Here is a 227,915-nt window from a genome sequence, read left to right as displayed (position 1 = left end):
GCCACGTTCTTGGCGAGCCTTTCTCAACTTTTTTGCCCTGAAACCACCTTCAGCCTTCAAGAAACTCCAGAAGTGGCTCGATCATGCAGAACCTGGTTAGGAAGCGTAGCTGTGGCCATGCCCCCCCAGGCCCCCCCCTTTCCCCCTCTAGGTCCATCATTGGCCATGGGGGATGCTCCCCCCCCAAAACCTGTTTTGCTTACTTATTGCTGCCCTTACAAAAGGCAGCTTCCTTTGAAAACAAACCACAACGGCAACCACAAAACCTCTGCGGGGTACTGTGTGAGTGAGACAATGTGTACAGGATACATTTTTCCCAGTAAGCATGCATTTCTCTTCCAAAAGGCTTTATTGTGTCAGTTTGAAGGATTCACCGGTCATCATAGCCACAAACTCTGCAGAGAAAAGAAACATACACCATGAAGGTAAAAACTCTTTCTTTTCTTCCCCACCTCTTTCCCCTGAAAGCACAGATTCCCTTAAAATCTGTTGGCACCTGGCATGGGATGCAGCAGCTGGGCGCGTCGCCTGAAGTGACGTCACAGCACGATACCAATAGCACCCTGCCTGATGGTCCTTGTTTATCAAAGGCATGGGGTATGGATGTCTGCTATGGTGTTTGCTCTTCCCTCTGCCACAACTCAATCCCGTAGGTGAGGGAGCCTCCTGATAGCCCTGGAGGGGCTTCTGCAGGACCCAGAAATTGGAATGGGAGCCTGGCACTTGCTCAATGACTCAACATGCAACTGTTGCATGGCCCAGTGATGTTCTTCCCAGCTCGCCAGCGACGCGAGAGGAAAAGGAAGGTGACTGTAAGCCGCTTTGAGACTCCTTCTGGTAGCGAAAAGCAGCATATAAGACCCAACTCTTCTAAAATGATTACAAGTAGTTGCTGAAACAGAAGAGATTCAGGCATTAGAAATGCACCTTTGACTGCCATCTGCTGAGAGGTCAGAAGAACTGCAAGGGTGCAGCAGTCAAGAATGGCAGCTGGGTTTGATTTCCCGCTCCTCCTCCACATGCAGCCAGCCAGGTGACCTTGGGCCAGTCACAGTCCTGTTAGAGCAGTTCTCACTGAGCGGTCCTGTCAGGACTCTCTCAGCCTCACCTACCTCAAAAGGTGTCTGTTGTGGGGAGAGGAAGGGAAGGCGATTGTAAGCTGCTTAGAGACTCCTTTGGGTAGTGAAAAGTTGGGGTATAAAGACCAGCTCTGCTGCTGCTTCTGTCACTTGAGCCCTTGACAGCAGTGTCGGTGGTTTCCCAACTGCTGTGACATTTTGGATACCTTCATAATCAATGGTTCCGTCCCCGTCCTTGTCTGCCTCCTTCATCATCAGTTCTGCTTCTTGTTCATTCAGCGGCTCTCCGGCGTTCATCAGCACATACCTGAAAGGCAGAGTTTGTCATGAATTCTGGTGCACAGAAGGTGGACGGCGGCCACACTAATCTCAAAGAAGAAGATGAAGAGCTGGGTTCCATCCCCCACCCCCCGACCCTGCTTTTCACTACCTGGAGGAATCCAAAAGGGATTTACAAACACCTTTCCCTTCCTCTCCCTACCCTGCGAGGTAGGCTGCCCATCTCCAAACTGCAGAGATCAGTTCCCCTGGAGAAAACAGATGCTACAGACAGTAGACACTTTCCTGCCCAGGTCCCACCCCCAAAATCTTCAGATGTTTTCCAACCCACCATTAGCATCCCTGCATGCCTTCCTTCAGTTCTTAATTCCTCCTAAACCTGCTCTCTGCCAGCTCCACTCTCCTCTTCTGCTGTTCCTGGACACTGAGCTCCCAGGTGGCTCTCCCAGCTGTTGCTAGGCCAAGCTCATCCCCACCCCACCCCCATATCCTCAGCCAAGTTCTCGGGTGTCATTCGACTTACTTGAGGGTGTCCCACTCGATGTAGCCTTTGTGTTCTTTATCGAAGACCTTGAAAGCTGCCCGGAGCTCTTCGTCCTGGTTTTTGGACTTTTCGTGGTAAATGCCCATCAGAAGCAGGAATCCATCGCAGTTGAAAGTTCCTTTACCTGGAGAGGCAGGGAGGAGGGGAACAAAAGCCAAGAGGGCCGGCTTGAGGATGGCAAACGTTTCCATCCTACAAGACAGTTCAGAGGTGTTGAGGGATCCCGACGTCCTACCTGTGGGTCCCCAGGGTGTGTACAAGTAATAGACTCTTGTCCAAATAGATAAAGTTTACTAGAAGAAATGTAGAAGCATGAATCGATTGATTTATCCTACACCCAACTTCTGACTAGGATAAAAGGACATAGATCAATATTTCTGCTCTACTGTGGTGGAGAAAAGGAGCGTGGGCTCTCGAAGGCTCATCCCCTAAAACTGGACTGGAATCTCCATAGGGACAGGTTCTAGAAAACAAGGCTTGTCCCTCTTTAGAAGGACCAGCAAGAGCCCACGAGCCGCAAAGCTCACCGTCTTTGTCGACATCTTTGGCCATTGTCGCCAACTCCCTCTTGGTCGGGTTGATGCCAATCAGGCTCATCAGTTTTTCCAGGTCATCCGTCTTGGCTAAGCCGTTCCCTTCTTCGTCGAACATCTCGAAGATGCCCTTGTACTCCGTGATCTGCTCCGGCGTCAACGTCTCGGTCTGCACGGGAAAGGGGGGCCTTTTGAGAAGATGGGGTGGGCCGTCAGAGTCGCGACCCTTGGGGAGTCAGAGTTACGCCCCTGTTGCTTGTTTGAAACGTTTCCCTTTCTGACCCCTCCCCCCCAGGTTTCTAACTCATTCGTAGTGCGCCTTTCTCACTTCATCCCCTTGCTGATCTGCTTTCTAGTTGCTCATCCGGGTCTATTCATTTGCACAGAGAATCCACACTTGAAAGACTCAGGACGGAGTTCACACCCGCCTTGCCGTCTCGACTAACCGCTTGGTTTAGTTTAAGACAATTTCGTACATTTACGTGAGGCAGGGGTAGTCAAACTGCGGCCCTCCAGATGTCCATGGACTACAGTTCCCAGGAGCACCCTGCCAGCGAATGCTGGCAGGGGGCTCCTGGGAACTGTAGTCCATGGACATCTGGAGGGCCACAGTTTGACTACCCCTGAAGGGTCAAATAGCATGACGGTGGTGAGTGCCAGGAGGGTGGAGGGTTTCCAGGATCTGATGGAATCAGGCTAGCCTAGACTGTCCAGCTCAGGGCATGCAAGGCTTCCCCAGCTGCAGGATAGTAGATTCAGATGGGTCACCATGTTGGTCTCAAGCAGCAGAACAAGGTCTGAGTCCAGCAGGACCTTGAAGACCAACCAAGTTTTGTTCAAGGCGTAAGCTATCGTGTGCATGCACACTTCTTCCGAAATTGTGCTTGCACGTGAGAGCTTGTACCTTGATCAAAACTTGGTCTTCAAGGTGCTGCAGGACTCAAACTCTCGCTGCATGGTAGGCTTTGTCATTTTGCGTTCAAGCTATCACTGAGCACTAGAGGGCGCCATTGCACAGCCCAGGAACATGCTGAACCAAGCGAGAATCCTCTCTACGGGCCAGAAGGCGTTTTATTCGGGGACCAAAATATTTTCCCGAAAAGGGGCTTCCCATTGCTCATTGCAGTTGTTAATTCACATCAATAAAGGGGAGGACTTTTTTACCACTCTAATCTTCCCTTTGCTGGAGTACTCTCTCTTTTTGGCAACTGCTCTTTCCAGGAAAAGAGGTGGCTAAAAATCAATTTACCAAGTCAGGTTCCAGGCACGGAAGTCACCTTAACTGTCTTCTCTCTCTCTCTCTCTCTCTCTCTCTCCTTTTTACTGTGGATGCTTTCAGGCAAATGTCTGAATTGCCTACTTCCGTACCTAATAAATCTGAGAAAACCTTGGCATTTAATTGCCTTGAATGGATTTTTTTTAAAAAAATTCAGTGGCATCTGACGAACAGGGAGAAAGAAGTTGTCTGGGAAAAGGGAAGGAAGGGAATTGTTGCCACAGCAACCGAGAACATGTGTAGTTTGTATTAATAATCGTGATTGGCACTCCGGGCCGAAGAAAAGCCGGATGCTCTCCGAGCCCTGCTCCTGGAAGCGCTGGGACAACGGAAGGGGCACATAAGGAGCCTGAAGTCAACTTTGCAAAGAGCCAAACATGGCCAGGATGGTTAATAATCTATTTTTGACCCCGCAGGTACAAATATTGTTATTTTTTTAAAAAATGTGTAGAGAGACTATTATGGTTGAGCTGAAGTCAAAGCTATTAAGCCAGCCTTTTTCATCCTTTCGAACCTCTGAAATATTTTGGGGGTTTCGAGGAACCCCAGAAGCAGTGCCATGTTCCTTCAGAATAGTGGGCTGCAGCCAGCCAAGTAATCAATTGATCATTTCCTGTTTCCATTGTGGAGAAAGAGACGAGGCGAGAGCAACCGAGGAGGTGGGCTCCAGTGACGTCTAGTGGAGAACTTCTGGGAAAGGCCGCGTAACCCCTGGGGAGCTCTTGAACGACCCCAGGGTTCCCTGGAATCCCTGAGCTAGGGGGTGGGAGCAAGACTGAGGAGGCCAAGTTCAAATCTCCGCTCCACCGCAGAAGCACAATTGAGGGACCCTGGTCTTAGTCAGCTAGTACATTTCTTGGCCTCCATCATTGAAGTGGAGAAAGGGTTGTAGTCCTCACAGAGCTTAGAGATCAACTCTTTGCTCACTGCAGAAAATCCACAGCTAGGGCATCAGCGACCATAGCCTCTGCTTGAAGATCTCTCCCTCTCTTAGATAACTCCTGAAAGCTCCTCCTTGTCCAGGTGCTTCTGGACTCAGGCTCTTTTGTCCCACTACAGGCAGACTAACTTGGCTTATCCATCTTGCTCTCCCCAAGAGAGATGTCCAACTTGAAATGTTTCCTCGTGTAACTTAATCTCATTGGAGCTAGTCTTACCCTCGGCACCTGTCCCTCCGCCATGCCACGGCTCTCCAGGTATTTCAAGAGTATGATCTTGTCTCCCCAAGGGGGTTCTCTCTTCCAGGCCCAGCATACCCAGTTCATTCCAAGTTTCCTCAGAGAGCTTGTTTCTCAATCCCACAACCATCTTCGCCGCCCCCCACCTTCTCCATCCCGCCTCCGTCCTCCTTAAAATACGATGCTTACAATTCGGGGGGGGGGGAGTCCTCCCAAGTCTGCCCTCCATACCGTGCTCCTCTTCTTTCAGTCTAAAAACCGCATCCACCTTTTTAGCCGCTGCAGCAGATTTCCCAGTCGTGTTTCGCTAGCTGTCTACTGCATTCCCGAGACCCTTTTTGCATCTCTGACCTGCATAGCCTAGGCAAGCCCAATCCCGTCAGGAAGCTAGGCAGGGCTGACCCTGACTGGTATTTGGATGGGAGACCTGCAAAGATTTGGGTGGCAGTTCCTTCAAGGAACACTAGGGGTCGCGTCACAGAGGGAGGCAATGGCAAACCACCCTTGAACGTCCCTCGCCTGGCTGCCAGACACTCCTCAGATCTGCTGGCTGCACAACACATGCCATTCGATAAATAAATCGATATAATTTCACATCGGCTGCTCCCCAGCCAGGTATTCCCTCATTCCATACCTGGGCAACTGCCTCGCTTGCTTAAACACAGAGCTTTTCATTTGTCTCTCTGGAATCCCAAACTGTTAGCTCTCCACCCTTTCCCAGTCATTTTGAGTCCTATTTCTGTCTTCTAAGGGGTTCTCTGTCTCTCCCCACGTGCAGATTTCAGAACAGTTCCCTCGCCCGCTCTCTCCGGAGTCTGTTCTGCAAAACACACACTGCCTTTACACAGGGCGGCTCCAGAAAGGGCATGTCTCCAAGACATCATCCCCCTCCGCCCCAAAACATGATCTAAATTTTGTTATGGTCGTAATTTCCCTCTTGTGGCAGTGGATTCTAAAGGGTGAATAGGTTTGGTTTCATTGGGCGACTGTCCCCCCGAGTCCCCCAGATTGGGGGTTGAAAGAATTCCTTCTACCCTCGATGCTTGAGAGCCCCACACAACCCCCCGCCCTCAATCGTTGGAAGGAGAGGGACTCACCATTTTCTCTAGAGTCCTGGCTGCTCTGAGGAGAGGGTCTTGAGCGGCTGGTGAAGGGGCTGAGCGCGAGGCTAGTGTGAGAAGGCTGCCCCTTTTACAGCTAGAAAGGCCGGCTCAGCCCTTGGTACCCCAGGGAATGGGGATCGGGGGAACCTTTTATGGAAGTGAAGGCAGATGGCCCTATTCTGGGAACAACCTTACAGCCAAATGACACCTGCTACGTCCTTGAAGCTTCAGGGCTCCCTTCCCAAAGAAGACGATTGATTATCGCTGGAATGATTGATCGCCGTGGGAGGGGATGGTACAGGCTGCATCGCTGCGTTGTGGAGCTGCCTTTGAAGACGGCCCAGGATTTTTAACTTGGACAAAATGGCTTCTGCCAGGTTAAGGACTGGAGGGTGTGAGCTACAGAGAGGAAATTCTGCCCGTCAGTCTTTGGGGACTGCCTGTTTATTATGGGCACAGTGTGTTCCCGGTGCTTCCCCAGAAAAGCCACGAACGTGCTAAACCGTATTTGAAGAATGGCCTTTTTCCCCCTCCCTCGGAGACAGTTCTCTTAATGAGGCCTGTCTAGACCCTTTTGCTGAGATTACCTGGTTGCTCGTCAGAGACGAGGTCTCCTTGGTGGTGGTGCCCTGCCGATAAAAGACCCTGCTTATAGGGATTCACCTGTCAGCTGATTCACTCTCTTTCAGATAGCAGTTTAACAGCGTGGCTTGATGGGTAAAAGGTTTGTCCTTATTTCCAGTATAGGTTTCTTTTCCCACTGAAACATAATGGTGTGTGAGTGTGTGTTTGTGTATTGAGTGCCATCAAGTTGCTTTTGACTTATGGCAGGGGTGGCTAAACTGTGGCTCTCCAGATGTCCATGGACTACAGTTCCCATGAGCCCCTGCTAGTACTGTTTGCTTCAAAGCCCCATTTCAGCCTTCCTGGAAGCCCTGGATTCGTCCCTGTCTGCTAGACTCGCTGGATCCTGTGCCTGCTCTTCTTCATGCCCGAAAGCCAAGGCGAAAATGGTCCTTTCTGTGGCTTTCTCGTGGGTAGGGTTGCCGGGGAGGCGCACCTGTTGCCATCCCAGAGGGACCAGCTCGTCTTCAGCAGGCCAGGTGGACGATGGTCCCAAGAGCCCGGCCAGGCGCGAGCCGCAAGCCAAATAAGGGGAACGGGTAGAGGGCAAACGTATTTAGAGCACCTCCTTTGTCGTCGTCGAGGGGATGGAAAGCTATTTCCTCCTTCTGGGTCTTGGGGAGGGGGGAAGAAACCAGGCTGAGGCTGTTCTCAGGGAAAGAGAGTGTGGGAACTGCTAATGGGGTCGCCTTGGGCTCGGAGGAACCAGGGAGCTGTTAATATGCCGGACGCAGTAATTGCTTTGGGCGGCCCCCTGAAATCTCGCTGCAGCTGGCCTTGGGGAGCTGGCCAGAGAGGCGAAGTCTGAGAGAAGAGGAAATGGAAAGCAATTAGATTCGGGGAAGGGGGAGGTTCTAGACGCAGGTAGGCCTGTGACGCCAACCGAGGGACGGCCTCCTTCTCGCTTGATTTTTAAAAGGAAGGAATCGGAACCAGCAGACCAGCCGCATCTGACCCGGGCCTCCTGGGACGCTGGCTGGTCTGCAGTGCTGGCTTCACACGTGGTGCATTGCGATGCAAATGTTTTTTGGCCAGGCTGCAGCAGATGGGCCTGCCAAGGGTTCAGGAACACAGCCGTAACCTCTCCGGCAGTGACTTAAACCCAGGTGGACGCTTGTTGGTTTTTGTGTGGAAGGGAGGCAAGGGGAAGAAGGGGAAGAAACAAAGAAACCAAGCATTGTTCTCCCAGGTGATTGAAATGAGCTGTGTCCATTGCAGCGTTGGGAATGACAGGTGGTGTGCCGGATGGCGCTTTGGTAGCACCCTGGTGCATTTAAGTGAATGTACAGAAGAAAAGGAAGAAGAAGAAGTGTTGGTTCTTATACACCGCTTTCCCCTACCCGAAGGAGGCTCAAAGCGGCTTACAGTCGCCTTCCCATTCCTCTCCCCACAACAGACACCCTGTGGGGTGGGTGAGGCTGAGAGAGCGCTGATATCACTGCTCGGTCAGAACAATTTTATCAGTGCCGTGGCGAGCCCAAGGTCACCCAGCTGGCTGCATGTGGGGAAGTGCAGAATTGAACCTGGCATGCCAGATTAGAAGTCCGCACTCCTAACCACTACACCAAGCTGGAATGTGCCCTTCCCCATCAGCATGCACAGAAAGGATGGGTCTGGCCAGGTCTGCCCTGTTTCCTGGCGGGGAAATCCCTGAAGATTTGGGGGGCGGGGAACCCAGGGAGGGCAGGGTTTGGGGAGACGATGGACCTTGGCTGGTCATAATGCCACAGAGTTCACCCTCCCCAAAGCCTGGGGCCATCCCTGTTTGGATCAAGTTTCTGACCGAGCCCCTACCCCATTGTTATGCCGTCCCGTAGGGCTGGACAGCACAGCTGGCCTCTGTCATCGGTCTAAAACAGCATGCCAACAGGCAGCAAGGGGGGTTCATAAACGGGAGATGAGATGTGCCCTCCTCTTAGATTTCGGAAGCTGAAAAGCAAGGAGGAATGACCCCTTCTTAGCAGCTGGCGCAGGAGAAGAAGGAGACTGAGGCTGTGAAAAATCTGTGTACCGGAGGCAGCTATTTTTAGCCTAGATGCGAGTGGGGGGTTGTGTGTGTGTGTGTGTGTGGGTGGGTGTATGCATGCAGGCACCCTCTTCTCTCTGTGCACAAAGCAATTTTGTTCAAACACCTCTGCTGGCGCAAGGTACACCAGGGTTGCTTAGGGTTTTCGAAATGGCTGGGAACTAGCCTGCAGCGGGTGTCTAAAGAGGCGAGACGGGGGTAGCATCTGGAAAGCAATTAAGAACCAGAGCTACGATTCTGGAAGAAGAAAAGTTGATATTCTGTACCCCACTTTTTACTACCCAAAGGAGCCGCAAAGCAGCTTACAAGCATCTTTTCCCACAACAGACAACCTGTGAGATTGAGAGAGCTGTAGGAGAAACCAGTTACAGGTCCCTCAGAGCTCTCTCCGCCTCACCTGCCTCACAGGGTGCCTGTTGCAGGGAGGTGAAGTGTGGGTAGTCAAAAAATGGGGTATTAAAAACAGCTTTTCTGTTTCCTCCTCCAGGTGCAGCCTACTGAGTGACCTTGGCCCAGTTCTCTCTGAGCTCTCTCAGCCTCACCTGTTTCACAGGGTGTCTGTTGCGTTGAGGAAAGGTCTTGTAAGACACTTTGAGACTTTCAGGTAATAAAAAGTGGGGTAAAAAAAAACCCAGCTCTTCCTCCTCTAATTGAAGCCTGCTGGTTGACCTTGGGCCAGTCACAGTTCTCTCTGAGCTCTCTCAGCCATACCTGCCTCACAAGGTTCCTGTTGTGGGGAGAGGTCGGGAAGGCGACAGTCAGTCGCTTTGAGATTCCATCAGGGACAGAAAAGTGGGCTATAAAAAACAGCTCTTTTTTTATTTTGCTGACTTCTTCCACTTCTTGGTATCAAAATGGCTCAGTTGTGCCTATTTTCCCCCCACAGACTTTGGCCCCTGTTCCAACCCCCTCCCCTCCGTTTGACGATGGGAGGTCTAGTCACTGTTGCTCGAGGTTTGCAACAGGTAGACAAAGGCGACGGCCTCTTGTATTTCAACGTTTAGATCGAAATGTTCTCTATTGCTGTTGGTCCTGGCGCACTGAATATCTGCATTCTCTGTCGAAAGGGAATACGATGCATATTTCTGTGTTCCAAAACACCCTGTGGTCGCGAAAGTCAGTCCGCAATGGCACCTCATCCCTGCGGTCCCTAAAAGCTTCCACAAGATGGCACCTGGAGTTACTAGTAAGGACAAATCTCATGAAAAGGTGAACATTCTGGCTCCAGCAGGAGGTTGTTCAGACTGTGCGCCTTTCTTCCCTTGGCCTCGCAGTTTTGTGTGTGTGACACGTCAGAACCTGAAACCAGATCTGTCTGATAATGCTTTCCATGAGCCAGAATCTTCTTCCTCGGATAATGTCACAGTCCCCTGATCCACTTGACACGGAGGAGATATCGCTGAGATAGAGGAGGGCTCGAAAATGACTTGAAAGGGACCGCCCCTTCGAATAGGTTCCCTGAAGAGCATTACTCTCTGCTAACTCAAACAAGCTGGTAGTCCCTTTTTGACCCTTGCTCCAGTTTGGTGGAATGAGCTTCCAGAGGAGATCTGAGCCCTATCGGAGCTATCAAAATTCAGAAGGGCCTGCAAAACAGCACTCTTCTGCCAGGCATGTGATTGAGGCCAATATATATACATAATAACATCTGAGCCTATTTCCCTCCTCTCTCTCCCCCCCCCCCCCCAACCCCGACCTCCCTGCTGTCAGAACCGAAATAGGGAATGATGAATTTCGGAGGGTTTCTGTCTAACCCCTACCGGACATTTTAACAGAGCATTTTAACAATCGTATTTAATACCTAAAACAGAAATTAATGTTTGGGTGGATTATTTTTAACTGTGTATGTCTGAGCCGGTCTCGGAAGGGTGGCTTGGAAATTTTTATTTATTGATGATGATGGGAACTGCCTTTAGGGCTGTGACTAGAAAGGAGTGGTGAATGAATGAATGAATGAATGAATGAATGAATGAATGAATGAATGAATGAATGAATGAATGAATGAATGAATGAATGAGTCTCTGCCTGCAGTGCAACAGGGGAAGTGGGACATCTAGTGAGGTCTGTAGCCATCCGAATGTCTGTGAAAGGCTGCATAACCCAAGGGGAGTTCCCCAAAATCCTTGTTTGGAATCACTGCTGTAACAGGAGGAATTCCTTTTTTCCTGCATGGTGCAGGTGTGGCAGTGCTGTAGGTCAGGGGTAGTCAACCTGTGGTCCTCCAGATGTTCATGGACTACAATTCCCATGAGCCCCTGCCAGCACGCTGGCAGGGGCTCATGGGAATTGTAGTCCATGAACATCTGGAGGACCACAGGTTGACTACCCCTGCTGTAGATGCCACCATGTTCCTCTTGAGCGCTGCAGGGCATCAAGATGCCTGCCCTGCGTTATCCCTGGGGAATGTGGCACCAGGGATGACAAATCACCCTGTTTACTATCAGATGGGCTGCTTTGTCAACTGTTGGGCCTCACTGCAGGCAACCAATGCAGGGTCCCCCCCCCCTCTTGTGCACAAGCACACACAGCTCTGATTGCACCATTTAAGTCTCTGGTTGCATCATTTTGCAACTGCGATTCCTAGCGCACGGGAGCAGGTTGCAGTTTAGGAGCGTGCCCCTCTGCTTGCTCACGCCCCTCTGAGAGAAGCCGATGAAGGAAATTGATGAGGGAGAGCGGAGGGAAATCCCAGAACCCAAAGCAAAAAGCTTCGGCGGTTTCATCATTCCAATAAGGCTTGGAAACCGCAGCAGAAAAGAAATGTTTCAAAGGCGTAAAACCTGGGCGAGATGCATTGCGTGAGCTGTGTGCACGTCTTGCCTTCTTGCTGATATTAAATGTGCTGTTTTAGATTTCTGGAATGTCTTCGTCCGGCCAGGACTACACATGTTTGGTGGCTACTGCGCATATGAGGATTTTGGGTCCATTTCTCAGCCACAAAGCTGCCCAGGAGAGGGAGGAAAGGAAATTCAGAGGACAGAAGTTGGTGGGAACGAGATTTAACCCTAATTTTTTCCCCCTGATGCCTTTCCTTGAATGTTACCAAAGTAGGGACTGGGGAAGGCTCCCTGAGACTGTACATGATTAGCCCTAAGTCCCCACGGCTGAAGGTGCTTGAGTGAGTGGGGTCAGGGGTGCATCCCCCATGCGTTTTATGCCTCAACGCACCCATGAGAGACTAGGGAAAGGGACGTCGACTAGGAAGCGACAACCCAGCCACACCACTGAGCATGCTCCCGCTGCATAGCTTAATGTTAAATAATAAATAGGGCAACCCAGGGGCTGGCAAATGTCACGGAGCTCCGTGGGGCTCTGCTGTGGGTCTGCTGGCTGTAACATGTCAGTGTTGGGAGGCACACAAGTGGAGGCGTGGCTCAGGTTTTTCTTCTGGGGCTTGTCACTGTGCCTTTCTCCTTCTGCTCACCACTACAGCCACTTGCCCACCGAAGAAAAGGGGGACACAGAAAAGGGGGAAATTTAGGCAGGACTGGGGAAAGTTTTTCTGATGTGTCACTTATAGGTATAGCCCAGGGGTAGTCAAACTGCGGCCCTCCAGATGTCCATGGACTACAATTCCCAGGAGCCCCCTGCCAGCGAATGCTGGCAGGGGGCTCCTGGGAATTGTAGTCCGTGGACATCGGGAGGGCCACAGTTTGACTACCCCTGGATAGCCTCTCCTTGGTGTGACGGTTGTAGGTATATTCTCTCTCTTTTGGCTGTAGGCTCTTGTTGGCTCTTGTTGGCTGTAGGTATATCCTCTCCTTTGTGTGTCGGCTGAAGGTATACTGTGTGTCGGTTGGAGGTATATTGTATGTTGGCTGACCGCATATTGTGTGTTGGTTGTAGGTATATCCGCTCCTTTGTGTCGGTTGTAAGTATATTGTGTGTCAGTTGTAGGTATATTGTGTTGGTTGTTGGCATATTCTCTTCTTTGTGTCGGTTGTAGGTATATTGTGTGTCAGTTGTAGGTATATTGTGTGTTGGTTGTTGGTATATCCGCTCCTTTGTGTCGGCTGTAGGTATATTGTGTGTCAGTTGTAGGTATATTGTGTGTTGGTTGTTGGCATATTCTCTCCTTTGTGTCAATTGTAGGTATATTCCCTCATTTGTGTGTCTGTTTCCCTGGAAGAGAGACGGTTGACACTTTGCACATGGTCTGGGAGGAACATATAGGCTAGGGGGCGTCCAAGGCATCCATGGAACTCAATGGACCAGGCCAGACTCAACAGTTAAAACTAACGCCTTAAACCAGATCTGGAATTCGACTGGAAGCCAGTGGAGCTGCTTGAGAACAGGTTGAACATGGGCTCTCCACGCCGTCCTTGTGAGGACCTGAGCAGCTGCCTTCTGGACCAGTTGTAATTTCTGGGTCAGGGCTAAGAGAAGGCTGCATCGAGCGAGTTACCTGGCCCAGAGGTGACCGTTGCATGGATCACTGTGTCTAGGTGTTCTGGGGCCAGGTAGGGTGTTAGTAGCTTCACCTGGCACAGATTTTTAAAACCCTGATGAGCTACTCTAGTGACCTGTGCCTCTGCGGTAAGGGAGGCATCAAGGCTCACCCCCATGTTCCTGGTGGTGTGCGCAGCCTGCAGCTGGACCCCGTCAAAACAGGGGAGGCTTCCTTCCTCCTCTGGCCCTTTCCTCCCCAGCCACAGGATACCTTCTATGCTTCATTATCAGCTATAGATGCGCACAGTTGTCGCAGGCCAGGCCGGTCATCCGCCGAGATGCTTTGCAATGCAAATCCAGCACTGCAAATGCCACAGAAGACTCTGTGGTTGTTATATTGAGCTTGATTCGCAAGAAAGACGTCAATCGTTTTTGGGGACGGCTCTATCTCTTGTGAGCAGGGAAAGCGCCCTACGTTAGCTTGGCTGCATCGGTACGGAGCCCTCCCCATTTCCCAAAGAAGCACATAAGCCCAAGCCATCCTTTAGGTGCCGACTGGCTCAAAGAGGTCGGGGATTCCAGCTGTAAGCGGTTGGTACCCTTACTGTAGCCAGAGATAGGCCCTTGATCCGATCTCTAAAGAGCCATGTCTTCCTCTTGAGTGAGAGTGATCCGCTGAAGGCGCAAGCTGCCAGGTGTGTGCTATTTTACCTGGACTGGGGGAGCGACTGGGGGATGCTGAAGGCAGATGGGGTGCACCAGGGTGGAGGAATGCTTGACCTGCCTGTGCCAGGCCTTTTGCAACCAGAGTAAAGCGGAACGGTCTCCCCCCTTTTGTAAGCGGGATGATCTTCTAAACTTCCTGGGCTTTTTGGAACGGCGTTTTCCTTCTCACATGAACCTCACATCGATTAAAACCAAGCAAGTTTATATTTTGCGTTTTCAGAATTTATAAATAGACGGCGCTATTCAGCAGCTGGCTACATTTCGTAGGCATTTTGCATTTCATTCTCGGTCAAATCCACAGTGGCCATCGAGCGTGCTCTTCCAGCTCTCCTCATTCCCACTTTTGCTCCTCCAAAGAGGAGACCCTGCCTGAATTCTTCAAGGGCTCCTGACGCCTTTTGCCTTTGCAGTCAAGCCTCTCCGTTACATAAAACTTTCCCCCTAATAGTCAACCATTCTAATGACTCCCACTGGAATCTTGTCCAAGCTTTTAGCTAATGATGTTGGTTCCCTCTGTAACAGTGCGATGTGGGTGTTTTGTCTCCGCTCCCTGGAGGGGTGGCTTAGAAGTTTTTGCTCTGTGTATGTTTTGTTGCATGGAGACATCCCCTTTACAAGTTCGTTTTGAAAATAACAGGTGCTTGCTTGGAGAGGCCTCGGCAGGACAGGGCTCCCTTGTTGACAAGGAGAATTAGGCTTGCGCCGTAATCGGATCCGGGAAGAAGACGTGTGGAAACATCTCACACCGCTTGGAAGGATAACCTCTGGGGGGGGGGGGAGAAGGGGAGCAGCCATGTTGCTGACCTTGCCCTTGAACTAAAGCCACGAGGAATCGTGACAAATCCGTGGGCAAACTGAGTGACCAAATGGGCAATGCAGAGACGGCTGCGCGGGAATACAAAAATAAAATAAGTTTTTATTTTATCAGTGGGGCATGCCCTCCAACATTTCAGTGGGGAAGGTGGAGACATGCCAGCAACTGTTTGCTTCTTGTACTACAGTTCAAAGTGCTCACCAATACCTTTTCCAAGGCCGCCCAGCTGGCTGCATGTGGAGGAGTGGGGAATCAAACCCAGCTCTCCAAATAAGAGACTGACGCTCCTAAGCACAACACCAAGAGGACCAAACAGGGACAAAAATGAGAAAAAGAGCAACGGAGTCTAAACACAGCTCTTTCAGAACGCTCCGTTGTGGCCATGAGACTTAAAAGTTCTTATGACTGTGATGCCGTTGCTAATCTCTTAATTTTTTTCTATTTTCAGAAGGCATTTAAAATAACCCTTTTGTTCCACGAGAAGCAGTTGCACTGAAAGAGGGGGGGGGGGAATGCAGAATTTAAGAATGTAACTAGGGAGACTGAATTGGCTACTCCCACCCCTTTTCCTCCTCCTGTGCTTACGGAATATTTTTAATCGCCGAGAATTAGGCTGCTAACAAACATTTCCAGAAAGAAACGCTAGAACACGAGCTCTATAATCTACTTTCTCGAGCTCCACAGAAGAACGTGTGCCGTGTGGCTTTATTCCATTTTGCCAGTGGTAACGTTTCAAAAACAGAGGCCTTCTGAGCCAGCCTGCTTATTATATTTTTTACAGCATAATACTGAAAAAGAAAGAAAAGAACACTGTGCACACGCCATTGTGGCTGATGGTCGTCATGTTACCTGGGCATGTGGCAATTTCTTTCAGCCACTCCTCCACTTTGGTAAGAGGTATGCTTACTGCTAAGCATGCAAATAGGTTCAAATAGGTGTGAGAGGAAGGTAAGGTGTGGGGCAATGGCTGTTGCTATCACAAATGCACATTAAGGCAGGGGGAAACAGTGCCACCTGCTTACAGAATACCTGGTGGGAAAGGGACATTCAAGGGGGACTCACAAAGGGTTGCCAGTTCCGGGTTGGGAAACACCTGGAGATCTTGGGGAGGGAACCTGGAAAGGAAAGGATGTCAGCTGGGCATACCATAGAGTAGAATACCAGAAGGATAGAATGCCATACTCCCCTCCAGAGTGGCCATTTTCTCCAGGGGAGCTGATCTTGGTCATCCAGAAATCGACTGTAATAGTGGGAGATGGCTGGATACCACCTGGTGACTGGAAGCTCTAGATTTGCAGATGGAAGGTTACAAATTTCCTAAGCAAAATCTAGGGGCTTTCCACCCTTTTCCGTTTCCCAATGATATTTCCGTACATCCTGACAGATTTTTTTTCTGGAGGCAAAGAGAGAACTACAGACGGGTAACCTATTTCTTTTTATTTACTGGCCGGGCCAGAACATATCTGCATTTCTTTAAAGGGCTTTCAGACATGGCCCTCAAACGAAATGGGCCGGTTCTGGAAGAAGAACCTGTTGTAAGATGGCTGTTTTTATTTATTTATTGCTTTTGGCTAGAAATCGGTGCCTTTCGTCAGACTCTTCAGTTCAGGAATTGTTTTTCCCAACAGATCCTGCCAACAGAAATGGCGTGTCACTAACTCAGCAAAATAATAATAATAATAAAATATTAAAACTACTACGCTGCCTATCTGCACACAGCTGCTCTTTCTTTATTGGCACATTGCTTTTCTAACCAAATTCTTCACAAAAGACATATGAAAAGGGAAAGCTATGGGAACATCATGCAAATATAAGATTCAAAAGACAGATCTTTTCCCTTGCAGAGGAAAAGCAACCTGGGGTGTGTGCATCCATGTTTGTTTGTGGGGTGATCCTACCTGATCCTTATAAACAAATTTTGAACCTGGGACCTTCTGTATGCAAAACAGATGCACTGTCACTACACTGCAGCCCTTGCTCTCTTTGGTTTGTGATCCTGGCTAGCATGGGTGGAAATTGCCAGGTTATAAGTGACATGGCTAACGATGGCTTGTGGGGAAAGAAGCAGCAACCCACTGGAAGAGGCTTATGACCTGAAGCTCCTTCACCTTTTCTCAAGGGGAACTTATCTCTGTCGTTAGGAGATAAACTGCAGTTCTGGGGGATCCCCAGGTCCCACCTGGAGGCTGGCATCCCTCGCCTCAAAAACCAGCCCAAAGGGGAAATAAAGATCGGCAAGAAACTCCAGAACTGGTTTTTATACTTGACAGCTTCCCGAAATGGCATTGCGGGAAGAGCGCCTGTGTTTTCCTCACACAAAAAATCATTTATCAATAATTCATGTCCTCTTTCTGGCAGCTTCCAAGACACAAAGGATGCGTCTGCTATGTCCAGCTGAAGCAGCACCAAAAGAGGGAGACACAGACAAAGGGAAGGGGGGGAGATGAAGTCATCTCAGCCTTTATTTTGGGGCCTAATAATATAGCTTTTCTATTCATAATTTTTATTGTGAGGTTGAGTCACGGGGGGGGGGGGAAGCAAATGGTCAAAGAATGTTTTCGTTCAAGGAACCAGCCCAAAAGTTCCATTATGAATGTGTGCTTGAAAAGGACTGTCATAACTTGACAGTGTGGCCAGAACCCCTCCTGAAGGAAATCTTATTGTGATGTATGGCAGCTTCCCCCACTGGAGCGGCCAGCAGCTCCTAGGAGCCATTGATAAAGGTGTCCCTGGGAGCCTTCATGCACACACACACACCATTTGTGCCAAGGTCCTGATCCAAGCTGGCCCTCACTAAGCTTGAAAAGTGAGGCTACTACAGACATACATGCACCTGGTTAGGTTAGATCCTGCCCACTGCGTTTGGGTTAGATCCTCACTTCCTGCCCACTCTGTGCATGTACTCGAAAGCTCCCACCTTGAATCCATCTTGGTTGGTCTTAAAGGTGCTATTGGACTCTGATTTTGTTAAACAAAATATAGACAATCAAGAAATTGGGGTGGGGGAAACTCATAAGAATTGTAATTGAAAACATTGTCGGAAACGTTCTATCAACGCGTTACCTAAATGACTGTTTCAAACTTGTATGACTGCTAAGAATTATTTATTAGCCCTCCCATAAGGCTCAGGGCGATTCACAGAAAACATTGCAGGACTAATACATAGAACAGTCTGAGCACATAACATGGTTGTAAATAACGTATCAACAATAAACTAACAGATTATCTATCTATCTATCTATCTATCTATCTATCTATCTATCTATCTATCTATCTATCATCTCAGTGGTTCTCAACCTGGGGGTCAGGACCCCTTTGGGGGGTAAAATGACCCTTTCATGGGGTCACTGCAGGGCAAGCAGCTACACAACACACCACACAACAGCCTTGCGGGGTAGATCAAGATAGAGGGTTCGTCTTTCTGGAGCAGTGGAAAAAAGCGAGATCGGCACGGTGGGACCAGAAGCAGAACTGAACTGAGAAACCCCGAGGGGGGGAAAACCAATTTATATACAATCGTGAACAATGGAGCTTCACGCCATGGGTCAGTTTCGGTTTAATTTCTTGCATAGTTTTATGGTTGGGGGTCACCACAGAAGGAGGAACTGTATTAAAGGGTCGCGGCATTAGGAAGGTTGAGAGCCACTGCAATAGATAGGTAGGTAGGTAGGTGGATAGGTAGATTTGTATTTTGCATTAGATAGGTTAGACAGATTTGTATTTTGCATTAGATAGATAGATGAACATAAGACCGACACATTTTTATTCTTTTATTCAAAGCATGAGCTCTCATGTGCAGGCACACTTCCACGGTCACAATATAACGGGATGGGAGGACTCCGTGCAAGCTTATAGGGGTGCGACTAAATCAGCGCGCAGCCTAAGGAAGCCGGGGGTCAGGGGAACAGGTAAGCGGGCCAACAGGAGGCGAAGCGGCCGTTGGGATTCGTTGGGGTTCAAATCCGAACGGCCGTTCCCCCCCTCCTGGCCCGTTCCTGGTGCCGCGCGACGCGTCCGTCGAATTCTCCCTCTCTCTGTGTCCCCCTCAGGAGCTCGCGCGGCTCCCCTCCCGCCCGGGACGCCGCACCCGAGGAGGGGCCCGCGCACGTGGCCCCCCACAGACCCGGCCTTTTAGAAACCCTAAATTTGCCCCCCCTCCCCCCCCAAAAGGCGCTTCCACAGAGAGCCTCCCCTCCCCCCCCACTCCGGCCGCGGCAGGGGCGGAGCCGCGCGCGGGGTTTCCCGGCCGGGCCGCAGGGGCGGGGACGCGAGGCGGAGGGAGGGAGGGAGGGAGGAAGGAAGGAAGGAAGGAAGCGGGCGGTCGGTCGCCTCCCTGCCAGCCAGCCAGCCAGCCTCCTCCGTCTTCGCCAGCCGCGCCCAGCTCCGCCGAGGCTCCGCTTTCCCCATGGCCGCGGGCGGAGGACCCGGAGACCACCCTTAGAAGAGACGCAGACGCCCCCCCCCCCCCCGAGCTCCCCTCGCGCCCCTTCCAGAGCCGAGAGGGAAAACGCGCCCGCCCGAGCGGCCCCTCCTCCTCCGCCGCCGCCTTTCCTGGGGGAGCCCGCCCGCCCCGCTTTCCGCCCTTCCTCCCTTCCCGCCTGGGCCAGGGCACGGAGCAGCGGCAGCAGCAGCAGCGGCGACCCCCGGAGGACCCCCTCCCTCCTCCCTCCGCCTCCCTCCTCCGCGTCTCCCCCCGGCGGCCCAGGACCAGGAGCAGCCCCGGCCGGCCTGGGAGGGGGCGGCGGCAACGAGGAAGGTGAGAAGGGGCTGGGGGGGCAGACATTTTTTTAAAAGTGTGTGTGGGGGATTTCCTGATCTTGCTTAACCCACCCCCCCTCGCCGTTTTTGTTTTTTTTGTTTGTTCCTGTTTTGGAGGGAGGGAAGGAGGGTCAGACCCCCCCCCCGGCCTTAAACCTTTCCTGGCTGCCCCCTCTGGTGCTGCTTCCTGCCCCCTCGCACATAGGCTGCCCAGGGGGCCTCGCTCCCCTCCCACCCAGCCCTCATTGCAAGGCTGCAGCCCCCCAGCTTGCTCTGACTCTGCCCCCCCCTCCCCAATCGACAGTCCTGGCTTTCGTGGGCCTTCGCCTTCCTTAGATTCTCACCCCCCCCCCCGTCTTTATTTTAGGTGGCCTAGCTGTCACCTCCCCCACCCTCATTGCAAGCTTGCAGACCCACAGTTTTCTCTGCCCCCCTCCCTCTCAATCGATCATCTTTTCTTTCTTTGGCTTTTATCTTCCTTAGGTTCTCTCCCCCCCAATTTGTTTTATTTTAGGTGGCCTAGCTCTCACCCCCATTGCAAGTTTGCAGCCCCACAGCTTGCTTCTCCCTCTCATCGACCATCTTGGCTTTCTTTGGCCTTTCCCTTCCTTAGATTCTCTCCCCCTCCTTATTTTAGGGGCCCTGGCTATCACTTGCACCCCCATTGCAAGCTTGCAGCCCCACAGCTTTCTCTGCCTGCCTCCCAATCGACCATCTTGGCTTTCTTTGGCCTTTCCCGTCCTTAGGTCCTCCCCTCCTTTATTTTATTCTTCTGGTTTTGATGCCTCTCTCCAAAAAGCTTTTGGGGGGTCACCTCACAGTTGGGATTTCAGATGGTCTTGCAGCACCCCTCCCCTGCAAACCTCCCTTCTCCCTAGTGGGAACTGTTGCCCAACTTTCCCCTTTAGCCCCTTTTGCTGTAGGTTCACGTCTGCCTCCTTTTCCTGTAGATTCCTGTGGGCCCCGATTTTAATTTTCTTCCTCTCCCGTCAACAGCTTCACAGTTCCCTCTTCCTTTTTGTACATTTCACCCCTTTGCAAATATGCAACTTCCCTCTTTTAAAGCTCTTTTCACAACTCATTTTCTCCTGATACTTTTGGTAGCTCTTCCAACACCTATTTCTGACCCCCTAACTTTCCCACAAACCCTCTGCCGACTGCCCCACAGCAGTATTCATAGCTGCCCTCTAGCTTCCCCAGTTCCTTGCTTTAGACAGCCCTCTCTCCTTACCCTCCCACCGTAGCTCTTTCCAGCGTTGTTTTAACCCCATAGTCATCCTCACCCCCCCACCTTTCCCGCCTCTTCCTCCCCCACAGCTGCCATTCTGCCCCCAGCCTCCTTTTTACCATGTCATTTTTCTGCTGCTTCTTCCCTATTTCTTTCACATCCCTCTTTCTTCCATTTTGCTTCTTATGTTACCATTTTTATTCTCAGTTTCTTTCATACAGTCTTTCTGTTCCTCTCTTACCCTTGTTTCCTTTCTGCTCCCTTCCTCTCAATTTATGTCCCTTTCCTCCCAATCCATTGTATCTTGTATGTCTCTCTCCGTTCCCCCCTCTTGCTGTACTTCTGCTTTCCCCTCCTTTTAATGCCCCTTTCCCACCCCATCTGTTTTAAATCCAATCTCCATACTCTCTCCTCCATTTTGCCTTCCTCTAGCAATCCTGCTCCTTTGCAATTCTGCCCACCTCACCACCCAACACCACCACCCTCTCCTCCTTTCCTCTCCAACTGTAGGAGAGGTGCCCAGCCCTTTCTGAAGGCTGCTGACACAGGGAAATCAAGAAATAACCATTTTGGGTTTTGCTTTTATTGTCTCAATCGAGTCCCACCCAGCTCAGAACATGGAGGGGTGGGGTTGTATCTGTGTAGCTGCTGGAATGAAATGGGGGCTGTATTTGTGCGTGTTGTGGAAGTGCAAAAAGGCAGCCAGGTTCAGAGAGAGGATGCTGAGGGGAGATTTTCCAGAGTGCCGTTGTGTGTGTGGTACTGTAATGGTGGAAAATGGATTGAGTGGGGGAGAGAAACAGGGTGAGACTGCTTTAGGCAGTCCCTTGCCAAAGGAAGGTTGTTATGTGAGCTAAGAAGGTGGGATCTCGGTGGCTTTCTTCCAGTAGTGGGGGAGGGTGGAATGAGGAGAAAAAGATTTATACTTTTGTTATCATAGCTAAAGATTTAAGCTAGCTTGTTAGGTGCTTCTCCATTTAATAGGTGTTGTGTAATTCTGCTGCTAATAGCTAAGCTCTGTGTGTATAGAGTCTGCAGGAGAATGAGGCAGTGTTCAACAATTATTATTTTTGTTTAAAATGCTTCTCCCACCTTAGGGGGCAAAACCAGCATCTTTTCAGGAACCCTTCTTGAATTTGTAAAACTCATCATAAGGAGGGGGAAAGGGGTGTGGATACCAGTGTGTGTGTGTGTGTGGAAGCATGAATAAATCTAGATTAGACGTTGCGTCTGGAAGAAAATTAAAATGACATAGAGGTTATCCTAGGGCATCAATTTATCACTTATGGATATCAGCTAATATTTAACAAATGTGATTTAAAAAAAAAAAACCATGATTGCCTTAACTAAACCACTTCTCAGGACATATTTTATGCAAGACCCTACTTCCTCAGCCTGCCTTTTTCTTTTACATTTTATGCTCTCTTGAAGCAAGGTAATTTCTCTCTCTTTTTTTTTTAACAAGGGGAGCTTGGAACCTGGCGGCGCTACTCATGCCACCCATCCTTTTTAATCTGGATGTTAGAAAAAGATCCTAAAACCAGTCATGAAACAAGCGTGCCTTTTTAACTTGGCTGTTTGGATTTGTGTAGATCTAGCAGGTTCGCCGCACATCTTGAGGTTCTCCTGCTAAACACAACTTTGTACATCAGGGCAAAATTCTGTTGACGGTTATGTGAAATTTCACCTTAGAAACAAGAGGTGGAAATCAGATCATAATCCCTCTGATCCCTGAAGCATTCCCTCCCTCCCTTGTGTAGTTTTGGGAAGGGGGGGGGGCTGAGCAGTGCAGTTGTCTGGGTGGTTGCAGATTAAGGGAGGGTTATGGTCTTTTCTTTCCCCCCCCCTCCCAATTTCCCCCCACTGAGAATGAATGGTTCTTTTTGTGCCTGGGCCTGGTAACTGCAACAAGATGGCGTTTGCAGAGAGACAACTCTCATTTTCTGCCCCTCATCACAGCGTCACCAAACTAGATCTTTGTGGCATTTTTAGAATCCTTTTCTGGCTTCGATAATATTTTTCACTCAGCTAGCTTGTTTTGTTGGGGGCCTGGGGGATGGCAAGCATCATCTACAGAGGAGTGTGCATGTGCACGCGTGCGTTTTCTTTTTAAAACCTTGATCCTCTTCCGTCCTGAAGCAAAACTGGTGGGTGGAGTGAGTAGTTTTATTGAAATTTTTACAAAGGCCGTGACTGGATAAAGTGACACCCAGAGTCATTTTAACTTCTGGAAGACTCCTCATAACGAAGTTTAAGACCAGTTTACTTTGCAGTGTGTTATTGCATCCACACGGCACAGCTTACATAAATCTTATTTGTAGAGCTGTTTGATCTGTCAGTGTGATCACATGTGACCTCTTTGTGATGGAAAGGAAATGCAGTGCTGCTCCAAAAAAAAAACCTCCCATCAAAATATGGTGGTTTCTTCAATAGCCTTTGACCTGAATTCTTTCATTACATTTAAATTGGCATGAATCAAAAAAAGGTTATTTGTTTAGTAAAACCTTTTCCTTAAAATTCTTGACCTGAGTGCTGCTTGTAAAACCAAAAATGATATCACGTATTTGGTGCTTGTTGTGGAGGCCTTTACAGTCTGACAGCATTTTTCACATTGGGTTGACTGTATAGTTTGCAACAAAAATGAATTTACTTATTTATTTCTCAGTTCATTTCCTGTTTAGGGATGAAGCACTAAGAACTTAACAGTTGCTTGATCCAAAATGTGTTAGGGTGGAATGGAATTCTGCAAACATATATTAGAAGCCCTACTTGCATCTCTCTGACTTTGATAGTTTTCACAGGAGTGGCCTAAGCCCTGTTTTTTGAAATATGAAAATTGCTCTTGATGGTTAAAGAGTTTACGTTATTAGAATTTTGAGCTATTGGTTGGGATTTTTTGCCTCTTCTATTCAGGAAGATTTATTGTAGGCTATATATAATATTTATAAATGTTTTAAACACATTGTACTTATATTCTGCTTTTTCATCCAGATAGGTATCTCAAATTTGATTAACTCCATGTACATACAAAAGATAATAACCATTAAAAAAAGATGTACATATTCTCAAGTTTATTTAAACTAACGTATAGGGGCTTCCAAGTCTTCTGTTATGAGTCAGAATTAGTATGAATTAGTGTAGCATAACTATTAGCATTTTCTTTTTGAGGTTTCTACTGGGCATCAGATTTATTTTTTTCAGGACTTGCTTCTTAAGCTCTCTCCCTCAAGCTTTATAAACATAAACAGTGTGCACATGAAATCAAGTAGCTGCGGAGTAAAGTTGATCGACATTTAATTTGTATTAATTGCATTGCATGCATGTCTCACTGAAGTACAAACGTTACATTTCACATATTCCTTTGTTTAGTAAGAGCAGGTGCTAAAATAACCTAGGGGCCTCGGGCCCAGGCTGTGATCAGTTGGGAATGATTCCTTTGCAGCTGCTCAGTCAATGTGTGGCAAAGCAATCAGTCATGATACCACAAGCGAGCCACACATTGTTAATCCAGTGGAAAAGTTTGAATGTTAAAGATGGCCACGTGGTTGTATATATAGGGACATTATTAGCTGATGTTGTAGAGCTTGCTTTTGTGTTATTAGGGGGAAGGGGGGGGGAAAGCAGCTTCATGTTTTGGTGCCTTAAATTTGAAATTTAATGGACTGTGGGACCAGCCATCTTTAGCTTTCCTCTTAATTGTCACAGAACCGTTGAAATGAGCTTTTGATGCAAATGGTGGTAACTTTACTGAGACTAAATTAAGGCCTGGATGAGCAAGGAAGCTGCCTAGCTATTGTAGAAATCTGTTATTTGTGTTAGGATTAATGATAAGAAATGTCTGTCTTTGGGTTGGGAGGACGCCCTTCTTTCAACTCAGCCTAGCCCATGGCTCTTGTAAGTTTCTTAGTATACAAGGAAGTAATGTTGGGTCATCAAAGGAACAACTAGCTGTTCTTTAGGAGATACTGCCATGATTTCTTAAAAACAAATGCTTTTAATTTAGAGTAATAGCTCTAATCTGCGATCCATAAATGTGTGTACTGACATCTTATGAAGTTGTGTTTAGAGGTTTCACTTAATGCTGATGTAGTCCCCACTGATTTCATTAATGCTTCGGTGGTACATGTGATTTGCGGTGTTCTTGTGTCTCTCTTCCTCCTCTTTAACGGGAAGAACAGAGTAAATGGTAATGCTGCTATTAACTGAGAACGTTGAATGAAATAATCACACTTAATGCTAGAAATGTCTGTAGATGTTGCTTCCTGTATATTATTGGCTTATGTTTCAAGCTCTGAATTGGATTAAATTCTTACTGTCCATGGATTTTGGCTGTGCATTAGTGGATTGGTAATTGATAGTCTCAATTTTAATATCTAGATGTAGCCATATGGCATTCCATATTTTTTTGAGGTGACCATTAACACTAGCGCGGCATTAAAAAAAATGAATAAACAGATCTATAGGTGGTTCAGTTACTCCTAGCAGGAAATTTTTTAGTGTTGCCTCCCTCTCCCAGTGGAAGAAAAAAAGGGGTTCCATTTTCAGCTTAAGTAACTTGAGACTGTTGATCTTTCTGAAATGGCTTAGATTTGTTACCTTTAATGGCAATGTTTTACGTTTGTGAAATCCATTAAAATGGTTTTGGTCACATCCAGAAAGGTTTATTGTCAAAGAGAAAAGGACAGGCCTTGACGGAGGAGTAGCAAGAGAGAAGGACTTAACTTGGTAGCCAACAGTGCAGAAGAAGTGAAGTGACAATGGTTGTGGAAAAGCTGTGTTGGGCCATACAGGTCCTAAGGGAAACGTAAAGGATTTGCCTTGAAGATAAGGAGCAGAAGGCTGTTCCAGGCACAGGTGTGGCATGAATGGGGGAAGAACAAAGGGGCGATACCGGAAGAGAATGGGGAAAGGAGCAGGTTCATAAAGCGGAAGTAACTGGATGGAGGGGAAACAGACAAATGTTTCAGCATCAAATTTGTAGGTGCCTTGATAGTCAGGTAGTTGGACTTCTTTCAGTCTTTCATGAGAGGTCAATGCAGGGGTCAAATGAGACTCTTCTGGAAACATTAGGGGTGGGAATGCACATGGAGCTGCCTTATGGTGAATCAGACCACTGGTCCATCAAGGTCGGTTCTGCCTACTCAGACTGGCAGCAACTCTCTAGATTGCACTTTAAGTCTGTTATAGTAGAGACCTGTGATTAAATGCTATTGTTAGCTGCATTGTTTCATTTTTGTGTCGGAATCGGAAATATTTCTTCAGCGACATGGCCAATAAAGAGCATTTTTATAATGGTAAAACAGTGCAAAATATAGTTCTAAAATATGGATTGTTGTATTTTTTCACTAAAGGCCAAGCCTGTTGCATTCAGGAATACAATAGGTGCTAGATTTGGGGTGGGTGGGGTGGAAGAACTCTGTGGGTGGCCTCTCCCTCCCCCCGGGACCTGAAAAAGCTGCAGGCTGGAAGCCCCTGGGAAGGGAATTCACTAGCAGGGATCTGCAGCCACTGACCCTCGGAGAGAAGTGGAAGGTGGAGGGAGTGGTCATGGGAAGGCAACTGGCTGGCTACTGGACAGACAGGCAAGCCAGTTGGAGGAGGAGGCACTCAGGGGCGGGACAACTGCCCTGAGTGGGTGTTAGGCACTTAAGATATGCTCCTCCTCCAAGGCCTTACCAGAAATACATTATGTGGAACATATTGTTTGGTGTATAGAGTAGAAAGGCTGTGATAGAAGTTCTTCATGTGGTTATAGAACTGGTAGAGAATGTTGGGTACAGCCACGGGCACCCACATTGCCCCACATTATGCTAACATTTTTATGAGTGACTCGGAGCTACACTTTCTAAAATCTCACCCACTCATAACTGTCTTATACCTGCGAGTCTTTGATGACATTTTTATTGTCTGGACACATGGTAAAGAAGCTCTGGTCATATTCAGCGACTCATTCCATGAACCTGACAGCGAGCCAATCTATGAAATAAATATATTTTCTGGACACTACCATAACAATGCACAATGGATGCCTAGACCCCACCTCCTACCAGAAAGCTCTTGACCAACAAAAAAAATGTGGTGCATATAGGTACAGATGGTGCTTGGATAGCCCATAGTATGTTGTATCCAGCTCTGAAAGATCTGCCATCTTATTTGAAGTCTCCTACTCTCATTTGTTGCTTTTCTCACAGCACTATCAGCATCAGACTTAGGTAAATGTTGTTTTGCGTTCTTATAATCCGATGCCATTTTTGTTTTGTAGAATTTGAATTCAGGCACACACTTACTAGGGAAAAGAAAGTTGAGAGCTTTGTGGAGAGTCCAGGCTTTTCTTTTCCCCTTAGAGAAGAATTTTTACTCTGCATTCTAATTACAAGTTAGCTGTTTAAGAGGCTCAATTTAAATGACCAGAAGTAATTTTCAATGCATTCTTGGGATGACTTGTATTTTTTTTTCCTTAGATGCCTGTGGGAACACTAAAATTATCTGAACTTTTGTCGTCTGTCCCGTTTTCCACACATACGCACACACACACACAGAGGGAGTGGAAGGATAAAAGTAACTCATTATGAGCATTTCACCCTCAGATGTTTATAGTTATATTTTTAAAAGCAAAATTAAGAAATAGCATCAGGTATGGAAAAGGGGGTTGGTTAAAGGGAGGTTAGGGTTAGATACTGGATTGTTGTGAGTTGACCAATCAAGCCAAAGTTAAGGGTTACAGCACTAGCTTCATTTAGAACAATTAAGTTAATCATCAGTTATATTTACATCAACTATGGAAACGTTGATTAACTGGTGACAAAATGAAAGTGACATTCAGATATTTAAGTGAATTCAGTATTTTGACTCCTAAACACTGTTAAGCAAAGTTTTTAGCAATGTGAGTAATTCACTGATTTGTTCTACTTTTTGTCTGACCTCTAGGGTCAGCCTTCAGTTATAAAATTCCCTTTAAAAATCACAACAGAAACAAAACAGTGTAACACAATAAGTATTTAAAAAGCCAGTCTATGAAGGCAGCGGTAATAAGGAAACTGAGAAGGCAAATTCTTCCAGTTTGGAAATGCCTACAGGTATAACAGATGGCCAGCAGGAAAAGTTTCTCTTGTAACTCTGCTCGGTCTGCTCCCCAGTGCTGCAGGGCTGGAGCAGGAATCCCTTACTCCTGCCCTTGCCATAATGAAGCAGAGAGGTAACTTCTCCACTGTGCAGAGGAGTATTTCACAATACTTGGTGGCAGTCAGTTAAATAAGTGATGGGGCCTGACAATTGCCTGGTCAGCTCGCCAGCATGCCAACCCCTAAAATGACTCACAATTTTGTTTGTGAAATTCTGCTGTTTTATCTCTGAGTTGTGGGGGAATGTCACCTTGGACTTCAAAGATGAGTGTTTGTGGAGGGGGGGAAATAGATTCGTCTACCCCGAATCTTCAGAAATGGAAATTTATGTACAGGTAATCCCTGTGGTGTTCTGATCTGCTGGCACTGGCTTAGTTGAGTTTATTTATGTTAGCACCTTTCTGTCCAGGTAAAGGGCACCCAAGGCATTTTGTGAAACTGTGAAGCACAACCTAATACGTTAATCCCTCCCACATACAGACCCAACTGCTCAGCAAATTTATCAATAAAATAAAGCACATATCAAAACATAAATGAAAGTGGAACAATAAAAGTGGTCTGTAGCTAAAAAACAAAACAGCCAGAAACAAATAATCAAACAGCCACTCGTTAAAACAAAAGAATCAGTGAAAACAGTCATGAAACAATCCCGCAAAGTCATTCAGGATAAAAACATCTTTAACTGTCAAGTGTCGGCCAGAAGATAACATGCTAAGCAACAAGGTACATTGTACGTAAGCCAGTATCTTTCAGCATTAGTAAACGTCATTCAGGTGAGACAGCGTTTGTCGTGGCTGGCGTGATGGTCTCGAGGGACAAGAATTTGCTGACTGCTAGGAAGAGGTGCTAGTCTGAACAAAGATCAACAATTCATTTAATGTTTATAGGAAATTAATTAGGTGCAGGTTACTAATTCCTAGGTTTTAATATCGTTTCGCTGGCATAGTGCCTGACCAATCATTAAGTGTACATCTTGTCCTTTTTGCCAATCCCTGGTTGATTTATAAGAATGTGATGAGTTGTGTTCATGAGAGTTAACGGCAGAATGGCCCATAAATCTTCATCTTTTAAACACTGGAGTTAACTTAATTGGATTAAGCAGGTGATCTTGTTTCTGCAGGAGGCTATGATTGGAATTTAGATGCTGCTGCCTTATTAAACTCAGTGTGGTTTTAGGGAAAGGTTTTTAAGTGAATTGTGCTGCAAGCCATTTTAAGAGTGTTAAAAGTAGGTGTTTTGTGTATGTCTGGATTTATACACATATACATGCATGTGTATATTAGCCATATCACATAGCAAAGTTTAACAAAGATTTTGGGCCTCTCGCTCTTACGATGAGATCCTCTTGCAAAGGAATGGAGTGGCCACCTAATTGAGTGCCCCCTAAGCTTAAAAGACTTCATTCTGATCATAAACCTCATTTTTCCTCCACCTGAGATTTTGACAGCCAATGAGGAAAGCAAATCTATTGCCGTGCTGTGAGTAGTAAGGAGCTTTGAAGACCCCAAGAAATGGATGCCAATAAAAGGTTACTGACTGACTGACTGGATGCCAACAATGGGAGAGCGAAAGATTCCAGCAGCTTTATGGATAAAACCCGCATCATTACACAAAGTTGGGTAGGACACATGTGGTAGCAGCTGCCCCATTATCAGTGGCACCACAGGGTCTTGAATATAAGTGGAGTTTGATTAATAACGTTAGTAGCACCTGGTTCCTCCTGGCTTGGACTCAGGAGCCACTGGTTTCCAGGGAGCGTTGTCCCTAACCAAGCAAACAGGAGTGCACCATCTAGCCAACGCTCCTTCTGAGCCTACCGAAAGAATATGTCTCCAGTGCAGGGACACATGGCTCCGCCGTGCTTTGGATTCTGGGATGTTATGTGGCAATAGTATAAAGGTGCCTATGTGAACAACAGTAGTATCTAATTCTGCTACTTCACTCTCTGCTTAAATATCCGGAGCAGGGCGAAAAAGCATCTAGGTAATGTCTGCCTGGCCCAGGATTTCTTCCCATTATAAGAAAGCTGCTGAATGACCACAGGTGGCACACAATGGCCCTCCGGACTGAAATGATCTCTGTGCTTGGCGGGTGATCCTCCCGCGTAAGTAACAGACTTGGCTTTCTTGGGATCAGCACTGGCATAGATGTCACGAGCACAGTATCGTGCCAGTTCCAGGAACTCTGCCAACTCCCGCTGGCACAGGGAGCCTTTAACGTTGAACCAAGACTTGCAGGGGGCTCTCTTTGACATCAGTTAGGGAACAGTTATTTATTACCGAATACACTACAGCGATAGATGAAACGCCAGTCAAAGTACAGTCGCCCAAGCTGCAGCAGGCATTGATAGACAAGTGATTATCTTCTCATAAAAATGCCATAAAACTCTCAGCATGAGGTCACTTTGCTGGGTGCAAGAAAAACGAAAAAGCTTTACAGAGGGGAAATCTCGCTGCTTCAAAAAACGATAGCTAATTCTAGGGTCTGATCGAAGAAAACGGATGTAACTTGTAATGTACTTGGCACTGGTCAGTTTAAAACATTTCTTCATGTTCTCGTGTGGACAGTGGCCTATGTGGTAGATAGGCCGCTTCATGTGTTCTGCTTGGCTGATCTGTGTGCATTTTCAGCAGTTGCTCCTTTGTTTGCCATCCCCAGAAAACACACTATTAGAAATCTAAGACATGGGTTTCCATAACCACTTCTATAAAAGTCTGTATAGTTGTATGTAGTAATTATCTTCTGGCCTAGGTCAAAAGCATAACTGCTTCTGTTGGGAGGTGGCTTCCACACCACAGGTTCTTTTGAAGCTTGATTTGCTTCAGCAAAGTCATGTGTGCATTGTAATTGCTCCTAAAAATTTGATGCAGATGCCTCAGAAGTATTAACCCAAATTGCCCTCAGCAGGCCACTGACGTTGCATTGAACGCATGAAGAATGACTAAAGGGGATGCTTGTATGTCAGTGGTGTTAATGCTTTGAGAACAGGTGAAGGCATGTATCCTCATAGCTTTGCTGCTGTTGATGTTGACAAGAACTAATATATTAGTTGCAATATTGTCATTCTGTGGATGTGATTTAGTCCTGTGCATATATTTCATGCTTAAGCGATCTTGCCTGTGATAGGTACAAGATATAGGTTGTGCTTACCTTTTAACTGCTGGTTCAAACCAGTCTTCATTTACATTGCAAATCCTCCTTATTCTTTGTCCCTTCCTTCCATATTCTGTGGGCCAGGACTGGATGGATATTTCCGAGATCCAGATGCTACAATTACACTGTACAGCTCCCTAGTAATTTTCCATCATGCTGGCATAGGTTTAACAGTATGATGAGTGCTAATAAATTAATACATTTAAATATCAATTCTAAAGGCAGCGAAGATCACATTTCTTTACTTAAGGTGGCTAGTGCGTATTTTCTCTCATTCTCGGAATTACTTCAGTAGATAACCAGAATACTGCCTTATGACTGTGTCAGTGTGGCACAGTAGAGTATGTTAGATTCGGGCTGGAGAAACCTGGTTCGAACCCAGCTCAGCCTTAAAGCTCGCTTTAGGGAGCTGTGGGCAAATTATTACCCCATCTCCTACCAGGCTGTCAAGTGAAATGCGAATGTATACTGTTGTGAGCTCTCATTACATAGGTGATGGTTGTCCCTGCACCATAAAAAGCACTTTTCAAATTAGCAGAGAAGATGAAATGCAGCGTGATTTCTCCGCATACAGTTAGATGAAGATTTTAATGGCAAGCATAATGGCTGCTTCTCAATGTTTGTCACCTTGAGGCCTAGCAGGATCAGTGGATTTCCCCCCCCCCAGTTTGTTTCATGATTCATTAAATGTCATTAGCCCAGTTACTTGGGGACAGGGGCAGTGGGAGAAAGCACGAGCACCTTAAAGTTACTTTTTGTTCAGTATTTAAAGATTAAGTGGGATGGTTACGTGCTGTGCGAGGATCTCTTGGAGTTCAAAATGTCTGGGAACCTTTGCGGAAACAAAATGTCCATTCTTTTATTTGGAGTTAGCTATACAGGACTCTTATTCACACAAGTCCAGCGTGTAAGCCAGGGGCTGCACAGTGGGGCCCTGGAACTAGAATAGCATGGATATTAGGGGCTGGGATTAAATTGTTAGCTGTGCTGTGTAAGGAAATGACCAGTGTTCTGCCTGAATTTAAATTTTGCCTACCCAGAGCCTGCTGCTTAGTTTTTTCCCAAAATAAGTGCAAGCTGACCCTTTCCTTGCTGAAATTTCCATTCTTTAAATGTTATAAAAATAGGTTCCCGGCCATGCTAGAAAGCCATTAAATCATACAGTGCATTTCAAAATCAGTAGGTTTGTTTAGTTTGTAATCCGAGTACCAAGGCAGTGAAAATGCAACAACAAGATCTTTTCCTTAAACATATCTGACCACAAGAAGCTGATAGTCTGTTGCTTTGTTGCCGTCGGTATTAAGCTTCATAGGTGGCTAGGGCCATGTAAATTGTTCTCCCACTGGATATGTCCATGAAGGGTTGCTGCATCACAGGAAGCTGTAGCTGGAAACGCCTGCTCTAAACAGGAAGTGACTTACACGGTTTTCCAGATGTGTGATGACCAGCTGTTGCGTCTTGTTTCCTTTCCCAGTTTGCGTTTGGGTTAAGAAGAGAGGCAATGCTTATGTTACAAAATTAGTTATTCCAAAAGTTAAGACAGAGTGTAATAAGCATCTGGCCCAATCTAGAAAACGAGAGTCCATTTCTGTAAACGTGCACTAATCCAGATTCACCACATTGTCAACGTTGTGCGATTTAACTCTCAGTTTAACTTTCCAGAAATCAACTTAAAACAAAATTGACCAGTCCCAGATTTTCAAGGTGTGTAATAAAAGCAACCACTCACAGTACAATCAGTGTCAAATTCATTGAACCTCACCAAATCCCAGTTTAATTCAAATCTTTCATGGCCAGTCCAGATGTGTGTATAATTTAAGTTGTTGAGATTTCTTTAAAAGTTGGATCTAACTTGCAACCTGTCCTCTGCTTTTAAAGTCTAAGGGACTGCATATATTGGTACTTTTGCCATCTACCTTCATATATTGTCCTGAAGAAAAGATGGGAATATCTAGTCCGGTAACTCAGAAATCTTCAGTGACTTATGTTGGCTATACAGTCTGCCCCTAAAGGATTTAGAGCAAGTTAAGGAGGAAACAAGCTTCTTGTGGCGCAGAGTGGTAAGGCAGCAGACATGCAGTCTGAAAGCTCTGCCCATGAGGCTGGGAGTTCAATCCCAGCAGCCGGCTCAAGGTTGACTCAGCTTTCCATCCTTCCAAGGTAGGTAAAATGAGTACCCAGCTTGCTGGGGGGTAAACGGTAATGACTGGGGAAGGCACTGGCAAACCACCCCGTATTGAGTCTGCCATGAAAACGCTAGAGGGAGTCACCCCGAGGGTCAGACATGACCCGGTGCTTGCACAGGGGATACCTTTACCTTTTACCTTTAAGGGGGAAACTTTAAAACTTATCATAACAAACATGCTAAAACCTTTGGGCATATAGCCCAAAACTGCTGCCGGAAATGGCTGTGTTTTTCATACATTTCCTTTTGGAACACAAAAGAAGCCATGTTGGATCAGGGCAGTGACCTATGCTGTCAGACAGTATCAGGCGGTTCACTAGTGGGGTCAAAGCTCCAGAAGCTCGCCCGCTATTGCCCTCCCCAAGCACCAGGGATGCAGAGCCTCACTACCCCAGACATAGGTCAAGTGTTCAATACTTGACTAGGCTGGGTTGCTCCAAAAAGGGAGCTATTAAGGCCTGAAGAACAACAAATTAGATCTTTGATGGACTGTTTTAAATGGCAGAATTCAGATCAAACTTGGGCTGTGTATGCCCCTCATTTATGGCTGGAACTAAAGGCAGCCTTTCTTTTTTTCCTCCTTCCCTGCCCCCCCCCCCAACTCGCCTCAGTGGTTGCATGAATACAGGAGATCTCATTTCATCATCTTGCAAGAACAGAGCCTCTTTGGTCTGGCTCCCAAAACATCACCGTACACATCTTTTTCTGGCTATAATAATCCTGGTGAGAAGAAAATCTTGGTAATTTAGGCCTTCAGCTCCTCCAGAGCGGTACGGTTCTTTGTTATTAGATGTTCATTCCCATGCTGAAACCCTTTCTCGTGTGCCCAGCCTCTCCAGCAATTAAGTCACATGTGTTTAAAACGACAGAGTCCCTGTCAGGCTTACATCTCAGAATGATTTTCATGACACAGCCTGTTCTAAAATGGCAAGGGTCTTGCATTTCATTACTGGGCTGCCGCTAAAACGCTCCTTCCACCTGAAGGCGTTAAGTGCACACTGCTTAACAGCCGTTCCTCCTTGTGGGTGGAGAGAGCAAGCTTCCCAGCAGTGGTAATTTGCTAGGCACCAGCCGGATCCATTGTGAGCGCAACCATTTGCAAGCTGCATTTGCAAGCCTTAACTGATCCAGTCATTAGAAGGAAAGGTTTCTTTCTGCTGTGCCTTCAGGAAGTACAGTAATGCTAAATGGATGTGTGGATGTTTGTTTGGATAACAGACAACAATAGGTAAGAAAAGTTTGGTGATCATCATTGTACGTGATGTCCTTGGCCAGATCTATATGCGCCATGTTGAGGCTAGATTCCGGTGCGGAATTCATGTTCCTGATCATCTATGTTCTTGGTTGGTGGGGGGAGGAGTGCATTTCCAACCCTTGCGATTGGAGAAGGGGGTGTTATAATACATGCAATAAAGGGTGACTCTGATACCAAAAGAACAAGCTCTGTGTTGGGACCGGGCAGCTCTACTTCCTTATAAGCATAGTTCTTTGTTGCCCTGCCCTGCTTCATCCCAGATTTTCTCTTTGCCCTCTTATCAAGCTGCTTCATTTCTGCGGAGTCCAATTATTCGAACCGGTTAGGGAGTACAGCAAACTCAGCCTTAACTCTGGCAGTGCCTGATTGAAAGTTTTAAAAAGTCAAGATTGCACTGGCTCGTTTTAGAGTCCCGTGTTGTATTCATTGCAAAGGATGGATGCTGGATAGCCTTTTCCTTTAGCATTGCAAACCTGGTAGGGTAGAATCTAGACCTGGTATGTGTGTGTGTGGGGGGGGGGGAGGTTAGGATAAGGTGAGATTCAGAAGCAACCTTGCACTTTAGTAATGAAACTTGCTTTGAGAATCAGGACCAGGTGCCTATAACAATTCTGGGATGCTTATTCGAATGAATGCTTAGCACTGTTAGAGTTGACAGTCGTAACATTAAATGTATTTGGCAGAAAGAGCTAACTCCCTGCACACTGTATATATTACAACAGTTTGCAGATTGCCTAATTGATTTTGCTGCTTTTTGCAATGTGAAGTGGGCTCAGGGCACTGAAGATTCTTACGAATCCTCTTTTCTGATTTGAAGATTTTAGTAGGCATTGCCTACGATATTTGTAAGCCCCAGCAGCACAAGGAGTAGAAACTCTGTGGGGTTTGGGCAATGGAAAGTAACTATCGCCTCACCTCTGACACAGACATTGGTGAACGTCTACCTCAAGGGGAGGATCTCTTTACACACACCTGAGGTTGGGAACAGTCACTTGCCTGGTTATCATTGTAGAGTGAGAATTTCCCCGATGAGGCCGGACAAGTCCTTATTCCTTTCCCTAGCCTTGATGAGCCTCAGGTCGCTTTAATGCTCTAAGGCTATGCTTCGTTTGTGCTTTTCTGGAGTGCTGGAGAAATAGACACCCTGCAATCTTGGTTTCATTGCTGTGCTTATATTCAAACTGGAGTCTGAGGTTGCCACTGATGCACATCTTTTGAGGGAGCTGCCCAATGGCGCCCATCTCTGATTTTCCAACTGTGTGCATCATCAGGCTGGCAGACCCTATAGTATATGCTGGCGGACCCTATAGTACACGAGCATAAAATCAGTGGCCAAGAAGGTCGGGACTGTGTATTCCGTCGGCCAGCAGAAGACCTTGCTTTAGTTCCAAGATACTATTGCAAAATGGATGGATGTTTGAAATGAGTCATAATATTCTTCATTTTGCTCTGAGAGTTTTGAGTGTTTACTGTAGATTTACACTGACTTATTAGTGCCCCAGCTGGAGCAGAGTTGTTGACCAAGCAGTTTGCAACAGATTGTTTCCAGTCATTTGATTTTTAAACGCATAATCTTTTGGTGGTTGTTGTTTTTAATGGAAGGAAGTGCACTGCTACTGGAATCTTGCTTTCTTGAGCTCTGCTGAACCATCAGTGTGGTGATTCATCTGATCTACTAATGCCCTGATACAGGAGGATGTTAAACATATGTTATCTTCATACAGCATTATCTGTCTTTTGCATTTTTATCTTGTCTTTCCTCTTTGGTGCTCAGGGCAGGATGCAAAGTCCTTCCCTCCACGCAATAACCCTGGGAAATAGGTTAGGATGCGGTAGAGCGACTGTTCGAAGTTCACTAGCTTTTAAAACTTAGATTTAAATAAGAGTTGAAACGGGAGATCTTTCCTGAGGGGACATTTCTGCTTCAGAAACCTTATGCAGATACGGCATGCCTGCTAGCTTGACACCAAGGGATGAGTGTCCATGACTCGTCTCTTGGAGGGCTTCTCTAAATTACAGTTGCATCCTTGGAATAAACATCTGAAAGAAGCCAGTATTCCATTTCTTTCCCAAATGGTGACTTGATAATGAGGAGAGGAGGGGCAAGAAAGGGATCAAGTAGATGCACTTCATCTCTTGTCAACCTGACTATCCCATTCTTTCTCCTTTGGCTGTCTCCTCCACAGTTGACATTTAGATCAGAAGATTCTTGGGAAAGGGACCTGTTGTCTTTTGTTTATGCTTAAGCAACACTGTCTCAGAGAGAAAGGAGACAGTCTCTAATGGGAAAAGCATAATACAAAGCAGAACCTGATGCTTTGAGGAGGAGGAATTGTACTAACTAGTGTGGCTAAAGGGAGCCTCCATGTTCAGAGGCAATAAACCCCTGAATATCAGTGCCAGGAGTCAACATTGGAGACAGCTTTTGCGTTCTAAATTTTCACACACAGACAAGATCAGAGGGATTTACTTTTAAAAGAAAGGGAGTAGATCAAGAGGGGCAGAAGTCAGCTCGCTCCCCACCTTGCTGCATGTCTCCATTTGAGCATGTATGCATTTATTTTAGAGGCCACACTCTGAATTTGAATGATCTGGGTCTGGCATGTCAGATTTTGTCGAATGAGAAAGCCGCCATCTGAAGGCATGTTTAGAAATTCAAAGAAAATCTGAACCTCACGGTGTGCTGCTTTCTGTGAGATGCAGGAAAGGAGCTTGAATGTAGCCTGAATTTGTGTGCAGCTTTAGGGTGTGGCTTCCGTTTTGATTCCTTTCCAGCTTTCATTAGTAATCATGAACATTACTTTGTCTTCATTTCATGCAGGCTTCCTTCCTCTAGTGCTGTGTTTTTTCTCTCTCTCTCTCTCTCTCTCTCTCTCTCTCTCTCTCTCTCTCTCTCTCTCTCTCTCTCTCTCTCTCTCTCTCTCTCCCTCCCTCCCTCTTAGAGAGAGAAAGGTATGGAGATGACTCTGCAATGTGAGCAAGAGGAAAAAACACACCGTTTTATTTTTGCAACAATAAGTGGGTTAGTGAAGGCTTGAAGCCTGCATCAGTCAAATGCTTAGTCATCTTCTCCTATTGAATGTAAAATGGCATTCCCCCCCTTGGCTTTTCTTCCACCATCCCTCCCTCAATGAAGCCCTGTGTTTATCTGCCTAGGTGTAATGTTGCTTAACAGTATATAAGCCTCTAAAAAAACTGCATTATATAAGCACCATAAATGTGAGGCACTTGCAGTAGTTTGCCAGAGTTTATGAATATTCAGATGCTTAATTAAAAAAAATTCTACAGTTTCATATATAAAAAGTGGAATAATAATAGCAACTTTTAACTCCTTGTCTGAAAAGAAATGATGGGTAATGGCTATTAGTATAATCTAGTTCACATCTCACCCCAGTTGGCCTAGACCAGGGGTGGGCAAATTGTGACCCTCCAGCTGTCCTTGAACTGCATTCCCATGAGGACCACAATGTGGCCACCCTTGGCCTAGACAAACTGCTCCCTTTCAGCCCCTCTTTTCCCCATCCCCTTCCTAGAGAGATAACGTTGGCCTATCATATATTATTGCCATACCATGACTAGCCCAAGCCAGCTCAGGCTCATTGGTTTGTAGAAGCGAAGTAGGGTTGGCCATGGCCGCTATTTGGACTAGATGCCAGCAGGGAATAGCTGGGATGCTATGCAGAAGCGAACCATCTCTGAACTAAATATTTCTTGCCCTGAGAACCCTACAGGATGGCCATAAGTTGGCTGCAACTTGACGGCGCCCTCTCCCATGTATATTATTACTGTGCTAATATGTGTCCTGTATGAAAGCTATGTGTGTGTTTTGTTTTTTTAACCAGTGTGATTTACGAAGGGCCTCTGTTTCTGTGACTACACTCTCTTCTGCTGTCAAAAAGCAAAGTATGGGTTGGATCTCATCAACTCTTTCACTCAGGCTTACCCATTGCAGTCATCTGGCTTACATGGTTTTTGTCTATACAGGCCCTATGATCACTACCTTAGCCCCTTTGGTAGTCAAAGTGGACTCTCTCCACCCCTTCTTTTTTCACCAGTGGGAAGGCTGGTTGGCTCCAACCCTATATATTTTATTCAAAGCCCAGAAAGCATAATGTAGTTCATTTGGGGTCTTTGGGAGAGAAAAAAATTAATAGTGCTTCCATGCAGTTGTGTCTTGCAGGCTTCTTAAGGTCTGTGTCCTGGACTTTTTTTAAAGTTAGCTTCCCAGAAGAGAACCCAAGGCATGTTGAAGCTTTGTCTTCTCTCCCCACCAAGATACCAGATAACAAAACGTTTCGTGCCTTTCTTTACTGTTCTCAAAAGTGATCGTACCTTTCTCATTGAACTTTCCAATAAATATCCCCTTCAAACTATTATTGGCAATATCATATATTCTCACAAAGACAGCTACTTAGGGGGATTAAAAACAACCACCACCACCAAGCACATGATTGGAATCTTCCTGCTACTTGTTTTTCAAGCTTATTTTTCTCCTTGCTGGCGGTAAACAGAAGTTGGGTGCTCTGATTAATTGGTCCTTCTGTTCACTAGAGGGTTGTGTGTTGTTGAGAAGGCAAGCTCTGGGGACTTGGGCCATTAAGGCAGAACTCGGCCCCCAAGAAAATTGGCGTTGAATCTTTAAAGAAAATTAACACCGCTTTTTCTCATGGTACATTTCAGAAATACATATGGCGGTATGAGGTTCAGGACATTCTGAAAAGTATAAGGTTCGGGACATTCTGGAAAACGAGTTTTCAAACTCTCTCTAGAGCTAGCATGTAAGATGTTTTGCGCAAATGGTATTGTCTCTGCCACAGGGGAGCTCTCTGTGGGATACACACTCTTTTATTTCAGCAATTCTTGGTGGACTGATGTGGCATAGCAGCAACTCAAGTTGTGCTGATTGTAGTCCCCCACCTGCTTGGTTAGGCTTGCTCACCTGATCTTTTGATAGACTCTATGGGGAGAAACTGTACCTGGGTGAGCCATCAGCACTAATTGCAAGCGGCCAAAAGTAACCCTCAAAGCAAATATTCAGCTGTGTGTTGTCAGAGTCACTAAAACACACTCAGAGAAATCTGTAGCTCAGTTAGATGGCTGCATTTTTAATTGGGAGTGCTGAGGTCATGGTACCACTCAGCTTCTCTGTTGCCCATAAAATGTTGCCAGCAAAGCAGAAAGCGGGCTATGATAAAACTTTTTAGTTCCTGCTCCCAGTTGGGAAGGCTGCTCAGTTCTGAAATCATGTCAAAGGGTGACTTCAGTTCTGATTTTCCAGATGCCAAGAAACCATGGTTTAGAACTGCTTCCACATTCCATCTGTAGTCTAGCCCTCAGATCAAACCTTCCCAACCAGTGTTTCTTATAACCCTGGGGTTTTGTGATGGCCGCGAAAGGGTATGACATGTTTTGGGAGTAGGATTAATAAGGGGAGGGGTCTGGTTGCAGGCAGATGACCAGATTATTGCATAGTGTAATCCAGCAACTAAAGTATACTGCTCTGAGCGCAAAATGATTCAAGAAGCTTCCCTTTTGGTGCAGCTTTCTCGTCATGCATTCTAGACAGTTCCAATTTTTAACCTAATGGATAATCTGTGTTCGGAGATGAATATTTGATGGCGTGTGCCTGGCTGAACTAACCTTTGCCACCCCCCATCTGCCTTATGGATTCATCAGTATCCGTAGCTGTAGAAGGCCCTTCATGCACAGCTGTGCTTTCTTCATGGGCGCAGAGCTGCTATATGTTCTTCTGTTCACCAAAATGGTACTTAACCTTGCAAACTCCCCATCTTTTCATGAGGGCATCTGCAGCGAGCTGTCTTTTTAATTTCACATCTTTTCCTCTCTGAAATGAGATTCATTTAAATTCTTGAGAGGCTGGAACATGCTAGATGCTTCCTCTCTCTTTGTGGATCGTCATTTAGGAGGCCTAACTGCGGAAAGGTTCTTGAGTGTCAACAGAAGTCAAAGAACTTCAGCAAAAGTGCGGTGTTGGCTTTGTTTTTGAAAAAGTCCGTCATCCTAACTAACTGGCCTGCAGTCAACTATGGTTTTCTTTGTCCCCATTTTATCTCTTCTCCAGTGGTCTTGACGGATCATTCCTTCTTCTACCTCCATTTTTCTTATTCTGCTGCCTTCATTTTTCTTCTTCTAACACTCTGACCCATCCTTCTTTTAAGCTCTGCTGCACCCCACTCAGGTCATAACAGTTCAGCCAGGGATCGCTGGAGAATCTCTTTGCAGTCCTGCTGTAACATCACGCAGTCCCTGCCAGAAAGTCCATTACCACTGCTGCAACAAAACCCTTTATTAAATTACAGTGTGGGAGGTTGTCATTCCTGTGAGTTTAAGGGTTAGATACCCACAGTCGGTGAGTGGCCACCTTACCGCCAGAATGCCTTGGGGGTGGGGGGTGGGATAAGCCTTTCCGTATTGCATTGCGGGTTGTGCATCATGTCAGATTTGAACTTTGATTGGATAGTTAATTTAGATGAGAGAAATGGACAAGTGACATCTGAATCGAAATTGGGCATTTGGAGTTCTCGCCTACTTGCTAATACCCATGGTGCCCTACTCACTTGCAGCTGTTTCATCAATCAGCTCATGTTGGAACACTTGGCACAAACCAGTAATTTGGAGAACTGGGATGTACGCAGCAGGGCCTTTCAACTTGATCTAGAAAAGCAAAGGAATTAAAAAGTACTTCTTTGTTCCAAGACAACCCCTCTGTAGCCTCAGGCGGTGGGGTGGGGAAAACTTCATTGCTCCAGTCACTGTCCTGAAAATGGCTCGGGTGTTATTGTCCTTCAGAACCAAAGTAAAAGCAAATGCTTTTTGCAACTGGGAGCACAATTCCGAAGGGAGTATGCCATTCAGAAGCCAGGGGCCTTACAGAACAGGAACCTCGCAATTCGACATGTGGTTGATACTTCATACAGACTGCTTCTCTAAAACAGGGGTAGTCAACCTGTGGTCCTCCAGATGTCCATGGACTACAATTCCCAGGAGCCCCTGCCAGCATTTGCTGGCAGGGGCTCCTGGGAATTGTAGTCCATGAACATCTGGAGGACCACAGGTTGACTACCCCTGCTCTAAAAGAAGTAGACTATATTGAGATATTGTCAGATTCCCTCTGACAAGTAAGCTCTCCCTCTGGTGGTAGGATAAGTCCCCCTTTAGGATGCATTCTTCCTCATTTGGATGTCAGCAAGTGACATAAGTTTTTGTTGTTGTTTTTTTAAAAAAGCGTTTCTAAGGAAGTTTTGCACAGATGTTAGCTCTCATGCTTGGATTAGTCATTTTCGCAGCCTACACAAGCTTTCTCTCACACAAGACTTCTCTAGAGATTTTTTTTTTCCTTGTATGCCTCACAGGTGACCAGATAAATGACTCTTCATAAGGGTTGCCTTAGAATCATAGAGTTGGAAAGATCCATACAGCCATCTAGCTCAACCTGCCTGCTCCATGCAGGATCAGCCAAAACATCTATGAAAAGTATCTGCCCAGCTGCTGCTTAAAGACTGCCTTCCTAAAATATTATGTGTAGATACCTGCCAATTCTGTGCCTCTCCTTCACTCTCATTTTCATCTCATCGTTCCTCAGTGGAGCTCAGCATGATGTACATGGTGTTCTTCATTGTGTCCTTCATTTTAGTCTTACAACAGAGCCCCTGTGAGGTAGGTGAAGCTGAGAGAAGCAACTAGCCCAAGTAGCAGTCTTTTGTGGCTATGAAGCTGAATGGACATGGGCCTCTCCAATCTGGCACTTTGACCACTGTATCTCACTGACTCTTTGCCTGAGATTATTCTTTAGACAATTGTCAGAGGATGGAATGGGGGCTTCAACAATAGAGTCTAGACTTGTTATGAAGGCAGAAGTAGCAAAAGACTCCTCCCTAATTCTCAACATATCCCAGAGGTCTTAACTGTATGTGTCTCCAGGGGTCTCAGGCACAGGTCTTTCACATCATCATCCTGGTCCCCAGAACTGGAGATGCCAGGATTGCACTTGGGACCTTCTGCACGTCAATCGGATGCTCTGCCACTGAGCCACAGCCCCCCCTCCCCCCATAACTTCCTAACCTCCCTCAGTGGCTCCTTCAGGAAGAGAAAAGTGGCATATAAGAACCAACTTTTCTGCTGTTTGTGGGCCCCTGGATGGGATCGAGTTGTGCTTGGGGCTTATTGGTGGTATGTTCCGAGGAGAGATATTCTGTCCCATTTCTAGTCTCAAACATAGTCCCTGAAGGTTCTCTAAAGTGGATTATATAAAACAGTACAGTTATAGTGGAGACGCTCCCATCTGACAACATAGCATTGTTCCCGGAGGTAGTTTACCCCTACCACAGTTTGCCATTACCTTTCATCCTTTGCCTGCCTGCCTGTCTCTCACTCTCTCTGTGTGTTCTTAATAGGATAGTGCCTTATGCCTATAAAAAAGTCATGCTCCTCCCCAAAAGCTGTTAATGCTGTTCCCTATCAGCGCTCTTGAATAAAGCTTTCTCTTGAGCATTCCTTTGTTAGCTCTAATGGATCCTATAAATGTCTTTATGGAGACTTTGGGCTTTGTCTCTGTTTTTCTGTTATGCTGGAACCAATGTGGGGAAATGACGTTTCATTTCAAAGTTTGACCATGCTCCAGAAATCTGAATGTTCTGCTTGTTTTGTCTAGTCATGGGTTTGTGTTCTCCACTGGCTGTACTCATTGAGTATAGATTTCCATTTGTCTCCTCCTTCAGATCTCTTCCCAGATCACGTCTGTCTTTCTCACAAGCTCTTTGTTCAGTTTCTAGTGAGTACATAAATTGTTTGTTATTCCTGCCTCCTCTTCCCATGTCTCTTCAGGCTTATGTTGTACGCTGCCCGGAAGGTGTGTTCCTTCCTTCACTTCCATGTTCTAATGTGTTGTACATTAATGGGGCTGTATAAATCTTTGTAGCTTTCTCTAAATGCTTCAGTTGAGGCCTCATTGATTGCTGAGCTTCAGTCTTTGGAGAAGAAGAAGAGCTGGTTCTTATATGCCGCTTTTCTCTACCAGAAGGAGTCTCAAAGCAGCTTACAATTACCTTCCCTTTCTTCACAACAGACACCCTGTGAGGTAGGTGAGGCTGAGAGAGCCCTGATATCAGTGCTTGGTCAGAATAGCTTTATCAATGCTGTGGTGAGCCCAAGGTCACCCAGCTGGCTGCATGTTGAGCAAACGCTGGCAGGGGCTCATGGGAATTGTAGTCCATGGACATTTGGAGGACCACAGGTTGACTACCCCTGCAACCACTGCACCACACTGGCTCTCCTAGCTGGAGGCATGACTTGAAACCAAAATCTTAAATCTAAAAACACAACTTCAGAGGTCAGGGTCTTGACTAGTTCAAAAAGTGACCATTGGAGGAAATATTAAAGCGTTATCCTGCTGTACATAGTTCTACAAGAACTCTCCAAAATTTCTTAAAAAACAACAACATAAACTACCTATAAAAATGAGTTCTGCCCCATTTTTTTTTTCAAATTGGGTTTAGCTGATCAAGGGAAACCAGTTAATTCTTGAAAGAGCTTCATATGTAACATTACTTATACTATAGATCAGAGGTAGTCAAACTGCGGCCCTCCAGATGTCCATGGACTACAATTCCCAGAAGCCCCTGCATTCTCTGGCAGGGGCTCCTGGGAATTGTAGTCCATGGACATCTGGAGGGCCGCAGTTTGACTACCCCTGTTATAGATACTGCTGCTGGTTGTTTGGGGCAGGGCTGTTGTTCTGTATTGCCCCAAATAATCTTAATCATTTCAAGAACAGGCCTTTAGGAGATCAGAAATCAAATGCAAAGTTGTGAGAACAACAAAAAAAAAAGGTTTCAGCTGCTAAATCTAGCTACCAAGACATCTGGATGACAGCCAGCTGTGCAGATGGCTGATGTAAGTACAGTCCCCAAATCCTCCAGTCTTCTGCCTCTAGAAAATGAGAAGATAAAGTGAAAACTAAAACCAAGACCTCTGTGCTTCTATCCCAGTGCAAAGCAAGTTGTTTCTTTTCTGTTCTGTTAATTCTGCAACAGGTTGTTCTCTCCTGCCTGCCCCTTTTTCCCCTCATACACCAAAAAGTATGGGAAATTAAGGCAAAGAACTTTCTGCAGTTCCTCTCTGTGGTATTTAAACAGGAGATTTTGTTTGCCCACCCCCCATTTAATTTTTTTTCAGGTTATTTTTTAACTAGGATTTAGGAAGACTTGAATTCAAATCTCTACTCAACTAGGTGACCTTGGGTCACCTACCGCACCAGTATTTACTTCCGTTGTCTCTTGAGACATACCCCTCCAAAACAAAAAACAAAACAAAAAAGATCATCATGAATTCACTTGCATTTTCTGGATATCATCCGGATTTAAAAAACAAAATCTTTTGAGTTGCACTTGGAATTTCATAGGGTTGGGAAATAGCTTGGTGTAAGGTCTGTTGTAAGGTCTGTGTTCATCTATTCTTTGGTAGTTCTAGAAGGGCAAAGTTGCTCTCCTCTGCATGGCTTCTTACTTTCTTTATATGGAAATCCAAGCCATAGAGAGGGCCCCATGCTTCTCAGCCTCGCAGAAGCAGATGCACTATGCTTTCCCATATAGCTGCATTTGAAAACTCCTTTCCTGTTACTGGGCGTGACTGTAGTCTCTGTTTAATTTCACTTGAAACAATCTGTAACTCTGTTTATAGCTCAATAACATTGTTAGTGGTCTGTTGATACAGAACTGTTTATTTAAATTATTTATAGCTAACTTGAATTTTGTCGTTGACAATCAGGTGCTTTTTTCTTTTGTCGCAGTTCCCTCCAAATGCTTCAGATGTTTTTGCCGTTACTTGGCAATATTTAACCTCTCAGCCCGACGTTAGGATTGTGGTGGTGACCTATTCTGCCTCTTGTTCCAGCTTACTTCTTCGTGACCTTTTGAGGCATGTTGATGATAAATGGGAGTGGGTGGCGGGGGGGGGGGGAGCACACTTAAGGAGAATTGTGTGATTGAATCAAACACCGTGATTTAGTGGGTAGAAAACATTTGCCCAGGTACATGTAAACTTGTATTCTCATCTTTTGCATATTATCAGTTTGGAGCTTTATCATACTGATCCAAGTTTCTTTTTCTTTCAGCAATTACATGTTTGACTGTAGAAGTTGGCTTTCCACTGTACTGAGAGCAAATGTAAGTTTGGACAACCTTTAGTATTGATCTACATCATAATTAAATAATTTGTCTGAAGCCTGTAAACGGAATAGGGCATTACTGGGAGTGGATTATTGGTTGCATTTTTTTTTAAATTCCTTCCAGGTTGGCTCTGGAAAGCTGCAGATTTTAAAGTTTTTTTAATGGTCTGAAATCATTCTGAATTACTGTGCAGCTGCTCTAAAAACGCAGGAAGCAGGGCCAAGGGCAAACACTAGCACAACTGCGTTTCTTCTGTGTTGGGACAAGGCATTGCAGTACTGACAAGGACTACTGTGTGGCCTCATTGCCAGCAATTAACATTGGCCAATGTTGCTGTCTGTAGTCCAAGGTTGGCCTCAGCCTGTCCCTGCCAAAGAACATTCCATTGCAACAGAACCTGGTCTTGGAGCTTGTTCAAACATTACAGAGAGTCAGGAAAGCAGAGCGCAGACGTGAGTGACTTGCCATTTTCACTTTTCACTGCAGGTGCATGGGCAGCATTACATGTGCTTCTGCTTGCCGCCGGTCTCCCTGCAGTGTGGAGTTGTGAAAGGAAAGGCAAAATACAAGGGAAAGGGGATATATGAGCTGCTTGCGCATCAAGCCTTGATGCTAAGTGTTATAGCAGTTCAACAAGCTCCAAGGCAAGGTCTGATTTGCTCTTGGTAGGGGCATGGAGTTTAAAAGTAAGTGATCAGTGGTGCAAAATCACAATGTTGGTGTTTCATGGCAGGAAGCAGTAGCTCTGAGTCTGGAAGATAAATCATGCGCCTATCAGAAAACTAACCTCCTTACTCTGCGTTGCCAAGCGGAGTTGTGTCCTTTCCGCACGTTTGCTTCAGCAAACATAGCAGTGTGTAATTCTGATTAGGGCTGGACTGTCGCTGCCCTAATCAGAAAGAATGGTGTGTATGTTTTTGGGGTAGTTGTGAAGATACGGCAGACCCTGGCCTCTTGTGCCAGTTGTGTTTACACGCTAGCATTTTGCAGGCCTGTGCTTCGTGTGGGGCTTGCTTTTTTGGTAAGCCACTCCTGGCATGTGGAGATTAGTACAAGAATCCCTTCCTCCATGCAGCTGAGCGTTGCTGATAGGAAGAATGAGAAAGAGCCATGTGGCTGTTCCCAATTGTTGAAAATGGAAATCTGGCAGAGATTTCTCCTCCATGGCTGTGTGACTAGGTACAAATTAAATTCTAAAAGAAGTTACAGGATTCTAGCATTGTCTTTGGGGCAGCCTTAACAAACTTTTTGCACATGCGCCCACCCCATTCAAGCCAGCCCCCCCTTGTTTTACTGGAGTCTGCTTTTTCTCTGAGAAGTTGACCTGCTCCGTTTTGGCTTTGCGATGTTTCCACAAGCCATGCATGTTTCCTCTGAGCTGTTCCCTCTCCAATAAGTTCTTGTTTTACCAGTTGCTGAATAAGAACGTAGTTAAAGCAGAAGACATTCTTTCATTTACATAGAGTGTTTATTCTCTGTTTTTCAGCTAGAAAAACCTTTCAAGGCAACTCAAAAAACCTGTAAATCAGTTTCTAACAATAAAAGCACAATGATAGTAAAACTGTAGAATGGCTTAATTTTGACTAAATCAGAATTACCTGGCTGATGCTTATTTGTTTAATGTAGCTTTTTTCCAACCTTTCGACTGTGAAGGATCCCCTGAAATAATTTTTCGTACTTTGAGGATCCCCGTAAATGATGTCAGATGGCTGCACACCGCCACCACACCCCTGGAGGTGGCCTCACCACCCGCAAACTTAGCTCTTCTTTTGCTCCCCCCCCCCATCTTTACTACCACTATTGTGGCTCTGCGTCATGTAGGCTGAAAAGAAGAGCAGGAGCTGAGACGACAGCCCCCCCCCCCCCCGTACCACAGTCACTTCAGAACTGTTGCCGACCCCCAGTGGTTCACAGACCCCTGGTTGGGAATCTCTGGTTTAATAGATGAATTGTAGAAGGAACCAGCCTCAGAACTTGTGCTTCAGTTTGAAAATTCCCACCAGTGAAATCAAGATATTAGGAACTATTTAAAGCAGTTCTAGGACCAGTCATTTTGCTTTCTTTGGTTGGAAGGGGGGTTGCATTTTCGCTTGGTTAAAAAAAGAAAGTTGGCAGCTAACTTGGCAGGAGAGCTTGAGGTTGTAAGTGGGGAATTAAATGGGGGGGAGAAACATTGGGCAGAGGAGGAGTAGCAGCAGGGGTAGCTAGGGCCTGTGACTCAACCCACGGACATTTTGGTACGTGGTTTGGAAACATCACAGACCTCATGACTCCTCCAGTGTAGGATTAGAAGGCCTCTTTCTGCAATGGTCTGTCTTGGAGCTTCCTTTTGATCACTCCTCTGCAAGGCAGAAGGTTGTGAACGATGCCTGGTCCTCACAGCCCAGGAGGTGTTATATAGATGGTCACCAAGGCAGAACTCTTTATGCTGTTTTGAAGTGTCCATTCTGTTTTGAATTGATTTTTTTTAAAATTGATCCCCCCCCTCCCCTTTTCCTAGTTTCTGCCATCAGTACCTGGAGGGTTATTTTTTTATTTTTATGGTGATTTTCTAATCTTTAGTTTTCTGGGCTAGCCCAGTTTCAGAAGCTAAACAGAGTCAGCCTGGGTCGTATTTGGACAGGAGACCACCAAGGACATCCAGGATTGCTACAAAGAGTCAGTCAGTGGCAAACCACATCTTGCTTTGAATGTCCTATGTCAGGGGTAGTCAAACTACAGCCCTTCAGATGTCCATGGACTACAATTCCCACGAATACATGGGAATTGTAGTCCATGGACATCTGGTGGGCCACAGTTTGACTACCCCTGTCCGATGTGATCACCATAACTCAGCTGTGACTTGATGAGGAGTGTGCGTGCATACCTGGACTGTCAAGTGTAGTAACTCACCTGTATCCGTGTTTATGCTACTTAGAGGTGCCCTCAGTTTGTGATCTCAGAAGTTTGTGATCTCAGAAGTGCCTACACTCCTAATCCAATCTCTGCGGTGCAAGGGTCTTTAGTTAATTTAAGGTTATATGGTGCTTTTAACTGCATAATCCAAATTCCTCCCATATCACCTGTGAAAGGGCATAAATTGCTTTTTGGGGCAGGTGGTGATCATTGTATAAAGCAACAACCATCTCTCTGGCAAGACAGAAAAGACTTCAGGAGCTAGGTTGCTTGGGAACTTGAAACATTTTTCCAGCCTTCTGGTATTGCAACGTGGGTGGTATTTCTGCCCAAAATAGGCACTTTTGCATAAGTAGGCAACCTCTTCTAAACATAAATCTCTTCTCTCTCTCTCTCCACCCCTATCTGATGTTTTTACATCACAGGCTCACAGTCAGCCCTACACCCTTTTGCCAATAAGACCATCACCCCCCATTGCCACAGCTGAGATGTAGATGGAGAGGATTTGGGGGAGGGGGGGAGAATTGAGTGGCCTCCTCTTAACGACCTTGATCACAACATTATTGGACAAGAGCTACTAAAATCTCCTAATCATTAGTGTGCTGTTCCTTGAAGATGCAGGGTGGTAATGTTCACCAACGGTTTTGATTTCCAGGTTCCAGAGAGCTGTTCTCAGGATTGTATTGTGGGGCAGAGTTCAGACACTTAGAGGAATAGGGCAGAATCATGCAAGTACCGGTTTTTCTGAGTCAGCTTGGGAGACCTCGCTGTGGTTGCTTCTGAAACTGAGGAGGGAGAGGTGACAGCTGGCTTCAAGAGAAGTTCAGAACATCTTGTAAACGATTGGAATTGCCTATTGATACCGTCTTCCCTAATTGTTAAAGATTCATTATTGTGTTGATTTGTGGAACAGCAAGGGGTCTCACAAGTATAGCCTATGACCAGAGCTATAAATTTGCTGCAGTCAGATGGGGGTGTAAAGATCAGCTCCTGAGATTCTTGGCTTTCGGTCAAAAACATTTTTAATATATAAAAACCTAGCATCCCTTAATCTTAAACTGTAGGAGAACGATATATACAGTATTGCTCTTTGGTGTAAAATGCAAACATCTGTGTTATTTGTTTCCTGATAACTTATGTATTTCCCTCACAAGATGCAGTGAAGTCAGACATTTTATTTATGATGATCTGACTATATTAATAACCTTTTAAAGTGTGTGGTCTAACACCCTCCTGAATCTTGTAATTAGAGGCACGGCAAATGGTTTGCATTTTTAAATTTGGAGAGTTCCTTTAAAAGTATTTTTCCAGCCATTATGTTTACAGATTTTCTGGAAATGATGTGGGGAATTCTTGCCATAACCACAGTAACAAAGGGATTGGACAGATTTCCTGTGGTAATGGGCTGAAGTGCAACACCTTTTATAGTTAATTCCTTGCTATTAGCAAAATCAGAATAAATTATGCAAATCAGGAGGAAATAAGTAATTTTACTTAATCAGTATGGACCAGAGTAAAATCTTCTTGGTTTACATTGGGAGTACTTTGGAGCAGAATTTTGCTTTAAAAAAAAACACAAAATAGAAACGGAGTTTGACTGTGTTTTATGTTTTTGTCCCTTAGTCATAGTGCTTCATGTGTGTTTATGTAATGTTTAAGCCTCATTATTTTGGTTTCTTTCTCTCCATAATTTCCAGATTTTTGAGCAACTGAGGGGTGTCAGAGAAGTACACCTTTAGCACGGGAAGATGAGTGAGCTTGACCAGTTACGCCAGGAGGCGGAGCAACTGAAAAACCAAATCAGAGTAAGTAGCACCACCATGAAGTTCTGTCTGGTTCATGAGAATGGGCTTTGAAAGCCGCCGCCCCCTGCCCCCCCCCCCCCCCGTCGTGGCCACCCAGCAGACACATAAAGGCAGCATTGGCCCTGGGTGTGGCATTTCTGGGTCCAAGGGGAAGGCCTGCTACCTCCCCCCTCCCCCCCCCCGGTGGTGGCACGGCCTTCTTTGCGGTCCCGGGTGTGTTTCTAGGCCCGAGGGGAAGGTCTCCTTCTTTACTCATGGTGTCCTGCTGCTTCCTCGTCACTTTCTGTCCTGTCCTGGTGAGGGACTAGAAGCCTTTCTGACCTGTCCTGGTGAGGGCCTAGATTGGGCCCTCACCCAATTGGCTAGAACTGCTGTCCATCCTGGTGAGGGGCCAATCGGAAGGCACAAAGCGACTGGTCCCGCCCACTCTCCGCCCGCTTAGCCTTTAACGAATTATGAAGAAGGGAAAGATCATGATGATGATGATGATGATGATGATGATGATTAATTTGATTTATAGGCTGTTGTCTCCAGTCAGGCTCAGGGCTGCTGCGTTCACTGTTTCACTCTGACTGGTGTAACTGTGGTGCAAGCCCCCCGGCCTTGTGCAGATTTCTACATTAGTCTCTCCCCGATGGTTTGGTCTATGAAGAACAGCATATAGCATGCACAGTGACTTACAGCCCTGAGGCTTACAAATACTCTTATTTGAGAGATTGGCATAATCGGGCTTTGTGCCTTGCAAAAGAGAAGGGGTTTCCACAGGAAGCCTCTTTCAGGGGCCCTTCAGGCTACGGATACCTCAAGCCAGCAGCTAGGCAGGCTGAAGAGTTCTAATCAAAGTGTGAACTCTGGCCTCTCTCTTCTTTGCCCTTGCCCAGCTCCTGTTTAAGGTTTCCTGGTCCTAATGCTACAGTGACAGCAGGGCAGAAATCTTCTGGTTTCTTCTCGTACTACTTCCCCACTTCCTTCCTGGCAATAATATCGCTGCTTACTTGTTTCTAGGCTTCGTATGTAGGTACCGTCAATCCAGTAGTCTCTTTGGCTCTCCTTAGCTCCCCCACCCACTATCCAGACTTTTCCAGCAAGTGCCAGCTTCCTTTTGCTACTCAGTCTCTTGATCATCTTCTTATGCATTCCTTTTAAAAATCTTAAAATGCTGCAGAATTTCTTCAGGGCTTGCTCTTTTCTTTGCCTGGGTTCCCCCTTGCCTCTGCCATTTTCCCGGTAGTCTCTTTTCCAGTTTGCTGTTCTATGGAGAGGTGAAAAAATTAATTGGAATCAACCCCGTGTGTAAAGTGAACATTGAAGTGAGGCTTGTAAACCTGTGGGACTAAGTAGTCAGAGCTTTGTCAAACTGAATTTTAGGTTCCCGGAGACTGTCTTTTCCTTTTGTTTGGAACGGAATGCAAGCAGTCTCAATGGAATGGGTGTAACTGAGGTTTCCCTTTCCCACTCTGCAGTCTATGACAATGCTATTTAAATGTAAATCCACTTTTTAAAAAACACGATGAGCTAATATGATTTCTTTTTTTGTGGATGGGTTTCCTCGCAAACCTTTCAGAAGATAAGTTAAAGCTTATTATTTGCAGTAAGGCACATAATATTCTGCAGTGTAAATAAGTTTGATTTTTTTTCCTTCCTAGTCAAAAGCATGTGCAAACAATAAAACTAGGTCATCTTGTCAGATTGGCATTAAAGTTGTAGGTCATGTAAAATACTGTGTATTTATAAAACGACCTCTTGTAAAGTAGCACCTTTAAGACCGACAAACTTTAATTCTGAGTATAAGCTTTTGTGTGCATGCACAGTTCTTCAGGTGCATTGAAACAGAGATCGCCAACCATTACATCTAGGTAGAGAAGGAGGGGTTTATTAGTCAGGAAGGGCTAATTGGAGTCAAGATGCATAAGAAACTGAGCAATAATTATAGCTCAGATTGTATTTAGACAATTGGTAAAACCTGTGAGTAGCAGCAAGTTAGCATACAGTTAATAAACAAGTTAACAAGCAGATGTAAGAACTGAGTAGCTCAGTATGTGTAGCGAGATAAGAACCTTATATCTCAGTTAAGCCCTTGGGATTCCATTGTCCAGAGAGTTGTATTAACTTGTAACTCCGCAATATTCCGTTTTAGTCTGTTTCTGAAATTCCTTTGCAATAAAACAGCTACTTAGAGGTCCCCTATTCAATAGTCCTGAGTTTTGTGACTGCTGATGGTAGATTTGTGGCCATTGATCTCTTGGTGTAGGGCTTGATCTGTTTGCCTTTATGAGGAAAGCTAAAATGCAGGAGTCAACTGGGCCGTGAAGTTGTGGTCTGGTAGTGTTAATCCCTGAACTAGGCTGGTAATGATAGAATGTTTTGGAGGTCATTAATTTCTGGGGTGACCGTAAGTGAGAAGCAGCTTTCCTTATTTATTATTAAATTTGTCTACCACCTGCCCCCAGACCAGCTGGCTTGTGGCAGTTCACAACAATAAAAACATAAGACGGTCAGCTTATCACCTTGTCAATATTATAACATAGTACATTTTTATTTATTTATTACTTAATTTATATTTCACCCCTCCCGACAAAGTCGGCCCGAGGCGGCTTACAAAAGATCAAAGGTAAAATACAAGAATCCCCATAAAAAACCCTTAATTAATCCCCAACGAATAACAATACAATCTTCTAATATAATAAAATAACACTCTTTAAAAACAAAGATGGCAGGCATAACAGTTCCTAACAGACCCATATTCCTCACTCACCTGTTCCTGGCAGTGTCAACCGATGTAAGCTGGGGCAGTGGATGGCCCCAAGGGGATTCAGATGCCACCAGGAGGACCCGATCTTATAGCCCATTATGCAGCCCAGGCTCAATCAAAAGCCTGGCGGAAGAGCTCCATCTTGCAGGCCCTCAGCTCAGCTGTTTAACTTGGCTAGCACTTAATGTGTGCGCACACACACATACACACAGAGGTGCGCAAAAACCTGTAAAATTTTGTTGACGCAGATTGGAGCCGACCGAGAGGGTAGAGGGGGATGCAAGGGGTAAAAAGTCTGGTGTCTGTGAAGCTAAATAAAGCCATCCTCTAACCATTACGACCTTGAGTACACTCTCCAGAACAAGCTTATGTAATTATTGTAACATCTTAACCCCACCTCTTTTGTAAGCTAAATAAAATAGCTTAATGTGAAATCCATCCATATAAATGTTGATTGCGGAACATGCCGCAAATTATTCAGCCAGTGTATACATAGCTAGCTGAAAAAAAATTAATATCCATGTCTTCCGGCCTTCATTAATTTTAAATTTCTTTAAACATAATGAAAGGTTCTGGCTCCAGCAGGGAGATTTTCTGTATTTTGCTTTCCTGTGCAACTGTCTGTTTAAAGTAAGAACAAATACACGGCACAGCTTGAGGTATATCGAGGAAAGAATAGAGGGCAGCAGAGGTTCTTGAGCTGGGGGTTGTTTTGGCTTCCCTGTCTGTTTGTGAAGTGACCTATGTAAAATTAACTGTAAGCCCAATTCACAGTAAATGTCTCCTGTCCGTGCACCAACGGACTTAGTGGGAGTTGACAAGGAAGCTGGGAGGTGGGAAGCTTATTCTGCATGGTGGTTGTTAGGTCCTTTGCGTGACCCACCTCATCCATTCCTCAGTATCTTTGTGCTGACCTGGTCCCAACATCCCACTCATGCTTGCAGGTTCTTTATGTCAGGGCAAGGGAAATGACATTCATAGAGAGGCAATAAAGGTAACGATTGCCTAAGGTTGCAGTGGTTTTGCCCATCCTTTTACTGATGTCTTTCGTCTGTCGTCCCCCCCCCCTTGAGGAACCATTCCCAAAGAGTGGAAATGAAAAAAATCATAATTAGAAGTAGAGGTGAAAGAAATACTGTTGAGCCATCACTTAGAAAGCTGGATTTATGTTCAGGAATACATATAGGCTCTATGTCCAGGTTCAAGAATAGGCTCTAGCACTGAGAACTGACACAAAAGACCCTTTTTACATCGAGCAGTAAGTTACATTCTTCCCTCAGGGCCGCTCAGCAGCTAACGTGTCTCACCTCCCTCCCAGGGTGACTAGGAGGATAAGATTTGGGTGAGGGGAGCCTCTGCATGCCTTCCAGAGCTTCTGGTGGGGGGAAGGTTGGAGATAAAGATTTGATGAACACCTTGTGCTTGAACTTCCTCATGTCACCATATGTCCCAACACACGTTCCCTAGAGCAAGGGTAGTCAACCTGTGGTCTTCCAGATGTTCATGTATAATTCCCATGAGCCCCTGCCAGCGTTTGCTGGCAGGGGCTCATGGGAATTGTAGTCCACAAACATCTGGAGGACCGCAGGTTGACTACCCCTGCCCTAGAGCTTGTGAACGATGCATGTGCTGAGAATTCCCAGACCTTCCACCCCTTTTAAAGTCCTAGTGGTCACAGTTTTCATGACAGCTGCTTGGATCACCGCAAGGCGTCGTATCAGTTTATCCACAGACGTTCACATGTTTGCATGCCCGCTTGATTCGCTGCACGTGACCATTAAGATAGAATCCTGAATGTTATTCCGTTAAGCTACACAGAAGTCTGTAGTGGAACACCCCCGGTGTCTGCAGCTGTAACGAGATACAGTTTGGGGAGGAGACTTAATGTTATTGTATATGAAATATTGTAGAAATAAGGAAAACACAGCTTTATGTGCTCGTCGGAGTTTGGATCTGAGCCCAGAGACGGGGATTTCACACAGAGCTTATCCTGCTTAGTCTTTGTGAGGCCTTCACGTCTTGTTATGTTTTCCATAATTACGTTTCAACTTAAAACAACTTACTAGAGTTGACTGAGAAATAGAACTTGGGCAGTTGTTTCTAGACAACCTTAAGTCACCGTGGAAGAACTGGGCACTCTTTCCCTGCATGCTCCTCTCCAGGACGTGTTTTTCTACTGGGAACATGAGAAAGAACCTCTTCCAAAGATGGTACAGGACGTTGTCAGGTGGCCCAAGGCAAGCGGATGTACCTGTACGAGGGGAAGCAGCATCTCTTGGGCTGCTTTAAAAAGGTCTCTTCCCAGCTTTGGCTACAGCCGTGCTTATTTTCTGAGCCAAGATAATTTTGCTCACTCCAACGCTGATGATTTCCGTTTTCAGTGCTTAGTTTTCCCCAGCTGTGAAAATGAGTGGGGTGGGGGCCAGGAAGGGGAGGGAGGAGAAAGATGTCCAAGGCAATTGTTCCATCTCTGGTCACTTCTACTCAAGTTGTGGGCTTTTCAAGATGTCCTCTCCTGAGATGCCCTTGCACTTTGTAACTGCTTTGTCCTTTTCATTGTCCCTCAGTGCTTTTGGATGGTGGTAAAAAAGGATCAGTAAGAATCTTTTTTGTATTGGTATGCCTAATAGTCTCAATTTCCCATTCTCTGACGTGATCTCTCTTAATGTTTCCCTTTTTCCAGGATGCTAGGAAAGCGTGTGCTGATGCCACATTGGCCCAGGTAAATGTCTTTCTTATCCCTAGCCTAAATGAGTTTAAAAGCATTATCTGCTGTTTAGGAAAGCAATTAACTACTTTAAAACGATACCTATTAGCTTTTTTTCTAAGGAACTCATCTCAAGGTATTTCACGTGTCCCTGGTTGCATTCTCTCAACTGCAGATAGTTCAGCCTACACAATAATGCGTTCTACTCAAGGGAGCCTCCTTTACCACTGAATAACATCTGATTTATGCATGCAGGATAATTTCCCATTCCTTTCCTCTCCTGCCTATCCAAGCTTAAACTGCCCTTCTGACGGGGAGCACTGTAGTTGTAGCTTGGGGGGGGGAATTCTTTCAGGTCATCCCTTCATCTTAGTTTATTCCTCCCTATCTCCCGGTGCATCCTGGGAATTGTAGTTTCCAAGACACCTCACTCTTAATGATCAGGCATTCTCAGTGCTGCAGTTCTCAGAATGTACTCAGGGAGGGAGCAAGTGAAATGGAGCAACAACAGCTAGACTGCTGTCTTCTCTGTCACCACCATCACATCAGTCTCCTGCCACATAGGTGAAAGAAAGGAGGAATGGGGGGGGGCTTGCACCCGATAGTGACTCCAGTGACACCATTGCGTTTGCCCTGGTGTTCCAAGCTCTTGAACAGCTCCGATTGCAGCTTAGATAAAACAAAGTATTTTGATTGATTTTATCCTCAAATAACTCCTGTTTGTTTGAGCTCGAATCTGACCTGCGAAGGAGTTGACCCATCTCCAGTTCATTGGAGCTTCTTGCAAGTATCAGGTTGCATGCGCTGCCTGTCCAGCATTCACAGGATTAACTACTACAGTTTTGACACTGAGTTTGAACAATAGCCTGGTGCCCCCGGCCGCCAGGCATTTGTCTCTAGCGCAGTTGATCAAACCACCCTATCGACGGAAATGGGCACGAACCTGTTGTTTCCGGAACAGTTTTGAGTCCAGCTTTCCCTTGTTAGCCTGCCGAACTGTGGCTTGTGGTGTTTCTTCCCCGCAAAGTTGTATGTGTATGTGTTTTGACTGAGTTGCCATGGCAGCAAACAGTGATTGTGGATGGAGCCTCCTAAGCTTACCTCTCTGGTTTGAGCTGTGCGGCCCTTTTGCATCATGCTCCATGGGAAATGCTTGTCTTTGGCAGACTCGCCCAAAGAACTGCTGAATGGATAGTTTCCATACTTTACATATGTTTATAATTAAGACTGGCAAACATCTCAGAGCCAGACTGCAAACGTACGGTTGAGAGAGGAAGTTGTGTAGGAATTCTAAATCCAAAAAGCAGTCTGTGCCCCACTAAGCGCCTCATGACGGGCAATATCATGGAGGTCATCTCCTTTGGCCACGGCTCCTTCTACAAACCCTACTTATTAGCTATAACAAGGAATGACGTGGCAACTGATAGACTGCCACTTTTAGCGTGGCTAAATCTTCCACGGGCTAGAGGCCACTAGTATCAAGCGCATGATGCCTCAGTGGGGAGCAGGAGCAGTTGAATGAGAGAGAAAAACGCATTTAGGAAGTCAAGCTGAACAGAGATGTGTGCCGTGCAGAGCATGAACGAAAGCGAGATCCAGTCAAGAGTGAGAGGTGGGGTTGACCTGCTCCAGACGGTTGACAAATAAGCAAAGTGACAAACATAAGAAGAGCCTTTCTCGTCTGAATTTGTCGGGGCTGGGTTGGGTGGCTTGGTTATTAGAGGGAGGATGTTATTCTATGCAAGCTTTGTATAAAGAAATAAGAGTGGCATAGTTAAAAATTAAGTGATTTTGTGCCTGTGTGCTTTAAGCTTACAACATGTACCATTAACTTCCCTTTCAGATCACAGCCAACATCGATCCAGTGGGTCGTATCCAGATGCGCACTAGAAGAACACTGAGGGGACATTTGGCTAAAATTTATGCAATGCACTGGGGGACTGATTCCAGGTGCGGTTGGGGTTGTTGTTTTTTAGTTCACTGCCCAGAAGCACCAGTGCCTGCTTTTACATCCTGCCCTTCTTGCCGAACGTTCAAGGCAGCTTTTGCGCTTCCCGTTTTCTCTTCTCCATAGCCACCTCATGGGCAGATTGAGAAGTGAAGCTGAGGGGAGTGAATGAAAGGGAAACACACGAACCGTGTTCCTTGTACTCTGGCGTGTGTTTAGAATAAGCTGTCGTCAAATGCTCTTGGCCGATGTCTTTTCCCTAGCTTATTCATTTATTATTTATCTCCCTCCCCCTCCCAAGCAGCACTTCCAGAATAGCGTGAACAAGAGGCTTGTCCTTGCCTCAGAAGTTTACAATCCAGATTTAGACAGGGAGGGAAAGGAGAGGCCAGGCAGAAGGTTTCGAGGTTCCGTTGCCTGCGCCGTAAAACGGAAGGGAGACGATTTCCATTTTTGTGCAAAGACCGGGGCAGTGACTTCACAGGAAGTGTCACAATCCAGGCTCCTGTTCTAGAGTGGAGGGGATTTAGCAATCCGTGTTCTCGCCCTCCTTTCTCCTCTGCTGGCCACAGAGCTGAAATGCAGCTTCAGAAAGACCCTGCTGCCATTTTCTCCTTGTGTGAAAGTGCGAGAGACAAGAAGATGTGATCCCAAAAGAATTACAAAGTTAGAGAACTTGGTAGCTGCTCTTAGATTATTTTCTGAATTCCTGACTGTTTAACTATTTGGAGATCCAGGGTTTTCAGTGAGGCCTAAATGAAACAAATTATTATTATTATTATTATTATTAGATTTATAGCCCGCCACTCCCTTGCGGCTCGTGGCGGGCTATAAATCTAATGGGAATTTACAGCACTGGCTGCCATAACATAATCCATTTCCCCATTTTTTATTATATAAATCCCCCCCCCAATACAGTATAATCCAACCATTAGCTTATAGCTCCCCAACTTCTGGATTTTCTTTACCTCATGTAAGTGTATGAATTTGAAATGAAATTACGTGAGGGAGTCTTTTTTTAATCTAATGAAAACAGTCTGATTAATCCACTTAAGCTTGTTTATACAAGTTAAATAATCTGTGCTGTAGTTAAGCATCTTACAAGAATCCTAGGTCTCTATATCCTCAAGACAAGAATAGAACAGGTCTGGGTATACAGGTGGGTGTGTCAGAGGTGCTGCTGTATTTGACTTCCAGTGGAATTCTGTTTGTTACATATTGCTACTTGGTCAACCATCACAACAAGAACCATTTTGACCCATACATAGCTGAGGCAAAGACCTCATGCTCATTGTGGAGCTATGAATTTCATGGGCAGTTTCAGGGGTGTGCATCCAACCGCCCATTGGAGGTTTTCCATGCACCTTAGTAGTATCCTGAGAGCCAGCTTGGTGCAGTGGTTAAGAGCGACAGGCCTCTAATCCGGAGAGCTGGGTTCAATTCCCCCACTCCTCCTCCACATGCAGCAAATTGAGTGACCTTGGGCCAGTCCCAGTTCTGTCTGCAGGAACAGAGAAAAACTCAGGATACTTCTGTGTTTTGTGCATGGAATGGCAATACATACACCACTGCCTTAATTCCCCCATTTGTAGAGCGGGGATTCCACCTACAAAATGTGGAGTGCTTTTTTTTTTTTTTTTTGCAACATTAAAAAAATGCTGTATGACTGATTTAAAGTAATGCCTACTTTAGAGAGACAGAGTTAAAGCTTCTAACGGAAACTTCCTTCCCTTCCCCTCCTCCAGGCTTCTTGTTAGTGCATCACAGGATGGCAAGCTCATCATCTGGGACAGCTACACCACAAACAAGGTGCGCACACATGCTTCTGCTCCTTAATTACAGCTGGACTACAAGAGGGAAAACAAACTGAAAGGCAGAAACCAGACATGGAAAGGGCAGGCATGAGATGATCTGAGGGGTGGCTCAGTCTTAGCTATTTTGGGTGATGAAGCAGTAGATGGGAACCAGAACCTTCTCATTCTGCCTGCGGATGCACGGTTGTAAAAGGTGAATTAACATACAGGGCGGTTTTATATTGTATGAGAACTCTTAGTGAAGACGAGAAAGACAGAGGCTGGAGTAACTTGTGCGATCTCTCGTCCCCAAACCCCTGAAAGGAGAAGGGGTGAGGACAGGTTTAAGCATCTGGTCCTTGTGCCAAAGCCCTCAAAGAATGATCATCAGAATGGGGAATGTATATTAGAAGGCGCAGACCACAGGGCAGGAGTCTGCTGTTGCAGGTGACAAAGCCATCCCCACTTCCCTTAGCCCACCTTCTCCAAACCGTAAAGGTTGTGCCTTCTGGATATACAAACATGTTTTGTGGTCTTAATTGTGCTTGGTTTCAGGATGCATTGTCCTTCACTTAACACCTTTTATGAAGGAGGGCACCCTTACCCTTTGCACTCATTCATCCAAAATCAACTTCACCGTCACTCACTCGTGCAGATTTCAGTCCCTGCTTCCCACCCTGCAGGTGGGAATGGAATCATCTTGATTGGGAGTATCCAAGGGGTGCAGTCCATCTGTTTTAAACTTAATCTAGTTTCACTGAGTAAAAGGGGCTAACACCCCCACCCCCCACGGTGCCCTTATTTTTATTGCTGGTGCTTTGTGCATACTTCTGGCCAGCTCTGTGAAAGCCAAGTGGGTTTTTTTCCTTCCCTAGTGCCTCTCCTCCAGGTCAAGCAAGCACAAGTTTGTGCCCCGATGGGGGCCAGGCATTTGAAGCTGGCAAACCCTGCTCTGCCAAAGGAAGTCCTCAACAGGCTGGAAATCCCCTGCCCCTGATCTAATCAGAGGCCATTAATTCTGTTTCTCCTCTTGCGCGCGCACGCTCCTTCCCCATTCCGTGTGTTTTGTCAGTGGAGAGTGTTCCTCAAACCCAGGAAATTGGACAACAACTCTGCAATAACCAGAGTGTAGATTGAGATTAGTATTTTCATAAGTCTCTGAATAGATTGCTCGTACAAAGTAGAGTCTAAAAATATATCCCAGCAGCACTGCTGTAGCTGAGGAGTCTTGCAGTTGTGCGGGGTGTGCGATGACGGTCCCAAGCAACAAAAACAAACGAGAAAAGGAACGGCTGTAGAACCCTGTCCTTTGGTAGTGATGCAATGCCAAGCAACCATTTTGAGGCGCTTTTGTTAGCAGCCAAGTAGAGGCTCAGCGCTGATTATAAATGGCTGTCTTTTTGACACCGTGGGGCACATAACCCATTGCAGCCGCATGCTTGGCAGTTGACAGGTGAAGCCTGGCACATGCCGCTTCCTCTAATCCCCGATCAAGTAAACATAAAGAACTCAAGGGCATTACTTCATAGCAAGTCCTCTGAGCATGTGACAAATGAAACCTTCCCACCTTGAGTACTTATGGGCACGGAGAAGCAGGGAGCTGAGAACTAGAGGAGAAAGAATAAATGTGCAAGAGGAAAAGCAGAAATCCTAAGGCCAAGAACCAAAGTACCACACAGTTAGTCATCCCTTGGGCACCCAAGGAGACTTTGGACTTCTGTGGATTCAGCAGGAGCATATGCAAACTCCCTGGGTGTACACTGCGATATAGCAAAGAGGAAGAAGTTCTTGTAGGAGTGCCTGAAACCCTGGACTTGCTCCTCTGGAAAACTTGGACTTGCCAAAACCCGTTGACTTGGGTGGCCACTTCCCCTGTCCTTGTGCTTGGCCCCCAGGGGCCGAGGATCCTGGCAAAATTCCTGATTGAGCCTGTGTCCTTCCTTCTAGGTTCATGCCATTCCTCTGCGCTCCTCCTGGGTCATGACCTGTGCTTATGCTCCATCTGGGAACTACGTGGCCTGCGGTGGTCTTGACAACATTTGCTCCATCTACAACCTGAAAACGCGCGAGGGTAACGTACGCGTCAGCCGTGAGCTGGCCGGCCACACAGGTAAGCGTCTGCCTCCAGTCGCCCTCAAGGTGTTCTCCTTCCTCCTCCAGCTTATTTGAAAAAAAGAAACGGAAGCCAAGTAATCCTCAAGTGAGCCAGGGTCACTTTCTGTGATTTTTCTTGGAAGAGCGGCCTGTAGGGTCGTGATTTCTTGGTGTAGTCAAACTGCGGCCCTCCACATGTCTGAAATTTCAAGAAATTTCACCATGTTCCAATATGGCTCAGTACATTTGCAATTCATTTCATTAGATTGGAAGCTCTACGTTGCTGGATTATAAATAACTATTAATTGCCGAGCAACTCCAGTTGCCCTCTGCGTTCGCTGGCAGGGGCTCATGGGAATTGTAGTCCATGGACATCTGGAGGGCCACAGTTTGACTACCCCTGGTTTAGTATCTGCTTGGGCTTAGATTTGGAGCTGAAATGCCGGTGGACTAGCATAAATAAATTGCAGTGACGGCCACTGAGCAAGCTGCTTGAATGGACTGTTCCAGCCAGTCTGTCACAGAGTTTGTGTTATGTGCTGCAGATGCAAGACGTCATTGGAAGGGGCTGGTATGCTTTGCCTGCCTGCCTGCAAGTCTTAACTTTTGCCAAACCAGCCATATTTATTGTTCTGTTCAGCGCCAATTTTGTATAAAGGTGTGGGGGGATGGCACAGCAGCGTAGCCGTTAGAGCTTGCTTTTTGAGCAGTAGCATGTAAATAACAAGCGTTTATAGCTTCCCTTGGCATCTGCAGTCACTTCATAAGTCACTTTGCCCTTGACTTCCCCAAACTTGACAGAGTCCCTTGAATGGACTTGCATATTGCCAAGTGCAGCACTGCACGAGCTGAAAATAATTTTGCACTGTTAACAACATTTCAGGAACTGAGGCATTTTCTTTCTTCCCTGTCCGGCGCCTTGGTCCTGTTTGCAACTTTAAATCTTGATTTACGCCCTCGTGATGCTGTTAAATAAACCAGCAAGCTAAATTTTCCTCCAGTCAGCATTCTTAAAGCGCTAATAGAAACAAGCTGGGCTTTGGCTCACCTTCATGCAGGTGGCGCACTCGTGACTAGATCTTAAGGTGGATGTGCATCTGCCCAATAAAACGATATCGCTTGTATGCCAGTTTCATTGTCACGGCTTCTCGCAAAGGATCTTGGGAATTGTGGTTTGGTTAAGATGGCTGTGATTATACATACAGAGAAATCTGTAGTCCCAGCGGGGAGGAAATGACTACGAAACGACCTTCCAAGTTTTTGTAGTATGGAGATGCTTTCAGAATGCAGGTACGTGCAGGTGTGCTGGGACGGCTTAGTGATGCTAATGTCTCCTCCTGCTTTATGGCTTTCTGCCTGGATCTAGCTCCATCTCTGTCCACTTTCTACAATCAACAGGCCCATGTTAGGAAGGGCAGGAAAGAGTCGGGTCTTGTTCCCAGCGCCAGCTTCCCCTCCCTGTGTTTGATACTCTGTTAGCTGCAATAGGAAAGGCTGTACGGTAAAGGAAGTGCAGCAGGAAAAGTGACCCATGTAGCGTAACACAATATTATAGGGAATAAAGTCCTTAATGTCAAACTTCATTTTTGCTTGGAGATTCGATACGTAACATAAAAGATGCAAACGATTGCTCGAAGCTCAGATTGACAATATAGAAATAATGCAGACGTTCCCGTCATGGAACCCCCTTCAGTGCAATGTTGTTACCCAAATTTCAACGTACCTTCTTATTTTGATGTTCCCTGTGACTCAGAGTCTTCAATAGCCCGGCAAACCAGGTCTCCGTTGTCAATAACTACTGATCTTACAGAGACCTGGTTTGTCAGGCCGTCGAACAGCTTCAGTTGCAAGGAAGGTCAAAACAAGGAGGCCCATCGGGCAGTTTGAAGGTCAGAATAAGCACTGCAGGAGGTCTGTGTGAGCCACCAGCAGCTGTTTTCATCTTTTCTGCTGCATCTATGTCTCCAAGCAAAAATAAACAAGGATTGAGTTTGATATGAAGGACTGTGTTTCATATAGTGTTGTGGCCCGCTACACCAGTCAATTTTCCTGTGGTTTAGTACTCTGTCATTTTGTATTCTGTTCTGAATCGAGAGCCGATGTTTGGCTGCAAAGCAGGGGTGGCGAATACACCAAGGAGTTTAATATATCTTTGTGCTCCTAGAGACAGCCTGTGACATTCAGCAGTCCCCCTGCAGCTTTTCCATTTGCCTCCTGGATTTAGTAGCAGTACGTCAGAAGAGCAGTGGGGAAAGAATTGGCTCAGAAGAAGTCCCACCTCGCGTGGTCGCAACCCCCGGAGCCGTGTCATGGCTTCACGCTCGCCTTTTGTTTGCTGCAAAAGAACAAAATCTCGAGGTGTGGCCAAGCACAGAGGCCTCTTCCTCCAGAGGCTGCCAGCTTGGCTCCGGAAAAACCTTTAGCGGTTCTTAAGAGGAAACCTCAGGCGGGCTCTGTGTCTTGCTGGCTTTCCGCCTCGGCAAGTCTTTGCTGATACAGACTAAAGGGAACCCTCTGGAAACGGCTCGCAGAGGGGAACTGGAGTTACTCGGCAATGAATAGTTATTTATAATCCAGAAAAGCTAGAGCTCCCAATCTAATGGAATGAATTGCAGATGTACTGAGCCATATTGGAACACAGTGAAATTTCTTGAAATTTTTTTTTGGGGGGGGAAGAATTTACAGGAGTTTGAATACTCGGCTACTGACATGGAGTCGAAACTGATTCTCGGTGGCCATGGTAACCCTGTCAAATGAGCATCTATAAAAGTTTTTATTTTTGATGATGGAGAGAGACAGGAAATGATAGCCTTTGGGGGGGGGGGTTTAGTAGTGAAAGCTCTATGCATTGACATTGTTCTAACTTAAAATGCAAACTTTGCAAGGATGTCGCCCCCCCCCCCCCCCGACACTGTCTGATAGATACAAAAGGCTAATGGGCTTTTTAAATAAAGGCTTAGTCTTATTCTGAAAGCAATCTTGCTTGATCAGGCAACATGGACCAGTGTTTACCTGAGCAGCTTAAGGACACAGGAAGAACTGACAGTCCTGTGCTGCTAATATGGCAAGATGAAGTTTATTACCTCTGTCCTAACTAAAGCCGGCTATGCTGCTTACATGCCTGAGTTGTCCTCTCTGTTTAGGGTGGATATGCTTGGTTCAAAGTTGGGGCAGAGGGTTGTTAGCAGTGGCAGTAGCAGTTGGGGGTGTTAGCAGTGGCCATGTGATGTAGCCTTTGTCCCCTCCTTACTCTTCTAACGTGGCTTCTTTACCGCAGTTATTGTACTTATTTCAGGAGTAGTAATAACTTTACTGTTATTAAGTGTTAAGATGCTTTGGATCAATTTTCCAAAGAAAAGGCAGCAGTTAATAGCCAATGTCCTTGGGTGTGAGCCGAATGGGAATTTGGAGATGTTTTTAAGCTTTGGGGTATTTTTGTGTCTCCTCATTGCAGGCTATTTGTCATGTTGCCGTTTCGTGGACGATAATCAGATTGTTACCAGCTCCGGAGATACCACTTGGTAAGGGCCAGGCCAATAGTATCTCTAAAGGGATGGGCTTGTGCATTAATATTGTGGAGGAAAACCTTCCCCTGACAGCGTGAGACAGTGTAGATCTGCAATGCATGAGGGCTTGCTGACAACGTGGCAAAGTGTTCCTTTGTGCCTCTGACCGGAGGCCACTGCTGTACAGTTTTCAGGTGGCTACAAGCACTTATTAAGCAGTGGCTGAGGCCTGGTCAACATGTTCAGCAGAAGAAGTGGGAATTGGCATGATGAGAGTTCATTAAGGGTTGTCAGACCACACACACATCCACACCTCGGTGGAGATGTGGGTTCCCAGCCCCCGCTGATCAGGTGGCCAGTGGGGGGAACTCTCCCCCCCCCCCAAAAAAAAGGCCCAGCCAGCATGCCTTGAAAGGCCTGCATCACTGCCCTAATGACCTGTAGATTAGCCATAGAGTTTTTGCCCAGATTTTGTCTCCTCCTCTTCCCGTTCACACACACCATAAGCCAGCAAAAGCTTAATCTGGGTCTGAGTTGGCCTAGCAGCTGAGAGACACAAGAAATTTCTTAATCATATCTCGCCCTTCCCATGAACGCATCGGTCACCCTAGGTAAACAAGTTCATTTGAACTTTTCCATCTGTAATATGGAGATGGTAACAGTCACCCCTTACAATAAAGGGCTGTTACAAAAGCTGCCACAAAATCCTTGGGCACTTGAAAGCATGATACGAATGGTAAACTTCATCTTCTTTACAGCCAGAGTAGTTCAGCAGTGGAATAGGCTGCCTAAGGAGGTGCTGAGCTCCTCCTCACTGCCAACTTCAAGCAGTGGCTGGACAGATCTCCTGGATGCTTGAGGCTGATCCTGCATTGAGCAGGGGATTGGACTAGATAGCTTGTATGGCCCCTCCCAACCCCATGATTCTATGGTGGATGCTCCACCCAACCCTTTGGAAAAAAATCATTCTTCACCACAGGTGCTAGCAAGACGGAGAGGAGGGTTCTGACTTAGACTTCTCCCTGGCATGCTGATTTTTCTGTGCGGAAGGGGGCAAAAAGGGTTTGCTTGTGTGTGTGTGTGTGTGTGCTGATTATTACAACTTGGAGACAAGTCTTCTGAGGTCTTCTTTTAATACCTCTGCCAGCGCCCTGTGGGACATAGAAACCGGCCAACAAACCACCACGTTTACTGGTCACACTGGAGATGTCATGAGCCTGTCCCTGGCTCCTGATTCCAAGTGTTTCGTTTCCGGTGCCTGCGATGCCTCCGCGAAGCTGTGGGATGTCCGAGAAGGGATGTGCCGGCAGACCTTCACCGGCCACGAGTCGGACATCAACGCCATATGTGTACGTAAGAACTTTTGTGGGCTTTTTCCTTAAATGTCAGGGTTGCCGGCATGTCTGTTCACGGCAGACACATAGCCCTCACAAAGAACTTCTCGCGGGGACAGCAGCTAGCTGTCCAGCTGTTGTAGAAGCCTCCTGATGAGCGCAGGGAACTTCCCACTTGTGACATGACACCTACCCTTTTCCTTCGTTTCCCTCAAGTTCTTCCCCAATGGCAACGCGTTTGCCACCGGCTCCGACGATGCCACCTGCCGGCTCTTCGATCTCCGTGCCGACCAGGAGCTTATGGTTTATTCCCACGACAACATCATCTGTGGCATCACCTCTGTAGCATTCTCCAAGAGCGGGCGTCTCCTCCTAGCTGGCTACGATGACTTCAACTGCAACGTGTGGGACACGCTCAAAGCCGACAGAGCAGGTAAGCCGCGGGTTTCTTAAACGGTAGGGGGGCCCTAGGAAGGCGGTGAGCACTCCTAGCGTTCTGAAGGAAGGCGGGTCTGATAAGCAGTGGGGTGCAGAGGATCGAGAACAGGGGTGGGACTGGAGGGGCAGGCAGGAGAGGCCTAGACCTGAGTTCACACAGAAACATCATGCGGTGCAGTTCCCGTTGCCACAGGGGAGAGGGGTCAGATCCATATAACATTTTTGTTTATTTAGGTACGCCTGTTTACAATTGATGATGACCCAGAGGTTTGGGGCTTTTTGAAAGTTTTCAAAAACACTGCAGAATAGGCTGAATCTCTACCAGATAGACATCTTAATTGCCCCATGTTTGTCTTTTTGATCTCTGCTTGCTGTTCAGATTTTTAAAAAGCCACGCTGAGGGTTGATGGTACAAATCAGTATGGGTGGGCTTCATCTGTTCCGGTGGAGGCTTTTTTTTTTTTTTTTGATGTTCACAAGGTGAGTGATGGAGACTGGCAGGGAAAAGAGGAGCTTTAACCCAGAGAGATTTTTATTTCGGATTTGTGGAGGTCTCTGCGTGGTGTGGGAAATTTCTGGCAGGCTGGATCCCCCGTCTCCCTAACTTTGTTTTTTTCGTTGCACGCACAAGGACTTAGAAGCCTGCTTGTTGGAGCCTCCTTCTCAGGAAATCAAATTTGCATGCAGGAGAGGGGTAGTCATTTGTTAAGCAGTGGAGTGTTTATTGTGGTTCATTCTTCTTATTTGATCTCAAACTGGACCCTAATACCTGCGTGTTTGCATGTGTGCAGATATACGGGGTACATACAACTAAGTGTGTGGACATGTTCCATATTATGTGCAGCACAATGCCTGCTATGAAGAACCTCGCTCAATGTTACCCTGTTAGTATTTCCCCAGGATGATTCAGGCATCAGGTTGGCAGTCGTGTTGTGCAGCAGTACTTAAAGCTGCTTAGTATTCCTCTGAGCATGAACGCCTTTTGCTTTTTTTTTTTTAAGGGTAACGGTAACTGTCAAGTAGTAATGATTTGTAGCTGCTGATTTTATAATCCCAAATACTCTGCTCAGCAAAAAAATTTCCTCCTCTGAATAGCAATTGTAGACGCTTCCTTGGAAAAGCTACAAATACATATCAAAGCTTTGCTCCTCGTATACTCAATCTGACGCACCACTTGGCAAGAATTTGCCATCATTGTGAGGGGAGAGCCAGAGGGTTCCCCACTCACGGAATCCAGGAACCGAGAAGCTAAGAACCGAGAGGGTCACACTTGTCTCATTTGGTATTTCTGATCTATTTTCCCGCCCTGCTACAATGAATGAGGCGTGCAGGGTTGTTAATTCCCAAAGGCAGAGGAAGAATTCAGCCAAGGCAGCGACTCTTGTTTGCACAAGAGCCAGTCAAGTCACAGCTGATGTACGGTGACCCTGTAGGATTCTCAGGCAAGAGACATTCAGAGAGGGTTTGCCATTCCCTGCTTCTGCGTAGGGACCCCGGACTTCTTTGATAGTCTCCCGTCCAAGTAGCTTCTGAGATACGACGGAATCAGACTAGTCAGGCTCATCCAAGTAAGGACCCAAAAGGGGAAAACTGCAAGAAATCACTGCTAAGTGCAGAGTGACCCTGGGCTTCCTTGGTGGTCCCCCCCATCCAGGTACTAACTAGTACAGTTCTGCTGTCAAATCAGGCCTGCCTCTATTGAGGAGCCCACGCCCAACAGAGAGGGTCACTTTGTGCCACAAAACTTTGGGCAAGTTTGTCCAAAGGGGCGTGGGCTGCTGTATGTGTGGTTGTTGTATGCGTTGTGTACATTTGTTTATGCCAATAAAGGGACTCTGTCTCTGACATTTGTGCAATGTCTTAGCGGACGTGGTGTCGCCACCTCCTCATTTTTATCTCCCATCTACAAATGTTGTTTTTAATCAGGGGTGATTTATCTCCCATCTACAAATGTTGTTTTTAATCAGGGGTGATTGTGCACTTTGCAATCAATAGATCTCTCTTGTTTTATGCGCTAGCTGCTCAGCCTTCGAGGTTCCCGTTCTTATTAGGCGGCCAAGGAGACTGCTTTGTTTCTTCCCCCCAAGCTCGGCCCATAAACACGCCAGGGCCGATGACGTGGCGGCCCCTGCAGTCCATGAGACCGGCTTTTTATTTGGAGCCATAAATTTTCCAGGCTGCTCTCAGCCCCTCTGTGCTTGCAGTTTTGGCCCCAGACTTCAGGAAGGGCAGGGTTTTTATTGCTTGATGCACAGAGGCTGCTGGCTCGAATTGGGAGTCTTCCTTGACATTTCTATGGCTCTAATGGATTATGGAGATGGGCAATAATTGTCATCGCAGCATGCATATTTTATGCAGAAAGCCTGTAATAACACTTCCCAAAACTTGGCAAGAGGGCTGTTAAAAAGAGTGGCCCTGCAGCTTTCTGCGGGACTCAAGTAAATGTATTTGGTGGTCCCCTTTAAACTGTATTCAGAGGGCTTCATCCGCAGCCTGCCAGCTAGATGGAATGCGGAATGACAGGTGCCGTTGGTGGTGCCCTCAGTTACCCCCCAGCTGAAAACGCCGTGCCTACTCCAGGGTGCTCCCTGTGTGCAGGAGCGGCTCTCCCATGAGTTTCATCACGGGAGAAGCTCCGGCGTTCAAGAAGTGGCAGACTTAGCGCTGTGGTTGAATTCAGCAGCGAAGCTTTTGTGCAGAAGGGAGCTTCATGTCTGCCTGCGGAAGAAAAGATGGGAAATAAACTCAGCCCTGTACCTTCAAATATGTGTCAAAAGGATCAAGCTACAACAAATAAATATATTTTTTATACAGCATGCCCATGTAATATTGAGAAAGAAACTCATGCAGAATGAGCCTTCAGATCTGAATTAAATAGGTACCTATTCATGTAACCCAGGGATTCCCAACCAGGGGTCAGCGGCCTTTCCCCTCCTGCCTCAATGGACTCAGCCACAAGCAGGGGGCGGAGCCTGCACCACCTGCTCCTGCTTTAAACCACCCGCTTGTCTCTTCCCCTCCCTCAGTCTGCCTCAAGCTTGCCTGTTAATGCAGGTGGTGATGTCACTTCCTGTAAAGCTCCCGGGGTATGTGGCAAGGAGGCGTGGCCAGTTGACATCACTCAAAGCCTGAGAAATTATGTCAGGGGCTCCTTCATGGTCAGAAAGCTGAAAAAGTGATGTAACCCATTGAAAGTCATTTGTGGCCCACCTTTCTCCCCAGTGGAGACCCACAGTGGCTTATATTGTTCTCCTTCTCTCCGCTGTATCCTCACAACGACCCCGTGAGGCACGTTAGGCTGTCCCCCGACAGCCAAGAGGAGTGACCCGAAGAGCTTGATGTCTTCTGAATCTTTCTTGTAATGAATCCTATGTTGGAACTTAGCAGCTCTTGAAATGTTTGCCTTTCTGTATCTCACTTCTCCCCCCCCCCTTTTTTTTTCCCCTTTCTTTTTACATTTCTAGGTGTCCTAGCTGGCCATGACAATCGTGTCAGTTGCTTAGGCGTGACTGACGACGGCATGGCTGTAGCCACAGGATCGTGGGACAGCTTCCTCAAGATCTGGAACTAAAGTCTGTAGGTATTTTGGGAGGGCGGCCGGGTGGGGGCATTATGGCACAGACCGGCAAGAACTAGAACAGTCCTCTCGAACCAGTTTCTTGATTGCACAAAGGGCCTTCATTTCTTTCCCCTCCCTCCCTCCCTCCCCACACACACGCGCACTGTCCTCCCCCTCCATCTGAAAGCATTAGTGACCCTCCACCCTTCAGGCCCTTTCTCCTGGGCAGCCTCCACTTCTTTGGGTGGAGCTTGTGTGGGGCCATCCCAAGCAAGCCTCCGCTTCCAGTCTGCAGAGGAGGGGACTGAACTCCAGCGGGCTGCATGCACTTCGTACACGTAACCGCATGTGAATATCTAGCTGGAGTTTAGGACAGTTTTTTTTTTTAAGAATGTCAGTGAGACTCGATAATGAAGTCATGTCTATATATTGTAAATAAGCTTGCTTGGTCCTTTTGATTTTGGCATTATGGCCAAAGAAGGAATGCTGCGTCAAAAGTCTGTGCACGCTAAGAGCACAGAATGCTTTCTCCCCTAACCTCCCCACCGAAACGAAATGTGTTTGTGAGGTCTGCAAGGAAGAATGAAAGCTGGTTCGTTTTCAGCTGAAGTCCTTGGGAATGCAGTGGCGTTTAGGAAGAGTGCCCCCTTCGTTTCAGAAAAGGCCTGGGGAGGGGATCCCCCCCTCCCATTGGTCAGTTGAGTCCTCCTTTGCAATGGATGGGATTTGCACAAGAGCAGACCTTGGTGGTTGTGCGGGTTCTGTTCACTTTGGTGAGGCACAGGGGTGCTGCTAGAGAGTATACTGAGTATGCCTAGGCCAGAAGGCAGCTATATATCCACGAGACCATTTATGCTCAGAGAGAGCATATCTTTTGTTGAATGTGAGAACCCTTGTGTTTGGGTAGCTTCTTCTGAGCTAGGGTTACTTTGTGGTTCAGGATATTTGTGCCTTTCCTGCACAGGGTGCAAACCTATCCCAGCTGGGCCTTTGGCGGACTTGTCTCTCTGTACAGGCCCACCCCCCACCTCCCCAGAGGCCCGCATCTTCGTTTCTTGCTACTCCACCCACGACATCTTTGGTTCCTTATGGCTGTATTTTCATGCTTGGAAGGATTGTCGAAAAGGCTATCCCGCTGTAAGCATTCTTGAAAGCTGGCTTTGGATAGACCAGGTTCAAAGTCTATAAACTTAGCCCCCAAATTAGTCGAAAGCAGGAGAAAGGTTATTGGATTAACTCTGAAGATTGTTGTCACCCTCAGCTGTGTAAATCTTAACCAAGCTCTTTTTGTGTGTGTGTATGTGTGTATTTGTATGTCAGAATAGCAGCGGACTCCGTGCTGACTGGAAGACTTTTCCACCAAGGTCAAAAAATTTAAAATAACGTATCCAATCCAACCATACTAACTTGGACCCCCTCCCCCTTCCCCCCCTCCCTCCTACCCAGCCACCAGAGGGCAAGACCTCTCCCCGACTCCTGTTGCTGAAACGAAGAGCACAATTATCTCCTAAAATGAAGAATCTCTGTGGTTACATACAAATAGCGAAAGAAGTTTAAAAAAAATATATTGTGCATTCTTTTGGGGACCACTTCTCGTCTAGCAAACTAAAGAAAACACACTTCTGTAAGCATGTCCAGAAAACAAAAAGTGAAACAGAAAACTTTTAACTTTCACTGTAGTTAAAGATTATAAACCATTGATTTGGTTTTACTTTCCTTTTTTTTTTTTTTTTAGAGTTGGGGTGGGGGGGTTGCCTTTGTTTTACTCTCACTTTCAAATTTTGAAGTCGTGTTTGTAGCAGGATGGCTATCTACTATTGGTCCATATTTCCTTTTATTATTTTTTTTAAACACAGTTGCTTTTACAGTCAATACAAGGGAGTCCATTCCCAGGTGCTTCTGGGATTGTTAATGCTGTAAATTTAGTCCCTGAATTTTTTTATTTTAAATTTCTGTCTTAGCATCACAGATTGTTGCACAATTACTGCATATATAGGACAAATTTAAGTAAGGTAACCAAGCACATGCTGTACATGGTCTTGAATGTTTAAAAGAAAAAATTTCACCGTTTTATGGGTTAACAAAATGCAAATTCTAGGTTTTTTTCCACCCCACCTCACTCATGATTATTATTCCTACTCTCCCCCCCCCCCTCTTTTTGACATAGCTTGGATTTAATCATGTCCAACTGGAGGGCAAATTAGGCCCTTAATGCTACTCCGCAATCTCAACAAATAAGGTTCTATGGGAGAGCGGGTTTGTATTTTGCAAAGAGGAAAACCTGTTCAGCGCTTGGCTATTCCATAAATTCTTTGTGTATGAAACAATGTACAAATTAATGTGGTTTTTTTTAAATAATAATGATCTCAAACTTTCTAAGTTAAACAAGAACAATGGAAAGATTTTTTTTTTTTTGTTCGCCACATTGGGTTGGATTACTCTTTAGAAATCGCATGCTGTAGAAATGCTAATGTGTCCTTCAGTGTGTTTTTTTTTTCCATCCCAAGTACCCGGTTTTGTTTCGTTTTTTTTCCCCCTCTACTAAAAAGATGAGCTGTACCCATTGCCATACTCCGCATTTACTGTCGCTACTCCATACATTAAAAAAAAAATGAAGAATAGCGAAAAATACCAGTCTATGCACACCCTGGAGCAGCATTAATAAGTCACTGTCAGCAAAAAAAAATTATTTTTAATGGCCTCTTCAGCTTTTGCTGTAGATTTGATTCTGGGGTGCAGAGGAGGGCGGAATTACAGATGGCCCTCCATAAATTTAAATTCTCAATGGCCAGTTGGCTATAACCAAGGCAGCTTTCTGATCGCTTCTCTACCCCCCACACCCCTTTTTGGCTTCCTTAATGAGCTGGCTGACCCAACTTGGTTTTTGAAAATGGGAGGGGGGGAACCTAACAGAAAACCCCTAAGCAGCTTTTTGAATAGTAAATTGTTCTGTCAAACTTTTCTCTACCATCGATCTATCAAAATCCCCCTCCCCACGCTGCAGCTGTGATTTTTCTCCACTCTGGTTCCCCCCCTCCTAGCCCTCCAACATTTCTGTATACAGTGTGCTGTAATCGTGCGTTTTTAGGCCTGGATTTGGCGTTTTGGGGGAAAAAATGATGATACTGAAAATTTTAAAAACTACAATCTTCTTCACCTCCCCTCCGCCCCTCTCCCCCCCCCGAAACTATTATCCGTAGAGCTTTCTCCACACCTTTGTATCCTCCTTCACCTTTTGTATTTAATTTTAAAGTCAGTGTACTTCAAGAAAGCTGGATGCAAGATAGATACTATATTAAAATGTACTGTTATTTAAGATGTAATAAAACAGTTTGACATGAGTTTGTCCCAATGCCTTGTGGTTTTCTTTCTCCCTCTAACCAAGAGTAATTGCTTCAATGGACCATGGGCTACCTGCTTCCCCCCCCCCCCCCCCGGATCAGAGCTTTATCCTCTCTCTTCCCCTTTCCCCTCTTTAAGGACACTTGGAGCAACGTCTCCACTGTGGAGGGCTCGTCTGCTCCCTATGCAGTTGTACACTGCTGCAGCCCCACAAGTGCTTAGATTGGCTCTGTTGCTACAGGCCCCATGATTCCTTAAACCACTCCTAATCCTGAGAACATTCTGCATCCCAAAACGTCACCTGCCACCTGAATGCCGCAGCCCATTTTATCTCCTCCTTCCCTTGCATGTATGAGGCATTTGGGGGGGGGGGGATTAAAGCTGCGAACCCTGCAGGGGTGCTGCCTCCATTAAGAGGACCCCCTGAAGCATTAATAGCGGTTGTGCAATTTGAATTTGATATGACCCCCCCCCCTTAATTGATGCAGGGAGACTTGGGAACAGATGTTGAGACAATATACAGTTTCCCTCCCTCCTGCCAAGAGGTGGGTGGGAAAGTGTTAGATCAGGCCTGCCGGTGATTGGCAGATCGGTGGGATTCTAGCATCAGGCCACTGAGCGGCAACTCCGGCTTGCCTCTCTCCCCTTTTGTGTGCAGGGAGCGAAGTTCCCGGATGCACGTTCATATATACCCCTTCCACAAAGAAATGCTTGCTGGATCAGATTAAGCCCGCTTTGCTTCCCGACGGAGACCTAAAAGGGACTTTTGAAAGGAGCGAAAAATTAGAAAGCAACAGTATGAAAACTTTGCATAGTCCTTTGACTCCTTCCAGGGCTGAAAGACACAGGAGCATGCTTCGTTTTCATCTGGGAAGTGGAGAGCTCTCTTTAGGGACAGTCCGGCCATTTAACTTCTTGGCTTGCTGCCTCTTTCGCCTACCAGCCTGTTCTTGGGGCTAAGGTAGTCAGTTAGCTAGGGTTGCCAGCTCTGGGTTGGGAAACACCTGGAAAGTTTGGAATTGAAGCCTGGAGTAGGCGGGACTTCAGTGCCAGAGAGTCCACCTTCCAAAATGGTCGTTTTCTCCAGACGAGCTGATCTCCGTCACCTGGAGATTAGTTGTAATACCGGGATATCTCCAGCCACCGCCTGGAAGTTGGCAACCCTGCTAGGAGCGCCTGTTCCTAATTATCTTATGCTATCGATGTGATTTGCAGGGGAACCAGGGGATGGAGAGGAAAGGGTTCTGCGACGGATGCTGTCATTGCATTTTGGTGCCAAAGGGGCAATAGTGGCTTTTGAGGGAGGGGCTGGAAGGGGAGATCTCTGGTTTCAGCAGCCCTGGCAAGAGGATGGAGAGAGCTGAGGAGGCTGGAGGCCCGGCAAAGGCTTAGGATGGCAAAGCTGGAGGACCAAAGTCCGAGAGGCAGCAACAGGTAAGAGAGCGGACAGGTGCCCAGCGGGCTTTGCAGGTGAGGTTTGCCCCATCTGCAGCCATGAGAAACTGAGTTTGAGAGCTGCTGGGTTAGCTTACAGGCACAACGGCATACACTGTGAATTTCAGGATGGTGAGCTTCCTGAGGGAAGCTTGTGAGTAGGCGGACAAGCCGAGCCCATGGCCGTCTTTGCTATGCAAAACTGTGCCAAAGAAACCAGAATTCTGGCGTGGCAAAAGCTGAACTCTGGCTCATCCAAAGACTTCGGCTGGCAAGGTGCCTTTGCATCTCTGCCGCTTTGTTTTGTAGTGGTTAAGAGCGGAAGCCCCTAATCTGGAAGCCCCTAATTCCTCCTCAACGTGCAACCAGCTGGGTAAACCTGGGTCAGTCCCAGTTCTCTCAGAGCTCTCAGTCCCACCTACCTCACAGGGTCCGTGTGGCAGGGAGAGGAAGGGAAGGCGGTTGTAAGCCGCTTTGAGATTCCTTTGGGTGGCAAAAAGTGGGGTACAAAAAACATCTCTCTTAAAGATTTGCACTTAGTCATGGGGCGGGGCAATGAGACCAGGCATGGAAGCCCCGCCTTCTCCCTGGCAACTATTTTGGCCTGTTTTGAGATGCCCCCAGACTCTATCTCTGCTTGAAGTGTTGATGGAGCAGGTGTTACCGATGTTAGAACAGGTGCGATCGTTTCTCTGAAGCTGAAAAAAATACGTCCTGTGTTAGCAGGATGACTGTGGTCGGCAAAGAGCCATGTGTGCAAAAAATGACCATCTTAGCAAATCTTACCAGAATCATCCAATTAATTTTAGATGGACATGCCGCAGAGAGGCAGTGGCTTGGAGGGTGGAGAAGAAACACGGGTGATTTATTTTTAGCATAAAAATACAGGTTATCCCCAGTTAAATCTGCACAATGACCTGCCCTGGTTTTTAAAATAAAAATTTAAGCATGACAATCCGGTGCAAAATATCAGCAAAAAAGAAGCCTGCAGTTATGCAGAGCCGTGTAATAATGAGAGTGAAGCTTGCAGGTCTGTGAACAATTTGGGGGCTTGCGTAAATCCCCTCCCACTTTTTCTAGTGCCATAAGGCCCAAAAACCTGCACCTGAAGCCAAAAGGAAGGGGGCAGGGAGTTGCTTAGATCTCTCCACTCAAGAGCGGCTTTCTTTGGCCCTTAATTATTCATCAGCCATTTGCTTTCGATTAGTGCCGCGTGACATCCTTGACCCTCGAAGGCAAGCGCCTGGGGAGAGGGCAGCGGAAAGCAAAGAGCTTAATGCCTGGCATCTGCAAATGGCGCCACCCGCATGGGAGGGGAGCGCCTCTGGGGAAATGAGAGGGCTCCCATCGGCTCTCCATCTCTGCCCTGCTGCTGCAGCCACCTCGGCTAGGTTGCAAGCCTGCTGGCCAGTCGCAACTCAGATGTCATGTTTGCTGAGCAGCTAGATTTCTACAGGCAGAGAATTGGTCTTCAGGGGGGCCAACTCCAATTCCTGACGATTTGGGGAAGGGAGCTAAGCTGGGATCTGATGTCACTCTAGGACTTCCGTCTCTCCTTGATTGTCCTCCACAGCAGCTGTTTCCACCTAGGAAATTGATCTCTGCTGCCTGGAGATTAACTCTAGTTTTGAGAGATTTTCGGGCCTTACAGACTGCCACCACAATGGAATGCACTCTGGTACAAAGGGGGAGAGAAGAGAACCCTGCATCTAGAAAGCCAACCTCTCAGGGTGGGTTCTAGCTTTGCTTTGTGGCCTGCAGTGAAGAATAATCTGTTTTAATGGGGAAGTGTTTGCCGCTTTAAGAGTCCATGGGCAATCCAATGGTGTCAGGCCCAGGCTGCCAAAGTGTAGCTCCATGATCGTTTTAAAGGATTTCTAAATTTAGTCTGTGCTCAGCCTTTCCCCCTGCGCTCCAACAGCTACTTCACCTTCCCCAAACCTCTTGAACATCTGTTGGGGACAGGGATTCCTTCAGCAAAGTTAAATTATGCATTTAAAACCTGATTTTCTCATTTTGCATGCCGTGATATCCCCTTTTGGGTCATTTCAACTGCAGTTAAAAAACAAAACAAAAACACCTCAATTGCTTTGATAATATTATTCTCCTTGGCCAGGTTGCATTTCATGCAATGGGTCCAGATTCTCTCAAGAAATGACACGCAGTGCCTCTCAGATGTGTGTGTGTGTGTGTGTAGAGGCCTGCATCTCTCATCCCTGAAGGAAATTGGAAGCCTAAACCTCATTAGAAAGAAAGGGAAGGAGAAGGTGGAGAATTTCACCACCTGGGAAGCCCCGGAGTGGCAGGGCACCCTGCAAGGATGAGTCATCCCCCTTTAGCATTGTAGAATTTTGCGTTTCCTTATTCACGCTCCTCTCCGGGCTCACTGCAGTTCCTTAATTGGGTTCCGGAATGATTGATTTCTCCGTGAGGCATCGGAGGGGGGAATTAAAAAGGGAAGGGGGTGGATTTGGCTGTAAAAAAAAAAAGAATCGCACTTAAACCATTATGAATGGCTCGGACTGCCACTTGAGCCTTTGGGAAGCTCTTTGGCCAGATGACTTTGAAAACGCTTCTCCTTCAGCTCCTCTCATGCTTCCGAGCGCATTAATGCGCTGTGCACTTTCATGGGTGGGGTCAAAGCCGCTGCCCTGGGCGCTCTCGGGGGATCTGAATCAGGAAGCTCATGCGCGAGGCACAGTCAGAGAGCACGGCTGGCTCAGGAAGGCCCGCGGCTCTCTGCGCTGCACGCTGGGGAAGGGAGGAACATGAGCGCCCCACGTTCTCGGAAGCTGGGGGGCTTCTCCCCAACAAAGATGAGCCGATTTTAGGGTTGCGTGCTCAAGCCTATCGGCACTGCATAGTCCCCCCCCCTCTTCAAATCCAGCACTCTTAGCGTTAATAATAGTTATTTATATAGCGCCATCGGCATGCACTTGGCACATGGCAGAGTATAAGACAATGGGTCCGAGCCCCCAGTAGCTGCAACCCAAAATGTGAGGGAGGGGAAGGAAGAAGACTGGATAAACCTAGGAATAACACTTTGTTCCCCTAGAGAAGGGGTAGTCAACCTGTGGTCCTCCAGATGTTCATGGACGACAATTCCCAGTGAATGCTGGCAGGGGCTCATGGGAATTGTAGTCCATGAATATCTGGAGGACCACAGGTTGACTATCCCTGCCCTAGAGAAATGGGCTGCTTTGGAGGGGGGACTCCTGAGTCATTGGGCCCCACTGATGTTCAGGGATGCCAGCCTCCAGGTGACACCACCACCCATTATTAGAGAACCTGACAGATTCATTCTGAAGCACGTCACCGCTTGTGTTGGGGCAAAGGCAAGGGTGAGATCCGGCCCCAAAGGGAGCAGAGGGGAGAGTCTCGGAGCCAGCAGAAGGGGGCTTAGAGAGACCTGGGCTCTAGCTGGCAGGAAGCAGAGGCCACCCTAGTGTAGCTTGACAGACAGCGCTGCAGGAGGAGATGGAGGCTGGCACAGAAGGACATTTTTTTTAAAAACCCTCTTACACGGGACAAGTGGCAGATGCCCAGCGAAAACCCGAACGGAGACGAGAGCGAAGCGCCGTTCTCCTTTCAGGCAGCTCGAAGGGGAGAAACCAGCCGAGGGTGGGTTTCAGTTCTCCTCCAGAGAGCAGCTACCAGCCAGGGCTCAGCGCAAGCTGGAGGGAAGGGGGTGCAGCTCTGTCAGAACAAATGGGCATCAAAAGCATCCCTGCCAGCTGGTTTCAATGTATTATTTAGGGATTCTTTTGTGCATGGATGGCCAGGCAGAGACGGCTCTTAGACGGTTAGGAGTTGAAGGTCAGGCCGTTTTTCTCAGGGTGGGGGGAGCTCAGGCTGCAGTAAGAGGTTGGATTGATTGCAATTGCAGGCATGTTTGTTGCAGGGGGAAGGTTAGATCAGAGCTGGGGGAAAGGAGTTGAGTTTCTCCTCCGTTTGCAGTTTCCCCAATCAAGAAGTCAGTTCTGCCTTCCTCCTGGCCCCTGTTCCTGCTGATACGCACGAAATGGCCTTCTGCTGAATCAGACCCTTGGTCCATCAAGGTCAGCGTCATCTACTCAGACTGGCACCAGCTCTCCGTGGTCTCAGGCAGAAGACTTTCCTGCTACTTCGGCCTTTTAACTGGAGATGCCGGGGATTGAACCTGGGACCTTCTGCATGCCAGGCCAACGCTCTGCCCCTGAGCCACAGCCCCTCTCCAAGATACACGGGCATAAGGCATCGGTTGCTGGGACAACAGGCCTCCCCAGCCCCTGGGCAGTGCTTAAAAGAAGCAGGGGACTTCCATGAAGCTTACAACAACCTTGAAGAGTCGGCCAGTATTGTTACAGAGGGACGGCTGAGAGAGAATGTCTTCTTAAGGCCACCCTAAGTCTTTATCGCTGAATTCCCTTTCTCTTAACATCTTTTAGCCATGAAAATGTTACGGAACCACCAAATCCAGCTCTACATTCCTGGTATTTACCAGCGGCTAAAGCAAGCTTGTGAGCTTCTTGGAGGCATCCGGCCCACAGCTCTCGGGAAAAGGATGCTGGAATCGCAGAGGCCTCTTAGTCCAGTCCAGAAATGCTCTTTTTAAAATCACTTTGGCCACCGTTTGCCCACTCAGCTGAATTCTCTGCCCGTTCGCCCCTGCAAATGATACCCTGTCGGTTACTTGACGTCATTGGCAAAGGCACCGGCCTGATTGATTGGCCTCGATTAGATTAGATCCTTGGCTCGGGGATCACATTCTGGCCGCCGTTCTCGGTCTCTCCCCCAAATGCCGCAGGGAAGCTCCCGACCCAACTGCTGCAATCCGCCCTGCTGATGAGAACTCTTAATCATGCTGCAGGGCTCTTGCTTCAGCAATATGGATGCTGACATCTACTGTAAACAGCAAAGCCCTAGAAAAGTGTCAACTCTCTCCATCCCCTTTGATGGGTGGAGATCAAAGGCCAACTGACAGACATTTCTGCCACCTGCTGTCCAGATGGGGTAGGACGGCCATAGGAAAACTTGAAGCCACAAGATCTCCTGGTTTCTTACAATGCTACCCAATTCTCAGGTGATTTTGGCCATAACAGATTTATGGGGCTGTCCTGCTTGAATCTAGAGGAGCGCAAAATCAAAATACAGCCATTAGGTGTTTCTTTTCTTTGCAACCAAATGCTGAACAGAAAATTTGTTTTTTTTCTTTTAATACACTCCCCTCCAACATGAACAGCTGCAAATATCTTAAAACAAAAATGCTTAGATGTTGATTCAGGGCTTCAGAGGGTCCAAATTATTTCAGGCACACATCACCAGTTTCAGAGGGCGGTTGTGTTTGTCTACAGTTAAAATTACAGATTTGAGTCCAGCAACACACCAAGAAAGTTTCAGGGGCCCAGAAAACTCCCTGAGCTTTGAGTCGCAAAAGCTTCTCCCCTGAACTCTTCTTGGTTTCTCCGTCGTTACTGGCCTCAAATCTGAACATTCCCCTTTTGGTAATCCTGACTTGTAAGATGGGGTCAGCATAATGACTTCCAGGTTGCCAATGGGGAGATTGAGGCTGATACAAAATGGCCAGTCCATGGCCGCTTAGTAAGAAAACTGAACCAGGGAATTTGGGTTCTGCACTTGGGGATGCTGCACACAGTTTTAATTGCCCTGTCTTGAAAAGGAGATTGGCCTCTTTCCGCATGATTCCTCTCTCCGGAATCTAGAAGTTGGAGACAGAGATGCTTCTCCTGGAGAAAAAGCTGAAGAGTCCGTGGCCTTTTGATTGAGGGAAAAGATGATTAAAGGAGGATTTCATTGACGTTCATAAAATCATGCATAAAGTAGAGAGATGGGAGCGAACTTTTTATCCCTGTCTCATAATGAAGAAGATCTGTTTTTTATGCCCTGATTTTCACAAAGGGAGCCTCAAGGAGCCTTGCAATCGCCTTCCCTTCCTCTCCCCACAACAGGCGCCTTGTGAGGTAAGAGGGGCTGAGAGAACTCTGACAGGACTGCTCTGGGAGAACAGAGCTAACAGGACTGCGACTAGCCCATGGTCACCCAGCTGGCTGCATGTGGAGGAGGAGTGGGGAATCAAACCAGGTTCTCCAGATTAGAAGCCACCCCTCTTAACTACTGCACCAATGTGTCTTCTCATAGGCACCTAATGTATTAAGAGAACAGACTGAGGATTGACTGAAAGTTGTGCTTCCTTACACAACAGATAAGTGCACACACACACACCATCAGAGTACATCCCTGAAGTTGTGATCTCTCTTCGTCTAAAAGCTCTCTTGGTGCTACAAGCTCAAAGACCCAAAAAACAAAGCAGAAGGATGCTTCTGATAAAGCAGTTCTGTACACTAGAGGGCGCCAGAGTCACAGCAGGCCTCATCTCAGCCTTGGACCAGGTATAGATTTTTGCTCTTGCTACATGGCCAATGTCATACTGGCAAAGATAGGTAAAAAGGTAAAGAAAGGGCACAAGATGCTGGCACCGATGTAGCCCGGTGCAGCAGATGCTTCCGGTCATTCCTACAGGGGTGGCCAAACTGTGTTTCTCCAGATACCCATGGACTACACTTCCCATGAGCCACTGCCCACTGGGATATTCTGCGGCCCTTTTCCGTACGATTCCTCGCTCTAGATTTTTTTCAGACAAGGCGGATGAAGCGGTTCTGCTTCTTTTAAAAATCAGGTGCCCCACTGGGGGCATTAGGACAAAGTGAGGCTTCAAACTTGCATATAGGATATTTTTTTCTGGCTTTTGTTTCTCCAAGGCCCTTCAAACCTGAGGAAAGCTGTTTTCAAACACACCTGTGATCTTGATCCCCTTGATCCTCTCCCCAGCAGTGATAAAAATAGGCCTGGATCACTCCAAGCCAGGCCTGGCAGTCCATTGACCCGGTCCTAGAAAGCAAGCCTACTAAAGTTTATAACCAAGGTCCTCGACTGGCGACAGGGCTGCCCAAGCTAAAAATAGGAGCCCGCTGGCCGTTGTGGCCTTTGCACCTAACCGCCTTCAATTAACCAACCTAAGTGCTCATCAAGATGAGAGCCCGGCACCTTATGGAGACATCTGGTGGCCCCTCATGGGTAATAAATACATTCATTAGAAAAGCATCTCTCCAGGGCCAACTGGAGGCCTTAGAAAGCAATAAAGGACAGATGGGGAACAGGTGCTTAAAAACCCGTCCTCTGAGCTCAGGCGCCTTTGATACCGACCCTTGCTGGAGAAGGGGAGAGGGAGCAAGAAAGCTCACTTCAAAGATGGACATGAGACATTTGGTGCTTTTGGGGAGAGGCATATAAAATGCAAATCTTGTTTTGTGCAGGGCCAGCATGGGAGAATTTGGAGAAATCCAAATGGCAATGTTCCCACATATACTGACTAAAACTGGATCTAGTTGGTGACTTTATTTTAAATACATTCTCTTTCCCTAGAATCTAAAATGTGCTCCTTAGCAGGACAGGTTTGGCATCAGGGTGTTCCAGTCCAAAGTCAGAGATGCAGTCCAAGGTTGGGGCAAGCAGCCATCAGGGTGTAGTCAGCATCCAGTCCAAAGTCAGGAAATTTGGCCAAGTTATAAAATTATGTAAACATTTATTGTGCACAGCTTTTAAAAAAATTAAAAACATACACCAAGCCCATAGGCCAAAAATATAATATGCACCATATCATCTTAGGCCTTAGACCTGATGCATTTTATTATACATAAGATACATACATAAAACCTTTATTGGCATTATACAAAGAAAAAAGCCCTTTTAAAGTGTTTTTGTTTTATTTTGTTCTCTGTTCCACATCCTTTGTTTCTACCTTGTCCGACACCCTATTTCCAAGACTGCTTCTGGTAATTTCACAGGCAGAGCACAAAAGCTAGAGCACTCTAGTGCTCATGGTCCTTCTGAACATGGAGGTCCAAGTTACCCAACACAATAAGTGATGTGCCTCTCTTCCAAGAACTGCTTGAAGCTAATATCTGCACATCTGGTAGCAGGGAGTTCCACAAGTGTGTGGCACAAAGAAGTATTTTTTGGTTTTGGTCTCTCCTGAATCCTAGTATTATGGAACAGAGAGAAACATTTCCCTGTATCCACACAATGCACACCTTGAGAAAGCTCTGTCATGCTTTCCCCAGACTCACTGCTCACCAAGTCAGTTTTCCACTTGGGGTTGCATAACTAAGCCTCTGAAGGAAACACAATCCCGTCTCTATTATGGAACAGGTTGGTATTTGGTGCTACATGCATACTTGACATTCTGATTACAGAAGAGTGTTTCGAAATTTCATTCAATAAAAATATCCCTCGTTATTTGACAGTATTCCAGCCCTTGTTTCATTCCAAGCTTGCCTTGGAGCAGCTACTTTGTCACAAATCCCTAAAACAGAGGATTCTAAATCGATTTGGCTGCTTTTCTTCCCATTCAGATGTTAAAAGCCACAGTCCCAGCTCCTGCAGAGACAGAAAATTTCTTCCCCCCATACTGAACTTTCAGTTTGAGAAGTGGGCACATTCACATCTATGTGTAACCTTAAGCCTAAAACCTAACTATTTAATTATTAAAACAAAATTGACATGCAAAAATCAAATGTGGTAATACTTTGCAAAACTATTCTCTCCCTGCAAAGAGAAAATGTAGCCTATCCCTTTTAAAGTGTTCGATCTGGTTTTAGATTTGCAGGGAGATCTGAAAGCTTATCCCTTGAATAAAGCTTTGCTGGTCTTAAAGGTGCCACAGCCGGTGTGCAAACAAGAATGCCTCTGAGCTTGTGCAAAGTGCATCCCCGTAACACCGCTGTTGCCTACACACAACACTGCAAGGAAAATAAGCGCCTCTGTAGGACGCATTTGTACCCGCGCGTGCGCAGCAGCCCCCACCTCCCGCCCCTCAACTGAGCATGCGCAGCGAGACGGCGCTTCCTCTCCCCAGCACGCGCGTGCGCCCCAGATCTACCGGCGCCCACGGCTTCTTTCCCCGCGTCCACCCAAGACTGGGCATGCGCACTGAAAGAAGGCGGGGAAGGGTGGGGACGGCTTACTTTCCCCGGGTCGCCTCGCAGTCTGCCGGGCGCGCATGCGCGCTGCAGTCCCGGCCCGCGCTCTCTCTCACCCGAGTCCGCCTCGAGGAGGGGAGGGGAGAGGCGGAGGGAGGAGGATGGAGGAGGAGGCGGCGCGTGGCGGAGGAGGCCCCCGCTGGCCGCGCTTGCAGGGCTGGGGGAGTTGCCGGCGGGCGGCGGGCCTCTGAGGAGAAAGAAGCGGGAAAAGAGGAGGAGGAGGAGGAGGAGAGGAGGGGGGAGGGAGAAAACAGCTCGCGCGCCTGAGGGGGGAAGAGGCGGCGTTGGCGGCACCGCCCCTTGGCGCGCGGGTGAGTGACTGACGGGAGGCGAGGCGGAGGGGGCGGGGCCAAAGAGTGTCTATGAGGGGAGCCTGTGGGGGAGGGGCCGGGCCGGGCCGGGCCGGGCCGGTGGGCCTTCCTGAAAGGATTTGGGGGGGCTTTTTTTTAAGGGGGGCGCTATAGGCACCTTCCTGTAATTATATGGGGGGGGCGTAGGAGGATAATTGTAGGAGGTGTGGAGGATTAGAGGGGTCTGGGGGGATTTAGAGCAGGGGTAGTCAACCTGTGGTCCTCCAGATGTTCATGGACTACAATTCCCATGAGCCCCTGCCAGCAAGCTGGCAGGGGCTCATGGGAATTGTAGTCCATGAACATCTGGAGGACCACAGGTTGACTACCCCTGGTTTAGAGGAGTCTGAGCTACCTGGCAGGGAGGAGGAGTGTGTTTTATTTCTCTTGCCCATTTCAGTCTCTGCGGGCCCATTGGGTGGCCCTTTATCCCAAGGGGGGGGTGGCAACAGATGCATGAGGGGGTGAGAGGCAGGGAGAGAAAAGGATGGGTGGGGGCAGCAGTAGGGTGCAAAATGGGGAGTTGGGGGGGGGGTTGTGGAGATATTGGGTGCAGAGAATAGTGATTCTGCAAGAGTGGGGGCACTGTGGGTGCATAAGGGTCTTGCGGAGTCTCTGGATAAGTTCGAGAGTTAAGACCACTGAGGTTCTGCCTATTTTTAACTTTTATAGTATATAACAACACGGGTTCAGCAGTATAAAAAACGGGAAACAAACAGTCCCCGTGATGAACGGCTCCTACGCGTTATAATAATTGCATCTATCTAAATTATATATGATCCTTACAGGTTACTTGGACAGATGATGAGGATATCACCACAGTCAGTGTGATCCTGTAACTTAAGAAAGTCCTTATGATACTGCAGAACAGCTTATATAATGAGCTGAAAACAAGCAGACCAGAGTCCTAGTTTAGTCATCCCGTAGACAAGAGATGAGCATCTAGATCAGCCTTTCTCAACTTTTTTACCGTTGAGAAACCCCTGAAACATGTTTCAGGCTTCCGAGAAACCCCAGAAGTGAAGTGATCGCGCAGAATATGGTTGAGAAACATAGATGTGTACACGCCTACTGGGGGCGCCTCCCCTTCCTGCCTGCTCCAGGCCCATCATTGGCCATTTTGGGAGGGGCGAGCAGGTCAACATGACCATATATGATCATATCACCTGATAAATGTTTAACAAATTCTAAATATATATATATATATATATAGCTAATTCCCACTCATTCAGGAAACTCCTCCAAGGCCCTTAAGAAACCCCAGGTTTTTACGAAGTCTTGGTTGAGAAAGCCTGTTGCAGATGTAAGCCTGTTTCATGGTTTATCTTTCTTAGAGGTTATTCTTAATAGGGCTTTCTGAGGAGGTATCTTCCTAGGATTAACGAGGCTCATTGCAGCTAAAAAACATGTAGTCGAATTTTTCTACTGGAATATAAACTATATTGACTTGCCTATTATTATAACTCCACACTTATATAGGAAGTAAATCAGTCTTAATCTGGCACAATGCCTTCTGTTCTAAGATTAGCTGGCAAAAACACTTTTTGTTTGTTTCCTATTTTTAACTTTTGACATAAATGGGCAGATTTCTCCTGGTTACATAAATCAGCGAGAATGGGGAAAGAACCACTAGACTTATGGCTTTTTCCCTTAGAAAAAAATATTCTATTTCTGTCGTGGTAATTTTAGATGGTTCCAACTTTTCTGATTCTTGTTAGCTGCCCTGTTCATCATTGTAAATTTGGCAAAACTCACTTTTATTGATAAATATCATCCTGGTTCCTTGGGTGTGAATTACCTCTGTTTTCCATTGAAGTTTACAGAAGGGCAAAAGTTTTTTCTACATTTTTAAAAGGTTGCTTTAGTGCAATTGATGTGAGATTTGGGGGGAATTTTTAAAAACCCTTCCTAATGTAGTTCTTGTGTACATCCTGTTTCTTCCTTGTGGAGGTACAGACATCCATAATGTTAAACACATATTTGCATTCTGTCTTTCTTCAAGGAGCTTTATGTAGCATGCATGAGTGTTCCCCCATTTTATCCTCATGACAATTCCTGTAAGGTAGGCTGGAAGAAAATGACTCCAGACGGATGTGAAACCAAACTGAAGTTAAGGGAAAGTAATTACAGTTTGACTTCATGTCTGAACTGACCAACGATGCTTTATGAGCAATCAGCATAGCAGAACTGGAAACTCTGACTTGGAAGTGTGAGTTTCCTTACCACGGTTTATTTTGCCTACTGCAGTAGCATGATGAACTGAGAAATCGTTACACCTGCTTGATGCTGCTCCAGAGACATGGAATGCTGAACTGATGAAAAATGGAAGCAGAGGTGTAAGCTAGGATTTGCTTGAGGGTTTGTTAACCATGGTTTGGTGTGATGTCTGAACTGAGCCAGGGACATGCCCATGTCTCCCTAAGCAGCTGCATGGAAATTTGTGTTTATACCTACCTAAGTCCAGCATTCTGTCTGGTGCACTGCTCTGGCATCTGAAGTTTATAAAACCTCAGGACTTTGGCAAACGTGGCAGTTCTATTGCTCCAATGGCTTACGTTTCTGAATAGTTCAAGGGTTGTATATCTTAAAAATAGTTACACTGGAATACAAGTTAGAAATTTGTCTAATGTAGGGAGACGCACAGGCTGAAACTTTATTCTTGTGTATTGTTTTCTTCCCAGCAGTGCTGCTGCTTTTCAACTTCTCTGTAAGTAAAGGTAATAAGTTAAGCAACTTGTAGCGGGGAAGAGGAAGTTTTAAAGTATAATACGGTCAGCGGACCATTCTCTGTTGTTTGTACACAGCCGTGGTCCGGCTTACAACCATACCTCAGTCTGAAGTGGTGAGTTAGAATTCTGCCGCTGCTTTGGATAGCCTTGATCGGGTCCACTGTCAGCTTGAGTTTCCTCATGTAAAATGGAGCTAACATTAATGAGACTGTGTGTGTGGGGAAAATAATTTATTTATGGCAGGAACACATACTGAAGAAAACAAAACTGTATTTTAGCTAAAATTCATGTTGGCTTCTGTGTGCTGAGTTGAAAAATGCTTGGTGTGTGGGGGTGTGTGTGTGTGTGGGAGAACGTTTGTGTGTGTTACTCCATTATGAAATGCTGAATAAATGAGAGGCCTTAAATGTAAATTAGAGGGGAGAATAAGGTCAAGATTAAGTGTGTTCTTGTTCTGGGTTCTGAATGTGCCAATGTCTTCTTGCGTTATGAGTATTACAGCAAGGTCTTAATGGGTAATTTGTAAGCTGACATCTTAAAGGGCCATCTACCATGTCTGCTATTTGGATGCACCACACGGATTGCTGCACGATGTTAACACAGATCTCTCCAAGCATAGAAACTGGCATATTTGGCAGTCAGTGAAGGGCTGAAATTACACAGTAATGTTGCTGTGCATATGGTTGCTGTGCATATTTTTAATTGTGCAAAAGAATGGTAGGCTAAACAGCAGTGGGAAAGTTGTATCCATTTCTTAAAACATTAATCATGCTCATCTTGTTGGTCTTCTCCCTAGTTTGTCTTATTGTTGAAACTTTGGCTGTTGCTTCCTGTGTGGCCTTAAAAAAAAGTGCTATATAAGTTACGGTACAACGTAAATAATCCACTTGTACACTGGGAAGGAAGTTTTGTTCCATTGTTATGAGCTTGTAAAGTAGGAAAATGGGCAGCTGAAGGTAGACGAATCTTCGAAAGGGTTGTACAAATTGCAGCCATCTCAACACCTTTCACATGTCCAAGATGGGAGGTTTTTAAATTTTGTTTACCTCAGTAGCCTCTGCTTTGTAAGCAGTGTGTCATAGAACACAGGCCAAAGGGCTATTTCTGAAGATGGGCTTTACTGGGTTGCGATAGAGTTGTGCCCACACTTGAGTGATGTGCCAGCCAATCTGAAAGATTGGTCTAAGCAATATGCATCACCCCATTTTAAGTAGAAGAGCATGTTGGATTTTTGAGACTGGAAATCACAAGCCCTCCAAATAAATCCTTTTTAATCTCTGGACTAATCCTGTCTGATTGATCTGTTCCCAGAGAAGAAACGCATAAGTTTTTGTTTGGATGCTGTTTCGTAAGGAGAGTTGTGAGACCACCTGCTTTAGATAGAAGTCACTTTTATTAAATTGCCATGAAATGCACGTTCATGTATTCACGACTGACACCTGTCTATTATGTATTTGATGTACATGCCACTTGTGTAGCCAGTTTGGGGTAGTGGTTAAGACTGGCAGTGTCTCAGCTGTGAGCTGTGTTTGATTCCCCTCTCCTCCACATGCAGCCAGCTGGGTGACCGTGGGCTAGTCACTGTCCTGCTAAAGCTATTCTCACAGTGCTGTCCTGTCAGAGCCCTCTCAGCCTCACCTACCTCACAGGGTGCCTGTTATGGGTGGAGGAAGGGAAGGTGATTGTAAACTGCTCTGAGACTCCTTCACGTAGTGAAAAGCAGGGTATAAAAACCAACTTTTCTTAATAACAGCAGCCTGCACTTTTGTTAAAAAGTACAAAGTTCTTTCCTTTTCTCCACTCTCGGTGTACTACCTGGGGATTGTACTTGGTGTTTGACTGGCAATATGCTGTCTTGGTTTTGTGTGGGGGTAGAATATGCTCCACCATTTTGCCTGGCGTGCACATGGCCTGTTCTTGGCTAAAGGGACACACCTGTGCGGCTGACAGCATAGTTACATCTTCAGCTCCCTCTCAGTGTGTCTGGCCAAACACAGCCCTCTCTCAAAACTGTTTTCCAAATGTAGCCCATCTAGAGAGAAGAAACCAGGCATTGTTATTCTTGTTATTAAAAGGTAGTTTTGTTTCTCGAGAGTCTGGCACTCAGCTCAAATAAGACGGCCTCCATCCTCAGATCTCTGATGGACTGGAAACTCTGCAGGGGTTCTGTTTGAGTGAGTGATTTATCAGGCAACTGTATGTGTTGGTGAATACTAGCAAAGAGTAGCTAAACATTTTGATTTTCGTGTGGGAAATTTAAATTGCATAATTTTGCTTTTTTTGCTGAAATTTATATATTCCAACAATGTCAGATAACTTCACCCAGCCTAGATCTTACTGTTTAAACAAGCCCATAATTCATTTTGCATGTGCATTTATGAGGGTGAAACAGTAAGTTACAGAATTGCTGTCACAAGCTGGGAAGAAAGGACCATTCTTTTTGCTGTCAAGTCACCTCTGACTAACGGCAACCCCATAGAGTTTTCAAGGCAAGAGATGTTGAAGGGGTTTGCCATTGCCTGCCTCCGCATGGTACTTTTTTGGTAGTCTCCCCATCCAAATAGTGACCAGGGCTGACTCTGTTTAGCTTCTCCAAGATTGGGCTAGTCTTGCAAAAGAGAGGGGGGGGGGTGGAACTTTAAAGCTTAAGTAGTTTCTAGCATGCCCATATGTAGTCAGGCACTTTCCAAGTGCTTATAACGAAGGCCAAAATCCATGAGCTGCTGTTGTGAAATTTTGAAGGTCTAGTTCTACGCCTGTCCCACTCTGAGAGTTAAAATCAATAGTGTTGCAACTTTTCACAGCTGCTGCCCAGATGAGATGGGGTGAGAGATTCTTCGGTTAATTGTTGCAGAGAACTGAGAAGTGGTGCGGATACTGGCAAAAGATGTGGAACACTTCTTAAAAACCTTGCTTATAAAAGTCCATTTTTGCCTTCCGGGCTGAGTCAGCAGGGCCGGCAAGCTAGCAAAGCAGCCAAGCGCCCATTTTTCCCTTCTCACAACATTGGTTTGAGTAGGAGTGGAGAACGGGGAAGGACTTTCTTAGCAGACCTTAAGAACATCAGAAGGCACTTGATATGGTTCCTCTACAAAAGCAAGGCAGGCCTGGCTCTGGGTAGGAGTCTGATTGGGAAATACATACAGAAGGACTCATCACCTCTCACAGAAACAGCCAGGTATAGTTATCATCATGTTGACCTAAATCCTGTTCCTAAGAGGGTTAATATATTCATATGTTTCCCTTTATCTCCTTATTATTTTGGAAACAACAGAAGAATTCATAGAAGATTTTTTTTAAAGGAACAAACAAGATGCTATGGGTCAGTCACATTTGTTGTTTTTAGTGGGTTTTATGCTGTGGATAAAATACTTTTGGACACTTTGGAAATTTAGGATGACAACCTGTATTAAAACATCTCTATTTGCTTATTAAGAGCCTCTTGTGGCGCAGAGTTTGTAAGGCAGCAGACATGCAGTCTGAAGCTCTGCCCATGAGGTTGGGAGTTGGATCCCAGCAGCCGGCTCAATGTTGACTCAGCCTTCCATCCTTCTGAGGTCGGTAAAATGAGTACCCAGCTTGCTGGGGGGTAAATGGTAATGACTGGGGAAGGCCCTGGCAAACCACCCTGTATTGAGTCTGCCATGAAAACGCTAGAGGGCGTCACCCCAAGGATCAGACATGACCCGGTGCTTGCACAGGGGATACCTTTACCTTTATTTGCTTATTAAATTAAGAAATTCAGTGGGGCAGCGTCTTTTGCAAAAACAAAAGTGAAGTCTTGTGACATCTTTAGATTTTAGCAGAGTAGAGTTTACTTTGTCAAATGAAGAACAGTAAAAGGAGAAGCTAAGTCTGACTTGTAAACAATATTCTGCAATTTACAGATCTCCTAGCAACCAGATAGGGAAATGCTTCTAAATATAATTTTTTTTAAGTTGGTTCTTTATTTCCTTCAGACACTATCACCGTATCGTGAACTACTGAATGTAGGTCCGTATAGTCTGGCAGGCTAGCATACTTTGTGAACTTAATTTGCTTGGCTGCGTTTCTTCCCCCATTGCCATTTTCTTCTCATTTGATTCTCTGAGCTTGTATCCTGTCTGGCCAGATGTAGCCTACCTTAGAGTGAAGAAACAAAAAGGCTGAGACTTGCGTATGCTCTGGGTTGTTTTTCTTCTTCAGAGAACCTGGACAATTAGCTAGGAAGCTGCTAGAACACCTTGTACCCTTTCCAATAAACTGTTTAAAAACCACAGGCTGAGTCTGGAACAAACAAGGGATGAAATATGTATGTATTTCTTAATTAAAAAATGAAATATGTACCTCTGCAATACCAAACAGGCCAGAAGGACTAGAGCAGAGGAGAGAGGTGGTAGTCCTGTATTAACAAAGCTGAAGATGGTAGAAGATGTAAATGGGGAAAAACTGAACGGAAGTCAAACTAGGTTATAATACCCTGTTCACAGTGTTTCCTCAAACTCCTGAGCTTTGCTCTGGTCCAGGTGTCTTCATGCTCACAGACTAGACTGTTCATCATGAACTTGGGCATGAAAATTTTGTTCTATCATGTGCCAAAGATATTGATGCTTGTGTGAGTTACTCTGAAGGTATAGTATACTTTAGGAGAGGGCCTGAGATGAAAAGGACTTTAGAATCGCTATATTAGTACCAATAAGCAGCAGATGCTCTTCCACTGAGCCACAGCCTCTCCCTGGGGGACAGAAATGGGACAGTTTCTTTGGGAAGGGTCATTGGCATGCTCTAAGACTGCCTTTTTTTGAACTGATTTTAATTGATGAAAGTTTTTTTTTTTTTTGCTTGTATTCATTGGTATGGCACAGTGAACAAGTCAGTGAATAAAAATTTACACGTGTCCAAAGGGGAAAGCTACCAAGAAAGGTTGAGGCCAAAAAGCAAAGTTAAAGAATAGCTAAGTACTCAGCTATATTTTAACTTTGTTTTTTGACCTCAAAGTCAAGGGACCTCCTTTTATCCAGTCTGTCAGTATTAACCAAATATAGTTTTGGAGTTGATTTCTCATATTAAAAGCCGACCGGATAGTCCGATGTCCATCAGAGCAGTTGACATATTTATTTCAGCATATTTATTGGACTCTCAGGGTATGTAGAAAAATACTTTGGTGTGTGTACAATTTCTTCTTGAAGATGCATCTCCTCCAAACAGTAAACTCCATGATGAACATGCTTGTTCCTGTGTTGGAGGCATGGGATGTTGAGGGCGGTTGAGCTGATGCAAAACAGTGGAGGTCAGTCTTGGGGCCTGTGAGATTTCAGTGGGCGGAGGAAATTGGCTCACAATTCAGAGGACTCTGCTCTTTCCAGTTTAGTGTGTTCAAAAACAGGTCTGGCCAAATTCAGAAACACTATTAGCCACAGTGATGTTAAATGGAAGCCTCATGGACAGCAGATGCTAGTGCCAGATGCCAAACATCGGATAGGAACTGATGTTTTCACAACCTGCGTATGAGCATCCAGATGGCCATCGTAGGAAAGAAAATGCTCAGTGTACATGGGCTGATCCAGCAAAGAAATGGTACGACTTGAAGTTTTCAGATTTAAAAACAAACACTTTCCCCTCTCTTTTCCAAGGAAGCAATTATCCCTGACCGGCAATGGATCCGGAGGCCTTTGGCCCCGCTGGAGAAGACATGAGCTCAGAATCTGCCTGCTACCAGTGCTCCGCGTGTCATGCTGACGAAGAATGGAGCTGCGCCAACTCCATGCGGGGTCGGGCAAAGACACGCAGCTTGTCTGCTTCTCCAGCCTTAGGCAGCACCAAAGAATTCAGGTACGAAATAACCGGTGGCTTGAATTTCTGGACTTGACAGTGGCTGTTGGCTCTGCGAATGTTGCATTTGTGTATGCTTTTAACCTGAATTTTTTAAAGCTGTGCACACTAAATGCTTATATAATTTTTTAACCTGTTGTCTACAGGTCCTAGCTAATTTCAGTTAGTTTTTTTATTTTCCATTCCATGTTGCCTTTATGCCAAGAAATGAGCGTGAGGCCCTGACCTGGATGGGCCAGGTTAGACTGCTCTCGGAAGCTAAGCAGGATAGCTAGTTACTACTTGGGTAGGAGACCACCGCCAAAGTTCAGGGTTGCTGCTCAGAGGCGGGCCATGGCAAACCACCTCTGTTGTCTATTGCCTTGGACACCCTACAGGATTGCCATAAGTCATCTGTGATTGGATGGCACTTTCCCTCACCACCACTAGTCTGAGAGTCCGTTGTGGGCTCACTGAACTGGCTGACAGTAGGATGACAAGTCAGGATAAAAAAAAATCCCTATGAAAGTTCCTTTGGTGTTCTCTAGAAGGTCAAAGGGACAGGATGTGGCGGGGTAGGGAATTCCAGCCGGGGGGGGGTCTCAACTGAAAAAGTCCTGTTCTCTGTGTTGGCCACACTCACTTCTGTTAATGTGAGGGATCCCAAGCCTTCCATCACTCATTGAAAATCCTTGTGGCATAGTGAGAACTACTGCCAAGGCAATTAAAAAAAAATCGACACAGCCAATCAGAATCCTTACTGAGCAAAAGTCTCACTTGGCTCCACCCACTTTCTAAAAAAGAGTCAGTGGAGGCCAGGACACCTGCAGGCACTGAATTGTAAGTATTTAAAGTATTTAAAGTATTTAAATACTGGTGTAAGTATTTAAAGCCACATACCAGGTACTGATCTGGAAATATTATTGGGCCCAGCATATTTTCATGCAATTTTTTAAAAGTCTCTGCCTCAAGGATCTTACATTCTGATTTTCAATCCAGGAAGTGGGAGGGAGAATGAATGGAAAAGCATGCAGGCAGAAACAGCCAAATGCAGCTGCATGTGTTGAGGATTCATACCTTGTTGTAAATTGCCAGTCAGAATGTGAAAAGGCTGTCAAGGTGCCAAAAGTCTGACTTGGGTCAATTAAAAGAAGATCTGTGTTTCTGAAATGCAAACTAGGCAGTCTTTCCTTCCAGGCTCTTTGCCTTGCCCCCATAAACAAGACAAGGTGTGGCATTCATGATAATCAGCCTGTGATGACTAATGATGTTGGGGCAAAGGTAGCCCTTACATAAAAGACTTGCATCAGAACACGTGGACGGGGGTGTGCGCAAGGCACTTTGTGCTGGATCCATTGCCCCTACTTTTCAGGGCTCTCAGAAGAAGGAAGACCTTTCATTGTAGAGCCTGTCTTTGCACACCTTGAGCGCATGGAACTGTTTGACAGGTAGAGTTCTGTCTTTTCCTGTCTGTGTGTATGTGTCTGTCTCTCAATCAGTACTGCTAAGCAGTAGCTGATGGCTGCAGAGCGGGACTTTGAACAAAGGCAAGGAGGAGTTCAGCTCCAAGGAGTGTAATATAGTCACTTTTCCAGCCTAAAATACTGTGTTCACCCAGTCTGCAGAATATCCTTTTAAATATTTTTAACCTTCCCCTTTCTCTGTTGCCCCCTTTCTTTTTTCTTCTTCTTCTCTTTCTGTCATTCCTTCTATTTTTACTTTGGCCTCCTCTACTTAAAAATATTTTAAAAGAGAATGATGATTAGGGGTTGCATATTGACCAATCCAAACAAATGGCTTGGTCGAGTGACTAATCAAATATTGTCAAATGATGGCCAAGTGTTTTCTGGATGACCCATCTCATCAGATCACAAAAGCTAAGCAAGGCTGGCCCTGGTTTAGTACTTGGAGGAGAGACCACCAAGGAAGTCCAGGGTTGCTACACAGAGGCGGGCCATGGCAAATCCCCTTTGCTCACCTCTGGATATCTCTTGCCTTGACCCTAAGTCAACTGAGACTTGACTGTCCTTCCCACCACCACTTTTCATTGCAGTAATTTCATTAAAACAGACCACAAGCAGGCCTGTTATATAAAGAACAAAATTAACTTTAACTATTATTGCGAAACAGGGACATTACAGCTCTTCTGAAAGCAAATGAACTGATTTAATGTGGCTGCCCTAGGCTGTGATCTTTGCGGCATGCCTTTATAGTAGATGACCAACCGGGAGAAGCTTTGCTGTTTTCTAGAACTGCAGGGCCAGAGGGCGAGTAGCCTGCGCTGGATTAAAATGGGTGAGCCATCCCCTGCCCCAGCATTCATGCGCCGGAGAATGTCATGACTGCAGTAGATAGTCAGATTACAACTTTTCACTTGACTTGAGGTTCCGATCCCGGTGTGACTCATCTGAGGTGCAGACCAACCACCGTGGAAAGCCAGGGACGAACGTGTGTTTGTTTATCCCTGGTCTTTGCAACCTTTTTGGAAGATCTTAACAGGGTTGGCTGTTCGCAAGCTTTTTATCTGACGGCCTCGATCTGAAGCTGGCCCTCTCTTCCTTTGCTCCCTTCCTCTGTGCTTTTTTTGAGGCTGGCGGAATGGGTGGTGGGGGTGGAATGAGTGCAAAGTTGAGATTGTGTTGAGGCTGCAAGCTGGTGAAAGGTAGTGTTGAAATGGATGGGTGGGACCATGTTTTAGGAGGGCAAGAGATGAATAGGCAAGGGAGTGGCATAACGTCCTAATGTCAACACACTGCAGAAGGACTGAGAGAGATCATAGCCAGCCTCTCTTCACTTTCACATGATTGTCATAGATTCCCCTCCTCTTTTCCCTTGTCAAAGTGTGGTAGCAGGCCTTCCTGCTACGTGGCTGTTGATGAGAGAAAGGTTAGTGGGAAGATTTCCCTTACAAGATGATCTTTATCTCTGCATCAAACCAGTTCAGCCCCCCCCCTTCCCCCCAGTAGCATTTCAGGATTGTTAACTATAGATCAACTCTTGCAAGTTGGATTGGCATGGCCGACCCTGGTATTTGGATGGGAGACCACCAAGTCCAGGGTTACAACGCAGAGGCAAACACACCTTTGAACATCTCTTGCCTTGAAAACCCTCCGGCATCACCACGACGGCTACAACTTGACTGTCCTTCCCACCACCATTTCCATTGCATTAATTGTATTAAATCAGGCTACGAGCAAGCCTGTTGTATATCGCAAAAAGGAAATTGGCGTGCAAGTCCCTACCAGAGGCTCTTACTGAGGCATGAGATAATCTCCGGTGACTTCACTGCTGCTACCCCGAATTGCGAGTTGCATAACAGTCTCGATAGTTCTGGCATGAGTAAACCGCTTTTCCTTTGCTAGTCCTTATTGGATCTCTTGGGGGTGAGGGTGCTGTCATGCGATCACTTCTAGAGGCATGATATGAGTGCACTTTTTTAGGCGTGATGTATCGCCTTGTGCTCATTGCCACTACTCATCCTTCATAATGACTTGGCTGCTCTTTTGCCTTCTCCGGTTACAGCCACACGGTCACGGAGGATAAATTCATCAGAGACGATTAGCCATATTGGCCCAGTGGAACCGCTGTATTTTAGAGGCAGTGAGAATGCCTCTAGAGGCAGGGTTCTGTGCCTCTGTTCCCTCCTTATAGGCCTTCCAGAGTAATCTGGTTGGCCACTGCAGAAACCATAATGTTAGACTAGATAAACTGTGGTCAGTTCCAGCAGGCCTCTTCCTGCAGTCATCTCATCATCCAGTCAATTCCCGCCCCCGGCCCTTTCTCTTGTGATCTCGGAGGCGGCACATGGTTCTTCCTTCCTTGTTTTATTCTCCAGACAAACCTGTAAGGGAGGTTAGACTTAGAAGGCGCTGTTTTCTTTGTAATTAAGGATGGGTTTAAAACTAGATCTTCCAGATCACAGTCTAAGACTCTTAACCACTACTATGCCACTGTGTAGCAGTATTCCCTTTGAGAACCATTATGAAACTTTATTCGCCACAATACAGTAGCCAGTTTGTCAATTGGAATTGACAGCCATGAGCTGTACTGGGTAAGCATCAAAATATTTTGACTGGCTTCTTTCTGAGTTTGGTTCAAAATGCTAGGGTTAAAAGCTCTCGGGTCGCTGAAATGGACTGTCTAGAGAGTTTGCCATTTGAACTTTTTGTCTGGAGTCCCAACCAGTCACAAAGCAGGCTTCCCTGTGCTTCCAAATACAGCCCTCCCCCTCCCAATGATAAGAAAGCATTGTTTGCCTTCTTCCTTTAAATATTCCAGGTCACCAAATTCTCTGTTGTTTTGGCCATGAGGAAAATATCAGTGCTCAGGGCAGGGGAAGAATTGGATTAGGATAAATGAGCTGCCAGACGTCGGACAGCAGACCTCGGGAAAAGATCCAAGACAGCCCGCTGGTAGCTTTTTAATTGCACAGACTACCAGTTACTGTGATCTGTCTGGAGTTAGAGCACATGCTCTCGGTCTGTTCATGCCCTCATTCCAGGTTGACCTATGCTCTGTCTTAATTGCTTTCAGGCCACCAGTCTGGGCATAAAAAGGAATATACTTGGTTTCTTCTATGAGGCTGCTCACATCCTCTCAATCAGTCTTAAGATGTATGTCTGTATGTTGATGTGGGATACCAAGAGAGAGACTGTGGCTCAATGGTAGAACATCTGCTTGGCATTCAGAAACCCCCAGGTTCAATCCCTGACATCTCCACTTAAAAAAAAATCAGTCAATAGGTGATGGGGTTTCTGAATGGCTGGAGAGCCACTACCAGTCTGAGTAAACAATAATGACCTTGAAGAACCAAGGATCTGATTCAGTATTAGGCCACTTTACACATTAAAAAAAATGTTTGTGGACTAGTAACTTGTGTCCACTTCACATGCAAGCTAACTTAGTCAAATGTGTTACTTCCTGTATCCCTGGTGTATTTTACTTTTCTGAGACTATACAGCTCTCCTTAAAACAAAGCTTCTGAAGCAGCCAGGAGGGTTACCTCATGAGTATTTAAACCTGCCATGCTTGCTTGATTGCTAAACATTTGACAAAGTGCATGTTAAAGTGAGTCTATACCTTGGTGGCTTGGAATGAGTCTCATCACCATGATCAATAAAAAATTCTTTACGGCTCAGGAGTACGAAATGACGTCACGGCTGGTGGGTCATGTGCCTGTTGACGAAAGCAGAAGACCCATGAATGCATACTTTTCCTCATCTCCATCCATTTGGGCTGACTTCTTTGGCTCAGATTTTCAGCTGTAAGCTGCTCAGGGCCGAAGCCTGCCTTCTTGTACTCTGTAAAATGCCACAGATATTGATGGTGTAGTGCTTTCTCTCTTTCTTTCGTCAGATGAAACCATATGGCATTATTCCATCACATTGTGGAGAGCATGCTGAGGCAGAAAAATTCCAGTGTGCAGTAAAGTCAGGTCACATGTTTTGTTTGACCGTCCTTTTTGCAGGGAGAGGGGAGGATGAGAGACATGTTGATGGTAGCTATGCTATTCCTCTACTGCCTACTTCTATCCTGAGACAGTATCTTTCTAGTATTAACTGCAGGATAGGTGCAACACCTTGTCCATTGCGGTACATTTTCTGCATTGCTTCTGTTCTCCTGCTTTGGAAAAGAGCTGCTTGTGGCCTGAACAACACAAACAGTTGCCTTCTAACATCATGCTGAAGAGAGTATGCTCAGATTTTGTGAGACTGCAGGAGTCTCAGGTGTATTTTCTGGCATTCCAAAGGATCCCAAGTTGCAAATGTTGGGAAACTCTATAAGAATCTTGAGAGCTACTGCCAGACATATGCTAAGTGGGCCAGTAGTCGGACTTTGTATAAACAGCTGTACAAATCCATAAGGAGGGGATTGTGGTTAAGTAGGTCCCAGATTCAGTTACTGCTGATTAGAGTAAGGCAACACTGGTCTACATGAAGTAACAGCATGAGGCAGCTTCCTATTTAGTAGCTTAATATTAAACACTCATAGAATGCAAAAGTGAGCTTTTAAAAAGTTCCATTTCAAAAAAGGTTCTAGTCCTCATAAAACCGGTTGAGGGGAACCACATTCTCTAGCCGGATGGGATAGAAATATGATAGATGGGTGGGAAGACCAGCAGTGCTTGCTTGACAGTCTTGGAAAGCAGAGTGGGCTTGCCTAATAAGGTTTCCAGAGAGAGGAGGGTAAAGCTTTGGTGATTGGTGGAGCATGCTGTGATGAGTGTATCCTTAATTCTCCAATGGTTGGCAGGTTGCAGAACTGAGCTTGTGATTATCGCTTGGTGCATTATGTATGTGTGTATGTGTGTGTGTCTGTCGTGTTAATACATCTGAGTTGTCTGACATTCCTATGAAGCTCTAATGACATAATTAGTATCTCAGCTGACCTCAGAATATTCTAGAGAACTGCATGCATGGGAATTACCTATGTGTCTATTAGTCATTAAAATTACGGCTTGTGTGTCAGGGTGACACAGCTCTCGGTTTTTCTGAGGCAGTAGTTAGATCTTGCAGATAATTGTGGTTGTGGCTTATTGTGATCTTCTTCATTAATAATTCTGTTCTTGCTATTGGCTTCTTTAGCCCCATTAGTGGGCATTTGAGAAAGCACCGAAAAAGAAGTGCCTAGGTGAAACCTGTGTAAAGTGCCTGTGTCAAATCATAGTCCAATTACAGCAACCCCATAGGGTTGTCAAGGCAGAGAGGTTCAGAAGTGGTTTGCCTGCCTCTGCATAGCAACTGAACTTCCTTGGAGATCTCCCATCCCAAGTGCCAACCGGGGCTGACCCTGCTTAGCCGGCAGGATCTGATAAGAGTAGTCTAGCCTGGGCATGTTCTTTATTTCAGTAGGAAGGAGAACTGAAGCATTGGGCTAGATACTTTATGGGGAAATTGTTTTTTTGTGTGGGGAGGTGTAAAGGAAGTGAGGGGTGGCACCACCAGTGTGTTTTCTTTTTTTCTTCTTTTTCTTCAATGTTATGACGTTATAGCATCAGTGCTATGCAAAATAATTGAATTGGTGTATCTAGTTCGACAATCACCAGGAAGAGTAGGGGATCTTTGAAATGGCAGCAAGAGTGTTCCCCCCCCCCCATGATACATCCAAATAGTTCCAGGCTTGAGGGGGCAACAAAGGAGAATGGGTGGAGTAATGTGAAGGGCCATGAGACCTTTGGATAATTAGTAGACCTGAAGATGTGAAGGTCACAGGACTTTCAAGCATAAGGACAGGGTTTTGCTGGATCCAGGAGTATGTAGAAGCCGAGATAAGGAAGGGGATCACACAGTCAGAACTGTGAAATAAGGGCATGATTTTGGCAGCAAAGCACTAGAGTGCTGAAGGGGGTGTGTGGCTTGTTACAGTGAGGGTTTAACAAGAAACTGGTTCATTTGTACGGCCTAAGCAGCGAATTTACCAGTTCCTTTTCAGCGGGTTTCTAAGAAGCAAACTGCTGAGATAACAAATAATTGATACTATTGCCTTTTTTCCCTCTCTTTCAGGAGGACACGCTCCTTGCATGGACCATGCCCAGTAACCACGTTCGGACCAAAAGCCTGCATGCTGCAGAACCCCAAAACGATCATGTGAGTGCGCCTGATCTGATCCCATTCATCTGGACAATTAAATGTTGACTGATTGAATGTAATTGCTCACTCCCATCTATTCCCATGCTGCAGCCAATGCAGTTACAGATCTGGATGTGTTCACCAGCTTTCTCTTGGCTGAACTGAATTCTATGGATTTTAGAAGGGGGGGAAATGCTGTTACAGTGACTTATTGGATAAAAAGTCTGGCTCTTATTCTGCACATACATAATTTTCTGTTGTTTGCTTCCGCCTATGAGTGTGAAGGAGAGGGGCTACTGGCCACTGTTAACATCACGCTTGCTGTCAAACCTAAAGCTGATTTCACGAGAGAATTTTAAAAGGGGTAATAGCAATGCGCCCGGTTTCGTCTTCCAGAATTTTTCCTCACAGGCTATGTTCTGGGTTTCTGTGAGGAGGTTCTGTACTGAGCCACTGTTGGCTCTAGAGCCATAGGTTATGGTCCCCTGCGCCCATACTTATTACCTTCACAAGGAGGGTGTGTTATCGTAGGATATTTCCCCTCCCCCTGAGAAAGCATTTCATCGTATTTAAAGGAAAGGTTTCATAAAGTCTTTTCTGTTTGAATAGCTTTGTCATTAAGAAGTCACGGGAGCCATCGCCTGTATCTTTCTGTTCATAGACAATTGCAATCCATTCTGCTCTGTGCCATTTCAGCTCTGAAGGACTCATCCCACAGAATGTCTTGGAAGTAGAGAAGAGCAAATATTGCCTGTTTTGTTTCCCTTTATATTTGTTTCGGCTTTTGTCCATCAGTTTTTTCACCATTGGTTTGGTGGTTTTGCTTGTATGTTGGGTGGTTTTTCTACACTATTTTTTAATGGAATTGTGAGTTTGGTAGCAGCACTTTATATGTGAAGTGTATTACGATGATTCATTGTCGCACACAAGTAATGTTAAAATCGTGTACATTTTGTATGGAAACATTCGGTGTGAGGAAACAGAAGGTGGTGTGGAAATAATCTCAGGTCTGGGTTGCACAAGACGGGACTTTAAAACACAGCAAGAGGGATACAAAATTAGAAATCATCCCTAGGTTGAAGATCAGCTTGGGCTTCCACCCGTAGCCAGAGGCTGTGTAATGTGGCAAAAAAGCCAAATAGTTGTCTTGTTCTTCAGCAAAATCCCACTTCCTTTTCCTCCAGAGATCTTTGATGCCCAGTGCTCACAAACCCATATGACATCCCATCCCCGGAAATTAGCACCAGGAAATCCTCTGAAATAATCCATGTTGAAATGAAACATAGCTGTACCAGATCACTATTGTGTTTTGGTGTTTGTTTATATCAGGGGTGGGCAAACCCTCCAGATGTCCATGGACTACAGTTCCCATGAGCCCCGGCCAGCACTAGGAATAACACTTAGTTCCCCTAGAGCAGGGGTAGTCAACCTGTGGTCCTCCAGATGTTCATGGACTACAATTCCCATGAGCCCCTGCCAGGGGCTCATGGGAATTGTAGTCCATGAACATCTGGAGGACCACAGTTTGCCCACCCCTAGTTTACATCATCGGCATGGCTAACCCAGAAGACCTCTTGGAGGATTCTGCCCTTGTGGCTCATTTCAGTTCATCTCCTTCTTTTCCTTTCCACTTGCACCCATTCCCATCAGGGAGTAATTGTTTGCAGAAATAATTAATCCATCCATACATCCAAAGACTTTATGTCTTTTGGGTCACATTCTGTGACTGTATCTTTGCAGCTTCTCTTACTGTCAAGCCAGTGGAGGATGAAGTATAAAACAAAAGGCCATTTTTAAATGCCCAGAGACACCCATTTAAGGGCAGATGGTTTCTTCCTTGAACAGCAGGTGAAGGCCACCTTTGGGTTGATTCTCTGGACTACTCAAAGAACAAAGCACAGCAGAACTTTTATTGGCTCACCAGTGTTTAAATATAGCTATAGTCCGTTCACAAGGGTACAGCATTCTTCCTTTTAAGAGATGGCTGCCTTCCCGTTGTTTCAGAGCCCCACAATACCCAAAGTATTGTGAGTGTCCATCTATGGCAGTGTTCTGAAATGGGGAAGATCGATGTTTGTTTGAATAGTGTCTTAATGGCTTCAGTTTTCCTGTCTTAAAATCCCCTTATTGCTCAGAATATACAGTGTCTTGTTTGGTTTGCAGTTTCCTTATTGCTTTCTAAACCGTGGGCGAGTTATATATGCGCCCCTGCTTTGTTGCAGCAAAGCAGCTTGCCTTAAATGGAGAATCTAGTTGCATGCTTTGGGGCACTGTGGGGCTCTGAACCATTGGCGCATGCCTAACTCTTCAAAGGTAGAAGGGTGTGGCCTTCGATCAGAAGACGCTCGGCTAGCAATGTGGGTCTGGAGCTCCAGTGCACTGCATTGCCATAATTGGATGGTCACGCACAGCTGCCTTTGGTTATCATTATTCATTCATCCAATGAAAGGAGGTAATCTCTTAAAAGATAACAGGGTGTGGCCATATGACAAGATGCTTGCTGGCTATTTATACTTCTTCCAATCAGAGGAAGCTGAGTTGATTTGGAAGGTGCTGTCGGCATGTTACTCCAGGTGTGGCCTTCTCTTTCCGTCCAAGACAGGTACGCTGTAGTTTACGGTCCCAAGACAGGTACCCTCTGGTTGGCGGTCTTCAGTCCAGGCTGTCTGATAACCAAGCTGTTATAGAACAGAAGAGCATTGGGGCATCTTACACTCGATTTTGTGTACCGTTGGGTAGCAGCATTGGTCCACAGTGGAAAAGCAAGATTAAAGTCCAAAAAGATTTTCCGATGAAGGGAAGTTTGATTCTCAAAAGCTTATACCCAAAGATCTTGTTGGCCTCTTAAGGTAGTACTGGTCTTGAACCAATATTGAAATGTACGTCTCGATGGAAGTTCTCTTGTTGTTCAGCCTTGTGGGGGGTGAAGGGAGCTTTTTCACTTACCCTTAGTCAGCCAGTGTAGAAGCAGTTTATGCTGCCTTGACCACATTCTACACCAAGAGCCAGCTAGGTGTAGAGCTTAAGAGCGGCGGCCTCTAATTTGGAGAGGTGGGTTTGATTCCCTGCTCCTCCACATGCAACCAGCTGGGTGACCTTGGGCTATTCACAGTCCTGTTAGAGCAGTTCTCACAGAACAGTTCTGTCAGAACTCTCTCAGCTGTACCTACCTCACGTGGTGCCTGTTGGGACAGGAAGGGTAGGTGATTGTAAGCCGCTTTGAGACTCCTTTTGGTAGTGAAAAGTGGGGTATAAAAACAACTCTTCTAAGAGTGACAAAGAAGCCCATACCAAACAATCCCTTCTGCTCCATTGTTAGAATCGGCTGGCATCATTTCCCCATTTGCTCTGGCCTAGTCCAGGAAAATCAATAGTTGCTGGCCAAAAGGAGGAACTGATGCTTTAAGTCTACTGCTCCGTAGAGGCTGAGGAGGGCAGGCTGGGTTGCAGTAGCAGGGGCAGTTCTTGTTCCTTTTTATTTATTTAATTTATTCTCAGACTTCTATCCCACCATTCCCCAGAAGGGTTCCCAGCATGATAAGCTCAGTGGTCATGCTTTTAACATTTTCGATCCAGGCTGTCATCAAGCTGGGCTGTGCGTTGCTACGAAGGGAGTTTTCTACCAAAAAGTAATTGGTTGGAATGGTACGGCTAAATTGTTGGAACAGATAGTAAGTCTGGCCTTTTTTGTTGGTCTAGGTTTGTGGAGGCCTTAAGGCATACAGCGTGTCTGCCTTCTTTGTTCTGAGCTTTTATACTAATAGGTCAGCTTTGATGTGGTATGCCAGTTGTGTGCACTCTCTCTCTCTCTTTTAAATAATGCTCTTTCTATGCAGCAGCAGCAGAAGAGTTGATTTTTATACTCTACTTTTTCATTACCATAAAGCATCTCAAAACAGCTTACAATCGCCTTCCCACTCCCGCAACAGGCACCTTGTGAAGTAGGCGGAGCTGAGAGAGTTCTTAGAGAGCAGCCATTGGGCAAGGCCACCCCGCAGGCTTCATAGGGCAAAGCGGGGAATCAAACCCAACTCTCACAATGAGCATGATCGCTGCAGATGGCAGACTTCTTGGGACCTGATCAGATCGGTCGCTTGCAGATTGGCAGCTGCTGGAGCTGCTGCATGAAACCAATCTACATCAAGAGCATGCCTTACGAAAGAGAAAGATGATCGGGAAACCATCCGTTCCCTGAGATATGAAGTGGCGATAACTCATGAACAGCTCAGACGGTTCCAGGTTCAACCCCCAGCATCTCTAGCAATAGGTGCTGTGGAAGACTCTGCCTGAGAGCTGCTCCCAGTCTGATCAACTGGTACAGACTTTGGTGGTCCAGAGGTCTGATTCAGCAGAAGGCAACTTTATGCGTTCAATGTCGTGGATTAGAAAGCAAATTTAACCTCCAGGAAGATGTAGCATGCTGAGATTTTGTGTTAATGTTTGATAAATGACGCACTTACTGAATGAAGTGAGCCTTGCTTTTGAGCTTTCTCTGGAAATGGATTCTGCCGCTGCCCATCCCCTTCTTGGGTGCACGTCAACTTTTTCAGACATAAAAGCTGTGGGTTTCAGAAAAACGACTGGGGCACTGCCCCCTTTCCAAGCCTCCTTCTGCCGGATCTTTGCAATGTGGCTACAGCACCGCATCTCAAACTTCCTGAAATTGGACCACCTCCATTTCCAAACTTTGTTTACCTTCTGCTCCTCCCCCCATGCGCACTCCAATAGGCATGTGCCAGCCCTGTGATTGGTCATGCAGACATCATAGAGTGCAGCAACATGCTTGCCTCCATGAGCAAAGAAGATCTGTGGATTACTGTGAGGGGATATTGATTTTTTTGTTTGTTTTTAGCGAGGGCCTGGACACACATCCTTCCTTCTGTGTGTGTGTGTGTGTGTCTCTCTCTCTCTCACACACACACACACACACACACACCCACCTCCAGTCCTGGCAATTCAAGTCTGAGAGAAATTAAGAGTGAAGCTCTCTCTTTCTGGCAATAATTACAAGCAGTCCATCGAGTTGTCTGGATTCTGGACAGCTGAGCTCTGTGTGTAAGTTGCCAGGGCCTCCCAACTTGCTGCAGGCAAAGGGTAGGAACTGAGCTGCCTCCCATTCCCTTTAAGACCTGCTTGCCATGATCTGGGACCTTGCAAACACTCATTCTGCCTACCCTGCAAAAGAAGAGCACTTCTGGATGGGGTTAGACATCTGTTTTTTTTCCCTCATCCTGTTCCCCTCAGCAGCCAGCCAGGTGCCTTGGGACAAGCCTACAAGCCGAGTATGAGGGTACCTTCCCGGTACCCTTCCAGTCCAGAGGCTTTTCTGCCTTTCAGCCTGGATGTCCCACAGCTTGGAAGCCTAGGGGTTAAGGAATGATTGCAGCTCGTGTTCAACTTTGGACTTGCCTCATGCAGTTTCATCACCGGCCTCCTCCAGCTGAGCGGCTGCTCCTCCCCTTTGGGTTGTACAATATAATGACAGCATGCTGAGATTAGTCCGACCCGGAGGCCTTTGAGGAGACACTTGTAGCTTGGTAACTGCAGGGATAGACAGCCAACCAACGGCCCCGGCATCCAGAACAGCCGTCAGGACGATGGGGAAGCTGTTCTGTCACGAGAGGCGAAGGAGGCTGAGCGTTTAAACTTCACCGGAGGGCTGCAACTTCTTGGAAAACTATTGAAATGCCTGTCTCTTTAAGAGCATTTTTAAAAAAAAATTAATAAGTATAATTTTTTTTTAAGGAAGTCCAAAGTTAATCCTGGAACAGCAAGAGTAAACCGAGAAGCCTGGTGTTGATTTGAAAGCTTTGGTAAGCTGCTGCTATGCAAAACTGACCCCAGAGAACAAAAGGAATATTTAGCGATTATGCTGTGCACACGCTTTTTCCTACGAGTTTCTGGATCGTTTCATTAAAAACTTTTGACCTCGTGTTCTTTGGGCCTTTTTTTTTTTTTTAAGTGGATTTTTCCAGAGTGATGGCACAGACTCTCCCACCCCCTTCTTAATCAAGGCTGTTTGAAACAGTGATTATCTAATTCGGGGCCAGAATGTTTTGTCGAAGGTAGCAGTTGGCTTGAAACCTGATTTTTTTTATCCCCACCAAGGCCTTTTCCTGCCATTCACTGTTTGTTTGTCTGACTTGCAAAGAAGAGAACCATGAAGATTTTCCAGCATATTAGGAGCGATCGCTCCTTCAGTAGTGCAACCTGGAAGTGGTGAGTAATGTGAAAGAAGAAATATTCTCATGATGAAACTTTTGAAAGAAAACCTATGATGTGTTTGGAGTTTCTTAGCGAAACATCTATTGTTAGATTCCTTTAGTGCTTAAATTTGACGAGCTCCGGCTGCTGTTTTTTGAACCCTCAGCCTTTTTTTCCTGGTTCCAGATGTGAGGAAATGGTTATTTCTATTTCTAAACCTGCTGCAGCTGCTGTGCTGGGCATGTTAGACCCTGAAGTTTGAATCTCCTTTTCTCTCGGCTAGTTTCATCTCCCCTGCCCCCACTGAAAAAATTAATCTCCAAAGGAATGTCTTTACTTTCTCCCTCCTTTCACATCTGAATTTTGGAACTAGTTTCAGGTTTGGTTTTTAAAGTGTTGGCATTTTTGGCAGAAGCTGAAGCCTAATCAATGTGCATTCCCCTACTGTCTATTCTAAGGGCAGAACTATCAAGCGTTCTGTATTCAGCAGGATATAAATTAACATGTATGTAGAGAAGAGAATGAGAAGAATGAGAAGACAGGAAGGCTTCATTTGTAGGCAAGTGTTAAAGAGAAAAATCAAGCCCTCTATCTCTGTGCTCTGATTTCAGGACAAGACATGAAGTTTTGTTTTGTGTGGGTGTAAATGTTTTGTTTCCTGCGCTCTTGCAGAGGAGCTCACAACAGCCTGCATAAAAATGGCAAAACGTGTGTCTGGTGGTGGTAATGTCCTAATTTACATGACTGTTGTACGTTGAAAGTAGAACAAATTTTGAGTCCAGCGGCACATTTAAGTCAGACAAATTTTTATTCAAGGTATGAGCTTTTGTGAGCATGCAACCCATCCCAGACCTTGAATGAAACTTTGTTGAAGGTGCCGCTGGACTCAAAATTTGCCCTGCTGCTTCAGGCCAGTGCGGCTACCCACTTGAATGCACGTTGAAAGACAATACGCCTAAGTTCCACCTTGAAAGATTCAAATTGGAAGGCATCGAGAGATCGGTTCACTCCTTCAGACTCAACCTGTTTAGCAGAACTTCATTTCTGCAATGACTTATCCTTAGATCTCTTGCCAGGGTCAAAACATGAAACTTGGAAGCGTTGCAAGAAATATGAGATCCAAGAATCCTCCTCAGCAGGTGCCTGATGCATTTCCTTAAGCACTGATTTCAAGAAGTCACCACCTATTACTGTTTAATGAGCGGAACACGCTTCCAGGGCAAAGACTAGTGTTTCCAGACAGACCTGAACACTGTTTTTGAAAACCAAACCCTAGGAAAGGTGTCTTGCAAAGTTTTTGATGTTACCCACATCCTCTCCTGTGAGCCTAGAATTTTTCCTCCTACTTTCCTGGGACTGAGGTTAACAGTGGGATCTTCCAGAGCTCTGGCAGTTGGGTGGTGTGAAGTTTAAGTTGTACCCTTTTCCAGTTCCTCAGGGAACGCTTCATTGCATGAGCTAATTGTATTCAGCTAAACAGAACCAAAAATTGTGTAATCTGCAAAGGAAAAAGAAAATAACGGCCAGAGAAACTGGGAAAGAAACCTTGTCCTTAAACGTTCTTGCAAATTGAGTGTGCTTTACAGGGGTTAGGAGCAGAAGCCCCACAAGGCTACTAGGCAACTGCTTACTTAGAATCGCAATATCTTCAGTACGGCCAGGGAACCACCAGCGAAAGTCTGAGAGCTTTCAGGTCATTCCATTATGAAAGGTCTTGTGGCTAAGTCTCTGAATGAGATGGCAAATGCAACAAAAAAAAAGCCAAAATCTGTAATATGGGGATAATGGTCCTGATTTCTCTTATAGGGTTTCAACTAGGTGGTATATAGGTCTGTAGCTGAGGAAAGCCAGGCTAGCTACCCATCACACCGTTCATTCTAGAGAAGGAAATGGGTTGAGAAGGCAGTTGTTTTGGGACTCTGTGAGGTAGTAAAAAGCAGGGTATAAAAAGTCTCTTTTTCTCTTCTTTGGTTGCCTGAATTTTTAAGTTCTCTTTGAGGAAGAGTGTGAGCATTCCGGTCTAGCAGGCAAGCAATATGGGTCCACATTCACCCAGGGCGGGTGATCCTTCATCCTCCGCCTGTGTATCTGGCCAGGCATATTACTTTAACCACCCAATCTGGTATAGCGGGACAGGAGGAGTGTACTGACAGCACACCCATATGCCATTATGGTGAACAGCTAAATTCTTCTGTGCGTACCTGCAGAACTACTTCAGCCTGTCATGATTTTACCCTGCCTTTTTTTGCAAAAGTACTAGGACTTCTCTCCTTTTTCTTTCTCTGCTCCATTGGATTCCCCCCCCCCCACAACAGCCTTGTTAGGCAGGGCTGAATGGGAGCAAAGAACAGGCCTGTTGTCCCCCGTTAACTGAAGTGGGGATCCTCATTCGGCACTTTTAGGCACTCTTCCATCCAAAAATGTTCCAGCTGAGCCAGTGAGAGGTGCAAGGCTGGCCTTGAGGCTAAAGTTTAAGAGACACAAGTTCAAACCCCTGCACTGCCATGAAGCAGCCTTGAGCCAGTAACGCGTTCTGAGCCTAATTTTGCCTCACAAGGAATTTGCGAGGGTAAAATAGTGAAGAGCCATGGATACCTCCCTGAACCTCTCGATGGGAGACTGGAACTTAAAAAGCACCAGACAGATAGAAGGAAATGTGACAACAGCAGAATCTGCATAGAACTGTGGGAGGAGGTGGGGCAGAGGAATAGGCTTAAAACTTTTGGGACTGTGGTCTATATTGCTATGTATAGCTTATTCTCCATGCTGGCTCCCAGATTACAGAGGGAAAAGGTTCTGCTCCCTCCTCTGTGCTGGGGTGCTCTGCACTGCAAATCTCCCCCCCCCCCCAAAAAAAAAAAAACATAATAATAATTTCTGCTAGCATCCCGTCTACTTTTGTCCTTGGAGCTTCTCAGAAATTGCCATGATGAGATTTTTAAAAATGTAAGGTTTCCCCAGCTGAAGGATTTCCTGCTGCTACTGATTTTTCCACCCTTGCAACACATGGTCCAAAGAGTCTTCAAGACACAGCCTAGACCTTGACACTGTGTTGCTGACTTTGAGAGCACAGAGTGCGGTTGAGGATACCGGTCGCCAAAACAGTGCTAAACCCAGCAAGCTTTGCATCCCAGCCTTCACATGAGCAATCTAATAATACATTTAACTTGGTGGTTTCCAAACAGTTGGGTTGACAACGTTACCAGAAGAGGAAATATAGAACAAGGCCTGGGAACTTCCCACACTACAACAAGGAAAAATTGTTAGACTTATTACATCATAGTTGAAAGTTTCTTGTGTACAGTAACTCATCTTAACACACATTTCTTGGATGTTTCTGGCTTTTGAGCAGTGTCAGAGAGTCGGATTTTTACTGGAATATACTGCTTCAGGTGGATTGTCTCTATGAATTTCTTCATGGAGCAAACTTCTTATATATAGAAAACCAGCCTGCCTTGGAAAGGGGGGGGGAGATAGAGTCACTGTTTGCCCCTAGCAGGTGAATTCTACGAGGAGGGGTACTTTTTAAAAAGACACAACATTAAACACGTGACATGATAGTAGTAATACTTCGAATTTATGCGCATTTACAGCAGGTATCATTAAAATCATAATGGGTATGGGGAAGCAGTGCTGAGTTTTTGGCAGTGGAGAAGATAAGAACGGAAAGGCCCTTTTCTGGTCACAGCTCTTCCTCTTAACCTCTGTGCAACAACGGCTGCTGCCTGCATCCTGAATCAGTGTAGTTCAGGAGAAGCAGTGTGTATTCTGCTGAATGTTTTCACTGATGCATTCCCCCCCTCCCCCTGCCAGGTGTCTGTGCAGAAGCAAAGGCAAGGATAAATGAAGCAACATACACATGCATCCCCCACCTGCTCCTCTTTTCTCTCAATGTCTCAGGTCATTCTTTCTTTATTGATATTTACAGGCACATACAAGACCCAGCAAGCCAACGGTTGACATGGAACAAACCTCCCAAGAGTGTCCTTGTTATCAAAAAAATCCGCGATGCCAGCCTCCTGCAGCCCTTCAAAGATCTCTGCACATACCTCTCAGAGGTGGGTTGAACTCCTTTGCTGCGGCAAGCTAAAACTCCGGGTATCCCCGAGACTCTTAGCTTTCATTTGAAATAATGATAGTAATCTGGTGTTTACGGGTCTAGAAAACTCTGTCCTGTTTTTATCCCATTTTTCTTTGATGGCGATCAGGGCAGCGTACATAGAATCATAAAAGTTGGAAGAAAGCATAGAGGCCATCTCGCCCAACCCCCTGCTCAAGGCAGGGGGATGGGGGAAGAGGCATTCCTGTCAGTCAGACATCCCCTCCCCACCCCCAATTTTTAATCGGCTCTGCTATTTCTCCTTAGAGATATTTTCTCCCTCTGCTTCTCCTGCTCAGGTGAACAACATGATTGTTTACGTAGAGAAGAAGGTGCTGGATGACCCGGCCATCGCCAATGACGACAGTTTTGGACCAGTGAAGAAAAAGTTTTGCACTTTCAGCGAAGGTAGCGATCGCTTTTTTGGCACAGTGGAAAGAGGTGTCACTCCAGGTGTCCTTAAAGAGGGAAAAGGGGGGAGGAGATAGACTTCGGCCCTGATGCATGGGGGGAAAGTACCATGCAGGGCCCCTGGAAGTGTGGGGCCCATAGCACGTGCTATATGGATAAACCAGCCCTGGCTGTGCCCCACATGTGTAGAGGCAGCACCTGCTTCCTTTGTTTGTGATATCTAGGAACTGGCTGCAGGAACTCGGTGGCGAGGGGCTGTCATGTTGTAGACGTTATATGTCGCTTGGCCCTTAGAGATGGCTTCTTAGAAGGATTGGTCAATTCATAGAGGAGAGGTCCATCCATGGCTATCAGCCGGAAGGATGAAATGGAACCTCCATGTTAGGAGGCAGAAGGCTTCCAAACCCCTATGCCAGGAGGGAGGCCATAGTAAGGAGATGCTTTTAGTTTCTGGGTGCTTCTCCTTGTGTTTCTGGGAACATCTGGTACCTCCACTGAGGGAAACAGGATACTGGACTAGATGGATCCTTTTATTCCGTAACTGGGAGGGATTCCGCTGAGTCAACTGAAAGGTATGGTTAGGCTAAAAGCTCCCTGGTGTCTGTAAAGCGGTTTCCACACTACCACCATTTACATTACTGTACTCTCATTGGTGAATGGAACGTAATTTCTTTTAAACTTTCTTCTTCTAGATTATGATGATATCTCCAATCAGATAGATTTCATCATTTGCCTGGGAGGCGACGGGACCTTACTCTATGCTTCTTCACTCTTCCCAGTGAGTTGAGACAAGTCACCTTTTCCTCTCCTTGGCCCAGTCCCATCTGATCCTTCATTCTTATCTATTTGCAGACACACCCCGCAATCTCTTCTGAAAGGGTCTGTGCTTAAGGCCGCTACAAAAAACAGTCTGAAACTTGCAACAACACAGTAAAATGAGACAGTTAGCACAGCATTGGTAGTGTCCAAACCACAGACCAGAATAAAGACAATGGCTCACTGTCCGCTGTCCTCAGATACCCTCCAGTACAGTAGCTCTTTCTGCCAAGGTTCAGCCTCCAAGGAAGCTTTCAACAGATACAACAATTCGTCTCAATAAAGTAGGACACTAAAAAACATTCAGGCAACTAATAGAAATCCAATGAAATTAAATCATAGCCCCCTGAAAAGCTTTTTAACACCTAAGAAGTAACAGTGTAGGTCTGCCTGGTGCATATGCTGGGGGTTACACAATTGAGTTGCCACCATATTTACTTTATTTATTTATTTTCAAATTTGTATACCGCCACTCTCTATTCAAACTCATGGCGGTTCACAATAAACCAATAAAAGCAAGTACAAATCCATTAAAAAATCCTTAAAAATGTTAAACATTAAACATTAAAAGACATTGAAGCAAGAGTTCAAATCCCCACCCTCTGTCCAACTTGGGGTCAAGAGCTCTCTCTCATTGGGAGCTCTCTCTCTCATGAAGGGACACCTTGCTCCCAGTAGCCACCTACTTCCTCTCTGACCGAGGGAACAATTCTATGAAATGGCATTGTGCATGGGGATAGATTCAGGCGTGTAGCCGTTTTGGTCTGAAGCAGCAGAAAAAAGTTTGAGTCCATTGGCATCTTTTAAGACCAACTAAGTTTAATTCCAGGTATAAGCTTCCTATATCTGAAGACGTGTGCATGCACACAGAACGTTATCCCTGGAATAAAACTCCGTTGCTCTTAAAGGTGCCACTGGAGTCGAACTCTGCTCCGTTGTACATGGAGTCCAGCTACCTGGTTCATCAGTGCCTGGCAACCATGAGAGGGCTTTTGCCTGCTCACAGCTTGTGTGGCATTTCCACCATTTCTGACCACCGTTGTCATCTTCTTGTGGACAGGGCAGCGTGCCGCCAGTTATGGCTTTCCACCTGGGGTCGCTTGGATTTCTCACCCCGTTCAATTTTGAGAACTTTCAGTCTCAAGTCACTCAGGTCATAGAAGGTAAGTGCTTTGGCCATTTGGGCAGAGGCTTTCTCAACCAGGATTTCTTGACGGCCCTGGGAGGGTTTCCTGAACGGGGCGAAGTTAATTAATCTTTAATATATTTTAAAAATTTGTTAAGTGCTTATTAGATGATTGTATTACCCGAAGAAGTCACGGCTTACAATTGTATTAATAAACTGAACTATCTAGTGGCATGACCATACATGGTCATGTCGACCCACCCGCCCCTTCCCAAAATGGCCAGTGATGAGCCTGGAGGGAGAGGGAAAGGGAGGGGCCCTGAGTGGGCGAGTACACAGCCATGCTTCCCAACCAAATTCTGCATGATCCCACCACTTCTGGAGTTTCTCGAAGCCTGAGGAATGTTTCAGGGGTTTCTCAACAGTAAAAAAAGGCTGACTTAACTTAATGCTGGCTCTTGATTTAAAGCAACAAAAGCTGCTGATTTCTACTGCCGATACTGCGTATCCTGAGCTTCAAAAACTAAATGCAGTGGACCCTCCTTGCCATATTGGGTTATCTTGGGCTACCCAAGTGAGAGTAGGCAAATCTCAAGTTGCTTTTACTTAAAAAGAAATATGCCATTTCAGCATGTCCTGTCCCCTTTTCTAGGCAACGCGGCACTCGTTCTCCGAAGCAGGCTGAAAGTGAAGGTTGTCAAGGAGCACCGAGAGAAGAAAACGATGATCCAGAACGGGATTGAAGAAAACGGAGTAATATCTCCGAGCCTAGAGAAGGAAATGTTCAAGCAAATCATGCAGTATCAGGTCGGTGGCTTGGAAAAGAAGGATCCAGCTAGGGGGTTGCTTCCGCTTTAAATAATTAAACCGAAAGCAAATACGAATGGGTTTGGGGGAAGGGAACAGAAAGTTCTGCATTTCAAAACCGAGAAGTGGTATGGTTGGAATGCTGGACTCGGGTGGCGAGATCTAGGCTTAATCTGTTGGGTCTGCATAAACTGGTATCTTCCTCTCAAGAATTCAAAATAATCTGTGATTTATCCTCACAATGACCTTGGGAATCAGCTTAGGCTGGGAGAGAGAGAGAGAGAGAGGAGCTAGCCTAAGGTTGTTCAGTGAGGCTAAAGAATGAGTGGGGATGTGAACACAGCAATCTAACACTGCAGTCCTCACCCCTCCCTGGCCCCCAAATACTCTGCTCAGCTGCTATACTTATTGGTTGACCTTTGGACTGTGCCTCTGTCTTCAGCAAGCCTACCCCACTGGGTTGTTGTGAGGCTAAAATGGAAGACACAGCACCCCTTTGGACAAAGAGTGGGATAAAATCCAAATAAAGGAATAAAATTTCATTTATTTACCTAATTTATATACCGCCCTCCCAGGGACCCACTCAGATTATCAGATTATATTCTCTTGGGTTTTTTTTATTATTCTTTAGGAATGGTTTCCTACTGTTAATATCTCTTCCTGTTGTGTCCTTTTCTTATTCGTTTATTTACATTTAAGAAATCGGTGGAGTATGTGTAAAAAAATGAAAATGTAGCATTCGTTTACAAGGCTTGTCAGTTTTTTTGCAAGCCACCTTGAGCACTGACGGTTAAAAAGCACTTTAAAAACCCCAACTGAAAACAGGGTCCAAATGAAGTCAAGTGCACAAAAGCTCTTTTGAGACAACCGTGTAAAAATACGTCACTCCTGTTGCAAATGATCAACCGGAACGTGTTTGCTGTTGGCAGGTCCTGAATGAAGTCGTAATAGATCGGGGCCCTTCGTCCTATCTTTCCAACGTGGATGTCTTTCTAGACGGGCATCTCATCACCACAGTGCAAGGAGACGGTGAGTCTTCTTCTGCTCGCTGAAGAAACACAGCTGCCGTCAGCGTTTGGAAAGGAACGTTTGTCAGAGGCTGGCTTCGACAGAGCAGTTATTTGGGGGTGGGGGGCGCTAATAGTACAGCTTGTCTTCAAGGGTTGAAGTGAAAGACCTCTGCCAGAGACCCTGGTGAGCTGCTGCCAGTCTGAGTAAACCACAGAGGCCTTGATAGATCAAGGGTCTGATAGAACAGAAGGGCAGCTCCATGTATTCATATCAGAAATAAGCCTATGATGCACTTGGTGGGGTGTGTTGGCTTGGGGACATCACCCAGTCTATAGGAAAGGGGACAACTTTATCTGCCCTGATCCTGAAGAATTGGAGAGACCGGAGATGCTAACGGCTCTTTCTTTGTCCGTTCCTCGGCCTCAGGGGTCATCGTCTCCACCCCAACGGGGAGTACAGCATATGCAGCCGCAGCAGGAGCCTCGATGATCCACCCGAACGTTCCAGCAATCATGATCACCCCCATCTGCCCGCATTCGCTCTCCTTCCGGCCCATCGTGGTTCCAGCTGGAGTTGAACTGAAGGTCTGTTCTTTTACCTTTCTTCCCTCAGAACAAAAAGCCTAACAAATCTAAGCCGGGCGTTGGGTAATTAAAACAGGCATCCTACATATTGTGCCCAAACACGCTTAAATCTCACAGAAAGATCGTGTTCCATTGGAGCGATTAGCAGCTCGGCCCGAAAAGGAGCAATTCAAGGCCCAGCCATGGATATCTGATCGGAGAACTCCCTGAGCTGGCCAGCCTTTGCCGTAGGCTGCATTTGCCCTCTAGGATGGCAGCTAAGATGCCAGGCAGCTGCTTCAGAGCAAGCGCCCCCAACCCAGAGACCAGGCCTGCACCCCAAAAGCTTCCAGTTGTTGACTCATAATTCAGAGACCTCCTACCTTGTGTGCTGTTGTTTTTAATTTTGCCAGGCCAAGGGATTGGGGGGAGGGGGTTATGTTTTATTGTTTTACTGTATTTTATTGCTGATGTGAGCCGCCGCGAACTAGCCAGCCTAGGAGCGGCAGCATACAAGTTTAATTAATAAATATAAATAAAAACCTTTGTTTGTACTGTATCATCGGACTCTTTAAGCACAGGGAGAGAGGACAACACACAGCAAAGCAAAAATGTTTCTGGCAAAAAGATTAATTTAAAAATTCAAAATGTTTAAAATTTCATTTGGATCTTTTAGGCTTCTTTTAAAGCTGCCAGAAGACCCCTTGTGCAAATGAAGTTACTGACTTAAATCATTTTGATTCAGAACTGTCTACACTAGCAAGACCACATTTTATTTTGCCCTCTTTCTTGTCTTGGTTTAAGAAGAAGGCATTTTGGGACATGAAGAAATTATTTGTGTACTTCTGGTTCCAATGCATATGTGTGTGGCTGCATTCCTCCACACCAGTAACAATTTCTGTCACAATGGAAATTCCTCGAATATTTCTGATCTGCCTTTTGCAGGCCAAAGGTTTTGAGACCCTGTCATGTGTTTTTATCTTGCCTTAGATCATGCTATCCCCTGACGCCAGGAATACCGCATGGGTGTCATTCGACGGGAGGAAGAGACAGGAAATCTGCCATGGTGACAGGTAAGGCCATGCCGCTTCTGGAATACACCCGGGTTTTTTTGGTGAGGCACTTATGCTTCCTGCAGTAAATATCCGCTACAGCCTGTGCCTAATGTTCTGTCTTGCTACGCCAGTGTTCTGTTCCACTTTGTCAAAGTGGAACAGAGTGGCTCCAGAGACAAATGGATCTCTTTGATGTGTCGCCGGTGTCTCTTCCGAATACCATTTCTCCACCTGGCACTTGCCGTATGTTTCAGGGAAGCAGGCAAGGCCTTTGTGTTGATGGGGCTTGCGTTGGTACTTGATTTCCCCTTTGAAACAGCGACCGACAAAGGAACAGGTCAGCTGTGCTCCTCCCTGAGTTTCACGTCTCATGCCAAGGATAGAAAGACTTTCACTCGATGGTTACTGCAAAAATGGCTTTTTTCGAGCCTCAGAGTACACAGATTTAACACAGCCAAGAAAAGAAATCAGGAACAGGGCATAGCAGGTTAGGGGAGTTGAGAGGGAATGAATAGGAGAATACTTTGCTCTCTGCTCTTCCTTCTTCCCAGGACAGGGATTTCCAACCCGGGGGTCCACAGCCTTTCCCCTCTTGCCTTAATGGACTCAGCCACTAGCTAGGGAACCGACCATCTCCACAGCTCCCCCTCCTGAGCCTGAGTGAGTTCTCCCGTGGGTTCTGCACCTGGGAGAGGGCGGCACCTGCACACCTGCTCCCACCTTAAACCTGTCCCCTCCTCAACTCTCCTCAATCCTGCCTGTTAAATGTGGAGAGTGATGTCGCTTCTGATGACATGTCACTTTGGGGAGGTGTGGCCAACTGACATCACTTCAGGGCTCCTTGAAGCCTGAAAAATTATCTCAGGGGCTCCTCCATGGTCAAAAGGTTGAAAAAGGCTGTCCTAGGAGGTGTGAGGAGGGAGGTATCCATTTTGGGCTCACCACATTCTCTCACAATTGCAAAGAAGTCCACAGGCTCGTAAAGGCCAGGGACCCGTAGCCTAGCGTCAGCTTTTCTCCTCGGCTATGGCCTGGCTAACGGATCACCTCCTTTTTCTTGCAGCATCAGTATCACTACCTCTTGCTACCCCCTCCCTTCAATCTGTTTCCAAGACCCCGTGAGTGACTGGTTCGAAAGCCTAGCCGAATGTTTGCACTGGAACGTCCGCAAGAAGCAAAACAACTTTGCCGTCGATGAAGAAGAAGAGTTTTAAGCCTCAGCACTAGCGGAAACTCACAGGGAAGCCATCAAGCGGCTGTCCTCCTTACTGTACAAAGTGTATTTTGAAGCCCGTAGCTACTTGGGAGTAGACCAATATAATATATATTATATTTTATAAGACAGCGATGTACCTCATATCAGTCTGTTCTGCTGATGACCAGATATATCATGTTTCCTGTCTGCTGGGTGGGCGGCAAGATTAGAAGGCGGAGTGAGGCACTTCCAGCCAGGCAGGTAGAGATCTTTGTTTGTAAATGTACGATGTGCGTTTTGAATACCTTGTTTTCTAAGCAAGGACCTTGGAGGAAACCTCGTTAAAAATAACAGTTCTTTGGGATTGCTATTTGCAAATCCACAAATTTCCCCACCGGTCATAGTTTCGCAGGCCAGGAAAATGTATGATCAGAATGAAACGGCACTAAAAAGAAAATATTTCCTTTGGTTTGTCCAACTTGTTAATCTGTGCACTTTCAAGAGCATAGTTATTGCAAAACGATATGTTGTCCATTTTACTTTGATTTTTCTTTTTAATTTACGAAATGTCTTTTGACTGTTGCTTAAACAGGGTGTTTTTTTTGTCTGTTTGAATTGTGGTCACTGTGAGTTCCTCCCTGTTGTTGTTGCGGCCTGTGGTTCATACCAATTTTGTTCTACTTCCAATTTTTCTACTTTTGTTCTACTGAAACAAGCATTTCCATGAACCTTTTTGGCTTCATGGAGAGAAATATTGAGGCGAACCTTGCAGGTTCTGCTCTGCATGTCATGACACCAAAAATGACTGTGAATTATCAGGAGCATCTCCCATTTCATTTGAAAGACACAAGGATCCTTTAGGGCAGGGGTAGTCAAACTGCGGCCCTCCAGATGCCCATGGACTACAATTCCCATGAGCCCCTGCCAGCATTCGCTGGCAGAGGCTCCTGGGAATTGTAGTCCATGGACATCTGGAGGGCCGCAGTTTGACTACCCCTGCTTTAGGGAGTCTGGAAATGCGGGCAGTAACTCAAAAATTGAGCAGGGGAAATGTCTCTTATGAAAATCCAGAGGAGATATGCACAAGAGCGTTTATGCCCTCTTGCACTAGTCCCCTCTTGTTTTCACAGAACTTACAAGGTGGAAAATGTTCCTGATGAATTGTGTAAAATGCATGAAACTGAAATAGAATGATTGCAATGTGCAGGGTGGAAGAAGGTGCCTGAGAAATGCTAGGATTTCTTCCTTAAAAAAAAAAAAAAGAATTCCACACTCACATACTGCAGATTTGCAGCAGTTTTTGTTTGCAAAGTTGGCTTCTCTGAAGAGCTGTCCTCCAAATTTTGGAAGCAGTTTTAGAAGTGCCACCAGGGACAAGAAAAACAGAAAATAGATCTGGTACATCAGAAGTTCCAGTCTAAACATGGGAGCTCCCTGTCTGGCCTTCAGGTTTGAGTCCTGCCTCATGGGAATGGGGATATCCTTGTAGAGACTGTTTGCCTTTCTACCCTGGATCAGCCTCACGGTTATCATAGAACCAGCCTTGAGAGGCGTGGTCTGTGATCTCAGGTATTGCATAAGCAAGCCTGCAGGTCTCATCTTGGAGTTTTGCGTGTATATGGCAGTTCTACAGCTTCTGTGTTTTGTTTTTGTGTGTGTGTAGAGAGTGTGTTGTCTGTGTCTTTAACACGCAGCGTGAGAAGCAACCCCATGCGCATGTTGAGCGCCCCAGCCAGCGGGAGACGGGCCTCAGTTTACAGGTCTCCGTTAGAAGTTCAGACCTCCTTAGATTCCTGCTGTCTTCTAAACTGTGGTGACCCTGTACATTGCTTACTTGGGGTGAGACGCCACAAAAATGGCTCTTTCCGACAAAAAGTGACGCCGATGTGCGCTCTGCTCTGCTAGAATGGTGGCCCATCAGTGCGCAAGCATCCAAGAAGAGCAGAAGACATTCCAAGCATATTTGCTCTGGTGCCTTCAGCACACCTTTTGGTGTTTTTTTTTTTAATTTTAAGGTTGTCATTGTGCTTTGTTTTTCACACTTCTTTCGTGTGCATGCACATTTTTTGAAACTGTACATGGCTTTGAGGAAGGCAAGCGAAATGGTTAAGAATGCCAGAAGTGTGTTCTCCACTACCATGATTGATCACCACATGTAAAGGGGGAGGGGCTGGAAGAATGCTGAGATGGTGACACGGACTTGCCTGCTTTGGGCTGCTGCAGGAAGCATGATACCATTGAGCACTCCTAGACAAGTGCATGCACGGACCCCCTGTTTCTGAAATTCCTGCAAGTAAATTAGAGAGCAGGGTTACCATAATGGGTCATCTGCCAGAGCAGGGCTCACTGCCACTAAAGAGATTTGAGTTATCCATAGGAGGCTGGCAGGGGGTGGTGTCCAGAGATGCCAAGGCCTCTGGGGAAATCTCCCATTTTAAGGTGGGAAAAGGGACGTGGAGGGGGCTGCTTGTCATGTTCCTCTTAGCCTCTTGGGGTACCAGTGAGGCTTGCTGACGCCTTGTTCATTCCTCCAGGGAACACATTTTCATGCACATTTTGGAAGGTCTGCTGGGGGACTCCTAGACCACTTGACACCAGCCCCTCCCAATTCAGAGCTGGGCGTATCGGTGAAAGACACTCAAGTCCATGCTCCCTCTGTCTGTGTCATTCATGTCCAAAGGGGAGTATTCCCTCCCCTTTCGAAAACATATTTCCTTCCTGCGCTCCGAAGTGGTACGGTCTTGTCTTACCAACCCAGGACTCTTCCCACCTGCTGTGTGTGTAGACCATGCCATCAAAAGTTTACATTTCTGTTTGTTACGCTCCCCACCCTAACACTGCCTGCCTGTGTCCCTTCCAATCCAAAGAGTAGGATATTGTGGGGTTCTGCAACGGAATGGATATTGTCAACAAGACATGAATTCCAGGGTGCAGGTTGATTTAATGGGGAAACGAAAGGGAGAGAAGAAGACAATGCGTGTGTTCAGGGCTAGCCAAAGGCTCACTCTAGTTTTCCAGCACTCTGAAGGAGAGAACGGGCAATGTCATTTCAGCATCTTGTCTCTTGTTCAAAGTGTTTCATGGAAGTTTCTTGTGGTTGTTTCCCACCCCCGGTGTTGTCATTGTCAGTTTTGATTTATGTTATTGCTGCAAACGGTAGCATCAACTGCACTAAAAGGCTTGTAAATTGTCTTGTGAACTAGAATGATGGTTTTGAGTTGTCTCACTTTTTCTTTTTTCTGATTGTAATTAGCCTGTACAAGCCAAATGTGGTGACCCTCCACCCCCTGGGAGGATGTTCAGTTAGCTGTTCAGAACTCTTGTTTTCACTTGAATTTTATGGTCTGATTATTGTGCTGTCATTTTTGGTGTCTGTGTGTGCGTTTTAAGTCACGGGTTTCCTAGACAGCCGAGTTTGAAAGCGCAGTCTTACTTTCCTGGATTTGTAGGAGTGGAGCTTTGCGTGATTAGAAGGACTTCTTTATTTTTCTTAAATGCAATAATTAAGAAAAGGAACAGGGTAAAAACGTTTGGTTTTGTTTGTTTTTTTTAATTGCCTGTATGAAGTATGTTGATGTGAACAGAAGGGTTAGTAGATGAGGCAGAAGAGCAACGAGGTGAAATAAAGGTTTAGAAGATTCGGGAATGACAAGAATTCACGTTTTTAAAAAATAATTGTAATTAACAGAATTTTTCAGGACAAGTGAAAGAAAATCTGGGTTTTTTTCCTAAATAAAGATTTTATATATTGCCTTCCCTAAGAGACCTTCCCTTATTATTCTTTTGCTGGATGAAGTCGATTCAATACATCCCACTATTCATGCTGAACTTGGCTGCTCACCGAAACTTCACTCTACTGCTGTTTTGAACTGAATAGTTACAGCCAGATCCTTCACGGAGATAAGAACATTTTCCCCCAACTTAAATGTTACCATTCCTGGAAGCCTCATTACAATTCATCACACTTTTGTTTGCTCTTCAGAATTTATAGTTCCGCAAAGCTCCGTCTGTTCATGTCTGGGAGAGAATAAGGGAGGGGAAATTTGCATCAAATGGAGAGGCTGTGAAAGAGAGATATCACGTCAAAAAATTACATTAATATCTTCCAGCAGGTCTAATGACTAAACCTCATTCTACGATTCAGCTGTGATTTATGCAAGGGAAGAGTATGTAAATTGCATCTCCCGAATGCCAGAGCACCAGATGCTTTGGCAAAACATTTTGTGACTGCAATCATGCTTTTTGGACTGACAGTCTCCACTTCTTTCGTGCTATATCATGCGGGCCTCTTGGGAAGGATTCCAGCATTTTTTAAAAGTTCTTCGCCGCTGTCACGGTCCCAAAACAAACAGCCAACTGTTGCAATTGACACTTTATTGAAAAAATACAAGGCTGGTAACAAAAACCCTCTTGATAAAATAACAAAAGCGTTGAGATTTCGGTAGTCGACACATTCGACGGAAAGAAAACCCCTCCTGTGAAATGGGCACGTTGGTTAAGAGTTGTGGGGAGAGGCAGACCGCTTTGAAAAAGCCGGAGAAAAACGAGCGGAGCAGAGAGAAGACCGGGCGTTGGGAGGCTGAGGTTTAAAGGCTATTTAGATTTAGCAAGACGGAAGCCATGCTATGAGGAGAGGCAAGTTTGTAGCTGTTTCTTCAGGGAGCTGGAAGAGTTGTCAGCATGGCCGGTGGCGAGCTTGGATAAGCCATTCCAGGACAGAAGCTGTAAACCACGGAAATGCACAGATGCTGAAGCACCCGGACTGAAATGCGATGTTTCCACAAAACAGGAGAAAAGTACAAGCTGCTCCTGAGAGGTAAAACCTGGGCTGCTTTGGCGATGTTGACTTTAAATACTCAACGGGCTCTCGGACGATTGTGGTGTAAAACAAAACGGGGCCAAGACTGAGAAACCGCTATCTGTTCCAGATGTGGGGACAAGGCTGGCTAGGAGCAGACCAGGCTGAGAGAATATCAGGATCCAGAGAGCCCTGCAGTGGATCCGCCTGGAAGAGTTGAAAAGAAAAAAGGATAGACCAATGGGACTCTGAGCCCATCCTACCAAAAGGAATATAAACAGGAAAGGAAGTGACAGAAATTGCATCCTGCAAGGCTTGTTTCATAAGGGCAGCAGGAGTTGTTTTTTATACCCCACTTTTCACTACCCAAAGGAGTCTCCAGTTTACAACCTCCTTACCGTCCTCTCCTTGCAACGGACACCGCGAGGTAGGCGGGACTGAGAGCTCTGATAGGACTGCCCTGTGAGAACAGCACTATCAGGACTGTGAGGAGCCCAAGGGAGTGGGGAATCGAGCCCTGCTTGCCAAACTAGAAGCCACCACTCTCCACCACTATGCGACACTGGCTCCCAGTGAGTGCCTCCTTGCCCAATCTATAACTAATCCACACCAAGGTAGTCCTGTAAGGAGCCACGGGTGTGACAAAAACATGAGAAAACACCTCTTTCTGTAGGTGGAACCGAAGGATCCTGATCCCAGTGCAGTAGGATCGGCATGCCTGGTAGCAAACAAATGCAGCTTGCCCTGTCAAGTTGGGAGGGGTGGGTTTTAAAAATAATAATAAATATTTTATTTGTATATCGCCCCATCCTATCAGCTCAGGGTGGTTAGCGACATAAAACCATAGGGAGTAAAATCATACAATAAGCCACCTTATGTTCAAACCCACCCCCTAATATCAATTCCCCATGGTTTTTTTCAGAGTTTGGGGGGGGGGGGTCTCTGTTGGTGGAGGTTTCATGCGGAGAGGTACACAAATAAAAAAATATATAGGCCTTTGTTCAAGTCCACGGTCCCATCGCCCGGTTTGGTATCTGAAATGCAGGACTCTGTGTGCGTTCGTTCATCCGGAAGAGGTCTTTGCAGGTTGCCCTGGTGCTGAGCTGCTATTGGGCCATGTGAAGAAGGGGAAAGAGGCTTTGAGCTCCAGACTGCGAGAAGAATACTTTTGAAACGGGTGGAGGCAAAGAGCGGGTTCTCCCCATCCCTGACCCTGCTGAAGTCCCAATGCCCAGGCCTACATAATTAGTAGGGAAGCATGGCAGGGAAGGAAGAACGACCCACATTTGGGTCATTCTTACGACCCAAACCACACCGAATGGTTATTGTTGCAGCTCGGTTTAAGCTGGGTGTAGCAGCGGAGGCAGGGAGCAGCGTGGAGGAGTCAAAAGCGTGAACCACTTGGCCTTGTGACGCCCAGCAGGTCGATCGAGTGTCCCGGCTGTAAGGCAGGCCTAGCGGATGCCTGGAATCACATGTTCACTAGGGGCCCCCCCTTCTTCAGCGATCTGCTCCATGGGGGGGGGGGTCCTCACCTTCTCCGGTCATCGGCCAGGGAAGCTTCCAGGCCACAATGCCACTCTATAAGAGCACTGCATCGTCCTGGTGTGAGGTGGAGCTGTGCTTCAGGAATCGATCCTTCCATAGGAAGAGAACACTGCACAGGACGGAGATAAAATCATTCACGGGCAAATTAGAAGACATCCTAAAAAGTTAAAAACTGACCAACAAAGCCCCCCACCTCAGCCATCTTCAGTCTGGCCTGCAGGATAGTCCTGTCTGATGACTGAGAATTTACTTGGGGTTTCCGAAAAAGCAATTTACAGAAGAAGAAGAGTTGGTTCTTATATGAGGCTTTTCTCTACCCAAAGGAAGCTCAAAGAACCAACTTTCCTCTCCCCACAACAGACCCCCTGTGAGGTGGGTGAGGCTGAGAGAGCCCTGATATCACTGCTCGGTCAGAACAGTTTTATCAGTGCCATGATGAGCCCAAGGTCACCCAGCTGGCTGCATGTAGGAGACTGCAGAATCGAACCTGGCTTGCCAGATTAGAAGTTCGCACTCCTAACCACTACACCAAACTGGCTCTCAGACCAGCAGGGAGTCATCTTACCATCCTTTATCGCAGCGCTGCCTGCTTGTCCTCCAATGCTAAAGCGACCCCGCAAGACCATGCACAGGCCAAAAAAATTGCCAGTGTATGCAGCGCTTTTTGAAAGCGTGGTTTGGGACCGGCCACAAAGGAAGAACATAATGAACGGCCCCGATCCGGTGCGAGTAGGGTTGCAGGGTCTTTCGGCAGGTACTTACTCCGCTCTCTCAAGCCGTGCCCGAAACTGCGGTACACGTGGAAGAGTGCCCAGAACAGAACGCCTTTGATGGCCACGGAGATGCAGGAGCCTGTAACCACGGCAGCTTCCAGCGTGTAGGAAGATCCCTGGCCCCATGTCCGGATAACCTGAAAACAGGCAGAGGTGGCATTTGTCATGAGAAGCAGTTCATTCCTAAGGACACTTTGGAATGAGGCGGAATCACAGAACCAGTCAGAAGGGGCCATCTAGTCCCACCCGCTGCTCAATGGAGGAGCAGCCTCAAGCATCCAGGATAAGGATCTATCCAGCCACTGCTTGAAGACCACCAGTGAGGGGGAGGTCCCCACCTCCTTAGGCAGCCAAACTACTCCTCTGCTGAACTACTCTGTGTTTTCTTCCTGATTCAAGTTCTCTTCTGGCAAGGGAACTAACCTCCCTGATGAGGCAGCCCCTGTTCTCTCCAGTTCTTCTCCAGCCGATGGCCGTTTTCAAAAAAATCTCTCCAATGCCGTTGCAAGGCCCGGTTGTTGTGACCGAATCCTCTGTTTTGCCTTGCTTGGGAGATAAAAACCTGGAGCTCTCTGACATTGTTTTGGGGGCAGCATTTTGGAGACGTGACCGTTCCCTGGATGGCTGCCAATGCTCACTGCATAAGTAGGAGCATGGAACTAAAACCTTTGTATCCTTCTCTGTTTCCAGTGGGCACTGCATAAAACCGGAGCGTGGATCTGAAGCCATGATCCTGGAACAGCTCGAGAGTTGCCTTAAAACACTGCTCTTAAGACCGAGCTGAAAGGTAAGGGTGGATGATGCCCCGCCTCTCCATACCATTAAAGAGTCAGCTGACATAAGCGGGGTAGATACGGAGACACCCTGTAGTGTCCAAGGGCTTTCCTTCTGCGATCTGGCAGCCTCCGACGAACACACCTGTGCAAACGCAGCTACGGCAGGAGGCTGTGGGCAGCGCCTCGAAAACCGAGGCATTTCCTGCCTCCTCCTCTTTGGATCAACAAACCCCTTGGCATGACTTACCGTGTAGAGCAGGTAGGCGAGATAAGCCACTTCGGGTAAATTCTGACCCAGGAAAACCCAAGCGAAAGGCTTTAACTCTTTTAATATCTGCGGGGGGAGAAAATGAAAGGCAGGTATCACTGAACGGCCAGGCTGATGATACTACGGAGAAAGTGGCACCTTCTGGGGTTTCTTAAAAGTTTCAGGGGTTTCTCAGCTATAAAAAAGTTACGATTGCCCTAGATACTGGATCCAGCCCTCGGGCCACTGACTTCCCATTTCTACTTTAGCGGAAGCACAGACCATCATTTCTAACAGTCCTAAAGCTGCTTAGGACGACACTCACAGCAATGATGCCGCAGGTGACTTTCAGGGAAGCCCAGAGAATCCCGGCAGCCATGAAGATGATGTGCAGAAGGGAGATTTTCTGGAGGGTTTTGAGCAGCAGGACACATAAACAGAGCTGGAAAGGACAGGGCAGAGGTCAAAGAAGCCCCAAATGTGTATAAAGCTCACCACCCCTTTGCTATAGTCAAAAGTAACACCCTAGCTGATGTTCGCTTTTCTGATTGTTCCAGGAATTATACCAGGGTCTTAAACAGCAGCAATCTAAAGCAGGAAAGGCAATATCCTTTATACGGGATAAAGGATGCTACAGCTTTTGCATAGCAGAGGGGATCAAGCAACAGAAGAACACCAGAGAAGCCCGGTTGGATCAGGCCAATGGCCCATCCAGTCCAATACACCTTGACACACTGTGGCCGAAACCCAGGGTCCATCAGGAGGTCCACCAGTGGGGCCAGAACTCCAGACAGAGCATCACAGCCCCAGAGATAAAGCAACATCTATAACCTTGTGGTCAATAAACGCTGTTGATGTTTCTTGCACAGAGCAGGATACTCTCTTGCTGCGGTTTCTAGGGAGCAAGGCTTTGAGGCTTGTGCTTACCTGGGCCTGAAGGTCGAAGGTCAGCATGGAAAAGCAGAGGTTCAGCATGAAGTACTGGGCCTGCAGGCTCTCCAGGGCCCCGCCCACCCGGAAGGCCATCATGCTCTCGGTTTGAATGAGGATAACAGCACAGATGATGTCAAAGGCGCCGACCAAGAGGATCAGAACAAAGCGGGCCTGGCAGGGAAGCAGAAGCAGATTGGGTAGCCGTCACAGTCCGTCACTCATCCCCATGGCTCCCCTTCCTGATGAACAGCCACTCGGGCTCCTCGACTGGGCCAGAGCGGATGAAAAAGGGGCTTCTTACTGCAGAGAGGGCAGCAATTTTCATCGCTGTGCAATGATGGCACTTTTGGTGCAAGGCGGCAGTACCAGCACCAGCATCACAACATGGTGATGTTCTAGCACAAGCCCCCAAAACTCTATGGTTTCCACTGAATTTCTGGGCGAGAGCTAGAGTGTTCTGCTGGTGTAATATCATCGCGTCTGGGTTGCTCTAGAATTGATGCCATTACCAGAGAGTCTTTGGTGATGGCTAGAGTTACCCTTATCACTTCCAGGTTGTTCTAGGAACCACTAGGGACTCTGTGGTCATGACTTCCTGCAACCTGAAAAGACCTGAGTTTTTGTGTTTATTTGTTTGCTTTAAATTTCCCTCCCCGTTCTAACAGATGACCTGCGATACTCACAATCAACTGTGGCTTTTGCTCAGTAGAGAGAACCGTGAAGTTGATGACGGAGCGCAGCATGACCAGAAAGATGGAGAGGATGAAGACCATCAGCTCTTGGCGGTTCTCCTGGAGGATCCCACGGCTCATGTAGTAGATACAGAAGACTGCCAAAGAAGAAACCGATCCGTCAGGGAGATGCCAGAGAGGAGCTGAGTGGGAAGTTCGCCACTGACGTCAACCCAGGTATTGCTTCATTCTCAGGGGGTCTACCTGGATTTATTGTGTTTCTTTCATCTCGAGGGCATGCTTACCTTACGGCTTTATTCTTTTAAACAGAGTTTGCTAAGTTTTTCTAACACTCATTTAAACTTTTGATGATTGGGTGCTGGTCTCTGACCGCGTAATAAATTTTGACTTATCTCAATGACACAGGGAGTATGCAATCATTCTTCCTACTCCCCAATTCTGGGAAGATGCTACTTTTAGGATTGCTTGCTCTGGGTTGGGAAATACCTGGATTTTTTTTTTTTTGGGGGGGGGGGAGAATTCGACCTCTGCGTTTGACTCCCACAAGCCCTTGGGTCTGGCCCAAAATGCTCCAGAGAGTTACGGTCTGTTTATCCAGCCGATCTGCTTCTTCTCCTTTCCTGACAACGGTTGTCCATCATCCAGAAAAAATGACTCCTGGCTTCAGAGGATAAGAACAGGCAATGCTTTCCTTCCGCGGCCGTGCCAAAATCAGATCGCGTCCAGATCTAATCGTTGTTGAACGTAATTAATATTTAGCCTGGGTAATGTTTAAGCGGCGAGACGCGAGACTCTGTGTTCTTTCCCGTTGTGATGGGGAAGCGCCTTGAGCACTTGGGGCCGAGATATCTTTTTTAAATTTATGGTTGTGGTCCGGGCTGTCTCTTGCTGCGGCTGGCAGCTGTGGCCGTCTCACGCGGCACCTTGGGAGATCAGCAAGCGAGGGGTGGGGAGCATTCGCCCACCGGTGACTCCTGGCTTTCTGTTTAGGAAAGAGAAACCAGGATTCTAGTCCCTGGGGTGGGTTTGTCAACAGAGATTTATTTTATTATTTATTTATTTATTTTATGAATTCACCTGGAGAAAATTTATTTTATGAGTTCACCTGGAGAAAATGGCCACTGTGGGAGATGGACTCTATGGTATTATACCTCACTGAAGTCCCTCCCTTTCCCAAGCCCTGCCCTCCTCCGGTCCCTCCCCCCCAAATACCCAGGTGTTTCCCAACCCAGAGTTGGGACATCAGTGAGGGATAATGGCATAGCCTCCACTCTGCAAAACAGCCTTTGTCCCCAGGGGAACTGATCTCTGTCATCTGGAGATCAGCTGAAAATCCATCTGGCAACTCTGCTTGGTGGCACTGAGCAACCTGCCAACAGGCCTCAGGAAACTGCTGGGAAGAAGAGGAGAATGGTTTCTTTATTCCACATTTCTCTACCAGCAGGAGTCTCCAAGCGGCTTGCGCTAGCCTTCCCTTCCTCTCCCCACAGCAGAGACCCTCTGGAGCAGAGACCCTCACTGGATGTCTTCAAGCAATGACTTATCCTGGATGCTTGACCCTGATCCTGCCTTGAGCAGGGGGTTGGACTAGATGGCCTGGATGGTCCCTTCCAAAAGGTGGTGCTCCCCCTGCGGTCAGAAGTTGGGCCACCTCAGGGCTCTGCCACTTCATTCCTGGACCTACGTAAACCAGGCCAAATTCCATACTACCAAATGACAAGTCTCAGCCTGAGTAAAACAGCCTGCCTGTTCTCTCCTCTGCTCCAGGCGTGAGGGTTTTGGGTTTTTTTCTACCTAGAGGAATTTGTACTCTTCCTGGAATCAGACCTGGACGTCAGATATCTGGAAAGGCAATTTGTAAATATGTCAGGATTTGGAAGGATGCAAAGGTCAGCTAATGAATGGGGCCTCCTCCGCTTCTTGGCTTGCTGTTCCTGTTGTGCACCAGCCAGGATCTGACCCTGCTGCATGATGAGCTCCTTGGGAAGGGCGGCACCAACAAATTAGGAGCCTGTCAAGATTCCCCCCCCCCCACCAAAGGCAATTAACGGCTCGAAGGAAACAGTGAAATAGGCAGTGAAATAACTCAATATGTTTGCTGTGGTTTAGGTGGGGTAGGGAGAAAAGGATATCCAGGAAATCAGACTGTGCAATTTATCTATTTCGATTTTTTCCCTGCCCTTCTTCCAGGCAATGTACAACCCTGTGAGCTGGATTAGGGGCTGAAAGATCACCCAGTGGGTAAACTCCATTAATGGGCATTTGAGCCCAGGTTTCTCCCCCCCCCCCATGAACACTGTGCAATTATCCGATTGTATAATAGAATGTGTGACCTGAAATGCAAAAATCACACCATAGAAACCTGCTTACAGCGACGGATGGTATGAACTATACATAGCAAGACAGCCCACAGTCCCTCAACCTTCCGCCCCGGCTTCTTTCCAAATTGTTTCTTACCGACGCCGATGAGCTGGATGAGAGAGACGGTGAAGTCTTCGTGCTTCTGCTGGACTAGATTCTCCACGGTTAAGCCAATGACACTCAGCAGCGAGATAATGGTGACGCAGAAGTAGATCTTGATGGGAGAGGACAGCTCTGACCATGGCTTGATCTGCAATGAGAGGGCAGGGCCGATAGGGGCGGGCTATACATTAATTAAATAAATAAAAAGCTCTCTTGCTGGCAGAGGCTCATGGTAATTGTAGTCCATGGGCATCTGGACAGCTGCAATTTGGCCACCGCTGATCAACATTCTTTCCTATTTTTTGTAGATTTTCTCAATCTCCTGGTGACACCTTGGGATCTCCCACTATTACAACTGATCTCCGGATGATCTGGGTCCGCTTCCCTGGAGGAAAACAGTTCCTTTGGAGATCAGACTCTATGGCATTATATACTGCAGAGGTCCCTCCCCTCCCGACACTTCATCCACTACATCTCGATGTGTTTTCCAACCCAGAGCTTGTAACCCAGCAAGCAAAAGATCCGAGTACTTACAGGTCCGCATGGTGTAGGGATAAGCTCTTGATGTCTTGGTGTTAAGTTAGGCAAGGGAGGGTCTAGGGTCTCATTTAGCAGTGGAGGGGCGTGTGTCTCCTCCGGTGGGGAAAGGAGAACCCTGGCAAGGGAAAAATGGCTGGAGTTAAAAGCCAGTGAGATGTAAACGTTTCAGAGAATCATAGACTCATAGAGTTGGAAGGGACCTCCAGGGTCATCTAGTCCAACCCACTGCAGAATGCAGGACTAGCATGTTTCACTAGCATCTTGGTTTATCCCCTGCTTTTCATTACAGGTCAGCCCATGGACCTTTCCTGTTGATGTCACCTGTTCCTCAAGGGCAAGTGACGTTGACAAGGGATGGACTTTACACTTTGGAGCATTTTTTAAATGTCTTGCTTGAAAGGATAATCCTACAGAGCTCCAATGATTCTTGAAGGGACAGGAGCTATTTGACAGAATTCATTATGATTGAGTTTAGTAAGACCCTATATGTCTGTGTTTATGTATCAACACCCCCCCACACACATGTGGAATTCTTCCAGTTGCTCTGCAAACCACTTTCCTGAACAATTAACCATCTGAAGCAGAACAGACCGGGAAGGTTTGTTAACTGTAATGTTCTGCTATAAAAGTGAGATCCTATCAAAGTACTGGCTTCATTGCTGTGGGGGAGGTTGGAAGATTGTCTCCTATACCAGGGGTAGTCAACCTGTGGTCCTCCAGATGTCCTTGGACTACAATTCCCATGAGCCCCTGCCAGCAAATGCTGGCAGGGGCTCATGGGAATTGTAGTCCAAGGACATCTGGAGGACCACAGGTTGACTACCCCTGTCCTATACCAAAAAGCCCCATCTGGAAATTTTAACTGGAGGCATCAGTAAGATTTTCAATGTTTTAACTTTTGTTTGTTGTTTTCATGTTGTTACCCATCCTGAGCAACACTGGAAGGGCTGGTTAAATATAAAAATTATTATTATATTATTCAATAAATAAATATTGACTCTCTGCCTGGTTAGTTTTGAGATCTTTTTTTGAAATGTAGAGAATACAGAATTCTGGAATTGAGGTGGCATAGAGAAAGGGTTATGAGAATATGTCATGGAAAATGGAAGAGAGGGATGACAAATTCAACGTGGCAACATTTGGTAATATCCTCCTCTGAAAGAAATCTTAATTAGAATTATAGATGACTGATTAATCTAACACATCAGCATCTATTTGCATATGAGTAAAATGAAATATTTTGAGAAATACAGCATGCTTTTACAAAAAGAACATGCATTACGTGTGGCAGTTAAATCCTAGTTTAGAAACTAATTTTCTTCCAATGGACCTAATAAGTAAGGAGGGAATGGATAACTTTTCTGAGGATTTTAAAATAAGAACATTGTAGATTTTATGGCACAAACATTCATGAACTACAGACCACAGCTGCCTGCAAGGCGTCCATCATAGGCAGATTATTACTAACATTAGATGATACACTTCAGGAAACTGATGAAAAGTACTGTGGTCCATGAATTATTGCTGCATGTACTGGAGGGGGGGGCACAATAAACAGAGGCTTTAAATGCCAACAGAAAGCATATTGTGACATTTCCAAGCAAAGTTCAACAATGAACCTTTACGAACACAAGAAGTAGCAACGTCCCTTGGCTCCCTTCATTTAATCCCTGCAGTGGAAAAGGAAGCCAGAATCACTGTTGAGTCCTAAGTATCAACCTGTGGGATTCAGCAGCTTCTCACAATGACATCAAACACCTGCAGTCTTTAATATTGATTTCTTTTTTAATCTGGAGGGCTCCTTAGTTTCTTAAATGTTTTAAAGTGTCCATCTCAGAAAGCTTCACTCCTAGTTCCGGTGACTATGACGCCATTTAACCGGAAATGATGCAGGGCGGGGGAACAAAAGGCGGGCGCGATGACGTCACAACCGGGGCGTGACGCCACGGTGACGTCCCATGCAGAGCAGAGCCTTCCCCCCTCCTCCGGCCACTAAGATGGGGTCTCTGCAGGCTCGGACGCACGCCTGTGAGAGCGGACCGGAGAGAGAACTCACCCTAACAGCCAACCAGCTCCTCCCTCCACCCCCTGCCTACGGGTCCCCGCGAGGCTCAAGGCAGCCGCTACCTGGTATCAGGTGGTTCCATGGTGACGACGGTTGCTTACATGGCTCAGCGGGCGAGCGGGCGGGAACCAGCTCCACTTCCGGATTGGAGGTACACTTCCGACGAACTGCGAACCACCGAGATCGGGAGGGCCAGAGCGGCCGGTCCGTGCACGACTTCCAAAAAGCCGCCATTTTGTCGTGCCTTCTCTGGGGGCGCTCTAGGCGGCAACGTCTCTATCACGAAAACACCCACGTTTCGAGTCCCACGCCTTGAGATGGAAGTGGCTCCTGATTTCCACGGACCACAATTCCCATGAGCCCCTGTGCCAGCACGTGCTGGCCGGGGCGCACGGGAATTGTAGTCCGTGGGACCGCGGGCCGCATTCATAGAGATAGCATAAACCGCAGAGGCCGTATCACCGTTCCGTGTGGATATCCCACACGAGTGCTTCGGCCTGGCTTGTCCATGGGAGTCACTCTACCTTTCTAACTCTATAGTCCCAATAGTTACCCCCCCCTTTTTTTTTTTTTTGAGCTGGTGGCGCTTTGAGTCCCTTGGCTTGGCTTTGTCCACTGGCATCTTGAAGACCCACAACGTTGTATTCCGGCTGTAAGCTTTCCAGTGCGTGCAGCCTCCAGAAATCTGCATGCACACCAACGCTTATAAAACTAAGCTGGTCTTCAAGGGGCCGCTGGGCTCCGACTTCATTTGAAGCAGTCAGTCGGGAAACGGGGGCTCTTTTGCCCTTTGCAAAATAGGGCAACCCCAATGAAGGAAACGAAGCAATGCCGGGAGCTCTCCAGGCCCCACCTGGAGGCTGGCAACCTCACTCTTTGGTGGTGTGCGGAGCTCTTCACCTGTCCCACACACCCCAATTTTTGCATATAGCCTCCTTGTGCATGAAGAAGCGTGCCTGCAGACGAAAGCTTCTACCCAGAATAAAAACCTCGTTGCTCTCAAAGGTTCGGTCACTGCTAAAGTGCTTTTTCCAAATGCAGAATGAGACTCCGGGTCTTCCCACGCGGCCTCCCCCCCGGACCTCCATTCCTATCCGTCTGGATGCTACGGCTGAAGGAGGAGTCAGGGGAGCCCTCCATCCTTCATGCGGACTAGGAACTTGCCGGGTCCCCTCTGCAATCCGCTACAGAGGCGGGCTCCCCCTCTCCCTCCCGGGCCAGGCCTGTTGGCAACGGGCTGGGCGCCTCCGCTGAACTAGAAGAACTTTCGAGGGACGGCTCAGCGGGACGACTCGGGACCAACTCGGGTTGCCAACTCTAGCTTGGGAAAGCCCTGGAGAAGCGGGGGAGGAGCCAGGGGAAGAGAGGGGAGGGCCATCCACGGGGCACAATTGCCTCCAGCCCACCCACCACCACCCCTCCTCCTCCTCCTCCCCCCCTAGGGAAGGGGGTGGCCGCTTTCCTGCCTTTGCTCCGCCCGGGCGGGGGAGGAGCGCTCGGCTCGTGGGCGACGGTGGCCGCGAACATGGCTGGGCAGGGAGACAGCCGCGCGGGGGAAGAGGCAGGTGGGTGTGTCGGGGGCGAGAGGGACCGGGGGTGGGTGGGTGGGCGTGCAAGCCAAGGGGCTCTCCCGCAAGAGACCAAGCCTGCATTCGTGCATGCGAGGGGAAGGCCGGGGGGGGGGGGAAGCCCCTAGAAACGGGTGCAGCGCCGAGCCCCATCTTTGCATTTTTGCAGATTAGGGTTGAACCCCGGCTAGAATCGAACCTGCGCCCGGGGCCAGCCTTGCGCTGAAGGGGGTCCGTCTCCAGGCGTGCGCCTCACTGTCCTTTGGCGGCGAGCCCGGATCGTGTTTTGCAGCACCCGACCTTTGCTCGGGCGGCGGGTTAAGTTGTCACGGGTTGACGTTCATCCCCGGGCGTCGGCGGAGACTGCGGGTTCGCGACGCGATCCTGTTTGCGAGCCTATAAAGGTGGGCGGGAGCGGACCGTCGGGCCCCGTCGCCTTGCCGGGCTCCCGATGGCTCCGGGGAGCTGTTTCCATCCAGGCATGAGATGGATGCGACTTCGCCTCTTCTGCCTTTCGAAATGAGGATTCTGCCTCGAAGGGGCTTGCACAGTTGGTGATGAAAATGCCTTGGGGAACGGCTTTGCCGGATCTAATCTGGATCTGTCTGGTTTGGAGTCCTTTCCCGGCTGATTTCCAGCCAGATCCCTTTCCATATGTTGAGGTAATGGCCTTTCCCTCTTGGATTAAGAACCTCAGAAGAGCCCTGCTGGGTCAGGCCAGGGGTCCATCCCATCCAGCCTCCTGTCTCACACAGGAGGGCCAGCCACAGGGGTTAGATGCTGGGGCTTTCCTTAGAACATCAGAAGAGCCCTGCTGGATCAGGACAGTGGTCCATCCATTCCAGCCTCCTGTCTCACACAGGGGCCAACCAGTTCCTCTGGAGGGCCAGCTACAGGGCAGAGAGGCCGAGGCCTTCCTAAGAACATCAGAAGAACCCTGCTGGATCAGACCAGAAAGGGTCCATCTAGTCCAGCATCCTTTCTCATAGAGTGGCCAACCAGCTCCTCTGGAGAGCCATCAACAGCGCACAGAGAACAAGGCCTTTATTAGAACAACAAAAGGGCCCTGCTGGATCAGACCAGTAAGGGTCCATCTAGTCCAGCATCCTGTCTCACACAGGGTGCACCGAACAGTTCCTCTGGAAGGTCAACAATAGGGCATGGATGTCGAGACCTTCCCCTGTTGTTGCTTGGTGGTCCTGGGATTCAGAGGCTTAGTATCCCAACAACAACCCTGTGGGGTAGGTTAGCCTGAGAGACAGAGCTTTCTTTCTTTCTTTCTTTCTTTCTTTCTTTCTTTCTTTCTTTCTTTCTTTCTTTTTCTTTCCAGCATTCCACGTCCTTTTCAGCATTCTTTAAACCATACATAAACATGTGTGCATTTCTGGCAGACAGAGAGAGTGTTCTTAAGACGTGGCACGGAGACACGGGCTGGCCCGTCGTGCTCCTCTTAAAGCCAATTGAGAAGGTCAATCAACTGATTAAAGGGCTTAAGGCAGCAGGCTTAAGGCAGCTGGCGATGTTAGACGTAAATATTTCATAACCCAATCGCTTAATTGGTTTGTCTGGCGGCTCCATCTCTCGCCGGGATGCTGTAGCTTGCCCGCAAAGAGGCTTCAAATGGGAGCTTTATAGTCTGGATCGATCTGCTCGCCTGCTCATTCGAGCCACACAACGGTCCTGCGAGGGAAGGCAGGCAAAGTGTAAGGGAGCCGAGGTCGCCCGCTCAGGGAGCTTTGCGATGGAACTGGGATTCGAACCTGGGTCTCCCAGACGGGTTGCTGTTTAATGTGCATGTATGTATTTCACAGCTGGGTTTTATGTTTACCCTCTCTTATGGTCGAGCGACGCAGCTAGTCCTGTTTGTTTGACAATGATTAATGACTTCATGAATCCTGTGTGATATTGGGGTTTACCATATCTTTTGCTGTTTTTAATCCCCCCCCCTTCTTAAAGATTTCTGCTTTTTTTTTAAAAAAAAGCTCTTGGGTATTCTTGCATGCTTATCTGTGTATTTGGTACTTGAATCCTTTTATCTGCTTGCTGTATTTCCCACAGCCTTTGAGAACCTTACGAACTGTGTCCCAGAATGGCATATCTGGGGACAAGCAGCATGACTGGAAGTTGAGTCCCTGAATTCGCCACAAAAATATCTAAGGGAGAAGGTGGATCAGTGGGGTGACATCATGTGTGGGGGGGATTTGTCTGCCCTTTAACATGCCACTTAGGTACTTCTGCATTTCTTTAAGGCTTGGTAGAAGAAGAAGAGTTGGTTTTTATACCTTGCATTTCACTTCCCAAACCCGTTTACAAGCACCTTTCCCTTCTTCTCCCCAGAATAGCTAGGTGGGGCTGAGAGAGCTCTAAGAGAACTGCTCTGCAAGAACAGTGACTAGCCAAAGGGCGCCCAACTCGGGCTAGTCACAGTCCTGATAGATCTGTTCTCCCAAAGCGGTTCTGTCAGAGTTCTCTCAGCCCCACCTAGCTCCCGAGGTGTCTGTTGTGAGGAGAAGAAGGGAAGGTGATTGGAGATTCCTTCGGGTAGTGAAAAGAGAGATTCAAACCCAACTCTTCTCTTCTTCCTCCTGGTGGCTTCTTTTTTCAGCCTAAGTCTAAATCACACATTCCACTCATAGCACTTCGATGTCGCATCCTGTCCGGGCCACAGCTGTGTTTTATTTCTTTCTCTGGTTTTCCTTTTTGAACACAGTTCTCCGTGTGGGAAATGGAATTCCTCTTTGGCGTAAGGGCCTGACGTCCCCCACAAACAAAGAGGACCTCCAGGGCCCACCCTGCCAGAGTTGAAGAGTTGTTCCCTCCTCGCTGAGAGCTGCCTTTGCCCCATGGTCGTTGGGTCCAGACGGCGTTCCAGGCCTCAAGATGGCCGGTCAGGCTCTGGAAGATGGTGCCGTGGCCGTCCCGCCCCTTCTGGAGGAGAAGCCCAAAAGCAAAGGGCTGTTCCAGCTGGGCCCCCTTTTCCACCACCGGAGTGAGAAGTTCGTCATCTCCCGGAGCGACAGCGTGCCGGAAGAGAACGTCCTGAAGATCACCATCACCGAAACCACTGTGATCGAGTCGGATTTGGGCATCTGGAACTCCCACGCGCTCGTCTACCTCAGCTTGTGGTTCTTCTTCAGCTTTTGCACTCTTTTCCTGAATAAATATATCCTTTCACTGCTGGAGGGCGAGCCGAGCATGCTGGGTAATTGCGGTTCTTAACCTGTTTTGCGAGTCCCCGAAGGGAACGTGGAGAAGGGGAAATCAGTTCTAGAGATGCTGTAAGGATTGCAAACGGCAAAGTGATTTATGCTTGCATTTTTGCCTTTATTCCTGTCCCCATTTCCTCAAAAGTGGTGCGGAACACTGTTCTCCCCTTCTCCCTTTTATCCACAGACAACAACCCTGTGGGGTAGGCCAGGGTGAGTGTTTGGGAGGGGCCTGAGACCACTATGAGAGACAGGATTCTGGACTAGATGGACCTCTGGTCCGATCCAGCGGGGCTCTTCTTCGCCAAGCAGGCTTCCGGGATAGAAGTGGCAATTAGAACCCAGGGTCTCCCAGGATCCTAGCCCACCTCTCCACACCAGCTCTGGCTGCTTCCGAAGGCCTCACGAACCCTGGGTGCTGTCGGGGTCAGGAATACAACTGGCAAATGTCCTCTGTATGCAAGCGGCCACAATCCGCTTGAAGTCCTCCTCTGATGCGGCTGCTTCTCTCCAACTCTCTCAGGTGCCGTCCAAATGCTCTCCACCACCTTCATCGGCTGCGTGAAGATGTTCGTCCCCTGCTGCTTGTATCAGCACAAAACGCGCCTGGTCTACCCTCCAAATTTTATCATGATCATGCTGTTTGTCGGGCTCATGAGGTAAGAGCTTGGATGCTTCCGCCCCCCTGCCACCCCAGAGGGACTGTTACTAGGGCTTCCGGCTTGGAAATACCTGGGGATTTTGTGTGGGGAACCCAGGGAGGGCCTTCCAACGTTCTCTGAGGCAGCTGAATGAGGAATGGCTTTCTCAACACCTGCTACCAGCCAGGGACCTGGGAGCAGAGACGTTTGGCACGCAGAGCGGAAAGAGAAAGACTCTGTGTGCACACAAATAATGTTCCATCCCTCTCCCTCGCCGATCTCTGCTTCCAGGTTTGCCACGGTGGTTTTAGGCCTCGTCAGCCTGAAGAATGTTGCCGTTTCCTTCGCTGAGACGGTCAAAAGCTCCGCGCCCATTTTTACCGTTATCATGTCCCGCATGATCTTAGGAGAGTACACAGGTGAGCCGGGCGGCCGGTTGGCTGGACTTTTCCTACTCGGCAGCTTGAATAAAGCGGTTGGTGTTTGGGGCCAGGCTTGGGTTTGGATCCCCTCTCCGTTCACCCGGGGGACCTTGGGTCGGTCACTGCCTCTCAGCCTAGCCTGTCTTCCAGGACTCTGGTTGTAAAGATAAAATCAGGGAACGGAGGACCCTGCCAATTGACTTTTGCTTCTTGCAGGGAGGCTGGGAAGGAAGTGATAAGTTGGGGGTGACCGGCATTTGGATGCGATTTGGAAATCTCACCTTCCCATTAGGGAACTGCAGCTGCTTTTAAAACCTCTATTCTGATCTGGTTTCTCTTTCCTTCTCCTCCCCACCTCTGATCTACCCAGGATTGCTAGTGAATCTTTCTCTCATTCCTGTCATGGGAGGGCTTGCCTTGTGTACAGCCACTGAGCTGAGCTTCAACATCCTCGGATTCTCCGCTGCTTTGTCCACAAACATTATGGATTGGTGAGTATCCCAGAGGCAGTAAAAAGATTACAGTCGGTGGGCACCCTGCCGTAGAGAAAGACAAGCATCTGGCTTGGTTGGGCCATAACATAAAAAACACAGTCAAGCGTTTGGCTTATGGACAATCTCTCAAATCCCGGTTTGCCTCAACAGAGATCATTTCCCTCCTGTTCCTATTTCTAGATCCAGGAGCACTAGCAGCATCGGGGAAAGAAATCAGGGTTAAACCAGAGTGTCTCCGTGGGTATATAATCTGAAATCATCATTAAGCGTGGTTAACAAACCAACTTGAGACCTTGGTTTTACCAGGGGTGGGCCAAACCGTGGCTCTCCAGATGCCCATGGACTACAATTCCCATGAGCCCCTGCCAGCATGCTGGCAAGAGCTCATGGGAATTGTAGTCCATGGTCATCTGGAGAGCCACAGTTTGGCCCAACCCTATTACAGACCTTGGTTTGATGGCCCCTGGGAAACCACGATCAGTCGCACCAACCATCAAACAAACCATCCTTTTGTGGTATGTCAGGACTTGATCCCATTGTGTGAGCCTGGGGAAGGGGGGGAATCGATTGTCCAGATGTTAAGTTGCTCTGCAGAAGTAGCCCGGAGAGCAGCTGCCTGTCAAGGTTGACCATACAGAGCTAGATGGGCCACGGGACTTCCCGGATAGAAGGCAGTTTCCTACCTCGGTTGCTAAATTGAGCACTAGGAACGTGGTCAAGGGAAGCTCAGAGTTTCCTTCGATTCTCAGCAGAGCTAGGAAATAAACGCCGGCTTCCTTCCCTTCCAGCCTGCAGAACGTTTTCTCCAAAAAACTACTCAGCGGAGAGAAGTACCGATTCTCGTAAGTATTGGCTGCGCTGCAGACATTCATGAAAGCTGACTTAACCGGGTTGATAATTGCACGAGGACCAGCTCGAGAATAGAATACTCAGGCGAGTTTGTGGTGTATAAACCTGGGGCTGAAACAGGCCCTCCGTGGCAGGTCTGTGATCGGCTCTTCCAAGGCCTTTAGCTTCAAAGCAGCTGCTAGAGGTTGAAAATGTGGTCGGAAGTTTCACTGGCTGCCTTCCCTGCTGAATTCCTTGACCCTGGTGCATGACTGTGCTTACCCTTTGCAATGCCACAAGATCTGCCTTCTGCCTTCCCTCTAGGAAGTTGGTCAGTAGTAGACTCCTGCTCCATTACAGGCTTCTGACTGACAGCAAGCCACTTCTAGGGAAAGAAGAGGTGCATTAAGCATCTGGTTCAGTGCTGGAACATTCAGGTCTAACTTTAATCAATCTAATTGTCAAGCGCAGATCTCAGGAGCCAGAATGTTATCCACCATCCTTTCTGACTCCCTTTCCTTTTCATGCCAGCAATGCCTCAAAAATCAGTTACCTTTCTGTGATTTTCCATGTAAACGCTTTCTAATCCCCTCCTTCTCCTCCCCCCATTTTTAAACAGAGCACCAGAACTTCAGTTCTACACCAGCGCGGCTGCAGTGATCATGCTTATTCCAGCGTGGATATTTTTTATGGTGAGATTTGTCCTTCCTCTTCTCCTGCAACCTCCCCAGAGTTTAGAGGACAATCCAGCAAGGCGGTTCTTGCGTACTTACAGATAAACAGAGCCTCCATGTTTAGGGGCAGTCTGTCTCTGAAAACCAGAAGGCTACGTCCTGTGTTTGTGGAACTTCTCAGCTATGCCTTCAGCTCCTCTCCCCGTATTCTCGAACATCCCCTTTTGTTTAGGCCGTACGAAGGGAAATCTTCTTTACTCAACAGTGTGAAATTCACTGCCAGAGGACGTAGTGATGGCCACGGGCATAGACAACTTTAAAAGGGGTATTAGATTCGTGGAGGAGACGTCTATCAATGGCTACCAGCCATGGTGGCTAAAGGGAACCTCCACATTCAGAGGTAGTAAACCTCGGAATTCTAGTCCCAGGAGGCAACATCAGGGGAATGTCTCAGCTTCTACGCTTTGTTGTAGGACCTCCAGAGGAACTAGTTGGCTGCTGTGAAAGACGGGATGCTGGTTAGGCCTTTGCTTAACTTCTTATGCTATTTCCCTGTACCACAGACATCTGGCCAATGAGACCGCCCCTCTTCCTTCTTCTGCCTTTATGGATTTCCATTTCCTTTCAGGATGTGCCAGTCATTGGGAAAAGTGGAAGGAGTTTCCGTTACAATCAAGACATCGTCGTGCTGCTTCTCATAGACGGGGTCCTGTTTCATCTCCAGAGTGTTACCGCTTATGCCTTGATGGGCAAAATCTCCCCGGTGACTTTTAGGTAAGGAAGAAGAAGAGGGTGGGGGTTGAAATGAGATCTGATTGCCCTTGGCCAAAGAACCACTCCTGAGAACAAAAAAGGAACAACAACCAAAAGCCTTCCCTGATTTCTCAGCTCGCAAAAGAGCCGCTGAGTTAGTAAAAACAGCTGTTGGCCAGATGCTGATCTTCTGCCACATGGGCAAATGTGTGATCACACCCAAGGAATAGCAGATTCTGATTCATCTCCAGCTTGGTGTCGTGGTTAAGAGTGAGGGGCTTCTAATCTGGCAAGCCGGGTTTGATTCCCCGCTCCTCCTCCACATGCAAGCAGCTGGGTGACTTTGGGCCACTCAAAACCCTGATAGTGCTGTTCTGACCGAGCAGTAATTTCAGAGCTCTCTCAGCCTCACCTCCCTCACAGGGTGTCTGTTGTGGGGAGAGGAAAGGGAAGTCAATTGTAAGCCACTTTAAGACTCCTTTGGGTAGAGAAAAGTAGCATATAAGAACCAACTCTTCTTCTTCTTCTTCTTCAATAATATCAGGGCTCTCTCAGCCTCACCCACCTCATAGGGTGTCTTGTGGGGAGAGGAAGGGAAGGCAATTGTAAGCCGCTTTGAGACTCCTGTGGGCCGTGAAAAGCAGGGTATAAAAACCAATTTTTTTTCTAAGTAAGCCCAAAAAAATTGACTTAAATGTGCATGTATAATTGACAAACCTGGCCTTTATAATTGACTTTAACATGCCTCAGTAATCAACTTAGACTTGCCTGGTCAGATGAGAACTGTTGTTAATGATTTCTCTGAACTGTCCCCTTGTTCTCCAGCGTCGCCAGCACGGTGAAGCACGCACTGTCCATCTGGTTAAGTATTATCGTGTTTGGCAACAAGATCACCAGCCTCTCGGCCATCGGGACAGTTCTGGTGACCATCGGTGTGCTGCTGTACAACAAGGCCAAGCAACGCCAGCAAGAGACCATCCAGGGTCTTGCCATGTCATCCGCCCTGCAGTCTCCCCAGGCCAAGAACGAAGACACGGAACCTCTGCTCACCAAGGACATAAAGCCGTACGAATGAGATGGCCTCCGATCACTGTGGCGGAACTCTGTGTTTGGCAGACTTCTCTCCCAAGCGATTGGCTGGACTCTGGGGCCATTGTACTTGCTGACAAGAGACAGGGTGTGGTCAGTGGGGGACATCTCGCATTAGAGTACGACAGAGGACAATCCAGCCAGGAGTTCTTTGAGAAAAAGATACAGAGCAGAAGAATTTTCAAGAAGCGAGCTCGACGCTTGCCCCTCTGAGAAGCACAATTCAAGTAGGTAGGCGCCGACTGGTCCAAGCCCTCCACCAAAGCAATGGGAAATGCAGAAGCCTTTGTCAGTCATGCTGCACCCACAGGAACAGCCAGACTTTTCTCCACTGTGCTTGTGAGCCGCTGGGGCGGTGGTTCGGAAGCGCTAAGGCATGTGGTCAGCTTTGATTTGCGTCCTTGCTGGCGTCGGCTGTTCCCCAGGGTCCAAAGTTCCAAGACAGTGTCCGGAGTGCCTTCCGGACGTCGAACCAGCAAAAGGGATCTGGGGCGAGGGGTGACGTCACACTAACCACTACTCATTAGGTGTCACATCTGCACCCCCTCGTCCTTGCTTCTCCCCCCAAATACTCCTGTTGACGGACCCCAAATTTCACTTTGACGGAACCGATACCACTAAATCTCTGGGCGGCCCCCACTGGAGACGTTTGGCCGTAGATTAAGTTTAGCGATCTGAATTGCCGATTCCCCCACGCCCCCTAGTCGATACCCGTGTCCCGTCGATTTGAGGTCCGTGATGTGTTTTTTAGAGCGAGGGCGGGCGGTGTGGTGCAACAGGGGACAAATAACTTGAATGTTTGAAAACGTGGACAATTATATGTAGGCATGCAATAAATAACTGACTCTTTGAGGCAGGGGTTATGAGACAATTGCTCTGGGGGTCTCTTCAGTGCTTAGGTGTTTCAGCACTCCCTGTTTTGCTGTGAGGAACTGAAACATTTTTCTGAGACCAGACGTTGCAAAGAGGACGGAGGGAACAAGGGCAGAGTTGTTTGGTATTTCAATACCTCCCCATATATATATATATGGCAGAAAGGTTTTGGCTGCTACTCTGGTTTTCAGGTTGGCATTTTAAAAGTCTGGCTGAGAACTAGTACCATCTGGTGGACCACAGTCTCTTGCCAATCCCTGTATAGTACCCTGCCCAGAAGTCCCTTTTGGCCAGGCCTTATGATTGGTTAAGCAGCTTGGGGCCCAGGGGAAAAGATCTCTCAGGCAGGATGGGGACTGTAACTGGCCCTCATTTCAGCTGCCATCACTTCAGGTGCTTCAGGGAGCATGGGGAACCTCACTCAGTTCTTCTTCAGGTGGTGACACAAACTGCTAAGTCACGTGGACAACGGCAGAGCCAATGTATCAATCTAGAGAGGGAGGGGTTTTGTGAGTACCCGGATTATTCTGGCCCTTTGATTCCTTGGGCTGCTATAGACTTTGCCCGTTTCTACTTTTCTTGGGGGGAGGGGTAATTCCACAATCATCCATTATCCCCCTTCATGAGGACTAGGAGGTAGGGCCACATGTGCACCAAACTGAAAATGAAATCGAAACTCTGTGCTGTATAAACGGTCTGAACGGCAGTAATTTGCACCACTGCGCACAACTGACACGGCAGTTCTCATTATATTCTCCCTGCGGAAAATAACGAAGCTCTTTGTCAGGCAGGGCAGCTAGCTGTGCCCGCTGATTTCCACACCCCTTACAAGGCAGCTTCCCGGGCACTTGAACGCTTGGGTGCAACCACGAGGACTAGAAACCTTATTTTGTTTGTTTCAGGATAAAAGCTGCTGACCTTCTGGAGTTGGTGGATTCCGGCAGCCCAGCCCAGATTCATTGTGCTTTTCCTGCAAAATTACAACCTAGTTTGTATGTCATTGGATTTGTTCGCGTTACTTTTTTGACAGCGTTATGCTGTTGCACATTCCGGCCATTTGGAAACCATCCATTTGTGTAGTTTTGTGTTGCATTGGGAAAGCCGTTTCTTCGTTTAAGTTGCTGCTCGCCAGAGTAGACGATACTGGACTGGGGTCTGACTCAGTTTAACTTCATGTATCCTAGCGATCCCTCCTTGTGTTGCAAAAGAAGCACACACACCCCCCCCCCCCATGGAGCATATAACGTAACGTGTTTCAAGGCTGTAGAAGAATTCCTTCCTTTGTGAGAGAATGCCTCTTCTAACTTGGCATTTTGTTTTAACCCAGGGAATCTATCTGGTTAAAGATCTGGGGCGGAGACCTTCATCATTGACCGAAAGGTGCTTTTAAGATGAGTGAATACAACCAAGAAAGGTTGCTTTCACAAAGATTGCGGAGACTGATGTGTATTTGGTGCTGCGGGGCCTCTGTAATAATAGCAGCCGGCAGGCTTCGGTTGCCTGTGTAGCAATCGATAGTGATGCAACATTTTGATTTGTCCAAAGGATTGCCCCAATCTGATCTGCTGCAGTCTTGGGAAGTCTACTGGGACATTCTCACAGACTTCTGCCAAGGTGAAATGGAGCACATCTCCGGCCCTGACAGTGTAATCTTGCAGTTATTGCTTCTCCTTAAGGCCCCCTAGGATCTCGGGTTTTAAGAGGCTGTCCAGGGGGTTTCTCAGTATCTTCCTTAGCTGACCATGCAGTTGAAACTGTGAATGGCTGCTCCATCTGGGCTGTCTTTAATTAAATCTCACTCTCTCAACTAATTTCCCAGTGGAGGAAGGTCTTGTCGGGTGAAGAATCCCTCTTGCCCACTCTTCCGTAATGGTAAGCTGTTATCTGGGGACACTTGAAGACATATATTTTTTGCCTTCTGCGACGAGGCCAAACCGTAAACGTATTGGATGCCAACTTGAGACGGAAAACCAACACACTGATACGTCGTGCTCTTGGGTATTCGCCGTTCCAGTATTGATCGGACCTCAAACGTCTGTGAGCTTTTGAAGCTTTCTCTCTGCTGTAATTGGCTCAATGCCGCTGTGCAATCTGGTTTTGAATCTCCCGTCTGACAACCCTGTGGATAATGTATTGTGCCCTGTGCAAGATGCAAACACATGAGCTGCAAAATGTACCCAATGTAATGGTTTTGTTTTGTAAGAGGGGAAAATCTATTGTATAATCCTGTTTAAGTGCCCTGTGTCGCCCGAGGATCCTGTTTTCTTAAGAACAAATAAACCAAGTTGACTGTGTATACAAGGCAGCTCTCCAGGTGGTTATTTGGATACTCTCAACTTTTACTGAAATGTCACAAGGCTGTCCGTCCCACATTTCAGGATCCCCTAGTCCGTTCAAACGTCTCATTTTTAGAGAATGGATGCTGCTATCTCTTGCTTTCACACTGCAAAGTGCTTCACGCATTTTGTCATCCTCATATGGCAGGCCGATATTATTATTCCCAGTTTATGGCAGAAACGACAGAGGATGAAAGAGAGTCCACAAAGGCACCTTTGAAATTCTGATACAGGCACAACCACAACATGGCTGCTGAAGGTGAAGCTACACAGGATACCCACATGCAGGGGGAAAGGTGGTAATTTAGAAAATATGCTGGGAAAGAGAAATGCCAGAGAATCAAACCAACCCTATGGTGGGAGCCATCACTGAAATTCTATTTTAATCTGCCCAGCCAATCAGAAGTTGGCGTGTGTCCAAGTTGATCTCATCCACTTTCCAAAAACACTTGGTTGGCATCAGGAAAGGTGTTGGCAGGCACCCTAGCCATGTATGGGCACAGCACTGCCAACATGGGCAGGGGCTCATGGTAACTGTAGTCCATGGACAACTGGATGGCCAGTTTGGCCATACCTAGTTCTTGTTATTGAGGGGGGGGGAACCAAACACACCCTCCACTTAAACCCAGAAACGCAATTAGACCAAGACTTGTATATGTTAACAGTTTGTCATTATTCAGATAAGGGTCCTCAAGTTGAGTTACTGTCCCCGCGGGGATTCGAACTCGCAACTTACACTTCGCCAGACAAACGACTCCGTCGGACAGCCTCCCCTGCGCATGCGCAACCACTCTTGCCTTGACGTTACGCGACGTTTTCTGCAGGGCGCGCCCTCAAAGTTCTTCCGGCTCCGACCGGAACCTCTTTTTTTCTTTGCACACAAACGACGCGAGCCGTCCTAGAGCGTCGCGAGGACCAAAATGGCTGCTTTCGATTTTTTTCCCCCTAACGGAAAAGTAGGCAAAATGGGTTACTATAGTTTTGCCTTAAAAAAAGGAGATATGCCTATTCCAAGTAGATACGTGACTACCACGAGCCTCTTCCCCCGCCCCTTTCGTGTGTCGTCAAATTGTGCGCGGCCTGGGCCGGAAGTGACGTCTTAGCGGGGCGCCGGGTTTCAGGGTCCACCCGTGGGATTGTGGAGGCGGCGGCGCGAGTGGCGAGGAGGACGGTGAGAGGCGTGAGGGCGGCCGGGCCTGGTTGTCCCCCCTGCCCGGTGCCGCCGCGGGAGTCCATGGGGCGAGGGACAGGGGTAGGGAGTGGGGCTGGCTTAGGGCCTGCGGGGGCTCCCTGCCCGGGGGCGGACGGTGACCTGGCCCGCTGCGCATATGCTTTTTTTTTGGGGGGGGGAGCTTTCAAGTCCCGGGCATAGACTTATGGCGGGACCCCCTTGGGAAGGTGTTTGGGGGCAGTTCTGGCAGCCCTGGTTCAAAAGGAGGGCAGCGTTGACCCATGAAAGGGCAACAGGTTTTGGGGGAAAGGCTGGTGAATTTGGGACTCCTCCGTTTGGGAGTGGGAGACCAGGAAGGAGGTGGAGGCGACATAAATCCACAAACTGATACGTGATAGAGAGAGATCAGTACCCCAAGCTGGCACGGGGATGGGGCAGAAGGCCAGAGTCCCCTGACGGACCACAGGCCAATCTGAAAGCAGGTGAGTCGATAGCCGCCTCACTAGTTGTCCTCTTCGCTTCTAGTGCCTTGTCTGACGCAAATGGGTGATGAAAAGGAATCTTGGAAAGTGAAAACATTAGATGAAATTCTTCAGGAGAAGAAACGGCGAAAGGAACAAGAGGAGAAAGCAGACATAAAGCGCATAAAAAATGTAAGTGTCCCCCTTGGTGGTTTGAAGTAACAGGAGGACCCTTGAGTCCTTTCTGCTCCTGCCAGCCACCCACCCCATCGCATTGGTTCCTCTTCTTGTATTCTCAGCCGAGTCCTTTTCTGTGCTTCTTTGTACTGTGAGGTGAACAACTCTTCTGTTCTCATTGCTGTTGTGTTGCTTGGAATTCCAGTTGACACCCCCCCCCCCCCATTGGAATAGTGGTAACCTTTGCCCCACAACGTTGCCGTGATGGGAAATTGACGGTTATTTTTCTTCTACTGACCAAGACAGAAGAAAAAGCCGAGCCATTTATGGAATGCAAAGTAAACCGGCTTTTTTTTTTCTTTTTCCTCTTTTCATCCAACTGCAGTCTGATGATCGGGATTCAAAGCGCGATTCCCTTGAAGAGGGAGAGCTGAGAGATCACCGCATGGAAATAACGATCAGGAACTCACCATATCGGAGGGAGGACTCTATGGAAGACCGGTAAGCCAACAGAGAAGACTTAGAATAATGGGTTTAAATTACATCTGGAAAAGTATCGGCTGAATTGCCCCGGCCATGTGCAGTCACAACTCTTCTCCTGTTTCCATCTCCTCTCACTATTCTTATTTTCTCTTTCTCCTTTATTTGGGCAAAGATAGAAGACTTCACTGTGAGGTCACAGTGATCAATAGCCGATGACATGTCTCTTATTGGGTTATTAATGAGTTTCTTCCCGATAACTGACATTCAGAAAGATAATACGTTTCTTTTTCCGAATTGCCAGTCGGTGGCTATTGTTGATTTAAGTTGTTCTGTGCTCATTAAGCAGTGGATAGAAAGACGAGGCCTTGGCTCCATGGGAGGAAATGTTAAAGAACTCTTGTTGCTTTCTTTCAAGCTATCAGAAGTAATGACCGGGGGCAAGCCAAGGTTGACTAGTAACTAAAATAATTTTCCCCCTTGTTGCTTCTCTATTTGGCTCCGTGCATGGCTGCGCGTCCCACAGAGGAGAAGAAGACGACTCCTTGGCCATCAAGCCGCCCCAGCAAATGTCACGGAAGGAGAAAACGCACCACAGGAAGGACGAGAAGAGGAAAGAGAAGCGGAGACATCGCAGCCATTCGGCAGAAGGTGCTACACTCACTTCTTAGCTTTCTCTTGGTAGTATCTTAGAGTGGCTGGCTCATTGTGCAGTTGGTGATTTTTGCAAGCGGAGCAGACTCCGTAGTCTGCTGTGTAACATGGGAGTGGGGCAGTGCTTCTCTGCACCACCCTTGCATTGTGGGTGAGCTCATGTTGTAGTTTATCCGTGTGGTGGATCTTCAGTTGTTGACAATTGCGAACCTTTCCCCAAGCTGTTGGGCAGGCATAGAGTTCTCATGCTGTTTGTTTGCCTGTTCTGGACCTCACTGAAGGCCCTTATGCTGTATTAGACTATCAAGTTCTGTATGGTCTACTAGGACGTAGTCAGATTTTCCAGAGTTTGGGGTGAGGAAGTTGAAACAAAAATTTGCCACGTTTGAAGAGCACCAGCTTGGTGTAGTGGTTAAGTGTAGCAGCCTCTAATCTGGAGAGCCGGGTTCAATATCCCCAGTCCTCCACGTGTTGTCAGCTGTCTGACCTTGGGTAGTCACAGTTCTCTCAGAGCTCTTGCAGCATCACCGGCCTCAAAGTGTGTCTGTTGTGGAGAGAGGAAGGGTAGGTAAGCCGCTTTGAGACTCTTTCAGGTGGTAACAAGCGGGGTACAAAAAACGAGCTCAGCTCTTCTCTCTGAATGGGGTGACTGAATTTGTGGGCTCCTGTTTGGCAAGCAATGGGATTGTATCATACCAGTTGGCCCAAGTTTGGATGAAAACAAAAAAAAAGGGGGGGGGGGAGAACATGACGGACTAGAACTGGACTCAAAAAAACCCAGCTGGTGAAGGGCTTGCAACTGAAGGGCTTGCAAAAATTGAATGTCTGTAAATCATATTACTGTTATTGTGCACAATAAAAAAGCTATAGGAATTAAAAACATGTCCAACCCAGAGGCTATTGCAAACCCGCATGCCATGCAGTACCTGATCCAAAAGACCAGTTCTTATCACATATAAAATATGTACAGTAGCCAATAAAAGCTCCAAAGTAAGAGCTGTAAAGTATCAGAGTCGCTTAATGAAGGAAGAGGTCTAGTTTTCAGTCATTAGCTCTCTTCTGAAGACTGCCCAAAATTTTCAATGGTGCGTTTCCTTCTTAGTGCATGTATTGCAGTGAGTGAAGTGAAACTGACAAATGCCAAAAGCACAAAAACATTACATTTCACAAGTGCCCTTGGAGCAGAGTTCAGCCCCCCCGAATGGCAGAACCTGATGCATGGTATTGTCACGGACAGTCATAGTGCAGAGTCTCCACACATCCCTCATGTTTGCTTGGCTCCAGCCAAATGACAATTTAGGTCTGAAAGTCTGCAGAGCCGGTAGCCTGTTCATTCCCTGGGAGGAACTGAACTGACCTGGATATCTTGTACTGATGATATATGACTGTCTGTCCTCTAAGAGAATTCTTTATCAGAGGAAGCGTTTCTGTTGTGGACATTTCCAGAGAGGTTTTAAAGGGTCCAATCCTTTCACTCTTCCCATTCTCAGTGTTGTTAAAGTGGCGTTAAGCATACGGGCTTTGGGCCACAACCGACCTGTCCAGTTCTCTAGTGAGCGAGCAACTGATTAGCTTTATTGCCAGGAGACAGAGGCTGTGCATTCCAGGGGTAGCCGAACTGTGGCCCTCCAGTTGCCCATAGACTACAATTCCCATGAGCCCCTGCCAGCATGCACTGTTTACTGCCCCAGTGCTAACACAGAATAGGCGGTAGACGTGGGAGGGCAGGCATCAGGGAGATACTGTAAGGAAATGTTGTAAGAATGTTACTGTTTTAAGCATATTTGTATTTTGAGTAAATATATATACACACACACACTTATATATATAGTTAATTAGGTTTCTCTGAATCCTTCATAAAGTGTATATCTCTGGCACCTGGCCTAACATTTTATGGCATGCATGGCCCAGCCTGGCAAAGAAACCTTTATGCCACATCTGCCCTCATGAGTTCAACCTCTCTGGTTTATCATATTATTGCCCTTGTGCGTTTCACATTTGGAGGGGAGATGTCAGTAGGCCTCATTATCCCGAGAATCTCCATTTGATTGTAAAATGCAGAAAACGAGTTTCTCAGTTGTACAAAGGCCTACTTGTAAGTACACAGGCTAGGGGGTTGGCAGAGCTTTTATTTTTATGAGGGATGATTTTAATTTAGCCACCTTGAGCTGCAGGGGAGAGGCGGGGTAGAAGTACTTCAATAAACTGAGATCGGTATCCTGTTTCCAACAGCGGCCAGCTGGGTACCCCTGGAAGTCCCCAAGCCGGGTATATGCAAGCGGCGGCCGCTTCCTTTTGTTTCTCCCCGGCACCAACCAGTAAGGTATACTGCCTCTGAACACTGATGCTCTGTTTAGCAGTGTTAGTTACTGACAGTATGCAGATACAGAGGACAAGCCTCATGGTTTTTTAACATCATCAGTAGCTAATTTTAGCCCTGGTGGTTGATTCTTTTTTCTTATTTTTGCCTGCCTGGGGGAATAAGTTTCTTTTTTTTTTTAATCTTCATTCTTCTCTAACGCACTCTTCTGGAGGGGTGCAGATAACGGTTTGGCCTTTTCTTTGTATTTTTTATCAGGGAAGCATGCTAGGGTGAAAGAGAAGGAACGTGAGCACGAACGTAGGAAAAGGCACCGCGAAGAGCAGGATAAGGCCCGCCGTGAATGGGAAAGGCAGAAAAGGAGGGAGATGGCTAGGGAACATTCCAGGAGAGAGAGGTAAACGCCTTTGGCAACTATCTTCTTTCCCTTCTTCCCAGTTATCAGTGGTTTTATTTGATCGGCGCAACATAAAAGTCATCCTTAAGATACTTTGGCTCTCATTCAGATATCACAGCAAACTGAGGTTTGTGATTTAATCCAACCGCAGTTAGTCACTGACCTCCAAATGCAGGCTGTCTGACAAACTAGGGCTTTCTCATTTGGCATTGACATAAAGGAAGCCATGTTGGATCCAGTCCGACACTCTGTGTCACACAGTAGCCAAAGGCCCAGTACCATCAGTTGGTCCACCAGCAGGAACAGAACTCCAGAACTCCTCCCATTGCTGGCTAATAGCCACTGAAGAACATCTGCTCCAGATGTTTATCCAATCCTCTCGAAGCTGTCTTTGCTTGTAACCACCGCCTCCACCGTTGACGGTGAATTCCAAACATTAATTGAACTGGGATTTCAAGCTGGCCGGCTCTCCATGGTTGTGCTAATTACTGTTTGTTTGCAGCGGTCCAGATGTGCAAACTTTGGCTCCTTAATTTCGAAGCCTGCAAAATAGGGAAGATGCCCTCCTTGATGGAAGGTTGGAGAGAGACCAAAAGCAGGCAGACCAGGATTCATCCATAAATGGGCTCGTTACTCACATTGGAGCAGCCAGCTCGAATTCATGGTTTGTCATGACATCTGAGCATAGCCTGACAGCAGGTGAAATGGTCCCCAGAGATGCGATAATTGCTTAACAACATCCACTGGCAGTTAACGGTGTAAGCAAAGGTACCGTGATAATTGTTCCACAAAGCTGCTTGTGTATGTTATCACGAGACCTGCATGTGCACCATGAGTCCCTAAAAGACTGGCAAAGCCCTGAGTTACAGGGAAGCCAGGTCCTTTCTTTCAGCGCCTTAAAACACTGAACAAGCCATATGACAACAATATAGATTTATTTATCTTTTTTTTGTGGGGGGGTTTGAGCTGGAACAGTTTGTGGTGTCCTAAATAAACCATGATCCACTTCTACATGTTTGCTTTTATGGCTGTGTTCACCTTACACGCTGCGCAAATGCCTGAAAAGCTTTTCCTAAGCAGACCACCTGACTCATGGGGGAGGAGGGAGTTGGGTAAGGGGACACCTTGCAGAGAAAGGCGGGAGAAGAACATTTGAGAACAGTGGTTTAAAATTGTGATGTCGGACTTTTATATCCGTTTTCCTCGTAACGGCCAGAAGCGCTAACGAGCTTTGCATTCCTGCACTCATGCCAAGGGGCACTGGAAGCAGAGAAGTTTTGGACATGTGTTGTTGTTTTTTTAAAATCTCAAACCGTAGGTCTCTTCCCCTCTCCCCCTCCCTCCCCCACTCTTCCATCTTGGCGGAGTTTGTCAGAAAGCTAGAGGAGGTCAGTTATTGTCCATCAGTTGCCTGTAATTTAACTGTCGTAATCGACCAAGCCAAGAACAGCACTGTGCAGAAACAGATGCTTAAGTCGATGGTTTCATTCCGGTATTGTTTGCTAGCAGAGGCCGGGGTGAGGGTCACTTCCCTCCATGGCAGGGTGGAGCAAAATTTGTTTTGCCTCTGGCCACCCTCTAGATAGAACCACAAACAAGGAGGATGGGGGTTCGACTGGGGGCTCTGTTGGTGGTGACGGTGATCCCTGACCTCAACCGAATGCCTGGTGGAAGAGTGTCGTTTTACAAGCCCTCCAGAACTTGGAGATTTCCATGGGGGCTGACACCGTAAAGGTGCCCCCTGGACTCCAGCTCAGTTCACGAAATTGTTCAGCCTTGCCCAGTATTGTTAAAAGAATAAATTTGTTACTGTCTTTTTATCAGTTATGTTCAATATGCTATAGCTAGAACCAGCCCCGTCCTTAACCAATCCTTAACCACTCTGTTTTTCTAGTTGGCATAAATCCTAAACCTGAGGAAGATTGAAGCTTTTGTTGTTTTGGGAATAAAACGGATGCTTGTAAACAACGTTCAACCGTCATCCAGTTCATCCGTGTCTCTCTTTTCGCTGATCAAATGCCCAACCCTAATAATTCCTCGCCATGGTTTCAGAATGAGCGCAAGACCAAACCTTGCCGTTTGGACTGAGTGCCAATGAGACAATAACCCAGGTCCATACCACCTTCGTAGGGACCGCCTGGAGCAGCTTGAGCGCAAACGGGAGCGAGAGAGGAAAATGAGAGAGCAGCAGAAAGAGCAGCGGGAGATAAAGGAGCGGGAAAGGCGAGCGGAGGAAAGGCGGAAAGAACGGGAAGCCAGACGCGATAGTAAGTAGCTCAGAAGATCGCATGCCGGGAGAAATGGGCTGCTCCTTTTGGGGTGGGAGGTCACTAGAATTGCCACAGCTGAGTGGTGATCTGCAGACTAATCTTGACAGCGGGAGTGAGAGAGAGAGAGAGAGAGAGAGAGAGAGAGAGCTTGTGGGGGAAGGAGGGATCTTGAGTTCCGTCCCAGCAAAAGCGTCTCTCTTGTGTCCGCCAGTGTCAGCGCATCACAGAACGGCGAGAGAAGAATACAGCGAGAAGGTCCGCGTCTGGAGCCGCAGCCCCCTCCGGCAGCCGAGAGAAAAACTCGAACAAGGAGAGATCCGAAAGCCAGGTAGCGTGTAACCTGGCAAAAAGCGTGCAGTTGCACTGATGTGGCGCTAGATTCCCTGGAGGTGGGGGGCGTGGCAAACTTTCTTTAGCAGTTCTGGGCTAATAATAACATTATTCCTGGGAAAGGAGGGGAAAGGGCCATTCTGGATTTAAATAGCCTTTGTGCAGAAATCCATTGTGTTGTAAAACCAGCGGGTGCACCAGCCAGCTTGTGCTTCCCTTATTATGTTTGAGAGGAGGGATTTCCCCAGCCCCATTCAGTGGCTGCTATTTTTCTTCCAAAACAGTAAAAGAGGAAAAGCCAGAAGAGAGAGACCCCCTTTCAGATTTGCAGGACATCAGTGACAGCGAGAGGAAAACCAGCTCAGCGGAGACGTCCTCAGGTAGGTTGCCGGCACCCATCCAGGCCACGTTTTTGCCAGAGAAACAGCCCTGTGCGTTCAGCTCCAGACCGCCGGGTTTTCCTTCTCCATTTGCTGTAGGGGAATCGGCCTCCGGTTCGGAAGAGGAGGAGGAAGAAGAGGAGGAGGAAGAAGAGGAGTCTAGTAGCGAGGAATCAGAGGAGGAGGAGGAAGAAGAAGAGGAGGAGGAGACGGGAAGCAATTCTGAAGAAGTCTCCGAACAGTCGGCCGGTAAGTGGCGGAGAGTATTGAGAAGGCCTATCGCTGTGCTCTTTAGCTTTACGGATTAAATAATAAAAAACCAAATCGTCTAGCAGCAATCAAGTCTGCGAGATCAGACTTGTGCTGCGAAGTTTGCAGTATAGATTTCAGGAGAAGGCAGGGATAAAAGGAGTGACAAGAGTAATACGGAAGAACTAAACTGAGTTCTAATTGAGAAGATGAGTTACCTGAAAGGGCAGTCATGTGAGGAAAAGGTGAAAGGCAGCAGGGAAACCCTTCCAGGGTTGTTAAGAAACCCCAGGATTTCGTGAAACCCCAGTTGTTTAAAGGGTCTTCCTGCAAAGCCCGTTCTTTCCCTTTTCGTCTTGCAGAAGAGGTGAGCGAAGAAGAAATGAGCGAAGAGGAGGAACGTGAGAACGGCGATCACATCCCAGTCGGTAAGGGGCCCATCCCAAATTCAGCCCCACGCAGGGCTTTCTACGTTCCCCTTGAGAAAATGGCTGCTTTGGAGGGTGAACTTTATAGCATTATATATCCCCATGAGGTTATTTTTCACCCCGTCCTCTCCCCCCCCCCCCAATCTCCAGGCATTTCCCATCCTCTAATTCAGGGGTAGTCAAACTGCGGCCCTCCAGATGTCCATGGACTACAATTCCCAAAATTGGGAATTGTGGTCCATGGACATCTGGAGGGCCGCAGTTTGACTACCCCTGCTTGATACCCCTACAAGCATAGTTATCTCCACTCACATGGGGGGGGGGGTCCCAGAAGCGGGCTTTCTCTCCCAAGGCTCCCCGAGCTCCTAAGCCCGCCCCTCCGTTTCCTCGACATGATTCTAACTTTTGAAGTTACAGAGTCGAGGTTCGATCGGGACTCAGCAGGGAGCGAAGTGGAGGAGGAGGAGGAGATCACCGAGGTCAGCCCACAGTCCAACGCCGTGTCGGAAGGAGACTACATCCCCGACTCGCCCGTCTCGTCGCCCATTGAGCTGAAGCAGGAGCTTCCCAAGTACCTGCCTGCCCTTCAGGTGAGGGGAAGCCCCAGCCCGAAGGGCCCAGGCAAGCCTGGTCCCAGCAGATCTCAGAAGCTAAGCAAGGCCAAGCCCTAGCTAGCATTTGTACGGGAGAACTAAGGATTCAGAGGTGGTTCCTTCAAGGAATGCTAGGGGGGAGTCATGACGTGGAGGCAGGCAACGGCAGACCCCCCTCCCAAGGTCCCTCACCTGGCTGGCAGACAATCCTCAGGTCTGTCTACACACCTGGGATGGAAGGAGGGAGGGATAATATGGGGATGTACTTACACCTGCATCTGATCTTACCTGTTGGGGCACCTTGAAGGACGTCCTGGTTATCTAGCCTGGGATCCCACCCCTTCCCCTCAAAGTCTGCACCTCCTTCTTTCCATCAATTGGCTTGTTGTGGGAATAAGAGTGGACACGCCCACCTTGCCAAAGCCTCTGTACACAGAGGACCCCACGATAGGTTGACAGAAAAAAGGTAAACGGTTAAGTAGAAAGGGATGTTTGTGGGGAAAGGATGTAACCTTGTGTTTGGTAGTCAGCAGAGGCTTTGGACTCTGGCTTGCTTCAGAGCAGAAGTGGCTTCAGGTTCACGTCCTCAGTCCTTTTCTTCCCTCCCCAGGGCTGTCGTAGTGTGGAGGAGTTTCAGTGCTTGAACCGAATCGAGGAGGGCACGTACGGCGTGGTGTACAGAGCAAAAGATAAGAAAACAGGTGGGCATCCCTTTGGCAATACCACGTTTTGCGGGGTTTGAGACTGCAACTGATCAGGGGCTGCTTGGGCAGCCTTGAGAGCCCTGGTTCTCCATTGCCCTCCCCCTCTGTAAAATGGGTGTAGCAGTGGCCCGCCTGGCAGGGGTGTTGAGGAGACTGCCCGCCACAGACGCTGTAGAAATAACACTGCTGCTTCTCTTTCCAGATGAGATCGTGGCCCTGAAGCGGCTGAAAATGGAGAAAGAGAAGGAAGGCTTCCCCATAACGTCGCTCAGGGAAATCAACACCATCCTGAAAGCACAGCACCCAAATATTGTCACTGTCAGGGTAAGGCCGGCAGTCCTGGATACCAGGCTTTGCCTGTATCTGTCTTGGTCTTTGCAAATGGCATTTAACAAAGCAGCAGCGAGCAGGCCGGTCAGCTATAGAATCGAATATCTAAGGAGCTGTGGAGCTCTCCCTCACTGGCAGCCTTCAGGCAGCGGCTGGACGGATGCTTCTCCTGGATGCTGGAGGCTGATCCTCCATTGAGCAGGGGGTGGGACTGGATGGCTCCTTCCAGCTCTAGGATTTTATCACTCCAGTGTCGATTTGTCTGCCATATTAATCTCGACCTAATTTGATTTGCGGTTGTTGGGTCATGTGTCTCCCCCCCCCCCCCCCATAGTTTTGAATGAGTTGCCGGCTGCCTCCAGGGACACGGATAGAGACTTGTAAATAAACAATCAACCTTGTTTCTGCTTTCAGGAAATCGTCGTTGGCAGCAACATGGACAAAATCTATATCGTCATGAATTATGTAGAGCACGACCTCAAGAGTCTCATGGAAACAATGAAGCAGCCGTTCTTGCCAGGTGAGACAGTTTCCCGACTCCCGAACGCTTGGCGAACTCGTCCTGTCGGCCCGGGAGGGGCCCCGGAGCCCTCAGCTGCTCACCCACCCAGCTGTGTGACCCTCGGCCCTGCTTTTTTTCAGGCGAAGTGAAGACGTTGATGATCCAGCTGCTACGGGGAGTCAAGCACCTTCACGACAACTGGATTCTGCACCGGGACTTGAAAACGTCAAACCTGCTGTTGAGCCACGCTGGCATCTTAAAAGTAAGGGCTTGATCGGCTGTCTTTCTCAGCGCAGGGAGCAGGCAAGCATTTCAGGGAGCCGATTCCTTTCCGTGTGATTTCTGGCTATACTGGGAGCTCATTCAGGTGCAGATTGCGAGAGAATCTCCCACTGGAACCCTCCTTCCGAACACTTCCTCCAAACTTGCTCATCCCAGAACATAATTCTAATTTGTTACATAAAGAGTGATTTAAAAAGTGGTATAAACCACCCTGAGCCTCAGGGGGAGTGTGGTATATAAATATAAATAAACAAATAAAATATTTTGATGGCCATAGGAATAGACAGCTTTGAAAGGGGATCAGGCTCACGGAGGAAAGATCTATCTATGGCTGCTAGCCACGGTGACTGAAGGGAAACCTCCACATTCAGGGTCAGTCAACCTTTGAATCCCAGAGCCAGGGGCCAACGTCAAAGGAAGGTCTCGACCTCAGGGATGCTGGACTAGATGGACCCCTGGTCCGATCCAGCAGTGCTTTTCTTATGTTCTAATGAAGGCCTTGGCCTCTAGGCCCTGTTCTTGGTCTTCCTGAGGCTCTGGTTGGCCACTGTGTGAGATTAGAGCCCGCAAAACCACATTAGCTCTCCAGAAACAGAATAACGAGCAGGAGTGGACCTTTGGAGCAAGCCAGCAGAGCTACCTCTGTTTTGATCTTCCCTCTCGTTTAGGTCGGTGACTTTGGGCTGGCCCGCGAATACGGCTCACCTTTGAAACCGTACACACCTGTCGTCGTCACGTTATGGTACCGGGCTCCAGAACTGCTGCTGGGAGCCAAGGTATGGCGCTTACATTCTTTGCTGCCCGGGGGCTAAAGAAGGTACTTCCCCATTATTCCTTTCTTTTAAAATTTATACCTTTGGGGGATGAATATGCTAAGCGACAGGTCCAATGGCTTCTAGTTAGATTTCCAGCTGCAGAGATCCCTTCACCCACGCTTAACTTGGCGGCAAGTCTTTTTCCCCTTCTCTGTACACAGAAATATGCTTCTCTTGATTTCAGGGCCGCCTCCCCTCAGCTGACACAGTCGCGGCTAATCATCCCGTGCTTATTCTTTCTCTTTCTCCCAAAGGGCACAGGAACTAAATATCTGCTCCTTTTTTCCTCCCCTCCCCGATCCTTTTGTCCCAGGAATATTCCACCGCTATCGATATGTGGTCCGTGGGCTGTATATTTGGCGAGCTACTGACCCAGAAGCCGCTCTTCCCGGGGAAGTCCGAAATAGACCAAATCAACAAAGTTTTCAAGGTAAAGCTATTCGAGCTGTTGCCCTGATCCTTTACTTGTGAGTTCACCTGTTTGATCGCCCTGCCCCTCTTTCTCTCTCTCTCTCTGTCTCTTTTTTCTTGGGCTCTTAAAACAAAAAAGTCAATGTTGGAAGCTGATTTGCAAATCTTGGTTAAAGATAACCATCCTTGGCTTGAACCTTGCAGTAAGGGGAGAGAACCTGGCTCAGTGGGAGATCATCTGCTTGGCATGCAGAAGGTTTCAGGGTCAACCTCAGCATCTCCAGTTTAAAGGACCAGGCAGGAGGTGATGAGGAAGACCTCTGCTAGAGACCTCGGAGAGCCAGTCTGAGTGGAGTCCTCATTTTAAAAGCATTTTCTTTTCCCCTGAAGGATCTGGGGACCCCGAGTGAGAAAATCTGGCCCGGGTACAATGAGCTGCCAGCAGTGAAGAAGATGACCTTCACGGAGTACCCGTACAACAATCTCCGCAAGAGGTTCGGGGCCCTGCTCTCCGACCAGGGATTTGATCTCATGAACAAGTGAGTAGCCCCAAGCCAGAGAGGGGTGGGGTGGGGAGGAGGGAGGCAAGGTCGTCCGGGCTGCATGTGGGGGAGGGCACAATCACACAATCAGCGTCGGGTTGTCAAAAGTCTTTCCCTCGGTCTTTATCCTGCGCACCCGCTCGTGCTGCTAGAGTCGGCAGGGGCTTTCCTGAGAACGCAGGCCGCTCCGGGCCGGCTGGGAAGAATCTTGCCTGCCGATCGGCCCCAGATGCCGCTGCCCAAGAATCGGTCACTGGGGCGTGAAAACGGTGCGTGAAATCGTGCTAAGCGGCCGCTTTGCAGAAATCGTCTGGGGCGGCCTCTGACTCAGCCCGTGCGCCGCTTCCTTCCCCCCTCAAGGTGCCTGCTGCTGTCCGGTTCAATGAGCAGATTGGGCTCTAACGAGAATTTTTCATGGCAGCTCTCCCTCGAGCGGAGAAGCCCGTGCGTTTTACAGCCCTGCATCCCGGGAAAGCAGAGGCGACGGAATGGTTGAGCCCCACAGCCACCGGGCGAGGGAACGCCCCTCCTGCAGCTCTCCCTGCGGGTAGCCCCCCCCCCCCTTCCAGTGTTCCTAACAACTTCTTTGTTCTTGGGGCTGCTTTTCCAGGTTCCTGACGTACTACCCGGGCAAGAGAATCAACGCGGAAGACGGTCTGAAGCACGAGTACTTCCGAGAGACCCCCCTGCCCATCGACCCGTCCATGTTTCCGACGTGGCCGGCCAAAAGCGAGCAGCAGCGGGTGAAACGGGGAACGAGTCCACGGCCTCCCGAGGGGGGCTTAGGATACAGCCAGTTGGTAGGCTTCCTCAGTGTCGAGAAAGCCCAGAAACATTGTTCAGGCTTCGAGAAACCCCAAAAGTCGGGTGATCGTGATCGTGCCGAATATGGTTGGGAAGCAGAGCTGTGGACACGCCCACCCGGGGCACCCACCCCTCCAGGCACATCACTGGCCATTTGGGGAGGGGTGGCTGGGTCGACTAGACCATTATATGGTCGTATCACCCGATAAATGTTTAACAACTTGTTTTGATGGTGTGGGGGGGGGGGGGTCAGTCCCAGACTTCTTGGGACCCCCCCCTCCCTTGGTTGGGTGGGGTCACAATTTGCGCGAATCTGACTTTAATAATTCATCTGCCCTTAACTGCCAGCAGGTGGCATCATTGCTTTGTAGAACGCTTTAGTTAAGAAGGATGGCGTGTTTTCTGTAGAGGCTCTCATTGCTTGAGCAGAATTAGCTCCATATTCAGAACCTAAGGACATCAGAAGAGCCCTGTTGGATCAAACCTGTGGTGCATTTAGTCCAGCATCCTATCTCACGCAGCGGCCTATGGGCCCCTCTGGAAGGCCTAGGACATTCAGAAGAATGTCAGAAAAGCCCTGCTTGGTCTGACCAGTAGCCCGGTCTCATCGAGTCAAAAGTGCTCTTAAGATCTAGAAACGCTGTGTATAGCTTCCCGCTCCCACCTTTAGAATATTTTCTCGGCAAGATGGTAAAGGGTGACACAGGGGTCCAGGGTTAATCTGGCAATATCTGTCACCCCACTGATTGCAGGGTTGATTCGGCCAGTAAAGCATTCCAAATTGTGTGGTGTGTTTTGTTTTTTTAGGGTGATGACGACTTGAAGGACACGGGCTTTCACTTGACCACCACAAACCAAGGAGCATCAGCCGCAGGCCCCGGCTTCAGTTTGAAGTTCTAAGCGGAAGGCAAATCAGGGCAAGGAAAAGACAGAGGAAACGGAGCGGAAGACTGCTTCCTCCTTTGTCGGCACAATTGGCAAGAGCTCCCGTTCCATTCCGCCTGTTTGGAACCTGCTACTTTCATTTTCTGCGGAACATTGCCTGTGAGCGGAAGGCTTCCTCCTCTTTCCGGAAGACAATACGGTGTTCCGTTTGGAGGATTGGAATTGATCCAAAAAAGCCAAGGACTTTTCTACAGCAAAAGAAAACAAACTTGAAGTTCAGCTTTGGAACTGTTGTTTTTTCCCCCCCTTTTATTTTAAAAAAACTTTACTTTGGTTGGTGTCTTTTGCTTGTAAATTTGTAGAATAAAAAAAACCCTTTTTAATTGTTTAAATCCCGTGTAAAGGATATTCCTTGATTTTTCCACAAGCCTCCGATTTAAGAAAGGATTTGCACAAAGCGTTATATTTTACTCTCCTCAGTAACGTGTTCTCTGTACCACGGTTGCCTTTCTCGGTTTTGCTACTGCAAATTGGAATACGATGTCACTGTAAGAGTTTCTCTTTTTTTTTTACGGGAGGAAATGCGGCTTCAGGAAGAGTGGACTGAATCAAACCCACCCTCTCCGGCCACCGATTATTTATAATGAACTGAAGAAATATCACTCTGGACTGACTTTACGGAATCCTAAAAGATGATATGATCTAAACCAAAAACGATGGTAAAATATATATATATTCCCCAAGGAAATGATTTTGATGGGTTTGTGAAAAGGGATTAAACTACACCTCTGCAGAAGAGAGTATTTTCCCCCCCAGGGCTGCGGATGGTATGGCTCTGCAGGAGAAAAGAGGTGTTTTAGTTTCCAGAAGGTAGTTTCTAGCTCTCATGGCTACTTAAGTTTGTGCATTGTGCTTAGCTGAATAAGCTCCAGGTTTCGGCAACTGTAGGTAATCACTAGCAGTGTAATCACTAGCAAAAACTTCCCTTTTTTTATTTACGAACACAGCATTCGCCAAAAACCAGCAACACTGCCTCGAAGCAATCCTGGATTGTTTTGTTTTTTTAAAAATCCTTGGTCTTGTTCTTCACAAGGCGCTGGGTTCAAATCTGCCCTCATTCTTTCTCTGTGTGTGGAACTAACCGCAGTATTTGGCAGCATGTATGTTGAGTGGGGAGCATGTTACTGCCTGAACTTGGGGATGGGGGGGGGGAGGTCGATGGGACAGCTGACAGCTGACTTTGCGTCACAGGATGGCTGAAGCCGAAGCTGTCCTAGGATGAGCCAGCTTGCTGGAAGCGGTGGGATATAAATGAAAAAATAAATAAATAAAAATAAAGGAGACAAAGCCCCAGTAGCCAAGGCAAATTCTCCAATCTGTGTCACCGTTGCCTCAGCAGCTGAAATGTTTTCATTTCTCATAAGTAGCGAGGTGCTTTTAAAAAAAAATCCTTTTCAGAAGAAAAAGGTGGCATGTCTTCGTACAGTTGTCTATTTGAGAACAAATGACTTTTGTACATGAAACATTTCCCCCTTGCGACCTACGTTGTGTCCCTGCGGTGCTAGGAGATAGGGCAGTTATCTTTGTTTACTGCTAAGTTGTTATGTTTTTGTGGATGTGCAGATATTTTTTCCTTCCTGTGTCTATAAAACCCTGGGACTGTTTCACTGGGTTGATCTCAGATTTAAAGAGAACAAATTGCTCAAGTTTCGGCTTGAAACGCTGCCTGTTGTGGCTTTCCTTACTGAGATATCACTGTGGCTTTCCAGATGTCCACGGACTACAATTACCATGAGCCCCTGCCAGCACTGTGCTGGCAGGGGCTCATGGTAATTATAGTCCTGGACATCTGGAGAGCCACAGTTTGTCCACCCCCCTGCAATAGGAATGTAAAGCCAAGTCTTTACATGTATATTAGGTATACGTTGCTGGAAACTCCTGATTTAAAAGGAGACAAACCTGCATTGAACTTGTGCCCTGCTTAACGTTAAAAGTTATTTCATCCCATTCCAGATAAACTCAAGATGTGCAGAGACAGACTTCCTTTTATCAGCCCTGCCTCTGAAGGTGATCCAACAGCAGCTAAAGGTTTTAGCGTATTGTCTCTTCGCTTTAGAAATGGCCTCTTTTTCTCAGCTTCAGTTTTTCGGGACAGCTACGTTTAAGAAATATCGCTTACATGTGGAAGATTGCACATGCGCTATCTGTTCTCGTGAGTTCTGCTTCTAAGGTTTGACCTTTATTCTTTACAGCTGGTAATCTTCCACCCACATCAGCAAACCTGTGCGCCAGATACATTGGAGGGAGTCAGAGCAACAAGCCAATATGTGATTTAAATCCCGACAGCCGCCTCCTAAAAGAGGGTAATTTTAAGCCAGGGCGGACGTTACCGCAAATCGGGCAGTTCTGTGTTCTTTCTCCGCTTAAATACCCGGCGTCTTTATGGGGGCTTGTCTTGATTTAATTATAAAGGCTACGTAGACACCGTCATTCCAGATGACTGTGGGGAAGGAAACGAATGCGAAATGCAGACGGGGGGTGGGGGGAGCACTTTATTAAAAACCGGAACAGCAGTAATCGACTGGCGAATAACCTAAGTAGTCCCACAGCCTTCCTGAAGCTGCAAACAAGTGTGGTTGTTGGGGTTTTAATAATAATAAAAAAGCTTTCGAGGTCAGTATTGAAGCCAAGAGAGGAGAAACGCATCTCCGTATACACCAAGGTGCAAAACAGAGGACCTGACCTCTAGAGCTGAGCTTTTGTCACAGCTTCCCAAAGGTGGTGGCCCAGGTAGGCCCAACGTTAAATGAATGCAGTTTCTTAGCACCTTAAAGCGGTCCCTGGCAGTGATCTCCGTAATCTTTTTGATTGTCCACTAAGACGGATCCCAAATGTAGCGCCATCAATACTTTATCCGGGCCGAGCCTTTTTAGAAAGTAGGCAAGTCCAGCAAGGCTCCTGATTGGCCGTAGGAGATCTGAGAGACTGCAGATTTTTTTAAAACCGCTTTGGCAGCAGCTGTCATAGCAGCCATGAGGACCTTCATTTTGCGGCCGATTATGAGCTGCAGCTGTGCCCACAAGGCCACGTCAGAATTCCAAAGGTGTCCGTGGGCTCCGGAAAGGTTGGGGACCCCCTGCCCTCTGGCGTTCCTGCATCAGCTCCTGTCCCACGAAAGCTGTCCCCCACTTCACAGGTGCGAGTCGTTGAAATCCCCATCTCGGCCTTCAAAAGCCCCAAGGTGTCACAGCCTAGGACTTGCTGCAGTTCTATCTTTATAGACTAGCTTTGCATTTTGTCACCTGCAATGCTGACAAACGATCAGCCCTCCTGCCTTCCTCTCTATGATCAGGAGGACTGCTAAAAGGGAAACCGTTCTGATTGTCCATTCGCGTGTGTGTTTTTTTAAGGAGGCAATCGTCTCTGGTTGCGGAAGGGCCAGCATCCCCAACCAGGTATCCGAGGGGCAGATGGCGGGAAGGCGAGGAGGGGTGCTCTGCAAATCAGCTGGGTGGGTGCCAAGAGTCCAAAGTCCCTGCAAAGAACGCCTCCCCGCCTCCTACTGCTTCACCTTGACTCTCCAGGAGTACGTGGTGAGGATCTTGGACTTCTTCTTGACCATGCAAGTGTAGATGCCTTCGTTGATTGCGTTGGCGATGATGCTCATGTGGTCGTCGTTCAACGAGAGGTACCCCGGGTAGGAATATTCCAGAAGTTCCTTATCCTTGTACCAACTGTATGGGAGGGAAAGCAGAAGGAGGGAAAGAGAACGGGGTCAGGTGGGAGGATGGGCAATGCTTACCTATCGGTCACTTTCTGTTACGGAAGGTACTCTGCTTTTTAACTCTTGGGCCTTGACAGTTAGAGTGGTGGTGTGGTTAAGAGCAGTGGCCCTCTAAGCTGGAGAGCTGGATTTAATTTCCCACTCCTCCACATGCAGCCAGCTGGGTGGCCTTGGGCCAGTCATGATTTTTGCAGAGCTGTTCTCACAGAGCAGTTCTGCGAGAGCTCTCTCAGCTCCACTTACCTCGCAGGGTGTCTGTTGTGGGGAGGGGAAGGGAAGGCAATTGTAAGCCACTTTGGGACTCCTTTGAGTAGTGAAAGGTGGGGTGGGGGGATGCTGTTCTTTGCTCTCTGTAATAACAACATGGGACTGGATTCAGTGAAGGACTGCTGCAGACTTCTGAGACTTTCTTCCTGCTATTTGGGGGAGGGATCTTCCCCCCCCCCCAGAAGCAGCATTTGAGGGGTCACTCTAGAGCTGAAAAATCCCCCGCTGGATACAAATGGCCTCCCAATCTGGTAAGGGTTATGTGCAGGTTGAAGCATTAACTGGTTGGGCAATTGCTTACATACACATTCACTGTTCCCCAACATTCACTGTTCCCCAGCCACTGGGGATCGTGCAAGGCCACCAACCCAATTGCTGCACTGAATTTCCCCACAGAAGAAATGGTTACGGACAAATTAGGAACTCCCGTCTCAGAGCAGTCATAGCATTCTCATTAGATGTGGACGAGAGGCTATTTATACCTCCTCTTGTGAGGTTTTAATTACCCCGGATCAGGTTATCAATTATCTGCTGAGTAGCTCAATTCCTGAAATTCAACTGCAGATAATACACTTGTATATATTTTTAAAGCCTTTATGTAAATCTGTTGAGCGGCTGCACTTGGAATACCGGATGCCGTTCTGGAAGGGGGACCCAAATTGGTCTGGATAGGTAAAGATTAAAGATTTTTAAATCTTTTTATGAAATGCAGCTTTGCCCTTGCAAACTACAGTAAGGGTTCCCTGGCTCTGAATCAGAAATCAAGACAAAGTCATTCAAAAAAAATCAGCAGCAAACGGCCATGATTGCTCATTGGAGCCTCCATGGTCAAAGGCAGTATACCTTTGAATACCAGTTGCTGGGGGGGCAATTAAACAACAAGGAAAACCTGTTTTCTTCCTGTTCCATTTGACGGCTCCTCTGAGGTTACTTACTACACTTTGCCCTTTTTATGCATGATCTTCTGTCCGCACCGGAAGGTGACGTTCCTCCCCTCGGGGACAATCCTTGTTTTCATCCTTGCAGGAGGCGGGGTCGGCACCACGGTTGGGAAAGGGAAATCTAGAAGGGAAGGCCCCAAATTAAACCATGTGCGGGACTTCACGTCAGAGCCGTTGCCCAGAGAGTGACATAAAGCACAGATTCATACGGTCCTTGTGAACGCAATTGAAATAGGAAGAGACCTTACCCTGAGTCAGAGGGCAGATCCTTCTGGCTCGCTACAGAGAAGAGACTTCTCATGGGCAACCGCCCAAGATGTTTTTAACTTGGAGGTGCCTAGGACTGAACCTGTGGCATCCTGCATGCCAAGCAGGGTCCCCATCCTCTTTGAGGCCCCTTTGGACTGCTGACCCAGGGCAGGGGGTGGAAACAGCCCCTGAAAACAGGGAGGGAGGACTCTACCCAGACAGAAGTCACAGCTGTAGGGACAGTGCTTCTTCATCAGCTTGGTCCGCTTCCTGCAGAAGCCCTTTCGCGTCCAGGAAGGGCAGACAAAGAGCCGGTCTTTACAGCCTGAAATGGGAGAAGCCGTCTGTTTAAAATAAATACAAACCACAAGGAAGAGGGAGGGGCTCCGGGGGCCAGCAAAAAGAGGAAATTCTGAGAGATTTGTAGAGGGGGGGACTCCGGACTACCCCCGTAGTCTGGAGATCGGATACAATTCTGGGGGAAGCTGCAAGGAGATTTGGGCGTGGAGGCCAGAGAGAGTAGAGTCCGGGGAGGGGAGGGGGCCCAGGAAGACCACAGAAAGCCCTGCTGCATCAGGCCAGCGGTTCAACTGGTCCATCCTCATGCCTCACAAAGCAGCCAACCAGTTCCTCTGGGAGGCTGACAACAGGGCAGGGAGGCCGAGGCCTTAACCTAATATTACCTCCAGGTGCTGGGGTTCAAAGGCTGACTGCCTCTGAATGTGGAAGTTCCCTTTAGTCACCAGGGCTAGCAGCCCGTGATTGCCACCCTCCCAGAGTCTTCAGCCCGTCCCCAGAGGGAGGGTGCTTCATCAGACTGGTGGCCATTCATAAATGCACAGATAAGCAGAGACTGGGGGTGAAACAGACCCCAAGAGCTTTGCGGAATGATTGAGAGGGATTATAAGAAAAGAGAGAGGAGAAGCCTTTTGTTGACTAGCTTGTAGAAGAATATCCTGGGATGGCTGGGACCCCACCCCGCTTTCTCCAGCCCTTCCGGGGAGTGTGCAAGGAGCTGGTTTGGCAGAGAGATCTAGCGCTAGACGGGGAAGCCAACACATAGCATTTTCAAAGCCAAATATTTCCCAAAAGGAGGACTGGTTCCCTTCCGCGCCTCCTTTTTCGGTCTGTGGGTAGACGGCTCTTTCTCCCTTCGGGCCATTTCCCTTTTGTTAAGCCATAAATTGAATTTCAGCCATGGGTTGACATCCTTGTGATTTTCTTGTTCTTTCTTTTCTTTTCTTTTTTAAACTCCCTCCAAAAGTTCTGATCAGAGGAGACAGTTCGAGCCACTAATCTTCAAATCAAAAGCGTCTTGTCTCGCCTAAGATTCTCGGTTTGGCCGTACCGAGGGTTTGGGCTTAAGCAGGAGATGCCTGGAGGAGGAGGGACCGATGAACTCATTTCGCCCCGAAAGCTTTCTTGCAGGGGTCGGCCAGTGAAAACCAGTTTGAGCTAGTCATGATCAGGTGTGGTTAGTACCTGGATGGAAGACCATCAGGGAAGACCAGGGTCCCTAAGTGGAACCTAAGTAGCCACCTCTGAACATCTCCTGTCTTGACCTGGGTAGCCTAGGCTGGCCTGCTCTCATCTGATCTCAGAAATTCTGCACACATCGGATAATGCACTTTCAATGCACTGTAGAAGGAGAGTTTCCTGTTCCGCACAGGAAAATCCAGCTGCCAAAGCACATTGAAAGTGCATTATCCTATGTGTGCGGAATGGACCCAGATGGATGGCTCAAGCAATGCCTGATCTCATCAGCTCTTAGAAGGTAAGCAGGAGGGTGTTAATATTTGGATGGGAGACCTCCAAGGGAAACTGGTTCTGATGTGGGGGCAAGCCACCTCTAAGGGCCTCCTGCCTGGCTGCCAGACAGTCCAGCCAATTGTATTTTCTCCTGGTTACCCTGCACGATAAATAAATAATGAAGGGAAGGGAAGAGATGAGAATGAAAAACGGACCCGCAAGGGGGAGAATCAAGCAGTGCACCTCTCCTGCCCGTATTTTGGAAGTAGTTTGCTAGAATGTTTTGAAGGGATGCCCGTTTTTCCTCCTGGCAACCTCCTCCTCCTCCTGCTCACCATAAAGCCTGAAGATCCCCCACATCTCGTCCTGGGAGATGACGTTCTTCCCAGTCAAGGTTGCATTGAGGTGCATCAGAGCGTTTGGATCCAGGGAGTGCATCAGGCCAAGGGCGTGGCCAATTTCGTGAGCAGCAATATGGACCAGGTCAGTCAGCCAGACCCCTGCGATAAAGGAAACACAATTTATCAGCTTCTGAAAATTAAGATCAAATGTCACAAGTCCTGGGGTGGGACAGGTAAATCAGCCTCTGAGATCAGTTATGTTCTAGTTCTACCTTTGAGGTACGCAGATCTCTTCTCCTTTGTCGTTCACAACAACCCTGTACGGTAGGCAAAGCTAAAAGAGCGAGATGGGCCCCAGGGCTTTCCATGAGTGACTGATCTGAATCCGGTCTTACCCCAGTCTTACACTCTGGCCATCCTTGATCATTTATGGGATCCCTCATGCCAGGTGGGAGATGGGCGAGGCAAGACGAGGCCCTGATTTTGCCAAGGGGGTCCGATTCTTTTTGAAAAGCTTTAAAAATGTTTGTTTTTCGTCAGAAAGACAGACACCCTGATCGTCTGCCTTGGCCCAGTGGCGAGATGTTGTGAAATCTGGTAGTTTTCCTTTGACGATGCGCTTCCCAAATTTTCCTCTTCCTAAATAGGAAATAGTATTGTCTGGAAATCTAGCAGACGGCTGCCTCAGGGCCAGAACGCAACTGGATTTTGGAACGGGGGTCGTGACCCCTCAGTCGCAGCGTCCACATATTTGTGTGCGGAAAGAATCCGCGGCTGAGCCCGAAAGGCCGTTTTCCTCTGATGAGTTGATATCTTGCTATTTTATGGCCAAGGTCTACTCGTGTAATGGAACCGGGCAAGGAAACCACAATCTACATCAGGCATGTGTGGTAGATTTTATGGACGAGCCCCTTTTCCCGGGAAGAGAATTTTAACAAAATTATCCGTGGGCTTGAATGGAGGGTCTGCATGCTGAGAGGCAGATATTACCAACGGCTATGTCAGGAAAACCAGGTACAGCAGCTAAAAGCTCACTGGAACCTAATCCTACAGAGAGGCTGCTGTAGCCTCTCTGTATGAATAATTGCTCATGCTTCCCCTCTTCCTAGTCAGGCTCTGCCAAGGCAAATGATTCTCTTGTGGCTACCCAAGTGGTGCGATTCATTAATTTAATCATTTCCAATGCAAAGTTGCAGAAGAATCGCTTGCTATCTGAGGCTACCCGTTGTATCTCTGCATGAGTTGGCGTTGCCACTTTTCATTCGGCGTCCACTGGGAGCGGGGAGTTCTCTGGCCCCTTGGCATGACTGAATGGTAACTGTGGATGAAGAACGGCAGTTTCCTAACCACCAGGAAGCTCCTGTTGCCTCTCTGTACGAGTCAATGCTCTGGTGCCCACCTTCCAAAGCAGTCATTTTCTCCAGACCTTTGTTTCCGGGATATCTCTTAACACCTTAGGCCAGAGGTGGCTGAACTGTGGCTCTCCAGGTATCCATGGACTACAATGACCGTGAGCCCCTGCCAGCACATGCTGGCAGAGGCTTGTGGTCATTGTAGTCCATGGACGTCTAGAGACAGCCATGGTCTGGCCATCCTTACCTCGGGCCTTCTAATTCTCATGCAACTCTCTGTCCTGTCTGCGGTGTGCATAGTCAGCTCTCTCTTTTGCATTGTGGACTTTTTTCCTTTTCTTTTTTTTTACTACTCCTCTGTTTTCCTCCTCTGCTCGAGAGCCATCTGCTACCCATTTAACGTTCGCGGAGGTCCAGACCCTTTGCAGCCATCACTGAGGCGTCAGTCCCTGACCGCAAAACGACCACGTATGCAGAAAAGCTGGTGACGGAAGGCCCGGAAAATGTAAACAGCCTGCTGGCACTAAAAAAATCTAGGAAAAGGTTTGGTGGCCAGAGCTCAAATGGCTGGATGGGAGTTTGGGGAGGGGGGGGGGGAGGCTGCACAATTGCGGTTGAACCCCCTCTGCTGCAGCCCCTTAACTGGGAACATTCTTGGAATGATATTCACGTTCTCTGAGTCTGTCTGCCGGCGAGTCACACAAGACAGGAGAAGGAAATACTGTTTAGGACGGCGAAACCTGCTGAGCATTGGCAGATGAGCCGCTTCACGCCACACAAAAAGTGATGCTCCGCGGAGGGCACCGGCCCTGTACTGTGCCGAGAGCCCAGAAAGGTGGGTTCTTGAGCTCCGACCTCTTAAAATGAAGAAGAGTTGGTTTTTATACCCTGCTTTTTACTATCTGAAGGCATCTCAACGTGGCTTACAATTTTCTCTCCCCACAACAGATACCTTGTTAGGTAAGTGGGGCTGAGAGAGCCCTGAGAGAACTGTGACTGGCTCGAGGTCACCCAGCTGGCCTCATGTGTCTCTAAGCAGCTTGCAATTGCCTTCTCTTCCTCTCCCCACAACAGACACCCTGTGAGGGAGGTGAAGCTGAAGAGAGCTCTGAGAGAACTGTGACTGGCTCGAGGTCACCCAGCTGGCCTCATGTGTCTCTAAGCAGCTTGCAATTGCCTTCTCTTCCTCTCCCCACAACAGACACCCTGTGAGGTAGGTGAAGCTGAAGAGAGCCCTGAGAGAGCTGTGACTGGCCCAAGGTCACCCAGCGGGTTGCATGTGAAAGAGGGGTGGGGAGTCAAACCCGGTTCTCAAGATTAGAGTCCGCTGCTCTTAACCGATACACCGGGCACCACACCAGGGCCTAGTCTGCACACAATAGATAATGCACTTTCAATGCACTTTAGAAGTAGATTTTCCTGTTCCGCACAGGAAAATCCAGCTGCCGAAGCACATTGAAAGTGCATTATCCTGTATGTGCAGACTAGGTCCAGGCTGCAAAGAACTGCAGGGAAGATGGACCAAGCACCGGGAAAGTGGCGGGTTTACCTTTCTTCCAGCTAAATCTCGTCTGCCCCACAATCCAGTATTCGTGGTCATCGAAATGGATCTCGCCGGTCTGCGGGAAGAAGGCATGGGCCAGCTCTCCCGTCGTGCCGTCAAAACAGTGGTGAATGTGGGACTCCAGGCAATCCGTGTGGTTTATGGGATAGAAGCCTGGGGGGGGGGGGAGAGAAATGGGAACAGAGCAGGTTCAGCAAAGAGGTAATATCAGTCCCCAGAAGGCTGTGCAGCTGAATGGGTTTTTGCAAACACGCCATGATTCTCCCAAAGAGCCAAACTGTTCAGACCCTTTTTTCAGGGCTGCCAGCTCCTGCTCGGGAAATTCCAGGAGGTCTGAAGGTGCAGCCTGGGAAGGGGAATTCAGGGGCGCATCCAGTGGGGATGTGATTCCCCAGCTTGTGGCCATTAAGGCAGGATGGGAAAGGCCAACGACCGCGTCCGGAGCTGCCACAGACCCCTGGTTGGGAATCCCTGCTACGCATGATAAAACTATTTTATTCTTTTATGCAGACTGGTGCTCGGCTTCTTTTCGCATTTAAACTCTAACGCCTAAGGTCTAACGCCTACCGATTTTCAGGTCACTGGCTTCGCTGGGCGACACCTCCCGGAAGCTGAAAGGGGTGACGTCGCTCCACATGCGGAAAGCGGTCACCAGCCCCTTCCTCGTCTGGCTCTCATTGATGAGGTTTCTGGGGTAGGACAGGATCCTGCAGGGGAATAAAGAACAGAAGGAATGACCGGGGGGATGCTGGTAGTCTAGGGAGAGTGGGTGGTCGCCACTAGGAACGGTTCCACCCCTATGGAATGCAACAGCGCCCTAAGTTTGCGTGAAGCATCCGGAAGAAAGCAGGAACACGGTGCTGTAATTTTGTGAACATGCATGAATGTACATGAAGCTGCCCTCTACTGAATCAAACCCTTGGCCCATCCAAGTGAGCATGGTCCAAAAAGACTGGCAGCTGCTCCCCAGGGTCTCAGATAGAGGTCTTCCGCTTCACCTCCTGCCTGGTCCTTTTTAACTGGAGATGCTGGGGATTGAACCTGGGACATTCTGCAGGCAAAGCAAAGGCTCTTCCACTAAGCCCTCCTTGCTCGTAGCCAAGATTGCCAGCTCTGGGTTGGGAAATCCCTGGCAACTTCGGGGGTGGAGTCGGGAATGGGTGGGATTAGGGGCAGGGAGGGACCTCAGTGGGGTCTAATGTTATGGTGTCCCCCCTCCCAAGCAGCCACTTTCTCCAGGGGAACTGATCTCTTTAGCCTGTGATTCCAGGGGATCCCCAGGTCCCACCTGGAAGCTGGCATCCCTAACTCACCACCTGGAGACTGGCTACTCGGCCCGTGCAAAGGTTTAGGGTTTTGCTGTCATGGTTTTGTTTTGCTGTTTGCTGGCTTGCTTTTGAGTTCCTGTCGCTCTCTATTCTTGTCTCACCTGCTGGCCTGATCTCAGAAACGATTGGTGTTTGGCAAAATAATTATTATATTTGCTTTTGTTTCTAAGCAAGGTTTCAGATGTTCTCCTTTGTCGTCGTGTGCTGTCCAGCCTGCAGTTTCGCCAAGAAACTTTAAATACGTTACAGTCAAAGAAATACCCTGTCCTGAGCAACTTGGAAGGACGACAGGGTCGAAATGTCATGTTAAATCCACACACACGGATGGATATATATATAATGCGTTTCATTCTGGGGCTTGGCCGAGGAGAACAAAGCACCTCTTTCACTGGCCAGCAGGCCGCGATTTGCTAGCCAAGGGTGAGGCAAAAACCACTTGAGGTTAACCAGGCCAGGGTGCTAGCCCCTGCCAACTCTTAATTTGGCACTTCTTAGCTGCGGGCGGTTTCCTTGTCGGAACCAACCACGCTCCGCTTGGCCCTTCTTCCCGCAGCCGTGGCTGGAGAAACCCACCTCTCCTTCTGAGTCCCGACGAGGTGACAACATGGATGCGGTCATATCTGGCGCAGAGTTCTTCTGTCCAGGGACGCCGGCTATTCATCCGTGACGGATTTTGTTTAATTTGTTAAAGTCGAGGGACCAAAAAGTTAGATTGTCAACGGAATTGGACCGCAAGGGGACTGGGCCCTTACCTCCACGTTCCGGCTGTTTTTGGGTGTGTAAACTGCGGACAAAGTCGCAGCTAGCTTATGGGGATCCCGTAAGGCACTACACTTCCCCCTTCCGATCTTGCAGTGGTCTATTTTCAATTGTTCAGCAACAAGTTCAACATAAATCCCATGAAAAAAGAAGAGCTGGTCCTTACATGCCGCTTTTCTCTACCCGAAGGAGTCTCAGAGTGGCCTACCATCACCTTCCCTTTCCTCTCCCCACAACAGACACCCTGTGAGGGAAGTGAGTCTGAGAGAGCCCTGACAGAACTGCTCTGCGAGAACAGCTCTAACGGGACTGTGACTGGCCCAAGATCACCCAGCCGGCTGCATGTGGAGAAGCGGGGAATCAAACCCAGCTTGCCAGATTAGAAGCCGCCACTCTTAACCGTGACACCACGCTGGCTCTCTTTGGAGAGGCTCCAGAAGGGGCAGATCCCACCTCAACGTTTGCCACGTGTGGATCTGCAGCACGAGAGAGACAGCCTTACTTGTACGTCAGGTTGTAGTGATCCCACTTCAGGTGCCCCGGCGTGAGGGTGTAGCGCTTCTGCCGCAGGTGGGGATGAGGCGGGAAGACGAGATCTCGGAAGGGTGGGGAGATGGCCTTCGGGAAACCCAGCGGTGCAGCCACATCCTAAAAAGATAGAGCAGGAGGTCAGGCTTTGGGGATCGGGGCCTCAGAACGCGTTCTCACAACAGTCCCCATTTGGATGATTTATTTCCATTACTGGGATTGCACATCAGTTTTTCTCATTAAGCCCAAAGCGGTGCAGAAAGTCTCCCTGCCAGCCTTTTCCTGCAAAAGCTGTCTTGCGTGAGTTTTTTTTCTTTTCTTTTCCTGGCATCACCCAGTTTGCTTCGCACACGTTTGCCTTCTTGGTTTAAAGGAATGGTCTGTCCGATCCAGCATCCTGTTTCCAACAGGGGACAGCCAAGGGCCTTTAGGAGTCTGCAAAGATGTCGCCTCCCCCCCCCCCACGCCCACATGGCCAAACTGTCAAGATTGTATGTAGTCAAAGGTTTTTCACTTGCCTTCCTTGCCATAGGGGTTGTTTTCCTGTAAAAATCCTTTTTAAAGAGCTCCCCCCCCCTCTCCACTGTCTCCCCGTTCCATTTGTAAGAATTACAACCAATCGCCAGGTGACAGAGATTGGTTTCCCTGGAGAAAACGGCTGCTTTAGAACAGGGGTAGACAACCTGTGGTCCTCCAGAGGTCCATGGACTACAATTCCCATGAGCCCCTGCCAGCGTTCGCTGGCAGGGGCTCATGGGAATTGTAGTCCATGGACATCTGGAGGACCACAGGTTGACTACCCCTGCTTTAGAACGCAGGGTGGCCTAACTGGGGCTCCCCAGAGGTCCATGGACTACAGTTCCCATGAGCTCCTGCCCGCCTGGCCAATGGGCAGGGACCTTATGGGAATCGTAATCCAGGAACATCTGGAGAGCCCCAGTTTGGCCACCCCTGTTCTACAGCATGATATTCTGCTGAAGCCCCTTTCTCAGGTGCGCCAATCTTGCGAGAATGACACCCCCAAGCCAATGGAAGCGGACGATTCCCTGTTTTCGTGGCAAAGCTGTGAACAGTTTGCGGCCCGGTCCCTTAAGGCAGGGGGAAGGCCAGGAAGCCCCTGGCAAGGTCTCATGGAGCCGCAGGGAGTCCTGGATGGGGATCCCTACCCTCGGGCGGGAAGCAGCTGCGAACCTTAGAAGGGAAAAGAAAACTTGAGAGGCTCTGTTCAAAAAACGTTCCAGAGACTGCCTCAGATCTCCCTGCTCTTTTGAGGAGGGCCTGCTCTCCGAACGCAAGCCAGGAGCTCAGCTGGCCCAGGGGAACGCGTGGACTCAGACAACCTTTTTGTCGGCGGTCCTGTGAGGAGCCAGCTCAGGCCTGGTCAGATGCGCCCGCTCGGTGCCAGCCTGCCAACCTCAGATTTTCCAGGAAAGCACTGCAAGCCAGAGAGCTGGCTGATGCATTAAGTGCACGGATGAGAACCAGCAGGCAAAAATGAGCTGAGGTGCTTGCTTTGTGCTGTCTGTCTCTCCACTCCCAAAACGGCTCCCCTTGGCCTGCACAGCTGCCAGCTGTGCAGGAGATTCTGGCCGTTCGGTGGTGGGGCTTGGGGGGAGGGGTGCTCAGCAGAGATGGGAGGCTCTCGAACCCACCCCCCCAAAGCAGCCCTTTTCTCCAGGGGAACGGATCTTGGTTTGACTGGTTGTAATTCCATGAGAACTCCAGGTTGCACTTGAGGGGTTTGTAACCCCATGTATCAGAGGTTGTGTAGACTTGTGAGAGCAGAGGCATCGTTCTGAATTAAGAAGAAGAGACTCTCAGCAGAGTCTCAAAGCAGCTTACAATCGCCTTCCCTTCCTCTCCCCACAACAGATACCCTCTGAGTGAGGCGGGGCCAAGAGAGCTCTAAGAGAACTGTGCCTAGACCACAGTGGCTGCACGTGGAGGAGTGAGGAATCAACCCCAGGTCTCCAGATTAGAGGCTGCCACTCCGAACCACTGGACCACACTGGCTCCCTAAAATGGGAGGCTGTACCCAATGGATCAAGCCGCACCTGGCCTTGGAGATTTAGAAGCAGATCTCTTGAGAAAGCAACTCTGGTGAGATCGAATCGAGATTAGAGCCATGATACTTGGAAACGCCACACACACACACACACATCTACCTGATTGAAAATGCAACTCCCATAGGGAATATATAGGCATAATATCCATAGTCTGCTTGTTTTAAATGTTTATATCCAAACTTTGCCTCTCCAGAGGGTATTTCTGATAGGGAAAATGTTATGCAAGGGTAAATTTCTCCAGCACCATGGCATTCATCAGGAATAGCCTTCTGCAAATGACTGTTCAAGCCCCAAATAATATGCCTAAGAATTCCATACCTATTTGGCCTTTCGGAATAAGATTTCAGAATTATCTGTCCTTAGAAATGTCTTCCCCACCAGTGTTTCTGGATGAATTGCTGTTCAGGCATGTCTTCTGAATTAAAAGAGGCAAACGAGCAGTGACTCATACAGAGACACACGCTGCAACCTCCTGTGAGGCAGAATCATTCCGCTGCCTCTGTGCCTTTGAGAAGCACTCGGCCTAGCATAGCAAATGCCACTGTGCAGTAAAGCCCTAGCACAGCCTTGACTGGAAGGAATCAGGGCCACAAACTCCTGCAGAGAAGCACTAGGCGACTTCTGCGGACAAATTGCTTTGGACACAAAGCAGCTTTTAGTGACTTAATTAGTGTGCAAGAACAGGTAAGCTAACAGCCAGCTTCTGGCAACAACTGGTCTACGCTGTTGCCAGCATCCTTTTGACCTTCTCTCAAGAATTCTGCCTGGTTAGTTAACTTAAAGTGTTTTGCGAATGGCTTTTGATAGCTGGAGGCTATGAGCTTATAGACAGCCCCTTCCTACATCCTCTGAGAACAGGGGCTGGAGAGAAACAGTTTGGTAGCTCGAATGTAGCCAGGGACAAAGTCTGGCTTTTGCAGTTCACTGACCAGGAATCTTTGGTGGGTTCCAAAGAGATCATTTTGGGGAGGCGGGAGGGAAACCACACTGCTTTCTGATCGTCTGCCAGGGCCCGCCTGCTTATCTGCGAGATCTGCAAATGAAACAGATTCTTACAAAACTCTCCAGCTGATCCCGCGGAGGGCTGGTGCTTCCTGCCACTCCAGGAAACGCCATTCCTATTTGAGGGGGGATTAGTCATCAAGCCTTGTAAATGTGCGTCTTTGCGCATGCACACACTCCATGCCAAAGCATCTATTCATAAGTAGGTCATATGGCTGAACTCCCTCCAGATCTGGAGCAAAGCAAGTTTGAAATCCACTTGGATCAAAAGACTACGTCTATTCCTCTCTCTTATTGTCACTGAATGGGCTTTTCTTTTCACAGGTGTGTGGCTTTCAAAAACAAACCAACAGAGTTTTATTCAAGGCGTAAACATTCGTGTGCATGCACACTTCTTCAGGTATGATAGAATACCTAAAACCTATAATGATGTTTGCAGTTCTGATATGCTCGTCCACACCGCTTTAAAAAAGCAAAAAAAAGTTTGGAGAACTCGGCTGTCTTTCATCTGCAAGACTGATTCCTTCCTTCACAAATGCCCCTTCCCTAGCAGAAACGACACTGCAGAACTGAAATATTTTCCCCTGCTTTAGAGGAGCCACTAGTAACACTGGCTCTCCTTGTGCCAATCCCTACTTGCATCTCAAACTGATTTGCATGCTTTGCATTCACCGGCGCTCTTCATGCTATGAAAAGAAGCAAAGAGACAGACTTGTGGGGTTGATGCAAAGGGTTGAGGATGACCCTACAGTTCTGAACAAATCCCTAGCCCAGATATTCCCTACAGAGAGGAACAGAAACATTAACCAATCACAACCATCGTCTCCTTCCTATTTGCATGACTGGAAACCAATATTTCTTGCAGTCAGGAAAAAGACAAAAAGGATTGCTCTGTGTGTGTGTGTGTGTGTGTTGTGTGTGTGTGTGGTGTGTGTTCCTGGTCTCAACAATGTTGAAAGCATCTTACCGGAATTTTTGGATTGTCATTTGGAATATATATATACCTGAAAAAAAGATTGCCATATATACATATATATATATTTCTGGTCTCAACAACATCAAAAGCATCTTACCTTGATTTTTGTGTTGTCATTTGGCATCTATATATATATCTGAAAAAAATATTGCCATTGAGCATCTTACCTGAATTTTTGGAGCATCTTTTCCAAGCGGGTATCTGAGAGCCGCCAGAAGAACCACTAGTGGGAAAACGCATAAGAAACTCAGGAGACACTGAAATTTATCTCTCTTCCAACTGTCAGCTGGGAGAAAACTGGAAGTGTCGCCTGCACGAAATATTTCCGTATGTTCCATGGCTGTCTTTCATTAAAGAGGGAGAGAGAGAAAGAGCGGCTAATGTATCCTGTTCACAGCCATCCGAAGCCCAGTACGTTGCGGCTGAAGCAACTTGGTTGGATATTCGCAAAACTATTCTTTTTTTTTATGACCCTAAAAAAAAAAGTTAGACTTTACATTCAACCTCTGCTTGACAAGCCAAGTATTTTATCAGCCCCTGCCAAGATGGATCATATTTCTCCCAACTCAATCTTCCTTTGGTGGGGGGACACACCATGCAGCAGAACAGCTGGGCTCATGGAAGCACTGTTGCTTTTCCAGCTGTGTGTCAGCAGCGGGATGAGAAAGCCTCCGGACTTATGCAACAAAAAGGGGGAGGGGAAGATGGGAACGGAACCCAGGAGCCGGATTCAGAATTGGCCCCTGGAATATTTTGCTGAAGACGGACGGTCCGCGCTAGGAAAGGAGGTTGTTTGCAGCACACTTTTGAGCTCCCAGACTGGAAAGAGGGCCGTTACTTTCTTTTGATTGCGTTTTGGCAATTCATAAGCAGCCTTTATGATTCAAGAGAAGCACCTCCCCACACGGATGAACAGCCAGCAATAAAGTTCACAGGATAGTTCAACAAAAGCTACATGGATCGGTAACAAAATCCACACCATTCAAATCTTAAAGCAGCAATTTAATTCAAATGCCTCTCCAGAAATTCCACAGCATAGGAATATCGACTGGAAATGGACTCCCACTTATCCCAGTTATCTTCTCAATCCTATTTGCATTCCCAGCAACCAACATGTAATGTAATAAGGGGCAAAACCCCTTTGGGTTTGGATCACTGATAGGCTGGAGCCAAGATGGGTGCTGTGGTCAGGGGGTCAAGCGGAGAAGGATCCGAAGCCCCTGGGTTGTATAGGGTCAATCTCTCGCACACACCAAGGGAAGGGCGGATCACAGAGAAATTTCCTGGAAAGCATGCTGGCTTCTCCCCTGGCGCTTCAAGGCGTAGACTGAAACAGCTGTGGCATTCTGGGATTTATTATTATTATTTTGCCCAGAGAAGCTAGCAGTTTGCCAAAGAAAACCTCTGTTGCCATAGCAGCAGATAGGGAAAGGTGCTTTTCTCTGGATCTCTGCAGGCCTCGTTCCAAAAACGAGCAAAGAAAGAGAGACACGGATGTCTTAAGCTGTGCAAGCCGTGCGTTCCTTTTAGACTGCAACCTGGTGGACAGAGCAAGGTTCATGTTCTAATGAAGCCCTGGAATTTGGGGGTTGTGATTTTTAACCGGCTTACAGGATGAACTGGGACGGTCCCATGTCAGCAGGACAGTGGAGGAGGCCATTGTTTAAAAAGGTCATCATTGAAATAAAAACCAGTTCGCTGTTTTTATATAAAGGTCACAGGAGGAGCCGAGTCTGAAAAGGACAAGCTGGGGCGAGATAGGTATTTTATTATTTGTTTTGATCCAGAACATCCCGTTAATTCCTGGTTTGTGGAGAAATGCTCAAGTTATTTTAGTCTTGTCAGAGCTTAGATGGGAGGTAGGATTGCAAACCTCCAGGTGAGGTCTGGAGTCCTCCTGGAATTAAAACTGATCTCTGAACATCATAAATGGCTGATTTGTTTACTCTTTGTTTCCATACAACAATTGTTCCAATTCTTCTGGAGAAAATAGCTGATTTGGAGGGTAAGCTGCATGGTATTTTACCCTATTGAGGTCTGTACCCTTAAACCTCACCTGCCTAGGTTCCAACCTCAACTCTACAGGTATTGCCAAGCCTACAGTTGGCAGCCCTAAATAGACCAGCAAGGAAGTTCAGGGGTGCTACAGAGAGGTTGACCATGGCAAACCAACTCTGTTTCCCTCTTCAAAATCCTACTGGGTCACCACAAATCAGTTGTGACTTCCTTTCATTTCCCAAAGTTACATAGGGGTTAAGAGCAAATCGTCTCTAATCTGGAGAATTGGATATGATTCCCCACTCCTCCACATGCAGCCTGCTGGGTGACCTTGGGCCAGTCACAGTTCTCTTAGTTCTTTCATAATAGTTCTGTTAGAGCTCTCTCACCTCACAGGGTGTCCGTTATAGGGTAAGGGAGGGAAAGATGTTTTTAAAGTTGTTTTGGGACTCCTTTGGGTAGCGAGAAATTGGGTATTTTTTTTAAAAGCTCTTCTTTTGCAGACATTCTTGCCAGAAGCATCCTTCAAGTTAATTTCTTTGAACAATAAGGGCTAGAAACATGGTGGATTTTTAAAACATTAAAGGTGATATATTCTCAGAGGGCTGCCCCCTCAGAACTGGGGCAACTCAGAACTGGCTTGGAAGAACCACAACATATACACGGACCTTTCCTTGGTTGACTTCTGCCAGCATTTTATCTTTGCTGTTTGTTTTTATTAGAGAGGCTTGCTATGTTTACATGCCTTGGTATAGAGCCACGATAAATGGAATTATATAAGCTGCATAAGAGGCTATTATTAATTCTCCCCTCTTCTAATGAGCCCCCCCCCCTCCCTGATCTCACATCTTGCTGTTTCGTTTGGCCTGGCTCTCAAGAGTTGTTGAATCTGGCTTGATTTAATTTTGGACCAGAGAAAGGGGAAATTATGTATTCCTAAACAGTCTTCACGGGCTTTTCAGTACCATGTCGAGAGAAGCAATGGAACAAGCTGCAGGGAAGGAAAATAATGCTGAGCAACGGCTGTGGGACACAGTGTGGTATCTGCCACCCATTTAGTTCAAAAAGAGACAGTAGAGTGGAGTGGCTAGAGCAGGGGTAGTCAAACTGCGGCCCTCCAGATGTCCATGGACTACAATTCCCATGAGCCCCCTGCCAGCAAATGCTGGCAGGGGACTCATGGGAATTGTAGTTCATGGACATCTGGAGGGCCACAGTTTGACTACCCCTGGGCTAGAGGGTCACAGTAGGAACTGGGAGCAGGTTTGAATCCCTGCTTTGCCATGGAAGGTCACTGGGTGACCTTGGGCCAGTCACACATTCTTGGCCCCACCTACCTCACAGGGTTGTTGTGAGGATAACATGGAGAAGGGGAAGAAGGCCTTGGCCTTTGTGCCCTGTTATTGGCCCTCCAGAGGAACTGCGGGAGTCAGGATGCTGGACTATTTAACTCTCAGTACCGAAACTGGCAAAAAGATAATCTTGAAGGCAGCAGGGGTGACCGAGGCCAGCCAAGGCAAGCTGGCAAGCTGTCATTAATTCTAGCAATAATTTTCTCGGCACCCACCCAAAAGCAGGACAGTGAATTACAGTAAATAGGGAATGCTTATGGGTAAATGGGAACAGGTGAATCATATTTCCATGAGAAGAACTAGAAAACCCAGATAACTGAGAAAGAGGCAAAATCTAAATACACAGCAACTGTTTTTAATCAACAACATTCCTCGGATTCCCCCCCTTCCCTCAGGACAAGATGTGCTGGAATTATCTCATGCACACTCAATAACCCTGTCTTTGCTCCCTAATAACAGCGACAAACAGCTAAAAAAAATTTTTTTTAAGGCTGCTAACTGGGACAGAGCGGGCGGAAAAACAGGGAGAATTTTGAACTTGAAAGATACAATCCAGATTTGACTTGTTTCTACTCAGCCTCTGTCTCTCAGTTGAGACTTGTTTGACAAATAGCTGGGATGTAAACGCAACACCGAGAGTTGACATTCCGCGTCAAAAGATCTGGGTTCTGAGAATGGAATATATTATGCAAACAGAGCGTTTCGTTTTGCATGACTGTGCGTAAATTAGTCTGCCTCTGTCAATTACAGAAGGCCTGATGAACTTCTGTGGGTGAAGCTCATGCTGGTCGAAAATAAAAGGGAGCCGGTTAAATGGAAGGGTTGAAGGTGACAAAATCTGTTTGAAATCTTGCATCAGCTGACAAGGTATTATGCCAGATGCTTTCTCTTTCCGCCTCAATGTTCCCAATATGTAACATGGGGGAGAATAACAATAATACTGTCCTACCTTACAGGGGTGTTCTGTACGTTACAAGACAGTCTGTGGGAAGAGCTTCGAATTGATGTTAATGCTTATACGAATGGGGAAGGGCTGTGGCTCAAAGTGAGAATTTCTGCTTTGCATGCCAATTGTCCTATATTGATTCCTTGGTATCTCCGGTCCAAATGACCAGGCAGGTGATGGGAAAGACCTCTACCTGAGACCCTGGAAAGACCCTGATGGATCAAGGGACTGATTCAGTCGAAGGAAAATTCACTGTGCAATGCTAAATATTTTTAAAGGAGGCTATGCCCTCAGGCAGTGCCTGGCAGGTTCCCTTTCTCTTCAGTTTCCATATTCCAGCCCCGCTAGAAATTAGTCTTGCAAACAAACATGCTACGATGTTGCTTATGGCTTCCATTCACCACCTGGCGACGTACCTGGGCACCAGGCCTAAGCTAACATGCACACAAGAGAAATGGACATGTCTCCATTTATTCCCAGTTCCTTCAGGTGGGCCTCCAGTGGCTGGCCTCTTAAGCTTTCTAAAGCTTGCTCTCCCGCTCTGCAGTTGGCAGAAGCGCCCAAGCCTATTTGGGAGAAAGAGAAGAGGGTGGAAGTGACAATGGTTTCAAAGCTTGCATTCAAAAGGTTTGCATTTTTGATTTCCTCTAAGGTGGTTTTCCCTCTGGGGAGCCAAGCTGGGAAGGAAAAAATATTTGCCATTGGGATTTCTCAGGGGCAAAACTGCTCACCATGGTTGGAAACCCCCCAGTATGTAAACTGGCACTTTAAAAAGCCATATAAGGTTGGGGGGGGGGGCAATTGCAGCCATGACTCTGTAGAAAACGAGGTTTAAACTTTCCTCCCCATGTTGCTCCTACACAGGCTTCATGCAGCTGTAGGACTGTGGGCAAACATTTCCACCAAGTTTGAAGGTCAAAGAAGACAAGAGGGGAGGTTTGCAATTTGCAATTTGAGTTTAGGTGCCCTTTTAAATTCTTAAAAGCAGCTGTGAGGAGGCGGTGCTGAGTCAGGGGGCAGAACCAGGGATGCCTTTTCCCTATTTAAGCCCATCAGATGCTATTTGCCCCAGATGGGAAAAAACCTCCAGGGCAAGGGGATTTTCAGTGACCTGGGGCTGTGGTGAAATGCCAAATCACACCCCCCCTTGCAGCTAGTTTGTGTGAAAACTATAGATTTTGAAGTGTTTAATTTGTACTCTGCTAAAGCTCAGGCATCAATGTAGGGCACCATTGTCAGTAAAAGAATGTAGCTCTGAGTTTTCAGCTCTCAGTTTGTCTGGATGTGGTGAATGGCAGTTGATATATTCATGCTGACAGCTTTGGTGGGAGATTTGGAGGGGTAGAATCTAAGGAGAGCGGGGTTTAGGAAAGGGTAGGACTTCAACAGGGTATAATGCATATACTCCACCCCCTGGAGCAGCCATTTTCTAGTTTGGAGGTCTGTTGAAAACCCAGGAGATCTCCAGACACCACCTGGAGGTTGGCAACTCTACTGAGTAGCCAACAGGCAAACTTTTCCCTCATAGTTATCAATTTCCACAGGGACACAGTTAACTCCCTGAAAATGACCAGGAGTCAGGAGACCAATGAAGGAGTCAGTCTACTTAAGAGAAACCAGGTGTGAGACAAATTCCAGAATATTCTGGGAGCTGTGTGTCTCTTTAACCTACTGGAAGAAGTAGAGACCAGACAAGTGTTGCTCTGAGGTGCCAAAAATTTTGTTTAGCTTGTGGCCATTTCAATTTTGAGGGTCTGTAGCGGATTCAACAAAATGGCTGCCACAGAGGACAATGCTAAAAACAAAATGGCTTCCACAGGTGACGATGCTAAAAACAAAATGGCTGCAAATGGTGGTAGGGCCAATCACAAAATGGCTGCCACTGATGATTGTGCTAAAGACAAAATGGCTGCCACAGATGACAGGGCAAATCACAAAATGGCTGATATGGGCTGCTGGGACTATGACAAACTGTTAGGAGGTGCAAAGCCAAGCATGTTTCTCTCACGGAGAGAGCTGTATCCTCCTGAAACATTTCCAGTGAGTCAGATGAAAGCCAATATTGGGGAAGAAGGACCTGATCGCTAGGAGGCCTGTTGGTGAAGGCCAGGTAGCATCAGTCATAAAACAATACAATTTCAAAAACATAATTTACATTAACCCTCCCACCACTCATTAATAGAAGTATTATCTACCAAGTAGTAACATTAGTGTTACTAATATTATTACTAAATGTATGTCAGTCCTTCATTTAATCTGGAAGACACGATACATCTCCACATGAACCTTTTGTGCTGTCTAAGAAACTGTGCTCAATTGTGTGGTCACGTGTAATCTTTTGAATGAGCTGAGGAAAACTTGCGAAACTAGCTCATATCTGGGGTGTTAATTCTCTCTTACTCTGTTCCATGGTGTTTAAAGTGAAAATCTTTTTCATCTTTATGGTGGGAAGATGTACCGTCCCTTCCAAATTAAATGAAAACTACAATAACATTTGGTGCGGCTGAAGTCAACCGGGTTGGAAGAGATATACGATTATCGAGCCACACGGTTGTCTTCTTTGATGCGTTATGCGTTATGCCGTGTGATTTCCTTTTGTGTCGTTTTCGTTTCCATTCTCGAGTCTTAAGACGGAGAGGTATTGGCGTGGGGCCGGCTTTGCTTCAAGAGATGCCCGCAGCACCAAGTCCAGGAAGGGAGTGAACCAAACAAGGAGGATCATCTTCCAAGCTCTGGTATCTCATGCGATGGTTATGGCATGCTCCCCAAGCTCTTGTGCCAACCAAACACCACCAAAATACTTGTTTTGGGATAAGTTTTCCTGCCCTAGCCAAACTCCCAAAGACAGTGTCCTCCAAGCCAAACAGCTAGTCCTTATAATTATCCTGCTGGGGCAGGAACTGCTTGAGCCAGTTCTCCTGTTCTACAAAGCACAGCAGGAAAGGGAGAGATTCTCTCGGACTTCTTTCACAGCACGCCAGCCCTGTCTTTGCCTGCCCTTCACAGACGGGGAGAGGAGGCAGAGCACTTCCTCAAGGGTTCCTAAAGGTTTCTGTCTTGTTCAGCTAACTGCAGGCCTAGCTGTTTGGGCTGGACAAAATAACGGAGGGGTGGGGGGAGCGTTTGTTCTGAAGAATGGGGAAAGGTGGGAGGGCAAACAGGGAGAGTGCTGTTTTTCCACAAAGGAATGTGAACATCGGATGAATGTGAGATACGTGATTCAAACCAACAAAGCAAGCCAAGAAATCCACTTTGGAAGGAAGGCCATAGTGGAAATTGCTTTTTCCCCCCCCTATCAAGGTTGTTCCAGGGCAGGGGGGATTCCAGGGGTTGGCAGTAGGCCCCATGCTGAGGAGGGGCCTTGTCGTGTGTTCAACATTGCCTATCCCCCTCCCCATTCAGTTTCCTTAGCGATGGTGTGGTGTGATGTGCCTGCATTTGTGTCTTTGTGCAGGAGGTCTTTTGCTAGGGGTTGATTTTCATGCTGCTTCTTTAAAACTTTGCATATATCTCAACTGTAACACCAGCACCTGCCTTTGATTGAGAGACATCTGCGACAACTCAGGTGTCACACACAGAGAGGGTGAAAGGAAAACACCACCACCGGGTAAGACGAAGATTTCAGTTGCTGTGTTATATTTTTTTTTGCCAAGGAACATTCACTACTTTACCCTGAAGGCACGCACACACACACACACAGACACACACACACACACACACAGACACCCCACCCTCGCACACAAACGCGCCGTCACTGTCCATCTCTGCTTATAACGTCAGAGCGATTCAAGGAGTTTTGTAATCTCAAAAAACAAGAGGTCTGCTTGGGCAGAAATGTTCCTCTTTGGCCCCTCCCCCTCGGCGAGAAGGGCGGAGCTCAATAACGCCCCACCTTTTAAAGTGCATGAGTATTGCCATTTCACAAAATGGAAGGACGCCCACTCTCTTAGAATTTCCTCCTCCTCTTCTTAAGCTGGATAAGGCTATGAAAAGAAACCGGCAGGGCCGAAACTCCAGACACCTCCGACCCAAAGCCCACATTTTGGCCTTCACAGGTCTCTCGTGGGCAGCTCCTGTTTTAGCAAGTCTACATCTTGGGCTGCTTGGCTTGTCCAAAAAAAAACCCAAAACGAACGGGGATGGGACCTCCGCCGAGTGCACTGGCTCTTTTCGCCTTGCTAAGACAATGCGCGCGCACCCCTCCGCTTTCAGCATTGTTCGTTATAAACGCATTAGGCCAGCTGTGGTTCTCGAAATAAAAATGGAATACAAAGTTCTCCGAAAGGGTGGGTGGGTGGGTGGGTGGAGGCGAGGGCAAGGAAGCCGCCGAACCGCCCTCAAACGAAGATCTGGATCCGTTCGCGGACAGTCTGCCGGCAAATGGGGCACACCGTCAGGGCCGCGCTGCACTCCAGGCACGACCCGTGCCCGCACTGGAAGACCAGTTTGATTTGGTTGTCGATACAGATGGGGCACGTGATGCGCTCTTCCATCTGCCGGTAACGGTTCTGCAGGTCCTCCATCAGTTTCTGCTGGTCCGTGGATTCCGAGCCAGGGCTGCACTCCACTTCTGTGCTGTCTGGCAAAAGGGAACCAGAGAGAAAGGAGGGGGGTGAGAGGAAGGCTGCCGATTGAGGACTACTCAAGATGCTCTGCAGGGGGGCTGCCCCTGGGGACGATCTGGGAACTTCAGCAGGTGCAAAAGGCAGCAGTACGTTTGCGCTGGAGGTGAGATTTGAGCAGGCTTCTCAAGTCAGAACTCAGTCCTAAAGTGCTGTGGCATACCAGCTCTAAAGAGCCCTTTGTGCACGCGGAAAAGGCAAACAGACAAGGAAAATCCCTGGCCTTTTGTTGTAGTTTGTCCCTAGAACCTGATACGCAGAGGTATACTGCCTCTGTGCGCAGAGGTTCCACTTAGACTTCACAGCCAATCATAGCTGACAGAGGTGTGTCCTCCACGACTGAGTCCCGTTTCCCACCCACCCCCTTCCTTAAGCAAACCCCAGACGTTCAGAGCTTTGGGGTGTTCTTCCAGCCCCCCCAATTTTCAGACTGAAAAAGGGGGTGGCCTTACCTTGCTTGACCTTCTTGGTGATGGTCACCTGACATTTGATGCATCTCTTCATTCTCCGGGAGCATTCTAAGGAAGGCAGGGAAAGAGAAGCAAAGCTGGAATGATTGGTTCGTATTATCTGGTCTACAGGTTCTGTGTCCCAGATGAAATCTGCACGGGGAGATGGCGTAGGAGGGGCTGCCGGAAAGGCGTAGGAGGGGCTACCAGTTTCAGAGATGGTAGGAAGACCCTCCTCTCCTCGCTGTCCTCTTCTGGTGGTCTGCCCAGCCACCCAACCATCTTCCTTTGTGTGGTGCAGAAGCAGGAAGAAAAACTATCCCAAATACCCACGGGTGCCAAGAAGGAGAGGGCAGACCCTGGTTCCACAGACCCTGGCTGGGGTGTGTCTGCACATGAGATGTAACGCTGCGATACCTTCGCACACAATGCTGTGCTGGCAGGGGAAGAAGTGGATCAGCAATGCCAGCTCCGAGCAGACCAGGCACTCCGATGGGGCGGCCACCTTGGCCACACTAAGGTTGGTCATCGTGTTGGGGGTGGTGTGGACCCTCCGCAGGCTGCACGTCACTGTGGAACTCTCCGAGGAGTCTTGCTGATCCCTGTAGGCATCATAAAAAGGAGATGAGGCGTTGCTCAAAGGCCATGTATATACTGGGCACGCTCTATACCTGTGGCTCTCTATATGCCCATGGACTACAGCAATATAGCCCCTTGGCAGATGCCAGGATCTGACCTCTAGGTCTCTCTGCAATGTGTAACTGAACATCTGTGCTCAAGGAACGTTTAACGTCATCTCCCAGAATAGTTAGCTAGCCATTATGTGATTTCAAGGTTCCCCTCCCGCTTCCCCCTGCGTTTTCAAAAAGAACTCTGAAATTATGGCTTTGCATTTAAAGAAAATGCCCACGCCAAAGCATCTAAGGGTGGGTTTCTGTCTGCTCTTTGTCACGGCAAAAGGATCAGCCAAGAAAACAGCTCGGTTTCCGAGAAGATGAGGGTTGAAGCTCAAACGGTTTATTTTAAAAGTCTGGAAAATTTAAAAGACCTGCTGCTGGGATGTCTCCTCGGCCTGCACTCATGTACAGATCGGAACGGGAGACCCTTTGCCCAGAGTTCACATTTTGATGTGAGCTTCATAGTTCTAATCTTATTACCAGTCTTTGAGACAGAACACAAACTAAATGGCCCCCATCTTAGTGCGCATATGATTCTTTCTGAATGATCACAGCTTTTGTTGTTTCTCGCCTTGGAATCTGAACCACACCCTAAAGGTAGTTTGTAATAGTATTCTTACATTGTAGACCGTGGCCTGGGGCCATAGAACAAAGGGAATACCATGCTGGAGGCGACCCAGGCTCAGCCCTTCCCAAGCAAAAGCCCTGAGAAGATCACAAGGTGCGTATGAGCAACTCCTCTGGTTGTTTGGCCTTAACTTCTGGCACACTACAAAAAGGAGTTCAGGAACCGAAAAAAGTTAACAAAAAGGGAAATGTCTGTAGGCCTATTGGGGAATTTATGCCCCATCTAAATGGGCCAAGCTTTTGAATCGGGCAGGTTTTGAACAGGAACGCATTTAATAAACAAGGCAGCGGTGGGTGCGGTGAGGCCTACCTGAACTTTTGGGAGAAGTTCTTGATCAGTTGAACGATGCTTCCGTCCATGACGAGGTCAAGGGGGGACTTGCCTCGGTGGTTGGCGTAGTTGATGTCGGCCCCTTCTTGGGCCAGGTAGCACGCAATGGCTGCTCCGACGTTCAGCTCAATGTTGCCCAGGAAACCAGAAGCCCGGAGCTGAAGGGGCAGGCGGGGGAGAAAAGAAGGGATAATTTTAAGCAGCTGTGGTGCCTTTCCCATTCTTACCTGGGCGTATTTAAAGGAGACTACGGCCTTGTACTCAGCACATGCAGTTGAGAAGAAAGACTGTGGGTTTAGTTACAAGGCTAAAGGATCTTGGAACAGAGTACTCCAGCAACCAGGCCTCGCTCCCTCACTCCCTCACCCACCCACCCACCCACCCATCCATCGTCTGTCTGTCATCCACCCACCCATGCACCCACCCATCCATCTGCTGCCCTACCCCGAGGGCTCAGGGCAACTTACAACATCCGTAATAGCAAATCTAAAACACTGGCACATTAAAATTCAAAAGCAAATACTGAACATTAAAATAGTTAGCACGAAAAACTTAAGAGCGCGTTGAATTAATTTCCATTTCTTGTGCCAGTGGGGTACGGGACTCATGTGACGTGGCAGGGGGGCCAACACCAAACCACGCAAAGGCTCTGACTGGCCCGGCTCCCTAGTTTTACCTTGGTGCAGAGGCTGTCTTCATTGTCCAGTTGCTCGTCGGCCACGATGGACATCAGGTTCTGCCTCTCTAGGACGATGTGCATGGCCGTGTCGCCGTCCTCGTCTTCTGCGTTGACGTCACACCCCTCGCTCACGAGCAGCTGCACCATCTCCATGTGGCCCTGCGTGACCGCCAAGTGAAGGGGCATCTGGTTGCGGTTGTTCTTGAGGTTCACATCGCAGCGGCCCTGGAAAGAGGAGAACCGGAGCCAGGAAAGGGGGATAACAGAGCTGGTTGACCAATCGGAATTTTCTCAATTAGGCTGTTGTCTTTCTTTTGGCGTGGAAACAGGCACTAGTGAGTCAAATTCAACACTCGATACTGGCAGCAAGTGGTTGACCATAAATGTGAACAAACGAAGAGGAACCGGGAATTGGCACCAAAAAGGATAGTCTCATACAATCTTTTAATCTTCTTGAGTAATATCATAGAATCAAAGAATCAGAGAGTTGAAAAGGGACCTCCTGGGTCATCTAGTCCAGCCCCCTGCACTATGCAGGACACTCACAACCCTATCACTCATCCACTGTAACCTGCCACCCCCTTGAGGCTTTACAGAATCAGCCTCTCTGTCAGATGGCTCTCCAGCCTCTGTTTAAAAATTTCCAGAGAAATTCCATATCAACAAGTATATATACACAATATTAGCACGGGAAAAAAAATCACTTGGTCAACTAACGTGGGGAAAAAGCAAAACAGAAGATGAACAAGTCGGCCGTGCTGTTTCGGGCTGCCGGAGTCCTTCCTTAGTTTTGCACCAGACGACACATTCCTACTACCAACCAGGGTCTGTACTGAGATCTTCTCTCAGTTGGGAGTAGGAAGATCTCGTCGCATTCTGGGACCCACCAGAAGATTCCCACAGGATCACCGAGTTAAACGGACCAGTGCTTAGACTGAAAGGGAGACAGCTTTGAATGTTTATGTGAAGGCAGTGTCCATGTCACCAGCAAAAAAAGACACCTCAAAACAAAAAAGAATCTTTCTTCTGTTCCTGGATTTACCTCTTTGATTAGGATCTCAGCCACTTCCTTATGATTGTTGAGGGCGGCCAGGTGCAACGCGGTGAAGCCGTCTTCCTTCTTGGCATCCACCAGCTGCCGGGCCCTTGCCAGGATCTTCTTGATGGCTCTAAAAGGTAAAGGGTAAAGGTATCCCCTGTGCAAGCACCGGGTCATGTCTGACCCTTGGGGTGACGCCCTCCAGCGTTTTCATGGCAGACTCAATACAGGGTGGTTTGCCAGTGCCTTCCCCAGTCATTACCGTTTTACCCCCAGCAAGCTGGGTACTCATTTTACCGACCTTGGAAGGATGGAAGGCTGAGGCGACCTTGAGCCGGCTGCTGGGACTGAACACCCAGCCTCATGGGCAGAGCTTCAGACTGCATGTCTGCTGCCTTACCACCCTGCGCCACAAGAGGCTCATTCTTGGTGGCTCTGGAGGAGGTCAAAAAGTTCAGAGCAAAAAAAAAAAAAATTCAAATAAGGAGGAGGCAGAAGAGGCTGGAGTCTCTGGTGCCGCTCATCACAAAGGGCAAATGTACAGCAGAGAGACAGGCCCGCTCAGCAGATATTAATGTCCTTAGCGGAGCGCCGGCAGGGACGTGAGCCAGCAGTCAGGGAACACGCACAAGGAGAGAGCTCAAGTCGCCTCCAAGATCAAGTTAGGAGAAGGGGAGGAAACGGAGGCGGGGGGGCTGCTTGGGCTTCCCGTTCATAAACGAAAAAGAAAAAGAGAAGGGCGAAAAGATAACGAGAAGCCTTAATCCTTCTGCTAACCCAGCAGCGTGGCACTCCGATTCTCCCGTGCCCCCCTCAAACTGCACCCTCCCCCCAGATTTTATTAAGCCTGGCTTGTTTGTCCCCGCCTTGAGAGTCCTTATTATAAAAGCAGCAGAATAAAATACACTGCTGCCAGTCAAACAGTGTAAAGATTATTGTATTTATCTCTTAAGCACCAACTGCAGGCACGGTGGTTTTACAGAGGTCACTGCCCCAAGGAGCTTACAGTCACCTTCCCTTCCTCTCCCCACAGGAGGCATCTTATGAAGCAGGTGGAGTTGAGAGAGTCCAGAGAGAGCTGTGACCGGCCCAAGGTCCCCTTGCAGGCTTCGTGTGGAAGAAGGGGGAATCAAAACCAGTTCGAGTCTGCTGCTCCTACCCTATTATTATTGTATCTGCCTCTGGTCCTTTCTCTCCAGACATAGGGCGGGTTACGTCAAAGCACATGACGCCATGCCGGTGACGGATTTTGCCAAATTAGAGGGGAAAGTGTCATTCTGGAAAGACCGGTGGGCGTGTCTGTGTGTAATTATCCTTCAGGAGCTCTGGTCATTATGGAAATATCCACATAACAGCAAAGTCACCTCAAAGGTTTTTTTTTTTTTTAAGAAGCAGGATACTTCACGGAGATTGTTTCCGACAGGAATAAGCCCTCAAAAGGCGACTTTCCTAACCTCCTTCTTGTGAATGATGCCCCCGTGTGGCCCAATTTATATGCTGCCAGAGACCAAACCACACCTGGCATTCTTAGGGATGCGCTTAAACGTGAGTCTGGTCTAGGGAAGGCCCGTTTCCCAAGCGAGGGTCACCAGAGGAGAACAAACTCCTGACGGATACCGTTCGGCAAAACCTCACTTGGCCTGTGTTAAAGTTCTGCCTGAGTCGAACCCGAAAACGCGAGGAGACCTTAAACAATTATTGCCTCTACTCCACTGGCCTCGCCTCTGGATCTTTGTTTCTTCTGTGTGTGTGTGTGGGGGGGGGGAGAGGAAGTGGGGCAGAAGCAGAACAAAACAAAATTTAAGCCGTCTGTTCACGCTTACAATTTGTTCCCTTTCAGAGCCGCGTGGTGCAGCAGGTTGAATCCTTGCCGGTTTGGGATGGTGAAGTCGATGGTGGGGACTTCCGTGAGGGTCTCAATGATGCACTTGAAGTCCGCAGTGATGGCGTAGTGCAAGGGGGTGTCGCCGTAGGAATCCTGCGCGGGGGTGGAGGGAGGAGAAAGAAGGCAGAGATGATGCACCGTCCGGAGCTCAGTAAGATGCAATAGTTTGTTAACAGCCCAGTCAAAAGAAGCCCTGCAGTTTAAATGCTTCTCCAGAGACCATGCTGGAACGCCATGGCAGCCTTTTTCAACCTTTTGACCATGGAGGAGCCCCCTGGAACTACACTCCCCTCCCCACGAGCTTTTTGCCAGCAGCACTGGCATGACACCCACCGGCAGGTTGACGTCACAGGTGTATTCACACAAGGCCTGCACAACTTCTGTGAAGCCTTTGTTGACTGCGATGTACAAGGCCGTGCACTTGACGTTGTTCAAGAGGTCTAGGTTGGCACCTTTGCTGGCGAGCACGCGGGTGACTTCGGCTTGGTTCCTGGGGAACGAAATCTCAAAATGACTAGCGGGACGTGGATATCGCTCCTGGTCACCGTGCAGCAGGAATCCGCAAGCTCCCCCACCCATCTACTCCTGCTGTGGGGCAGGGGCTCCCTGTCCTTTTTGAACCTTTGGAATTCTGAAAGAGAAGGACGAGTGGAGCCGCCCAATGGCTGCTACAGCTTATCCAGGGACTGCCAAAACGTGTTGAGGGTGGAAACGCCAGCCCCTGATTCCTGTGGGCCTGGGTATTTCAAGCTGGAGATGTACATGCGTCTACGGGTCAATCTGTCCTGATGAACCACCTTGGGTGGGAACGTATGTGGTGGAATGGATCACCTTCTATATGGTGTTACTGACCATATACAGGCATTACTGACCCAAAAGCTGCATAATGGAGTGCCGTGTCCCCTTCCTCGTCTCGTAGGTTGATGTTGGCGTGGGCCTGCAACAAGACCTTCACCACTTCCACCTGGCCCAGGTAAGAGGCCACCTGGAGCGCCGTCCTGCCCTGGTTTTTTATATCAACCTGTGGAGAATTTAGCACTGCTGAGAATGATCAACATTTTTTTTTAAACAAATCCTCCGAGCCAAATGTTAACATACCAAGGGAAAAGGTTCTGACGGAGCCTGCTATGTTAACTTTCTTCATGCAAGGAATGTTTTTTCCCCCGTAATGCAAGGCTCTGTGACTCCTGAACTCCATTCTACCACCCTTGGAAATTTGCCAGTTTATACCCAGCTTGACCTGGGTACGGAAGACCAGACCAAGCTGCCTTCAGTGAAGCCAGGCATGGTGGATTAGGAGGCAGAGAAGAGGAAGAAGCTATTTCATTATACCCTCCAGTGCCTTATAAGTTCCTTCTGTTTTTCTCCCAACATTAGATGCCCTGTGAGGTAGGTGGGGCTGAGCGAGCTCTGAGAGAACTGGGACTAGCCCAAGGTTACCCGGCTGGCTGCACGTGGAGGAGGAGTGGGGAATCAATCCCGGTTCTCCAAGAGACCCATCCCTCTTAACCACAACATCACACTGGCTCTCAGGGAACAAGAAACCTCTATCTGGGGCATTTAATCTGTAGGATCCATTTCATGCATGCAAGCAGCCCTTTACGGCAGTAAAGTCAATGCGCCTGCTACGTGCGAATTTGTTCTAGGTTTCTTTCATCCACACAGATCCGCTTGCCTTGTCGGGGTATTTCTGAACCAGATCCCGGACTTTGCTGACGTTCCCATGGGCCGCCTCGATCACCAGGCGGCCCGGGTTGTCCAATTCCATCTTCTGCGAGAGCAGTCTTCCCAGCACAGAGAGCAAGGTGCCTGCGTGGGGATGAGAACGGAGGTTAACTGAAGCGGTAAGAGGGCAGCAAAGCGTGCCGAGTTAACTGGGGACAGAGGCTACTGTGCAAGAAGTCAGCAAAGACCCATGTGTGGCTTTGAGACCGGCCCGGAGGGTGGAGGGTGGAGGAATATTTTCTCCTGCAGGTCAGACTGCAAACATTTCATCCGCAGCTTGTTCCTGGAGAAACTGGAATGTTTCTGAACATCCCGTGCTATTGCAGCAGCCCTCTGAACATTCCGCACTATTGCACAAACTCAACCAATTGTGGGTCAGAGGATGCAAAGAACCAGCATAACAAGACAGCTAAGAGGCTGTTTTGATAACAGGTGCCAAGGCTCCGCTTTCTCCCCTCGCTCTCACTTTTAGACTCCTTTGCGTCCTCGATTGTCATGAGGTTAGCATCCTCCTCTCTTTGGTAGGCCGTCAGGCAGGCGGGGTTGAAGGTCCAGGACTGGCCTGCGAAAGAGACCCGCAAGTCCCCGTCTCCGAAGACTTTGATCACCTTGCCGATGTGCCCGAGGGTCTGCAACAGAAAGGGGAAGCTGATTTCAGGAATAAGGGAAGGACCCCAGTCTCCGGAGGGATCTGCCCCTGTTAAGTGCCTTGCCAACTACTTCCAGTAGCACACTAAGATGTACAAGCACACGTGCTTGTACAAGGAATGCATAGCCAATTCATCTACATATGAAAGTATATTAATATATGCACCACTAGGGGGCACTGAATAACAGCCTTTCTAAAAAATGTATTTCATTTCATTTCATTTAACCCCTTGTTTCCTGCATCCATGGCTCTGCCTCAGTTCTCCCATTAATGGGAGTGAGCTGGCGGGGATTGAGCGAGTTCTGCCAAGGCCTCTCTTGCTGCTCTGACTGCCCGCTAACAGCCTCGAGAGTCCTTTGCCCATTTCTCAGCTTATTTGGGAGCAGGGCATCACATGGACCTGAGGCTGTGTCTGTCCTTACCTCAGCTCAAAAGCGTTAAATTTAAAAACGCAACGGGGGAAAAAACAAAACCAACCAACCAAACCAAAAAAGAACAAGGGAGGCAAAAGGAAAGAGAACAGATCATTTTTTTTTTCTTTTTAAGTTTCCCAGGCTGTCCCTGAGCAACGAGGAGACACGCTCACCGCGCCCATTTCATCCGTCCATTCCCCGTGACCCGACTGCAGCTGCTTGACCGTTTCCACGTCATCGATCACACGGACGACGTCGTCGACCCAAAAGGTGTTGAGCTACGAGGGGAAAAAGTAAAAATGGTAGGTGAAGAGCGTGCTGGAGAAGGCATTAGCATAAGCCAGGGGTAGTCAAACTGCGGCCCTCCAGATGTCCATGGACTACAATTCCCAGGAGCCCCTGCCAGCAGTTGCTGGCAGGGGCTCCTGGGAATTGTAGTCCATGGACATCTGGAGAGCTGCAGTTTGACTACCCCTGGGCATTAGTATTTGAATGGGAGGCCACCACTGAAGGCCAGAGTCATGACACAGAGGCAGGCAATGGCAAGCCACCTGGTTTGTTCCTTGCCTTGAAAACCCTACGGGGTCGTGGTAAGCCAGCTTCAATTTGGCTGCACTTTACCCCAGCAGCCAACCCAGAGCAACCTGAGAGCCAGCTGGGTGCAGCGGGTGAGAGCAGCGCCCTCTGATCTGGCGAGCCGAATTTGATTCCCCCACTCCCCCTCCACTTGGGCTAGTCACGGTTCTCCTCCCAGGGGATATTGCACGTCTGAAGAGGCTGTCCTGGCGGAAGCTACCTTGGTCAGAGCCCCTGGATGGAACGTCCAGCGGATATCGCTGTTGAACTGCACGCGGACGTCTCCTCGGTCTGTGATTCTGTGTACAGTTCCTGTTTGGCCGATGAACTTTGAGTGTGGACACGAGGCAGGAGAGAATTGAGGGAGGGGGAGAGAACAGAAAAATGTGAATTCCATCACAGGGGAGAAGAAGTTATAGTTGCTAGATGCATCAGTACGAGAAGCAGTTAAATACCTGTTAACAGCTGCAATATTCGCCTTGGCTAGTTTTTTGGAAGCTAAAAGCATCTTCCAAGTAAACTAGATTGGTTGAGGAAAATTTGGGAGACAACGGAGTTAGCTAGGCTGATAGCTTTGGCTAATAAGAAAGAAATTATAGGTTGGGAAGCATATTCTATTTCCACTGTTAGATTGTGTTGCAAGAATTATGTTGAAAGTAACAAAGGGGATTGGTGTATATTGGCCTGTTTTGAATTATAGTGGGTAGTGAAAGTTATTCTGCATTTATTATCATACAAACTATATCATCTAATGCAGCGGGGCCATTAATATCTTTAGAGCAGGGGTAGTCAAACTGCGGCCCTCCAGATGTCCATGGACTACAATTCTCATGAACCCCTGCCAGCGTTTGCTGGCAGGGGTTCATGGGAATTGTAGTCCATGGGCATCTGGAGGGCCGCAGTTTGACTACCCCTGCTTTCGAGCTTCCCCCATCCTGAAACGTTCCTTATTAGGGTTGCCAGCTCTGGGTTGAGAGGCGCCTTGAGACTTCGGGGGAACGGAGCCTGTGTAGGGTGAGGTTTGGGGAGGGACCCCCCTCCAAAGCAGCCATTATCGCCTGGCAATCAGCTGCAATCGCCAGCTGTGTTCCTTCTAAATGGTCAACAGCTTTCTGGAACTGCACAGGGTCTCGTGCTGCCTGTTGCTCATTTTAAGATTACAGCAGGCATTCTGCTCAGGATGTGAACTGCTCTACGCAGTAAGGGGGAAACTTAGAGGGAATACTGATCACCAGCCATTACCTGACGATTAGCAACTCTGTTATTGAAGGACTGTGTTTTGAGACTTCTCTCCCCAAGTCAGCCCACCTGCTTCCCAGTGCCTGATCAATTCCCCTCTGGACACAGTCCCCACAAGTATCAGTGATTAGTGGTAGCCATGTTTTCCCCTTGCTCCTGTCTCCAAAACCGGGGAGAAGGATTTGGTCCACACCTCAGCCATTTTTGGATTCCAGCCTCCATGTCCTTCTTGCATCTCTCGCAAAATGTCGATGTCCAGGAGGCATTTCACCTTGTCTCCATGCTGGAACGGGTGCCTCTCCGTACTCTCCTTCTTCTGTAGCTCAGCTGGTTTACCTGGGAAGATGGAACAAGAGGGAGTCTCAATGAGGCTGATAATCGCCATCCTTTCTTCTCCTTACAACAGAAACCCTGTGAGGTAGGTGAGGCTGAGAGAGCCCTGACAGAACTGCTCTGTGAGAACAGCTTCTAACAAGACAGTGACTAGCTCACGGTCACCCAGCAGGCTGCAGGTGGAGGAAGAGTGGGGAATCAAACCTGCCTCTCCAGATTAGAGGCCATGGCTCTTAACCACGACACCAAGCTGGCAAGATTTATTCCATGAACCCCAAGGGTCAACCCACCTAATCTAGGGAGATGCTCCTTATAGTAAAAACCTCCAGACGCTTCCATAATGCACTTCAGGTCAACCTTTCCTTTGTGCCCGACTCGGTACACGTTCGTGGTGCCGTCAACCCAGGTGACGCTGGCCACGCTTCGCCCGGTCTCTACATCCCAGCCACGGATGTCAATGACGCGTCCGGTTTTGCCTTCGCCCCCTGAATGCAAGGTGAAAAAACCAGAATAAGGAGACTGAAAACAGGCATTCATGGACACAGATGGGAAAGGCAGGTGAGCATGTGGCCTGTGTTTTGCCGTCCAAAATGAATACGGCGAGGAAGTCGTCAGGACGAATGTTTTAGCAACATGGCTGAAAAAGTGCTGAGGTTCTCTCGTCTCCTACAGTGGGCCCCGTCCCCTCTTAAAAGAAAGGGGGTGAATCTGCTTACCATCCTGGTTGCCCCATTCCCAGTCGGGGCCCCGGACGACTTTTGCTCCCTGGAAAGTCCCCTTTAAGGTGATGCGTGGCAAATTCTGCCGTGGAGTCACAGTGACACTGCAGGGGAACAGAAGAGCCACAGAGAAAAAGCCAAGCTGTTAATTCGACTGCTCGTGCCGACTCTTTGACCGTAGAGTAGCCCTGGGATGTTACTCAGAACATGTGCATGCACAAATCTCATTCCAGCTCAAATGCCATGTTTCCGGCTACAAAAGCCCCCTGATTTGGCAGTCTTCTCTCACTGAGTAGCCAAGAGCAGACAAGGGTTCTAGGAACCTAAAAATTTTGCACTGGCTCTAACAAACGTTGACTCAGGAATGCCAGCAAGGAAAATGGGAAAGGCCAGAACAAAGGGAGACTCAGGAAGACAAAGAAACTTAATAAATTTAAACAACAACAACAATAGTGAAACGAGAATGGGCACATCTGTGCATACTTATTTATTCCCAAGATTAGAACTCGGGATTTCCGGGGGAAATGCAAACCATAGAGTTAGTATGGGGCCCCCAGAAAACTATGGTGTCCACTACTACTCTGAGCCCTAAATCCATTAATTAGGGATCGCGAAATATATGATTAACCAGCCAATATTTATATGTGGTTTGCAGAAAGCTGCCGTGAAATTCTGTGGCCGAGGTGAGATTCGAACCAGGGGCTTCCTGATCTGAAGCTGCTCTTGTGGACACTTCCTTATGCTCTCACCTGGAGTCCTACTGCCAAGGCCAATCTCTCTCTGTATTCTCTGAACTGTCAGAAAAGAGCCCCAGAGTCCTTTTTTTAAAAACAAATATGATCTAGCCAAAGTTCAACACTTTCCCATTTTCATGACTGCAGGAGGTTAACCATTAAACTAAATTAACCATTCTGCAACGTTTTGGGAATACACAAATATGTCCACGGAAGTTTGCAACCTCTGGTTAGAAATTTAAATTCTGTAATAAGGGAAGGTGTAAAACGGTGAGGTCTGTGACTTCGAAATGAGTCTACACCAGGGGTAGTCAAACTGCGGCCCTCCAGATGCCCTTGGACTACAATTCCCATGAGCCCCTGCCAGCATTCGCTGGCAGGGGCTCATGGGAATTGTAGTCCACGGGCATCTGGAGGGCCGCAGTTTGACTACCCCTGGTCTACACTCTTTGCACAATGGTCGTTAATGTGCCTGACTTTCAAAATATAGAGACGAAAAAGCGACGTCAGTAGGCAATGCAGATGTCCTAGCTTAAACGCCGGCTGCTGAAATGAACCGGCCATGACAGCCGCTCTGTTTGGGTTGGACTACTTCCTCCATCGCTGATCCTGCTGAACCTTCAGCATGACTGTCCCTACCCCCTCTCTTAAAAATAGACTTTCCACACCTCCTGGCCTCCCGATATCCTTGCCCCTCCTCACCCGCAACCAAACAAGCAGAGATTTCCTCAAGAGCTTCTCAACCAGGGCTTAGCAGGTTTTGTGTCCTTTGTGGAGACACGCACGTCCGCTTGGAGGATCTCTTTGACAGAAGATCTGCTCTGTCCTCACCTTAAGAGACCTGACCCCGAGGGATGGAGACGCACCGCTGGGCTAGGTGGAGTGGAAAGACCCCACTGGGATGTGAGGCAGTTTCAATGCTTGGGCTACAGTGGCAGCTGGTGCCAAAGGAACATCATTTAGAAATCTGCCAATCAAATCCCTGAAGGCCAATCAGAAACCTTCCTGGGCAAAAGCCCTAGTTGGTGTCCCGCCCCCAGGAAAAGTTGGGGACCTGCGGTTTAAGATTTCTCTTAAACAAACCACAGCAGCAAAAACTGCACCGTGAGCAACTAGGCTTGCGAGAAACTTTTGCAAAGCATGGGCCCAATTAAAGGCCTTCCCAGGCTTGTTGGATTTAGGGTTGTCAGTTCTGGGTTGGGAAATACTTGGAGGTTTTAGAGAGGGAGCTGAAGAAGGTGGAGTTTAGGGAGGGGAGGGGTCCCAGCAGGGTATAATGCCACAGAGTCTGCCCTCCCAAGGAGCCATTTTCTCCAAGGGAACTGATCTAGAGATCAACTGGAATAGCAGCAGATCTCCAGGCGCCCTGGTTGGGTTCCTTTACTCTGCAATCGCTCTCTGGTTCTAAGCAGGCCGCTGTTTACTGAGGACAGCCCTGATTTTCAATCCCAGGCAAACTGCTGTCCCATTTCCCAGGGGATGCCGTCCATTCACCATCTCCGCCTCAACAGATTTCAGCAGCTGCCTTCATCCCAAGCGCAAGGTTTTGCGGTGTTTTTAAATCCCACACGCACCCCCTGCTGGTATTTTCCTCTGTGGCCCCGTGGCATTTCTCGTAGAGCAATTTCCGCCCCTCTGCAAAATCTAATAGAGCTGGAATTCCAGGGTCAGCACAGACCTGAGAATGGATACCTTAATTAAAATTGTTATTAAAGGCTGTACTGCGGTGATTAAACGCATCCCCCCGGGCAGTTTTGCCGCACTTTTAATAGCCTTGGTCCGTCTCCAGTATTTGGAAGCAAAACAACTCCAATTAGATTAAAATCGAGGAGGGCCCTGGCTCTGGTAGCACGGCCTCGCCTCATACATCAGGCTTCCTGGCAGAGTTCAGGCCAAGGTTATTTGCTTGCCCTCCGGCCCAGAAATGAGAAGCCTGGAATTCAAGCTCTTATTGCAGAACGGGGCCCCAGAACGGGCCTTGAATCTGGATCCGCAGTGGTGCAGGGGCAAGGGATGCAAACTGGCCAATGTGAGGACAAGGGTTGCCAGCTTCTGGCTGCGAAATTCCTGGAGATCTAGGGACGGCACACAGGGAAAATCACCAGTGTGGTATAATGCCACAGAGTCTGCTCTTCAAAGCAGCCACTTGCTCCTTGCGAACTGATCTCTGTCACCTGAGCTGTAATTCCAGAACATCTCTAGGCCCCAACTGGAGGTTGGGAACCCAAACAAGGACCTTTACGGGATATCCCAGCAGACTGGCAGAGATACCTCTTCAGGTAACAGGTTAGAGCTAGGCCATGCGACACTCCCTGTGACCCTTAATTTAAAGTTTTGTTTGAGCTGGGAAACAAAGCACAGTTATATTTTCTCTCCCCTGTGCTTTTTTTTAAAGTGCCAAATTGTTTTTCTTCTCCCGAAGTAAGTGAGAAAGTTAATTCAGTTAATTTTCTTTGTCCCTTTTGACGAACCACTCTGCTCTGTTCTGTCTGCAAAAACTCCCTTCCCCAAAACCTAACCTCCCCCCCCCAATAAACCCCTGAGGTCCCATGCTTCACCCAGAGTGGGCCAAGATTTATTGCATTAGCCAGATGTGAATTTCCTAATCAACACAAGGCCATCTGGTGTGGCTGCACCCTACCCTTCGCTTTTGGAGAGTCTGTCTCTGTGGCGACATCTGGCCTCTATGCGATGAGCTGGCGACCGGCCCAGTGCCGTTTGCCTGAACGCACAGTTCGGGTTTGCTGTAATCCAGCACAGGGGAGGAGGAGAGGATTTTCCGGGAGCAAGGAGATCAAGCAGTGGATGGAAGCAAAGAATTGTCAAGAGCAGCCCCCCTGCCCCGGACACGCAAAGTTCTAGCAATCCCAGGCGCCAAGGACAGAAAAGACCTTCGCCCCAAATACTGGAGAACTAGAGAATGAAGTCAGGGTTAGAGCGTCTGGCTAGGATCCAGAAGACCTGGGTTCAAATCCCCATGCTGGGGCAAGGAAATGTCTAAGTCAGTACCAAAGGTCCTTCAGCTCCCAGGAGTTTTACGGGTGACTTTCTGCCTGCCAAGGAGATGCTCAATATCGGAACTACGGTCTCTCCCTCAACTCTGATTTAACCAGAATGGTGGTCACAGCAGTCTTTGTGGTCACTCGGTAGGGTTTTCAAGCCAAGAGAGAGGACTTCCCTGGCGATCTCCCACCCAAGCAATAACCAGGGTCAACCCTGTTCAGCTTCTAACATTTGAAAGCACAGGCCACCCATGTCAGATAACCAGAACAGCCAGCATTAAACGGTCTTTATGCCTCTACTCAGCCGCAAACCTCTCTGGGGAACTGCCGGTCAGCCTTCCATTTGATCAGCGGATTTATTTCGAGGATCTCTCTCCCAGTTTCGCTGCATGGAAAACAAACCCTAAGGGAGGGTTAGCCCTGCAAATGCCCGATAAAACATCCAGCCGCAAATACGACCACCTCAATCTCAGTCAATCGCACCCAATTATCCTCAGCGTTGGAAACACTGACATGTCTCCGTAAATCTCCGGACGAGGACGTGTCCCTGGGTTTCTCTGACAGCCTCTCAAAACAAGGTCGTTTTCCGCATGTCAGATTGGAAAACCCCCCATGGAGAAGGCTGCCTGGGGTGGGGTGGGGTGGGGTAGGGTATATCTTTCTGAAAACCTGTTTGTCTAGACATCATGCAAAAACATCCAACAACAAGTAAGGCATGGTTGGGGGAGAGGATGGGCGTTGCGGGAGGAAGTAGGGTGGAAGTAAGCAATTTCCCCTCCCTCTTCTATTATTAATAGTGCTGGTTTGAGCCTGGATGGTATCGTTTGAGATGGCAAATAGTGTTGTCAGCGTTACAATTTGCAAGAGGAAAGACCCTGGCTGCTTAAAGAATAAAACAGCTTTATTGTGAAGAGAGAAACAACCTTACATAGAAAGAGAGAGAGGTGTAATAGTCTAACTATCTGACTGTTGTCTGCAATCATTCTGTCTGTTCAGGAGGCAAGCAGGGAGGAAGTATGCTCGAAGGAGCAGGAAGTCTCTAAATGAGCCAATCAGGACACAGAGGACATTTGAAAAATAACAGGAAATTCCTGACCTCCCCTCTTTGGGTCTTCTTCGGTGGTCTAATATTTAAATACAATCCTGTGACCTCTGTAGTCTGGAGAGAAGCTGTAATTCTTTGGGGGGGGGTTCCCCAAATTCCACTTGGAGGCTGGCATCCCTGCTTTAAGGCCCGTCCATCCACCAGGGACAAAACACCATCTCCAGAAAGGCTGGCCTGAAATGTACTGAGCTCTCTCTTCCTTTGGGGCTTCTCACCTTGGACTTGACAAATGCCCCCACTAACCGGTCTTTACTGCTCTCCACCTGGCCTCCTCCGGTTTTTCAACTTGAAAGGATTCATTATTGGGGAAAGAACACCCAGGGAATTGGGGGTGGGGGGAGAAAAGACACATCCTCATGCCAGATTTATGGCCACCCCAGTCCGCTGCTCACAAAGTCACAGGAGATTCTCCGCTGGATGCTCTGGAGATTTCTCCTCGTTACCTTGAAACCTGCCTTGCAGGGGGAACCAGGCCGCTGCACGAAAAGCCCCAGAGAGAGATGCGTTTGCTGTTTAAAAATAAACCAAAACTATGGAGTGTTTTTCCCAAAGGGGGTTGACCTAAAAAACAACATAAAGCCTGGGAATGCGCCAAACACGCCCAAGTACAGAATGTACCTGCACCAAGGAACCAGGATTTCCTCCTGCGTAACGTGTGAACTGGCTCGCCTTGCCTGTCACCTTGAGCCGAAGGATTGCTGGTGTGGCATTGTTGCATTTTTAAATTTCTAGGAAAGACGGCTCGTAACGCCAGGTCGCAGTCGTGTTCTGACAGTTTTGCAATAGCCAATGGTTGTGGGCGATAAAGGACAGCATGTGTGGCTTCCAACTATCTTTACAACAACCCTGTGAGGTAGAGCAGGCCAAACGTTGACAGCTGACTGGCAGGTTCCATTGTATTTATTAACTGGAGTTTTATTCCTTTCCTTCCTCTGTGGAATTCAGGGTCGTCTACGGAGCTTCCCCTCTCACCGGATTTACCTCCGCAATAACCCCTGCGAGGTAGGCTATGTAGAAAGATCACCCAGTGAGTTTCACACAACCTGGGCCGACGTACGCTCTGGTTCTGCCACTGTATCTTGAAAAAGAAACCATCCTCCCTCCCTAATTCAGCGAATACCCCTGGGACTAGGGTTGCCAGCTTCAAGTTGGGAGATTCCTGGACATTTGGGGGAGAAGAGCTCACTAGGATAAAATATCCTTGGCTTCACCCTCCAAAGCAACTGGAGTACAGTTGCATTCGGGTAGATCGCCAGGCCTCCCCTGGAGGTTGGCAAGCCAACTCGGGGCACAAAGATACTGGCTTCGTTTCAATAGGGGCAAAAACAATCCTTTTCTATCCCAGTCAAGCGGAACCAAGCCCTGGGGGATATTGTGCTCAGAGCCCCTGGAGGATTAATGAGGAGTGTGGAATCGATCACGGGATGAACTTTCTCGCAGAAAAACTCTCTCGCCGCAAGGAAGCCTCAAAGCGCAAAGCCACAATCTGCAAAGCCCCTGAATCACACAGCATCCCCCCCCCAATACACACACACAACCCAACATCCTCCCCGACTGCCCTGAATTCAAGCTAAAATCACGACGGCCTGGAACAAATAGGGGAGACCAGAGCAACCACACATAATGCCGGGCGTTTGCGGCTGAAGCTGCTTCACAGCCCAGCAGGAATCAGGCAGAAAACAGCTCTCTCCAGAGCCGGAGAAGACCCCTTTTCCTGTAATGAGCAGCAGCCCCCATCCACATGGCACGGGATGCAACTGGAGAATGCCCGGAGCAAAATCCACCTGGCCTATTTGAAGCCAGAGGTGGGCAAAGGAGGATGAACCCTCGCCATCACGGCTGGCTTTGTGTGCCTATCCCAGGATGAAACTCAAGTTATGTTACCATCTTTGCTAAGGGATCTCACAGAGGTGGCAGACAGGGACGGAGGGCAAGACAGGCCTGCCAAGAATCAGCCCAGAGTCCACACCTGGCTCTGTCACAAGTCCCGTCCGGCTTTTTTTAACTGCGTGAAACGGCACCGTAAGAATCTGTGTAGACCTGATTTAAATCCTCGCCTGTGCTTGTCACGCACAGATCCTCATGGGACACCGCTGAATGAGGGCAAATCATCCTAGCTGCCAGTAAAGAGATGCATCAAACCAGAGAAAATACAACACCTCCACTACCAAAACACCAAACATCCCAACACCAAAAAACAGCTTTTTAGCGCATGCACGGTTTTCCGCACAAGCACTAATCAGAAACCTCAATGACCACAGTGGAACTTAGATCAGACATGTGTGGAAACAGGGCGTAAGAGAGAAACACATCCAGCCAGTCTAGTCCCCCCCCCCTCGCTCCGGAAGGAAGATTCTTTACCAGCAGGCAACTCAAACCAAGGGACTTACAGCCACGAGTGGTCAAAAGCGAGGGACTTACGGTCGCGAGTGGGCCGTTTCGTAGCGCTCGAAAGCGTGGGCGAGGTCGTGCTTGTTGTTCATGTAGCACAGCATGCACAGGTCGTAATCAAAGCAGATCTTGCACTTCCAGCGCATCCCACGGATCCCATGCTTCTTGCAGCAGTCGCAGATGATGTTGGGGTGCCGGACGCCTACCGAAGAGAGAAGACCGGTTCAGGTGGGTTGCCGAGTCGGTCTGCAGCAGCACGAGGCAGCCTGAGTCCGGTGGCGCCTTTAAACCCAACCAGGTTTTATTCTGGGTAGAAGCTTTTACGTGTACCTGAAGAAGTGTGCATGCACACAAAAGGCTTATGCCTTGAATAAAGCTCGGTTGGCTTTCAAGGTGCCCGAGGACTCCAGGAGAGAAGAAGTGAAGACTTCAGGTGTCAGTTCAAGCACCAGGAAGGCCCTGCTGGGGGCAACCAAAAGCCCGTTGTGTCCAGTATCCTGTCTCCAACAGGGGACAGTCTGGCAGTTCTGGAAAGCTTAAAAGCAGGGTATCAATGCAATAGTTTCCCCTGCTGCTGATCCCCAGCTTTAAGTATTCAGAGCTATTCTGCTTCTGGACAAGGAGGTTCCGCTTAACCAAACACCTTACTCCAAAATATCCATGCCCAAATAGAGTCATTGAAGCGTCCTTCATGCCCCCACGCCCCCTCACCTTTTTTCCAAATCAAAAAGCCCCCAACAGCACCCCCCCCGGTCCGAGGATACTGCACCCTTCTTTGAAAACGGGGCTGAACCGAACTAGATTTTATCGCATTCTGCAAATGCAAACTTCCTCCAGCTCATGCTGCTCCTGGGGCGGCCAAGCGATCAAGCAAACCAATTCATTTGCTCCCCGAGGAAATGAAAGAGGGAATTTTTTCTTTAAAGGCAGGGAAGCATCGCTTCCGGGAAGAAGGACATGAGGCAACAGAAGGCAGCAAGCAGTTGTTGGGAGACAGGAATCCTTGATGCTTAAAAGCTCGCTCCCAAGAGGGAAAAAAACAAAACTTACCTATCTGCGCATTATCGTACAGCAGAAGGTCATACGCTCCTTGGAATCCTGTCCGGTAGTTGGTGCGGGTCCCCTGGTCCCACTGCACCACCACGGTCTTATCCGGCGTCGTGGGGCTCCCTTGCCGGCCGATCTCCACCACCGTCCCAATGTTCCCTTCGCCGTTGTCCTGGTTGCCCCATTTCCAGTCCACGCCACGGACCACCCGCATTCCGACCTGCATGCTTGCGGAGGAGTCCAAGTCCATCACGAGGCCGGGGGGCACCTCAGCTCGTCGGCCAGTCGGCTGGCTCAGAGGAAGAGGAGAGGAGTGGGCAACACATGGGCAAAATCTAGGGGGCAAAGGCAAAGAGCTCTGGTTACAAGAAGGAGGAGGAGGAGTTGGTATTTATACACCCCTCTTCAGTATCCAAAGGGGCCGCAATTGGATAAGCAGATTTTAAAAACATTGGTTTAGCAAGAGTGGCTAGGCTGCCATTTTGTGGCAGTGCCCACTAGGGATGCCAGCCCCTCGGTCGGGCCTGGGGATCCCCCGCAATTACAGCTCATCTCTAGATGGCGGCTAGAGAAAATGCAAGGTTTGGAAGGGGCGCTCTGTGGCACTGTGCCCCATGGAGGTCCCTGTCCTCCCCCAGTCTCCCTCCTCAAATTGCCAGGAGTTGGTAACCTAACCCCCTACTCACTGCCGGTGGCTGGGGAGGAAATCTGGCAACCCTACCTGCGCACCAGACCAAGTTTACCGGCTGCACTAAAACATCAAGAAGACAAGGTTCCTTGACAAGAGGCAATTCCAAACCTTGAGAGATAATATATATAAATATTCTCTGTACGCAACAAAACATAAATTTAAGCATTCTTGCTGCCTGTCCTGTTAGCACGGTCTAAAATTAGACTGGGAACTAAAAATACTTTCACATTGACAATGAGAGTCTCTCGTCCCGTTTCTATCAAAGAGCACGCACCCATCACAACCACACACACACACACACACACACTCAGCAACATTTTAACAACTGGTTGGGCTGAAATGGCGAAGGAGGGGGGTGTCTGTTAACCCAGGAAAAAGGAGCATCATAAATTAAGCAGCAGGAGAGTTGCCATGGAAATTTATTGTTCCAAGGATCCAATTTTGATTTTAAAAAATAGGATGAAGGCAGACAGGAAGGTCACAGCGTTCTGAAACAAACTGAATTTCCACGAGCATGTGCTGGCAGGGACTCATGGGTATTGTAGTCCATGGACATCTGGAGAGCCACCGTTTGGCCACCCCTGCCATCTCTTTGAGGTTGTCTCCCCCAGCTTTTTTTCCCTCCTGGCTCTAGGCTCCCTCCATCCAGCCTCTAGGTGGTGGAGGAAAATCCTGGGGACAGAGAACAGTTTCACTTAGGAGAAAATGGCTCCTTCGGAAGGTGGATTCCGGCATTATAACATTGAAGTCCGGCTCGTCCCCAAACTCTTCCCCCTCGTGTTCCACCCGCAATACCTCCAGGTATTTCCCAACCCAGACTGGCGAACCTTACTTGTTGGTGCAGATCCACCAGCTTTATGCATCATGGTCACTGATCAGAGACCAAATTCTGAAAGAAAATCCAAAGATTCAAGGACCGAAGCTACAAATCCATTGAGTCAACAGTCGGAGAATACGGATGCATTCCGAAGGCAGAGAACATACAACAGTAAAATCCTCGGAGATTAAATTCTGTCTGTCTCTAACTTTCCAAGGGCCAGAGGCCTGCTTAACTGTCTCTCGAGAATCTCCCAGGAAGGACATTCCACAGCTTCTCTGGATCTCTTGTTCTGTCCGCAAAGTATCCTCATAATTAAGAAATTTGCCCTTTCTTGTGCCTTAAATTCATTGCTTCAACCCTCAAGTGAAAAGCCTCCCATAGATAGTTCGCCTGCTGTATTGTGAAACCAAGAACCAATGCTAGGTGGATTTTCATGGGAAGAAGTGCTCCATTGTTGCCTAGCAACAAGCAGGCCAATATCTGCCAGCCCTGAAAGAAATTGTGGGATGGCTCCCTAGCGACGTCAACTTCCTACCTTCACTCGGGCCAAAATATGAGCATTGCTCACTTCTAAGTTGTAAACTGGTAGTTAGTGCAAGCCCTGTTGTTGTCCCTCCAGAGGAACTGGCTGGCCCCTGTGTGAGACAGGAGGCTGGACTGGATGGACCATTGGTTCTAATCCAGCAGGGCTCTTCTGATGTTCTTAGGAAGGCCTTGGCCTCTATGCCCTATTGTTGAACCACCAGATGAACTGGTTGGTCACTATGTTGGACTAGATGGCCCAGTGGTCAGATCCAGCAGGGATCTTCTAATGTTCTTACAAAGGCCTTGGCCTCTATGCCCTACTGTTGAACCCACAGGTGAACTGGTTGGCCACTGTGTTGGACTACATGGCCCACTGGTCTGATCCAGCAGGGATCTTACAAGCTTGATGAATACGAGCCATTAATTTCCCCTCCCATCCACCACAGTTGGGTATTTTTGTCTAACTAACAGGGCTGTTGTCAACAGTTGGCAAGATGGTCCCGGCCTTCCCCCAATAGTCTCGACCCACATGCTCAAAAGTTCCCCACCCTCCTTTCCTGTGGCAAATACCATTTCTACAAGCAAGAAGCACCACGTTGGATAAGTCACGCATGCACAATTAGGTGATTACCCACACAACAAGGTGCTCCCTCGACTTAATTCGACTCAGTCTGGGCAAGGTGTGATACGGGGGAAGGCCAGGGAGGAATTCCAGACTGCCCACCAGTCACACGAGGGGCCGGGCCCCAAGTCCTCCTGGGCTACCCAAATCTCTCAGGCATGCTACACAACGGGGCCGTTCTCTCTTTCAGGCCAGCATCCCTCGAATGCCAAATGAAAGCTTACGTAAGGCCCTGGCTGGGCAGCTCACACGGATGGGGGAATGGCTCCGAGGTCCTTCCCCCGCTCCGGGCCATTTCACAAGCGTGTTTTGTTGATCCAGCAGTCCCCCCACTTAGCGCACGGCACTAGCTTGGTTCGCATCTGGCGAAAGAGGGATTTAAAAAACAACAACACCACACTGGCCCGAGAACGGCTGTTTTCGTCAACAAGGGAAACCCGCTGTACTAGCCGGCGGGGTAGCCAGCTGTTGCTTCCGAGTCGCACTTGCCAAAGTGGAACTGCCAACCTCTGCCTAAGGCCGCGGCACTCCCCCCCCCCACTGCCTTTGTCTCTGTATGAGGCCACCCCATTACTACATGGAGCTTCAAAGAACCAAATTTGGGGAAGGGGATACACACACACACACCCCTCCGCACAGTGATTTTTGGAGAACTGCAATGCTTTAGCCCAAGTCACGGTTTCTATTTTAGCATCCAAGACCTGGGTAGCCAGGGCAAGTCTGATCTCGGAAGTTAAGCACGGTCAACCCAAGGAACACCAGAGCCATAGGCATGGAGGCAAGCAATAGCAAGTCTCCTTTGGACGTCACTTGTCTGGCGGCCAGCCAATCCTGGGATGTCCTGGCTATACTCCACACATGCCAAACGATAAATAAGTAATCCATGAATTGTTGGCGTGCAAACCAATGCACAGGCCACGAGGCCAGTGCGGTATAGTGGTGAAGAGGGCTGGTCTAGTACAGAGGTGGCCAAACTACAGACAAACTACAGACGTACAGAGGTGGCTCTCCGGACGTCCATGGACTATAATTCCCAGAAGTATCAGCGCGAACGAATATATATATATATATATATATATATATATATATATATATATATATATATATATATATATATATATATATATATATATATATATATATATATATATATATATATATATATATATAATTAAATAGCCCTCAAGTCTCAGGTCGAACGCGAGAGTGCTATCCCTTCCGAACGCAACAGACCTCCTGACGTCCTTTAGGCGCCAAGTGCAGAATAAGCATTTAGGACTTCCCCAATCAAATTATATGCTCTAGTTAAAAAGAAGGGGGAAGAGAAGTGCTGACACATTCATCTTAGCTACAGGTCCTAGCAACAGGAAGATTCCCCGAAGACAACATACCTTACACCAGGGGTAGTCAGCCTGTGGTCCTCCAGATGTCCATGGACTACAATTCCCATGAGCCCCTGCCAGCAAACGCTGGCAGGGGCTCGTGGGAATTGTAGTCCATGGACATCTGGAGGACCACAGGTTGACTACCCCTGCCCTACACGCTTAAATAAATATTCAGATGCTGGGGCGGCCAGATTGGACAGCCCGTCCCGTGCAAATTCGGCGTTGTGTTCCCAACTCTTCTTCTGACAATTTGCGCTATCGTTGTGCATGTCATTGTGCTGTTTCTCTCATTTTAGCCGCCCATGGGCGAAATACAGGACAGTGGGGCTTCTGACCCCTGGATCCCATTTAGCAACAACCCCACTTGCTTCCACGGAGTATCCCCCCCATACTTCCTCCTTCCCTCTTTGCACACCATTGGACCTAGAAGCATTTTCTTAAGCAAAGGTCCCCAGATTTCACATCCCGCCCCCAAGTTTCCGAGGAACATGCCACCGCTTTTCCTTATGGTGTCTGTAAGAAAATGTAGCCTGGACGCGGCGGCAGACGGTAAAACGCCAAGAAGTTACCCGTGAGCGAGGCAAGAGGTGTCCTTACTCTGCGTCGCCTGTATTTAGAAGGGCTCTTCAGCTGAAGCTTCCCAACCTGGTGGAAATCTGCGTTTGAGGGTGCAGCCCAGGCGAGGTCACCGGTCATAGCGGGCCCATTTGGCCCCATGTCCTTTTGAAGAAGCAGCCCCCAAATCCTGCCGCGGCGACTGCTGGAACGGGATGAGGCATTTCCGGGGAATATCGAGGCACAAACCCCCAAATGGACGTCCCTCTTGGGGCTCACCCCTTTCGGAGCTGGACGAGAGAACACAGGTCCGTGCTTGTTTTTGTTGGCTCGGAAAGGTGCGGTTTTGAGGTACCAAAAGCCCCCGGGCGTCTTCTGAATCTGAATCCAGTAGCAGCTCAGGGCCCAACACGATTTTTGGAGGGTCCGTTTCCAGGCGTCAATGCTCCCTTCAGCCGTGTGTCTTTCGGCAGCTTGAAGCCAGGCAGAGAAGGTCAGAGGTGGTCGTTTCCGACGTGACGGTTTCGAGGTCTCCCGAGAGGAACACCAGCTGCTCCTGGAGGCTTTCCGGGGCTGCCATCGGATTATCTCCCAGGGGGAGGCACACTAGGAAACCTCCGCATTACCCCCAATAGCAACGCAAGAAGATCAAGAGAGAGCCCCCCATCGCTGACTCAGGGGGCTGGCTGACCAAGGACTCTATGCCCCCCTCTGTCTTTGGCCTGAGCTCAGTGTCCAAAAGACGACAGCTCTGCTTTCTTTTGGGGATCCCCCCCTCCCCCTCGCACCTGGAAAACAGGATCTCTTCGCTCGGCCCGCTGATGCCTGCCTCGGTGGAAGAGTGTTGCAGGGCTGTGCTGAGATCAGATCTGGCAGCGGCACAGAAACGGGGGAGAAATCGGCTGCTCTCTGCCCCCCTCTCCGCGGTGGAGGGAGGGACGCTTCAAACGGCCACCACGCAGATGCCTCCCGCCTCCCTCCCCGGAGGCTGCATTGAATGGCAGCGCCCAAAAGAATGGTGACAGGCAACGGAGGCTGAATAATGGAACCCGCGGGGAGGGGGAGAGGGAAGGGGAAGCTCCGCCCCCTGGCTTGGCGCCCGCAGTCCATCAGTACAGTTCCACTCCGTCCGGAGAGATGTGCCCGGCTTGCCAGACCTTGCATCCCCCCTTCCGGGTGCCTCCGAATCCATGGCAGCTGCCCCCGAGCAGACCAGGCTGCCCTGTGCAAAATCCAGCCACTGCCAGACTTAAAGCTCCAAGCTGTCTACACTGATTAAAGCAGCTCGCAGGCAAAGAAAGGGCTTTCCCAGCACCGGAGAGCCTTTAAGGGGGAAGGCCGGGGGACTGAACCGGGATTTCCACATGCAAAGCAGGTGGTTTCCTCCTTGTGTTGCCCTGACTTCCAAATTAGGGGCTTTCCTCTGCGGCCCGGTAGCTTGCCGGGGAGAAGAGGGGACTCCGACGGCCTGCTTTGCTGACCCGGCTCCCAAAGTTAAGCCTGTTCACAGTAAAGGAGAGCACGAAATATCTGTGCGCCAATTTAGGTTCTTGGGCAGCGTGGCGGTATCGGACAACGGAAGGGGAAACCGGGGTCTGAATCTCTGTCCGTGCCGTGGAACCTCGCTGGGTGACCTTGGGCCAGCTGCCCGCTCTCAGCCTTTCCTACCTGGCAGGGTTGTAGTGAAGATAATACCAAGGAGAATGAGGGAGACCGCTTTGGAGGCAGCAGAGAAATAAGGTGAGTGTGTAAATAAATAAAATGCTTCCTGAATGCCACCTCCTAACTACACAAAGTGAAACAACAGTGTGTCCATTTGAACCGTAACTGAACTAAAAGGACTCCTGCCTGGCACATGACAACCCCTAAGGCAGGGGTAGTCAACCTGTGGTCCTCCAGATGTCCATGGACTACAATTCCCATGAGCCCCTGCCATTCGTTGGACCCAAGTCAATCAACAAGATGCCATGACAGACAGGGAATTCGAACGCGGGTCTCCCAGACCCTCTGCTACACCACGCTGGGACAGTAAGCAGGTAGAAGAAGAAAAGAAGAGCTGGGTTTCTTTGCACCCTGCTTTTTTTTACCACCTAAAGGAGTCTCAAAGCAGCCAGCTGCCCGCCCTACTGGATGCCAGGGTCTCAACCCATCCTCTACCAACACAGCTTTCCTCTTAAGTAATAATTTTCGAAACCTCGTCCCTAAAGAACCCACCTGCCCCACTCCAACTGTTCCAAAAGCAGGGAGCCCTGAGATTTGGCCTTCGGCATCAAATGGTTGAAATAAAACACTGTCGCCAACGCAGTCCTACAAACTCACTCAGTGGCCGAGTCCCACTGAATCCAAGCGCACGAAACTCCTGAACAGCCGAACTGACTTGCTCTTTCTGGATTTCCAGAAAGGGGCCTTCATTGAGCGCGTCCCGGGAGGAGCAAACTCACTCGGGGAGAAGCATCCCTTCCCCTTTCGTTGGCACAGCCTCCTTTCCACCTCGGGAAGAAGAACAACTCTCCCCCCCCCTCCCCAGGCGTCAAAGAGGTCACCTTTCCACAGTCACTTAAAAATCAAGAGTGCGCGGTTTGGATGCCAAGTCCTGAGCTTGCAGTTTTAAGTTAAACAATGGAGGAGGGCATTCAAAAGAGACAGACACACACAGGGAGAAGCTGGAAACTGAAATGATCAGATCTTTTCTTTCCAAAAACGGACACCTTCACGTCTCTCTCCACACTCTCATTCGGGCCCTGGACGATCTTTGTCCTCTATGAACCAGCAACCACCTTCCCCGTTCCCAAAGGGCGCTTTTCTCCTTCGCCGGCCCTGAAAACTTGCGGTTTATCGAGACGGCTTTTAATCCCACCTTTGGATTTGCAAAAGGGGCAACGAGGCGGCTTCTGAAAGGAGTTAGGAAAAGCCAGGATCTATCGCCGAAAGGCCTGAACTAACCCAATTAAAATGCTGACCTGAACTGCAGTGACCACCGGAAGCAAGAACAGAACGGACTTCAGGGACTCAAAGAGGCCCGGTCCCAAATTAAAAACTCAGAGTCATCTTAGAAGGTCGCTCTGCCTCTCTTTTCTGGGCTGTCCTTCCACCGGTCAGCAGACTCCAAAGGCCTCAGTAAGGGGAGGTGGTTTCTGAAGCCGGGAAACATGGAACAAAAGCAACGCCCAAGAGGAAATGAAGTTCTGGTTCTGGCATTCCTCCAACTGACTGTCTGCCTGTCCATTTATCCTGCCCCTCCCCGAAGGAGCTCAGCACGGGGTGCGTGAGCTGCCATCCACCGCTTTATCCTCACAACAACCCTGTGAGGTGTGAAGGCCTGAAAGAGTGCCGGGCTCAGCAATCTTTATCACCCAGTCTGAGACTCAAACCCAGGCCTCTTCCATCTGACACTGTTTGCAACAGTAGGAGGCCTAGAAACTCCACACAGGGAAGATCCAGACATGCCTATGGGTTATCCTCCTACCCTAGTGGGTCTACAGCAAAGCAAAAGCCCGAGTAAGCCCAACAGATCAATGCCAGAGAATTAAATTGACTATCAGGAGATCTGGGTCAGAGCTGAACCCAAATTCCTTTAGCACACGCGGTGGCTTTCTTCTCCGGAGTCCACAGGTACCTTACGGATGAACCCAATTTGTCTGGCGCACGTCTTAAGCCCTGTTGAGTCACTTCTGACTTAGGCTGACCGTCAGAATTCGTGACCACCCAAACCCCCTCTCCTGAACAGCCTTGCTCAGATCCCTTCCCAGAGATTCTTGCGCAGCTTTTGAGAGTCAAAAGTTGAATTTAGACGTTCCTATATCAGAGTTTGTTTTTTTTACTAACATTGCACCCAGCTCTGCCCCCCGCCCCCTGATTTTCAGTCAGACAAAATATTCCTCAGCCCCGCCTTGGGGCTCCTTGAGATTTTCCCAAGCTCAACCCACACGCGCATTCAAACACATCTGACCGCCCCCGGCCGAGTCATTTCCTCTCTTCAGGAGCGGGAGCCTCAGCAAGCCCAGCCCTGGGGCCAACGTCTCATCTCTGCCCTCCTGCCCGATCCCGGCACGAGGGACGCTTTGCAAAAATGCTCTCAAGCCGGCAGAGAGATCAGTGCGATTCAAGGCTCAACGTCGGAGCTGTCAGCTTCGGAAGCCGACCCAGTCGGTGATGAAGCTGTATCAAGCCTGAATTTTACCCAGGGATATGCACGGGGTGGGGGTGGGGTCAGGGAAAGAGAGAACCGAACACAGTGGAATGAAAAGGTGGCTTTGCTCCGATCGGCCCGGCCGTTGCTACCTTGCTTTTCCTCTGGGAGGAAGCTGCCCAGAGCAGCTGGCCTCCGGGACTCATTTGTGCTTTGCCCAAGGGAAATTAACGTTTTTTGCCGTGTCAAGGCTCTCTTCTAAATCGTTTTGTGTTCTAACCTAAAGGCATCTTGAGGGCCAGGACACCCAGGCAAACTTTCACGTTAGAAGGTCTGAGGGCGGGGGGCGCATGGTCCTCTGTGTTTTTCACTGCCCGATGGAGGAAAACAACATTCAGGAAGAGGACGGACTCCCAACGGGACATAATATTGCAGCTTCCACCTTCCAAAGTGGCCATTTGGTGTAGTGGTTAGGAGTGCGGACTTCTAATCTGACATGCCGGGTTTGATTCCCCGCTCCCCCATATGCAGCCAGCTGGGTGACCTTGGGCTCCCCACGACACTGATAAAACTGTTCTGACCAATATCAGTGATATCAGGGCTCTCTCAGCCTCACCCACCCCACAGGGTGTCTGTTGTGGGGAGAGGAAAGGGAAGGTGAATGTAAGCCGCTTTGAGCCTCCTTCGGGGAGAGAAAAGCGGCATATAAGAACCAACTCTTCTTCTTCCTCTTCTTCTCCTTTTCCTCCTTCTCCTTCTCCTCCTTCTTCTTCTCCTCCTCCAGGTGAGCGGATCCCTGTCCCCTGGAGGCTGCTAACCCCAGCCAAATTTCCCAGGGTTCTCCATGGAATCAGCCGGGGTCTCTCCAAAGGAAAGGAAACACCGGGGCCAATTTAAACATCTCTCCCTCCGATGATTTCATGGCTCCCAGCAGCTGCCTGGGAAATTATGGTGAAATTCAATGCCAGAAACTTCTGCCGCTGTGTCAGGGTAATCATGGGAGAGATGGATGAGAAACCTCAGTACAGGGAGCCACTCTGTAACCCGGAATCGGATTTGGGTGTTTTGTTGTTGTCGTTGATTCTTTAATCCTCTCCTTTTTCTCCTCGCCTGCAGACTGTGTTAGAAACAGGCCTCCCTCAGTCAAAATGGCTCGTCCTCTCATGATAGCCACTGGTCTTAAAGAACAGTGACCTGATGAATAAACTGCAAGACCAGTCAGGGGAAACAGGGTGGCTGCCCCACGCCATGCGCCCCATAAGCCCAGACCTTCAGTCCCGCTGCAAAAGTCTCCTCTGCTGCAGCGTCCAGTTCCCAACGGCAGCTGGCTAGATCCTTCCAAGAAGCTCCGTTTATGAAGCAAAGTATACTGCTCATGGAAGTGGAGGCTCCATTTCTAGCAGTCACAGGGAAGAAGAACGGCCTTGCCAAGCCAGACCCCTGGATGTGGCCTACCTGGAGGCTGCTGGTGGACGGTTGAGGGGGGAAAGGATGCAGAACCGGATAGAGCTTTAGCCAGAATTGAAACAGCTGTTCTTAGGAGCAATGCCTCTCAAACGCCGAGGCCGTAAATCTTCCCCATCAGGCTACTTGAGAGTTATGCAATGCTAAGAGATGGACAGGGCCAGATGTAAGGACACCTTTTGTTCCACCAGAGGTGGAAGCAGACCCTGAGTTACAGCTGTCCGATCTGTCAAAATCTCCACCGAAGGCTCTTTTTTCGCAAAAATATACCACTGCATCCGTACATGCTGTCCCCCAAACGGTTATGGCCTGCCAACATCTGCAGATTAACTGCTAATAAAGCAGGGGTGGCCACACTGTGGCTCTCCAGATGTCCATGGACTACAATTCCCATGAGCCCCTGCCAGCTGGGGAATCAAACCCGGTGCCCCAGATTAGATGCTGCCGCTCTTAACCACGCTGTCTCTCTGCCTTCTACTGAGCTAGACCCCTGGTCTGTCTAGCTCCATATCGTTCCCTCTCTCTCTTTTTCCCTGATCTCTTCTCACCCCCCCCCTTCCCACCACCAAAAAAAGACCTTGGCCGGCCATCCCCAGAGCTCTCCTTTCATTTAGCTGCATCTCCTTAGTCCCTCCTGCCAAGAGTCCATTTTAAATACTAAGCTCACATTTGGCAGCAGGAGAAACCATGATGAGGATTTTCCATTTGAGATTGCTAGAGAAGGGGGGGGGGGGCAGGCCAATTCAAATGCTCCTTGTCCTACAGAGCATGTGACTCAAATAGGAGGGGGGCTTAAAAATATCCACCCCTGTGCCTTTATTACAGGGGTGGGCCAAACCATGACTCCACAGACTACAACTGCCGTGAGTCCCAGCCAGCTGGCGACCCACTGAATTAACATTCTCCAAAACAGCTTGTCGTAAACAAACCCCTGCTCAGATCTTGCAAACCAGGGCCTTTGGCCTCCTTGACCGAGTCCATCCACCTCTTGTTGGGTCTCCCCCTTTTCCTGCCGCCTTCAATTTTTCCTAGCTTTATTGTCTTTTTCCAGCGACTCTCGTCCAAGCACAGACGGTCTCCAGAAAGGCGGTACAGAATTTTAATAAATAATCATCATCACCAGGCATGCCGGCAAGCCAGAGGGACCGGCACCAAGGAAGAAAAGAAAACCCAGGCACCCTCAAACAGCAAGGTATCCACAGGATGCTGTTTCTGGCCTGCACATTTATTGTGGCGCAGAATTGTGACCTTTCTCTACGGCAGGGGTAGTCAAACTGCGGCCCCCCAGATGTCCATGGACTACAATTCCCATGAACGAATGCTGGCAGGGGCTCATGAGAATTGTAGTCCATGGACATCTGGAGAGCCGCAGTTTGACCACCCCTGGTCTAGGGAGTGCGAAGGGCAGGGGGCTTCCCCTCCACCCACAGACCCCATTCTCTTCTCCCCCCGCCCCCTCCCCAGTGTTTCCCCTGCTGTTGCACAGAGAGGAATCGGCTTCCAGGGCCCGTCCATTTCCCACAGGAGGCTTTCCTCCCGGAGGCCAGAGCCGGATCAACAACAGCTCAGCCTAATCCGCCCTGACACGCCTCGCGCCCTTGGAGCGCCCGGCAGAAGGGACCGGGTGGCAAGGAGTCACTTCCCCATTTTGGGGGGGGGGCAGAATTTTAATTTCTTTAAGGGTTGCTGCTTGCAGGCATCGCCCGCCAGACGAAAGATGAGCATGGCGGAAAGCCGTCCCTTGCTAGAAGAGACAGCTTGGGGGAAATTTGTGCCTGCAGAGGCGGCGATTGGGAGGGAGCTGAGGCTCTGCTCTGGGACATGTGCAAGAGCCCTGCCCAAACGAAGACGGCCATGCCCTCTACTTCAGAGGTCCCCAACACGGTGCCCACGGACACTTTTCCCCAGCCCCGCCCAGTGGGTGGGGCTCTTGCCCAGGACGGCAAACGAACAAGAAGAGGAAGAGTTGGTTTTTGTGCCCTGTTTTTCACTGCCCGAAGAAATCTTAAAGCAGCTTACAGGGGATCATGGGAATTGTAGTCCATGGCCCTCTGGAGAGTCACAGTTTGGCCATCCCTGCCCTCTTCATTACAAGACAGCCCAAAAGATTTCCGTGGCACTCACGTGAGGAAAGCAGAACACAGTGGTTCAACAAAAAGAACCACCCCATTTTGTCACACGCTTCAACTTTCCTCCTGGCATCCCACATTTGCCCATAGGACAGATCTTGAAATGCAGGACATGAAGCTGCTGCCGGCTGAATCAGATAACTGCTCCATCGAGGACAGTATTGTCTACCCAGACTGGCAGCCACTCTTTCACATCCCCTCCTGCCTGGTCCTTTTAGCTGGAGATGCCGGGGATTGAACCGGGGACCTTTGGAATGCCAAGCAGAGGCTCTCCCACCCAGCCACGCCCCCCCATCACTTTTCCTACAAATAAAAAAAAGCTGCTTCTCCAGAGCTCCAAGGCCTTGATAAGGGTGAGTGAAAACAGGATGCAGAACCAGCTGAAGCAAAGGCCACGGCCAACAAACACCCCTCAACCCATTCGGAGAGGGAGAGCGGCACAGATTCTACCCGGCTGCCAAAGGGAAAAAAGAGAGTAATTTCTAAACAGGGTGCAGAATTACCTTGTCCAATGCACAGCCTCGACGACTTTGAAAGGGCTACAGGAAAATGCAAGCACAATCTAAGATTATGGGCTAATGAGTGGGAAGTGGAACCTCCATCTCCAAAGGCAATGTACCTCAGCTGGGTGACAGGGGCGCCATCCAACCCAGCATCCCGTGCTCAGCCAGACAGTCCCAGAAGCAAGGGCTCTTTCGTTGGCCTCTGTGCCCTGCTTCCGGGGCTGTCTGGCCGGCCGCAGGATGCTGGGCTCTCCGTCTAATGCACAAAGGCCATTCAGATGCCCTGTTTGTGTTTACCAGGATGCATTCGTATCCGATTGCAAACCTCCGGCTTGCTATTTTTGTTTACTTTGGCAGATGATGGTCCACACAGATTGTCCTGCTCGTCTAAAACAGTAAGAGCACGCAAACCAAAACAAACCACACAGAAATACCAGCCTAGCCCAAAGGGACGTCCGAATGGGAGAAACTAACCCACCACCCTTATCACCCCATAAACCATCAAAATGGGATCACCGGCAGACATTTGAGCTCACTGCAAGCAACAGATGAGGGTGGCGTTTTGCTCTCCGGTGCCACTTTTATGCCACGGCCACACACAACCGACCGGCTGCCCTGTGCAAGCTTCCAAAATCCAAGCCCACGCCCTCCACAGGTGCCCGCAGGAAGGACAGCCAGGCAGTAGCCGACTCATGGCGACCCTGCAGGGACGTCCGGGGGTGGTCTGGCATTGCCTTCCTCTGCACAGCAACCGTGAACTTACCCACAGTGGTCTCCCGGTCAAGGACTAACCAGGGCTTGACCCCACTTCGCTTCCTGGAAGCTGACAAATTCAGACCAGCCCAGGCCATGCAGGTCAAGGCAGCGCATCTCTGGGTGGTCAGAAATGCCACCAGGTTGCAGCCCATCGACAGCGGCTCCACTCCACTCAAGGCCGCAGACGTCCAGGGGCAGTCGGTCAGTTGCTTGCCCCTGCGGGACCACCCCGGCCTCCCTTGGTGGTCTCCTTACCAGGGAAGATCTGTCAAGATCCGGCTAGCCAGAGCCATCCAAGTAGGATGGAGAAAAGTTTGCCAAGCTAAGCCTCCAAGGGGGCCAGCCAAAGGCGTGAGTCTCAATGAGAGACCCTTCCCACAGACCTGGAGCCCATTAGGCCTCCCCCTGCTGCCCCCAGAGACCCCCCGCCCCGTTGATCGACAGGAACCCCCCACACCTTGCAGCCAGGAAAACAACCCTTCCCAGCTCTGTTCCGACCCGAGAATCCCACCCAGCTGGCCCACCTCCCCCAGAGCCCCAAGAAATCAAGCCCCGCCCCGCCCCCCGGGCGCACCCGCCTCCCTTGGCCCCAAAGCGGCCTGCAACGCAGGGTTGGTTTTTATTCCCCCTCCCTCCGATTTGCGCCAATTCCCAGGCGACCCAGGGAAGGAGGCAAAGGAGCAAAGGAGCAAAGGAGGCGGCCCCCAGATCTCCCCCTGCCCCCCCAGCCCCGTGCAAGCTCCCCCACCCCAGCCCCACCCACCCACCCAGCTCACCCCCTCCTTCTCTCCCCCCTACCCCAAACTTACTGGGAAGTTTCTCTGCAAAGACAGCTGCTGCTCCCCCCTCCCCGCCCCCAGGGTTTCCTCTCCCTTCCTCTGCAGCAAGCCCGGGCGGCCACGGTGCCCTCCCCCCGCCGCTGCTCTTTCAGTTCCCAACGCCAGCCTGCGGGGGCGCAAAGGCTTCCGGGAACTGGAGTCCCCTCCGCCGCCTTCCCTGGGCAACTTTGCTACCTGCGAGGACTCCACCTCCCGGCATGCACCGGGGGCGGCTCCGGGCCGGAGGGAGCCGGGCTGTTTGTTTTTGTCCCAGCCACCCACGTCCGAGCCCGGCGAGGCAAACCCGGGGGGAGAGCGCCCCCGTGCGGCGCGCCGCGGCCAGCGCAGGGCCGAAAAGGGGCCAGGAGAGTGGGGCAAAGCGGAGCTGCGCCCCTCTGCCCACCCTACTTCTCCCCAAAACTGGAGCAAAGCTGCACCCTGTGGCGTGCATGCTGAGGAAGAGGTGGCCTTGCACACAATTATGCCCCCAAGTGGACTTTGTTGCTCTTCTTGGAAAGCCTCTGTGTGCTGCCCTGCCAGGGTGGGAGGGAAGGAGGGAGGGTGGAATTATACTCCGCTGTGTCCCCTTTCCAAATAACACCCGCCCCAGGCGCCACCCCCAAAGCTCCAGGGTTTCCCCAACCCTACCTTGGCTCAAAAGTTGGGGAAAGGCTGGTCAGTCCTGTGGCCATGAGTTCCATAAGGTCACCTTTCCTCATCTGGAAGGCAAAAGACGTTCAAAGGCGGTGGCCTATTGCCTGCCTTTGCACCGTGACCCTGGGCTTCCTCTGTGGTCTCCCATCCAAATATTAATTGCGTAGCTTCTGAGATCTGGCCTCTCCCCACTGCGCACAACGTGTAATATTAAGATTGCCAACCTGCAGGCGAGAGCTGGAGATCTGCTGTTACAATGGATCTCCGGTTGATAGGGCTGTGAGTGTCCTGGATAGTGCAGGGGGTTGGACTAGATGACCCAGGAGGACCCTTCCAACTCTATGATTCTATTAGAAATCAGTTCCCCTGCAGAAAAGGGCTGCTTTGGAGGGTGGACTAGAGCGGATTGTGCCCTACAGAAATCCCTTCCCTGCTCAAGCCCTGCCCTCAAAAGCGCCAGGTAGTTCCCAACTTACAGCAACTCTAAGAACAGCCCACCCCATCGTCCTTTTTCCCTAACTGAAGAGCTATTTCCTCCTAAGCACAGTGAGGGCCGCTGTGGTGCAGTGCTTAAAGAGTGACGGCCTCGAATCTGGAGAACCGGGTTTGATTCTGCACCCTCCCCGTGCAGCCAGTTCCAGTTCTCTCAGAGCTCTCTCAGCCTCACCTACCTCACAGGGTGTCTTTTGTGGGGAGGGGGAGGTGATGGTAAGCTGCTTTGAGACTCCTGTTAGAGAAAAGTGGCATATAAGGACCAACTCTTCTTCTTTTTCTTCTAATAATATTTGAGGCAGGGGATGAGCTTTCGTGAGCAGTGACTCACAGAAGCTCAATACTCTGCCACAAATGCAGTTCGTCTTTAAGGTGCCACCGGACTCTTGCGCTTTTCTCCTGCGGAAAATTCTATGGATGCGTTGTGGGGACCTGCACGGTGCCATTTGGCCACAAGAGGGAGACTCAGACCCGTGCTAAAATTTGAGCATTAACTGTGACGATGCTTTGCCGCATAGAAGGATCTCTCTGGCCATGGACTGGCTTGCTAGCCTGGTAGGCCTGGGTACGCAGAGTGCTCAGATCTAAGTGCAAAGTGCCACATGAACAATATGCTTCCAGGCAACACAGACGGTGCAGTGAAGAGCGCATGAGCTCTCTGCCCCCAGACACGTTCTCTTTTGCCCTTTGGCACAGAAACATGGGAGGTGACGTTTTCCCACTGTCTGCCCCGTGACGGGCATGACAAATTACAGTTTAGTGGCGTCCTTTGTCCATAGGTCTGACTGATGTTAGTAGCAGAGAACAAGGGCTAGTAAAGCGGTTACCATCCTTGCCAAACACACCCTGCAGAATTGCTTCCTGCGTTGAGAGTCAGCTTGGTGGAGTGGCTGAAGAGCAATGGCTGGAGAACGGGGTTCATTTCCCCCACTCCTCCTCCCCATTTGGAGTCGGCGATCCTTACTTGTGCAGCAAGCTGCCCTGTGATTTTATTTTCATAGGGCCTGTTCTTGCCCCCTGAAACGCCTGGAGAGCTAGATGAAACCTCCATATACAGTGGCAGCCTACCTCCCTCTTCTGCAGGCTGGAACCACAGGACAGAGGGAAGGCGCTCCCATTCTGACTGGGGGACAGCGGGACCGTGCCTTGTGACCTAAACGAGAAGAGTGCCTAACATTTCTCGCATCTTCCGGGCAGAATTAAACCCACTGCTGTCTTTCGCTTTTGTTGCAGTGTGAATATTCAGCCAGTTTATCTGCCACTGGGGAACTGATCGTATTGTGTGTGGCACTCAGAAAGGAGAGAATACCAAGGCCCGGGGAGGCAAAATGTTCTCTATGCTGCGCCATGCGCTCAGATTTAACGGCCCTCATTTTTCAAGCTGAAGTGTAAATATTTGCTGGATTATAATGCTATTTATGGGCTCATTTCTTTTTCAAAAAAAATACTCCGGATAAAGGGAGAGATGAAATTGCAGCAGGCTGCCTGCAGGAAGGCCTGGGCAAGAGCTGTCCATTAGGCTGGGCTCGGGGGAAGGATTTTCAAGAGGCAGAGAGGAGGGTCGGTTGCTGGATATCTCCCCTCCTCCCCCCATTGACTCTGAGACCCAGTTCACAGCAACAGGAGGAGGTAAAATGGGCTGGCTACCTTTTTAACTGGCTGGTGGTGGATGACTCCAGCTTTGAATTTTCCTCTGTGTTAAAAAAATAACCCACCCGCAACAAGAAAACTAGCACAGTTGGGAGGGCCCTCTGTTTGCTTGGTGGGCTGGCTTTCTGCTTGCGGAGAAATTTCCCCATAGGGCCGTGACGGAAAATATGATCCTCCACTGGTGACCTGGAGCAACACGGTCCCTTTTCCTGCCTCGGTCTCCACCATTGGATTCACCTGCATGATTTCGTTTCTCCCCATATTTATTTACATTTTTATCAGCCGTTTCCGTTCAGCGCACGTGGGACACTTTTTCATTTACACGGCATTTATATGTAAAACGAAAATAATTTCTACGTGTAAGACACAACTGAAATGGAATCGTGATTTATAGAGGCACGGATAACGTTGAAAAAAATGCGTATCCTTTTCGAGATGCGTTCAGTCAGGAAACGGAAGACGCTGTGAAAATCAAGAATCTCGGCGAAGGGAGGAGAAAAAGCAAAGTGGGATATCATCCTCAACTCTCGTTTTTTGGAAGACGCCCGCATATGAGCCTGGTTATACTTATTTCTTAGGAGCAGGAGAACAATTAAAGGGAGTTCCTGAATTCAAAATGTACTTTTTCAAAAAGCAGCTTGGTTGCTGCTAACAGCAGCCTTTATTACTAGAATTTGGGGTGTGGGGTCTCAACCCTTTTATCCCGTTCTGATTTTGCTGGGCAGAGCCACATGTCTGCAGCTTCCCAGCTTGGCTGCTGTAATGCTCTCATCTTGGAGCGGCCCTCGGAGACATCCCTGCATGCTGCAGCTGTCATGTGGATGCTTGCCTTTTAATTTGTGCTTGGGTGACGCACAGATGTATGACTTTTAGTCCATTTAGCCTGATGCAACAGGAAAGGGTACAGCAACAAGAGAATTGCAGCTTTGGTTTGCCCGAGGCTGGAGCAAAATTGCAGCGGAGAGTGGAGTTCTGCAACTCAGTGGAATCCCTTTTGCTCTTTCTCCTGCAGTTAGATCTATCTCTTTGCCAGCCAGGGAAAGTTGTTCGAAGGGCCACTAGGTGTTGCTGCTACACAGTATCTTCCACAGTCCTATTAAACCAGCAGGACTGACGGACCATAAGAAAGGAAAGGTCATTCTTCCTGATCACTTGTTTTATTTTAGGGTGGGGGAAATCAATTTATTGCACTGACAAGGTGAACCATCCAGCCGACCAATTTCCGAGGCCTTTTAGATGGCCAGAAAAGAGGCATTGTCCTCCCAAGATGGCTTTGGAACCCGGGGAGGAGAGTATTCCCTGGTTATTGATTTGATTCTTCGGTTTATTGATCGGTCTATTGATTTGCCTCTTTTTCTGCCGCCACTCGGCTTTCCAGGCCTCATCCAGTCTACTCAGAACGTGACCAAAGTACAGCAGTCTCAGTTTAGCTGCTTTTAACTTCCAGGGAGAGTTCAGGCTTGATTTATGTATTTTGATTTATTCTTGCGTTTATGTGCTGCTCTTCCTCAGGGGCTCAAGGCGGTTTACATATAATTAAAAACATACAACACTAGAAAAATACATCAAATCTGGAGGGGTCTGGAGACGAGCTGTCATTCCAGGGGATCTCTATTACAGCTCTTGGCCGCCCTTCCTCTCTGCCTCACTCTGTCTGGGCCAGAATTTACCCCGCCATCTCCCCAAAGAGCAGCGAAGCGGGGCTTGCATTGTGCAGCCAACTGCCAAACACGTCTGCAAATACCATCATAAATGAAATGAATATGAATGAAACGGAGGGTCGTTGCTCTTGCCCGAGCTTTAATGTCATTCAAATGTCAGGTTCTTTTTCAGTGCTTCCTCTGCAGTTCGGATGCTGATTCGCCAGGGTTCCGCTGGGCGAAAGTATCTCCCCCGCTTCTCCTCCTTTCAATCTACCTTCCTCCCATGGCCTTCCTTCCGTGAACACTGCAATTCCACAAGAGCCAGTGTGGAGTTGTGGCACAGAATCGTAGAGCGGGAAGGGGCCCTACAGGCCACCTGGTCCAGCCCCCTGCTCAGTGCAGGATCAGCCTCAAGCATCCAGGATGAGCATCCTCAAGCAACCAGCCCCGCTGCTGAACTACTCTGGCTGTGAAAAAAATCTCCCCCAGTACAATTCGACATAATTTAAACCCCTTACAGAGGAGCCTATGAGATTCCCAAATCACAATGGCAGGAAGCTGACAAATAGCTAGATAATATCATCTGCTGCCAAGAGGAACTGCTCCCTGCCCTCCTCCAACTGACCACCTTTCAGATCCTTCAAGAGAGCCATCCTGTCCTCTCTCCACCTCCTCCAGGCTGAACATCCCATAGTCCATCGGCCTTTCCTCGCAGGACTCGGTCCCCAGGCCCTGAACTCTGCCGGGCCTTTCAGTGAAATGTCCCAGAGTTACAGATCTCCAAGTGACAAGAGTTCTGTTTCCCGGGAAAAAATGGCTGCGTTGGAAGGTGAGGTATACCTTTATACCCCACTGAGCTCCTGCCCTCCCCAGGCTGCTCTCCCCAAATCTCCAGGTATTTAGCACCCCAGAGTTGGCAAACCTCAGGCCAGGGGTGCAAAGCATTGCGTGCTAACCAACTGAGCAGACCAGATGCAGTCTGTAAATGATTCATCCTTTTGCTTTGGGAAGGAGTCACCGCTGTGCATGTCGCATGTCAAAGCCGGAGCCTAAACAGGGACGACAAAACTTGGAAGTGGGGGGGGGGGCAGATGCTCTTTCAGGCTTTTCTTGACCCTCCTCGGGGTCTTGTCCTCCCCCCCTGTAAACCGCAGAACATCTGGCAGCTGCACAGCCAGATGTCACCTGCCTTCTTTAGCATTGTGTTTATCACTGGAGGAAACGGGTGTGCTCTGAGATCGAGGTGGCATTTACTTGGGAGTAAACATCCTTTGGCACTCCAGAAGGTTTCAGGGGGGTCTGCAGTGGAACAGCTCAAATTGAGTCCAGCTGCATCTTAAAGACAAAAAAAGATTTTCGGGGTAGAAGCCAGCAGGAATCGAAGATCCTTTTGTTGGATACGTCTCTGGCGAAAAGGTACTTGGGCTCCCAACAGCTCATCCCCTGGCTATGCTGCTGGTCTGTCAGTCCGCTGGACTGGAATCCGGCTCTCTTCAAGGAAATGCACTGGCTGAAAGTTGGGTCAAATCCCCAGCTTCACCAAGGTACCAAAGACAGATTCAGGAGGGTCACCGTATTGGTCCAAAGAAGCAGAATGACGTTTTGAGTCCAGGGGCATCTTGAAAACCAACAAAATTTGATACGAGGTATAGGCTTTCGCGTGCCAGGACACTCCTGCAGGGGTTCCAAAGACTGTTTGCCGCTGCAAGACTCTGCTTCCTACAAGAACAAGGAACCACAAGGACAGGCTGGTTTTGAATTCTCCATCCTTCTTGTTTAGACCAAAACACTCCCACGGTGATTTCACTTCTCTTGATAGTCGGTGATGCGAAAGACTCCGCCGGAGACCCTGGAGAGCTGCTGCCGGCCTGAGCAGACAATCCTGATTATGAAAGACCTCAGCCTGAGATCCTGGAGAGAGCTGGCAGGGGCTCATGGGAATTGTAGTCCATGGACATCTGGAGAGCTACAGCTTGGCCGCTCCTGACACAGGGGAAAGGGAGACTGTTATAAGTCCTAAACCCAGAAGGATTGCAAAAACGGAAGCCACGTTGATTCAGGCCGACCGAATAACACAACAGAACCTCCATGTTCGGAGGCAGTATAGCTCTTCTTCACCGCAGGTGCGGTGAAGCAACCGGAAGTGGCCGCCATGTTCGTGTCCTGTTAGCGGGCTTTTGAGAAGCATTTGGCTGTCCGCTGCTGACATCAGGAAGGTGGGCTAGGAGGGCTGGCCACGGCACAGTCTCTGTAGAATTCTTGGGAAAGGGAGCAGGCCGAACGGCGGAAGGAGCCCTCCATGGATCCATTAAGCGGAGCGGCTGAGCACGGAAGGGGCTTCCATCTCACAAGGCCTCTTCCATCTTCCAGCCTTGACGGAGCTGGAACTGCAGCCGGGCCATAAACATGCCAACGGAAACCGGCCTCATCATCATTCTGAAATATCGATCCAGCTGGCTTGCAGAGGCCGGTGTTCCCATCGATCGCATGGCGAAGTAACTTTGCACCTGGCCAGCAGCAGAACTGGACACAGAGAAGTGGACGGAAGTGCCACGGGGACTCCGGCACACTCCCGTTCCCAGGACCGGGCTAAATCCGAATGTTCTGAGAGAGACGGGACTGGCAATAGCTACGACCAGGAAGTCCCTGGTTCAAAAATACTAATTTTCTAAGTGCGGGGGATTTTAAATTTGGGGGGCGACATAGAGGAATGTTTTCAACATGCCTTAGCCTTGATGTAGTGGTTAAGAGCGGCAGGTTTGATTCCCCCCCTTCTCCTCCACATGCAGCCAGCTGGGTGACCTTGGGCCAGTTGCAGTTCTCTCAGAGCTCTCTCGGCCCCACCTCCCTCTCAGGGTGTCTGTTTTGGGGAGAGGAAGGGGAGGCGATTGGAAGCCGCTTGGAG

At 48.1% G+C, this 227,915-nt stretch overlaps 8 protein-coding genes across 29 annotated transcripts; 4 read left to right on the top strand and 4 right to left on the bottom strand.

The window, feature by feature from the left end:
- Nucleotides 1–330: 330 nt before the first annotated feature.
- Nucleotides 331–6,149, bottom strand: CALML6 (calmodulin like 6). The gene is made up of 5 exons (XM_077311578.1): nucleotides 5,987–6,149; nucleotides 2,430–2,604; nucleotides 1,882–2,026; nucleotides 1,286–1,386; nucleotides 331–395 (listed from the first exon to the last, which is right to left on the bottom strand). The coding sequence occupies exons 1-5, from the start codon at nucleotides 5,987–5,989 to the stop codon at nucleotides 349–351; spliced, it is 471 nt and encodes a 156-aa protein (XP_077167693.1). The 5' UTR covers nucleotides 5,990–6,149; the 3' UTR covers nucleotides 331–348.
- Nucleotides 6,150–18,849: 12,700 nt separating this feature from the next.
- On the top strand, nucleotides 18,850–73,629 carry GNB1 (G protein subunit beta 1). 3 transcript variants are annotated; one of them, XM_077312617.1, is made up of 12 exons: nucleotides 18,850–19,327; nucleotides 45,403–45,454; nucleotides 50,050–50,157; nucleotides 55,593–55,631; nucleotides 57,460–57,566; nucleotides 59,310–59,373; nucleotides 61,305–61,467; nucleotides 64,906–64,972; nucleotides 66,105–66,306; nucleotides 66,508–66,724; nucleotides 70,194–70,305; nucleotides 71,614–73,629. In XM_077312617.1, the coding sequence occupies exons 3-11, from the start codon at nucleotides 50,101–50,103 to the stop codon at nucleotides 70,298–70,300; spliced, it is 1,023 nt and encodes a 340-aa protein (XP_077168732.1). In that variant the 5' UTR covers nucleotides 18,850–19,327; nucleotides 45,403–45,454; nucleotides 50,050–50,100; the 3' UTR covers nucleotides 70,301–70,305; nucleotides 71,614–73,629. The 3 variants fall into 3 exon arrangements, with proteins under 3 accessions (XP_077168732.1, XP_077168731.1, XP_077168733.1); XM_077312616.1 differs by having other exon boundaries at nucleotides 71,609–73,629; XM_077312618.1 differs by lacking the exon at nucleotides 45,403–45,454 and having other exon boundaries at nucleotides 71,609–73,629.
- Nucleotides 73,630–84,168: 10,539 nt separating this feature from the next.
- NADK (NAD kinase) lies at nucleotides 84,169–121,587 on the top strand. Of its 5 annotated transcripts, none has more exons than XM_077312609.1 (12): nucleotides 84,169–84,413; nucleotides 92,798–92,992; nucleotides 100,474–100,557; nucleotides 110,672–110,801; nucleotides 111,142–111,250; nucleotides 111,946–112,031; nucleotides 113,130–113,232; nucleotides 113,848–114,002; nucleotides 114,932–115,031; nucleotides 115,440–115,597; nucleotides 116,567–116,649; nucleotides 117,695–121,587. In XM_077312609.1, the coding sequence occupies exons 2-12, from the start codon at nucleotides 92,817–92,819 to the stop codon at nucleotides 117,843–117,845; spliced, it is 1,335 nt and encodes a 444-aa protein (XP_077168724.1). In that variant the 5' UTR covers nucleotides 84,169–84,413; nucleotides 92,798–92,816; the 3' UTR covers nucleotides 117,846–121,587. The 5 variants fall into 5 exon arrangements, with proteins under 5 accessions (XP_077168724.1, XP_077168723.1, XP_077168725.1 ...); XM_077312608.1 differs by having other exon boundaries at nucleotides 84,170–84,413; nucleotides 92,794–92,992; XM_077312610.1 differs by lacking the exon at nucleotides 84,169–84,413 and adding an exon at nucleotides 89,057–90,359 and having other exon boundaries at nucleotides 92,794–92,992.
- Nucleotide 121,588: 1 nt separating this feature from the next.
- Nucleotides 121,589–132,887, bottom strand: LOC143824852 (uncharacterized). Of its 4 annotated transcripts, none has more exons than XR_013226895.1 (10): nucleotides 132,724–132,887; nucleotides 130,591–130,711; nucleotides 130,051–130,204; nucleotides 127,585–127,730; nucleotides 126,896–127,072; nucleotides 126,294–126,410; nucleotides 125,969–126,055; nucleotides 124,935–125,082; nucleotides 124,160–124,281; nucleotides 121,589–121,843 (listed from the first exon to the last, which is right to left on the bottom strand). XR_013226895.1 is itself a non-coding variant. In XM_077312619.1 (9 exons), exons 1-9 carry the CDS (start codon nucleotides 132,741–132,743, stop codon nucleotides 124,250–124,252), a joined length of 1,002 nt encoding a protein of 333 aa, XP_077168734.1. In that variant the 5' UTR covers nucleotides 132,744–132,887; the 3' UTR covers nucleotides 122,186–124,249. The 4 variants fall into 4 exon arrangements, 2 of the variants coding, with proteins under 2 accessions (XP_077168734.1, XP_077168735.1); XR_013226894.1 differs by lacking the exon at nucleotides 121,589–121,843 and adding an exon at nucleotides 122,186–122,831; XM_077312619.1 differs by lacking the exon at nucleotides 121,589–121,843 and having other exon boundaries at nucleotides 122,186–124,281.
- SLC35E2B (solute carrier family 35 member E2B) lies at nucleotides 132,625–145,510 on the top strand. Of its 4 annotated transcripts, XR_013226893.1 has the most exons (10): nucleotides 134,083–134,226; nucleotides 136,940–137,431; nucleotides 137,959–138,094; nucleotides 138,368–138,495; nucleotides 138,869–138,989; nucleotides 139,781–139,834; nucleotides 140,440–140,512; nucleotides 141,123–141,268; nucleotides 142,073–142,563; nucleotides 144,112–145,510. XR_013226893.1 is itself a non-coding variant. In XM_077312615.1 (9 exons), the coding sequence occupies exons 2-9, from the start codon at nucleotides 137,110–137,112 to the stop codon at nucleotides 142,320–142,322; spliced, it is 1,230 nt and encodes a 409-aa protein (XP_077168730.1). In that variant the 5' UTR covers nucleotides 132,625–132,812; nucleotides 136,940–137,109; the 3' UTR covers nucleotides 142,323–145,510. The 4 variants fall into 4 exon arrangements, 3 of the variants coding, with proteins under 3 accessions (XP_077168730.1, XP_077168728.1, XP_077168729.1); XM_077312615.1 differs by lacking the exon at nucleotides 134,083–134,226 and adding an exon at nucleotides 132,625–132,812 and having other exon boundaries at nucleotides 142,073–145,510; XM_077312613.1 differs by having other exon boundaries at nucleotides 142,073–145,510.
- On the top strand, nucleotides 142,444–161,122 carry LOC143824847 (cyclin-dependent kinase 11B). 6 transcript variants are annotated; one of them, XM_077312603.1, is made up of 20 exons: nucleotides 142,444–142,563; nucleotides 147,242–147,369; nucleotides 147,740–147,855; nucleotides 148,361–148,485; nucleotides 151,067–151,205; nucleotides 153,336–153,472; nucleotides 153,687–153,803; nucleotides 154,090–154,185; nucleotides 154,285–154,434; nucleotides 154,797–154,862; nucleotides 155,274–155,452; nucleotides 156,066–156,156; nucleotides 156,362–156,483; nucleotides 156,904–157,009; nucleotides 157,132–157,253; nucleotides 157,942–158,049; nucleotides 158,402–158,518; nucleotides 158,890–159,038; nucleotides 159,652–159,841; nucleotides 160,653–161,122. In XM_077312603.1, coding segments are annotated over exons 1-20 (2,352 nt in total). In that variant the 5' UTR covers nucleotides 142,444–142,562; the 3' UTR covers nucleotides 160,746–161,122. The 6 variants fall into 6 exon arrangements, with proteins under 6 accessions (XP_077168718.1, XP_077168717.1, XP_077168719.1 ...); XM_077312602.1 differs by lacking the exon at nucleotides 142,444–142,563 and adding an exon at nucleotides 146,432–146,501; XM_077312604.1 differs by lacking the exon at nucleotides 142,444–142,563 and adding an exon at nucleotides 146,434–146,501 and having other exon boundaries at nucleotides 155,280–155,452.
- A 2,146-nt stretch (nucleotides 161,123–163,268) lies between these two features.
- MMP23B (matrix metallopeptidase 23B) lies at nucleotides 163,269–178,343 on the bottom strand. The gene is made up of 8 exons (XM_077312039.1): nucleotides 177,804–178,343; nucleotides 173,567–173,712; nucleotides 171,545–171,684; nucleotides 170,963–171,130; nucleotides 168,056–168,220; nucleotides 166,186–166,296; nucleotides 165,717–165,843; nucleotides 163,269–164,464 (listed from the first exon to the last, which is right to left on the bottom strand). The coding sequence occupies exons 1-8, from the start codon at nucleotides 177,972–177,974 to the stop codon at nucleotides 164,290–164,292; spliced, it is 1,203 nt and encodes a 400-aa protein (XP_077168154.1). The 5' UTR covers nucleotides 177,975–178,343; the 3' UTR covers nucleotides 163,269–164,289.
- Nucleotides 178,344–185,551: 7,208 nt separating this feature from the next.
- MIB2 (MIB E3 ubiquitin protein ligase 2) lies at nucleotides 185,552–220,707 on the bottom strand. Of its 5 annotated transcripts, none has more exons than XM_077311284.1 (19): nucleotides 220,563–220,707; nucleotides 206,178–206,509; nucleotides 205,158–205,329; nucleotides 197,893–197,999; nucleotides 197,467–197,661; nucleotides 197,037–197,179; nucleotides 195,825–195,932; nucleotides 195,202–195,306; nucleotides 194,433–194,595; nucleotides 193,917–194,050; nucleotides 193,114–193,262; nucleotides 192,575–192,731; nucleotides 192,180–192,334; nucleotides 190,360–190,486; nucleotides 189,315–189,542; nucleotides 188,618–188,796; nucleotides 187,421–187,605; nucleotides 187,007–187,072; nucleotides 185,552–186,511 (listed from the first exon to the last, which is right to left on the bottom strand). In XM_077311284.1, the coding sequence occupies exons 2-19, from the start codon at nucleotides 206,422–206,424 to the stop codon at nucleotides 186,270–186,272; spliced, it is 2,862 nt and encodes a 953-aa protein (XP_077167399.1). In that variant the 5' UTR covers nucleotides 206,425–206,509; nucleotides 220,563–220,707; the 3' UTR covers nucleotides 185,552–186,269. The 5 variants fall into 5 exon arrangements, with proteins under 5 accessions (XP_077167399.1, XP_077167402.1, XP_077167398.1 ...); XM_077311287.1 differs by lacking the exon at nucleotides 220,563–220,707 and adding an exon at nucleotides 211,561–211,834; XM_077311283.1 differs by lacking the exon at nucleotides 220,563–220,707 and adding an exon at nucleotides 210,787–211,548.
- Nucleotides 220,708–227,915: the final 7,208 nt, after the last annotated feature.

The sequence above is a fragment of the Paroedura picta genome, chromosome 15, assembly GCF_049243985.1.
Source record: "Paroedura picta isolate Pp20150507F chromosome 15, Ppicta_v3.0, whole genome shotgun sequence".
In the NCBI taxonomy this organism is placed as follows: domain Eukaryota; kingdom Metazoa; phylum Chordata; class Lepidosauria; order Squamata; family Gekkonidae; genus Paroedura; species Paroedura picta.
The sequence above is the reverse complement of the archived record's forward strand: the minus strand, read 5'-3'. Positions and strand labels throughout refer to the sequence as shown.

Coding starts and splice junctions, on each gene's coding strand:
- LOC143824852 (XM_077312619.1), bottom strand. CDS start 132,743: ATGGAACCACCTGATACCAG. Junction 130,712..132,723: donor ATGGAACCACCTGATACCAG/GTAGCGGCTGCC, acceptor TTCCCTTGCCAG/GGTTCTCCTTTCCCCACCGG. Junction 127,731..130,050: donor CATCCAGCTCATCGGCGTCG/GTAAGAAACAAT, acceptor CTTCTTTGGCAG/TCTTCTGTATCTACTACATG.
- SLC35E2B (XM_077312615.1), top strand. CDS start 137,110: ATGGCCGGTCAGGCTCTGGAAGATGGTGCCGTGGCCGTCCCGCCCCTT. Junction 138,990..139,780: donor TCCACAAACATTATGGATTG/GTGAGTATCCCA, acceptor CTTCCCTTCCAG/CCTGCAGAACGTTTTCTCCA. Junction 139,835..140,439: donor GGAGAGAAGTACCGATTCTC/GTAAGTATTGGC, acceptor ATTTTTAAACAG/AGCACCAGAACTTCAGTTCT.
- MIB2 (XM_077311284.1), bottom strand. CDS start 206,424: ATGGACTTGGACTCCTCCGCAAGCATGCAGGTCGGAATGCGGGTGGTC. Junction 189,543..190,359: donor CTGAGATCCTAATCAAAGAG/GTAAATCCAGGA, acceptor TCCTCTTTCCAG/GGCCGCTGCGATGTGAACCT. Junction 188,797..189,314: donor AAGACAGCCTCTGCACCAAG/GTAAAACTAGGG, acceptor CTGCCCCTTCAG/CTCCGGGCTTCTGGTTTCCT.
- LOC143824847 (XM_077312603.1), top strand. Junction 147,370..147,739: donor ACATAAAGCGCATAAAAAAT/GTAAGTGTCCCC, acceptor ATCCAACTGCAG/TCTGATGATCGGGATTCAAA. Junction 153,473..153,686: donor ACGGGAAGCCAGACGCGATA/GTAAGTAGCTCA, acceptor TGTGTCCGCCAG/TGTCAGCGCATCACAGAACG.
- GNB1 (XM_077312618.1), top strand. CDS start 50,101: ATGAGTGAGCTTGACCAGTTACGCCAGGAGGCGGAGCAACTGAAAAAC. Junction 57,567..59,309: donor CACTGGGGGACTGATTCCAG/GTGCGGTTGGGG, acceptor CCCCTCCTCCAG/GCTTCTTGTTAGTGCATCAC. Junction 59,374..61,304: donor ACAGCTACACCACAAACAAG/GTGCGCACACAT, acceptor CCTTCCTTCTAG/GTTCATGCCATTCCTCTGCG.
- NADK (XM_077312609.1), top strand. CDS start 92,817: ATGGATCCGGAGGCCTTTGGCCCCGCTGGAGAAGACATGAGCTCAGAA. Junction 92,993..100,473: donor GGCAGCACCAAAGAATTCAG/GTACGAAATAAC, acceptor CCTCTCTTTCAG/GAGGACACGCTCCTTGCATG. Junction 115,032..115,439: donor CACCACAGTGCAAGGAGACG/GTGAGTCTTCTT, acceptor CCTCGGCCTCAG/GGGTCATCGTCTCCACCCCA.
- MMP23B (XM_077312039.1), bottom strand. CDS start 177,974: ATGGAACATACGGAAATATTTCGTGCAGGCGACACTTCCAGTTTTCTC. Junction 171,131..171,544: donor AGCCAGTGACCTGAAAATCG/GTAGGCGTTAGA, acceptor CCCCCCCCCCAG/GCTTCTATCCCATAAACCAC. Junction 164,465..165,716: donor CATAAAAAGGGCAAAGTGTA/GTAAGTAACCTC, acceptor CCTCCCATACAG/TTGGTACAAGGATAAGGAAC.
- CALML6 (XM_077311578.1), bottom strand. Junction 2,027..2,429: donor CAAAGATGTCGACAAAGACG/GTGAGCTTTGCG, acceptor CTGCCTCTCCAG/GTAAAGGAACTTTCAACTGC. Junction 396..1,285: donor CGGAACCATTGATTATGAAG/GTATCCAAAATG, acceptor TTTTCTCTGCAG/AGTTTGTGGCTATGATGACC.